The sequence below is a fragment of the Ambystoma mexicanum genome, chromosome 4q (genome assembly GCF_040938575.1).
Source record: "Ambystoma mexicanum isolate Mex_15411 chromosome 4q, UKY_AmexF1_1, whole genome shotgun sequence".
NCBI lineage: Eukaryota > Metazoa > Chordata > Amphibia > Caudata > Ambystomatidae > Ambystoma > Ambystoma mexicanum.
The window spans coordinates 1,284,399,766-1,284,688,123 of NC_090928.1; the positions used below are offsets into that span (position 1 = coordinate 1,284,399,766).

The following is a 288,358-nucleotide window of genomic DNA, read 5'->3' on the forward strand; positions in this document are numbered from 1 at the left end:
GCCCTCCAACCCGCAGAGGCAGAAAGGTCCTCTCGCCTAATGGGAACTAGCCCATTCACACTGAAGCAGCTATTTTCCATTAGAGAAACGGCCCTCCGACCTGCAGAGGCAGAAAGGTCCCCTCACCTAATGGGAACTCTCCACTCACACTGAAGCAGCTATTTCCCATTAGAGAAACCTCCCTCCGACATTCAGAGGCAGAAAGGTCCTCTCATCTAATGGGAACTAGCCCACTCACACTGAAGCAGCTATTTCCCATTAGAGAAACGGCCCTCTGACCTGCAGAGGCAGAAAGGTCCTCTCGTCTAATGGGAACTAGCCCACTCACACTGAAGCAGCTACTTCCCATTAGAGAAACGGCCCTCTGACCAGCAGAGGCAGAAAGGTCCTTTCGTCTAATGGGAACTAGCCCACTCACACTGAAGCAGCTATTTCCCATTAGAGAAACGGCCCTCCGACCTGCAGAGGCAGAAAGGTCCTCTCGTCTAATGGGAACTAGCCCACTCGCACTGAAGCAGCTATTTCCCATTAGAGAAACGGCCATCCGACCTGCAAAGGCAGAAAGGACCTCTCGTCTAATGGGAACTAGCCCATTCACACTGAAGCAGCTATTTCCCATTAGAGAAACGGCCCTATGACCTGCAGAGGCAGAAAGGTCATCTCGTCTAATGGGATCTAGCCCACTCACACTGAAGCAGCTATTTCCCATTAGAGAAACGGCACTCTGACCTGCAGAGGCAGAAAGGTCCTCTCGCCGAATGGGAACTAGCCCAGTCACACTGAAGCAACTATATCCCATTAGAGAAACGGCCCTCTGACCTGCAGAGGCAGAAAGGGCCTCTCGTCTAATGGGAACTAGCCCACTCACACTGAAGCAGCTATTTCCCATTAGAGAAACGGCCGTCTGACCTGCAGAGGCAGAAAGGTCCTCTCGTCTACTGGGAACTAGCCCATTCACACTGAAGCAGCTATTTCCCATTAGAGAAACGGCCCTCTGACCTGCAGAGGCAGAAAGGTCCTCTCGTCTAATGGGAACTAGCCCACTCACACTGAAGCAGCTATTTCGCATTAGAGAAACGGCCCTCTGATCTGCAGAGGCAGAACGGTCCTCTCGTCTGATGGGAACTAGCCCATTCACACTGAAGCAGCTATTTCCCATTAGAGAAACGGCCCTCTGACCTGCAGAGGCAGAAAGGTCCTCTCGTCTAATGGGAACTAGCCAACTCACACTGAAGCAGCTATTTCCCATTAGAGAAACGGCCCTCTGACCTGCAGAGGCAGAAAGCTCCTCTCGTCTAATGGGAACTAGCCCACTCACACTGAAGCAGCTATTTCCCATTAGAGAAACAGCCCTCCGACCTGGAAAGGCAGAAAGGTCCTCTCGTCTAATGGGAACTAGCCCATTCACACTGAAGCAGCTATTTCCCATTAGAGAAACGGGCCCCCGACCTGCAGAGGCAGAACGGTCCTTTCGTCTAATGGGAACTAGCCCACTCACACTGAAGCAGCTATTTCCCATTAGAGAAACGGCCCTCTGACCTGCAGAGGCAGAAAGGTCCTTTCGTCTAATGGGAACTAGCCCACTCACACTGAAGCAGCTATTTCCCATTAGAGAAACGACCCTCTGACCTGCAGAGGCAGAAAGGTCCTCTTGTCTAATGGGAACTAGGCCACTCCCACTGAAGCAGCTATTTCGCATTAGAGAAACGGCCCTCCGACCTGCAGAGGCAGAAAGGTCCTTTCGTCTAATGGGAACTAGCCCACTCACACTGAAACAGCTATTTCCCATTAGAGAAACGGCCCTCCGACCTGCAGAGGCAGAAAGGTCCTCTCGTCTAATGGGAACTAGCCCATTCACACTGAAGCAGCTATTTTCCATTAGAGAAACGGCCCTCCAACCCGCAGAGGCAGAAAGGTCCTCTCGCCTAATGGGAACTAGCCCATTCACACTGAAGCAGCTATTTTCCATTAGAGAAACGGCCCTCCGACCTGCAGAGGCAGAAAGGTCCCCTCACCTAATGGGAACTCTCCACTCACACTGAAGCAGCTATTTCCCATTAGAGAAACCTCCCTCCGACATTCAGAGGCAGAAAGGTCCTCTCATCTAATGGGAACTAGCCCACTCACACTGAAGCAGCTATTTCCCATTAGAGAAACGGCCCTCTGACCTGCAGAGGCAGAAAGGTCCTCTCGTCTAATGGGAACTAGCCCACTCACACTGAAGCAGCTACTTCCCATTAGAGAAACGGCCCTCTGACCAGCAGAGGCAGAAAGGTCCTTTCGTCTAATGGGAACTAGCCCACTCACACTGAAGCAGCTATTTCCCATTAGAGAAACGGCCCTCCGACCTGCAGAGGCAGAAAGGTCCTCTCGTCTAATGGGAACTAGCCCACTCGCACTGAAGCAGCTATTTCCCATTAGAGAAACGGCCATCCGACCTGCAAAGGCAGAAAGGACCTCTCGTCTAATGGGAACTAGCCCATTCACACTGAAGCAGCTATTTCCCATTAGAGAAACGGCCCTATGACCTGCAGAGGCAGAAAGGTCATCTCGTCTAATGGGATCTAGCCCACTCACACTGAAGCAGCTATTTCCCATTAGAGAAACGGCACTCTGACCTGCAGAGGCAGAAAGGTCCTCTCGCCGAATGGGAACTAGCCCAGTCACACTGAAGCAACTATATCCCATTAGAGAAACGGCCCTCTGACCTGCAGAGGCAGAAAGGGCCTCTCGTCTAATGGGAACTAGCCCACTCACACTGAAGCAGCTATTTCCCATTAGAGAAACGGCCGTCTGACCTGCAGAGGCAGAAAGGTCCTCTCGTCTACTGGGAACTAGCCCATTCACACTGAAGCAGCTATTTCCCATTAGAGAAACGGCCCTCTGACCTGCAGAGGCAGAAAGGTCCTCTCGTCTAATGGGAACTAGCCCACTCACACTGAAGCAGCTATTTCGCATTAGAGAAACGGCCCTCTGATCTGCAGAGGCAGAACGGTCCTCTCGTCTGATGGGAACTAGCCCATTCACACTGAAGCAGCTATTTCCCATTAGAGAAACGGCCCTCTGACCTGCAGAGGCAGAAAGGTCCTCTCGTCTAATGGGAACTAGCCAACTCACACTGAAGCAGCTATTTCCCATTAGAGAAACGGCCCTCTGACCTGCAGAGGCAGAAAGCTCCTCTCGTCTAATGGGAACTAGCCCACTCACACTGAAGCAGCTATTTCCCATTAGAGAAACAGCCCTCCGACCTGGAAAGGCAGAAAGGTCCTCTCGTCTAATGGGAACTAGCCCATTCACACTGAAGCAGCTATTTCCCATTAGAGAAACGGGCCCCCGACCTGCAGAGGCAGAACGGTCCTTTCGTCTAATGGGAACTAGCCCACTCACACTGAAGCAGCTATTTCCCATTAGAGAAACGGCCCTCTGACCTGCAGAGGCAGAAAGGTCCTTTCGTCTAATGGGAACTAGCCCACTCACACTGAAGCAGCGATTTCCCATTAGAGAAATGGCCCTCCGACCTGCAGAGGCAGAAAGGTCCTCTTGTCTAATGGGAACTAGCCCACTCACACTGAAGCAGCGATTTCCCATTAGAGAAACGGCCCTCCGACCTGCAGAGGCAGAAAGGTCCTCTTGTCTAATGGGAACTAGCCCACTCACACTGAAGCAGCTATTTCACATTAGAGAAATGGCCCTCTGACCTGCAGTGGCAGAAAGATCCTCTCGTCTCATTGGAACTAGCCCACTCACACTGAAGCAGCTATTTCCCATTAGAGAAATGGCCCTCCGACCTTGAAAGGAAGAAAGGTCCTCTCGCCTAATGAGAACTAGCCCATTCACACTGAAGCAGCTATTTCCCATTAGAGAAACGGCCCTCTGACCTGCAGAGACAGAAAGGTCCTCTCGCCTAATGGGAACTAGCCCATTCACACTGAAGCAGCTATTTCCCATTAGAGAAATGGCCCTCCGACCTGCAGAGGCAGAAAGGTCCACTCGTCTAATGGGAACTAGCCCACTCACACTGAAGCAGTTATTTCCCATTAGAGAAAAGGCTGTATGACCTGCATAGGCAGAAAGGTCCTCTCGTCTAATGGGAACTAGCCCATTCACACTGAAACAGCTATTTCCCATTAGAGAAACGGGCCTCTGACCTGCAGAGGCAGAAAGGTTATCTCGTTTAATGGGAACTAGGCCACTCCCACTGAAGCAGATATTTCGCATTAGAGAAACGGCCCTCCGACCTGCAGAGGCAGAAAGGTCCTCTCGTCTAATGGGAACTAGCCCATTCACACTGAAGCAGCTATTTCCCATTAGAGAAACGGCCCTCCGACCCGCAGAGGCAGAAAAGTCCTCTCGCCTAATGGGAACTAGCCCATTCACACTGAAGCAGCTATTTCCCATTAGAGAAACGGCCCTCCGACCTGCAGAGGCAGAAAGGTCCTCTCACCTAATGGGAACTCTCCACTCACACTGAAGCAGCTATTTCCCATTAGAAAAACGTCCCTCCGACATTCAGAGGCAGAAAGGTCCTCTGATCTAATGGGAACTAGCCCACTCACACTGAAGCAGCTATTTCCCATTAGAGAAACGGCCCTCTGACCTGCAGAGGCAGAAAGGTCCTCTCGTCTAATGGGAACTAGCCCACTCACACTGAAGCAGCTATTTTCCATTAGAGAAACGGCCCTCCGACCTGCAGAGGCAGAAAGGTCCTCTCGTCTAATGGGAACTAGCCCACTCGCACTGAAGCAGCTATTTCCCATTAGAGAAACGGCCTTCTGACCTGCAGAGGCAGAAAGGACCTCTCGTCTAATGGGAACTAGCCCATTCGCACTGAAGCAGCTATTTCCCATTAGAGAAATGGCCCTATGACCTGCAGAGGCAGAAAGGTCATCTCGTCTAATGGGATCTAGCCCACTCACATTGAAGCAGCTATTTCCCATTAGAGAAACGGCCCTCTGAGCTGCAGAGGCAGAAAGGTCCTCTCGCCGAATGGGAACTAGCCCAGTCACACTGAAGCAGCTATTTCCCATTAGCGAAACGGCCCTCTGACCTGCAGATGCAGAAAGGTCCTCTCGTCTAAAGGGAACTGGCCCATTCACACTGAAGCAGCTATTTCCCATTAGAGAAACGGCCCTCTGACCTACAGAGGCAGAAAGGTCCTCTCGTCTAATGGGAACTAGGCCACTCCCACTGAAGCAGCTATTTCGCATTAGAGAAACGGCCCTCTGACCTGCAGAGGCAGAAAGGTCCTTTCGTCTAATGGGAACTAGCCCACTCACACTGAAACAGCTATTTCCCATAAGAGAAACGGCCCTCCAACCCGCAGAGGCAGTAAGGTCCTCTCGCCTAATGGGAACTAGCCCATTCACACTGAAGCAGCTATTTTCCATTAGAGAAACGGCCCTCCGACCTGCAGAGGCAGAAAGGTCCTCTCACCTAATGGGAACTCTCCACTCACACTGAAGCAGCTATTTCCCATTAGAGAAACGTCCCTCCGACATTCAGAGGCAGAAAGGTCCTCTCATCTAATGGGAACTAGCCTACTCACACTGAAGCAGCTATTTCCCATTAGAGAAACGGCCCTCTGACCTGCAGAGGCAGAAAGGTCCTCTCGTCTAATGGGAACTAGCCCACTCACACTGAAGCAGCTATTTCCCATTAGAGAAACGGCCCTCTGACCTGCAGAGGCAGAAAGGTCCTTTCGTCTAATGGGAACTAGCCCACTCACACTGAAGCAGCTATTACCCATTAGAGAAACGGTCCTCTGACCTGCAGAGGCAGAAAGGTCCTTTCGTCTAATGGGAACTAGCCCACTCACACTGAAGCAGCTATTTCCCATTAGAGAAACGGCCCTCCGACCTGCAGAGGCAGAAAGGTCTTCTCGTCTAATGGGAACTAGCCCACTCACACTGAAGCAGCTATTTCCCATTAGAGAAACGGCCATCCGACCTGCAAAGGCAGAAAGGACCTCTCGTCTAATGGGAACTAGCCCATTCGCACTGAAGCAGCTATTTCCCATTAGAGAAACGGCCCTATGACCTGCAGAGGCAGAAAGGTCATCTCGTCTAATGGGATCTAGCCCACTCACACTGAAGCAGCTATTTCCCATTAGAGAAACGGCACTCTGACCTGCAGAGGCAGAAAGGTCCTCTCGCCGAATGGGAACTAGCCCAGTCACACTGAAGCAGCTATTTCCCATTAGAGAAACGGCCCTCTGACCTGCAGAGGCAGAAAGGGCCTCTCGTCTAATGGGAACTAGCCCACTCACACTGAAGCAGCTATTTCCCATTAGAGAAACGGCCGTCTGACCTGCAGAGGCAGAAAGGTCCTCTCGTCTACTGGGAACCAGCCCATTCACACTGAAGCAGCTATTTCCCATTAGAGAAACGGCCCTCTGACCTGCAGAGGCAGAAAGGTCCTCTCGTCTGATGGGAACTAGCCCACTCACACTGAAGCAGCTATTTCCCATTAGAGAAACGGCCCTCTGACCTGCAGAGGCAGAAAGGTCCTCTCGTCTAATGGGAACTAGCCAACTCACACTGAAGCAGCTATTTCCCATTAGAGAAACGGCCCTCTGACCTGCAGAGGCAGAAATGTCCTCTCGTCTAATGGGAACTAGCCCACTCACACTGAAGCAGCTATTTCCCATTAGAGAAACAGCCCTCCGACTTGGAAAGGCAGAAAGGTCCTCTCGTCTAATGGGAACTAGCCCATTCACACTGAAGCAGCTATTTCCCATTAGAGAAACGGGCCCCCGACCTGCAGAGGCAGAACGGTCCTTTCGTCTAATGGGAACTAGCCCACTCACACTGAAGCAGCTATTTCTCATTAGAGAAACGGCCCTCTGACCTGCAGAGGCAGAACGGTCCTTTCGTCTAATGGGAACTAGCCCACTCACACTGAAGCAGCGATTTCCCATTAGAGAAACGGCCCTCCGACCTGCAGAGGCAGAAAGGTACTCTTGTCTAATGGGAACTAGCTCACTCACACTGAAGCAGCTATTTCACATTAGAGAAACGGCCCACTGACATGCAGTGGCAGAAAGATCCTCTCGTCTCATTGGAACTAGCCCACTCACACTGAAGCAGCTATTTCCCATTAGAGAAATGGGCCTCCAACCTGCAGAGGCAGAACGGTCCTTTCGTCTAATGGGAACTAGCCCACAAACACTGAAGCAGCTATTTCCCATTAGAGAAACTGCCCTCCGACCTGCAGATGCAGAAAGGTCCTCTCGTCTAATGGGAACTAGCCCATTCACACTGAAGCAGCTATTTCCCATTAGAGAAACGGCCCTCTGACCTGCAGAGACAGAAAGGTCCTCTCGCCTAATGGGAACTAGCCCATTCACACTGAAGCAGCTATTTCCCATTAGAGAAATGGCCCTCCGACCTGCAGAGGCAGAAAGGTCCACTCGTTTAATGGGAACTAGCCCACTCACACTGAAGCAGTTATTTCCCATTAGAGAAAAGGCTGTATGACCTGCATAGGCAGAAAGGTCCTCTCGTCTAATGGGAACTAGCCCATTCACACTGAAACAGCTATTTCCCATTAGAGAAACGGGCCTCTGACCTGCAGAGGCAGAAAGGTCCTCTCGTCTAATGGGAACTAGGCCACTCCCACTGAAGCAGATATTTCGCATTATAGAAACGGCCCTCCGACCTGCAGAGGCAGAAAGGTCCTTTCGTCTAATGGGAACTAGCCCACTCACACTGAAGCAGCTATTTCCCATTAGAGAAACGGCCCTCCGACCTGCAGAGGCAGAAAGGTCCTCTCGTCTAATGGGAACTAGCCCATTCACACTGAAGCAGCTATTTCCCATTAGAGAAACGGCCCTCCGACCCGCAAAGGCAGAAAAGTCCTCTCCCCTAATGGGAACTAGCCCATTCACACTGAAGCAGCTATTTCCCATTAGAGAAACGGCCCTCCGACCTGCAGAGGCAGAAAGGTCCTCTCACCTAATGGGAACTCTCCACTCACACTGAAGCAGCTATTTCCCATTAGAAAAACGTCCCTCCGACATTCAGAGGCAGAAAGGTCCTCTCGTCTAATGGGAACTAGCCCACTCACACTGAAGCAGCTATTTCCCATTAGAGAAACGGCCCTCTGACCTGCAGAGGCAGAAAGGTCCTCTCGTCTAATGGGAACTAGCCCACTCACACTGAAGCAGCTATTTTCCATTAGAGAAACGGCCCTCTGACCTGCAGAGGCAGAAAGGTCCTTTCGTCTAATGGGAACTAGCCCACTCGCACTGAAGCAGCTATTTCCCATTAGAGAAACGGCCCTCTGACCTGTAGAGGCAGAAAGGTCCTCTCGTCTAATGGGAACTAGCCCACTCGCACTGAAGCAGCTATTTCCCATTAGAGAAACGGCCTTCCGACCTGCAGAGGCAGAAAGGACCTCTCGTCTAATGGGAACTAGCCCATTTGCACTGACGCAGCTATTTCCCATTAGAGAAACGGCCCTATGACCTGCAGAGGCAGAAAGGTCATCTCGTCTAATGGGATCTATCCCACTCACACTGAAGCAGCTATTTCCCATTAGAGAAACGGCCCTCTGAGCTGCAGAGGCAGAAAGGTCCTCTCGCCGAATGGGAACTAGCCCAGTCACACTGAAGCAGCTATTTCCCATTAGAGAAACGGCCCTCTGACCTGCAGAGGCAGAAAGGTCCTCTCGTCTAATGGGAACTAGCCCACTCACACTGAAGCAGCTATTTCCCATTAGAGAAACGGCCGTCTGACCTGCAGAGGCAGAAAGGTCCTCTCGTCTAATGGGAACTAGCCCATTCACACTGAAGCAGCTATTTCCCGTTAGAGAAACGGCCCTCTGACCTGCAGAGGCAGAAAGGTCCTCTCGTCTAATCGGAACTAGCCCACTCACACTGAAGCAGCTATTTCCCATTAGAGAAACGGCCCTCTGAGCTGCAGAGGCAGAAAGGTCCTCTCGTCTAATGGGAAATAACCCATTCACACTGAAGCAACTATTTCCCATTAGAGAAACGGCCCTCTGACCTGCACAGGCAGAAAGGTCCTCTCGTCTAATGGGAACTAGCCCACTCACACTGAAGCAGCTATTTCCCATTAGAGAAACGGCCCTCTGACCTGCAGAGGCAGAAAGGTCCTCCCGTCTAATGGGAACTAGCCCACTCACACTTAAGCAGCTATTTCCCATTAGAGAAACGGGCCCCCGACCTGCAGAGCCAGAAAGGTTCTTTCGTCTAATGGGAACTAGCCCACTCACACTGAAGCAGCTATTTCCCATTAGAGAAACGGCCCTCTGACCTGCAGAGGCAGAACGGTCCTTTCGTCTAATGGGAACTAGCCCACTCACACTGAAGCAGCTATTTCCCATTCGAGAAATGGCCCTCTGACCTGCAGATGCAGAAAGGTCCTCTCATCTAATGGGAACTAGCCAACTCAAACTGAAGCAGCTATTTCCCATTAGAGAAACGGCCCTCCGACCTGCAGATGCAGAAAGGTCCTCTCGTCTAATGGGAACTAGCCCGCTCAAACTGAAGCAGCTATTTCCCATTCGAGAAACGGCCCTCCGACCTGCAGAGGCAGAAAGGTCCCCTCGTCTAATGGGAACTAGCCCGCTCACACTGAAGCAGCTATTTCCCATTAGAGATCGGGCCTCTGACCTGCAGAGGCAGAAAGGTCCTCTCGTCTAATGGGAACTAGGCCACTCGCACTGAAGCAGCTATTTCCCATTAGAGAAAAGGCCCTCCGACCTGCAGAGGCAGACAGGTCCTCTCGTCTAATGGGAACTAGCCCACTCGCACTGAAGCAGCTATTTCCCATTAGAGAAACGGCCCTCCGACCTGCAGAGGCAGAAAGGTCCTCTCGTCTAATGGGAACTAGCCCATTCACACTGAAGCAGCTATATCCCATTAGAGAAACGGCCCTCTGACCTGCAGAGGCAGAAATGTCCTCTCGCCTAATGGGAACTAGCCCATTCACACTGAAGCAGCTATTTCCCATTAGAGAAACGGCCCTCCGACCTGCAGAGGCAGAAAGGTCCTCTCTTCTAATGGGAACTCTCCACTCACACTGAAGCAGCTATTTCCCATTATAGAAACGTCCCTCTGACCTGCAGAGACAGAAAGGTCCTCTCATCTAATGGGAACTAGCCCACTCACACTGAAGCAGCTATTTCCCATTAGAGAAATGGGCCTCCAACCTGCAGAGGCAGAACAGTCCTTTCGTCTAATGGGAACTAGCCCACAAACACTGAAGCAGCTATTTCCCATTAGAGAAACGGCCCTCCGACCTGCAGAGGCAGAAAGGTCCCCTCGTCTAATGGGAACTAGCCCATTCACACTGAAGCAGCTATTTCTCATTAGAGAAACGGCCCTCTGACCTGCAGAGGCAGAAAAGTCCTCTCGCCTAATGGGAACTAGCCCATTCGCACTGAAGCAGCTATTTCCCATTAGAGAAACGGCCCTCCGACCTGCAGAGGCAGAAAGGTCCTCTCGTCTAATGGGAAGTAGCCCACTCGCACTGAAGCAGCTATTTCCCTTTAGAGAAACGGCCCTCTGACCTGCAGAGGCAGAAAGGTCCTCTCGCCTAATGGGAACTAGCCCATTCACACTGAAGCAGCTATTTCCCATTAGAGAAACGGCCCTCCGACCTGCAGAGGCAGAAAGGTCCTCTCGCCTAATGGGAACTAGCCCACTCACACTGAAGTAGCTATTTCCCATTAGAGAAACGGCCCTCCGACCTGCAGAGGCAGAAAGGTCCTTTCCTCTAATGGGAACTAGCCCACTCACACTGAAGCAGCTATTTTTCATTAGAGAAACGGCCCTCCGACCTGCAGAGGCAGAAAGGTCCTCTCTACTAATGGGAACTAGCCCACTCGCACTGAAGCAGCTATTTCCCATTAGAGAAACGGCCCTCTGACCTGCAGAGGAAGAAAGGTCCTCTCGTTTAATGGGAACTAGCCCATTCGCACTGAAGCAGCTATTTTCCATTAGAGAAAATTCCCTCTGACCTGCAGAGGCAGAAAGGTCCTCTTGTCTAATGGGAACTAGCCCATTCGCACTGAAGCAGCTATTTCCCATTAGAGAAACGGCCCTCCGACCTGCAGAGGCAGAAAGGTCCTCTCGTCTTACGGGAACTAGCCCATGCGCACTGAAGCAGCTATTTCCAATTAGAGAAACGGCCCTCCGACCTGCAGAGACAGAAAGGTCCTCTCGTCTAACGGGAACTAGCCCATTCTCACTCAAGCAGCTATTTCCCTTTAGAGAAACGGCCCTCCGACCTGCAGGGGCAGAAAGGTCCTCTCGTCTAATGGGTACGAGCCCACTCGCACTGAAGCAGCTATTTCCCATTAGAGAAACGGCCCTCCGATCTGCAGAGGCAGAAAGGTCCTCTCGTCTAATGGGAACTAGCCCACTCGCACTGAAGCAGCTATTTCCCATTAGAGAAACGGCCCTCCGACCTGCAGAGGCAGAAAGGTCCTCTCGTCTAATGGGAACTAGCCCATTCGCACTGAAGCAGCTATTTCCCATTAGAGAAACGGCACTATGACCTGCAGAGGCAGAAAGGTCCTCTCGTCTAATGGGAACTAGCCCACTCACACTGAAGCAGCTATTTCCCATTAGAGAAACGGCCCTATGACCTGCAGAGGCAGAAAGGTCCTCTCGTCTAATGGGAACTAGCCCACTCACACAGAAGCAGCTATTTCCCATTAGAGAAACAGCCCTCTGACCTGCAGAGGCAGAAAGGTCCTCTCGTCGAATGGGAACTAGCCCACTCACACTGGAGCAGCTATTTCCCATTAGAGAAACTGCCCTCCGACCTGGAAAGGAAGAAAGGTCCTCTCGCCTAATGAGAACTAGCCCATTCACACTGAAGCAGCTATTTCCCATTAGAGAAACGGCCCTCCGACCTGCAGAGGCAGAAAGGTCCACTCGTCTAATGGGAACTAGCCCACTCTCACTGAAGCAGCTATTTCCCATTAGAGAAAAGGCTGTCTGACCTGCAGAGGGAGAAAGGTCCTCTCGTCTAATGGGAACTAGCCCATTCACACTGAAACAGCTATTTCCCATTAGAGAAACGGGCCTCTGACCTGCAGATGCAGAAAGGTCCTCTCGTCTAATGGGAACTAGCCCGCTCAAACTGAAGCAGCTATTTCCCATTAGAGAAACGGCCCTCCGACCTGCAGAGGCAGAAAGGTCCTCTCACCTAATGGGAACTCTCCACTCACACTGAAGCAGCTATTTCCCATTAGAAAAAAGTCCCTCCGACATTCAGAGGCAGAAAGGTCCTCTCATCTAATGGGAACTAGCCCACTCACACTGAAGCAGCTATTTCCCATTAGAGAAACGGCCCTCTGAGCTGCAGAGGCAGAAAGGTCCTCTCGCCGAATGGGAACTAGCCCAGTCACACTGAAGCAGCTATTTCCCATTAGAGAAACGGCCCTCTGACCTGCAGAGGCAGAAAGGTCCTCTCGTCTAATGGGAACTAGCCCACTCACACTGAAGCAGCTATTTCCCATTAGAGAAACGGCCGTCTGACCTGCAGAGGCAGAAAGGTCCTCTCGTCTAATGGGAACTAGCCCATTCACACTGAAGCAGCTATTTCCCATTAGAGAAACGGCCCTCTGACCTGCAGAGGCAGAAAGGTCCTCTCGTCTAATCGGAACTAGCCCACTCAAACTGAAGCAGCTATTTCCCATTAGAGAAACGGCCCTCTGAGCTGCAGAGGCAGAAAGGTCCTCTCGTCTAATGGGAACTAGCCCATTCACACTGAAGCAACTATTTCCCATTAGAGAAACGGCCCTCTGACCTGCAGAGGCAGAAAGGTCCTCTCGTCTAATGGGAACTAGCCCACTCACACTGAAGCAGCTATTTCCCATTAGAGAAACGGCCCTCTGACCTGCAGAGGCAGAAAGGTCCTCCCGTCTAATGGGAACTAGCCCACTCACACTTAAGCAGCTATTTCCCATTAGAGAAACAGCCCTCCGACCTGGAAAGGCAGAAAGGTCCTCTCGTCTAATGGGAAATAGCCCATTCACACTGAAGCAGCTATTTCCCATTAGAGAAACGGGCCCCCGACCTGCAGAGCCAGAAAGGTCCTTTCGTCTAATGGGAACTAGCCCACTCACACTGAAGCAGCTATTTCCCATTAGAGAAACGGCCCTCTGACCTGCAGAGGCAGAACGGTCCTTTCGTCTAATGGGAACTAGCCCACTCACACTGAAGCAGCTATTTCCCATTCGAGAAACGGCCCTCTGACCTGCAGATGCAGAAAGGTCCTCTCATCTAATGGGAACTAGCCAACTCAAACTGAAGCAGCTATTTCCCATTAGAGAAACGGCCCTCCGACCTGCAGATGCAGAAAGGTCCTCTCGTCTAATGGGAACTAGCCCGCTCAAACTGAAGCAGCTATTTCCCATTCGAGAAACGGCCCTCCGACCTGCAGAGGCAGAAAGGTCCCCTCGTCTAATGGGAACTAGCCCGCTCACACTGAAGCAGCTATTTCCCATTAGAGATCGGCCCTCTGACCTGCAGAGGCAGAAAGGTCCTCTCGTCTAATGGGAACTAGGCCACTCGCACTGAAGCAGCTATTTCCCATTAGAGAAAAGGCCCTCCGACCTGCAGAGGCAGACAGGTCCTCTCGTCTAATGGGAACTAGCCCACTCGCACTGAAGCAGCTATTTCCCATTAGAGAAACGGCCCTCCGACCTGCAGAGGCAGAAAGGTCCCCTCGTCTAATGGGAACTAGCCCGCTCACACTGAAGCAGCTATTTCCCATTAGAGATCGGCCCTCTGACCTGCAGAGGCAGAAAGGTCCTCTCGTCTAATGGGAACTAGGCCACTCGCACTGAAGCAGCTATTTCCCATTAGAGAAAAGGCCCTCCGACCTGCAGAGGCAGACAGGTCCTCTCGTCTAATGGGAACTAGCCCACTCACACTGAAGCAGCTATTTCCCATTAGAGAAACGGCCCTCTGAGCTGCAGAGGCAGAAAGGTCCTCTCGCCGAATGGGAACTAGCCCAGTCACACTGAAGCAGCTATTTCCCATTAGAGAAACGGCCCTCTGACCTGCAGAGGCAGAAAGGTCCTCTCGTCTAATGGGAACTAGCCCACTCACACTGAAGCAGCTATTTCCCATTAGAGAAACGGCCGTCTGACCTGCAGAGGCAGAAAGGTCCTCTCGTCTAATGGGAACTAGCCCATTCACACTGAAGCAGCTATTTCCCATTAGAGAAACGGCCCTCTGACCTGCAGAGGCAGAAAGGTCCTCTCGTCTAATCGGAACTAGCCCACTCACACTGAAGCAGCTATTTCCCATTAGAGAAACGGCCCTCTGAGCTGCAGAGGCAGAAAGGTCCTCTCGTCTAATGGGAACTAGCCCATTCACACTGAAGCAACTATTTCCCATTAGAGAAACGGCCCTCTGACCTGCAGAGGCAGAAAGGTCCTCTCGTCTAATGGGAACTAGCCCACTCACACTGAAGCAGCTATTTCCCATTAGAGAAACGGCCCTCTGACCTGCAGAGGCAGAAAGGTCCTCCCGTCTAATGGGAACTAGCCCACTCACACTTAAGCAGCTATTTCCCATTAGAGAAACAGCCCTCCGACCTGGAAAGGCAGAAAGGTCCTCTCGTCTAATGGGAAATAGCCCATTCACACTGAAGCAGCTATTTCCCATTAGAGAAACGGGCCCCCGACCTGCAGAGCCAGAAAGGTCCTTTCGTCTAATGGGAACTAGCCCACTCACACTGAAGCAGCTATTTCCCATTAGAGAAACGGCCCTCTGACCTGCAGAGGCAGAACGGTCCTTTCGTCTAATGGGAACTAGCCCACTCACACTGAAGCAGCTATTTCCCATTCGAGAAACGGCCCTCTGACCTGCAGATGCAGAAAGGTCCTCTCATCTAATGGGAACTAGCCAACTCAAACTGAAGCAGCTATTTCCCATTAGAGAAACGGCCCTCCGACCTGCAGATGCAGAAAGGTCCTCTCGTCTAATGGGAACTAGCCCGCTCAAACTGAAGCAGCTATTTCCCATTCGAGAAACGGCCCTCCGACCTGCAGAGGCAGAAAGGTCCCCTCGTCTAATGGGAACTAGCCCGCTCACACTGAAGCAGCTATTTCCCATTAGAGATCGGCCCTCTGACCTGCAGAGGCAGAAAGGTCCTCTCGTCTAATGGGAACTAGGCCACTCGCACTGAAGCAGCTATTTCCCATTAGAGAAAAGGCCCTCCGACCTGCAGAGGCAGACAGGTCCTCTCGTCTAATGGGAACTAGCCCACTCGCACTGAAGCAGCTATTTCCCATTAGAGAAACGGCCCTCCAACCTGCAGAGGCAGAAAGGTCCTCTCGTCTAATGGGAACTAGCCCATTCACACTGAAGCAGCTATATCCCATTAGAGAAACGGCCCTCCGACCTGCAGAGGCAGAAAGGTCCTCTCGCCTAATGGGAACTAGCCCATTCACACTGAAGCAGCTATTTCCCATTAGAGAAACGGCCCTCCGACCTGCAGAGGCAGAAAGGTCCTCTCTTCTAATGGGAACTCTCCACTCACACTGAAGCAGCTATTTCCCATTATAGAAACGGCCCACTGACCTGCAGAGACAGAAAGGTCCTCTCATCTAATGGGAACTAGCCCACTCACACTGAAGCAGCTATTTCCCATTAGAGAAATGGGCCTCCAACCTGCAGAGGCAGAACAGTCCTTTTGTCTAATGGGAACTAGCCCACAAACCCTGAAGCAGCTATTTCCCATTAGAGAAACGGCCCTCCGACCTGCAGAGGCAGAAAGGTCCTCTCGTCTAATGGGAACTAGCCCATTCACACTGAAGCAGCTATTTCCCATTAGAGAAACGGCCCTCTGACCTGCAGAGGCAGAAAAGTCCTCTCGCCTAATGGGAACTAGCCCATTGACACTGAAGCAGCTATTTCCCATTAGAGAAACGGCCCTCCGACCTGCAGAGGCAGAAAGGTCCTCTCGCCTAATGGGAACTAGCCCACTCACACTGAAGTAGCTATTTCCCATTAGAGAAACGGCCCTCCGACCTGCAGAGGCAGAAAGGTCCTTTCCTCTAATGGGAACTAGCCCACTCACACTGAAGCAGTTATTTTCCATTAGAGAAACGGCCCTCCGACCTGCAGAGGCAGAAAGGTCCTCTCTACTAATGGGAACTAGCCCACTCGCAGAGAAGCAGCTATTTCCCGTTAGAGAAACGGCCCTCTGACCTGCAGAGGAAGAAAGGTCCTCTCGTTTAATGGGAACTAGCCCATTCGCACTGAAGCAGCTATTTTCCATTAGAGAAAATTCCCTCTGACCTGCAGAGGCAGAAAGGTCCTCTTGTCTAATGGGAACTAGCCCATTCGCACTGAAGCAGCTATTTCCCATTAGAGAAACGGCCCTCCGACCTGCAGAGGCAGAAAGGTCCTCTCGTCTAACGGGAACTAGCCCATGCGCACTTAAGCAGCTATTTCCAATTAGAGAAACGGCCCTCCGACCTGCAGAGGCAGAAAGGTCCTCTCGTCTAACGGGAACTAGCCCATTCTCACTCAAGCACCTATTTCCCTTTAGAGAAACGGCCCTCCGACCTGCAGAGGCAGAAAGGTCCTCTCGTCTAATGGGAACGAGCCCACTCGCACTGAAGCAGCTATTTCCCATTAGAGAAACGGCCCTCCGACCTGCAGAGGCAGAAAGGTCCTCTCGTCTAATGGGAACTAGCCCACTCGCACTGAAGCAGCTATTTCCCATTAGAGAAACGGCCCTCCGACCTGCAGAGGCAGAAAGGTCCTCTCGTCTAATGGGAACTAGCCCATTCGCACTGAAGCAGCTAATTCCCATTAGAGAAACGGCACTATGACCTGCAGAGGCAGAAAGGTCCTCTCGTCTAATGGGAACTAGCCCACTCACACTGAAGCAGCTATTTCCCATTAGAGAAACGGCCCTATGACCTGCAGAGGCAGAAAGGTCCTCTCGTCTAATGGGAACTAGCCCACTCACACAGAAGCAGCTATTTCCCATTAGAGAAACGGCCCTCTGACCTGCAGAGGCAGAAAGGTCCTCTCGTCGAATGGGAACTAGCCCACTCACACTGGAGCAGCTATTTCCCATTAGAGAAACTGCCCTCCGACCTGGAAAGGAAGAAAGGTCCTCTCGCCTAATGAGAACTAGCCCATTCACACTGAAGCATCTATTTCCCATTAGAGAAACGGCCCTCCGACCTGCAGAGGCAGAAAGGTCCACTCGTCTAATGGGAACTAGCCCACTCTCACTGAAGCAGCTATTTCCCATTAGAGAAAAGGCTGTCTGACCTGCAGAGGGAGAAAGGTCCTCTCGTCTAATGGGAACTAGCCCATTCACACTGAAACAGCTATTTCCCATTAGAGAAACGGGCCTCTGACCTGCAGATGCAGAAAGGTCCTCTCGTCTAATGGGAACTAGCCCGCTCAAACTGAAGCAGCTATTTCCCATTAGAGAAACGGCCCTCCGACCTGCAGAGGCAGAAAGGTCCTCTCACCTAATGGGAACTCTCCACTCACACTGAAGCAGCTATTTCCCATTAGAAAAACGTCCCTCCGACATTCAGAGGCAGAAAGGTCCTCTCATCTAATGGGAACTAGCCCACTCACACTGAAGCAGCTATTTCCCATTAGAGAAACGGCCCTCTGACCTGCAGAGGCAGAAAGGTCCTCTCGTCTAATGGGAACTAGCCCACTCACACTGAAGCAGCTATTTTCCATTAGAGAAACGGCCCTCTGACCTGCAGAGGCAGAAAGGTCCTTTCGTCTAATGGGAACTAGCCCACTCACACTGAAGCAGCTATTTCCCATTAGAGAAACGGCCCTCCGACCTGCAGAGGCAGAAAGGTCCTCTCGTCTAATGGGAACTAGCCCACTCGCACTGAAGCAGCTATTTCCCATTAGAGAAACGGCCTTCCGACCTGCAGATGCAGAAAGGACCTCTCGTCTAATGGGAACTAGCCCATTCACACTGAAGCAGCTATTTCCCATTAGAGAAACGGCCCTATGACCTGCAGAGGCAGAAAGGTCATCTCGTCTAATGGGATCTAGCCCACTCACACTGAAGCAGCTATTTCCCATTAGAGAAACGGCCCTCTGAGCTGCAGAGGCAGAAAGGTCCTCTCGCCGAATGGGAACTAGCCCAGTCACACTGAAGCAGCTATTTCCCATTAGAGAAACGGCCCTCTGACCTGCAGAGGCAGAAAGGTCCTCTCGTCTAATGGGAACTAGCCCACTCACACTGAAGCAGCTATTTCCCATTAGAGAAACGGCCGTCTGACCTGCAGAGGCAGAAAGGTCCTCTCGTCTAATGGGAACTAGCCCATTCACACTGAAGCAGCTATTTCCCATTAGAGAAACGGCCCTCTGACCTGCAGAGGCAGAAAGGTCCTCTCGTCTAATCGGAACTAGCCCACTCACACTGAAGCAGCTATTTCCCATTAGAGAAACGGCCCTCTGAGCTGCAGAGGCAGAAAGGTCCTCTCGTCTAATGGGAACTAGCCCATTCACACTGAAGCAACTATTTCCCATTAGAGAAACGGCCCTCTGACCTGCAGAGGCAGAAAGGTCCTCTCGTCTAATGGGAACTAGCCCACTCACACTGAAGCAGCTATTTCCCATTAGAGAAACGGCCCTCTGACCTGCAGAGGCAGAAAGGTCCTCTCGTCTAATGGGAACTAGCCCACTCACACTTAAGCAGCTATTTCCCATTAGAGAAACAGCCCTCCGACCTGGAAAGGCAGAAAGGTCCTCTCGTCTAATGGGAAATAGCCCATTCACACTGAAGCAGCTATTTCCCATTAGAGAAACGGGCCCCCGACCTGCAGAGCCAGAAAGGTCCTTTCGTCTAATGGGAACTAGCCCACTCACACTGAAGCAGCTATTTCCCATTAGAGAAACGGCCCTCTGACCTGCAGAGGCAGAACGGTCCTTTCGTCTAATGGGAACTAGCCCACTCACACTGAAGCAGCTATTTACCATTCGAGAAACGGCCCTCTGACCTGCAGATGCAGAAAGGTCCTCTCATCTAATGGGAACTAGCCAACTCAAACTGAAGCAGCTATTTCCCATTAGAGAAACGGCCCTCCGACCTGCAGATGCAGAAAGGTCCTCTCGTCTAATGGGAACTAGCCCGCTCAAACTGAAGCAGCTATTTCCCATTCGAGAAACGGCCCTCCGACCTGCAGAGGCAGAAAGGTCCCCTTGTCTAATGGGAACTAGCCCGCTCACACTGAAGCAGCTATTTCCCATTAGAGAAATGGGCCTCCAACCTGCAGAGGCAGAACAGTCCTCTCGCCTAATGGGAACTAGCCCATTCACACTGAAGCAGCTATTTCCCATTAGAGAAACGGCCCTCCGACCTGCAGAGGCAGAAAGGTCCTCTCGTCTAATGGGAACTAGCCCACTCGCACTGAAGCAGCTATTTCCCTTTAGAGAAACGGCCCCCTGACCTGCAGAGGCAGAAAGGTCCTCTCGCCTAATGGGAACTAGCCCATTCACACTGAAGCAGCTATTTCCGATTAGAGAAACGGCCCTCCGACCTGCAGAGGCAGAAAGGTCCTCTCGCCTAATGGGAACTAGCCCACTCACACTGAAGTAGCTATTTCCCATTAGAGAAACGGCCCTCCGACCTGCAGAGGCAGAAAGGTCCTTTCCTCTAATGGGAACTAGCCCACTCACACTGAAGCAGCTATTTCCCATTAGAGAAACGGCCCTCTGACCTGCAGAGGCAGAAAGGTCCTCTCGTCTAATTGGAACTAGCCCACTCACACTGAAGCAGCTATTTCCCATTAGAGAAAGGGCCCTCCGACCTGGAAAGGCAGAAAGGTCCTCTCGTCCAATGGGGAAAAAAGCCCATTCACACTGAAGCAGGTATTTCCCATTAGAGAAACGGCCCTCCAACCTGCAGAGGCAGAACGGTCCTTTCGTCTAATGGGAACTAGCCCAGAAACACTGAAGCAGCTATTTCCCATTAGAGAATCGGCCCTCTGACCAGGATAGGCAGAAGGGTCCTCTCGTCTAATGGGACCTAGCCCACTCACACTGTAGCGGCTATTTCCCATTAGAGTAACGGCCCTCCGACTTGGAGAGGCAGAAACATCTTCTCGTCTAATGGGAACTAGCCAACACACACTGAATCAGCTATTTCCCATTAGAGAAACTGCCCTTTTTGCCCCTAGTGGCCAAGAGCTGCATAATAATGGGAACTAACCTACTGACACCGAGAAGGCTAGTTCCCATTAGAGAAATGGCCCTTTTTGCCCCTAGTGGCCAAGTCCTGCATAATTATGGGAACTAGCCCACCCACACTGAGAAGGCCATTTCCCATTAGAGAAATGGCCCTCCGACCTGCAGAGGCAGATGGGTCCTCTCGTCTAATGGGAAGTAGCCCACTCACACTGAAGCAGCTATTTCCCATTAAAGGAACAGCCCTTTGACCTGCTGAGGCAGAAAGGTCCTCTCGTCTAATGGGAACTAGCCCACTCACACTGAAGCAGCTATTTCCCATTAGAGAAACGACCCTCCGACCTGGAGCGGCAGAAAGTCCTCGCATCTAAATGGAACTAACCCACTCACACTGAATCAGCTATTTCCCATTAGAGAAACGGCCCTCCGACCTGGAGAGGCAGAAAGGTCCTTTCGTCTAATGGGAACTAGCCCACTCCTTATCATGGGAGTCATTACGAGTTAGGAGGTAGCCATGCCGCTACAAGCAGCATGGCTACCCCCATACAGGGTACTGGGTCCGGGTTCCTTTAGTGAGGAATTACCAGGCCATTCCGACCTTGGAGGGCCCGGTAATTCCTCATTCAAGGAAGCCATCCGCATTCGAGCCCCCATAGGGCTCACTGGGAATGGGGATGGTGCTAACAATGGGCCCGTTAATAATGGGCCCGTTGTTAGCACCCTGGTCTGCTCGCGGGATCCGCTAAGGATGCCTGGTTTTACCAGGCGGACTTAGCGCGTCCCGCGAGCAGAACTCGTAATGAGGCAGTAAGGGGTTGACGGCTCCGGCACCTTTACCGGCGCTGTTAACCCCTTACCACCTTACTTGTAATGACCCACCATGTCTCAAATTGCCATCTAACAACTGGCAACAGCAGACCATGCGTCCTTGGATCACATGTTCTGTCGTGGGCATGCACATCTATGCTACTAGGGGACTTCCTGTGTCCTCATAGGCTCACCCACAGCCCAGAGGCTCCCCAATACAAGCCTGCAGAGTCCCAGTGAGCCACCATTCAACTGCGCAACTAACCCTGTACCTGCTCAGCCAGGGCAACCACAATCAATGGCAAGTGCAGGGTCTATGTTATTGCCGCAACTCATCACCAGTTAAGGAAGTGAACCAGGACACAGCCAATATGTGTGAATGAATGTCTTTTTAGTACATCTTTATGCAGTAACAACTCTCTCAGTCCTCACCCTTACACCAACCATCGTATTACTTGCCTTGCATTCTCTTCTAGTGTTCTCTGTTCGCATTCCACACCCATATCATTCCCTCTGCTGACATGCCTAACACCGTGAGGAGACCCCCTTTCTTCTATAGGACTTTAATCCCATGGCCCCTTTCCGTATTCTAATATTACTCAACTAGAGTTGTATTTCCAAGTGCTAATGGTTCAGTTAGTCACCCTCTAGAGCTCTATATGAGCATGGGTTGACCCTCCGAGGATTGACAACACCTTGGCCCTATTAGGCATGAAGATTTGTTTGCTCTCCTGGCCAGAAAGACCATTTGTCTGTCCTGGACTTGAAAACGCGCTGGCACTCCTGGGATTGAAGTCAAAGATAGGCCCTTCCAGGGGCCAGAAACGGATGATGTGATGTATCGGCAGAGCCAGAAACTGAAGAGAGGCGCCACTCACCTTGGTGTTGAGAGTTAAACCACGGTCAAGTTGGTTTACCCAGGGTACTGCACTCCTCCTCGTCTTTCTACTTTTGATGGGCTACTTATTAGGTTAAGATGTACAACCAGGCGCCAGCTAGCATACTTCTTAATGGACACAGGCCTTCTTCCACAGCATTTACCTTATTCTCAGGGTCCACCTTCTGCACTTCTTCCTTCCTCCTTCCTTCCTTTTCTTCCTCAGTACCTCTCCCAAAATGTTCCTCCATCGGTGGCCCTCATCTTCCTACACCGATTTTGTCTGTTCCCTTCAAACTGTTCCCCAAGTAATTTCCTCCTTTCTTTTGTGTCTCACCTTCCATCTCTCCTTTTCCCCCTTGCTAGTTTTCCCTTCTTCACGCTGCTCTCCCCTTTCCCTTCTTTTGACGCATTTTCACCTTACTCTCCCATCCACCTCTTTAAGTCTTACTCTCCTTCCACTCCCTTCGCCTTCCTTCTTCCTCATTTACTCCACTCTTTACTGCAACGCTTGTTTCCAAACTCCCATACTAGGCCTTCTACCCAAGCCTCGCTGTATAGTCCTGCCCCTTTTGAAACTGAAAAAGGAAGAAAAGGAAAGGTGTTAATTAATGTGCCCAAGTCCTTGTGTGTACATGACAAAGTGATTGGCTCTTCTGAGTAACTCACCATCTCCAGTTCTAGTGATTTGTATCAGTTATAAATTGTCAGCTGCCAACTTGAAGTCAAGCAGCGCTGTCATGGTAGCTGCCTGACCCCACCATGGTGCCTCCTGCAGGCAGCTGCACAATAACTCTGCCAACCTTGAACCTTGTCATCTGCCAACTTCATTGCATACCCAAGCTCAAGTAGGTCTTTTCCACAGTCCATCCTGCAGAATGTGTATTGAAATATATTTTAAGTGGGATCAAAGATGATACCCACAGACCTTGTGGCCTTCTAATGCAGAGCTGTTCATTCTTCAAAACTCTACCAAGTCTTGAATTACAGACTGGGTTCTGGCAAAGGATAAACTGGATAGGGAATAGGGCCTTGGGAATACCTTATCTACTGGCTATTATCTTTCTGAAGGTACAGGCCCCCCGGGGTCTCGTAGCTCCATTCGCATGTGTCCACCTAGAAACATGGTCACAGCTCTCCTTTTTTTATGCTGTCATTCAGTTCATGGTTGTATTCAATATGTCATTCTTTTCATTGACAGTTTCATATTTTCCGTCATTTATATTCCATGAAAGTATTTCTGCACACTAACAGGTATTTTGACAATCATATCATTATTTTTACCATACACTGGATGAGAGCTGGTAACTGTATAAGCATTTGGACAGGGCCTCCAGCAAGCTTAGTTAAGGTTTTGGGTGCCTTAGCAACATCAACCTTGAAAAATGATTAATCAACTACAGTTATGCTGGCCCCAGTGTCTCTAATGGCAGGGGCCTCCTGACCATTCACAAGAACACTCTTTGTAATACTCTTTAGTATTGTCTGGAATAGAGTTATACACATCTAAGTTCTGTTGTTCTCACAGACCCAGGGATACGAAAAACTGGCTGAGACTTTCATGGGTTCCTTAGCTAGTAATTGAAAGTTTCCACTTGCCATTGGTACTTCACCCAATGTGAAGAAGGCTAAGGAGACAGTGTGGACCCCTGAAGGTTTGCCCTTACATCTGGGATCCCCTTTCACATGGTCAGTTGACCCACAATCATAACATTTACCAAATGTCTTTATGAATGGGGGTTTGTTCTGACCTCCTTCTGGTTTTTCACCAGGAGGTACACTAGCCCGATTTGGTTTCCCTTGTGGCTTACCCTGGTTATGTTTGTGCCCCTCTTTTGGAGTGGAAGTATTAGATTTCTCTTTGGTATCTTTCTTGTGCTGCTTCCCCTCATCCTTCTTCTGAGTTACCCCAGAAACCTTGTGAGTAGCCCTGTTGGCAACCCACAAGTCAGCAGCCCTTGGCTTACTCGATTTTTAGCTACCGTTGTTAGTGGTCGGGAAAAATCATGGTAGTTTGATCTAAACCACTGCCACCAGCCATTTAAAGTAGGAAAGGGTAACATTTTACTGTTACATGAGTGTTTTGACTCAGGGTAAGCTAGGCAACCCCTCCAGCACTATATAGGAAGATAGGGTGTGCTGGGTCAGTAAATTTAAAGAGACTAGTAAAGTCAATTTAACTTTACATGCTCTGGGAGACGGTAGTCAGTCCCAGAGAAGGTGTTTAAACCTTGGGAAGTCTGAAAGACAACCCTGTGTCACCGCACTGAAGGTGCCGTGTGACACACAGACGAAGATGATTCCTATAGAGTTGTTTTAAAACTCCATAACCAAAGAACACAAAAGTAAAACACACATCAAAATACATGGAAGAGTGGGAAAAAAGGCTCTCACTCTTTCCAGGTAAAAAAATCAAATCCTAGAAATCCAGCAAAGTTGCTGGGGGTCTCAAAAGGTAAGGGAAATTAGCACATATTGAGAATCCTCCCTAAAACTTCAGCTCTTGGGGGAGCAAGTGTAGTTGGAGATTGGATATTTTGGGATTGTGTGGAGTTTTGCCTGTGTGTGCGTAGTTACCTCGCTCCATGTTCCTTGAGACTTGTGTAAAGTACTATGATATTTAAACATAAAAACAACGTTCCCACCCCTTGTTATTGCGCTAGCGGCCAACAATGAAGATCACAGTATTTATGATTTGCAAATATGCAAAAGGTACCAGCACAGTGAACTTAAATCTCACATACATATGCAGATCCTTTGGCACATCTGTTAAGAAGTCCATAAAAATTGATTATTAAAAGTATTATCCAACATATAGCACTTTGACTTGGCCATACACTGTGGCACTCAGAGAGCTATATTAATTTACAACCCTCTGCCTCCCTCCCTCCTCCTGTGATGCTCAAATATATGTGAGCTTGGTGGCACTGTGCAATACAGCCTGAGCTCCTCTCCCCACTCACAAACCTCCAGCTTCAGCTACAATCTTAACTTGCCAGCCAAAAGCTGGTGATGATGGACAGGTGGGGGCAGGCAAGACCAGTCATGGTGATGGGCAGGTGAGGGCAGACAGGGAAAGCAGGCCACAGGACAATGCATGCCATGGGGGAAAGGCAGGCCGCGGGGGCAAAGCGAGACATGTGAGGGTCTTCCGTTCCACCAACAGTAAGTCAGGAACATTGATGATTCTCTATTGGCTGAGCACACGCACTACGTGAATCATTAGACATCTGCCAGGCAGAGCATACGCTTTACTTATAGAGGGCCAGCAATCAGTGACGTCAATAGAAACCAGTATTAGGGGAGGTAAACCGGGTGCACGAATACTACAAGGTGGGGTGGGGGATGATGCATCAAATAAGGGTCAACAGGCCAAACTGTTTAAGAATACGTTCACATACATCCTAAAAAGTCAACTCATGTTCAACTGTTGCAAAAATGCCCTATGCACTCAGCAAGAGACTGCATTCTTTTAACTCGAGCAAAAACAAGGGGGGTCTTGGAAGTCCCTCTACTGGCCTTTAGTCCTGGTTTCAAGAGTCTTCGCCAGATTCTTTAGCTCTTAGAGGCACAGCGCCACCCTACTGATGAGGTCCTACCAGATCGAAACAAGTGTCTGGGATTGCTGTTGGTACTATTGTTCAAAGAAAAATTGCCTGGCATGTGGGTGCTGGACTGCTCCAGGGCAGGACAAAGACTGATATGTTATGGATATTTCTACTCTGTGAAAGAGATTATGAGCTAAAGAATCTGGGTAAGACTCTCGAAACCGGGACTAATGGCCGGTAGAGACACTCCCAGGACCCCCCTTGTTTTAACTCAAGCAGACATCACTCCCAGCACAGCTTCAAATAATGTTTAGTTAGAGGTGGTATTTGACAGTAGAGACATCACTTCCAGCTCAGCTTTAAATAATAGCCAGTCAATAAGAGTCACATTAACAGACGAGATATCACTCATACCTCAGTTTCAAAGGAAATTCAAGGACAATCAGTTTAACAGATGAAATATCACACAGGGGGAACGGAGGCAACTGTTCATTTGGTTCTTTAACAATAGTTGCAGGAATCTCACTTTGCCCCTGTAGAATTGTTTACAGTTTTCTGTTTCAGGATGTACATCCCATGGGCAGCTGGGGAATATTTGTAATTGAAGGGGCTTAAATATTTCCCCTAAATATGCCTGTGTGATGGAGCGTAGCGTGGGAGCCTGGACCAATGAAGAGCTGTTGGGGAGGGCTTCATCCCAACGGCTCCTCCCTCCCCCGAGACAAAACACAAGCATACACAGACATACACATATATAAATTAATTTACTTTCTGCCCTGGTCCTGATGTTTCCTCCCAGTGCTCCAGCTCCCGCGAAGCACAAACAGGAACCAGGAAGCAAAGAGCGCTTCCTGGATTGTGCACATGCACGCAATAGCCGAAGCACTGATGAAGTTCCCTGCTCCGTTTGTATCTGTGAGGAGGCGCAGGAGCGCCCTGCACATACAAACATGCAGTTCGTCAGCCAGCATCCCCAAAGGGCCATCCAAGTTTGGGGAAGCAATACGCCCCTGGCTTTGCATGGCTTATTGGATATGCGAAGCTGAGGAACAGAACTGTCAAACAGACACAGTGTTTCCCTTTCACAGTTCAAGCCAGCGGAGGAGCGCTCAATCAGCTGCATAAAGCAGCTGAGTGAGAACTCATTGGTTACCCTGTGCTGGCTCCTCCATTATGGGCGAGGGCGCCCATGGGTCATCGCAACCTTGCCCATTATGGATAAGCCGCTACTGGTACACTGTCAAGTAATGTATGCACAAGGTCGGTGTGGCTGGAGATGAAATACTGTTGACTTATGAACTCATGTACACAAGCTGCACTGTTGGTAATGCAGTGATTCCGAACACATTAAGGGATCCGTAGACATGCCCCAAAGTAGAAGGCTGCCAGGGTAGCTCAGCAGGCTGAGTGATTGTTGCTAAGATGTTACATATATTTAAAACTGGCTGCAAATTTTATGACTTTTGCAATTCCTTATAAAAAAAACAAGTACTATAAAATGTGTTTGGCCAGGGGATGGGTTGGGCTGGTAGCTTGCTTATATTCAGGGTGAGGGTGGGGGAATTTCTGCCCCATAGTGAAAATAAAAAGTTGGCACCCATGAACCCACACTTTAATTTTCTAATTACTGCTGTCAGCGTAATAAAAACATGCATTTATGATTAAGCAGTTTGACAGGCATATAACAGCTTTTTTATGTCCTCCCTTTTCTCTTTAAATGTTTGTATGTTTTCTGTGTATGTCTTTTATGGTATGGAACATTGGACTTTCTGAACTGTTCAATTGATGGGAATGCTTTTCATTTGTCAATTGTAACATATACTTGTATATTTTTTTGAATTGGACAATTGGTTGCTCTACAATCACCCTCTTTTGCAACTGGTTTGTGCTGTTGTCATTTCATGCAAATGTATTGATATTTTTGAAAATGAATTACCTGTAATGCACCAATTCAGCCTCAGAAGAAGAGTAGTGGCTCGAAACACGTTAGGCTGATCTTCAGTACAATAAATGACATGCAATCTCGCATAAGAACAGCTAGACACTTGCACAGTGTGAATGTATCTGTTTTCATAAGGTTTTCAAATTGTGGAGTATTAGGCAGTATACCCACGCCATACACTCACCTGCTGCGACCTTTCTAACAACTGGTGTACAAGCACTTGGGTCTCTAGTCTTTTCTGCTACAGTTTTGCCTAGCTTTAGAAATATATCCTGTTAAAAACACAAAGGAAGGGGCACACAAATCACATTTGTGCGGCAGTTTGACAAAAAAATAAACACATTTTAAAGAAAACTAGTTAATGTAAGTTTAAGAAGCATGCTTCAGTTTGGAAATGTTATTTTTTTCTAGACAAGCGGCACATTTGGAAAATAGTGTGCCCAGCATGAAGGCAGCCTGCTTGTAACAGTGATGGCCCCCACCCCAGTGATATTCATGGCCCACTGATTCCCATGGTGTCCTTTTCAGGCCAGAAGAACACCTCCTAACCAAATATAACCTGCAAACGCCGAATTATGGCTGGGCAAAGGAGCACTTTTAAGGCTCCTGGAAAGAGTTATTTTCCAGAGGGGGCAAGCCATCAGTTAGGTGGGACAAAGCAGCCGATAAGGGGGGGGGGGCGATGCCTCCCTCTCTGGATGCCTATGCCAGCAATCCAGCTCGAAAGACGTTCTTAATGAAGTGCGACTTGCTTTTTTTCCTTTGCTTGAAGTGGGCCGCACATCATTATGAAAGTCCTACACACAGGGGGCCGCAAAGCACAATATTGTGGGCCGCAAAAGGCCCGCGGGCCGTATGTTGTGCACCCCAGCTTTAGAGAACTCAGTAGCATTACATTCCTTATTGTGCTTATTTTATTAGATAATACTCATTGTAAATCAAACTTGCATTACCATGTCAATCCTCCCACTTCGGAACCCATATATGTGTTTTATTTTAAATGAATCTCTGCTGCATATAAATAGCTTTGTGGCCTCATTGCAGATTAGAGGATTCCCTCCCCATGCTCCTACCCAGCTCTCATGCTCGGCTGCTAGCTGTGGAGGATTCCCTCCCCATGCTCATACCTAGCTCTCCTGCTTGGCTGCTAGCAATGGAGGATTCCCTCCCCATGCTCGTACCCAGCTCTCATGCTTGGCTGCTAGCCATGGAGGATTCCCTCCCCATGCTCGTAACTAGCCCTCATGCCGAGCTGCTATCCCTGGAGGCTTCCCTCCCCATTCTCATACCTAGCTCTCATGCTCGGCTGCTAGCCATGGAGGATTCCCTCCCCATGCGTGTACCCAGCTCTCATGCTGCGCTGCTAGCCATGGAGGATTCCCTCCCCATACTCGTACCCAGCTCTCATGCTTGGCTGCTAGCCATGGAGGATTCCCTCCCCATGCTCATACCTAGCTCTCATGCTCGGCTGCTAGCCATGGAGGATTGCCTCCCCATGCTCATACCTAGCTCTCATGCTGCACTGCTAGCCATGGAGGATTCCCTCCCCATGCTCGTACCCAGCTCTCATGCTTGGCTGCTAGCCATGGAGGATTCCCTCCCCATGCTCTTACCCAGCTCTCATGCTTGGCTGCTAGCCATGGAGGATTCCCTCCCCATGCTCGTAACTAGCCCTCATACCGAGCTGCTATCCATGGAGGCTTCCCTCCCCATTCTCATACCTCGCTCTCATGCTCGGCTCCTAGCTGTGGAGGATTGCCTCCCCATGCTCATACCTAGCTCTCATGCTGCACTGCTAGCCATGGAGGATTCCCTCCCCATGCTTGTACCCAGCTCTCATGCTGCGCTGCTAGCCATGGAGGATTCCCTCCCCATGCTCGTACCCAGCTCTCATGCTTGGCTGCTAGCCATTGAGGATTCCCTCCCCATGCTCATACCTAGCTCTCATGCTCGGCTGCTAGCTGTGGAGGATTCCCTCCCCATGCTGGTAACTAGCTCTCATGCTTGGCTGCTAGCCATGGAGGCTTCCCTCCCCATTCTCATACCAAGCTCTCATGCTTGGCTGCTAGCCATGGAGAATTCCCTCCCCATGCTCATACCTAGCTCTAGCCATGGAGGATTCCCTCCCCATGCTCATACCTAGCTCTCATGCTGCGTTGCTAGCCATGGAGGATTCCCTCCCCATGCTCATACCTAGGTCTCATGCTGAACTGCTAGCCATGGAGGATCCCCTCCCCATGCTCGTACCCAGCTCTCATGCTGCACTGCTAGCCATGGAGGATTCTCTCCCCATGCTCGTACCCAGCTCTCATGCTCGGCTGCTAGCCATGGAGGATTCCCTCCCCATGCTCCTACCTAGCTCTCTTGCTGCACTGCTAGCCATGGAGGATTCCCTCCCCATTCTCGTACCCAGCTCTCATGCTTGGCTGCTAGCCATGGAGGATTCTGTCCCCATGCTCGTACTTAACTCTCATGCTGAATTGCTAGCCATGGAGGATTCCCTCCCCATGCTCGTACCTAGTTCATGCTTGGCTGCTAGCCATGGAGGATTCACGCCCCATGCTCATACCTAGCTCTCATGCTTGGCTGCTAGCCATGGAGGATTCTGTCCCCATGCTCGTACTTCGCTCTCATGCTGAATTGCTAGCCATGGAGGATTCCCTCCCCATGTTCGTACCTAGCGCTCATCCACCTCCAACTCTCTGAGAGTCAGACGCTTCTCCAAGCAGAGAGTTGGAGGCAGATCTATCTCCTCGGCTGGGGCCTCCATCTGGAACAGCCTCCCTGCCTCTCAAACTTTAGCAGAACCACCTCCGCTTCCGGAAGCAGCAACTCAAGACCTTCCTTTTTGCTTCCACTTTCTCTCTTCCTCTCCCCTGCTGATGCACCCGACTGCTCTGCACACTGGTCACATGGTCACCCTCTGAACTCAGGCCCAGGCTCCTGCATGTCCATTTGCCCTTGCACTGCCTCCAGGCTTTCCAGCACTTAAAGGTCTGTATCTGCAACCCTACAGTCCCTTTTCTTTACACTTATGACCCACCCACTGGCTGCACTTGTAAGTTAACTTCACTTCCCCCTTCCCCCTGGCACTTCTCCCCTTCCACCTTCCCTGCACTTGCGCGATCTGAATTTCACATGGCCTAGTAAGATCGTTATTTCGTCCTCCCTTTGTTTCCCCCTCCTTGTCATGCCTAGAAACACTTGTGTACATGCGCGTTATAAATGGCACCTCATATAGCATATCATGTTGGGCTGCTAGTCTCTCCGTTCATAAATCTCTTATAGAACAATGTGTATCCCCTATGTGCAGAGCATCTGCAGCTATTTTTCACCAGGTGTGAATTCGTTCTCTATTTAGTAGTTTCCAATCAACAGGTTCCAATTAGTGCCAGTCCTGCTTTTCCTGTTTTTTTCAGTTTGATTGCAAGCTATAAAGGAGGAGGTTGTGTTGCGTCCTGAATGCAGAAAGCCAATCTCCTTGTTGGCAGGTGGGATGCACTCTGGGCATGTGACCCGGATGAATGGAGTGCCAGTTATAGATGGATGAGTGGATGGTGCAGTGGCTACAGAGTCCTATAACCTGTAGCTAATGAAGAAGGAGGACTACAGAACACATATCCTTTGTAAACTGGCAGGTTTCATCTTTTTACGGAAGGTACCATAACAACAGGAAGCCTCCACCGCAGGAGCAAACTATGACAATTCAGAAGGGACAGCAACAGCGTCCAGGAAAAAACATCAACACAAGCCCGTGGCTGGGGAGTGCAACAACACCCAGGTAAAAACAGCAACACAATCCAGTGACTGGGGACAGCAACACCACTCAGGGAAAAACAGCAACACAATCCAGTGGCTGGGGAACAACAACACAATCCAGTGGCTGGGGAACAACAACACAATCCAGTGGCTGGGGCCAGAAACAATACCTAGGGAAAAACAGCAACACAATCCAGTGACTGGGGACAGCAACACCACCCAGGGAAAAACAGCAACACAATCCAGTGGCTGGGGACAGCAACAACATCCAGGGAAAAGCAGCAGAACAATCCAGTAGCTGGAGATGGCAACAGCTTTCAGGAAAAAACCGTAGCACAACCCAGTGATTGGGGACAGCAACAGCTTCCAGGGATAAGCAGTAACACAATCCCGTGGCTGGGCAAAGCACCAACATCCAGGGATAAACAGCAACACAATTCAGTGGCTGGAGACAGCAGCATCATCCAGGGAAAAACAGCAACACCATACAGTGGCTGGGGACAGCAGCACCATCCAGAGCGGGCGACAGCAACACCACACAGGGAAAACAGCAGCACAATCCAGTAGCTGGCGACAGCAACAACATCCATTGAAAAACAGCAACAACATCCAGGGAAAAGGAGAAACACTAGTGGGTGGCGACAGCAATACCACCCAGGGAAAAAAGTTGCACAAGCCAGTGGCTTGTGACAGCAACACCACCCAGGGGAAAACCGCAACACAATCCAGTGGCTGTGGACAGCAAGAACACCCAGGTAAAAACAGCAGCACATTCCAGTAGCTGGGGACAGCAGCAACACCCAGGTAAAAACAGCAGCACATTCCAGTAGCTGGGTACAGCAACATCATCCAGGGAAAACAGTCATACATTCCAGTGGCTGGGTACAGCAACATCATCCAGGGAAAACAGTCATACATTCCAGTGGCTGGGTACAGCAACATCATCCAGGGAAAACAGTCATACATTCCAGTGGCTGGGTACAGCAACATCATCCAGGGAAAACAGCAGCACATTCCAGTGGCTGGGTACAGCAACATCATCCAGGGAAAACAGCCATACATTCCAGTGGCTGGGTACAGCAACATCATCCAGGGAAAACAGCCATACATTCCAGTGGCTGTGGACTGCAACAAAACCCAGATACAAACAGCCAAACAATGCAGTTTTTCATTGTGGCCTTTTTTCTCCACTGCAGTTTTCCCCATGACTTCAACATTTGCTGCTATTTTACATCAGTACATCCTAGGCACCATCAACCAATCATCAATTCAAGCCGCTCTCTCCAATATTAAGGGAGCGGCCCCAGCCTTGCCTGCATCGCTTTTCTGAGCCGCAAAACTCTGAAGCTCAGGTGCTTCACACTACTCCATTAGCCAGGCCATCGCTAGGCTTGAGACAAAAACTAGCATGAAGGGGGGGGGAAACAGGAACCAGGCCTTCTCTTGCTACACATCTACATGATGGAATGCCATCCTGGCAACGATTCAGACAGCGCCTTCACTCTTGCAGTTTAGGAAGGAACTCAAGACCTTACTCTTCAGTCGTTACCCAAGTGTCACCTAGGCTCCTCGCATTCTCGCATCAGATCGAGGCCAGAACATCCTGTGCCACATATTGTAGCCCCCTATGTACCTCCTATGTTACTCTCAATGGTAAGTGCAGCACTGTCGCATTATAGCTAGGTTCACGCTATATAAAAGCCAAGTACAGAAATACGAATACAAACATGGAAGTAGCCTTCAGTGTCTCAGGTGACAATATTTAGAAGAGGAGAATACCACAGGGGATTCCTGTCGCTTTGTTCCTTGGGTAGGAACAGTGTCGGTAGTGTTCACATCTGATACTAAACCCTGCGTGGGCCTTTCTGTACTTTCAATACAAGGCACAACAGGCCCCCATCAGACTGTTTTCTAATCAGGCCAGCTTTAATTGTGGGAAGCAACAGAGCAGTCACAGTTGAACTGAATGCTAAGAGCACAGTCATATGAAACATGGTACATGTTTGAGTACTTCCTGCTAGTCACTCTCTCCCCCTACATGGAAGGTGGTACCCCAGGTTTGCCCTTATAAGTAGTTTCTAGATATGCATGTCGGTATAACTGCATCATGGCCAAGTGTCGCTCCTCCTGTGACAATGTACATTAAGTGGACAACCCCTTCACCTTACGTGTTAGAATGAATTGGGCTTCAGACATCAAATGGCTCCATTTCCGTTTTAAAAGAGACATAAGGTGAGACATAAGGAAAGACACAATGGCAGAGGCCTACGGCTTCGGCAGGTAATCACCAAATCGCAAGTTCTTCTCGTGTGCCTTTGGTTGTACATTTTCAAGGTGCATTTGGGGAGACGGGAATAGAACAATGTTGGATTTTTGTGATGCCTCAACTGACTTCTTTTCATGTCACCAAAATGAGAAGGGAAAACGATTACATTCCCACAGAAATTCAAAGATTGTAAAAAACTTTATTTCTTGAGACAGAGGAATATATTTACTTTAATAACAGTAGCAATATCGACGCCTGTAACCTCAAAGAGGAGGTCTGCAGGAAGCTCTGGGGGACCAGTGGTGTGGCATGCCAGCTACCCTAGGGCCCACACAACAGCCTGGGGGCTGAGTGGGGGAGTTGTCAGCAAAAGGGAGCTACCTTTGATTTTCTTGCTCGGGAGCAGTGCAAGATCATTAGATTACTTGGAGGGCGAATTAGAGTCATACTTAAATCACATCCCCCGGTCCACTAACACAAAACACTGTCCAAGGGTTATGAGGTGCCCAGCCTGGTTCTTCTGCTTGTTTGTGATCATCTGAAATAAACAAACATTAAGGTCTCAATTATCCATCCATTTGCCCCAGGGATGCATTGTTTTGTGGACTGTGGAAGGGTGTCCGTATCTTCATAAATATTGGCAATAAAAACTGTATTTTTCTCTTTTGGGGGACATGGGTATAAGGAAGAGGGATGTCTGAAACAGTTTTTCCCCCTCCCGTCAGCAGCAGACTGTAAATCTCCCTCCTAGCTGATCAGACAGTTCCAAAGTAACGAGACTCCAGACTCCAGAGTCAGGCACTTGTTCACAATGTGCCTCAGAAGCACAGGCTCATCCATCATCATGCTTTAAAGTTGCAACCTCTGCAGGTTTTGCAGAGTGTGATGGATGAACGCACAGATTTCCTGCAGTCAATATAGCTTGCAGTGTTCCCTTCTGGGGTTTATGTGCAAATGCTACAGTACATTGGGAGGCGATTATGCCCACACTTTCTGCAAGTCCCATTTAATGACCATTGGCAAGAATCTTTCTAAACACCAGTCCTTCTGCCATGGCAGCGATGGCTAGCAGAAGCCAGGCTAGCTGCAGCAAAGGGGCCACAGAATGGGTTTGGCAAACCTTTTGGAACCAAGACTCCACAGCACTGAATATGGCACATGTCAAATAATTCCCAAACTGTCTTGACAGCCATTACACCATTCCCTTAGAAGACTTCCATCTTGACAATCACCAGTCTTTCTAAAAGGTCAGTTTTGAAAATGGTAGGACAGTCAACATTTGAAGTTGAAGGTAGGTCAAGGTCCGGTCACGCCCCAGGAAGGCATCAAGCTGTACAATCACCAGTCCTTCCGAAATGGCAATCTGCGCCTATCTTTCCCAGCATTCCTCTTCCTCTTCTTGCTCAGGAAATTCTCCAGCTTTCCGCTCTTCTTTAGATCCTTGTATTTGTCGGCCAGCTCCAGCGTGCGCTTCTCGGCTACAAAAAATGCAAGACAAATAGTTATAATCATAGCACAGTGAGAGCAGATTTAAAATGGGCACCAAGTAATACTGCTTCACACACTGCTAATGTCCTAGCGCAAGGTGAATGAGGATTGCTAGGGGTGCACGTGGCATCTGGCCAGCCGTCTAAACATTGCATTCACGCTGCTCCATCTCATGGGAAAAAGTCACCATTTTCAAAATGAATTAAAAAAAATAAATAAAAATAAAATGAAGAATAAAACACCATGTTATCTGGGGAAAACTCTTCGACATGTATGGATGAGACACCTCAGTTTATTTATTTTATAGGTTTGTGAGCGAGAGGATTAAAGTGTTCTGAATGTTTGAGCTTTTAGGATAGGATATCTCTTTTTTTAAAGGAAATATTCGAATCAGTTTCCATAGGTTTGACTTCTAAATCTCGATTTTTCCAGTACAAACACGTGGAAATGGCGATTGTTACGTGTTTCTGCTGGAAAAAACAATTAAGACATCAAATTGATTTTCAAAATAAATGGACAAATGCTACTTTACTCCTTGACTGCTATTCCTTCCTTTTGTATTTGTTCGGTTACTATTTCAGCCCTGCAGAGGCAACCTATGCCATAGGCCGCTGGTAAAGCTCTTGGTGCAATGTCCTTAAAAGTGTGAGAATGTGTGGAAATGCGTTTCACTACAGACACAAGCAGGAACATGACTGCAGTGTCCGAAATATGAGGCAATGTCAAGGGAGGTTTCAAGGATGTAGTGCTCCAGATAGAAAAATGCACCTGCACATGGCATGACCAAGCTGAGGCTACTGAACCCCTTTCTCCATCAGTGCAGAACAGGGTCAGGGTACTGAACCACCAGCCCTGTCAGACGGTATGAGGCTCAGGGTACTGAACTACAGCTCAGGCCCCCTACCCCTCAGATCAGACTTAAGGTACTGAATCAGCTCCCCTCTAAAATCCTACAACAATGTTTCCCCCTTCCAGAGTTGACAAAGGTCAAGACATTTCCCCCTTCCTTTTCCCCTCAGGATAGGGATTGTGCATGCAGTATCACAACAGGACGCCAGGCTCAAGGCACTGACCCACACCCACCTCTTCACCGCTCAGACCTGACAAAGCTCAAGTCACCCCCCCATACCCTCTCAGACCACGCCACGCTCAGGATAGTGATCCCATCCTGCTCCATTGCCCGCCCACACCTTTTCCCCCTCTCAGATCTGTCAAGTCACTGAAGCCCCTTCTGCTCTCTTTGCCTCCCATGTAACACCAGCCTCATGGTAATTTACTTACACTTCTTGAGGTAGAACGGCTTTTTGCCTTCCTTGGCCAGCTCCCTCTGCTTCTTCTTGAACTCAAGATCCCTTTCACGCTGCCTCTGGCGAGCCTGCTCCGCCTTCTCTTGGTGTTCCTGGGATGGGACAAAAACAGATTAGAAGGCATCCATGTGACTTCAGCTATGATGCTCACAGGGAAAGGACAGAATGTGGAATGGCACCTCTGGGGCCTCTACCATCCAAGAGAATCATTACCAGGGGTCATGGCCTGGCTGCACCACCAGGGAACACTGCTCAATATCGAAGCTCTGGTAGTCGCAAGCCCACACACACACACACATCAACATTAATCACCCTTGTGCTAGGACATTGAAACAAACTACACAAAAAACGGTAAAAATGAGGCACCCGCAATTATAGTGGTGCCAAGACGACATGGGCTGGAAACACCCCATGTCGTCTTGGCACCACTATAACTAAGTAACAGAGGGCTTGCCACATCCTCAACAGTAAAGAAATTAAAGTGTAGGCTCCACCCTCTTTATAGTCACTACCTGCATGAATCTTCTTTGGTTCAGACTAAGGCCTCATCAGAAGCTTGGCGGTAATTCCGCTGGGATACAACCAATGCAAATAGCGTTACCGCAACTCGGTCTGGCGCTATTAGTGCCGGATCCTGAGTGGTGATAAGGCTGTAAGTCCCCATTTTGTTAAGAGTCCATAGGACTCTATGGGGCATTTTCGGCGCCATTACCGCCAGCGATAATAATGTGGCAGTAATAGTGCCGAAAACAAGTGGCAAGATTGTTGGAGGTAAATCTGCCACTTTCCACCCAAACTTGGGATTGGGCGGAGCGGTAATGCAGCAGTAATAGTGTTACGGCTACATTTTTCCTGCTCCGCCCAACCCCTGATGAGGCCAGTTTAGCACTTATATAGGCCTTTCAGGCAGGGGATGAAGCATGAGTATTACTACTGAATGGGGACCTTCTCACCTTATTACTGCAAGTAAAAGAGGGTAGGACTTGCAGATGAAGAATGTCAAATAGCAGGAGCCTGGGGGAATTCATTCAAGTGTCGAGTCAGCACTCATTTACATGGGCTATCTGGCACAGAGCTATCGCAATGCGTGCGAGGAGCGCACTACCCAGACAAAGGCTCCTCCCAAACCTGTCACAGAGCTTAACCATATGACAATGCATTACTTACCGTAAAAGCATTTCTGATGGTTGTATCTGCTTAGATTCACATGCTGTGCATAGTCCGACATCCAGTGGTCACTGCGGAGTATTGCATTTTGTTTTTCGTAGTCGAAAAGGGGACGTCGACAAGGCGTGTCTGAAACACTATCCCTATAGTGACGTGCGGTGTACCCACAATCCCTCACGCGTGCGGGCACTCGGTTTGTATTTTTTCTGCCCTGTGGGAGCCTTCTAGACGTGAGTGAGTACAGAAAAAGAGAGATATAAAAAGATGTCTATGTTCCTTCCATCCGAGCGGGGAGGAAGGGTGGGCGTATGTGAATTTAAGCAGATACAACCATCAGAAATGCTTTTACGGTAAGTAATGCATTGTCTTCTGATGTTTGTTAATCTGCTTAGAATCACATGCTGTGCATAGACTAGCGAGCAGAACCCGGAGTTGGAGGTGGGTTGTGAGAAGGAACAGTAGAGAAAAGATGTCTTAATACTGCTTGTCCAACCTGGGAATCAGATCTAGAGTGAGCATCTAGACAGTAGTGTTTTGTAAAGGTGTGTACAGAACTCCTGGTTGCCGCTTTGCAAATGGACTCGAGGGGAACATTTGCAATGAATGCTATGGATGCCCCAGTGCCTCGAGTAGAGTGTGCTCTTGGCTTGAAGGGTAGTTCTCTCTTAGCAAGAGAGAAACAGAGAGTGATGCATTGAACAATCCATCTAGATATAGTGGATTTTAAAACTGCATCTCCTTCTCTTCCTGCTGCCACCGAGACAAAGAATTGATTAGTCTTTCTTAGTGGTCTAGTTCTTTCTATATAAAACATGATAGCTCTGCGCACATCAAGTGTATGCAGGCTTTTTTCTCCCAAATTTGAAGGGTTTTGAAAGAACGTTGGTAGTTCTATTGACTGGTTGACATGGAATTTCGAGATGGATTTCGGTGCAAACCTCGGGTGTGTGGGTAGAACCACTTTATCTTTGTGAACTGTTACAAAGGGGTCTAGAACAGAAAGAGCCTGTAGTTCACTAATTCTCCTAATGGAGGTGATAGCTATTAAGAAAGCAGTCTTAAGCGTGAGGTCCTTAAGAGTTGCCTTGGGCTCACCCTTTGAACCCATGCACATGAGTCTGGTAAGTACCACATTTAGGACCCAGCCGGGAGCTGGGTTTGCTATCGGAGGGTGTATTCTCTTTACCCCCTCCATGAAGGCTTTGATAACTGGGACTTTCCACCATGACACTTTAAGTTGGGAAGTGGTGTATGCAGAAAGTGCCGCCAGGTGGACTTTAATAGAATTGAACACTTGACCCGAGTCCAGTAAATGGGTCAGGTACAGAACAATGTGCGTGGGGGAGCAATCAACTGGGTTGATGCTTCTTCCTCTACACCAGATGACAAATCTCTTCCATTTGCTAGAATAACAGTGACGAGTGTTGGGCTTTCTAGCCTCCCTGAGAATGTCCATGCATCTCTGCGGGAGTTGTAAATGTCCAAATTCTAGGATCTCAGGAGTCAGGCTGCTAAGTTCATGGTCTGAGGGCATAGATGCAGTGCCCTGCCCTTGTCCTGCGACAGCATGTTGTACGGGCAGGGAAGTTTCGCTGGAGGAGATAGAGACATCTCCATCAAGTGAGCGAACCATGGCTGCCAGGCCCACATAGGGGCCACTAGTATCATGGTAACTTGTTCCTGGTGCATCTTGTGCACAATCTTGTTGAGAAGGGGAGTCGGGGGGGAAAAGCATAAACAAATTTCCCTGACCATGGAATCGATAGACCATTCCCCTTGGATTGGTTTTGGGGGTACATGGAGGCGTAATCTTGGCATTGTGAGTTCTCCAGAGTTGCGAACAGGTCTATTTCGGGGAATCCCCATTGTGTGAAAACGTCGAAGACGATGTCTTCGTGTAACCGCCATTCGTACTCTGAGTGCAGAGGGAAGTCTCTGCTGAGTTCGTCTGCTAGCAGATTGAGTTCCCCTGGTACATGTTGTGATAGTAGGAACATGTGTTTGAGAGCCCACTTCCAGATGTTCTGGGCCAGCTTGGACAGTCCTGGAGAGTGAGTGCCCCCTTGCTTGTTGAGGTAGTACATGGCTGTGGTGCTGTCCGTGAAGACCATCACTGTCTTCCCTTGCAGGTGTACCTGGAAGGCTTTTAGTGCCTTGAACACAGCCAGTAGCTCCAGTAAGTTTATGTGCTTGGATGCTACGCTCGGAGTCCACACTCCGTGAGCAGTCTGATGGGATAGGTGAGCCCCCCATCCTGTGAGGGATGCGTCTGTGGTTAGAGTGGCTTCCACTGCGGGGGTGGCGAATGGTTTCCCTATTACCAGGTTTTCCTTCGACCACCACCGTAGCGAGAGAACTAAGGCCTGCGAGACCACCACTAGATGGTCCCATTGTCCGCTGGCCTGACACCAACCACTGGCTGTTGAGCCACTCTTGCATTGGGCGCATGCGCAGGTACCAAATAAATACATGACGCCATCATTCCTAGCAAGCGCATTGCTCTGCGTACCGTCACCTCTCGACCTGCCACATATTGGGGGATCTGAAACAGCATGTTTTGGACCCTCTCATTGGAGGGGAAGACGAGGCCGTCCTTTGTTCGAATTAGAGCTTCTAGGAATTATTTGATCTGGCTGGGGTCTAAGCTGGACTTCGTCTCGTTGATGGAGAAGCCCAGTTGGAACAAAAGGTCTACAGTCTTTTGGGTATTTGCGAAGCATGTTTCGTAAGAATCCCCTGTTATGAGCCAATCGTCGAGGTAAGGGTATACTGGGATGGACAACCTGCGCAGGTGGGCCGCTGCCACTGCCAGTACTTTCGTGAATACCCTTGGTGCTGATGCTCTGCCGAAGGGTAGCACTCTAAACTGGTAGTGTTTGCCCTCTATCATGAACCTGAGGAATTTCCTGTGCGCTGGCAACATTAAAATATGGAAGTATGCATCTTTCATGTCTAGTGTTGTCATGTAATCTCCTTGTGATAGCAGGGGGAGCACTTCCTGTAAGGTCACCATACGAAACTTTTGAGGTTTCGTAAATTTGTTCGCTGGGCGCAGATCTAGTCCAGGGCGCATGGTTAAGTCCTTTTTGGGTACAAGGAAGTACACTGAATAAATACCTTCCGTTACCTGAGATAGAGGCAAGACCTCTATGGCCCCTTTTTCCAGTAGTTGGTCCACTTCTTGTAGAAGGATGGCGAGGTGTTCTGGGGTCATGCATCGTCCCCTTGGGGGTCTGTACGTTGGCGAACTGTTGAATTCTATACAATAGCCGCGGGCTATGGTTGGTAGTACCCAGCGGTCTGTTATTCCCTCCCATGCTGGAAGAAAGGATGTTAACCGGCCCCCGACCGGCGATGCATGGGAGGGGACCCAAACTTTCGAGTCATTTGGTGTTGGTGGCTTGGGAACCTCTAGGGGTGGAACCCCGACCTCTACCTTTGCCACAGCGTTGTCCTCTCTGGGTGTATTGTCCACTGGTACCTTGGTTAGAGGACCAGTTGTTTGCAGAGTATTGCTGCTGTTGATTTTGCTGCTGGCGTTGGCCTCGAAAAAAGCGCCTATTGCCATAGCCACGTCTGTTAGGAGGCCTAGAAATCTGGTCTAGGGTTTTGATGGTGTCAAACTCTTTCTTTGCCGTTTCTAGTGCCTCATCAACCGCCTTGCCAAAGAGGTAGGCATCTTCTATAGGCTTGTTGATTAGAGATGCTTGCGTTTCGGGTTTAAATGCCGAATTACGTGCCAGACATGGCGTTTGAGGAGTATTCCTTCGACTAGGGAACAGCCAGCCGTTTCTGCAGCATCCAGAGTGTTTTTCACGATGCTTTGGTTGACTAGGGTCCCTTCCGTAATCGTGGCCAGAAGCCGTGTGCGTAGGGGTTCTGGTACCTCCTCGGTGTCCTTACGCAGCTTGCTCCATTGTGCATCTGCGTAACTTGCTAGCAAGGAGTTGTTGTTTGCAATCCTTGCGGAAAAAGCAGCAGAGGCTGTGATCCTCTTCCCTAGGGCATACAATTTTTTACCCTCTTTATCGGGTGGTGCCTCGCTGGTTGACAGCGGGACCCCTGCTCTTTTCCTTGTATTTGTCACCACTAGGGAGTCTGGTACAGAGTGGCTCCTGACGTGCAACGGGTCCGAAGGAGAGGGACTGAATAGTTTTTCTATCCTCGGGTTGACCTCTCTGACCAACGCGGGCGTAGATAGTGAAGGGATAATTCATCTCCTTACTCAGGCGAGGAGGGGAATGGTTTGGCTGACAGGGGGTTTCTCCTTGATTACCTTCTCCACAAAGTCAATGTCAGGAGAAATCTCCCCAGTGTATTTCGAAATGCACTGCTGCCTTCCGTAGTAGTGTGTTAAATGTAGGTTGATCGGAAATATGGTATTCGGCCTGAAAACGCTTTGACTTATCCCATAACGTCGAAGAAAGGTTTCCGTCGCCGTCTGAAAAGACTTCTAGTAGGCTAGGAGTTCCTCTAGATGAAGGTGGCAGTTCCTGCCTTCCTTCCGGCCTTTTTGGCGTTTCTTTAGCCTTCTGAGCGGTATTCGGCATGTCTTTCGCTGTCCGTCTTTGGCTATCGGTGGAAACGATCCTCTGCAGGCTCTCGACGACTAATCTGTCTGTGGAGGGCTCTGGTCTCGACGTTACGGGCGTTGCGTGTTCGACGGCGACGGGAGCTCTCTGACGGAGGTTTGGGGGTAGCGCCCTTATCTAGGGGAAGCCCAGTCGCTGGTTGCGGTTCCGTAGGGGGTGTGGGGGGCTTAAGACTTACGGTCTGAGGAGGACGCCGGTGGAACCTGCGTCTCCGTTGGCGCTGATGGTTTCTTCGTCGAAGAAGAGCCGTGGGTTATGTGTTTATGGGAGTGTTTTTTGTGTGTGTCAGTGTCGCCGGGGTGTTCATCCCCATAAGCAGGGCGTGAGCCGAGCTTGTCGGAGGCCGGGGACAGACGACGAGGAGCGCGAGCGCTCCTTAGAGAGGTCTACGACTTCCGAAACGGATGTCGGCTTATCACATTCGTCACTTTCTGCGGCGGCGGGTGAGGAATCGGACCTCGACATGGCGTAGGCCGCCCACCTCTTGACCCTGCGGTCCTTTAAAGTCTTAGGCTTGAGAAGCTGACAAGCCGCACAACCGTCTTCCTTGTGATCGAGGGGCAAGCAACGGTTACACCGTTTATGCTGGTCTTTCCAGGTGAACTTGCCCTTGTAACGCGGGCAAAACCTAAAGGGTGTCCTCTCCACAGCTGAGGAAATAATTAGCTGTGATAACAACCCTGAGGGTAAGGGAGGGGAAAGGCATTCTCAGAGAGAAACAAGAAATGTCCCACGACCCCACTCTCCCTACTGTCTTTTGGCCGGCGAGGCCAGGCCACATGTTCGGCAGCGCCGTAGGATCTCCTCCGTCTCGTCCCGCCGTTGAAGTTCTTGCTCGGCGGAGGAACAGCTTTGCAGCTACGTCGAGGGAGGGATCTATGCAATGGATATTAGTAAGGAACGACCAAAGGTCGAGTAAATTAATTTGCAATGTCTCTCGAGGAGCTCCGCGTAAAGGCGACCAATATCTGGGCGTAAAAAAACAATCTGAGGGACCTCGACGCGTGAGGTATTGTGGGTACACCGCACGTCACTATAGGGATAGTGTTTCAGACACGCCTTGTCGACGTCCCCTTTTCGACTACGAAAAAAAAATGCAATACTCCGCAGTGACCACTGGATGTCGGACTATGCACAGCATGTGATTCTAAGCAGATTAACAAACATCAGAAAACCCTGAAACACCACTGCAGGTTATCACCATAACCAGAGATGCCTACAAACCTGCCAAAGGGGGCCACCTACATTAACACCAACCCTGCCACAGAAGTGGTTCCCTCCCAAAACGTGTAAAATGTCATTCCCTCACCCCTTCCAAATCCATCTCAAAGCTCTCTGTAGTGGGATTATCTCTAACCATACAAGGGGGAACAGCCCTTACCCTGCCAGAGAGGATTCAGCCAGCCCACCAGAAGGATCCCAAACAGTGCCATTAAGGATTCTCTGCAGCTGCCACAGAGGGTGCCAGCCAGACATTTCATAAAGCAATCCCTATATCCAAGGAGCTTGTTGAAGACATTTGGGTAGCTATTAGGGTGGGTCGGGTCTGCTCACCAGTCTCTGCAGGAAACTCTGCATTTTCTGCTTCTGGTCGGCGCTCTTGACCTTCCTCAGAGACTGCTCGATATTCTGTAGGAAGAGGTGGAAACAGTGGCAATCAAACACTCCCGCTAGCATCCAACTCATGCACATAGAAATCCAACAAAATAGCCCCTCCCCTTTACACTGCTAGCTTATGGGTTCTGTTGCAAGTCTTTCCCCACTGGGTTAACTTGTAGTATTGCATTATTCATATGTGGTATACACGCCTGCATTAGGCATTCGATCTATGGCAGTGGAGTTGCATAGTGGATACATTGTGCCATTTCATTTGCTCCACAGTTTGCAATAGTGAGTTCACCCTTGGAGGGAGCGATGGCCATGCAAATATTGCTCTTGCATCGTGATTTTACTTCCTTCTCCTCTTGCAGTTCCCCGCAGTCCCCTTTTATGTAACACAGGTTTTCCTAGGCTGTCAGTTCAATAGGTCACTTGGCTGCCCCTGCTATACACTGGCGTGTATTCCTGAACAAAGATGGAAAAAATGTGTACATTTGGAACATACTATAGTTTCAAATAAACACATTAATTGGGTTTCTCTACAAATAAAACAAATTCAAAATGTGTTCCAGAATGCCAATATGTGGCATGCGTTTTGCTCACAGAGATTGCTGCTGTTAGTCTATCCATAAAGTAAATGTCCTTGGCCACTATCATCCATTCTCTCCTTGTGGAAAGAGCTGCTCTCTTCCAAGTCCTGGCCCGTGCAGCTCTGGCTGCCAACAGTAAGGAGTGTGTCAGATCCGGGAGTTTCTCCCAGTGCTCGTCCCTTTGTTGTAGCCCGAATATTAGTGGGAGTGGCTCTAACGGATAGACCCTCTCTCCCGCCTCCTTGAGCAAACTGAGCACCTCTGACCAATAGGCTTGAACCTTCTTGCAAGACCACCACATGTGCCAATAGTTAGCTCTTTCCCCGCAACCGTGCCAACATAGCGGGACGAGGTCTGGGAAGGGTGATCGGGTCATACTGCCACCTATGGAGAAGTTTGATGGTGTGAGTCTTGTACTGGCACGAGATAGACGTCTTGAATGCCCTGCTACATAATTTCCCCCAGAGCCCATCCCCGATGGCACAGCCGAGGTCCCTTTCCCATTTTCCTCTAAGGCTTTTAATTGTTCCCTCGCGGGGGGTTAAGAGTGCTCCATACAGGAGGGAGATGAGACCTTTCATTTCCATGTGGGAGTCTAGGATTTTCTTGACCGGGGTGAGCTTTCTTTGTATGCAAGGCTTTAGCTTCGGCTTCATTAAGATTCCCTTAAGGCGAACGTATAAGAGTGGGGAGAGCTTGCCAATTCCCAGTGCCTCCTCAAGCTCCTGGATGCTTATGAAGGTGTCCTCTCTCACCAGTTGGCCGACCCTGCAAAGGCCCACCTCGAACCATGACTGGTAGTGTTCGTGGCCTGGGATTTCCTCTAGCACTGGTGTGGACCAGATGTGGCTCAGGGGCGAGGGCCATGTAGTGACCTTCTCTCTATTTCCCTTCCCCGCTAATGCTTTCCACATTGTACCCAGTATTGGGTGGTCCCTGATTCTTTTGGGGAGCTTATTCAATGGGACCCATAGCCATTCGCCTACGGTGACTGGGCGCAGGTAGAAGTTTTCAATGTATACCCATTGTTTATTGGGGTCCTCTCTAAGATGCGGGGCCAAGGCCCTAAGTTGGGCTGCTCTATGGTAAGCTTTCAGATCCGGCAAAGCAACCCCCCGCCCTCTATCTTTGGGGAGGGTGAGGGTCTCGTATCCTATTCTGTGTCTCTGGCCCTGCCATATGAACTTCATTATGCGCCTTTTGGCTTCTCTGAGGTATGTTTCTGGAGCCTCCAAGGGGAGCATCTGGAAGACATACAGCACTCTGGGGAGCAGGTTCATTTTTATGGCATTTATTCTTCCCATCCAGCCATCCAGAAGATTTGCCCCTTCCACCAGCCCTCCATATCCCTGAATAATTTATCAAACAGTGGGGGGTAGTTGGCCTGGCTCAAATCCTCTTTGGGATGCACTATATTGATTCCCAGGTATTTTATCCCTTCCGTACAAATTTGGAGGCCCAGTGGGATAAGTTCGGCAACATTTCTGTCTGCATCCGATGCGAAGGGGAAGATCCTCGACTTGTCAATGTTTACCTTAAAACCTGAGAAGCGACCGAACCGTTCAATCACCTGCAAGGCGTCTGGGACTGACCTTGCGGGCTCCCGCAGGTGAAGTAAGATATCATCTGCGTAAAGGCCTAGTTTGAAGGTACGTTCGCCCACATCAATTCCCCGAACCCTCGGAGAGCCTCTGATGTATTCTGCTAGTATCTCCATTGTCATGGCGAAGAGGAGCGGGGAAAGGGGGCAGCCCTGCCTCGTCCCTCTTTGGAGGCGAAAAACTTGTGACAGACGCCCAATGACTGTGACTCTAGCAGTTGGTGACACAACGCCTTGATAGCTTGTTTAATCCCGGTTCCAAGCCCCAGCTTCTCGAGTACCCCCTGCAGGAACCCCCAGTCGACTCGGTCACACGCCTTTTCAGCGTCAATTGACACCAGGACAGGGTTTCCACCCTTCGGTGCTGCCTCCCTCATCAGATGCAGAGTCTTACGCAGTGTGTCCGCCCCCTGCCTTCCCTGTATAAAACCCACCTGGTCGGGGTGAATTAGCCTCGGCATATGGTTGTCGAGCCTCGTAGCAATGATCCTGGTGAATAGCTTTGCATTCACATTTATGAGTGAGATTGGTCTATAGGAACGGCAGTCCGCCGGGTCCTTCCCCTCCTTCGGGATTACTGTGATTAGTGCTTTGCCAAAGGATGTGGGCGCCTTACCTGTCCTCATTATGTTCGAGAACAGACCCACTAGGAACCCTGCCAAGTGGCCCGAGAAGGCCTTATAAAAGCCTGCCGTGAACCCTGCCTCCCCCGGAGCCCAGCCCAGCTTCAGACCCGCTATGGCTCTTAGCACCTCCTCCTCTCTTATCGAGGTGTCTAGGGCTGATGCTTCTAGGGATCCAAGGACCGGGAGGGTGACCCCACTGAGATATTCCTCACAAGCTTCCTTCTGTGTCTCCCTTTCTCTCCCGTACAGGGTCTCGTAAAACAACGCAAATTTCTCTGCGATCCCTTCCGGGTCGGATTCGTCCCCTTCTTCCCCACTCGTTAATCTTGTCACCCATCTATCCGCCCTCTGGCCTGGAGTTTTGCTGCCAGCATGGCATCAGCCTTGTCCCCTTTTTCATAGTATTTTTGACGTAAAGGATGGAGTCCCGCTACAATTTCACCCATCTCCATTTCCCGCAATTCTGGTCTCTTCTCCCTCACGATGCCCAGGTCCCTCTCGCTCTCTCTCTCTGTCTCCATCTTCCCCTCTGACCTTTCTAAAGTAATTATCTCCGATCTTAACCTGTGGGTCAGGAGAGGCCTATCTCTTTTTTTGGAGGCCCCTTCACTAATCAACCTACCCCTCCAGGTTGCCGTTGCCGCCTCCCACACAATTTCCCGGTTCACTTCCCCCTGTGTCGTTTATCTCAAAGAATTCTCTGATCGCCGTTGTCATTTCTTCCTTAAAGACCGCATCTCTCAGCAGGAAATCGTTGCATTTCCATAGAGATTCCTTGGGTTTTAGGCCTGCTATACTGACGTCCGACTAGACCATATCGTGGTCTGACCAGCTAACCAGGCGAATCTCACAGGCCTCTATTCTGCTCATGTGCTGGTTCCCTGTGAAAAGATTCTATTCTGGTGCTGGTACCATGGACTGCAGAGTAAAAGGTGTATCCTTTTCGCCTCGGATGCAGTTCCCTCCATATATCCACCAACCCCTGCTCCCACATTAGTTCCCGCAGCCCCCCATGAGGTGTCTGTCAGTCGAGGCTTTTGCCGCCACCTTCTCCCACCCCACCCCACCCCACCCGGGCTGACCTGCACCCTGACACAGCCCTGCCCCTGTTCTACTCCTCTATTTCTGCTACTCTTGATGCTTTTGCCCCAGTCATGAGGATCCGCTGGAAGTCCAAAGCCAAGACTCTGACCGAGCTACACTTAAACGTAAGTGTAGGGAGGCTGAGAGGAAATGGAGGGCTTCCTCATCCTGTGACAAACTGGCCTGCCGCCTGCTCCAAAGGCAATACCGACTCTCTGTCCGCACCAAGAAGAGAGTCCACATTCAAGCCTGTGTCTCTGCGGCATGTAACACGGCCAACCTCTTTAAAATCTGTAAGGAGCTGGCCAACCCAGCTGCAGTCTCCACTCCTCCTCTCGCCTCCCAGGCTCTTTGCAATGCCCTTGCCTCTCACTTTATCACTGAAACCCAGGACATCTTGTCCACCCTCTCCTCTCCCCCTCCTTCTCCGCTTGCTGAACCCCCTTTGGCTACCCCCCCCACCCGCTTTCTCCTCCTTTCCTCTGTTCACCCTGATGAGGTCGCTAGACAAGTCCAATCTAGGAAAGCCTCCATCCCTGTTCATCTAAAACTATTAAGGACCATATCGATACTCTCGCTCCGGCTCTTGCTGACTTCTGCAACCTCTCCTTTACCTCTGTATCTTTCCCCTCCGCTTTGAAGCACACCCTTGTGCATCCTCTCCTTAAGAAACCCACAGCTGATTCTTCTTGTCCGACTAACTATCGCCCAATTTCCATTACTCCCTTTTTGGTAAACTCCTGGAAAAGCTGGCCATCTCTCAGCTTAACCTCTCTACATTATCACCAATCTGGCTTCAGAGCTGCCAGAAGCACAGAAACTGCTCTCCTGAACATCCGTGAGGACCTGCTCTACAACCTTGATTCTAACATTCCTTCTGTTCTCATCCTACTTAATCTCTCCTCTGCTTTTGACACAGTCAATCATACCACCCTGCTGAACCGTCTCTGTGACAACCTGGGTATCACTGATCAGGCTCTGGCCTTGCTGACCCCTTTCCTCTCTGATCGACCCTCCCAGGTACAAATTGGGTCCTTCCTATTTCCCTCTCTACCTGTGGTGTTCCCCAGGGGTTTAACCTCTCGCCCTGGCTTTTCAACCAATACCTGGCAACTCTCGCCTATTGCATTTCCAGTTTCTGCTCAACTTTCCAGTGCTATGCTGATGACACCCAACTCATTTTCAGGCTTCCTTCAGCCACCTCCTCTCCTTCCATCATCTCGGATTGCCTAATCGCCATTCATAATTGGTGTGCCGCCAACGATCTTTGTCTAAATGCCAACAAGACAGAGATCCTCCTCATTGGTACACCTTCAACATCCTTTCCCCTCACTCTCTGGCCAGCCTCCCTTGACCCTCCGCCTACCCCCACCTGCGAGGCTAAGAACCTTGGAGTCATCTTTGACTCCACACTGTCCTTCTCCTCACAAATCCTGGATGTCTCTAAAATATCAAACTTCTTACTGCACCTCCTCAGAGGGACTCTGCCTTTCCTCTCCTTCCCTCAGAAGCTCACCATCTCCCAATCTCTGGTTTTCTCCAGATTGGACTACTGTAACAGCCTCTTTCTAAATCTACCTGCCTCCACTCTTCACCCTTTACAACTAATCCAGAACAGGACTGCGAGACTTGTCCTTGGCCTCAAGCCCTGGGATTTTATCTCTACAGATCTGAAATCCCTCCATTGGCTCCCAGTGGATGCAAGGATTAAATCTAAAACCCTCTGCATTGTCCACAAAGCTTTCTGGGGACTGGGTCCAAAATACCTTCAACTATCCCTCCGTAAATACCTCCCCTCTCGAGCCCTTCGCTCCTCTACTTCTAACTCCCTCAGGATCAGTTGTTTTTCAAAGAAACGTGCTGGGTGTAGATCTCGGTCTTTGGCTGGGGCCTCCCTTTGGAACAGCCACACTGCCATCTTGAAACTTGAGGAGAACCATCTCCGGTTCCGGAAGCACCTCAAGACCTTCCTCTTCGGCTCTGCCTTTTCCTTTCTTCTCCCCTGCTGATCTGTTGTCTCTCTTGGCATCCTGCACCTGGCCACCCTCTGTTCCATCGGGCCCAGGTACCTGCTCACCCCGCACCCCCTGCACTGCCTCCAGGCCACCATTTGCACTAGGGTCTGTATCTGTACCCATACAGTCCAACCCACCCACATTTCTTCACTTATCAGATATACACTGACTAACCTATCACTTGCCACTTGCTGACTGCACTACCACTGTTTATCGCATTTATTTTACTTAATTTTTATTCTGTTCTCTCCTCTGGTCTGCACTTTCTACTTCTCCCCACTTCCATGCACTTTCCCCCTTTTCCCTTTCCCATGCACTTGCAAACTCTTAATGTCACTGGGCCTAGTAAGATTCTTGTTTTTTTGTTCTCCCATTTTCCCATCCCTTTGGCCTGGGCGCACTCGGAAACACTTGTGTATGAGCGCGAGATGTATAAAATTTCTTTTAATTTTCATTTAATTTCATATGTATAAGGCACTTATACAGCAAGACAGTGTTTCAAAGCACTACAAGGCAAAAGGGAAGGGAACACAGGAGCAAGTAAACGTGAGAATGAATAAATAGAAAAACAAAAAAGCGGTCCTATTAGGCCTTGTGACATTCAGAGCATGCAAGTGCAGTGAAAAGAAAAAAGGTGGGTGGGGGTAAGTGCTATTAGGGTCCTCCAGGGGTGGGGGGGAGGAAGTCCCAGGGTTACCTGCTGAAGAGTTAACCGGTAAGTGCATGGGCTGAGACGTTCCCAGCGAAGGGGGCAAGTTTACTGCACAACAGGTAAGTGCAGGGTGGAGGCAAACCACCCGACAGGCGGGTGTGGGCCAGGATGGCAGTGCAGAGGGAGATGCTGCTGGCAATTGAGGAAGGCTGGATGCTATTTGGACTCTTGAGGGACCAGGTCAACAATCTCAGCGACAGAGGGGATAGTTAACATGAGAGGGGGAGGGCGAAGGAGGAGAAGAGAAAGGTCTTGAGTTGTTTGCAGAACTTGAGGTGGTCCGGTTAAAGACAGAGAGAAAGAAAGAGGGAGAGGGAGACTGTTCCACGGGAGGGAGCCAGCTGAGGAGAGTGATCTTCCCCCAGCTTGGGAGAAACGTTTGACCAGCAGAGAGTTGGAGCAAGACATCAAAGGGATCTGGAAGGAGAGTATTTAGCAAGAGCTGGAGGTAGTGTAGTCCCAGGCCCCAGACAGCCTGGTGGGTGATGCAAGGGTCTTGAATTTGATCCCTGCAGCAACCGGGAGCCAGTGGAGGGGTTTTAGGGCTGGAGAGATACAGTCCCTGGGCTTGAGGCCAAGGATACGTCTTGCAGCCCTATTCTGGATTAGTTGAAGAGAACGGAGTGAAGAAAGAGGCAGGTTGCAGGTTCGAAGGCAAGCCATGACAACAACAGTGTCATTACAGCTTATGCAAAAATCGACCAAATGGAACACTTTGGGACACAGTTGGCATTGACGGCAAGGACTCGCTGTGCTAATCTTCTCTAGTGTACAATGATAGCCAGTGTCCGAGGGGTGCACTGCAGTAAAAGGCTTACTTTAAAATCCCCCCAATTATTACCTTTTTATGAGCACCAACTTCTCTCACACATACACACGCGCACCCGGTACCAATTTGGATAGCGTTGTGCTACACACACAGTTTTATCTTTCTGTGCAATCTCACAAGCAGCCCCTGCCTTATGAATATACATTTAGAAACTAAACCAAGCCCTTGAATGCAGTATCACATCACTACAGCAATCACCATAACACACAGATAAACGCATCAACACGTTGCATTACAAACTGTCCCCGTGTTAAAGGGCATACACACCACACAAGTACCTGTTTTTCCTTCTTCTTGATGTCATTAATGAAGCTGTAGGTCTTCTCAAATATTTCTGGCTTATACTCGCCAGAAAGGTCATCAAAGCGAGGGTCCCTGTGTACCTGTAACACAGCAACAAAGGCGAGTAAAACTAGCTAGCCTGGGAGGGAGATGAGGCGAGCAAAACACAGGTTACAAAGAAACCAAGGGATAAACACTGCCAAAAGCCCAGAAGGGAACGAAGTGGCAAAAATCATCAATCAGCCAAGGGTTTACAACACAACACATCAGCATTCCTAATGATCAATAAAGGTCTGTAGCGCTGTGCGATCACATGTTACAGCACTTCTGGCACAAGTCTGTGAGCATCCTTCATGTTTTCCTAACTTGTTTTACCAGACTGCCTCTTCTGAGAGGTCATGGGGGTCATACATACCCCAAGGCACCCAGTTTTCTGATGCTATCCTCCTTGCAGAGCTGGTTGTGTGGTTCCTACCAATTGGTGGCAGTCTGATAACAGTAGTAGGCTATACCCTACTGTATTCTGGGGTTGACCCTAAAGGGAACTCATGTGTAAAGCGAATGCAAGGCCAACAGCCACACGTTCCTCTCATCTGCGAGTGCCTCCGAGGGAAACGTCTCCATACGTAGCCATAATTGTCCTCTTTGGATGAAGGTCCTCTTCAGCTGCACTATGTTAGATTAACCTTTTTTTTTTAAAATTTCTTTATTAACTTTACAACAATGATATAAGCAGAAGATCATTGATTAATCATTACCATACGAGTAATCCAAAAGAAACATATAACATGCCCCCCCTCCCTCCCAGCCCACTCCCTCCGAGACCACAGTTAGAACTTCAATCTTCTTTTTGGCCCCTTGACGGGCATGGACTGTCTGTTGCTATCGGAGGCTCTATCTTGCGCTGCTTGGTGGAGCAATGGCGCAGTTAATGCCACCCAACGGAGTAGTTCCTCGCTGGAGTCTAATCTCTGTACTTGGATTGCTGTTTCCCATGCAGCAGTCTCAGCAGATATCCATCTTTTGAGGTCTGCTCACCAGCGGGCTTCACTTAGGTCTTTTGTGCTTTTCCAACCCATGGCTATACGTCTTTTCGCCGTTATATATATTAAGTCTTTGAGCTTATTAAGGGACTTGTTTTTGCTGCTCCGCTTGTAGCTCCCCAATATGCAAGCTGCTGGGTCGAGAATTTCAACTACTATCTCCGCATTTGCCACCCTTTCCTTCACCTGGGCCCAGAACCTCTGAACCGCAGGGCAACCCCAGAACATGTGGGTCATTCCAGCCTTTGGCATGTTGCATTTGGGGCATGTCTGGACTGTGGCTCCTTTGAACCTTGATATGGCTTCGGGTGTAAGGTAGGCTCTGTTTGTAATGTAGAGTTGGATGAACTGTAGGCGGGCAATCCTAGAGATTCTTTTGTGGTAATGGGTTATCTTCTCCCATGCTTTATCTTCGAACTCTATTCCCAATTCGGTCTCCCATCTACCCTTGCATTTGAGTTCGTTCTTGGTAGTGCCCTGCAGCAAAGCTTCATAGAGTCTGGAGATTTCATGGCCTCCTTCAGCAGTGTCGAGCATTGACTCGATGATCTCATCTTCTATGACCAGGTCGGTGGCTTCAGTCCATCTCTTCTTTAGTTAGATTAACCTTAACTATCAATTTAAAAAAGTGTGTCTACAATTTCAGTGTTTTTGTGTGGGGAGTACCGTTTATAGAGTTTATAAAAGTGAATGTAGCAGGAGTGTTTGCTGTACACTTTACAGTTAATACATGTACGTAATAAATGTCATACATATACATGTAGCGTACATGTAAATTCTACATCTACTTGTACATTTTATATAAAATGTTGCATAACAGCATGTGGCACAGGTTTGTGTGTCATAGGTGTGGAGTGTGTCGTAGAGGCCTGTGTCATAAGGGAGTGTGTCATATGTGCTTGTGTCGCAGGGGCATGTGGAAGAACAGTGAATGCCATAACAGCATGCATCGTAAGAGCTTGTGGTGTTAAGAGGGTGTGGCATAAGTGTGAGAGTCATTGGTGTGAGTTTCACAAGAGTGTGCAAGAATCGCAGGAGTAATAACACCGGGTGTCATAGCACACAGTCTGTGGCAAGAGCATGCATGGCATAAGAATGTGTGTGTCATAACAGGGTGTGTTATAAGTGTGTATATTCATTACACTACAAAGAGCAGGTGAGCAGTAACTTCTGGAGCTCCCGCTCTGCTTTTACAAGATGTTGTGTTGGGATTCTCCTCTCCACCTCACGGCCTGAGCCCTGGTGCTTCCTGTTCCCCTCCATCATCCCTCCGCTCCCCTACCCTCCCCCCCACTCCGGATTGGGCAAGCAGCCCCTTTTAACTATTACTACCAGGGCAGCGCCTCTGCCTGTGCATCCCCCTCTGGCAAAGGACCCCAAACTAAGGGCAGCTTCAGTGAAGGAGCTCCAGATGATGTCTGCCAGTGTCAGCCGGGGAAGCAAGGAGCCTGCAGCCCTCAACCTGCTGCTCTGAACCAAGTAGGTGTGGTTACGGGGGGAGCATTCACTGCACTCAGTAGGTGTGGTTACGGGGGGAGCATTCACTGCACTCCACAAAATGGCCCACCCCTCAAATTACACCTATTTCACTCATCTCTCCACCTGCTGCTCCTCAGCTAATTGTTTGTGGTTTGTTTATTTATATAGCGCGCAGAACCCTGAGGTATCGAGGGCTTACATTTAGTTACAGTGCTTCAGATTACAGAAAAAGAAGCGTACAAGGTGGATTACCACATCACAGAACGTGCAAAAAGGTAATAAATCATACGCAAAGTGCAAACAGAGTAGTATAATGGTGATTACATCCAATGAGCTTGACCCCATGTTACAGACGACAGCAGCACGCAAATGCAGATGACAAATCAGTAGGCAGATACATGGTGCCTACCCCATGTTACAGGGCAGCAGCAGCACACAAATGCAAAAAGTCCAGCAATAGGCAAGTACGTGGTGCCTACCCCATGTTACAGGGCGGCAGCAGCACACGAATGCAAAGAGTTCAGCAATAGGCAAGTACATGGTGCCTGCCCCATGTTGCAATGCAGCAGCACATAAATGCAAGTGTCAAATTAGTGGGCAAATACATGGTGCCTACCCCAATTTACAGGGCGGCAGCAGCGGTACAGCAATAGGCAGTTATATGGTGCCTACCCCAGGTTGCAGGGCAGCAGCAGAACGCAAGTGCAAGCGTCCAGCAATAGGCAAATACATGGTGCCTACCCCAATTTACAGGGTGGCAGCAGCACACAAAATGCAAAGAGTCCAGCAGTGGGTAATTATATGGCGCCTTCCCCATGTTGCAAGGCAGCAGCACACAAAATGTGAATGTCAAATCAGTGGGCAAATACATGGTGCCTACCCCATGTTACAGGGCAGCAGCAGCACACAAATGCAAAAAGTCCAGCAATAGGCAAGTACATGGCGCCTACCCCACATTACAGGGAAACGGCAGCATGGAAATACAAAACAGAAGATTAAGTGAAGGCCGTTATCAGGCTAGGAGGAGAAGGATGAGGGGTGTGGGGGCACACAGCATCACAGGCAACCGAGGGGTGGTTGGGGGCGTCTTGGGCACACAGCATCACAGGCGACCGGGGGGGGGCCACACAGCATAACAGGCGACCAATAGGGGGGGGGGGGGGTGCACACAGCATCACAGGCGAGTACTGGCCGGCTCCCGCCTCCCGGTTGCTCTCATTGGCCTATCAAGGCCAAGGCAACCAATGGGAAGGGGGAGTGGGACAGGCAGAAAGATGAACAGGTGCAAAATGGAACAGCCATCTTGAAATGACGGAGGAGTCAATGAGGGACCAGGCAAAAAGAAAAATTCACGAAAACCCACTTGAGGGGTTAAAGGCAGGCAGGGAAATAACTTGCGTCTATCCCCCAGCTGCATTGGTAAATTGTGGCAATATTGCAAAGAGAATGATGAAGTCTGCGCAACAAGCGCTGTGTGCACAACCAAATGAAATGCCCTTTCACAGTGCACGCTCTCTGTGAAGTCGAATTCAGGCAGGAATGGTCACCTGCAGCACTCGCGGCGTTGTTCCTTCCATGGAGATGTAGAAAAGCAGGAAGAGTGCTCATCCACAATTCATCTCCCCTGGAAAGTCGCATTGCACTGCTGCTGAGTTACAACTAGGCCTTTTCCCTTCCTTTTAGGAAAGTCGAATCTGGGTGGTTTAGCATTGTGGTTTCTGTTGTGCTGCGAACTTTGTCCCATTAGGTTCTCTCCCACTCTCATGGTCCCCACCCCACTGGGGGTATCGAGGTACTGTTGTGTCACCTGTCTGCCCCCCTGCTGGGTTCCCTACTGTGTGACCCCCCCACCCCCATCCTCCCACCAACCCAGCGCATCCTGCATTGGTGGCGCTGGGCGTTCGCTCCTTTCGCTCTCGCTCCCTTCTCCTCCTACTTTCCTCCTCGCACCCTCTAAGGTGCTTTCCGTTTCTCCCATCTTCTCTAACTGCTACTCTATCTCCTATCCTATCCCTCTTACCAAATCTGGAAGTAAGAAGTTAAAGAGGGATATCCTGGTCTCCAACACTGGCCTCCCTATTGCCAATACCTGCATCAATGACTCCTCCAGACAGACTCACCAACATCCTCTTTGTCGTTCCCTCACCAGACCTATGGAGCCCTCACATGGTCTTGGCTCTCTCCCATCTCTTCCTCACCCATTATGGCACCCGGTGGGAGGTCCTCTTGGCCTACTTCCACTCCTTCAAAACCATCATTAATGTCTAGCTGAACGGCACTGTCTTGATCCAGAGCCCTGAGCCCAATCACCTCCTTTTCGATAGGCATCTCCTTCATCTTATCAACTTCCTTCCTTCTCCCGCTACTCCTACTATCACCTACCTGGCCCCTCTGCCATCTCCTTCTTGCGCTGCGTCTTTGGCACCTTCCTCCTCCTCTATGGCTACTATGTCACCTCCTGCTACCACCTCTGCCCACTCGGTGCCCCTCTACCACTTCCGCTGGGTGTACCTCAAGCCTGTACCCCCCCCAACCCCGCAAGTCTTTCTAATGTGGCAACCTGTGCCACATTGCTACTTTCATCTCTCGCTCTGCTGTGGAACACTCTTCTGACATCTGCCACCTCCTCTAAGAATTTGACCTGGATGTCCTAGCTCTCACTGAGACATGGATCATGGTCAGCTCTGTCACAAGTTTTCACACTCTCCTCCTTGATGGCTGCAAGATCCTCTCCGAGCCCAGAATCAACCGACCCAGAGGTTGAGTAGCACTGATCTATGCGGAGTGGGTCCTTGCTTCTGTCATTCCTACGCAGGCCTACTTCTCCTTTGAATACCTGGTTTGAAGGCTCTCTATCTCATCTGGCCTCTCTCTGACTGTGGCAACCATCTACAGGCCAACTGGCCAGGATGCCCTCTTCCTCTTTTCTCCTTGCCTCTACCTCCCAACCTCTCGTCCTCAGAGACCTCAACATCCACCTGGATGCTTCTAATCCCTGCTCGGGGCTCTTCCGCAACCTCTACGACACTCTCTCTCTCTCTCTCTCTCTCTCCATTCTACCCACTGGTCCGACACACTCTTCCGGACACACCCTGGAAGTTCTTATCTCCTCAGACACCCCCCTATTTAACCCCCTCACCCTTCCTCTCTCTTGGACTGACCACTTCCTGCTTTCCGGTCATCTGAAACTCTGTCCCTCAGGCTAAGCCCACCCCAGCACTGCGACCTACCTTCCTGGTCATTCAGCACATGAAGCGTGTGTCACAGTGGATGCCTTTGCCTCGACTTTCTCTGCTCCTCCTACTCCTGCGGCTGACTCACACCGACACAGCTCTAACCTGCCTCTTGCTATCTCCAACATTCTGGACATCCTTGCCCCTGCCATGAGAATTCGTCTGAATCCTGCCTCCAAGTACAACTCTTGGTATGACTCCGACCTCGCCGCCCTGAAACGCAAGTGGAGGGTGGCTGAGAGGAAGAGGAGGGCTTTGGGTGCATGCTGACAAACTGGCCTGCCGCCTGTTTCAAAAGCAATACAGATTCTCTGTCCTGTCCAAGATCAGAGTCCACATCGAAGACCGCGTCTCTGCAGCCTCCAACACAGCCAAACTCTTTAAAATCTGCTAGGATGCTGGCCAATACTTCTGAGGTCTCGACCTCTGCTGTGCCCTCCTAGGTCCTCTGTATGGCTCTGGCTTCTCACTTCACTAAAACTCAGGACATCCCGTCCTCCTCCTCATCCTCCTCGTCCTCTACCTCACTCTGCCCACCTCTGGCCGCCTCTCCCTCGCCTCCTCCTTTCTCCTCTATCTCTCCGACAACACCCAACGCTGTTTCTAGACAAGTCCGATCTATTAAAGTGTTGTCCAAACAGGTGCTCCCCTGCTCCTCCAGAACCATCAAGGACCACATCGACCGCTTCGGTCGATTTCTGCAATCACTCTTTAATCACTGGAATTTTCCACCCTCTCCGTAAGCACTCTCTTGTTCACCCCCTCCTTAAAAAGTCTACGGCCGATCCTTCCTGCCTGGCAAACTACTGCCGATCTCTATTACTCCTTTCCTGGGAAATCTTGTGGAAAATCTGGCTATCTCCCAGCACCGAATCTGCTGGTTGCCTCTACGACCATCAGTCTGGCTCCAGAGCAGCCAGAGGCACGGAAACAGCTCTGTTGAACACCTGTGAAGATCTCCTCTCCAATCTTGACTCCAGACTTCCTTCTGTCCTCATCCTCCTTAATCTTTCCTCTGCTTTTGACACAGTTAATCACACCATCCTGATCAATCGACTCTGCGAGAACCTGGGCATCACAGATCAGGCCCTGGAGTGGTTGACCTCCTTCCTTCTGACCGACCCTTCCAGGTCCAACTTGGGACCTCTCTCTCCACATGTGGTGTTCCCCAGGGCTCTACCCTCTCCCCCTGGCTCTTCAATGTCTACTTAGCCCCTTTGGCCGACCTTATTTCTACCTTCTCCTCTAACTTTCAGTGTTACCCGGATGAAACTCAGCTCTCTTTCAGGCTCCTTTCCTCTCTCGCTCATTCCTGAACATCTATCCGCGATTCAGGATTGGTGTGCCTCCAACGAGCTCTACCTTAAAGACCGAGATCCTTCTCATTGGAACCCCTGCTCCTGCTTTCCCTCTTTCACTCTGGCTGCCCTCCTTGGGCCCTCTTCCTTCGCCTTCCAGTGAGGCAAAAAACCTTGCTGTCATCTTCGACTCCACTCTCTCCTCACATCACAGACCTTGCCAAGAAGGCCCACTACCAGTTGCACCTCCCCAGAGGTATGCTTCCTTTTCTCACTTTACCCCAGAAGCTCACTGTCTCCAGAGACCTGGCTCTCTCTATGCTGTACTGCAACAGCCTATTTCTCAATCTGCCTTCTGCTACTCTCCTCCCTCTTCAACTAATCCAGAACATAACAGAGAATTATCCTTGGCCTAGAGCCCAGGGACCGTATCTCTGCAGCCCTGAACTCTTTACACTGGCTCCTGGTAGCTGCAAGGATCAAGTTCAAGACCCTCTGCATCGTCCACAAGGCTTTCTGGGCTGGGGGCCGCATTACATCAAACTCGCGATTCCAAAACACCTTCCTTCCCGAGCCCTTCGCTCAGCTACCTACAACTCTAAGGGTCAGACGCTTCTCCAGGCAGAGAGGGAGGGGGGGGGTTAGATCTCTCCTCTGTAGGTGCCTCCCCCTCTGTAATGGTCTCCCTGCCCCTCTCAAAGTTGAGCCGGACCACATGAAGTTCCGGAAGCATCTCAAGCCCTTCCTGTTCTCTGCTTTATCTCCCTCCCTCCCCTTCTGACCTACCTGTCGGCTGTGCCGACTGGTTGCCTGGCTACCCTCAGAGCCTCACTGGGTAGCAGGCTCCTGCATGATCAGTCTCCACTGCACTGCCTCCGAGCCGACCGCGCACTTAGGGGCTGTAACTGTAATCTCTACAGTCCCCTACCTCGTTGCACACCCAGAGCGGGGCTGCACTTACTTAGAGCAAATGCTGCACTGATTGCACTTCCTACCTCCCTCTCCATTCCACTGCCCCCTCTGCGTTCCCCCCTGCACTTTGTGCTGTTGCACTTGCACGATCTGAATGACACCAGGCCTAGTAAGATTGTTTGTCTTGTCCTCACTACCTTGTCTTGTCGCGCCTTGAAACACTTGTGTTTAGGCGCGTTATACATGAGACACATCATGTGTATGTGTGTGTAACAGTGTGTGTTTAACAGTGTGTGTGTGCGTGTGCGTATGTGTGCGTGTGCGCGTGTGTGTGTGTGTGTGTGCACGCGTGCGTGTGCATGTGTGTGTGTATGTGTGTGTGTGTGTGGGAGCGCCATAAGTGAGAGCGCCATAAGTGATACGAGTGCTTGGTGTTTAAGTATCTGACAGGTGATTGTATGGTGTTATAAGTAGCATATGAGTTTTTGGCATAAAGTCTTAAAATACACATGTCCTATACGCCTCCAATACGCATGAACATTTACAGTTCAGTCTCACTTTGATGCAAGTTTTCAATATGTACAAGAGGTGTATGCGTGTTGTACACTGTGCATGTACATCTCCTGAAAACTCAGTCATCTGGCTTTCATGTGAGTTTGTACATGTATGAAATGTACATTAATTCTGCAGTTGCATTCATCGCCTCCTATACGTATGAAAGCTCACATTAAAGTGAGCTAACTTTGATGTGAGTGTTCAATATGTATAAGCGGCGTGTGCGTTTTACAGTTTGCACCTATATGCAATTTACATATCCTGAAAACTGAGATCAAAGTGTTAGGCGGAAACCTGTGCAGTTCCCTCTGGGACCACTGCAAAAGATTTAGGACTACAGGTGTTTGGCAGTAAACCCACTTGGTAGCAGTCTGTACCACACAGATTCACTTGGTAGCTGTGGCTGAGCAGTCAGACTTCCCTCAAGAAGAGTTAGGCAGTATGTGGAGTATACAAAATAGGGCAATTTACACAGTAGAACAAGCAAACACGGAACAGACCTTGGGTGTAAAGATATATAAGTATTTATTTATAACACATCTATGAAAAACACTCTGGCACTAATACGGCAAACAACTTCAATCACAATTACTATAAGTAAATCAATCCACCTAACAACAGTTCGACAAGTCTAGGTTCAACGGCACCACTTATTTGCAGACAACCTAGATGGCACTCTAGTATTTGTTAGGATGGGAGAGAAAAGGCAGGGTATGAAATCAACTCGGTACCAACACTTTTACGAACAAATGAAGGCAGGGTCTACTGTAGATCGCAAAGTTCAGAGGCCAGGCCCACTCGGAGAGAGGCAAGGCGATATGTCCCAAAAGTATCACAGTGGAAATGCACTTAAGTCTTTGGCGCAAATTGTCACAGAAAGATTGGACCAGTTCAGAACAGAAAGTTAAGAAAGCTTGGAGGCGACCCAATGGAGAGGCGAGGATTAAGACACCTCACGCTAACCGACACAAGGGAAGCCAGGCAGTTACGGTACCTTGTATGTGGAGAGACAGCTCCGGCGGGGGCAGTTGTTCCTGGTGGTGGATGCAAGTCGGGGCTTTGCCAAGAGAAGAGATGCTCTCGTCGTCGGAAAGCTGAAGATCGTTGCACCACCAGGGAAGAGACCAGCCACGGAGCGCTCCGTCACAAGGCACCACCTTTTGGTCGCGGTATGGGTTAGTGGCTATCCGGTTGCCGGGGTGCTCAGCACGGGCAATTCGACCACTACGCCCTGGAAGCGATGAAAAAGCAAAGGGGACTGGTTGTTCCCACCAGTCAGGGGAAGAAGACTCTCCAGCCGGGAGATCTCCTCTGTTGTCAGGAATTGGTGAGACGGTTCAGCAGGGCTCCACCTGAGGTGTCGTCGTTGCAGCTTTACCCTCGTCGGATTCTTAGGTCCTGTGGTGACTTCTGAAGATCCAGTCCCAAAAGCCCTGCTTTTATGCAGAAAACCCCCATTCATTCAGCCTAGCTGTCAATCAAAACACGCTAAGTGGTGAGCGGGGTGGCTCACCACTTGGGCCAATCACACCAGAGTGCGACTTGAGTTGGCAAGGCAACTCAGTCCAGGGTGCCTAAACCCCCTCCCACACCCCCTGTGGTACCCAGACAGAATGGCACCACTTTGGAGGGCCTCTGTGCAGAAGCCCGCCAAAAGTGGAACAAAGGGCTCAACCTTTGGTTTAGGAGTCACAGAGACGAACACAGACGCCATTTTAAAAACCGAGTTCTGGCAGAAAATACCAACCGATAGATTTATTTAAGATAAATAAACCGGTGGTATGTTAGAGATTAACGAGAAAAAGTATTAACCTCCGACAATGGGAAGAATCCCATAGGGTTATATTCGGGGTCGAATATAACGAGTAGTTTCCACTGCCACCAGCCAAAACTCGACGAGGGGGGACGGGACAGTGCCCCCTCGAATAACAGACCCAGGAGTAATCAAAATACCCCTACTAGTACACAATAGGATGGTTTGTACTAGTTCCGTTAGTAAATTTAGGTCTAGTAAAGCCAATGGTGACTTTACATGCCCTGGGAGACAGTAGTCGGTCCCCGGGTATGGAGTCTATGGTGGAGGTCCTCTAGGACGCCCCAGTGTTACGGCACGGAGGGTGCGGTGTAACACACATAGAAAAACATATGAGACCCTATGGAAAGACCCCAGAGCCCATAGAACACATTGACAGTCAAAGGAATTACACACATTCATGTCCAAGAGTGGTAGAAAAAGAGTCTCACTCTTGGCAGGATGGAAAAAAACTAACTCCAGAAATCCAGCAAAGCTGCTGGGGGACTCACTAGGTTAGGAAACTCAGCCTAAACAGAGAATTCTCCCTAACACAAAGTCCGCCCTGACTTTGATGTGAGTTTCTAGTCGTATAGTAGCGTACATGTAGATAATGTACATATTCTACAGGTACGTGTACAGTTCTTGTCAAAGATGCATATTCATTCTGTTCCTGCGTTATATATAGATTCTTCTTAAATCCTTAATATCTCAACATTGGCCAAGTCAAGTTTCAAAATAATGTTTAAGTGCACCAACTCCCGATGAGATATATACGTGCGTGCCAAAAATTATAAATCTCCAAGAGGACAATTTTGAGATATTTGAGCCCAACAAAATCTTATTTTTTTCCTATGGGAAAACCCCATGTTAAAAGTTGTTCAATACTCTTATCAAAGTAAATACAAAATAAGAAAAATGAGGCAGATATTTGCCAATTTTACTGTGGAATGTTTTCAGAATCTTCCATGCAAGACTTCAAAAGTTATTTCTAAAGCTTGTACTCCTACGTACTGACATTTTCCTCCATACTTGTGGGACATTCCAACCTTCGGGCGGGCCTGGAGATTTTTGTAGCACCATACAAAAGACATTTGTCTTTTTTTTGCAGGCACAGCGCATGTGCAGCCACAGGCTCTGGCTCTCGCTCCTCAGTCCTTTTCTCTGTGCGTTCGGGCCGGACAGGTTAGCACCAGAGGGATCCTTTTCAGGATTCTCCCTCCCCACCCCCTTTCGTCTCTGGTCTCGCTGTCTTTTTCTATTTGCTTATGCCAGGACTAAAAGGCTTTTCCTCTAGCGTGTCGTGTAGTGGGTCTGCTTTAGATCTCCACAAGCTCTGTTTAGAGCGTTTCAGTCCAGATCACAGGTGGGGCGGTGCTTAAACTGTGACACTTTCAGCTCGAGCCCTCACGCGACACCTTCAGCGTTGGGAAGGTCTTCCACCAGTCAGCTCCGGAGCACATTCAAGAGTTTGTGTCACGTAAGAAGCGTTGTACGTTAAGTGACTTTCTTTTCAGGGTACGCCAGGCCGGAGGCTCCTCTTTGGAGGCCCCCGGTCACGGGAGTAGTTGTTCGCACCCAGGCACTACAGGGACTGATCCCGAGGCCCAAAGGGCTAGTTTGGATACCAGAGCGTGATCCAAGGTACCCCTTCTTGGGGCAAATTCTGGTACCAGCAAGGGTCTGGTGGAATGGTGGAAAATTCATCCAGCTAAGCATGTGGATTAGTTTAAAGGCAGCTTGGCCGATGTATTACATTGTATTCATATTGGATTACTGGAGCTAGCCAGCCCACCTAAATCCTAACCTGGAAAAATGCACACACGCATCTTAAATTCTTAGAATCTCCCACACAATGACTTCGAACCCCAAGGGCGTTCGAACCACAAAGCGCATTGAGGCCATACAAATGGGGAAAGGGCACTATTTAAATGACGAATAAAATAAAATACCTCAAGACACATTGAAACTTCCATCATCCATTAAAATTCACCCTAAGTTGAGGGAGAAGTTATCTAAGACCCTTTCACAGCCTGATTCCCATGTTTCTGGCCCGCAGGCTCCTCCAGTTTTGCCTCAAGGATATGTCCAGGCCTCTTCCCCACTGTCACAGTCCCTACAAGGCTCTAAAGGCCCAGTTACAGTAGAGTTAGCTTTCCCACTCCCTGAAACACCAACTACAGGGACATGGACTAGGGCAAGGTTTGAGGAATGCATCGAAAAGGTGTCGGAGTTTATGGATTTCTCAGACCGATTCGATAGGAGTACCCGTAAGAGGTATCCTCCCTTAGGTGACAATCCAAGGCCCCTCAAGTCACCTAGACTTCAGTCCCCAGTTTTCCACTCAACCTCTCCTGTACATCATCTACCTGATACTTCAGGGAATATATTTCAGGATGAGCAATATGATCAGGAGGAAGAATGATATTATGTCCCAGACCAAGGAGACTACTCCCAAGACCAAGGTGCATGGCTTGAGGTCACTAATCATGGCGCTTAGCCCACTAATCCTACTTGTGAGGCTGAGCCTGACAACATGGCTGCAGACGCCACACCCGTCGTACAATCCAGAGATGCTTCTTCTATTGACGACCAGCTGCTCATGAAATATCCTTAAAAAGGCAGACCATTTCAATAAATTCACTCAGGAGGCGGTGCTTGACCCAGACTTTGTGAAGGATATCCTCAAAGAGAAAAAGCGATATCCTCAAAGAGAAAAAGCCTGTCAATCAGTCCCTCTTCTTCATTCCATTAAGAAGCGGATCACCATTTCTTTACGCACGCCCTGCATTGAGAAAATGTTCAGGCGTGCTCATTCGTCACTTTTATATACGCAGACGCTTGGGAGGGGATTACTTCAGACAAGTGGGTGCTAAAGACAGTGGGCGAGGGATACTCTTATCAAGTTTCTCCAGACCCCTCGGTACCACCCGGCAAAGACAAGAAGAATGTCTCCGGACCATCTCCTTATTCTTCAAGCAGAAGTGGAGGTCCTGCTGCAAAAGGGAGCGATAGAACTTGTCCCAGATGATCAGGTAAACAACGATATGTATTCAATATATTTCCTTGTGCCCAAAAAGGATCTAACCATGCACCCTGTATTAGATCGGCATGCGGCCCACAAGTATGTCAAGCCTCAAAAATTCAGAATGACAACTCTGCAGGAGGTAATTCCACTGCCAAAGCACAGGGATTACATGGCCACCTTGGATATGAAAGATGCATACTTTCATATTTCAATGTTACCAGCGCACAGAAAATACCTAAGGTTCAAGATAGAGAACACTCACTATCAATTCAATGTACTCCCCTTCAGCACTGCTTCAGCCCGAGGGTTTTTAGCAAGGTTCTGGCAGTAGCAGCAGCTCACTTACGCAGACAGTCCGTTCCAGTGGACCCTTATCTAAACGACTGGCTCTTTACAGACACACCGCAGGTGTGTCTAGAAAACACCCAAAAGACTGCAGACCTGCTCTTTCAACTGGGGTTCTCTATCAAGGAAAAGAAGTTGTGCCTTGTCCCTAGTCAAATAAAATAATTTGTGAGCCCTAAATCGTACAAAAGACTGCCTTGTCTTGCCCTCAACTAGAGGGTCCAAAGCATGGTGATATATAGCTGGTCTTCAGATAACTGCACAGAGAGCCATGCAGCTATTAGGAATGATGGCATCCTGCATTTTTCCAGGTACCACATGCCCATCTGCGTATACGTCCGATGCAAAAGAGTGGCTCTCGAGCCAACGGTGACAAAGCCCTAGTTCTATCACTTCAGTGGTGGATAAAGGAAAACCTTCTGAAAGGGAAAGCGTTCACCACCACCACCGTAGTAGAGGTCACTCTCACCACAGATGTATCCCTTTCAGGGTGGGAAGCTCACTTCTCCACTAGACAGCGCACGGCACTTGGTCACAACCAGTAGCGAACAAACACATCAACCTGTTAGAGCTACTATCAGTGTTAAAGCCCTGAATGAATTTCAGCAACTGCAGGGGAAGACAGTTCTAGTCCTAACAGAAAGCACTATGGCCATGGTTTACTTAAACAAGCAAGGAGAAACTCTCTAGGGCTGTCCAAACTGTCAGAGAATTTGGAAGTGGGCACTCAAACACATGTTCCTCCTGTCACAACACGTTCCAGTGGGACACAATCTTCTTGCAGACGTGCTGAGCAGAGACATCCAGCTACCCGTAGAACACAAGTGGTGTTTACACAAACACATTTTGCGCAACGTCTTTGCAGAAAGGGGGCATTCAGACATGGACCTCTTAGCAACACTGGAGAGCATGCACACAATGCCCAGTCTATGCAAACAGGTATCCCCAGGTATCCCCAAAACATTTCCAAGGGGAACAGTCTCTAGATCAAACTCCTCTTGTGTACAGGATAATTCACAAGATGCACCAGGAAATAGTTACACTAATCTGGATAGCACCCATGTGGGCTCGTCAACCGTGGTTCACGCATCTCATGAGAATGTCACTTTGCCGTCCAGTGAAACTGCTGTGCGGAACTCATGGTGACAACAATTAAGACAGACACGAGATCACAGTTCAAGGGAGTTTATTAAACAATGAATGCTCTATGCAGGTTGGAAAAATGCCTAATCTAAACCTAAATCTAAGATGGGAGCAAGTGTTTAGTGGTGTCGTGTCAAAACAAAAAGGGCCTATACTAAGAAACCTACTGCCAAACCTCACAGCTAATACAAAAAAGGGGTGTGAGATAGTTCAAGAAAAAAGTTCAAGAAAAAAGTTCAAGAAAATAAAAGAAGAGTTATCAAATAATAATAATTTAGCATTTATATAGCGCTACGAACCCTCAGTTATCTGAGCGCTGCTTATTATTTATTACCCCCGGTGTGTGGTGCTCATTTATCGACCTCGGAAGGATGAAAGGCTGAGTTTGGCCCTGCCTGGATTCGAACTTGCGTCAGCAGGCTCTGCACGGATGTCAAAGCGAGTGCTCTACTCGCTGTGCTATCGGACCGGCTAATAAGTCAGGATGCAGTAGCCTGAATCTCCCTTTGCCACGTTTTGGACACAGGGTCGGATGGGAGCTTGGAGCACAGTACAGTCTTGGGTTTCTACAGCACTAGACTACAGTTCCAATGGCAGCTCTGAATACACACACTCGAGCTTTTGGCTATCGGCCGTCGATGGCCAAGTCACGTTTCACTTGAAAGTCTCTTGCCCGACAGCTTCAAATAAAAAAACAAAAGTTTCTTTAACAAATGAAAAGTTTGTTTCCAATGTTCGCTGGGTGATGGTTCACCCCTGGGTCCCCCTCCCCGCCGTCTTCTCGGCACTGACACTTCTCAATGTTTTAACAGTTTCACGTAGGGTGATGGCTTCACTCCTGGGTCCCCTCTTCTTGGCACTGACCCTTCTTGTATTGTATTCCACAAATCTCAATGTCTTTTTAAACCGTTCCAAACACACTGTTTCTTGGGACTTTATACTTTGCCCCTCTTGGGATTCGCTTCCCTGGTTTCTTCTCACTGTGGGATTCACTTCCCTTTCTTTCACCGAGTTTGTAGATCAAAGTCTTTCTACTGTATGGGGATTTTGCCTGAACCTCAGAACGACCACTTTGACCTATTCCGCTGGCTCTCCCACAGTCTGCTGGTAACTGTAGTTTCTCATATGGGGCTGACTTAGCGTGGTGCCGGTTTCCCCCCTTTAACTCTCTTTCTACTGTCCTTCCCGTTCCCTTTGTTTAGCTGACCATTTCCTTCTCACTGTACCCCTGTCCCCTTGTGCCCCCTCCCGTTTCCGCTCCTTCCAACTCCTAGCCCCCCTGCACTGGAACTCCCTACCTCTCGCAATCCGCTCTACCCCAACCTTCTCCTCTTTCCGCACCTCCCTTAAATCTCTCCTTCTCCATTCTCCTCCTTGAAACCTTTTCCCCTCCCTGCTTCCCCTCCCTCCTTATCTTTCCCCTTGAATATCTTCCTCCCCTGCCCTACCTCCCCACTCTCACCTTTTCCCCTCCCCTCCTCCTTCTCCTCCTTACCCCTCTCCCTCCCACACAGTCCTACTCCACTACTCTCCCTATTCCATTCAGTTAATTGCTCTTCTTACTGTTTTGTTGACTGATTCATATTGTAATTTGCTTCTACCGTTATATTGTTATGTTTCATGTATTAAGTTGTTCAATTGTGTAGCGCTTTGGTGTAAAGCGCTATATAAACAAATAAATACAAATACAAAACTTTTGTTACAATTCGTTCACAGTTCATAGAACTTGGTTCAAACTTGCCACTCTGCGATTCTCACTCAACACAGCTGGTTCTCAATGTTTTCCCTTTTGACTCACCGGCTGTGATGAACCGCTTGGCTTTTCTTTTTGGCCGGTACCACGGTCGCAGGAGCTTCCTTCACTCCTGCATATCGGCGAGGGATGCCCCGTGTACCGTTGACATCTGCTGCAAGACACCTGTGCTATTGTTCGTGGCTTTAGGCTCTCTTCCCCGAAGGTTTTGCAGGTCTGGGACGAAAAGGGCAAGGTCACCTCGCCTCCCTCTCGAATTCATGTCGCCTTTCTCCTTCTTTTGAACTGCTGCACCTCGGTAGCTGTGCCGTTGTGCTGCCTGCCGTGCTCGCCTTGGTCGTACTGTCCTGTCTCCAAGTCGTCAATTTCTAAATGGATTGATAAATGCATCCAAATGTGTTACTCTCTGTGAAAGAGAGCTTTATCTTTTATGCCTAGAGCACATTCTACTCGAGGCACAGGAGCTACTATAGCCTTTATTGCAAATATTCCTTTAGATGCTATCTGCAAGGCAGCTACCAGGAGTTCTGGTCACTCCGTTACACTACATGTGTATTGCTTAGATACACATTACTAGACCTATTGTCAGGTGGGTCAGCGGTGTTAAGACATCTCTTTACAGATGTTACTTCAAACACCCCCACCTCCTTCTCCTGGTACTGCTTGCTAGTCTATGCATAGCATGTGATTTTAAGCAGAGCCACAAGCATCAGAAGACATATATTACTCACCGTAATCATATTTACGGTGAAAGGCTTGTATTTGCTTAGATTCACATGCACCCACCCTTCCTCCCCTCTGAGTTGAAGGAACACAGAAATCATACACCTTTCTATCCTGAGGGATCATAGGTACACTACTACACGTCACAGTAGGGATAGTGTTACAGACACGCCCAGGTAGACGTCGCTTTTTGATCTTCGAAAAAAGATGCAATAATCTGCGATTACCACTAGATATCTGACTATATGCACAGCATGTGAATTTAAGCAGATACAAGCACCAGAAATACGATTACAGTGAGTAATGCATGTCATACGCCTGTATATAACTTGAAAAAGGTGTGGAACACCATTGCCTTCCAACAAGTATCTACCAGATAATGAAAGCAAAGCAATATATACACTTGGAAGGGAAGTAGCCACTTCTGCATCATATAGGGTATGCATTGCTAATACAACGGAAGGATACCTCGGGGCAAGGCGTGTGTCTTAGAAGCAAGACAACACAGCGCAACACAGGTTTGAATCCCGATCTCACGCTTAGAAACCACTCGCTGGTATTAAACGCGTTTATAAATGAACAATAAACTTTTTTTTTTTTAAACTGCATTAATGGCAAGGTACAACATAGAGTGGGATGAGATGGATGATCTTGTGAGTGTTATCCCTGAACCTCTCAGATCACCCATGAATAAAGTGACATTTGAGGGGAAGCAATCTATGAAAGCAGAAATTCACAATTCATTAGATTCGTCTGAAGCAGCAGGTCGACTGGTTTCAAAGGCCACAGTCATTAAAACCTATGCGTGGCTTCGAAGTTCAGGGTTTAAACTCTAAACACAGGCAATCATGCTGGACATGCCTGTAGAGGAGAGACGTCTGTTTGGGAAAGCATTGACGGACGAAGAACTTGAGAATACAAAGAAAGAGCATGAGACAATGTAAGTCTTGGAAAAAATAACAAGCAAATCTTTGCAGAAAACAAGTTCCACATACCAAGCGGGTAATAAAACATGGTTTTCCAGTCAGTGCACAGCAGACAGGTTTCTCAGGAGTTTCACGACACTGACGTGGCTGAGGCAACGGTAGAGGCTAAACCCCCACAGGGGCAGCCTCCACTAGGAGCATTTGACTCGATAGTGCATGTCCCCTCCCATGTTACCTCAGTGGGAGGACAAATAATATCTTACAATAACGCATGGGAAGGGGGTAACAACAGATAAGTGAGTACTGACCAATGTGAAGGCAAGTTAGTGCGTGACGTTTTTACAAAAAGCCTGCGATTTACCACAAAGATGCAAGAAGATGCTTCCAGATCATCTTGTACTACAACAGGAGATGCAAGCTCCGATATAAAAAGGAGCCACAGAGGAGGTCCCTTTAAATCAGGTAAACAAAGGATTGTATTCACGATAGTTCCTGGTCCCCAAAAAAGGCAAAACAAACAGACCAGTTCTAGATCTAAGGCAGGTCTATAAAAAAATATGTCAAACCACAACAATTCAGAATGACAACCATCCAGGATATCATTCCCCTACTAAAGAAGGGAGAGTATATGACAACACTTGATATGAAAGGTGCATGCTTACATTTTTCAATGTCCCCAAGTCATTGCAAATATCTAAACTTAAAAATAGACACAGACATTTCATTTCAAGATGCTTCCTTTTGGGATGCCTCGGTTGCTCACCAAAGTGCCCACAGTGGTGGCAGCTCTCCTGCCTGGAAAGGGAATCCCAGTGAACCTTTATCCGAATGACTGGTTAATAATCAGAGAGAACGCAAAACCGTGCCTTCTGCACACGCTGTTAACAGCGAACCTCCACAATTTGGGGTTTTGCATTAGCAAGAAAACAAACAGTTCCCGGGGCAGGCTAGACACACCAATAGCAAAGGTTTACCCTTCTCACGAGAGAGTGCAAGCACTACTAGCTGAAATCCCTTCTTAGATAGCCGGTCACCATATAACAGTCCGAAAGGTTATGAAGCGCCTCTCCATGATGGCATCACGCATCTTCATAGCATGCATCTTCATAGTGTGCATCAACATTCCCTATACAGCAGTGGCTGGCAGAGCTGTGGTCCCAGGAAACAGGCGAGTGGGACTCTCAAGTGGTGGTCTTGCAAAAGATAAGAGTAGCCCTAAAAAGGTTGACAAAAGAGAACATGATAAAATGTAGATCTTTTATCAAGTGGCCCAATACAGGTAACCATAACAGATGCATTCAAGACCGGCTAGGGGAGCACACCGTCAACACCTCACTGCCCGGGAAGTGGTAAGCAAAGCAAACCAAATATCATGGCGCACGTCCATGGTTGACCAGTAGCCAAAGTTAGTAGCCAAACGTGGTAAGGCTAAAACGAAAAATCGCCAAAAGTGGGAAAAAGTCACTGCTGCTACCAGCTTATCCTTTTAGCACACCTAGAGTAATTAAAAATCTTTGCGAGTGCTAGTCTAGGGCAAAACAAAATGTACCCCATTGTACTGCAGTGTAAGCTACATTGTACAATGATCAAATGTTACCAGAAGTGATACAAAAGTAGTAACACAGTAACAGGACTAAGGGAAACCATGTTTCCCGGTACTGACAGCCTGAAGGAAATGTCAGTTCCCCCATAATATATGAGCAAAAGCCAGTGCTTCACTGTACTGCAAAAACAGCAGGTCAGATAAAAAAATAAAAGCAAACATTTTGGGGGTTCCATAAAGATGGAAGGAAAGGTGCAGTAAAGAGAAATCTTTCCTACAAGTTACACCAGGATCACCCAACGATTATACTCATTGCACCAATGAGGACGAAACAGCTGGGGTACCCCCACCAGCTAAACATCTCTCTATGCACAGCAAAGAAATTTCCAACCTCACGCAATCAGCTTACAAAATGCAAACAGCAGATTACACATCCAAACCTTCAAATAACCAATTTAGCAGCTGAGATCACAGAATATGGACATTTACAACTTCCCACACAATGTATGGAAATATTGAAGGAGGAAAGAAAGGCCAATGCCAGACATGGTTCCTTGAATAAATCCAAGCAATTTTGCTTGACTCAGGTCTCGTATATAAAAGGTGCAATTGGCAGCATTGGTGTGTCAGCATACACAACATCACAACACAGGACATCTTGGCGGGAGGTACCAGTTGTAAGAGCTTTCGTGTATGGGTTAAAACATATATATATGTATATACACACCAGTGGCACACCAACAACCATGTTGGTATTTGAACAGTGCTATGTAAACCTACGTCACTTTCACACAGACAGCCCGCTCTGGGAGAAAACAGACTCGCACCCGAGCAGTGTACTTGTCCCGCTACCATGGTCGGCGAAGTCGGGCAATTACTGACAATCACTCACACCTGACTTCCATTAAACTTCCCCACACAGATAAAAGACGGGAGCACAAGAGCACACTCTGAGCGAGGCAAAGCACACGAAGGAACAGCAGTTTCAAGTTGGCAGCTGAACGAGGGGAGAATAACGGCAAACCCAGAAGAGTTCGTAAGGAGGGAAATTCCCTTGACCTTTTCAGCAAGACGCCGTTACTTTCACGAAAACTTCAAGGCAGAAAGCGAACGGCCAGGAAACCAGACTGAAGAATCCTGCATTGTGTGTCGAAGATACTGAGTGTCCTCCAGCATAACTGACCAAGACGGGGAGGAGCAGCAGCAGCCACGGTATTGTCCTTGGCTCCAAGAACAAAGAAGCGCCAGAAAGATCAACACAGCCGGTGAGTTGGGGAGACCGATGCAAGACCGGTCTGTGTTGAAGTCAGGGTGGCAAGCGGCAACATTGTACAACGAGCGCTGGAACAAACATGGTTGAATGTGTGTGATGAGACACAAGTAAAGCTTAACTACTGACAAATGTTAGAACTTAAGAAGGCAAGATACAATACCATTGACAGAGCGGTCCGGCACCATTAATGTGCTCAATCGAAGGTCTCAGTAAGGTATCCCGCCAAGAGAAATGAAAGTAGAAGATTGTTTTCATCAATTGCGTGAAGTGAATCGAAGTGGTGCTGCTCTTTGCAGCACCATACAAAAAAGTTCTGTCTTGTTTTATATGCTGGCCCAGCGCATGCTTAGCCACAGGTTCTGCCTCCCTATGCCCCGCCTCCGGGCCTGCTCCCGAGTCCTTTTTGACACGCATAGGCAGCGTCCTACCTTTTAAGCTAAGGCATTTTAGGGGGATGCAGTAAGGGCATATGGAGGAAAGGGGACTATGGACTATGAGTATTGTAGTCATTATGGCGAGTAACCTTTCCTTATTCCTACGTCCCGTCCCCTTTCCTCCATACTTGTGGGAGATTCACTAGCACTTGTCTCCCAGAGGGTGGAAGGTTCCATTTCCAACTTTAGCTGAAGAATTTCTTCAGTACTGCCTGAGCAAATGGAGCATCTGCCCTTGAGCTCTTGTCAAGACAGTGCTTGCAGAAGGCAGAGGAAAAGGCACAAGTACCTGCTTTTGTAATGGTGTCGCAAGGGACGTGTCTTTGAAATGCAGCTGATGCTGCTTTGGCTCCGAGCAGGTGGGCATGAAGCCCCTTAGGGTGAGGGAGTGTCTGCTTTCTAGAATTGCTGCTACTACTCATCTAGCGAGAGTAGCCTCCAAGTTGAGGCAATTTAGAGCCTTCCTGACATCTGAGGCATGCAGGGCTCTTCTAGTTCCGAGGCCGGATTTGGAAAAGATACCGGTAGGCAAATCCCCTGGTTGATATGGAACTCTGATAATATTTTAGGTAGGAACGACAGGTGAGTGTGTAGCACTACTTTAGCCACGATGAAGGATTGTAAACTGCTCTTCAGCAGCTTGAGTCCATATCTTGATTATTCCTCTGACCGAGTTGATCGCCACAAGGAACGCAGTTTTCCATGATATTAGTCTACTGTCTGCATTGGCCCAAACGTTTTGTGGAACAACTCTGTCACGACACATTTAAATCCCATTTGGGATGTGGGGATTTGACTGCTGGAAAAGACGGCAAAGGCCATCAAAGTGGTTTTACAAATGGGTTTGCCACTGAAAAACTTCGATAGCCCGAATTACGATAAGCGCAGAGCGATGAGAAATAAGTTGTACACGTTTCTGGCCTATTTTCTGAAGCTGCCAGATCGGAAATGAAAGAGAAGACAATAGCCAGCAAAGCAGATTTTGGACTCTTGTGCTTCTCAAGGCACCAGTGACAGAATCTGAGCCACTTGTTCTTATACTGTGACCTAGTGGAACCCTTCCGGGCCACTGGCAGGATCCACATGTTCTCCTCAGAGAGCCTCAATTGGCCTAGAGATCTGACCTCAGGTACCAGGCTTCAGTGTTCAGTAATTGTGGCGCGGGGTGATCTATCCTCTCCTCCTCCTCCTCCTCCTCCTCCTCCTCCTCCTCCTCCTCCTCCTCCTCCTCCTCCTCCTCCTCCACAGATAGTGAGTCCTGGTGAACCAGCAGTGATATTGATGCTCCCTTGGATAGGTATACCAGATCCGAAAACCAGAACCTGGCTGGCCACCATGAAGCAACTATTATGAGTTAACAACAAGCTACTTCCTGTAATGTTTGCAGAGCTTGATGTACTACTAGCACAGGAGGGAAGGTATGAACTGTTAATCCAGCACGGTCCTCCCCGGCTGCATACATAGGGCAGTGGTTGTTCAGATTGGAGGCGAAAAGTCCCCTTTCCTCCATATGCCCTTACTCCATCACCCTAAAATCCAAACCCGGTTAACAGATTCTCTGCCTCTTGTGGGTCTAGTTGCAACACATGGTTACCTTATGCCAGGCAGCTCTATTGATCCGCTTCCTTGTTTGATGCTCCTGGTAGGTGAACTGCTTAAAGCAATATTTCCTGCTGAGCAGCCCATTCCCACATTTGTAAGGTCAGACAAATAAGAGGGGGGACCTTGTTCCCCAGTTTGTTGATGTAAAACATTGAAACGGAAGTGTCCATCCTTACCGATTACCTCTTTCCTGAATATTGCGGAGAACGGTCTTCAGCGCTAAGAAAGTGGCCTTTGATTTGAAGATTGTTCAATGTTGCACCCCAGCCCAGTAGAGAAGAATACGTTTTGACCGCCACCGGGGTGGGGAGGCGAGTTAATGGAAAGGAACCCCTTGTACCAGATGCTGAAGATCGGGGCAACAAAGTACATCTTGGGTTAAGTCCTGCGGAATATGAATGAGTCGTGATTGAGGCTCTGACTGGTGTGACCATGAGAGTCTCTGGGTCAACTTGGTTCATTGCATCTTCAACCTGGACAGGGGAACAGCCTAAAACGCAAGATGCTATCAAGCCCAGTAGTCTCTGGAACCACCGTGCAATGTTGCTGTCAGAGGAGAGGAACAGGTGTTCTGAATTTTCTGCTACTCCCTCCATGGTCGGAATAACTTTGGCCAGTTGGGTGTCCCAAAGGAAGCCTATGAAAATCAGACTCTGAGACACTATCAAGTTTGACTTCTTCCAGTTCACCGAAAGACCTAGGCCAAAGAGCAAACCCAGAAGATAGTGGAGCTGCACTTCTACATTCTCTGGAAACTGACCCATCACCTGCCAGTCACCCAGGTACGGATAGATATGGATGCCCTGGAGACAGAGAAAGGAAGCTACTGCTGTCATCATCCTGGTAAAGTCTCTGGGTGCCGAGTTTAGTCAAAAGGGAAGGACTCGTAACTGATGTGACCGCCCCACCGAGAATTTCAGAAACATCAGATCCGGGGGCCATGTAGGGATATGTAGGTGCGCATACTTCAGATCCACTGGGCAGGTCCAATTTCCCTGGTATAATGCAGACCGTATCTGCGCAGGGGTAATCATCTTGAGCTTATGAAGGCGAAGGGTAAGTGCAAGATTGAATTTCGCCAAGTCCAGGATTGTACGGGACACTGACAGTCAAAGCGGGGAGAAGCGATTGCCGCCGTGGTGCCGTCCTTGACGCCCAAGACAGGAAACTCAACAGTTCAGCACAGCCGGTGAGTCGGAGAAGACAGACAGTAAAACCGAACTCTGCTGGGTCCAAGGTTGCAGGCTGCAACCTTGTTGAACAAAGAACTTGTGCAATTGAACTTAACCCTAGTAAAATCTTCAGAAGCAGAGTGGTCAGGCGTTGGGGGGATGTTCATTCGAAGGAGTGACTGAAGCCTTCTTTGGGTTGTGTTTTGTTGAAACTACGAAAACCAAGAGGCCTTTCGAGAGGCTAGTGTGAAGTGTCATAGTGGTCCTACGAGGGTCAGGCAAAACCCCTTGTACACTCGAAAGTCTTTGACACATGGAGAAAACGGATTGAACTGGGAAATTGGCAAATGTGAACCCAACAGAGGGATGCCTGCGAGTTGAGGGTAAAAGCGTTATATACCCGTGAACATTGCGACGACAAATGTGAACCCGGCTGAGGGATGTTGACAATGGATAGTTGTTTAAAAAGATATTGAAACTGTTGAACAATATGTTTTTGAATGAAAGGCTGTAGTGAACCCGATTGCGGGAGGCTAACGTTGCAAGAAGTAACAGAGCCCGGCTGAGGGGGATCCACGGGGCGAAGAGCAATCGCCTAATGTGAAAGATTAGGGTTGGAGCCTGGCTAGGAGTGGGGGGGAGTCGAAGGGGCGAAGAGCAATCGCCCAACGTGAAAGATCATGATCAGCGCGCAGCTGACGGGGATCAAAGAACGTGAACGATTACCAAAGGAACATTTGTTTTGTTTATCGTTAAGGAACATTTGTTTTGTTTATCGTTTATGGTTAAGCAGGCATTATAAGACAAGAGACTTTGCCGGAAAGAGACTTGCCGCAGAAGGTCCTGGCATTGCTGAAAGGAACTGTAACCTTATGTTGGCGAGGCCCAGGAGTGTGCTGTGCTCAAAGGTCCCGTCTTGTTCCGTGCTAAAAACATGGGGAAGGGAGACCCCGGCTATAACATCGTGACTTATCATTAGATAACACTTCTTTTCTTGTGAACACTATGACACACCCTTTTGTTCTTTAGAGTAAGGCATGGCAATTAGCTTATTAGTACAGGCCCCTTTTTATTTGACAAGATGCCACTAGGACTGTATTATGATGATTTGATGGACGTAGCTTGCTCCCATCATCGATTAAGGTTTGGATAAAGCGTTTTTCTCAGTCATTTATACACTTTAAAAAAACACCCTTGTACTGTGATCATTTGTGTATTTCTTTACTGTTGCCACCATGAGTTCCTTACACAATGCAGTAGTGCCGAGTAAATGTATAAATGAACTCCAAGTAGCTGCCTTGCAAATTCTGTCTATGGGAACATTTGCAATAAATGCCAAAGTAGCTCCTGTACTTCGTGTAGAATGAGCTCTTGGCGTAAAGGGTACAGTTTTCTTTGACAGCACGTAGCAAAGTTGTATGCACTTGACTATCCATCTGGAGATAGTGTTTTTAGAAATATGATCTCCTTCCCTGCCGGGTGCTATGGAAAGAGTGGTCTGTTTTTCTTGGAGGTTTAGTTTTGTTTATGTAGTACAAGACCACCTTCCTTACATCTAGGTTATGGAGGCTTCTTTCAGCTGAATTGGATGTTTTTTGGAAAAAGGTAGGTAGTGCAATAGATTGGTTGACATGGAACTTAGATATGAACTTTGTTTGGTGAGAAACTACAGTATGTTCCAAGGACTTGCTTGTATCTCACTGACACGTCTTATAGAAGTGATAGCTACGAGAAAGGCAGTTTTGCAAGTTAAATGTTTTAGGCTGGCTTTGTGCATAGGCTCAAAGGGTGGATCCACGAATTTAGTGAGGACAACGTTAAGGTCCCAGCCTAGTGGAGGATTTGAACTGGGAGGTATAGTCTCTTTACCTCCATGAATGTTTTGATAACTGGAACTTTCCACCATGACACTTTGTTCTGGGATGTAGTGTAAGCAGACGGAGCCGCTAAAGTCTAGAGGTGGATGTCCCCCCTCACCCCCTCCTCCCCCCATTGAGTGAAGATATTGTTTAAAATAACTTTGTGAATTTGCCACTCTGCTCAGGGTGTCTGCTAGAGGACGGGCACTGTGGGATATGGGGTGACATTCTCCTTAGTGAGCTTCCGGGAGCTTCTCGAAAGTGCAGCAGGGATAGGGATGGTAGGCTTAGGAGGCCCTGTAGCGGTATTGAGGTCAAATTTAATGCAGTGGTGGTCAGACCAGGGAATGGGAGTAATCTCAGTAACCAGTAGGGAACAGTTGTGGTGGGACACCCAGTCGAGCGTACGACCTTTAATGTGGGTAGGCTTAGAAATGGCTTAGATAAGGCTTTATGCAAGGCAGTGGCGTGGGCATCGTTAAGGTCATTAAGCCCAAGATGGAGATCACCCAGGAGCAGTTAGGGGAGAGCTTCAATTTGAGCAGAAGGTAGTCGGAATTCTGACCAAGTTTCCTTTGAATCCTTCTGATGGAGTCTCCCTGGCGATGACAGCTACCCCACCGCCCCTATGAGAAGAACTGTCCTGCCTAAATATGGTGTAGCCGCTTGGGATGGCCAAAGGGGGAGGGCGTGGCTAGATGTCTCATTCAGCCAAGTCTCGCTGAGAAACAGTAGGTCAAGGTTGTCCCTGATAAGGTCTTGCACATCTAGGGCGTGTGCTGGTAAGGAGCGGGAGTTGACCAGGGCACACTTCAGAGGGACATCATGTGAGGGAGACAGGGTGGCAGTAGGAAAGTATACGGTGTCCAGAGGGTCAGGTAAAATAGTCTTGGGCAGGAGAGGGGCATGGCTGACAAGTGCTGTAGCCGCAGCGACATTGCAGGGCAAACGCAGTATTGGGCGGCAGATACAGATGCAGTAGCATCAGTGACATAACATGGCAATAATGGTATATGGGCGGCAGGCATAGATACAGGTGCAGTAGTGTCATTGACAACACAGGGCAATATTGATATGGGGTGGCAGGCATAGATACAGGTGCAGTAGCATCATTGACATCACATGGCAATAGTGGTATATGGGTGGCAGGCAGAGATGCAGGTGCAGTAGCATCATTGACCTCACATGGCATTAATGGTATATGGGTGGCAGGCATAGATACAGGTGCAGTAGTATCATTGACATCACATGGCAATAGTGGTATATGGGTGGCAGGCATAGATACAGGTGCAGTAGCATCATTTAGCATATTGTCCTTTGACCACCAGCGGAGAGCTTGTACTAAGATGGTCCCACTACTGCTTGTCTGAGCTTGCGCTAACCACTCTTGCATTGGGCGCATGCACAGCCACGCATGTGGAATCAGATAAATGCATAAGGCCATCATCTCAAACAGGTGCATTGCCTTGCGCACAGTTATCTGTCGACCGGCTATATATTGAGGTACTTGAAAACATGTTTTGTACTCGTTTGAGGGGATGACTAGCTCTTCTTGAGTCTTTATAATTGCTCCCAGAAATTGTTTTACTTGACTGGGGATGAGACTATTTCTTCTCGTTGATGGAGAACCCCAATTGGAACGATAGATTGATTGTTCTCTGGGTAGTGAGTTTGCATATTTGTGATTCTTCCCGTTATTATCCAGTTGTCCAGGTAAGGGTACACTGGGATTGATTCTCTGCATAGGTGTGCCGCCACCACCGCTAGTACTTTTGTGAACACCCTTGAAGCTGATGATATGCTTAAGGGGAGTACCTTGAAATGGTAATGTTTGCCCGCTATTTTGAAGTGCAGATATTTTCTTTGTGCTGGGAACATTGAAATATTAAAGTATACATCTTTCATATCCGATGTTGCCATGAAATCCCCTTGTTTCAACAGAGGGATTACCTCATGTAGCATCGTCATGTAAAACATTTGAGGTTTGACATATGTGTTTGCTGGGTGCAGTCTAGTATATGGCGCATAGTTAAGTCTTTCTTTGGTACAAGGAAGTATGTTTAATAGATACCCTTGCTTACCTGGTTTGCTGGGACTATTTTTCTTTTTAACTCTTTTTATTGTTCTCAACGAGAACATTACAAAAGAGCAATGGTTCAGCGAGTCCCCCCCTCACTCCAAATACAAGTACTTCCCCGCCCCTCCCACAAGCGTATTTATTTATTAATTTGATTTTATAAAGCGCACAGCAGCCCTTAGACATTGTGGCACTGTTACAGAAAGCTTACTTCGATGAGATTGTTGCAGTTAAGATACAGAGCATAGAATAATGACAACAGGCGAGTGGACAGTAAGGTTCCTTGGTTACAGTTGTTAAGGGTGAGATGGAGCTGTTAATCATTACAGACAAGTAGTAGTATGTGTGCCTGGCAAGGTTAACTAAAGAGTTTGGTTTTCAATGCTTCACGGAAAACTGTATACGATGGATGCGTAGTACAGCATCCCTGCACATTCCTCATCTGGTTAATACCATCAATCATATAACTGCCCCCCCTTCTGCATTCGCCTCTACTTATCGTGCTTGCGCAATTAAATATTGTTTATAAGGGTCCCAAATGTCTTTTGGCTTAGCAGTGGGGTGAACCAACATCCCATATTCAGTCACCAACTCATTGCAATAAAGGATATCCACTTTCAAACGTTCTTTCATAGGGCACTGAACTCTCCCCAAAACATTGCCACACTCCTCTTTGCCAAAAGCAACAACAGTCCAGCTAACCGGCCCCTACACGCAGTGATCCGTTTAGTAGATCCCAATAAAGCCATCCCTTGCGTATGTCCCAATAAAGCCATTCCTGTCGTGGTCTCTACCCGTTCCCCAATAAGGTCACTTATCAAACACTGCCTCCCAAAATTCATACACTGGGGGACAATCCAGGCCACATGAAGGAAGTCCGCTGGCGCAGCCGCGCATCGTTCACACTGATCTGGGGGCTCCGGGAAAAATTGTGCAACACGGCAGGAGTGTAATAAATTTGATGTATGTATTTAAAGTATCAGTTTGTACATACTATTAAGGGCATCTTTACTAATCTGTGAACAGCAATACCGCCACATATCATTAGTTATAGTATCGTCCAGTGCTACTTTCCATCCCTCCCGAGACACCTCTGCCCCAGCCTCCACGGGCCTCCAGTATTATGCTATACAGAGTACACGCCACTTTCATGACGTTCCATCTAGTATGGTGGCTGTTCCAGGTTCCCCCAGAAAGATCAAAACAACCCCTTTTGGGATTCCCGTTAATGAAAATATATGAACACTTCCAAAGATGTGACATCTCCCCTACCCTTCCAACAGCCTACCGATAGAAAATGCCCTTCTGGCAATATTCAAAGCAAGGCTCACCGCGCATCTGTATACATAGCATGTATGATAGCCAAGAGAGCTATCCTTCTCAGGTGGAAGGACAAGAAACCTACCATGAGAATGGTTGGTCGCATTGACATGAGCTCAGGAATGTGAGGACCTTTACATCTCTACACTCCCCTAATCCCCACACCCCCAGTCCAAACCCCATGATGCTTGGGTCGCGTTTTCGTTCTTAGCTCAGTGAGCTAGAGGATCCGGACTGAATTGAAATCCGTCACCTCCCCCTAATTTACCAAGTATACCCTAAATGTATAATGCATACTGTGCCATCTCATGTTGTTGCTAATGTTTTAAATGAAATGTATATTGTTACTGATGTACTCGCCTCCCTGTTCCTGCACTGCTAGTAATAAATAAAGGTTTAAAAAAAAAAAAATATGCCCTTCTGGGATCAGGTCCCGAAGAGTACTAAGTCCCATCCTTTCCACACAGAGCACATAACTACGCTCTCCCGTCAAAGGTACCCCAGGAATGACAACAAATAGTAATACAGGAGAATACAGCACCTCTCCTCTCCCTTTACCCTCAATTCGTACACATGCCCTGCAAGTCAACTCTACCATGTTCTGCGGCCTAGACGGTCCAGCAGGAGCCGTAAATACAACTGCTCGAAGTAGAGAGGGCGCTACGAGAGCACACTCCACCGAAACATGGCACTGATCCGCTCCGTTTCCAAACCAATAAACTGAATAACCAGCTTGCACCGCTTCATAGCCCCTCTGTCAAACATTGCGACCCGTCTCTGCCAGGCTAATCAAGGTTGTATACCTGCTCAGATAAACCGGGACAGTGTCGACTGAAAATCACGAAAGTAGAACTTGGGTACCGCCAATGGCACATTAAGAAAAACATACAAAAATCGAGGTAGCAAAACCTTTTTCACCAGTGAAATCCTACCATAGAGGTTGAGGGGCAATCCCATCCACCTCCCAACATCTAACCTAGCGTGTTCCAACACTTAATTACGTTGATATAGTACCTCAGGGCTGCAACCCACATTAATCCCCAGACACTCTGTATAATCAGTGCCACTGGAACCCCAAGCCCTCAAACCGTTCGACAGAATCAGTGAGAGGAAAAAGTCCCGACTTTGAAGTATTGATCCTTGGCCTGGAAAATCTCCAAAGTCCAGTACATTTGCCATAATCGGTGCCAGATTGTTTTGCGGATCCTTGACAAAAATCACCACATCATCCACATAGAGCGAGACCACCACCCTAGCACTATAATGTTGTAACTCCTATTCATGTGGCTCTCAGTAATTCGGCGAGAGGCTCTATAGCCAGCGCAAACAATAAAAGGCGAGAGAGGGCACCCCTGCCTGGTACACCTCTCTAGGGATATAACCAACATTAACTGGCCATTCAACGTAATTCTAGCGTTGGGTAAAGTATAGAGCAATGATACCATTGATAGGAACTCATTCCCCATCCCCATTCTCTGCATTACCGCAAAAAGAAAGGGCCACTCGCCTGAGAACAAGACGCTGCAGGAGCTGCCCACAAACCCCCCCACCAGCTATCCAGCCGACCACTCAGCGCCTACATACACGTGCATTATCAGGTCAGGAAGCCAGATGAAAATACCCGATTGCCCATGCACGCTTCATTTCGTGCATCTTTTTCTTGATTCCCGTGTAATGGAAGCGAAAATCCATTTCACAATGGCCACCCGGAACGGCTACTGATGACGAATCTCGTTGCCCAGCAACGTGAGTGTATTCAGCCACACATTTCTGCCGGCAAGCGGAAGGAGCCGGCTGCAGTCCTTCCGGCTAAAGGCCGTGGCAAAGGGCCCTGTTTTGCACCTGTTCTGCGCATGAAAGCGCGGCACAGCCACTTTCCTGAGGTCCACACATCGAAGGTATATGATCGCCTTACTGGCATAAACTCTAAAGGCCCCCAGAGGACCCACTTATGCCAGGCATCCATGGAACATTCTCTAAACACACGTTGCTGCACGCCCTGCCTAGACTACGGGCACTCCACCATTGTTATTCTGCCACGGATTGTCCTACAGCCACTCTTGATGCATTGTTACTAGCTTCATCTGCTGTTATTTGCTGCCCATATCCACTAGATTGCACTAGCCTGTATTAGACTACTGCCCACCGCCTTATGATATAGGACCAATTGCTCTATATCAGCCGGATGAGTAGCCGCAGCCTCTTGCCACCCACAACTTGTCAGCCTATACTAGAATACTGCTCATAGCCTATAACCATTCGTCTTATACTAGTCTATAATCATTTGTTCTATAACATGTCTAACCAATAAGTGCTGGGATCTGCTACCCACGTCCACTAGCATGCACTAGACTATTGCCTTTGCCCCTGCCGCACGATCAGTGGTTCTTTAAGCTAGTCTGAAGTTAAGTTGTCTACACTTGCAGTACACACCCATTATCATGTACTAGATCTATTATTGCTTTTAAACTAGCCAGATGTTAAAACTATCTACTATAGCATCAACCTACTAATAACTATTAGCAATGTTAGCCTGAGCTATTTTTATTATGTTTCCTTTCGGCATTGTATCCATTGGCCTGCCCTGCACAGGATCACACTTCATCTACCATCTAAATGGCCTCAGCAGACCAGTATGCCCTAGACACCACACTATCTCCTGTCCCACCCCATTTCTTCCCAATATAAAGCCATTCCTCTCTAACCACAACCACAATAATCCCTCGATAGGATCGAGCAGTAGCCAAAAAGTGGTAACTTCCACTAATCCATGTATGCTTACCCAGCCAACTTCAGGTGCAATAAGATGCAACCAACCTAAAGCACAGACACACACCACCCGGTTGCCACTTCCTAACTTAGAACACACAAGAAAAGAACAATGCAAGCTGAGCCTAACTCCGATCTCCAGGAGAAATCAACGACTTCGGTCACGAACCATCATACGCCCAGCCATCAATGCCATCACTCAATACAAGACCCGCACAGTTCCCATGGCAGACCCCACACCTAACCGCTTCGAAAATACCACTACAAACACCAGCAAGCTTCAAGTCACTTTACATAAAGCCAACAACCGCCACTCAATACCTAAAACACAGCTTCAACCCACCTCTGAACTCAAACTAGCACTCATTAACGCACGATCCATAGCTGCCCATGCCTCGGAAATACAAGACTACATTATTGACCATGAATTAGACATGCTCTTAGTCACTGAAACTTGGCTTCACCAAGCATCTGGACCCTCTCTTGCCATTGCCATTCCACCTAACTACTCTATCTTCAGAACCGATAGAACCAAAACAGTAGGTGGGGCGAGTAGCTATTATTGCAAAAACCCATCTCAATCTAAGAGCATGTCCAATTGATAACCCAGAGGGATACGAAATTCTACACACAAAAGTTGCTCCCAATCACAAAACCACTATCAACTTAGTAACAATATATAGAGCTCCCAACAAAAGTTCGCAGCCAGACTTAGACATACCACTACTACCAACCACACTGATCAAACCCAAAACTAAATGCATCGTCCTTGGCGACCTGAACCTTGGGTTCAACGACATTCAAGATCACAAAGCCGAAGCATTACATAATTCCCTCAAAGACATGCTATTCACTCAACTTGTGAATACACCTACCCACAACAAAGGCAGAACATTGGATTGGGTACTATCCATTAATACCCCAGTCCTCATAGATACGATCACCCCTCTGCCCTGGACAGATCTCTATAGCATTAAGTTCTCCATTTCATGCATCGAACCTGATCTGCCCAAGCCCACCACCCTGGACTCCTATGTAACCAGAAATATTCGCAAACTTTCTATTGAAAACCTCAACCCTTTCCTAAATAGCACCCTTACAGACGAGACGATTACTAATGATAACCCCTGTACCCTTTCAGATACCTACTTTAACTGCCTAACCAACACAATAGATACCTTAGCACCCTGTCTTACCAAAACGAGACGCTCGGACAAAAAAACCTCCTTCTGGTTTGACGAAGAATTAGTAGCACTCAGGCATACCAAACGCTCATGTGAACATCGTTATATCAAATCTCAAACCCTTGAAACAATTGAAGCCTTCAACTCTGCAAATAAAAATCTATAAAGCGGCCATCATCGCTCATAAAGCAAATACAATCAACACTAGAATCAGTAATGCATCCTCAGATTCAAAAGAATTTTTTTCTATCCTCAAAGAGTTGGAAAACCCCATCCCAATCCTCAACCCTGTCAAGCCAAGCAAAGAGTGGTGTACCACCATACAAGATGCTCTTGCCACTAAGATTCAACTATTACAAAACAAAATCATCACCAAAAAGAAAAGATTAGCTGAAAAACATACACAGGCAGACGCTAACTCGAGTACCGTATGATGCAACACCCCAGCCTTCCATTTGGCCCCGGTTTCCCAAGAAACAGTGCTTAAAACCAAATACAAACTTAAGGCATCCAGCTGCAATGGAGAGAACTTCCCAGCGCATCTAGTCAAACTATGTGCCCCCACCCTCACACCTATTACTAATTTTGTGAATGTATCCTTCAGATCCAATCTGGTCCCAGCAAGTATCAAAAAAGCTTGGGTTACACCCATACTAAAAAAGCCTTCACTCGACACGCTAATTCCGACTAACTACAGGCCCATCACTACGGTCCCATTCCTTTTCAAAATTAGCGATAAAATAGCCTACAACCAAATACAAACCCATCTTGAACAGAACAAACTTCTAGGAGCAAGACAATCAGGGTTCAGACCAAACCATAGCACCAAAACCGCTCTTACCGACCTCAAAATACAAATAGACACCATCAGAGACACAGGAAAAATGGCCATACTGCTGCTGTTGGACCTTTCAGCAGCATTCGACCTCGTAGCCCATGACAAACTCTGTGCTACACTTGCCAAACATTTCAATTTCTCTTCCGATGCCCCTCTTTGGATCAAATCATTCTTAGCTGAAAGAACATCTAAAGTTGCCATTGGGAAAGATGAGGCTGACCCCATAGCGGTCCCTATAGGAGTACCCCAAGGTTCATGCCTCTCCCCCACCCTGTATAATGCCTATAACAAACTTCTATTCTCAGCTCTAGGCAATATGGGTGTCATCTACACAAACTTCGCATATGATACCCAGATCCTGATCCCCATCACCGGGGGCTTTGCCCAAGACACCCAGGCCATTAACAAAATCTATGCCATCATCCAAAATTGGATGGCCTTGAACAGTCTCGGTCTTAATGACGAGAAAACTGAGGTTCTCATTGTAGGATCCCAAGTTAAAATAGACTCTCTCCAGTCTGCCTACACTCACATCAATAGACGGCACCTCAATACTAGTTCTCAAGCATGTTAAAACGCTTGGCGTCCATCTTGACACAAACCTCACCATGTGTAAACACATCAGCCCTCTCCTCCTCTACAGCTTACACAGCCAAATTCATGGCGCTTAGTCGATAATACCTTACACCCACCAATTGTATAACACTAGCCAGAGCATTGATACTTACCAAGCTCGACTACTGCAACATCCTCCTGCTAGGAACCTCTAACACCAATATAAGTAAATTACAACTGCTGCAAAATAAAGCGCTTAGAGCGGCCTTAGGCATAAAAAAAAAAATCAGACCACATCTCCAACATCAGGCGAGACAATCACTGGTTGCCCATTAAAGCCAGAATAATTTTCAAATCTTTATGTATTGTCTTCAAATGTCTTACTAACAAAGCCCCCAGTTACCTTAATAATGCCATAAAGAAAAAAACCACCAACAGAATACTCAGATCAAACAATAAGGTACTACTAGAAATCCCACGTCACAAAAGCACCATAGCGAGGTAACAGTTTCAGAGTCCTGGCCCCCCACATTGTTGACCTCTCTTCCACTTAGAATAAAAAATGAAGAAACTCTTACTAGCTTCAAAAAAATCGTTGAAAACCTGGCTATTCACCAAATATTGATGGACTAGGCCCTCCAATTCTCCCACTCCTAAAGATAAAACCCCCTATCCAACCAACACCCATTTATTGCTTTATATGAGACATTTACTGCACTGTTCTGCTATGTGTTTTCACTGTAACATTGTATAAGAAACTTGATAAGCTGTTTGTAACATTGTATAAGAACTTATTAAGCTGTCTGTAACCTCACTGTGATACCTAAGGGTCTGGGCGAGTAACAAATGAAATAAATAAAATTAAAATAAATAAATAAAATAAAAGTCAAAACGCCTTTTCAGTGTCCAACAGTGCCGCCACCACGGATTTGTCCTGTGAGACTGCCGACATTAAAACAAACGTGCAGCGCAACCCATACCAGGTAGAGTGTTGAGGTATAAACCCCGATTGTTTCGATCTCACACATTTTTCTATCAGAGGAGCCAGCCACGTAGCCAATAATTTCACTAGAATCGTATTATCCAAGTTAATAAGCGAAATGGGGCGGACCAAGGAACAATCAACTGCAGAACTTTCCAGGTTTCAACAACACAGTGACCACGGCCTCCCTCATGGAATCCGGCAGTCGCCTATCCCACAGCGTCTACGGATACATGTTTGAAAGATGCAGAGCCAACCGGTAAGCAAAGTGCTTGTAGAACTCAACCGTGAAACCATCCAGGCTGGGTGCCTTCCCAGACGACAATGCCTTAATTGCTTGAAGAATTTCCTGCCACTCCCCACTCATTTCCATTGTCCAACTCGTGCTCCCGCATCAGGGGCAGCTTAGCACCCAGCAACCCCTTGCACCCCAACCACATCACCAGTTGTCTCCCAGCCACGACCACCCCATATTACTTGCATCGCGTCCGGGAGCTCTTGGCAGCGATTAGGGAAGGTGGTAGCCTCTTCCAAGGTATGTAAAAATATAATTTGCTCCTCTTGCTCCAAACTAAGCTTGGCAGGGAACAGCATGGTGTGCCTCATGCCCCTCTCCCACAACCGCTTCTTCATGTCAATGTAGGTCTTCCTAGATGCCTGCACTTTATCCAAAAAGTCTGGAAAGAGCTTGATAGCATCGCCTTTATATGTTGGAGTAACTTTCTCCCTGCCTTACGAGTAACCATTTTAATATCATACAGCGTCCCCCCAATCATCTTGAGAGCTAGCACAGAGTGTCTTCCATTTTCTTGTGGCCTTTGGCCTGAGAGGGTGTGGCAAAGTGCAACTTCGACTGCTGTTTCTCAGTGTTGCCTGCCTTAGACATCACGCACAAGTACTGACCCAACAGTGCCATCGCTGTCAGAGCGTGCCGACAGTGACCACAACACCCTTGCTGCAGTTATTGGTCTGTGGCACGTGTGCCTGATGAAGACTCCCCACAGTCAGTAAAGGCCCATCCACACCAGGGCACACCAATGAGAGCATCCTCCTTGTGCCGATCACTGCACCAGCCTTTGCTACCCCCTCACCACCCCCAAGAGGGCCTTCTAGTGTGTGCCCCAGCAAGAATGACCTCTGTGCGCATATGCCCCGGTCACAGCCAATCCCAGTCTCCAGACGGCGGTGCCCCTCCACGCTACCCCTGTCTCGCGCCACTATTTATATCCCGGTATTGGGTTGTCTGCTTAATGTGCACTAGCTCCCCCCCTGCCCAATCCTCGTGCTCCCCAACCACACTCTGAGGAGGAGCCCACGCCCATACAGCAAAGTCACGGCCACGCACCCCCTGCAGCGCTACACCAGCAGTGGCTCCGGCAACCACCGCAGGTCTCCACCACTGACGGGCATGGGAGATCCCGTTTGCCTCTTCTCTCGGGCTCAGGTCAATCCGCCGACCGTGCCAGCAATCCATGGGACAAGCGGGCACACAATCCACTGCCTCCTCACGCCCCACCTCCTCCCCCCACCTATACACGTTACCCGTAGCCTGGGCAAAACGGCTCTGATCCTACGAGACGCAAGGCTGCCCAGTACACGCCTGCAATTTTTTCACACCGCTAGGAGCAAGGGACTTTAATTTCCTGCCAGATGTTGATGGTCTTATCACTTAGCAGAAACGCCGGCAAACAAAGCTTAATCAGTCCGGGAAACGCAGGATCTTATCCGGATGTGTCTGGGGTGATTAGGAGCTCACAGGCTTGTGGCTATCTTGGCCGGGCTCACTAGCACCCGTTGCTGGAACTATCTCTAGTGGGTCTTTTTCCAGCAGAAGAACAAGTTACTTACCCATGGTAACGTTCTTTCGACTGGATGTTCCTCCCACGTGTTCCTTATATTTGATATTTACAATATTGCAGCTTTGCAGCCTCGGACATTTGTTTAAGCAGGGGGCGCTGTGCGTCGATGCCTGTCGAGTCGATGTCCCGCGGAGCCTCCATTTCGACGTCTATGTCACTGCAGGTATATGTAGCACGCGAAGCGCCCGTTGGCCTCAGTTCCGTTTTGACGAGTGGCGCTTTACCTTGTGTTTGACGGTTACTCTCCTTGAGAGAGTGTAGACTGCAACCGAAAGGGAAATTCTACTGCGGGGCAGGTTGGGAGGGGTGATAAGGAATACGTGGGAGTAATATCCAGTCGAAAGAACGTTACCATGGGTAAGTAACTTGTTCTTCGAATGGATTGTGTCCTCCGACTTATTCCTTATCTTTGATACACTCCGAAAGCAGTTTACGTAATTTGGATGTGGGAGTAGAAATGAGTGTGGTAATTTATGCACCAAGTGCAATACTGCTTTTCCGAGGAGGAGTCTAAACTGTAATGTTTAGTAAAGGTGTGCACAGATGACCATGTGGCAGCTGCACATATATCTTCTATCGGAATGCCCCTCTGCAAGGCAGACGAAGTTGCAATGCCCCTGGTCGAATGAGCTCTTAGATGTTCTGGAGGATCTTTACCTGCCAGGTCGTAACATTACAATATAGTTAGTATAATCCATCTGGATAGTTTGCTTGGTAATGGCCAGTCCCAATTATAGCCCACAAATAACTGGTCATCCTGCCGCTGTTTGGCCAATCTGGAGATGTAAAAGCTCAGTGCACGTCTAGGGTCAAGCCTGTGAAGACTACCTTCTTCTTTCCCCGGATGTGGAGGAGGATAGAAAGATGGCAGCGTTATTTTCTGAGTAATATGAAACTCTTGAAACAATTTTGGGGAGAAAAGTAGGCTTCACTTTTAATACCACTCTGTCTTAATGAAAAACAGTATGAGGAGGCTTGCAGGAGAAAAACTGTAGCTCACTCACCCTTTGGTCTGATGGTATTGCCACTAATAAGACAGTTCTCAGAGTTAGAAGTCTTATTGGACAAGAATGTAGAGGCTCGAAAGGCGCTCCCATCAAGTAGTTTAATACTAAGTTGAGATCCCATAGTAAGACTTGAAATGGGATTGGAGTGTAAACATTAGTTAGTCCCTTTAAAAATCATACTACTAAAAAGGGACCTTAAAGTAGGAGACTTCCTCTGATGTTCACTTAAAAATAGAAAGCGCTGGCAGATATCCCTTGATGGTACCAATCTGGAGCCCCAGATTTGCCAGATGTAATAGAAAGGACAACACCATCGGTATATTACATGAGAAAGGGTCAACATTCTTATCTCTACACCAGCTGCAGAACTTATTCCAGCGGCAGCAGTATAAAAGATTTGGTTGCTCGACTTCTGGCCGAAAGCAAAACCTCCATCAAGTCATCCGGGAGGTCCCAATCCTTGTATCTCAGCCTCTCAGAAACCATGCGTGAAGGCTGAGAGTCCTGATATCTCGCGAGAGAAGATCCTCTCTTTGTGGAAGGTGTATCAGAGGGCAGATGGACATGTCCAGAATGTCCGGGTACCACGTCCTCCTGGCCCAGTCCGGGGAAACTAGGATCATGGATTTCCTGAGCCTTCTCAACCTCCCGATTACGTGAGGAATGACAGGGATTGGAGGAAACGCGTATAGTAGTGGAAACTCCCAGTCCACCACGAACGCGTCTCCTAGAGCTCCTCTCAGGGGAAATTCCCTTGAGCAGTACAGTTCGTACTTCCTGTTGGCACTGGTCACGAACAGATCCACTTGAGGGGTTCCCCAAAAGGTGAAGATCTCTTGAAGGACTTCCTGAGCTAGTTCCCACTTGTGGGAGACTATGCTCTGCCTGCTCAGAGCATCCGCCATCGTGTTCTTCTCTGGCTAGGTTAACTGCCGACAGAGAGATTCCTTCTTGTATTGGCCAGAACCAGAGTTGCATTGCCTCTCTGCACAGTGGTAGTGACCCTACACCACCTCTCTTGTTAAGGTAGTACAGGGTCACTGTGTTGTCCGTCATTATCAGGACATTCTTTCCCCGTACAGAGGGCAGAAAGGCCTTCAGCGCTAGTCTGATTGACCTGAGCTGTAAAAGGTTGATCTGTAGTTTGGACTCCGATGAAGACCAACGATGGTCAAATCGTTGGGATGGGCTCCCCACCCGTGAGTGAGGCGTCCGTCACTACTGTTATCTCCAGCCATGGTTTCCAAAGTGAGACTGTTTGGGATTTGTAGGAGATCTGACATCCTTCCTGAGAACTGTGACCACTGGGTCCTGAGAGCCCATTGGAGGGATCTCATTCTGAGGTGAGCCTCTGACACCAGAAAAATGCAGGATGCCATGAGACTGAGCAACCTCGGAAAATCGAAGGTCGGAAGATATTGGGCATTCTGGAATTTTCTCACCATCTGCAGAATGTATTGAGCTCTCACCTATGGTGGCGAGTCTTTTCCCAGGGATCCATCCAGGACTGCTCCGATGAATTTGAGTCTTTGTGATGGTACCATGTGGGACTTCTTGAAGTTGAGGGAGAAGCTCAGCGTGTGAAGGGAGCGACAGGTGGAGATGAGAATTTCCAAGGCCTGTTCTGGAGAACTGGCCCTGATCAGCCAATCGTCTAGGTAGGGGTAGACGTGAATCCCCCCTCACCTGAGATTCGCTGCCACAACCGCCATTAGCTTGGTGAAAACCCTCAGGGCGGAAGTCAGCCCAAATGGCAGAAGCAGAAACTGATAATGAGAACCGCAAATGGCGAACCTCAGGTACTGTCTGTGCTTGTGATGGATCTGCACATGAAAGTAAGCATCCTGAAGGTCCAATGATAACATCCAATCCTGAAGCTGGAGGGCCTGAAGGATCCGAGCAAGGATTACCATCTTGAACTTGTCCTTCCTGAGGAACTTTTTCAAGTCCCTTAAGTCCCAGATGGGCCTCAATCCTCCGTCCGTCCTTTGGAACGAGAAAATATGGGGAGTACCAACCCAGGTTCCTCTTCGCTACAGGTACTGTTCTATAGCACCTTTCTCCAGCAGGGTTAAAATGTCCTGCATAAGGAGCGGATCTGGAAACTTCAAAGAGTTGTTCCCCGGTGGATGACTGAGGTTTTTGCAGGAAAGGTAGGCAGTAACTTTGGGCAACTGTTTCCAATGCCCAAGCATCTGAAGTAATAGCCTCCCATTCTGTCAGATTCTTTGACAACCTGCCCCCTACTGGAGTCTTGTGAACGAAGACCTCACAGGTTTGGGAGCGGCTGAAGGTAAGGGAGCCGCTGCTGTTGCGGTCTTCGTACTTCTGCCCTGTACACCACGGGGGAATCTTCCTTTGTCCTGTTTGAGCTGGCTGTCCTCTGCCTCTTCCAAATGTGTAGTAATGGCGAAAGGACCTACCCCTCCAGGGTGTACCTGTGGGGCAGTTTGGAGTTTGTCTTATTGCAGCTTCAAGGGATTTTGCCGCCGCCTCGGAAGTTTGCAGCTTCTCCAAACTCTCATCAGCCTTGTTGCCAAATAAATGCATGCCGTCAAAGGGCATGTTGAGACGCCTGGATTGAACGTCTGGGGCAAATCCCGACTTCCACAACCAAGCAAATCTGATAAGCTGTCAACAAAGTCGAGACCAGTCTGGAGGGACTCGCACATTGCGTCTTTCCCATCCTTGATGTTAAGGAAACAGTCTCGCTCTCCCCCTCTGGGGTATGGTCAGCCGCCATAGAAACGCACTCCCAAGGAGTGTGTGTGAACCCTGCTAGCGTGCAAGTAGCATTGGCAGACTTTAAAGCCAGTTGAATTGGTTACCGAGAATACAATGGACTTGGTCAAACTTCATATTCACTCAAGAATTGTACGAGACCTGTTGCTAAATTGCTCGGACCTCAACTCCCTAGGATTTGATCTTTCAGAGTGGTATGACAAGTGTAAAGATCAACCTAAAATGTCTCACGGAAGAGCGACAAATAGATTCTCTAAAGGCAGTGAAGAAAACACTGAAACTTCATGAAAGATGACATCTCCGAAAGACGAGTTCCATCAGGGAAGGTATACAGACCCCAGGAGAAAAACGATAAAACATATTCCCAATGGTGTGCCATTGGGAAGGTCAAAACCAGAAGTGATCAAGATCACCTTCGCGGCTAAAGGGAACAATCTGAATAAAAGCCCTGAATGCGCCAATGAAGTTAACACCAAAGAGAGGGAATCTTGGTCTTGGCTTGCAGGGGCCCTACATGGCAATGCGGAAAGATAACGCCAAAAGGTACCGACAGAATGGGGTCTATAGATCGGATCATGGAATAGCCGAGTGTTTCTCCATCTTTACAATACTACGCCAACTGAACTCGAACAACTTGATATCGTTTGCTTACAAGAAACTTGGGTATCTACAAGGCCAGCAGCAATTAACCATGAAATAGCTTTTAACCCAGCAATAAAACAAAATAAAGGAAGACCAAAAGCTGGTTTGATAAAGCTAGTCAAAAGTGGAACGAACATGCACCTGAGCTCCTCAGAAAACCCTTCTCCATATATCCAAACATCGATAATTGAAATAGGAAAAGATGACACCTGTCAGGGACAAACGATCTTCATCATAAATCTAGACTGGCAACATAGTGCGTCAGATGAATCAGACTTTTTAGATCAGATATGTAATATAATCGACTCAATGGAAAGTGAAGAAAAAGGAACCCAGATAATATTATGTGGTGACCTAAATATAACCTTTCTTCATTTGGCAGACTGCAAAAAGAGTCCGCTTATCAAAGCCGGAAAGGATCCCTACCTTATTAAATCAGCTTGGGTGGAAGAAATGGATGCAAGAAAAATGCTATTCCTGAATGGGAATGTAAATGGGGACTTTCCGTCCCAGTACACTTGGAGCCATGGAACACAATTCCATCCTAGACTACATCTACCTCTCAGAATCAATTATTGGTCAAATAACAGCTCTAAACATTATCGAGATGAAGCAAAGTGATCACAATCTGGTAATTGCCACTATAAATGGATACCCTCGCAATGACGAAGATCATTGGCAAATCCCTATTATTGTCGAACCAGGAGAAGACAGAATTCGGGTGAATGAAACGAAAATCTCGAAAATGGCAAATATACTGGAAAGAGCCTGTTTAGACGGATTAGATAATGTTGAGGAATACACGTCATTGCTTGAACAATATATTGAGAATGTTAGCGGATCTAAAAAGCCTAACTTTAGCCACCAACATAAGTATGACCAAAAAATAGTCCAAAAAAACCGAGACTTGCGAAAAAACAAAAGATTATTAAAGAAGGAAGGAAAAACAGACTGGTGGATCAAATTTAACAAAAGCAAAAAACGACAAAAGTTGGTTAAAATCGCACAAACACAATATGCTGCAAGATGATGCTGAGGAGATGTTAATGTCCAATACGAACTTAAGCAAGTTTTGGGCAGACATAAATAATGTTGAGGCACCGCAAAGAGCGCTTTTGTCAAGTTTAGTGTCAGAATCCCAATGGATTATCCATTTTACTAAGTTGTTTACTAAACAAACTGAATGGGACTACAAACCACCTGATGTAATGAAGGATTGGGACTTTCAAATCTTAGAAGAAGATATCCTAAAGACCATAAAAGATCTCAGTTCTTCTAGAGCCCCTGGCCCTGACGGGCTCACTAATTTTCTCCTTAAACAACATCCAGAAGTATGGGCAAAATTCTGCTATAACCTCTTCCTGAATATTCAAATGAACAAGAGAGTTCCTAACTCCTGGAAGAAGAGCATTATTGTCCCTGTATTTAAAAAGGAAATCGAGCACTGCCATGAAATTTTAGAGCATTGCTCGACGTAGTGGGAAAGATATTCCCTACACAGATCCTTAATCAATTGGTCCGATGGATAAAGGAAACAAAGACATATGACACAAGACAAACTGGGTTTGTAGCTCCCTAAACCCGTTGATGCTAAACATCTTAAAGATGGAAGCAATTAAGAAGAACAGCAAGATCTACGTAGCTGTCGTCGATTTAGCATATGCATTTGACAGTGTAGATCGACAAATCCTGTGGCAAAAGCTAGAGCTCTATGACTGCCCAAAAAATCTTATGACAGCAATCCATGACTTGCACTCAGAGACATCGATTAGGATCAGATTGAACCAAGCCGGTCTGCTCTCTACCCCGATTCTGACAACAAGGGGCGTAAAGCAAGGATGCCCCCTGGGAGCTACCCTATTCAACTTGTTAATTTCAGGCATAGACGACGCTTTATCTGAAACTCGATCCCCCCCCGCCCCAAGAAAAACGGGAGAGAACTAGGGCACATGGTTTATGCAGACGATATGGTCCTGTTAGACCTAACTCCTATCGGTTTGCAGTGAAAATTAACTGCCCTTAAAACATACATTGGAAAAAATGGACTAATAATTAATCCAAGCAAAATGGAGATCTTGATCTTACAAAATCTGAGGTGTAACAATCAGAAGAAAAACTCCAAAGAACACAAGTGGTACATTGGGAATGATCCAGTTGAGCGTGTAAAACAGGTGCAATATCTGGGTGAAACCATCAACTCAAATATAACTGATGCGCCAATGCTACAAAGAATAAGGCGGAAGTGCAGAATGTTGACGGCCCAAGGCGCAGTCATCAACCAAAAATATGGCAAATTTAGCTTAAAGCCAGTCATGGAATTCTATCGAGCTAAAGAGATTCCATCACTCATTTTCGGAGCCGAAACTATGCTGGGCTGCACATATAAAATCTGGCTTTGGTGCGAGAATACCTTCTGGACAACGATTCTTCAACTACCGAAGGGAGCGCCGACTGCTTGCCTCAGATATGAACTCGGTATGATCTCGATAAATGCGAGAATCCAGTGGACTACCTTGGTTTTATATCAAAAGAACATGAGCGCCAATAACACTGCAGTTCGAAATATGAACCTGGAAGTCATCAAGTAAAAAATTCAATTTTACAACAATGGAAAGAAGCCTGTGAGAAAACGCTAAACTTCTTGGCATCTGATGTTGATATGTTAATCAAGAACGCTAACAAAATCAAACGGAAACTATGGGATCAGGATTGGTATGAAACAGCCGAGCAAAGAATGTCCCATAGATGCATGAAACATGCTCCTCCGGAAGCCTGAGAATGTCATAAGCTACCAAACTATTTAGAGAAATTTCCCTCTAAGATCAAGAGAAGAACATTTATGATGTTTCGATTGAATCTTTATCGAAACAAGGAAAAAAATATTTGGAGTAAAGCTCTAACAGACGATGATCAATGTTGTTTCTGCGAAACATCCAGTGAATCATTAAAACACCTGGTCTTATATTGTTCAAAATTTGAGGAATTGAGATTACTTACAAAGATTGAGATTACAGCTACAAAACGATTATATTAAAAAAAGACAGTCACTTTTTGAGAAAGTGAGCGTACTAAAGACCCCGCCAAAACATGGAGTTTGTCTGGAGTCTATTGAACGAAGGAGGAAACAAGTGACGTTTGCACTAACATTTTTTCTGGAAGAAATTGAAAGAAATTTGAGTAGCTTTGGAAAGTGACATTTAATATAGGAAAGATGTAAAAATTTAGATGTTTTTTCTTCTGTTTTTTTTTTCCTTTTTTCTTTGTTTTTCATTTTAAAAGTTTGTAATGAACTAAATTAAATTAAAAAAAAAAATTAAAGCCATACTGCCGGCCGAAAAAACCCTTTTTGGCTATGCTGTCATAACGTTTGTCATCTCTATCCTGGGGTATGGTAGGAAAGGCATTTTGACTGCCTGTGGAAGTGGCTGCCTGGACTACAAGGCTTTCTGGCATCGAGTGCGTGGAGAGGTAAAAAGGGTCAGAGCTAGAAACTCTACTTAGCCGTCAGGTTTTTTATTTACAGCTGGAATTAACTCTTGAGCCTCCCAATTAGAATCCACCCTCTTTTGCAAGGCTTGGTGAAAAGGGACAACTGGATCGTCCTGTGGCCCTCTGTCCAATATGTTGGTGAGATCATCTTGTTCAAAAACAGGTCTGGGTCTCGACCATCCGATGTATTCCATGACCCTGGACCTTAGCGGTCTGTATTTTACCTCAGCGTGGTCACCAGGTGCTGCCCTTCCAAATTCAACCTCAGGAGGGGTGTCAATCCCACTAGCCTCATGAAGGCACTCTTGCAAGTTCTTCATGTACGAGTAGTCTGATATGAGTGCCTCAGGCACGGATGGTGTCCCATATTGTAGTCCAAAGGGTCTTTCCTCATCAGAGGACTCCTCTGCATCTTCATAGATTGAAGAGAGGGATTTAAAGAAGTCTGAACGTAGTAGAGGAGTATACGTTTTTTCAACTGAAGTTGACATTTTGTTAGTTGTCACAGGAGCTGAAAATGGCAAAATTGTCGACATCGACACATGTGGAGTCGAGGAGGTCGACACTCGAGGCGTTGGTGGCTTCTCCACCGGTATCAGCGCCGATGATGCACTTTCCGGTCATAGATGACACCTTCGACGTCAATGACGTCAGTACTTTAGTCTTTGAGGAGACTTTCTCAACTCAAGGGATGGATCGCTCTCGAGGGGACTTGGCGGCCGGGTCCGAAGACGCACAGCTCTTGTGCTTCCGAGGTCTTTCGACTGGAGCATCGCCTTTACGTGTTGTCGAGGGGGGCAAGGCAGCATTCTCGAACACCCTTAACATTCGGAGTCTCAACTCCTCCCACTGGGCCGGTGTACTAGATTTGGTGGGGCTCGGGTGTACTAGACGAGGAGGAGGATGGCGACCTAGGGCACCTTTTTCTTTCCGTGCCTTGAAGTCGACGAATGGTGTGAACCACTTCGCGAACGGGAACGTTTGGACCTTTTTCAACGAGGAGAAGAGGCTTTTGGTTTAGATGGAATAGAAGCAGATTTTTTAGGCTTACCTGCCGCAAGCTTCCCTCTACGCTCTCTCAAGGCTTTGGCTGTCCTAGATAGGCAGTCTTCGTACTCCGAAGATGGATGATTCGACCCCAAGCACCACAGGCAGATCCTGTGAGGGTCTGTCACAGACATCTTTGCACCGCAGTCACAGCCGGATCGAGGAGTGGACGATGCCAAAGACTAAGCCATTTCGTGTGAAAACTCGAGATGGAGATCAGATTTCAAAGAAAACTCGAAGAAGATTTTGCAAATATTCCGGTCAGGTACGAGGCGTTACGCATCCGAAGTTGTGAAGCGTGGAAATAACAGAACTGAGGCCAACGAGCGCTGCGCGTGCTACATATACCTGCAGTGACGTTGAGACAGAGGCCTCCGAGGGACATCGACTTGGCAGGCATCGATGCACAGCGCCCACTGCTGAAAAAAATAATTCAAAGCTAGCAAAGCTGGGATATTGGAAATATCAAAGATAAGGAATACCTGGGAGGACACAATCCATTTGAATATGGTTTTCTTGCGGTGTCATTTTCCGATGTTTGGCAGGTGGTTCAGTGGTTTCTGCAGAAGCTCGATGTAGTACCCCCCTGCCACAGTGGCCAACACCCACTTGTCTGACTTTTTTAAATTTTTTAAAATTTTATTTTGCATTTTGTTAAAGCGCTGACAGAGCCTGCGGGCATCGAGGCGCTGTTACAGGAATAGTTTGTTTTTTAGTTGCGTAATTATTATTATTTTTTTTGTCTTAGTTGCGCATTTATAACATGCTTAAATACACAGAGATTTATAAGCGCAGACCCGGGGATCGAACCTGTGTTGCTTTGTGTCGTCTTGCTTCCAAGGCGAGCACGTTGCCGCTGAGGTATCCTCCCAGGACAGCTGACGTGATTATCTCCCATGCGTGAGTGAATTGAGAAATGCAACATCTGACTAGAGTAGGATGGGAGGGATCTAGAATTGTGGCGTCATAGCTTAGAGGCAGCAGAGCCTCTAGTGTCCTCCGCTATAATGCATCCAGTATTATCAGCCGTGTCCAGATTATTTTTTAGGATGCAGTTTGCAAACTGTTTACCTTCGGTGATGGTTTTAGCGAGCTGGGATTTAAAGGGCTCAGAGATGGCATCAATTTCATTTACTGTTGTAGTGAATCCCACACATGGCAGGTATAACTGGCTAATGTGTAGTGTTATTAGCAATTCTTGTTTGAAAAGCAGCGGAGCATGCCACTTTCCTGCCGAGAGTGTCGATTTTTTCTCTGCTTGTCTTGAGGTGCTCAAGCAGAAGCTAGTGGTGTGCCTGCCCTCTTCCTGGTTATGGCAACGAACCTGAGTCAGGTTTTAGCTGACCTTGACGTTTTAGCTGAACTTGACATTTTTTGATGCAGTGATTAACCGCTCTATTGAGATTAGGTGTCAGTGGGGAGGGCTGGATGCGCCCCTGCACTGACTGTAGAATAGGGATGAATTGCATTAGACTATGTCCCCCCCAGAATGTCATCCAGAAAGTCTGTCCTGTTGTACCACTTGTGTGTCCATTTTAAAATGTTGTGCAGCTTTCAGTAGCCGCTCATTGTATTGGAGCTGGTTGTATATGGGGGAGTACGCCACAAGCTGATCTTTGTCACCTGGGGACGGCATGATGTAAATATCAGGGTCATCATCATAATATTGATTGTAATGGTCATCCTGTGATCCTGGATCTTGCAAGTGGGAAGGATCAACAAACAATATACAAGTGAGAAGGGTCTTGACTATGTGTAGTGAAGACTGAGTCGAAGTGCTGGGTTCAAAACTGTCTAATCTTAACACTTTATAAAGGTGGTTCCCCACTAGTTCCCCCTTCACACTGTGCAGAACCCTGAGGGTTTCTAAACTCCTCTGGATGGCGAGATTCTTCTCCTTACCCTGTCAAAACTTTCAGGTGTCCATTCTGTGGAAAACGAGATGGGGTAGGGGGAGGATTCCTGAAAGAGAGTCTGCCATTTGTGTTGTAGAGCCCCCCGACAGTGAATCTTCAGAGGGTATATAACCAGTGTCTTATGTTTGGTCGTGTGTCCATCGAAAGACTAGTGGATTTCGATCTGGCTTTAAGCAGCGTTTTCGGGGTGTGTCTTTTTTATGAGTTGCTGCATTTTTGACATGCTTGAAGAGTGTGTCTAAGATGCTTCTTTCGACCCGTGTTCCTCGGCACTCGAAAGGCGGGCCTTTTTAGGCATGGTGCCCGAAACAGGCCTACTCAGCTCCTGTATAGGAGATCGTGAGGCGAACGTGGGGGCCCAGAGGACAGAGATGATTTAGAGTGGGCTTCTCCTTGGACACTGCATGGCCGTGAACCGTCGACGACATGGTTGGCGTTCGGCTAGGGGGTGTACTTAGTGTGTTAGGAAGTGTGTGTGCTTTTGCCGCCGGGTGTCTTCCCCGTGGCAGGACTGCTGGCCTGCTTATTGGAGTCGGTGGCTCGCACATGGGGCTCTACTGAACCTCAATCGTCTTCAACGTCACTGAGAACAGCGTCGTCTGCCGTCGTCAGATTCACCCGTGAAGTCTATAGAGGCAACAGCCTGCATTGCATGGTCAGGCCAACACTTAGTACAACAGTCTTTTATGGTCTTGGGTCTGAAAAGCTTGCAGGACGTGCAACGTGATCCCGTGGAAGACTGTGGTTACACACCTGGTCGTGTCCTTCCAGGGATATTTTCACCCGCAAGAACGGCAATATTTAAAAGGTGTATTTTCCATAGTGGAGGGAAAAGGCAGCACAACAATGAAGGGGAACGGACGGTGGAGAATATGTGACCTCCCCCCCACTCTCTCTACTGTAAAGGGCCGTAGCCCAGTGAGGCCTGTGTAGGCCTTAGTCACTATCCGTGGAACGTGGGCTTGTCGACACAGGGCCCGTCCATCGAGAGCCACTGAAGAATTTCTTGAAGGGGGAGGACAAAGGGTGGTGAAAATTAGATGTATTAAACTTAAGAGAACTCTGCAACGTGCCACTGAATACAAGGGTGGAAAAAAACAATCTGAGGGACCTCGACGCCTGAAATACAATGGGTACAGTGGACAGCCACACTAGGGATAGTATTACTAACACGCACAGTCGACATCCCTTTAAGTTTCGAAAACAAAGGAGAGGGGTCAATCGTATGCTTGGAACTTGCCAAATGACTGAACACCAACACCAACTCAACTCTAATTTGGGTCTCCAAAATAATGTCTCAAACTATCATTATAGCTCGGAACCTTTTTCACCAGAAAAAAACGTCTTCCCTTTAAATTTAGAGGAGTGCGGGGGAGCGGCCCTGGGAGCATGCACTGCCCTGACTCCGCCCTCCGGTGCCACACCTCAGTCCCCATAGACGCGTCGACAATAGATTAACATTGCTTAATGACACCGGTATTATTAGGGGGGTGGGACGTATGGAGGAAAGGGGACTAAGTACGTTAGTCACTACGGTGAGTAACTTACAATTACTCTAACGTCCCGTCCCCTTTCCTCCATACTGCATGGGAGATTACAACTGAATGTTGCCCCAAGGTGGAGAGTAGAACCTCCCTAAGCAAATAGGTACCTTGGAACCGCCTGTCCGAAAGCTGCATCAGATCTAGAGCCGGCACCCAAACAGTAATGCTTACAGAAAGCCGAGGGAGTAGCCCATGTGGCCGCCCTGCTTATGACTTGCCAAGGGACATGCCACTGGTATGTGATGGCTGTTGCCTTGCCCCTGACAGCATGGGCGTGCATGTTAGCCGAAAGAGGCTTGTGCTTCTCTCGTATGCTTCTTTGATGGCCGAGACCATCCAGCAGGATATGGAGGCCTGATAGCCTGGCCTTGCACCTCCAAAAGGGACAAATAGGGCGCCGGACTTGCGGAAGCACTTGGTCCTGTCAAGGTAAAATTTCAGGGCACGCCTGACATCTAGGCAGTGCAGACCTCTCTGTGCCGCGTCCTTAAGATCGGCAAAAAAACGTAGGAAGGACTATCTCCTTGTTCAGATGGAAAGCAGACAGCACCTTAGGCAGAAATGCTAGGTGTGTCCGCAGGACTACTTTGTCCCTGTGAAAGGTAGTATATGGTTCTGAGGCGACTAGCGCCTGGATTTTGCTGACTCTGCGAGCTGAGGTGATGCCGACTAGTAAGGCCGTCTTAATGGTGACCAGCCTGATGTCCACGGACGCCATTGGCTCAAATGGTTTGTGCGCCAGGGCGCCCAAGACTATGTTCAGGTCCCACACAGGGTGTGGCCTCTTGATGGGCGGGTAGAGCCTTGCGAGCCCCGTCAAATGTTCCTCGACAATTGGATTGGAGGAGAAGACCCCCCCCTCCTCCGAGTTCCTGTAAGCCCCGATGGCTGCGAGGTAAGTGCGGCAGGTGTCCACCTGGACGCCTGAGTAGAGGAGGTGCCCCGAGAAGGAGAGCATGTCGTCCAAAGTACATGCCAGGGGGTCGATTTCCTTGGAGTACGCCCAGTGGCAGAACCTGGTCCACTTACTTTTATACTGGGCCCTGGTAGCCTTGCTCCTTGCGCCCTGTATGATCTCCAGATTAACCTGGGAGAGACTGAGGTGCCTTAGCGTTACCTGGTCAGGAACCACACTGTGAGGGCTAGTTTCTGTGGCGCGGGGTGGATGACCGTGCCCCCCTGCTGCGCCAGAAGATATGCTGGGCCCGTCAGCAGATGAATCAGAGGCATCTCCGAGAGGCTGAGCAGCTCCGAGAACCTTGGCCTGGCCGGCCGCCATGGAGCTATCAGAATGATGTTGAGCTGGCGAGACTCCTTGATCTTGCAAATCACCCTGTGAATCAGCGAAGTGGGCGTGAAGGCATAGGCCGACATGCCATTCCACTGAATCCAAAATGAGTCGCCTAGGGAGCCGGGACCGTGCCCCTCTGAGGAGGCAAACTGGGGGCACTTCTTGTTGTGCCAGGTGGCAAAGAGATCCACATGGTGGAGACCCCACTTCTTGAAGATCTCCTGAATAACAAGGTTGTTTAGCTGCTCCCAACCTTCTGAGCCTGTCCGCCTCCAGGTTGTATTCCCCCTGGAAGGTGGACTGCCGTGAGGTAGATATCGTTTTTCAGGGCTCACTCCCACATGCCGATTGCCAGTCTGCACAGTGGAGGGGATCTGGTGTCAAGTTGTCTGTCTGGATGAGGACAACCTTGCCCCTGAGGAGTGGAAGGAATGCTCTGAGCGCAAGCAAGATGTAGTTCAGCTCCAACCAATTGAAGTGGTACTCCTGCTCTGGTCGGGTCCAGGTGCCGTGGACCGAGAGATCGTCCAGGGTGGCTCCCCAGCCCTCGACGAAGAGTCTGTGGTGATGGTGACCTGTGGGGTGGGAGACCGGAAGGGCTTGCCCGTCCGTAGGATGCAATCCTTGGATCACCATGTGAGGTCTGGGTGGAGAGATGGAGGAAAGTTGAACATCTCGGATTGAGAGCCACACTACTGGTTCCATGATGCCGCGAAGTGCAGCTGTATCCTCCTCATCCCGAGACTCATGTGGGGGAGCTCTAGTAGAACCGCTGCCAAGAGACCCAGGAGATGCTGGTACCACCAGGCCGAGGTCACCTCTCTGCTGAGGAAGTGAGTAGTGGCCCTCTTGATGGCTGTGATCTTGTCCTCCAACGGAAACACCTTCTCGGAGCACGTGTCCCAGATGAGGCCCAAGAAGGTCAGAGTATGCGTGGGCTGCGGCTGGGACTTCTTGAGATTGAGCGAAAAGCCCAGATCGTGTAATGTGTTCATAAGAGTCTGGGAGGAGTGGTGAATCGCTTCCGGAGATGTAGCCCTGACGAGTCAGTCGTCCAGGTATGGGTAGATGTGAAGACCCTGAACCCTGAGGAGGGCAGCCACCGTATTCATGAGCCTGGTAAAGACCCTGGGAGTCGAGTTGAGGCCAAAAGGAAGGACCTTGTAATGGAAATGGTAGCCCATGGTCCTGAACCGGAGGAAAGAACGATGGGGCTGCCAAATCGGGACATGTAGATTCGTGTCCTTCAGATCCAGGAGGCACATCCAGTCTCCCCTGCACAGTGTCTCTGCAATAAAAGCTGGCGTAACCATCTTGAATTTTTGTAGAGGTAAGGAGAGGTTGAGGGTGGAAAGACCAGCCTGGTTATTTTTCTGAATGGCAAAAATCCTGGAGTAACAGACCAAGCCTCGCTGGGAGGCTGGGACTTCCTCCACGGCCTGACTCTGTACGAGCGACCAAATCTCCGCCAGAAGAGTTGCTGTCCCAACTTGAAGGGGAGGTGAGAGGAGGGAGGAGAGGCAGGGATGGGTAGGCGGTACCCCGTGGATACTACGGCGAGGATCTAGGGGTCCTTGAAGTTCTGGTGCCAGAAATGTGCATGGAGAGCAAGCCTGCCCCCCACCGGAGACGCATTGACCCGGAGGGGCGTGTCATGCCTCCTTTCCCTCTGAGGATGTTGCGGAGGAGGGGTACTGGAAAAAGCCATTACTCTCCCCCCGCCCCCTTTTTGTTGTTTGCGCCGATGCTGAGTCAGCGAGCGGTCAGGCTGCCTGGACCTCCGATCTAGGAAGCTGCGGAACCCTCCATATGTATGTCCCTTGTCGGAGCGCTGCTGTGACTGGGTGTACGATTTGGGCATGGTCTTTGTCAGGATGGATAAAGAGATAAAGACTTGGCCGTTTGTGAGCCGTTTTTCTTCTTGTCCAGCTCTTCGTCCATGGTGGAGTGGAAGAGGTCCCCTCCTTCGAACGGTCGATCTAGTATATGTTCCTGGACTTACAGGTTGAATTTAGTAGCAGGGAGCCAGGCTGTCCTTCTCATGTCCGCGGCGATGCAAATGGCCTGGCCAGAGGTATCAATGTGGGCCATGGTGGATTCCATAATGTCTTGTGCCACCATCTTGGCCTCTGCTAATCCTGCCTTTAAACGTTTTTGGCTCTGCGCCGGCAGTTCCGGGAGGAAGTCGGCAATTTTGCGCCAAAGTCTATGGTTGGCGGCTGCCAGCATTGCATCAGATTGACGAAGATGTAAGGATGCATTGGAATACAGCTTCTTCCCGTACGCCTCCAAGATCTTCTCCTCCTTGCCTAGCAGCGGGGTCGAGGAGGCAGCTGAGGATGACTGCAGTTTTGAGTATAGTGATGCCACAGCGATCACTGAGGAGTGTGGCCGAGGATGGGCGTATAGCAAGAGTGTATCCCCCTCCATCTGCCTGGACTTTGCGTCCAGGTGTCTATTGACCAGCTGGACCGAGTGGGGCTTGAGCCAACCCTTCTTGGCCAAGGCGACTACATCTGTCTGCAAAGGGATTCCCGTTTTAGCAGAGGGGCTTCGCGTGAGGACTTCTGCGAGGACCCCCCTCTGCTGGTTGCTGGACCTGGGGTTGAGGAAGGCCCAAGTACTCTGCCAGTCCAGCAAGACATTCATGGAAGGTCTTAGCTGAAGAGGGTCTGTTAGGGAGAATTCTCATAAATGTGCTAATTCCCTTCACCTTAGAGACCCCCAGAAACTTTGCTGGATTTTGAGGACTTGATTTTTTTTTACCTGGAAAGAGTGCAAGGCTTTTTTCCCACTCTTTCATGTATTTTGATATGTGTTTTACTCTTGTGTTCTTTGATTATGGAGTTTTAGATAACTCCATAGGCTTCATCTTTTCATGTGTGTTACACAGCACCTTCAGTGCAGTGACACAGGGATGTCTTTTTAGACTTCCCAAAGGTTTAAATACCTTCTCTGGGATAAACTACTGTTTCCCAGAGAATGTAAAGTAAAATTGACTTTACTAGTCTTTCCAGATTCCTAGACCCAGCACACCCTATCTTACAATAGAGTGCGGAGGTGTTACATAGTATCCCCTGTGTCTGAAAACTCATGTAGCAGTCAACTTCTACCCTTTCCTATGGACATGGCTGGTGGCAGTGGTTTTACAACGAACTACCATGACTTTTCCCGACCGCGAACACCGGTAGCTAGAAATCGCGGGAGCCATGTTTTTCAAGATGGCGCCTTAAGCCCCTTTGTTTAAACAGGTCCCGGTCTTCTTTTTTTGCCGTCTCCTTTTGGAAAGGTCCTTCTAGAGTTGGTCTCTGTGCGCCAAACCAGGTTTGGTCCCTTTGTTCCTATGCCTTTGGCGGGCTTCAGGATTGAGGACCGCCTCTGGCGTCTGAGTGTCTGGGGTGGGCAGGAAAAGAGGGAGGTGCCCGAAACTCCCTGTGCTTAGTCTCCTAGGAGACCCAAATGCACTCTGACGTGATTGGCTGGCTGACTGTCCGGCAAGGGCAGCCACCCTGCTGGGTGAGTGGCAGCTAGGCTGGAATGAAAGGGAGAAAACTGTTTAAAAGGCGAGTCTCTGGACTCTCTGGCAGAGTCGACCACTGGAACGAAAGAACCGAGAACGAGCTGGGAGAGGACGGCTGCTGCAACTCCTGGACCATTGGTTTGCCCGGTGAAGCCCTGCTGCAGGTCCGAATTGCCAAGTTCATCTCGACAGAGAAGCCTCTTCAAGGACGACTTCTCCCTTTGAGTTGGTGGGACCAATCAACTCGTAAGCCACCTGGATACCATTCTCGGAGCTGGTTAGGATTTACCAGGGAGAGGGACACCAGCTTGTGTGCTTGAATTACAGCTACTGGAACTGAAGGAACTCCATTTTGTCCACTTTTTCCGATGATCTCGTGCAGTGCAGGAGTCCCCCGACGTCCTCCCTCTTGTCCCCACGACTGAGGCTCAGGAACAGTGAGATATGCAGGAACTGCCAGGAACCAACGTCTTCAGCTGCATCTTTTCTTCATATTAAGGTACTGTGCCAACCCGATTGAGAGAACTTACCTCTCGCAGTGAAAGTTTGTGGAACTTTCCCAACTTGCAGGCCTAATCAGCGTGTGACCCAACATATGATTCTTTTTCGTACAAACTACTTCTGAGAACTTTGGCAAAGACTTTACCGTTTACTACAAGAACTGCTATTTCCTATCCAAGACACTAGCCCATTGACTTTGGCCTAGGCCTATTGAACTGAATAGAGTTCTCTAGTGAACAGAAGCTATTTGCACTGCATAAGAAAGTATTTGTGATCTATTCTATTAACTTGTGCCTTTGTACTCCTATTTAAAGGGCCTGAAATGCCATTTTGCTCCTATTTCAGGGGAGCCTAATTTACTCAGAAACCTATTGGTTTTGTGCTGAAGTGTATTTGTGTATAATATTAAGTTGCCACCTTTTAGTAAATATTTTCTAAATGACTATGTAATAAATTAATAATTGTTTTACCAAGAAACCTTGAGTGTAAGTGTCTACTTGAACCACTGTGATTGTAAGAACTCTAACTTCATTTACTGCCCACATTCCCTTTTAAGATAAGCCTGGCTGCTCAGCTCGCTACCAAAAACAGTGTAGTACAGACTTATACCAAAGGTTGGTTTTGCTTACACCTGTAGTCCCAATTGTATGTGGTGGTCCCAGAGGGTACTGCATGCAATTCTGCCTAACACGGTCCTCCTCCTCGTCTGTGTCCACCTGCGGGTCCAGAGGATCCTGTACCGGTGGAGGAGTGTTGGGCCAGAGGCTGAGGTATGAGGACCGGAGCCTGAGGCTGCAGCGGGTGCTGTTACGGAACCGCCTGTGCAATAGGCTGGGGGCCGGAGCAGACGGCAGAGGCGGCGCCGGGGCCAGAGGAGTCAGCGGAGGCATTTGTGGTGCTGCTAGCATAGAGGACTTCCCTGGCCACGTCCCTGAGGATCCCCTCCATCTGAGGAGATTTCATGAACCCAAGGAACTTCTCGAAGAAACTGTCCTCATAGGCTGAAGAGGTGGTAGGCGATATAGAAGGAGCCGTGGGAGGCTGCTGGAGCCACTGCTTACCCTGCCCATGTGGATGCACAGGGCATCGACCCTGCGTAAATGAAGGATAGGCCATAGGCCACGTACCTGGTTGATGCCACCTTGGCATCTCGCTCTACCCCGAAATCCACCATCTGGTGCAGCGTTGGACGGGTGCTAAAATCCGGCATGGCGGCCATCTTGTCAAGATGCCTTCCACGTGCCTCCGTCGTGTCGCTGGGTTCAGCCTCGTCCAGGACTCTTGGGTGTGGATCATGAGGCCTAGCCTGCTCCTAGGGGCGAGGCCCAGTAGACGTTACGCCCTCAGCCCCTGAGTCGGTAGAGCTGTGTTTAGGCGCCCCCTCGACCATATTGTCGGTATCAGGGCGTGGCCCCTCGGGTTATAACCCGGTACAAGAACCTTCCGGTCCCTCAACACTTTCACCGGGAGGAACCGCGGATTCCTTGGCCTCAAGGCCTGTAGCTGAGATAGCCTTGGTGCACGTGCTGGTACAAGAACGCGCGGGCGAGTCCTTGGGCAGGAGTCTCCCTTGCGGGGTGCTACGGAGAATAGAGGCCCTACCTTGGGCCTGGATCGATGGTAGACGAAGTCTCTCAAGTCCTCTGCAGGCGATTTCTGGAAGAGTTCCCTCCACCTGGCTAGTCTGTTCTTCAGAGACCTTGAGGACAGTGTGTTGCACACTGTACAAGCTTGCCAACCGTGGTCTGGGCCTAGGCAATGTAGGCAGAGAGCGTGGGGGTCTGAAGTTGGAAAGAGCCCGTCACAGGCTGGACACCTGATGAACCCTGTGGAAGTCGACATGCGCCGGGGAGGAGCGTGACGCCTGAGGACCGAGTATCTGTAATCAAAAAAGACAAAAAGAAAGAAGAAGTATCCGCGCATGGAATTACATGCCCAAAGCCAAACCCAGGAGCACTGGTGAATTCGGCCCGTTCCCGTTGATGCAGAAAAGGGGACTGAGGTGTGGCACCGGAGGACGGAGTCAGGGCAGCGCATGCTCCAAGGGCCGCACCCCTGGGCGCCTCTAAATTTAAAGTGGACAGAGGTTTTTTCTGGTGAAAAAGGATCCGTCTCCCGTCCCTTGGAAGGGACGCCCCTGTAGTATGGAGGAAAGAGGACGGGACGTAAGAGTACAGAGAAATTGGATATCTGTAACTGGACATGGGTCAGTCAAATTAGTAGCATTTAGCACCAGTCCAACTAGACTTGCATTGGCCTCTTCCAAGGTCATTCCTAAAAGTTTAAGAATGCAGATTCCTGGTATACATGGTACTAGAAACGTCTCATATCAGCAGTCTACCATTTGATTGATCCAACCCCAAACGAGCCTCGCATTTAACACCATAAACCAACGGCACCAATTAACACTATGGCTCAGTTTGACTGATGAAGATTCTGTGTCAATATGGCACAGAGTTTACAGAGTTCGGACTGAGAAGGGACATCAGCTTCTGGATCCAGCATTTCAAGCATGGCCATGAGCTTCACGGAGACGAGGCCTTTAAGCAGGAGCTGTGATCCAGTTCCCACTGCATCAGGGGAAAGGAGCGCCGCTATGGGTCAAAATAGAACAGCCATGAAAAATTAAGCCATGTCAAACCATTTTACACCAGCGACAAAGCTACCACCAGCCTAGCCACAGAAGGGGCACTCTCTCTGGAATACTATGGGGAATTTTTGGGGTACCTCTGCCTTAGGAATCATTAGGATTCTTAAGGCAGAGCACATAAGGGCAGAGCCACACACTCCAGAGACTTTGGATTAAGTCCAAGCTAGAGAAAAGCCAGCCGGAAGTGCAGGGGGCTACCAAATGTGATCAAATGTGAGCTTCATGCCCAACAAATTCTGCATGTGACCGATTCCCTGCCATTGATAGGAAGTGAGAGTGACCAGGCGACCATCTCCATGCCACCGCTGGGCCCATCATTTACTAGCTCACGGAGGTACCCTGCCCCCACGGTCAACCCACTAGATGTCCCCAGTCAGGCAGAGATCAAAGGGTCCCATTGGGAAAGGGAATTCCTTTCTTCTTAACTATTATAAAATTTTACTCCAACTACAAAAAATATACACCTACCTCAAAATGTTATCTGGAGCCATGCAGAAGGGAGAAAGTCCAAAGGTGGGCGGAGGGAAAAGATGGGGTGGATGTGTGGAACACTAAACCAACTCATCCTTCTTTGTTAGATGTCTGAAGATTGAACAAAAGTTGTTGAGTTGGGGTAGAGCAGCAAGGGTGGCAATGTCGTGGGCGGGGGGAAATCCACTTTTTAGCGATGTACACACAAGCTGGGGTGCTATGGAATCAAAATGATCAGAGAGTAAGGACATTTTCTTATAGAAGCACTGAGTGCTCAACAGCCCAAGAATAAAATATATAAGTATTTTATGTGGTTTACTATTTTATCTAAAAAGATAAAAAAGTGTTACCTTTTACTTGGTCTACTCTGCGCTCATCCCAAGAACGTGGCCTTCATCGCTTCATTTGGTCGACCCATGCCATAGGAGAAAAAGTTAAAGAAATGACTGTTGGGGAGAAGCTGGACCCCCACCAGGGCAGTGGGGGCCAGCAGCCATACCCTCACCAGCTATGGGAGACCCCAACACCTCCCATATGGCCCCCAGAAATGCAACAGAGTCCCAAGCAGGCAGCAGCATGTTCCAAACTGCATTTATTTCTGGGCAGCAAAAAAGAAAAAAAAACACGCAGAGCATCGTGCACATCAAGAGTTCAGGCGCCGTCTCCCCCGGGGCTGGCTTGCAAGCCAGCTTTGTAATCACACTGCAAGCTGACCTCACAGAATTGGATCAGCTCCCAGAAACCTATCTCCTCCTGCTATTGGCTGCTAAGTGATAGGTTACCTATGTAGCCCTTATAGAGAGCCTGACAATTGGGTGTTAGCCTTTTTGCGTCAGTGGGTTGATTTAGCTGTGCCAGCCCCCATTACCTAATTCTAACTTGTTACATTATGACCTTGTTCCCATAACTTTTTAGCTGAACAAGCAGTTTGCACTTGAGCTCTGAGCGCTAATTGGATGGGCTGAGCCATTCTTGTTACAATTATGTTTCAAATGTTGTGCGAGTCCTTGAGAAAATGTCTTTCTTTCCAAGAAAGAAAAAAAAACACACTGGGTTGCCGTGGTTTATTCGCATTTGTGGAGAATTAAAAATGTTTGTCTGCAGAAAGCAATCTTATCTTGAATGTGCGGCCTTGGCAGTTCGGAGGTTTTGCGAGGGAGGAGCATTGCTGAAGGCTTCTGCAGCCAGTGTTCAGTGAGAGAAATGAACTTGGCTGTAATTTTCCTGAAACATGGCTTTACACTGTGCAATTACACCATGTTAATTCATATAGGCATTTGCAAGCCTTTAAACAGGGATTTTTGTGTTTGTAGATTCTGATATTGCAGCATTGATTATAATGTAGCATGGAAGTTGCACTGTTGGTGAAGTGGGTGTGTTTCACATATTTGTCACCCATAGGTGCGCTGGGGCCTGGTTCAAATGATAAGTGCTCTCCTTGTTCTTCCTGCTGTTCTTCTGTATATGCGCCTGGGGTGAGGGGGCATGGGTTTGATCTCGATTTTCCCTCTTCAAGACTGAGTTGCCTAAATTGGGAAGGAAACCCGGCTCCTAAATTTAGGATTGGGAGAAAACTTCTGACTCTCTGAGAAGGGTTGTTTTTCTAAATCAGAGCACAAGTAAATAGAAGCAAGGTCCTCTAGACATATGCAGGCATGAGACATCTTTGAGGGTCATATTGCCCAGCTTTAGAGACACCACAACAAACAATATGGACACCTAAATTGTTTAAAGCTGTGCACCGATTGGTGACCAAGTGATCCTCCCCAAACTAGGACCCGAGCCATCACAACGCCCATAGCACAGTGGAAAATACGTAAAGTAAAAAGAGTACACAATTTTAGATCAAAATAAATACTCAAAAAATAAAGTGAGCACAAAAAGTAATGTAATGACTTGGATAGTGCAGCCGGCGTAGGGCACACAGGGGGGAGGAGCAGTCAAACAGGGGTCTTCCATTTGTTAATGCTACACAAATGGTGCAATTTGATGAAGATATCGATTTGATTTACTTCGACTGCGCAGCCGAACAGAATGAACTGCATCTGGGCACAGATCACAATCATGCTTCAGCCATTCCAACGAGAGAGAGAACCAGGTTAATCGTTAGAAATAGCCTTACATTTAGCTGAACAGATGGGTCTTTAGTGCGTCCCTAAATTGCGTTGGCCCTTTGAAATTTGTAATCATGCAAGGGAAGAATTCCAAAGTTGCGTACCATAGAGTGAAGTGTTTCTCACCACTGGTAACACAATGAGAAGGGGGAATAACAAGCAGTAGCTTGTCAATTGAACGTAGAGAGCGAGGAGGATTGTCCATATACATTTCTCAGCTAAGTATTTGTGGTCAGGACCATGTAAACATTTAAAAACCATACACAAGATCTTGAAGTCTATTCTCTATTTGACCGGAAGCCAGGGTAGGGATTGACGCAGCGCAGAGATGGATTTGGCTTTAGTGGCTTTAAAAAAAAGGCTGCAGCATTTTGGCCTATTTGCAACTTATTTAGCTCCCCCTAGCATACAGTTGCTGTAGTGCAATCTTGAATTCATTAATGTCCTTACTACTGCGACATGATCCTGGCATGGGACAAAAGGCAGTGCCAGGCGGAGCAGCTGCAAAGAGTGGAAAACAAACTGTAATTTGGCCCCAACCTGCATGTCACACCCTAAATCACATTGTCACATGCAGTTCTTAATCTTGGGTGCATAGTTCAACTTCGTACCCAAGAAGCACGGGATAGATACTCGGCATCCTTAGGTAACAGCTGCCGGGGACCGAATAGCTCCACCTCAGTCTTGCTTGGGTTAAGTTGTAACCAGTTACGGGTCATCCAATGTCCCACTTCCTCCCGACACTGGCCTAGCTTTGGAAGAGATTCCTCGAGTTTACCCAATCCTCAATAGATTTGTGCGTGGTTGGTGTAGGATTGGAAGCCAAAGTCATGTTTTCTCAGAGTTGCCATCAGCGGTTGCAAGTAGATGTTAAACAGACGGGGCAACAAGAACGAGCCTTGAGGAACGCCGCAATTCTGAGGTAATGTGTCTGACAAAAATTCACTGACGTTCACTTTTTGACATCGGTTTGCTAAAAACGACAAACCAATTAAATGGCCTATGCAGAAAAAAGTATAAAGTTGATATCTTACATAAAATACAAATTAAAATTAATAGGGTGGGAAGTAACGTTTTGGAACCAGGTACAATCCATTTAAAACTTCCCAGCCTTTTTGAAGATGGCCACTATTGCAGACATGTAGAAACAATTCACTACTGATCCAATCAACCCAGGCCACCGTCTCCTCCAATCCCCCGCACTACATCCAACTCTCTCTTCCAAAATACCTTCCTTCTCGAGCCCCTCGCTCAACTACCTCAAACTCTGAGGGTCAGACGCTTCGCTAGGCAGAGAGTGGGGGCTAGGTCTCTCTCTTCTGCAGGTGCCTCCCTCTGGAATGGTCTCCCTGCCCCTCTCAAACTTGAGCCGGACCACAAGTTCTCGGAAGCAGCTCAAGACCTTCCTAATCTCCTCTGCTTTCTCCCTCTCCATCCCCTATTGACCTACCAGTCTGCCACACTGACTGGTGCCTGGCTACCCTCTGAGCAGAACGGGTACCAGGCCCCTCCATGAGGGTCTCCCCTGCACTGCCTCTGGGTCACCGCGCACCAAGGGGCTGTAACTGTAACCTCTACAGTCCCCTGCCTCCCTTCACTTACAGAGAACCACGCTGCCGTGGTTGTACCTGCTCCGAGCACTGCTGCCCTGATCGCACTTCCCCTCCCTCTAGCTGACACTACCCCCTTCCCCTTTGCCCCACTTCTTATTCTCCCCTGCACATTGGCGCTGTCACACGTGCACGATCTGAATGTCACATGGCCTAGTAAGATCGTTTGTATTGTCTCCCCTCTGTCTTCCCTCCCTTGTCTTGTCACACCTAGAAACACTTGTGTACAGGTGCGTTATAAATGACTTATATCATATTCCAAAGTCTTTTAATGTGCATCACTTACTACCTGGATGATAACGACCCAGCAACCCGCTCCACCCTGGGTTCTGCAGCAAGAAGCCATTCCACAAAGACATCAATCGTCGATGTCTCCAACACCTGAGAACAGTTAGCCATTGCCATCCATTCTGCATCTCTTTGTAACAGTAGACCAGCACTCCCTCTTTCAGACGATCACATATTGTGGCTTTCAGGGCACCAACCTCACTTGTGTGGCCTCCTCCCACTTGGCTGGTACGCCTCCATAGCCACCCTGCTGAAACCCACATAGAGGTCCCACTTGGTCCCTCCTCTTCACATTCTACACCTCCTCTCTAATATACCTTCTCAGATTTTCAATTGGATGAGGATACTCAAATCATCCCCTCCACGGCACTATCTGTCACTGGATGGTTGTGCTTGATACTTTTACCCACAGCCTCCAATGCCACACTCCTTATCCCCTCCAATATATTTTCCTCCTAACCATCTTGCCCCCTTCCCCCAAGGCTCACAACCTTGCGGTCCTATGTCCAACCTAAAAGTACAGTTCTTCATCAACTTCAATGCTACGGCTATCAAGCTTAATCTTCTGAACATCCGTAAAAACAATTCCATCGCAACTTCTATCTGCTCCCTAGTCCTCGGCAGACTGAGTTACTGCTTTAATCTCTACTTGGGATTCCTCCCATCTACTCCTTTGCTCCACTCAGAAAGGTGTAGAACTTCCACTACCTGTACCCTCTATTACCTCATATGATCCTACATATGCAAAAAGCTGCATATTGAAGTTCCTTCTCACTCCACAACCTGGTTGACTCTAGTGTGATTCTGAACCCATCACACTTTATGTTTCTCAGGCAAATCTCAACTTAGCTTTGCTCCCATTTTCTCTCTTTTAGCGTACTGGGTCTCCATCACTACAAGCCCCTATCTCCCTCATATTAAGGACATTCGGAGAAGTGACAAGTTTCAATATCGCCCTAAGAAGGTCAGGGTGCCATGACCATGAACACCCCTCCCCCCATGTCTCCAACTCACTTCCCCACTGGATAGCCTATCAGTAATACTGTACCTTCTGAAGTCTGCATTTTGCTCTCCCCATTTACTATTTGCAGCTCCATATCCAAGTATTAACTACCATATCATAACACAAGATTTAGTGAAGAAAATCAGACAACAGAGAACTCCAAAACCCAGAGATCAGAGCCCAGCAGGAGGCACAGAAGACTGTTGCCGTGTTTTGCCTATAAAGGAGTCAAGAGCAGAAACCATGGGCAAGCAACACATCAGGAGTCGAACGCACTAAGGGAAGAGGGTTACAACACACCCCAAAGTCCAGAAGAGCAAGTGGAGCTTAAGGACGTACAAAGTGAAGCCCAAACGCATGCAAGTGTTCCCAAGGGAAAATGGCAAGCCTGCCTGTAGCTGAGGGAGTCTATGTGCTTTGTGCTTTCTCAGGGGCCTAGATCCCAGGTACACAACACAGGCCCTGTGGTGCTCCGATGCTAGCTCCGACTATTAGGTCTGCCTGTACTGCAACATGCTACAATGTCTCAAGGCGCCCAGAGGCAGCAAGTTAGCTCAATATTAAACAACAAAAAAGCTAACTTTCACAATTTCAGGTACTATCCACTAAACAGCACTGTTCTCCCATGTGAAGCATGGAGGAAGCAGAACCTAAACCTACAAAACATGGATGTATTAGTAAAAATCTCACAGGCTGAGCAAGAGAACAAGTGTGTGCATATCATGTACTGCAGGGAACAATGCAACCAACAATAAGAGTCACTGACATGTCCTTCATTCATGGGTTGGGGGATCGTTTCTATGTATGAGGGGTGTCAGTACCTCTAACACAAATTGCAGGCAGTGCACCTACAAGAACCTCCACACTGGGAAGCACAGAATAAAAGCTTCACGCAGCAAAGCAAGGAAACCAGGTGGCATAGCAACATGTAACGAGTGTATCCCATATACGGAATTCAAACGTGCACTAACCTTCTTTTTCACTGGCACCACCTGTCGTAGAAATGGCACAGGCTTCTTGGCAGAGATCTCCATTGGTCTGCAAGAGAAAGGAAAATAAACAGGACATTTGAAGAAGAAGAGTTATCAGTGTCACAGCGCAATCAATTCTAGAGTCTGCTTCACCTAGGGTGGTCATAAACCAACACCGCTCAGTACGGGGCCATCAGTCAGAGAACTACTGACCTGCAATGCACCACACCACTTGCAGAACTACCGACCAGATTGACTGTAAGCTGCAAGCTTTGCTCAGCACCTGTTCATCCAGCAAGGGGCGGGGGGCGCAGTTCTTCACACATCCCTTTTATTGAGGAAGCTTTTTCCCTTATGTGATCAGTTAGGAAAGAGTGCAAAAGCAAGTAGCTAGGATAGTCTTGAGAAGGTTCTAATTCCTCTGCAAGTCCCCTTGGACTATGTTCTTTTATCTCTTTCCAGGATCCTACAGGTATTCGGATGCACTCTTGCAAGCGCCAGTAAATGGAGGAAAACCATTTCAGAAAGTCCAACCTTTGTTTACAACCCCTAACCCTTTCAATGGCTTCCTGGCTGTTTTGACTTTTCATTTGTGGTCAAAGGGACATACTTGATCTTAAGCCCTTCAGATAATACTCATTTGCACTGTCTTGAATTTCGATGTACTCTCTAATTCTACAAATAGGGAGTAAAATACTCCCACCACAAAATCTTATGTGGAGCAATGGGAGAGACAATGAAGAGATCCGGAGGGTGGTAGAAGAGGCGGGAGGTCGACGAGAAGGTGCAGCAAAGCAGGAGTACCCCACAATGCAAATCAACAGGAAACACAGTTGACACTCAAGAATCTCACTCCAGGACCAGAGGAATCCTTGAGGGTGAGATCTCAAATAATCATCCACCTCAGGACCCAAAATGAAGCACTTATAGTGGCATTTCAGCAAAAACGGCTCCAACACAGCAAACAACCCGGGTAAGAACAGGCTTCTTTCCTAGGTGCACTCACATGGCAGTCTTGAAATTGGTTCCAACTGGTTTAGACCAGTGTAGGTCTATGGGCTTTACCTCTCACTGCCTGTGGGAGTTGTCTAGGCTAAATGGCAGCCCTGCTGACTAACCAGTTTTGTTGGTCATTTGACCCTTTGCTACCGCCCTCCTATTGATTTGTGGGCTGGCCTTTGACCAAACTCTTTTTGCAGTGGTACCTAGAATTCTGCCTTGTCCCTGTCCTGCTGAAGGAGTTTACAGGTTCCAGTTCCCAAGGGCTTTATGCCTGAGCCAACAAAGGACAGGAAGAACACATTTCCTTCTGATGATAATCTTCAAGCTAGGACTGAAGAATCAGAGGAGGAAGACTCTGGGAAGACAGATACCGGTGGCCCAGTGGACAAAGAGTGGTACCCAAGCAGAAAACGACCCCAGCGAGGTCCAACCTGGCTGTCCCATGGAGCAGATGATGCTCTGTGATGGTGTCCCAATACCTTTCCAGGCAGTAGCAGCTTCAGCACCTAGGCGGGAGACCCTGGCGGTAAAAGGTAGGAAAGATCCCAGGAACTATCCAGCATGGAAGGCTTGACCTAGCAGATAAGGGGTATCAGCAAAATGTAAAAAGCCTGGACTAGACTGCCAGCAGCAGAAAACCCAAACCAGAAGATGCCTGAACGACTGCACTCAGCCAGTATGAACAAGTTAGAGTCAAAAGTGGCAAAACGACAAGAAAACTCCTTCCTTCAGCAGGACAGCAGACCTGCTATTTAAGTTCCAGAACAAAAAAACACAGTATAAAGCAGGGACCAGGCAGAGCACTGCAAAAAAGGCAAGCCCAACAATCACTCAAGTACTTACTTGAACGATGGGTACCCCTTTATTAAAGAGTTTATATTTTTCAGTATATCTGTATACTGTACTCTCTTCGTGCGTCTATTGGCAACCCAACTGTACATAGCGATAGTGGTCTTTTCATTGCCACAGTAGGAACACCTGAATCTCTAAGTAGTCGGGGGACTTCACCACAGAGGAGGAAGCATGGGAGGTGGAGGAATCCGGGTACCCTCAAGATCAATGTCAAGAGACAAATTCCCACCAGGAAAAAGCAGTCAACCAAGCCTAATACCCTATTAAAGGTCATGGCTACCAGACAATTGCCCGGCATGGCCTAGTAGCCAGATACCAACAACGAGTGAGAAGGAGAAGCATGCAACCATTTTAAAGCAACCAGAATGTATAGAACATGATTATGAAAGCCAAATTCCCAGAGGCGAGATAGAGGATCCATATCCTAGCAGTTCTGGAAAATTCAGTGTGAAGTGGAAGAACCCTCACCTTGTAGAAGATAGCGAGTAAACCGGTGACAGGGCAACTAGCTGCCTTGTGACAGATGCAACATCCTTGACCTCACTTCACCACCCCATGACGTTGCTCCAAATGCTTGCGACCGGAGAAGACATAGAAAAACTTTTCCAAGACCTTCATGTGCATTGCCCAAGCAGCTGTCGAAGCAGACAGTATTAGATTTCTTTATGGGCTGTGTACATACATGCGCTATGGACAGAGAAAAGACATAGCTACAATAAGAGATTCTGCAGCATCTGCATTCATATTTAGGGAGATGGCGCAGCGAGAAAGAAGTCTGATTGAACCACATGCAAGAGCTCAGACGGTTGTGTGGTTGTAACGTCCGGGTCTGTTCAGGACACAGGAACACCACCTTTTCAAATCAGTGTCATCACTGAATGCGGTCCACACCGTCTGAGAAACAGTACAAGTGTCACTTGGGGACTAGATGCCGGATTAGGTCTTATTACATGTAATGGAAAGATTCACTGGAGGCTGTGGTTTGTATCAGATGGGTAGGCCGAGCAGAATTGTATAGGTCTTTGGCAGCTGTAAAGCCATGCTATCCAGGGCCAGAGGATGTGCCGTTAGGACGATCACTGTTAATGTAACTAACCAAATGAATCAAACTGACTTATCAGTACAAGGCTCATTGTGTAAAACCATATAAAAATGCCAAGGTTTCTGTGCTCAGGGTCCACAAATTTGGGACAGGGATACTGTGCCATTTCTCTGTCCATTTCTGCACAGCTGTATGGAAATTAACTTGGTCTCTCTCTTTGCTGCCCGTTTTACTATTGGATTATTCGGTGATGAGCTGTGGTATTCTACACCGCGAGAAGACTTGCTGGCCACAATACATCATCCCAATAGATTGCCCTGTTTATCTAAAAGCTTAACACTTCCAAATGCCAATGGGCATACAGACTATGAAACATTAAGAGACGCTACACTCTAGCGCATAAGGTATGGCCTTGGATTTCACGAGCAGCAACCGAGAGATGAATCTATCTAACCACGGATGCCCCATGGAAAATGATGAATCTGATCAGGGCCAAACTCAAGAAACAGTTGGCAAGTGCAGCGGGTCAGAAGGACAAGGAACCGGGACTTCCATTTTTAAGTATTCTTTATTGAATGAAAAAGGTAGTTCTTGGTAACTACTTTTATCAAGTCATATAGGTCATATATTGGGCTCTACAATTTCTCAACAGTGTCTTTTACACGTTGGTTCTGCCTCTCCGTTTTATTTTTTTCACTTGTGAACTTATTTGTTACCATCCTTCTTTTCCTTGGGGCAATTCTCTTCTTCTCTTCTAAGTTACACTTGAGGCTTTATATCTTGACTCAATGCCCAATCCTTTTCTTGATTAGGACAAATAGAACTGTTCCAATTATATCTTTCGCTCTTCTTAAGTATTTTAAACACTTGGTTCTTACTGAGACAAGAATGAGTGTTCCAGTAATTATTCCCATGCATTATATACTTCCCATACTTGGTTCTTACTGGGACGAATATTAATGGCTCATTCGTGGTCCCTCACCCGGGACTCCCACTTTTCCAGTTACGTTTACGTCTCAGGTATCGCATCACTGGGCTTGAGATTCGCACAGGGCCTCCGTCGGTAATTGTCATGTTGGCTTCTCTGCTCTTTGTTTCCTCTTTGTTCCGCATGCTCTGCCTTGCCATCGGGAAAGTGGTCTCTGCATTGTTTAGGGACTCTACCGGGCTTTGGTCACACCACCACTCCTTACTCAGTCACTCCTTGGACACTATTATTCCTTCAGCTTCTCGTTCTTCGGGTTTTCCTGAGGGTAAAATGCCCGGACTCGCACGCCAGCTTCTTCTCAGCACCTTAAGCTGTGCGTCTCCGTCTCCTTCAGCTCTGCCCTCACAGCTGATTCGGATCTCCCGGGCTTCTCTCATTCGCAGGTCTCCTCTATGATTTATGCTGCTGCCGTGGGACTTGCCCGGCAGGGCGCCAAAGTCCTTTTTCTCTGTCCTGCTCCAGTCTTTTTCTTCAGATCAGTACCGCATATCTTTTCATGTCGACTTAAGGGTTCTACATGACAATAACAAATATCAGTTTGTTCTTCATGTTTTCTTCTGGTAGGTGTTATTACTGATGGGCAATAGGTGGGTTGGTTAGGGAGTTCCTCATCAGAACGGGAGTCCACGTCCCCCAGAGGGGTTTGGGAGGGGGGGTGGAGGGGGGTCTCTCCCGGTAAGGTCCTGCTTGCCTCTACCCCTAGGGAGGGTATTGCAGATACTGAGTGGGAGGGCTGGCCATGTCGCTTCAGTTGGTGCTCATGTTTTTAGCAAGATAAACCCTTCTTGGAAACCTTCGAAGCTTTCGGAGGAAGGGCTGATGGCTTGTGGCCAAGACCCTCGTTATTCCAAGACGAAGAACAGAGCAGGGGTGGGACGCATGTCTGTCGCGGAAGATATGCACTAATTATGAAACCAGACGAGCGATTCCCCGAACTAGGCCGCCTGAAGATAAGGCAGGTGTGCTGTGTGTGCAGCTGCAGATATAACTGCTAAGCTACAGGAATGAGTTTGCAAGAAATCCTTTGCACGAACGAAGACGTGAAACGGGGTGTGCAACCAGCTGCCAATGACTACGCAAATTCTCGTCTTGACTACGTGCCAGCTATTGAATGCAATGCTAACCAAATTTTATATAAGCTGTATGAACTTTGAATGCTCAGCTCACTCCTGCGCAGTCCTCTGAGTGTGGAGGGAGTCCTGCCCTTTCGTGAAAGCCTAAATTGAATAAATGGATGACTTGACTCATTTGGTCTTGAGTGTTATTGGTGGGGTCCCTTGTACCAGGTTGGGGTGAGCAAAAGGTGTATCCTCAATTTGACTGACCACTAAATTGCGAAAGTGCGGCCACCATTAAATGCGAAAAATATGAGGACATTGCTAGAGAATCTGAATTAATCACGAAAGATCTCCTATTCCCTAGAGCCACAGCTCCTAAATTAACAGAGGCCGCCGAAGAAGGTGAGTTTCCGATGAGATTTGGTGAGAATGGGGAAGTGGGGGTCACCAGGGTGGTTGTCGTATCCCTGAAACAAGTAAGAGACTTGGAGAACCTAGCAAAGGAAGTGGAAGTGGAGAGGTTGGAGGAAGACATGAAGAGGAAATTTGGGAGATTAAGACCAGTGGAGTATAAAAAGATCGCACAACTAATGATGGAAAATTACAATGATTTTAGAAAACAGGTGCAAGATAAGTATTCAAAGTCCTATCTTGATGCTGAAGCAGGAATAAAAAGGTAGGCTGGACAAGAATCGGCATTATGGTAATATATGGAGATCATCATGGAAGAAATCCGAAAGGGACATATGACCCAGATGGAAAAGGAATGAGAGCTAGCCGAAGAATTAGAAATAAGAAAGCGACAGATGTCGGAAGCAGTCTTAACTGGGAAGAACTTGCCGATTAAAAAGGCAGAGGAGTTAGCAACCAGGGACGTAAGCCAGGTACTTGAGGACATAATGACCCACGGATGGGCGGAACAAGCCCAGTGTTTGATCCATATGATCGAACATTTAGACACATTGATTGACAAAGCTGATGGCAATTCAGAGTCACAGTTACAGGGTCTCAGAGACTATTTAAAGGAGGACCCAGATCCACGGGTACCAGAAGGAAGCAGTACAACGAGGTCGAGAGGAAAGAGGATACTGAAGCGGGCGTTAGAACTGTATAAAAATTGGAAAGAGACCGTGGATAAAAAGAGTAAGGGGGGGGGAGATCAGGAGGGGCGGCCGCATTTCCCTTGTGAGAATGTCAGCCCATGACAGGGGATAGTAACTAACCCATCAGGACGTATGTGTATGTCCCGTTGACGAGAACAGAACTGATGCAGATTACCAAAAGTATCCCTGACCCACGGATAGACCAGGCAGGCTTCTACAAGGAAATTAAGAAACTGTTCCGGCCTGGCCAGTATACGGTGAAGGATGTGGATAACATGATGTCACTAGTTCCAGAAGAGGTGTGGATTCCATTTACGGCAAGTAATGAAGTGGGAATAAACTGGCCAGCAGTCACGTAGGCGAGTGATAATAGGAAACCACATGAGAAATTGACTGACGCCCTGAAACTACACGGTATTAAAGTGTTAGGGGCGTTGGAGAAAGTCCTTAAGCCAATAGATGTCAATGTCGAAAAACTGGCCGCTGTGACCCAAAGCCCAACTGAGGATGTTGCATCGAATTCTCAAGGTACGAAGCAGCATTTAAAGCTCACATCGGTTTGGACCCGACGAGTGAGACAGGTCAACGATATTTTGCAGGACATTTTGTGGATGGTTTGCTTCAACCTATACAAAGGGACTTGCGAGCAGCGAGAGTACGTGGCAATCTAAGTCGCCCAGAAAACTACTAGAAATGGCACGATATTATGAATGAAACTAGCAAGCCAGGGAACAGACAAAGGTAAAGGGAGAGAAAGAGTTGAAGACTAGGGTGCTAATGCAACAATTGTAGCAAGGACAACAGCCGCAAGGAGGGAACCAAAGGTAACCCCCCCCCCCCAGTTAATGGAGAGGCCAGAATACCAGGAACCACCAGGCCCAGGTGAATACCTATGTGCGACCGGATGGCCTGGCACAGAATGTATGCGCCTTTTGCAAGAAACCTGGCCACTGCAAGAACCAGTGTCCAGAGAGCATAGCTTGAAGAACGGGCCCTCTGCAAATAGGGCACAGGCCACCTCCTCGGGAAGTTCGGCATACTGCTGACTCCGAAAGCTAGCTTCGCCACTCAAGGGACGTACCTCTTTGATCATGAGGCAAGAGAGATGACACAAACTAGTCAATCTGAGGGGGAGGAGTGTGCTGTTTGGGAATGACCCAGCAGTGTTCCAAGATTCGACCAGCAGTCTGCTTTGAAGGGGCCGTGGTGGATCTGAGGGAGCGGTACTTGTACCTATCGATAAGAAGGGTCTGTATGTATCCTTACGGATAGGTCAACAACCCGCCATCAAATGTTTGGTAGATACTGGGGCTGGGCACAGTGTAGAGGAGGTCCCAGACGTAACCTACACCCCTGCCCCTCATTTCGAGCTGCCAGGAGGATACCCGCCAAGGTGCGTGACGTATAAGAGCAAATGAACCAACAGAGAGCCCCATTGGGACTCTGCCCAGTGTACATCAGAAGATCCGTACCTGTTGAAGCGCCCATAACCAGACAACACTGGGCAGCACGATACCCTATCAGACAGCCATACCAACCTCTAATACGAAATGAGGAGTACCTACATTCAGTCCACGAAGAGACCCGAAGAGCCCTAATGTAAAGGCCAGCAGAAGTGACATGAGTGCCTGAACAGACTCGCAAATATACAAAAGCAGCTATCACAGATAGCACACCAGAGCGAGCAGCAATGAACATAGATGTAATAGGCACGAGAGATAGATGATAAAACGTTACAAGACAGAATGAAAGTAACCGACCAGTCAAATGTATGTAAATAGGTTTGTAACGCAAGAAGCTAAGAAAACGATACTGCTTGCTATGCTTAGTAGAACAATAGAAGCGGCATGCGCCAACCATATATTTACCTCAAGGAGTATCGTATGCAAGTGCAACTCCATTTTGTAAAGCAGAAGTATGCCCAGGCTGCCCGAGGCCTAACAGACCAAGTTTCATAACCCAGCCTGAACAGAGGAGGAGAGCAGAATTGAAACTCAACAGAGAGCGGCTGATGCTTGGGAAATCGAGGTCACCCAGAGAAGGGGAGGAGAACGTCAACTCGCAAGAATCAGGCTTGGGAGCATACCAGCTCGCCCGTGAAGGTCAAGATAAGAGGCCCAGGCAGGTGACAGAGCCGAAGCAGAATTAAATACAATAAAAGCTGGAAACTGAAGCAGATTCACGGTGAACTGACACGTGACCAGCCGGGCACGAAGAGCTACCATCGCCTGATGTCATCCAGAACCCGAGGATGCCATAACTTCTCCAGATAAGAGGCTACAGTTTCAAGGCCATACCCAGCCAACTAATTGACACATAGCCCTAAAGCACTGATTGATGGAAGGGAGGCAGGGTGAATCCTGGGACACCAGGCATCTGGGTGTCCACTCTGCATGCTGCTAATTAAAGTGGAGATTTATGCCTAGGGGTGTAACCTACCCAATCACAATGGAGCAAGTAATCTAGGGTCCTATAGTCAGTAGAACCAACGTCGTACTTATAGTGACGTCTATCACGAGTGATGTAGAAGGATGGGCGTAGACGCCCACCCGATAAGAGTTATCCAATCTGCATGCTCTGTTACCATATACCGATATAACACCTATACTTAAGTTACCTTTCCTAACCAATTATATTTCATGATGTTTTTTGTAGAGTTAGACGTCAATGATTGAGTTTTATGCATAAAAATTGTTGTTCAACTGAAGTTCGAGGAAGTCTGAGCGAGACAGGTGATCGCGATGCTGCTGATTTCCATTTGTTTCCCTGTTTGATGTACTTGTCATTAAACGGACTTCCCTTTGCCAACTTACCGAGTCCTCATTATTGAGTTGTGCTGGAGTATGTGAATCCTGCACCCCCTGTCCTCAAACGGTGCAGCTATCTTGTCTTACAAGTTCTGGAGGGTGAGTACTGACCTATGGGCCCGTCAGTAACTTCCTCTCCTCCTGAACAACAGCTCTGTTGATACCAAAGCCGTCCCTCTCAGTGCTACTATCGGGAACACATAAGACATCAGTAGGATTTGGCGGGGAACCCATAGTTACTCCGGTAAGTGAAGAAATGGAAGCAGAGATTGAGGGGGTGACGTGGCAAGGTAGAGGTTTGTTGACAGAAAAATGTCCCGAAAATTTGATCGCCATTGATTCACTGAAAGCACTTAATGCCACCATCTATTGCTCTCTGTGAGGAGTGCGGATGACTATTATGGATTCAAAGGGTGGTATTAGGATGTGCCTAGGCAGGCCATTGCCAGCAGAACTACAAACATTACCAGAACAATTGTGGGCTACTCACAGTAATGATGTAGGGACCCTAGCAGTGGACCCGATTGTAATAAAGTTGAAGAATGGGGTAAGGTTCCCCGTGTGAAACAGTACAAGATTTCAGTGGAAAGGGAGGAAGCACTGATTAGGATCGTTAAAGATTTAATTGATCTAGGTGTTATGGAAGAACGTGAAGATATTGCTTGTAACCCAGTGCTTCCGGTCCACAAGAAAGGCGATGAGGCCGTGCCCTACGGGGTTATTATCGATTTGAGAGAAATTAACAAGATAGTGGAACCACGCTTTCCAGTCGTACCGAGTATTGCTAGTATCCTGACCTCGATTCCCAGTATGGCCGAATGGTTTAGTGTGATTGATTTGAAGAATGCATTTTTCAGCCTACCTATTGCACCAACGTCCCGGTATTTGTTTAGGTTTACACTGGGTCAGAGACAGTATCGCTTTACCAGAGTCCCACAGGGATACACGGAAAGTCCACCCATCTTTAGCTAAGCGCTGAAAGCCCAATTGGTCGAATTTATGCTACCAACAGGGACATCCCTGGTCGTAGATGACATATTAATAAGTGTCAATACGGAGGAAGGTTGCAGGGAAGAGACTGTTATGGTACTGTCTCACCTGGCAAAACAATCACAAAGCGTCTTTAGCAAAAATGCAGTATGTACCGCGACGAGTTGACTATTTGGGCTATGTCTTGTCAAAGGAAGGGCGGTCATTGTCAACAGACCGAGTAGCGTTGATTCAGGCTATGCCGACTCCCAGAACATAAGGAATTGAGAAAGGTGTTGGGAATTTTGCCATATTGTAGGCACTGGATACCAGAGTTCTCAGTAATAGCTAAGCCCCTGTTAAAAACATTGAAGGATGAGAAACACCACATACCCTTCGAATGGAACAAAGAGATAGAAGAGTGTTACGTGGCGTTGAAGAGTGCCTTATTTAACACTCCATCCCTAGGTACGCCCAATTATGACAAGGTATTTTACTTATTTGTTGATTAATTGGATGGCTGTTCGGTATCAGTATTAACGCAAGAACAGGGTGGAAAGCAAAGACCATGCGCTTATTTTTCCACAGAGTTAGAAGCAGTAGCAAGGGGATTCCCCCCTTGTATGAGAGCCGTTGCAGCAGCGGCACTAGCATTAAAGGAGAGCACTGGCATTATACTAGGAAATTAAGTGATTGTACGAGTGCCTCATGCTGTGGACATATTATTGAATAGAATGCAGACACAGCATTTGACAGCTGCCAAACGAACCCAGTATGAAATATATCTGTTTAGCAGGAATGTAAAAATTTAAAGATTAATGTGCTCAGCGTCATTGTTACATATTCCAACCAAGGGTGACAGCCCAAGGCATGACTGATCAGAACAGAAGAGGAAACGAGGGGGAGAATAGATTTGCAGGATCAGCCCTTAGAGGATGGTGATGGGATCTTGTTCTGTGACGAGTCTTGCTATAAGTTGGAAACAGGAGAAACAGTAGCAGGGTATGCGGTAACAACTGGGCACGGTGCAGAAAGTGGTCTGCTGTCGTCCGCAGGGGGGCTCAGCAAGCAGCTGGGAGCCGCGAGACAGAGGTTAAGAAACTGGTGGTGAGTGACTATTAAGACACTAATTCAAATATTATAAATAAGGAGTTCTACACTGTGAAGCCTCCCTCAGAGGTAGTCGACAAATACATATCAAGAACCTATGCAGTAATCCAGGTAATCTGTTGAAGAGAACAGCAAGTAGTGGAAATGACGACCAGACTGGTCTTCAGAAGCCAGTCAAACATGCTGTGGGATAGATGGCTCCTTCATCGGGGTGAGGGGGACTAAATTTGATTCCATTTCAGAGGAGGGACCGCTAGAGGAAATAATTAATAGCGGCTTGTCGGAAGAGGACGTGGCTATTGAGCAGAACCTATGTGAAATAAACAACCTGGGTAAAAAGAAGATAAATCAAGAGCTGACATGGCGGACTCAGAGGAGGGAAGAGACTGGAGCACCTCAGGTTCTGTTGACTTCGCAGGTCAATGGCCGGAAAATAAGATTTTTTACCCTAACCAGCATGCAAGCACGGAACACAGATCAGCTGCTAGGGTAAGAGAAACAGCATAAACCGTCAGCTCTCAAATCCAGGACATTAGCATGATAGCATTCATGGACAATAAAGGATCATTTGAATCCAAAGACGTGATAAGCATTAATGAAGTGGGGACAGCCTAATGCACTTAACGTGCGATGGATCAACAAAGGGTTCCCGTACAGAACTGACAAGACTACATCGAAAGAGAAAAGGAGGTGGAGGAAAGGAGAATGCAAGGATAACTGAACCATACCCTGCGCGAGGCAAACTAGTAGATTAGGCTGACTTCTCCTTCGATTTCGATCTTGAATTCAGTCTTAAGCTCGTTTGTCGAGCTTTATGACAATATATGGTCAGAAGTTAGATCACACACCCTAACCCTGAGGGAAATGAAGCTGAACCTGGCCATACTAACAGATATGGTGCAGGCGAGTGGCCAACAAGAAAACCATGCCTAACACTGCAATATGGACAAACCAAGGCGCGAAGGAGTGGAAGTTGTGAGTAGATTTGAACAAAAGAGTCAAGACTCTCGTGAAGACCTGGTGTCCCATATGGTGGCCAGAGGGATCATCTTAGTAGACACCGCCATTCAAGAACCCAGGTCAGGTCTGGACTGCGAATGTGACTCAGTCTAGTGGAGAGAATATTAGCTCGGGACCTGAACCAAGCGACATGACGAATGCAGAAGGGGGTGAAGACTTAACCGAAAAAAGAATTACCCTCTCCTAAGCAAAAAGCAAAGGGAAAGCACGCCGTGGAAGTAAAGAGCCAGGGTAAGAAAGGTCCATCGGCCTCATCCCGGAAATTCCTGAGGAACCTCCCGATAATGGAAGCTCTTAACCACGCCCAACAGAGTAAAAAGAAGAAAGTAACGAAAGCATAGAGGACGAACCAAGAGGGGAGAGAGCCAAGGAACTCGCCCAAAGAGGTGAGGGCACAGGACAAAGACCAAGAAGAAGAAGAAACCGAGGAGATTGGTCAGGTAGTAATATCTATAAAGGACAGCAGGGGTGAGGGGGGGGAGGGGGGAGGGGGGGACAGTGCCTGATACCACCAAAGTCACATTGGATGCAGCTGCTCAAACTATGGACAAGTGGGCCTGTGACAAAGAACAAACGTTGTGGGGTACCAGAGACTTCGTAAAGGCAAACCTTGGCGGTGGTGTTCAGAGTAACGGTGAAGGTTATGGGAGGGAGGACAGTAAAGTCCTTATTGTGAAAAAAGGATGCCAAGGATGGGACAGACCCATTGATGCAAGATCTAAAGGTCTCTTCGAAAGAAAAAAAACAGTAAAAATGTTGTGAAGACAGGCCCACAAGAGTGTGGAAATTCCCAGGGGAAAAACATGGCAGAAGAAAGAGGGAACAGACGAGACCCCAGGGAGGTGGCCCCTTCAGTATACTAAAGAATGCCTGGAACTGCAATAAGGGGGCGAAGGAAAATGCATTGAGGGGGCGAGGGAGGGAAATACTGAACACAAATCCGCGCATAACATCGGCATAAGGAAAAGCAGTCTACAAACTTTCCCTAACTAGCTTACTAGGGAGGGAAATGCCAGTATGCCTGAATCATTTAAATGTGTTGCCAATTTTAAATGAGGTGGTGGGGTTGGTGGGTATATAATCGAGGGACATCGACAGTGTGTCATTCCCCGACAGGGCAAACAGTGGTGCGTGTATGCTACATTTTGTATCCCGCTTGGTAAGAGATCTTGTATTGGCAGAAGGTGGAGAACTGACCATTATGGGGTTTCGAGTGGAGGGAATCGAGAATGGGGTGGAAAAGAAGGTGCCAGGTTACCTACGAGTGGTGGTGAAGGCTAGGGAGGAGGAGGTCAGAGAATTAAATGAGGGGGTAGAGAGGAAAGGGAGTCGGTAAACTACTGGTCATAAGTAACATCTGTCCTACATGGCAAGGGATATTTTGGAGGGGAAGGTGAAGGTCTTCGCTCATAGCAAAAAGAGCGATCTGTGCTTGACCTGTTGGAACTCAAGAGGAAACACTCACTTATTCAATAACCAGAGGACACTAGACCAATTGAGACAGAGTTGCCTCATCCTGCTACAGGAAACCTGGCTCATAACTCCTCTAGTGCTGGATGGCTATAAGGTCTTCCAACAAAAAGCAAGGTCGAGTGAGGGGAGAGTCGCAACATGTGGGGTCGATTACTGGCAGTTAGATCAGAACAGGGGTGGTCAACCAAAGAATTCCAAGATACGCCTTTCGGCGCGATGGGAGTGGAAGTCCGGGGAAGCCACGGTGAAAACCCCATGCTAATACTCAACGTATATTGGCATAGGGGAATTTCAGTAAAACACTTTCCTGAAGCTGCTGACCAGGATAATCGTAGACTGGCAAAATTCAAACCTCAGAGGAAATGTCATTTTGGCGGGGGACTTAAAAGCTAACTGACAAATGATAGATTCCGAAGGTGAAGAATGAGAAAACTCCAGATATGATACCGAGCAACCATAAAAGCCAGTCAGGAAGGGAATGGTTGGTCGCACTTGGCGCTGCGAGTTTGTGTAAAGTAAATGGAAACGCACATGGAGATCGGGGGGGCTGGGCACACGTGGCATAGGGGCGATAGTGCGTCAACACTTGATTAGGTCTTTGTGAACGCAGAACTGTTCTGTTCATGTGAAGAGATGTTAATATGTGAAAATGAATGGAGCGACCGCTCTATGCTAAGGGTAATGTTTAATGTGCCTGCATGCAAGATTGAGTAAAGTGACTGCGTGAATGTGGCAGCAAATGTGGCAGGTCATAGACTGCGGTGGATGCCTTCCATGGTGCCTAAATTAAACCATAACATAACAGAAACATTGTATGATTGAAATTGAAGGTTTTCAATGTCAATAACTGATCAAACCATTGAAGAATTAATAGCGAAAACCCTGGGATCGGCAGGGAGAGGCAGGGGTAAGGAGGAACATCAATACAACGAGGAGGTAGCATGACAAAACAGAAATGAGACACAAACTAGGAGAGATAAAACAATTAACAAAACAAGGCCCTCGAAGGTTGCTAGGGGGAAAGCCGTGAAACGAGCATACAAACGTTTCTGCAAGTTCAATAGGGCACATTTGTTACAAAAGGATGCAGAATTAATGGTGGGCGTTCTGACTGGGAAGGACTCTAGGGCCTTTTGGGAAGTAGCCAATGCAAAAGACGGTGCCAACAGGGTTGCCCTACTGAATGCTGTACCTGAAGAAATCTGGTGGGAGTACTTTGGTACCTTATATGCTGAGTTGGGAACCAGTTAGGAGGGAGAAGAGGGGATTAACGAGGGGATAAAACCTGGAAAAATACCCACAATTGAACCAAATGAGATAAAAGACCTGATCTTAAAGAGTAAACCATCTAGGGCCCAAGGGCCAAATGGACTAACATAGGATATTGAAATCCAACCCAGAAGACTGGGCAGTTGTGTTGACCTGTCTTTTTAATGATGTGGTAGAGACAGGGCTTGAAGCCCAAATCCAAGTGCAACTCTTGGTACGATTCCGACCTCACCACCCTTAAACTCAAGTGCGGGTGGGCAGAGAGGAAGTGGAGAGCCTCGGGCGCATCCCCTGACAAAATGGCCTGCTGCCTACTCCAAAGGCAGTACAGACTCTGTCCTCTCTAAGAAGAGAGCCTACATCCAAGCCTGTATCTCTGCGGTATCTAACAACTCGGCCGAACCTTTCAAAATCTGCATGGAGCTGGCCAATCCTGCTGCAGTCTCCAACTCTCCTGTTCCCTCCCAGACACTCGGCATGGCCTTGGCCTCTCATTTCACTACTAAAACTCAGGACATCCTGTCCACCCCTCTCTTCCTCTACCTCCTCTACCTCTTGTTCTTCTTCTTCCTCCTCCTCCTCCTCCTCCACCGTATGAGGCTATCTCTCCTCCACCTTTCCCCGGTTCACCCCCAACGATGTTTCTAGACAAGTCTGATCTATGAAAGTCTCATGAAAGTCTCAGCAAAGCAGGTTCTCCACTGCTCATCCAGGACTATCAAAGGACCACATCGACACCATTGCTCCAGCCTTGGCTGATTTCTGCAATCACTCCTTTGCCACTGGAATTTTCCCCTCCCCCCCCCTTAAGCACCCTCTCGTGCACCCCCTTCTAAAGAAGCCCTTGGCCAATCCTTCCTCTCCGGCTAACTATCGCCGGATCTCCATCACTCCTTTCCTGGGCAAACTCTTGGAAAAGCTGGCCATCTCCCAGCTTAATCTACATACTGAATTGGTTGATTGCCTCCATGACCACCAGTTTTCAAAAGCTGCCAGAAGCATGGAAACTGCTCTCATGAACACACGTGCAGACTTGCTCTCCAATCTGGACTCTAATCTCCCTTCTGTCCTCATTCACCTTGATGTATCTTCTGCTTTTGTAACAGTCAACCATGCCTTCCTGCTCAATCGTCTCCGGGACAACCTTGGTATTACTGATCAGGCCAATGCCTGGTTGAGCTCCTTTCTCACCGGCCGACCGACCCTCTCAGGTCCAACTGGGGTCTTTCCTCTCCTATATCTCCCTCTCTCTACTTGTGGTGTTCCTCAGGGGTCAAAGCCCTTTCCAAGGCTCTTCAACCACTACCTGGCACCTCTTGCCCACCACATCGCTACTTTTTACTCCAATTTTCAATGTTATGCGGATAACACTCAGCTCTCTTTCAGGCACCCCTCAGCCAACTCTGCTTCTTTTCTCATACCAATCTGCCTGGTAGCAATTCAGGAATGGTGTGCCGCCAATGAACTCTGCCTTAATACCAGTAAGATTGAGATTATCCCTCCCATTGTTCACAAGGCTTTCTGGGGCCTGGCACCGCTCTACCTCCAACTTCCTCTTCCAAAACATCTTCCTTCTCGAGCTCTCTGCTCATCCACCTCAAACTCTCTTGAGGGTCTGATGCTTCTCCAAGCAGAGAGTTGGGGGCAGATCTATCTCCTCGGCTGGGGAATCCCTCTGACCAACCTCCCTGCCTCTCTCAAACTTGAGCAGAACCAACTCCGGTCCTGGAAGCAACTCAAAAAAATTCCTTTTTGCTTCTGCTTTCTCTCCCCTGCTGATGCACCCGACTGCTCCGCGCACTGGTCACCTGGTCACCCTCTGTACTCTGGCCCAGGCTTCTGCATGTCCAGTTGCCCTTGCACTGCCTCCGGGCTCTCCAGCTCTTAAAGGTCTGTATCTGCAACCCTACAGTCCCTTCACTCTGCACTGATGACCCACCCGCTGGCTGCACTTGTGAGTTAACTGCACTTCTCCCCTTCCCTCTTGCCCGCACTTGCGCGATCTGTTCTACACAAGACCTAGTAAGATTGTTATTTTGTCCTCCCTTGTTTCTCCCTCCGTCTTGTCGCGCCTCGAAACACTTGTGTACAGGTGCGTTACAAATGCCACATCATATCATAAAGGCAAGATAGTACCCAAGTTAACTTACGGACTGGAATTATGGGGGATCGATTCCTTTCCACAACTAGATAAGATAGAAGCCATGTTGTGGAGAAAAACTTTGATGATCCCAAACTGTGTACCTCTGACTGCAATTCGTTTTGAGCACAGTGGAAAACATTAACACTGCTCTTTATGATCCTAACTGGTCCTGAGGTATCCCTGTACAAGGATCTTGACGAGTACAGAGAATGGCTGATCAAGTCGAATAATACCACACGTTTCCTGGGGAAACTATTTAAATATGGAAAAGTGCTACTGGAAGTAGTTAGCCTTGACATAGGGACACTGAAAACAAACCCAATGAAAGTAAAAAAGCCTTGTATGATCAGGACTGGGTAACACTGGAATGCTTTCACAAATATAAAAGTCACTGTCACACTTGTTGCATGCATGAACACAAACCAAGAGGAAAACTGACCCCCTTTATATGCTGCAGTTCCTAAATAAAATCTAGTGGTGATGCGCCTCAGATGGAACCTCCTTCCTACTAGGGAGGTCCTGAGTACAAGGAAACCGCTCGAGGCAGATGGAACAAGTTGTAGGTTCTGTAAAAAAGCTGAGGGAAACGAAAATATCAGGCACTTGTTAATGGAATGTAAAGCACTGTCAAGTACAAGAACAAGATTTTTTGGGAAATGTCAGAATATAGCCTGGGTGAATGTCGACGATCTTTGGAAAAAATGTCTCTCCCCTCAAACAACCTCTATGGGAATTGCGGTTGCAGGTTTCTTTAAAGCCCTCAACCTTGAACGAGAACCTAGCTGATCATTTATTTATTTGAATTTATATAGCGCACATCAGCCCGGGGGCATTGTGGCACTGTTATAGTATGCTCACTTGGTACAGGAATACATTAAAGAAGGTAGGCACGTTCATAGCATTACATACAGACAGTAAATATAAGAATAGTGAGGAAGCGGGTTAGTTGAATGAACAGGGTGTTTTTCAGCAGTTGGCGGAATGCGGTGTAGGATTTTTAATTTCTTAGTGCAGTGGGTAGTGGGTTCCAACATTTTGGGGCTAAGTGTTGAAAGCTAGACCCGCCGGCTTTGCTTCTTTTGAAGGTGGGTACATAGATCTGGTTGGCTAGATGGGATCTGGTAGGTCTGGTGGACGAATTGAGGGTTAACCCTTGGGATAGATATGGGGGGCATCAGCAGAGAGGCATCTATGTGTGATGCCCATGGTTTTGAAGAGGATGTGTTCTTTTATTCTTTTATTGGAAGCCAGTGTGCTTCTTTCCTGACCCGAGAGTTGTGTTCCCTTTTGGAAATACTCAGGGCTGCTCTCAGGGCATTGTTCTGTGTGATTTGCATTTTGTTTAGATTTTTTGCAGAGGTGCCCAAGAAAAGGGCATTGCAGTAGTCCAGTTGGTGTCTACTGTGGCTCTGACTATTGATGAGCAGTTTTTTTTCTGGTGAGTAAAGGTTTAACAGCATTGATAACCTTGGTGATAACCTCGGTGGTGAGCGTGGCGCAGGAGGCTATTGCATTGACATGACAAGAGTTTTTACTGCTGAGGAGACAATAATGGTGGAGTTGTCAATGTTAAAGGTTTTGTATTGTGGTGGGAGTTTTATATTATCATATTGCTGCTAAAATGTATAGTTGGTCGTTACTTATGAAATAGTGGGAGTGATGAACTGAGTTTTTATATACAGATATTGATGAATTGATATTTATGTTTTTTGTAAAGGTTCACAGTGTTTACTGTAATTTTTTTCTAATTAACCATAAACAAATTTAAAAAAACAAAAAAAAGAAAACTGCTGCAGAGGCAAAGGGGAGGAAGGCTGTTGAGGGTAGTTGGGAGTGGCTTATCGATTTCATGGCAGAAAATTAACACCTCCCGTTACATCATCTACCCCACCGAGTTGGTTGGAGGATTTGGGCCAATGTGAAATATTAACCCTGACAGTTAATTACCTGAGACACCCTGAAGGCATTTGGGTGGGCTTAAATGCAGGTGGGGGGAAGGCATGTGGTATGCCCCCTACCTGGCCGTAGCTGCCAGTGTGGGAGGCAACTCAGGTGCCCAGAATTCAACACCCACTACATGATGTGGGGCCCAAGGGTGGCATTGTGAGGATCCCCTGGTCTCCCTTACAGTGTGGGGAGGTGCCAGCAGGGGACTTTCCCACTATCACTGTTGCCCTTTTAAGGGGGACCATTAAGAATATACCAATAGCACAGCCCGGATTATGCAAACCTGCAGCATTATTACTGGTTGATGACCTGTGAAAGTCCTACCAGAGAACTCAAGTCCCCAAAGTACACACCAAGTATGATTTCAATGGTCAAGCAAGCACAGAGCCAAGAAAGGCTCTGCTGGCTCCATGGACCACTTCTGACGTGCAAACAGGTCCGCGCATCCACAGCAGTCCAGACATCAAGATGGTGGCCCAGCCTAATATAGGCTCGGTCCAAGGTGCCCAGCAAAACCAGGGAAGGAAGGAAGGCAGACAGACAGAGACACACACTAGGGTAAACTGGTGGCTCACAGACATGCCAATTCACAGAAAAGACCAGTTACACTTACCAGTGTTCTGATAGCCCCCACCCAGGCCGAGGGAATGAACAGGTTTTTCAGCACTCTTAGATAAAAGGTATGCCGCTTTTTGCACATTCCCCCCACAACCCCCTTTCTGAGGCCCATATTGCTACGCCTGCCGAAGGTGTACGAGAAAACCAGTAAAGCTACCCAGATGAAGCCATCCATGCTGCAACCAACCAGGTCCCATCCCTGTTTCGTGGGATGTCCCAAAAAACATGGAGGAAAGGAGATGAGCTGCAACAGTAGTTCAAGACACACACGACCTAACCGTCTACATCCACCAACCTTTAGCTGCAGCTTGGACCCATAAGAAATACCAAGACAACCTGCTCAATGCTGTTGAGCCTTCTAATAAAGAGATTAAGGAAGAGAACTTGAATGCTAGTTGTATTATGCCAATCATCCTAGGTACTTTGACCTCCTCCCACTGGCTTGGGCCCTAAAAATAGGTTAGGTCGCTGTTCCATACTCATTACAGGTTTGGTGGTATCCCGCCAGTAAATCACACGAGATACCACCAAAAGGAATTACTGTTACCAGCACTTGGTCGGCAGATTCCAAGTGCCAGAAAGGGAAGTTATTCCATTCCATGGAGTCTCAAAGGACTCCATGGCGAGAGAGGCCGGTGTTACCCGTTCCTGTAATACATGTGCCGGTAATACCAGCAGTTTTTGATGGTGTGGTGCCAGAATTACCTCCAGCTCCAAGCTGTAGGCAATTCCAGCCACCCCGCCACCAAACTCGGAATATGCCGGTGCGTTAACGTGCCATTAAAAATTGAATTGCCGGCACGTTAACACTGTGCCAGCATACTTGTAATGAGGCCCTTTGTCTTAATGGAGTTTCCATTTTCATTCATCGATTTGCTTAATTGCGAGATCCATTTGCAGTACATGTCACAGTTTACATGTCTGCTTTTATAATGTATTGAGACACAATGGAGCATGGGCCGTCCTTCTATTCTGTCTGCTTGCATTGGCCAGTGTCCGGGAGTGATTAATGTCATTTGAAGAAGGCAGATCTCAATCAGTCAAAGTTAGCACTCCTTGCACCCACCCTCTTGCTAGTAGAGCGTGGGGTGCCACTAGGACCCACTGCCCCGGTTTTGTTTCACCTAAATATGGAACCACTGGGAGATCAGATTGACAACTAGAGCATGTGGGCTCACAAATATATCAACGAGACTCTGCTGTACCCCACTGTGGGGAATTGCTTATCAACTATTGAGTCATGGATGACTAAGGCTAGCCTAAAATTGTCCTCACCTAAAATACAGTTTTATATTTGGCCCAAATAAAGACATCCAATGAAAACAGTTCTGGCTTCCTGATTTTCCTCTTCTGAGCATTACCTCCCTTCTCAATTGCAGGGAATTTTTGGGCATTCTAAATCTCAGTCCATATTAAGGCCCAAATGGGCCAATGTTAACTTTGCATTCTGTGGAAATTAAATCCTTTACTTCCGAGGTAATTATTTAAATAAACAGTCCAGGGGTTGCTTGCTCTCAACCCATTATAAAGGAGGTCATGCTCTTTTGACTGGAATTTATAAAGAGATCACTTCCTGTGTGTTCACTCTGCCACACAATCGTTTCCAGGGTGCGTACTTTTGACAGCAGCTCCCCCATACCAACTACTTTCCATAGGTTGCTTCTCTATTCAAGAATTCTCTTGAAGCTGGGATTCTTGATCAACACGTCTTTGGAACTTATGTAAGGAAGGAGGGGTCATTTTTGCCACCCCTCCCATACATTTAACATGAAGGGAAACACCTGCTGTTACAACAGTGGGGGGACGCCCTCCTTGCCCTTTTCTGGTTCCATTGGGAAAGGTCCCTGGCACCCAGTGGGGCTAATGCCAGACACATTTGGACTCCATCTTGTACATCCCATACTCCATTTTACTGATTAGGCCGCATTCAAGTTGCTGTGAAGACTCCTCCGCGCACAGCGAACACTGACAGCCCCCGCTTCCTCCTCCCATGTCCGCACAGCCCAGGCTCATTTTCTCTGCAAGCAAACAGTGTATTCTTTTATCCTTCCTCTGAGCTCATTGCCCTATGTGTGACCAGGCCGAATTCGGACTTGTAGCTCATCCATCTCCACAAACCTGCTCTTGCTCCTCTCACACCCACCTTTGGATAAGATATTGCCTGCACAACCCTGTGCCCCTCAATTTCCACTTTGATGTAACAGAAGAGTGACCCTTCCCCGCTGACCACACCAGAAGGACCCCAATTAAGTTTTATCCTGTCTCCTCATATATCCAGCTTAAACCAAAACTTGTCAAAAACTTCCAGACCATACAATGTACAATTCTTGTAATGTTTGACAGAGCGCTCTCAGAGCAGCAGAGTCCTCTGTATGCTTATTCTTTGATAAACTTTTTATAAACACAACCTTTTCTCTTGGTCTCATTCCCTAATGGGGTGCGTCCTTTTATTATGAGTTTTCCATTGTAAATTGGGAGTGAGCACCTTCACTTAGCTACCCCAGTTACCGCGCTGCAACACTGCGTCTTCTGGGTAAAACACAGGTTTTGCAAAGTTAGGATGGACTCACCGTTTCAATCCCTACGATTGCTAAACTGCAGAGCTGGAGGAAGGGCTTATGCAATTCCAGATGCCTCTTCCCATCGCTCATATGTTTTATTGAAAGAGACTGGAATTTTAACTTTTACCACAGGGTTACCGTGTATTTAAGTCACTGCATTACACTCCTGCCTACTAAAATATACTAAGTCACTTTGTATAACTGCTTGTTACTTTTGGATCTCTTTTTTTCTAGGCGTGTAATCAGACATTATGGGTCTGGTATTGTGAGGCTAATGTTATCCTCACTTTTGGTGGCCCTCTGGACATTGTTGGCCAAGTGTTAACCCCTTTCCTCCTGCTATGTGCCATATGTAGTATATAGTGTAAATATGTATAATTAATTCTGCTATATAGTAGTTGTGTGGGGGAACTATTGTGACTATTCGTGTATTGGTATTTTGGGCACAGATCAGGGTCCTGTAAATTATTTTCTCTCCACCCTAAGCCTTTTATGTATTGTTCCTACCAGGAGGTAGGGAGCATACATTTAGCTTTGGAGTCTGCAGGGTCTATATAGATATCCCTTTAGCGTGCTTGGATATGCACTGCCTTACTATGCGCAATGTTTAACTCAAAGTACTCTGTGTGATTGTATAAAGAAGTGTTTATTTTCAGTATACCAGTGTAATTAATATATTCTCTGGGGTCCGGGGTTAACTACTGGGACTAACACTTGTGCCAGACTACCTACTCCTTTGAGTTATGCCTGACTGCTCTGCAATAGCTACCACTTTAGATAGTTGGGTCTATATTTTAGTTGGAAATCTTGTCTTGCCTTCAGGTTAGATGGGTTTACATCCCTCACTAGAGGGTGGAGGAAAAATGTCCCCAACAGTGTTTTCTTAATTAATTATTGAGCTTTTATAATGCACAGAATGAGCACTGTGGTACTCATAAAGCACCAATTCTTGTCTGAGTTTTAGGGCATATTGTGGCCCTGCCTTGAGATCACCAGACCTATTTCTGCCGGAGCCAAATTATAATAAGGGAAGGAAGATGGGAGAGAAAGTATAGGAAGAAAAATGTGGAACAGACAAATGGAAAGAAGCTTGAAATGTGTACACACGTTTATGGACAGGATGTAAATAAAGACAGGTGGACATTTTGTATGGATGCATAGGTTCAAGCTATCCCAAGTATAATGAACGGCGTGATTGACTGGGTCACCTAATGGATTGGCCATGTCCCTTAAGCACTATGAACAACGTGTGAACCTAAACAGATTCACGCAGCACAATGAGTCCCAAACATCATTGAAAGAGGTCTCCTGCCAAACAGGCACAAGGTTTAGGCAGCATGAAGTACAACCCTCTGAACACGCCACAGCTGGGCAGTGTGCACACTTCCAAGTGAGTCCAACTCCTCCCACTGTAGTTCAGTTCTCCCTCTGCCTTCAAGCAAAGAAGGCAGTTTTAGTTATTCAGTGGATTTCAGCAAAGTTCAAATGTTCTATACTGTAAGAAAAACAACACAGATGAAGTTAAATGTGTTACTGCAAATAGATCCCTGTAAACTATACCATCCATCCATCCATCTAATGCGTTTCCGAACTAAATCATACTATGTGTCCAGAAACATGCAGAACAGAGAGAAAAGGGGATGACGACACAGGAGTGAAGTGGGAACTTCATATACAGTGCTCAAAGAATACCTACCCTCCAGCCACCTGCGACCCAGTTTTCAAAGGTTCTCCCTTCCACATCAAATATTCACAAATACTACCTACCACCCCAAATAAACAAATACATGGTACGCTTGCATTCACTACCCCTCCATCACGCTGAATACACCTTTACCTAGCCGCTTGCCACCTTTCCCGCCTCACCCTCAGTGTGCAGTGCTCCACACTCGCCATTGGCTGGCTAAACGATAGAGCTGCTGTGACCAGCTTTTCCTGCTAGGTAAGAGGAAGCAGTACTGCGATTTCAGCAACTCTCTCAAAGTGAGAGAGCCACATCTGGGATCCCAATTTGGGCAGGACTAGGGCTGCCTTGTGAGGCACATTTACTGGGAGCTACAGATTAGTGCTGCCATAAAATAGCAAGACCACTGGGAGGTACAGACTAGTGTGGTTAAATGACTTCTGCCAATGAAAGGAAAACTACAAAGCAGTGCTACCGACAGGTTGCTCAGCTACGGGACATGTACGAAACAATGCTGCCCTCAGGTATCACTGTTACGAGAAAGGTACAGACCAATATAGGCTAGTTGACAGTTGGTTGTCAATGGCACTTCCAACCCAGTAATGCCCTCCTGCGGCTGTCAACGGAAGCCACAGTGCAGCGCTGCGGACAGTTGGTTGTCAATGCCAGGTATATGCAAGTGCTACACTCTGGTAGCGGTCAACAAAAGCTGTAGCCCAGTGCTGTCCTCAGGCAGCTGTCAATGACCGCTCCAGTCCAGTGCTCCAGTCCAGTGCTCCAGTCCAGCGCTCCAGTCCAGCGCTCCAGTCCAGCGCTCCAGTCCAGCGCTCCAGTCCAGCGCTCCAGTCCAGCAGTTATCAATGGAGGCTACTGTTTGGTAACATTTCACTTATTTTACCTCAGTATTTGTGGACCCCCCCCCTCACGCCCCCCCCCCCCCAACTTGTTGCTTTTGTTTCAGCCTCCGGTCCTGACTTTCTGCCAGTGAAGCACAGCCTTCAGCTGCACTCCACTGGGCTTTTGCTCATCTTTATGGGGAAACCGACTTATCCTTCAGGCAGTCAGTACCAAGAAATGTTGTTTCTCTTAGTCTTATGACTTTTTTGCCACTTTTGGAAACTATTTATTTATTTTGACATTTGTATAGCGCACCTAACCTGTAGGCATCTAGGCGCTTTTTCTTAAGAAGGATGGTTACATTGATTGCTTGCATCGGAGTAAGGTTGAACAACAACAATCCAAGTTGTTTGCATAGGTTACATACATTTGTTACGTAAGTTATATCATACAGATGTTGTTTGCACAGGTTACAGAAGTTGGTTACGTTGATTACCTCATGCATTAGGACTCAGAACAGGTTTGGGATGGTAGGAGTGCTTTTAGGTGTTTTGGGAGAAGAGCCAGGTTTTGAGGCCTTTGCAGAAGGACCAGAGGGAGGGGTCTGTATTTGACGCACTGGGGTCCTTGCGTTTTTGGGCCCTAGACATCCCTTAAGGATTTTTTGGCAACTGGACAATGTGCCTAGGAGTATACTGGTGGCAGCAAACGAGTTTTCATGCGTTTTTACATTTCTTTACCGAGCCATACCGCTCTTACTGCGTTTGGCTCATGACTGTGGCTAGTGCCCATTATGGCCGTGCCACAAGGTCTTTGGTCTTCTCCTTTGGCCCTTGTGTCCGTTGGCCTTCTTCCTGATCCTTGTGACCCGAGGAGTCCTTAGTTGGGCATGCATTCACACGCGAAAGTCGGCACTTTTCGCAAGCTATGCATGTCACGTGTGTGGGTACCCAGGAAGTGGGCTGGGACTGTTTGATGCCAATCCACACCACTGGTGCCAGGATGTCTGGTGTGCATGAGAGCCGCAGGGGTCCCTGATTGGACCAATGCTGGCGTGCATGAGTGGGGCAGATCTCCTCATTGGCCAGCTGGGTGCGAGCACTCACTGCACTTTGGGATATGAGGAGGGGGTCCGAGTGCAGGCCCGCAGATCACACATAGGTCCTAATCTACCTATACACAGAGCAAAGTATCCAGAGAAGCAAAGCAGACCCAAGGACTATACAAAACCGCACAGAGAAGGTTTGGCACCCTGAGCCCGCAGTTGTCCCGCTAGAGCGCTGCTTTGCGCTCGATCTCCGAAGACCTACAAAGGTGCTTCAACCTCTTGGAGTGGTGGGACCTATCCCTCTCAACACCTCCTTGTTGCCCTGCAAACAAAACTTCTCTGAAGTGTGCCTGGGCCCTCCAGTGGACTGACCAGCTTGTACCTTGGCACCTGCGTTGGAGCATTGCTACATCAAGTTTTGCCTCAAGCCTTGGGGAAATTCTAGTTCGTACTACAAAGCATCTCATTGCCAAATCTGTTGTTCCAGCTGCTTTGGGCCATTAGAGAGGTGTGTGCGTCAGACCGCGAGACTTGGGTGCCCCTGCATCACTGTGCGTCAGTGGCGGTCACTGCTGGCGACTTTCCGGCCTTTCTTCAAGTGTCCGGAGACCAGCTGCATCGGTGCGTTCCTTGTCCTGCATTTGTGACAAGAGATCCAGCTCCAGTTGAAAACTGGGCCCGCCTCTACACCTGCAGCGCCAGTGCACCTTGAAGCTTAACCAAGGAGGGAATTTCGTACTCCAGGCGACCATCTCCAAGCCTGCCAAGTTTTGACCCGGAGTGTGCTAGGGGCGGTGAGTAATCCTACCACTTACTGGTGACCCCTAGTTCATCCAACCGGTTTTTACACACAAAGGATCCCTGTGGTCCTTGGCTTGGCTTGTGCGGCTCTTGCTTCCTAAAGCCGTCCGAAAACTGAGGACAGCTTTGTTCTCCACAGCAGATCCTCCTCTGACCCAAATACCCACATTCCAGAATCCGCTTGCTAACTTTTCCTTCCCATTGAATATTGTCCTTTGCAAGCTTTAGGCATCACCAAGTGCTTTTACGCACAAACTTGACACTGAGCACAAGGCTCCAATCTTAGAATGGCTGGACTTTTTAAGTTAGGGAAACCGCACTATACCGCAATGATCGAAAAGTGATTGAACACATTTTTACATATTGTGTGTTTAAGTAGTGATATTAATGTGTTCTTCATTATTCACTTGTGTTTGTTCTGGGCCTAATAAATTGTGTATTTTTTGATATACTACAGTCTAAGGGTAATTCTTGTCGTCCTACTGTGTGTGCTCATCCAAGACCTCAGATCACCCCCACTACTCCCAATACTTAGCTTTGGCTGCTCTCTGTTAGGGAGAATTCTCTGTTAAGGCTAATTTCCCAAACCTAGCGAGTCCCCCCAGCAGCTTTGCTGGATTTTTGGGGTTTATTTTTTTCTCCTGCTAAGAGTGAGACTCTTTTTATCCCACTCTTAGGCATGATTTGAGGATGTCCTTTGACTTTGTATGTGTTTTATGGGCTATGGGGTCTTTTACTCTATAGGGCTTCATGTGTTTTTTACTATGTGTGTTACACAGCACCCTCAGTGCAGTGACACAGGGGTGTCATAGTGACCCCAAACAGACTCCATACCCTGGGACTGACTACCAGGGCCTGTAAAGTCACCATTGGCTTTACTAGTCTCAAATTATTAACAGAACCAGTACAGACCATCATATTGTGGAAGTACTGGGCAGGGGTTATTAGATTGCCCCTGGGTCTGTTTGCGAGGGGGCACTGTGCAGTCGCCCCTTGTCGAGTTTCTGGCTGGTGGCAGTGGTTACCACGCGAAATATTCATTCAGAATATTTACTATGGGATTTTCCCATTGATTTTAAACGCACCACTTTTTGGTGCAATGTTAAAGATACCGCTGCTTTATTTATTTAATATTAAATTCACGGTTGGGTCTTTTTGCCAGAACCCGGTGTCAAAATGGCGTTTGTGTTCGCCTCTGTAACTCTAACCCAAGTTGAGCCCTTTGTTCCACTTTTTGGTGCCCCTCTGTCTGGGGTCTACAGGATGTGTGGGAGGGGGATTAGGCACCCTGGACTGAGTTGCCTCGGCAACTCAAGTCGCACTCTTGTGTGATTGGCCCAGTGGTGAGCCGGCCGGCTCACCACTTAGCATGTTTGAGTGACAGCCTAGGCTGATGAATGGGGGTTTTCTGCATAAAAGCAGAGCTTTAGGGACTGGAACTTCAGAAGTCGCCACAGGACCTAAAGAATCCGAAGAGGGGAGAAGCTGAGCCATCTACAACGACGACACCACCGGTGGAGCCCTGCTGTACGAACTCACCATTTCCCCAACGACAGAGGAGATCTTCTTCCAGGAGTCTTCTTCCCTTCGAGCTGGTGGGACCAACCAGTTCACATTTTGCGCCTTCCAGGACGTCTCGTGGTCGAATTGCCCGTGCCAAGCACCCCGGCAACCGGATAGCCACGGTCACCACTGACCGCGAATAAAAGGGTCGTACCTTTTACCGAGAACTCCGCGGCTGGTTTCTTCCCTGGCAGTGCAACGATCTTCAGCTTTCCTCCACGTCAAGATCATCTCTTCCTCTAGACGAAGCCACGACTTACACCCGCTGCCAGGAACAACTGCCCCCGCTGGAGCGTTCTCACCACTTACGGTACTGTGTCCCGCCTGGCCTCCCTTTCAACGGTTAGCACAAGGTGTCCCGTAAATCCTTGCCTTTCCAACTGGGTTGGCCTCCAGACCTGTTAACTAACTTTTCTGAACTGATCCAACTCCTTTTTGAACTATCTACAAAGACTTTTAAAGTGCATTTCCACTGTGTGATCTTGGGCACATTCCGCCTTGCTCTCTCCAAGAGTGGGCCTGGCCTATGAACTTTTGGCTCTACAGTAGACCCCGCCTTTCTAACTATCTGTGGTTACTTAAAAGTGTTGGTACTGTGTTATTTCCATACTCTGCCTTTTCTCTCCCTTTTTAACCGAATTATTGGAGTGCCATCTTAGTTAAGCACTCACCTCTGTTTTAATAATAAGTGGTGTGTTTTCTCTAAGACTTGTCGAATAATTAATCAGGGAGGTGTATATGCTTATAGTGACTGTTTCAACTTGCTTGCCATATTAGCGCCAATGTATTTTTTCAAAGTGTGTTTTAAATAAATAACTCTATACTTTTAATACCAAAGCTCTGGTCAGTGTTTGCTTGTTCTACTGTATCTCTGGCCCTATTGTGTATGCTCTGTATACTGCCTAACTCTTCTTGAGAGACGTCTGACTGTTCAGCCACAGCTACCAGGTAAATCTGGGTGGTGCAGACTGCTACCAATTGGGTTTACTGCTTACTCCTGTAGTCTTAAGCTTTTTGCAGTGGTCCCTAAGGGAACTGCACATGTTTCTGCCTAACACTCTCCAAGCTACCTTGAATTGCCCTGGCTAACTTCGCAGAAGTGCCCCCTTTTTCACTAACAAGGGTGGGCTCCTAAACATCTGTTCACCAGAGCAGAGTTTAGAAATCCATTCTACCAGCTACGAACAGTGAACAGTGCTGCTCTCAGACAGCGGTCAATAGAAGCCACAAAGCACCACTGCTCTCAGGTGGCAGTGACAGGGCACTGCATACTATTAAACAAGTCCCACCATAAGCAGAAGGTTCAACCCAGAAACATTCTTAGCTAAGCACAAAAGCCAGCATAGAAAGAGCTAGTCAGCAGCACTAGACTGGTGTACCTGTTCTTATTTAGACGTGGTTTCTTCTCGGCGTTCTCAGCAGTTGATTGGCCGGCTTTAGATCCATACGCCATCTGATTGTATAGTTTGGTTCCCACCTTGTTCTGTAGCTGCAGCAGCTCTTCAAAGGACATACCAGACAGTTCTGACAATCGGAGAAGAGGTGTTTAGTAAATATTTAATTACATTAAAAAGGTTCAGTTTCATATTGCGTTATCTGCTCTCTCAGTTCTCAGCCCTACAGACTCAGCAAGAACACATTTCTTTTCCCGTAACCAGCTTGTTTCTCTGCTATAGAATTAACAATGTCTCACTCACAGTGGTACAACTCTCTCTGTACTCGGTGCTCAGTCTGTAAAGACTCCCTAAGAATGGTCACTGTCATATGTCTTCACTGTCATATGTCTTCTCTTAACACTTGACTGGAGAAAGGTTTGATGCCAACATTTCTCAGGTTGTGCTTCATGCCCGATTCCAGCCTCTAGCACAGGAACAGGATTAGAACCCATGCTGCTTGAGATCGCCTCGTTTCCTATGCGAGCGCACTGCCCCAGAGCCATCCTACCAGACTACTTGCAAGCCTCTGCACTAGACTCTACAAATCAGCTTTCTCCTCTTCTCTGCATGCTTTTAAATGTCAGGAAGTCTCCCTGGAGGGCTGCTGTGTGTGGTGCAGACCTAACTGCACTACATTTTGATTCATAGCAAGTAACCTTGATCCCTTCAATGTATACAACCCTTCAAATTCCATGGATAGAAAAGTTACTTACCTGCAACTACAGTTCCCCAGCATCGGCAGCTTTCAAAGATTCACATGCTGTTGAATATTCCCCGTCATGCTGTAAATCTTTTGTACAATAACAAAGCAGTTTACATGAACATACTGCATTCACTTTAATGTTCTATCAGCTTCATTTCAGGCCTTTTAATTCCTGGCCAATTAGGCAGTAGTCCTCTAGATCCACCACTTAGATGCAATCTTTAACAACTTTTACTGACTTTTCAAGAGTTGCAAGTCCTCTTTACAGTCTAGTCTTTATAAGCGCAATAATACCCCCACTGGTGGGTTGGATTAGGATGCAACGGCCCGGGACCCATGTTGTAATTCTGAGCCCCGATACTGTTACCACCCCATAAAGCCCACCACGGCAGGTACTATTGCTATAACCACCTCATGGGTGAGAACTGAGGTGCTAATACTTTTTTAGTTGAAAAATTGACTTGTGAAGTGCTCTGGGTCAGAGGTAATAGAAATGGAAGACAGACTCAAGGTGTAGCCGCCTTCCATTTCCATAACCAATGAGGCGGCATCAAGGAAAGAACCAGGAAGGGCAGAGGAGCAATAAGTAGGTGAGAATTCAGGGAAGGCGGGGGAAGGATTTAAAAAAAGAAGGGAGGGCTTACAAAGGGAGGGAGGGCAGGTGAGGATTTACCAAGGGAGGGAGGGTGGGGTGGGCGGGGGGTGGGGGGTGAGAGCTGGAACGGTAAAGGTGGTGGGGAAAGGCACTGGGGCAGACGAACAGGCCAGATTTAGGGAAAGATGCTGTCCTCGGGATGGAACGCAGGCTCATACTGTTGGATTCAACTCACTTATGGCATGCTGATTGGCTGGCGCTTTTTCTCTGGGTTTAATATATGCCAAAGGAAAGGACCAGTCTTCTTAAGAAAGTATTAGTGTCTTCTCGAAGTTCAGAAAAACATTGAGTCCTGAAATAATGCACTAACCAACGTAGAAATTAATACAAAAATGTAAATCTTTTTATTAAATCATCAACCGATTAAAAAAAAAAAAAAAAAAACTTGTGGGATATATGGTGTGCCAGTCCATGCTACCACACATTTCATCCGTAATTACATAAACCAAAACACACACCATGACACATACTTCGAATATTTACAAAGGCATACACGCAATGGGAATATAATCGTGTATATATGCACCAATTTGGGTCCTAACTGGCTCTACATGTTTCTGTACACGTACGCCCTAAAAGTGCTGGACATTCCTCAGGGTCTGAGATGTGTAGGTGATGTGATCTAGAACACTTGAGAGAATTAAGATGAATTGAATGCGCTTTAATGAGCTTCCTCAATCTAAAAAATAGAAGACCAGAGAGAAACCCCTATTAAAATATAAGTCACCAATACTTATTGTCTCACACAGACCATGCCCACAATCTCTTTTTCCAACATCTGCTTCTGTACTAAATAAAACAATTGTTTACAGATTACCTGCACAGTACGCATTATATCTCAGGATGCTAGGATCTCCAATATCCGGTCATTGCAATTATGACAACTACTTGAATGGTCTCACATGGCACTTCTGCAAACCAACACCCATAAGAAAGGATGATGAAGCGTGGGTTTGAGCGACTGAAAAAACTTGACCACATATAAACACGGCAGACAGACACCTCATGCCTTAGTCCTAGATAGGGTTAAATGTACCTGTACATTCTTTCACGTCTCAGGTGAGGAAATATATTCAGGGATGCAACTATTCCACATTACTGTTTCAGAGTGTGACCCTTCTATTTCATCTCCAATGTAGAGGTGAAGTTAGTCTATAGGGCGATGAAAATCACCGTTAATCACTTGTCACCATCATCAGTTTAGATAATCAACAAATCTGCTGTGGCACCATACCGCTCCTTTTGTTTACCTTGTGTTATGGTTCTTCCACACATACAAGGTCCGGAATCCTCCAGGAGCAGAAAAGTTCTCTGTGCGGTCAAAGATGGCCACCATTCAATAGGTAGCGTATAACGTGACCGGGTGACGCAAACATGTGCTTCACGTTGTGGCCATGGGGGTCATCTACGTGACCTAGTGATGTAATCACGTCCATCACATGTAATAACAAATATTGTAATCTTGCCCGCTACTACTACTAAACAAGGAAGCAGGATTTTTCTCTGGCCACATGGCCACCCCCCAGACGTGGTGTCTCCATGCTGCCCTTTGGAAACCCTGTCCCAGCAGTCAACATATGTGTGCCCGTTGACATGGTGGCAAGCATATTGCGCTCGATACGTCCACATCCATCCGCCTCCCTTATCAAAGGAAGTTCTTGCTTGAGCCATGGGCTCGCAATGGGTCTGGATGGGAATGAAAAAGGTGCCTAACACCATGTACAACGCAAAGCGTCTGGCCTCTAGGGACCAATGGTAACCCCAGACCATGAATCTCCATACTCTCCATTGAGTTCCCTGTCCCTGTAATCAAGATATGTTCAGAGGATGAAAAGGTCCAGGGCCCCATGAATGGTCTCATTTGCCCCATTCCTCATCAATAGCCGTTTTCACTTGGGCCAAGCGCTCAGAATGGTTGTTGGTATGTGTCCACATTCCTTTACAAGATTTGACGTGATCAATCCTTCTCCATCTTCCATCTTTAAATATATAGTTATTTATTTCGAGATAGTATATCGCACCCATAAAGAAAAACGATCAATCACCTTTAAGGGCAGTCCTTACAGGAAAATAATTCAAATTCACTCCCACTTTTCAAGTGTTTTTTTAAGTGCTTCAAACCCTTAGCAAGAAAACATCTCTGCTGTCTACTATGGATCACATCATCGCATGGTTTGTGGGTAGATGTTCCCAAACTAAAGGTAATTGACCTCTTGGTTATTACAGGTCCTTGTTTTAAGGACATATATCTCAATAAATTCACAATTGTCAACCTTTCAATGTTATAGTATATATTGAATTACCAAACTCTAAAGAGCTTTGTCCTTGAAGTTTTTTTGATGGTGAATCAATACCAGTCATACTTTAAAAAAAATATTTACTATATCTTTCAGCGCATAAAACAATGCCTTCATGTACATGTATTGTATTGTTTTGGGTTGCCCCAATATCAGCCATGATAAGACCCCTGGTCCAGTGATGCAAATTTTCCCCAACGATATGTCTGTAATAGAAACGAGTTTAGTCAATTGGCTTTCCAGTATCCGAGATTGACAGCACAGCCAAGGATGTCTTGAAGGACATGAGGGGCAATAGATTTCGCGTCTGCAGCACGCACTTCTCTAAAGATATGCATGAAACTTCCAAGTTCACTAAAAAACATCGCCCCAGGCTCACTCGCAAGTTACTCCCCAAAGCTGTTCCAACTGTGTTTCATCACACACAGAGTCAGGGGAGTAGTGAACATGAATGATAAATGTATGTTGTGACAAATTCCACAATGTCGTCACTTCTTCCGAAGGGGGAGCCCCTTCCCATAAGGCCAGGTACTCAACGGGTGGATCTCATGGGAGGTGAAACCCCCTTTGGGACCAGTGCTGACCACATCGGGAGAACGCAGTATCCCCACCAGGCACATAACCCTGGTAACCCTTTCTACAGTTACACCACCTTTCCTTCACCTCATTCCTCTTCAAACCTACCCTTATACCCCCATGTACTTTTCTAAAGCAGTCCTAATAGAGAGTACCAAGACAAGGAGGAGTATTACTGAGGAGGGAATGCGGAGCAATGCAGAGTACCCATTGGAACCACTTCACCAGTCTAGTGGTTCAGGAACAGTGATTGGAAGAAACAAGAAACAAGCAAGTGGACCAAGACTCCAGATGGCCAGAGATCTGTGGACCACGAGGGTATGAAAGCACACCATCCTGGTAAAGAAGACGACTGAAGAGACGCTGCAAGGAAAAGGAAGCTCTGGAAAATTACTGGAGTACCGCAAATGAACCCCGCTGCCTCAAGGGAGGCAGCACTCACACAAGCCATGCCACAAGGTACATGGGTAGCCGAAAAGGCTCTGAAAGATCAGAGGTGGTTGCAAAGCTGCGAAAGGAGGGTCTGGGACCCTAAGGCAGTGGGAGAAAAGCAAGGACGTCCATGGACTTGTACAAAGGCGTTGCCAGAGAGTAAACCAAGTCCACAGAAGGTACAACTAAAGTCGGTATTACGGGTCTGAGGCTCGCACACAAAAAGGGCAATTGGGAGGCGGTGGAAATTTCACACAGTACTTGGCACGTTAGTGAACCAGGTCTGTATGACCCCCTACAGCTTGGAAAGTGCATCCAGGCAACGTCTCTTCGTCGCAGTACCTGGTGAGAGGGAACCAGGTGTGCACACCAGGATCAGGGATCCACTAAAGCTTGGGAGGCATCCAGGCTTTCTTCTTTAGCACAGTACTTTTTACGTTCTTTAGCACAGTACCTGGCAAGAGGAAGCCAAGGCTGACAACCAGGGTCTAAGACCCCCAGGAACTAACTTGTAAGACTGGGGAAGCCTGTAGGATATGAGACACTTCCCCCAACAACTAAGGAGTGACTGAAACCACATTTTGTTCTTCATCGAAGTATCTGGTGAGAGGGAACCAAGTCTCCAAACCAGGATCAGGGACCCACCACAGCTCTGGGACCAAGATGACCTCTCATTTTATTTAGTTAGCTTAGTATGTAAGTGACAGAGTTCGGATTGTGAGAATGGACATTGGCACTTCTGCTTTCGACATTCTGACACTAGTTATTTCAGTTGAGGTAGGGTAACCCCTCTTAGAGTTAGGGCGAGATAGAGTTTTCTTTTCCTTTTTACCCTTGAATAAATGTTTATAGCAAACACCATGACCCCTCCGTGTCAGAGTCTTACTTCTGCACCCTTACAATATATATGGGATACATTACTCACCGTAATCTTATTACTGATGCTTGTATCTGCCTAGAGTCACATGCTGTGCACAGGCCGACATCTAGTGGAAGTTGCAGAGTATTACAGTTGTTTTCGAACCTCGAAAAGGGACGTCGACAGGGCGTGCCAGTAATACTATCCCCTAGTGTGACGTCCACTGTACCCATGGTCCTTCACACGTCGAGGTCCCTCAGATTGTTATTTTTCTGGCATGAGGTAGCATGAAGTGTAGCAGGAGTACAGTTGTATCCAAGCAGTAACGTATCAGACAAGCTCATAAGCATCCATGCGCCTTCTCTCCGAGGGTAGGAAGGGTGGGCGCATGTGAATCTAAGCAGATACAAGCATCAGAAATACAATTACGGTGAGTAATGAATGCTTTCGGAGGCTTGTGGAATCTGCTTAGATCACCTGCTGTGCAAAGATTAGCGAGCAGTGTTAGGAGAAGGTGGTGGGATATGAGACGGTTCATGGGCAAACAGATGTCTTAGAACTGCTTGTCCCACCTGTGTATCTGTCTTGGAATGAGTGTCAAAGCAGTAATGCTGAGTGAAGGTGTGTACTGAACTCCATGTAGCTGCTTTGTAAATGTTGTCTAAGGGGACATTGGCAATGAAAGCCAGAGTGGCTCCAGTACCTCTTGTGGCGTGAGCCCTGGGCGTAAAAGGCAGTGTTTTATCTGATAGGGAACAGCACAGTTGGATACATCCGACTATTCATCTGGAGATAGCATTCTTAGAGATGCAGTCACATTATCTGCCTGGCGCTATGGAGACAAACAATTGATCCTTTTTTCTTAGCGGTCTGGTCTTGTCTACATAGTAGAGGATCGCTCTCCTCGCATCTAGTGTGTGGATTGTTACCTCAGCTGAGCTGTAGGGTTCCTGGAAGAAAGCCGGTAGCTCGATTGACTGGTTTACATGAAATTTGGAGATGAATTTAGGTGAGAACCTAGGGCGAGTATGTAAAACCAGCTTGTATTTGTGTACAACAAAGGATCTTGCACTGACTGCTTGGATTTCACTGACCCTTCTTATGGAAGTGATAGCCACTAAGAAGGCAGTTTTTTAAGTCAGGTGTTTGAGCTCGAAAGGGGACCCATGAGCTTAGCGAGTACCACATTGAGGTCCCAATATGGCGGCGGGATCGAAATTTGAGGGTGGAGTCTCTTTACTCTTTCCATAAATGCTTTGATGACCTTTCCACCATGAGACCTTATTATGAGAGGTCGTGTAGGCTGACAAAGCCGCCCGGTGGACCTTTAGGGAGTTAAATACTAACCCTGCATCTAGCAAATGGAGCATATAAGTTATTATGTGGGTAGGAGTACATTCTATGGGGGTGATCTGTTCAGCCTGGCACCAAATTACGAATCTTCTCCATTTGTCAAAGTAACAGTGCCTAGTGTTTGGTTTTCTTGATTCTTTCAAGATACCCATGCATCTCTGTGGCAGGTTGAGATGTCCGAACTCTATGACCTCAGGAGCCATGCTGCCAAGTTCATGAGTGCGGCTGCGGGTGCACGGTTAGTCCCTCGTACTGGGTGAGTAGGATGTACAGGCACGGGGGTTTGATGGGATCGCACATCGCCAGTTTGCGCAGATGTGGATACCACGGTTGTCTTGCCCACATAGGAGCAACTAGGATAAGAGTCATCGGTTCCTTCTGTATCTTGTTCACCACTTTCCTCATGAGAGGTGTTGGGGGAAAAGCGTAAGCAAATTTCCCTGACCAGTTCATCCATAGGGCGTTCCCCCTTGGAGCCTGGCTGGGGGAACCTGGATGCGAAGTCTGGCCATTGACTGTTAGCTTGTGGCGAATAAGTCAATAGTTGGGCAACCCCATTGAAAGAAGGTGTTCTACGACTTCTTCGTGTAGACGCCACACACGCTACTCTGGTAGGGGATCTCTGCTCAATGAGTCTGCTAGAGAGTTGAGTTCCCCTGGAACATGTTGTGACGACAGGAACATTTTCCGTCTGAGTGCCCATTTCCAAATTTGCTGTGCAAGTCTGGACAGATTTGGAGAACGTGTACCCCAGTTTGTTGATATAAAACATTGCTGTAGTGCTGTCTGTTAGGATCTGCACAGATAGGTTTGTTAAATGGGGTTCGAATGCCTGAAGGGCTTTGAATACTTGCAGAGGTTCCAGCAGATTGATGTGGTTCTGAGCTACAGTGCGAGACCACAGACCCTGAGCTGTGTGGTGAAGGCAGTGAGCCCCCCACCCTGCCAGTGAGGCATCCGTCACGACAACCGCCTGTACCTCTGGATCGTAGAAAGGTTTTCCTTTAGTTAGATTTTCTCTTGTCCACCAGCGAAGATTTTGTACAAGTGTTGGTGAAACGCAAGAATCTTCTGTGCGCTGGGAACATTGAAATATGAAAATAGGCATCTTTCATATCCAGTGTTGCCATGTAATCCCCCCTTTTTGGTAGAGCGATTACCTCTTGTAGCGTAGTCATGTAGAACTTTTGTGGCTTGACATACTTGTTTGCAGGGTGCAAATCTAATACTGGGCGCATTGTTAGATCTTTCTTTGGCACAAGGAAGTAAGTTGAATAAATACCCCCGTTTACCTGGTTGGCCGGGAAAACCTCGATGGCATCCATTAATGTAAGTGTGGCTATCTCTTCGAGAAGGATACGCTGATGTTCTTCTGAGTGGATCTTCTGTCATGGGGGGTGGTCGTGGGGACATTGGAGTAGTCCTATACAGTATCCGCCTGCTACGGTGGACAGCACCCATCTGTCTGAGGCGATTCCCTCCCATGCTTGGGTGAAGCTGGAAATGCGTCGTCCTACTGGAGAAGCATGGAAGGACACCTGAAGCGGAATGTCACTTGCTCTGAGGTGGTGTGCCTCTGCGTTGTCCTCTCGGATAGCCCTGGGAGGATTGGACTTTATTATTCCCCAAGGAGAAACCTTGACCTGGATTGTAACTGGATCCTCGTTGAGAGTTTTGGCCTCGAAAATGGCGAAAATTGCAATTATCCCTCTGTCCGGCAGGCTTGTTAGTGAGTTGACCTAAAGATTTCAGCGGGTCATACTCGTCCTTTGCTGTTTTAGGGGCATCTTCTACGGCCTTACCGAAGAGCACGTTCGGTTCAACCGGCATGTTTATTAGAGTGGCCTGCGTTTCTGGTCTAAAACCTGACTGGCGCAGCCATGCATGCCATTTAATAACTGTCCCTTGCGCAATGACTCTTCCGGCATTGTCCGCTGCGTCAAAATTGGTTTTAAGGATACAGCCTCCCATCTGCAGCCACCTGTGCTAGTTGGGATTTGAGTGGCTCTGGGGTAGACGAAAGTAAAGCAGACATTTCTACCCACTTGTGGCAGTTGTAACTAGCCAAGAGTGTTGCGTTGTTTGCTATTGTGGTTTGATAGGCCGCAGAGGAGGTGACCTTTCTGCCCATGGCGTAAATCTTTTTGCTCTCCTTATCGGGAGGAGCCTCGGCGGAAGAAAGGGGTGTGCCCGCTGTTTTTCTAGTTTTAGTCACAACCAAGGAGTCTGGTTTCAGTTGCCCTCTAATATATAATGGGTCAGAAGGGGCGGGTCTGAATAATTTCTCAACACGTGGGTTTACGGCACGTGAGAGATTAGGGGCTTCTAAAGATGGCTGTATTCTGCGCTGCACTGATTTCAGTAGCGGGATAAACTGGGCCACTGTCTTTTTGTCCCCAGCAAAGTCTTTATCCTCCTGTACCTCCTGGGTGTCAATCTGAAAGTGCTCAGCCGCCTTGGCTAGTACTTCATTGAGGAGGGGTTGATTATCAATAGGAGAATCGACAACTGGAGTGTCTTGGTTAAGAGGGGAGTCTATAGAGTACATATTGGCCTCTTGATCTGCCTCTTGGTCCTCGTCATCCCCATAATAAAGGTCCTCTGTATCCTCATCAATAAACTGAGGGTCAGCTGCCTCTACAAAGGAGAGATCTTCTTGGTCTGATTCAGGGTCATACAGACCTAGGACTGTACTCACATTTGAAAGAGACCTCATAAAAGGGGGTTGAGTAGGTAAGGCAGAGGCTTGAGAACCAGATGGAGCTGTGGTGGGGGGAGTGGAGTTGAAGCTCTGAAGGTAATCAGGGTTCTTTTTGAAAAAATTGGCAATAAAGGTCATTCTTTTCAACACTCTGTAAATATCTTGTGAAGACCATTCTTTGGAATTTGGGATTACCACAGATTCGAGGGGAAAGTCCTAAATCCTCATCTGTGGGAGGTACAACCTTAGGCCTAGATTCTTTAGGTTTTTCTACGGGCCTGGATTGTTTAGGCTTTTCCTTCGGAGGTGTCTTTTCCCCTAAGAGGGCTCTTGTCCCTATGTGGGGTTTTGAGGTCTTTTTGTGATGTACCCCCCCCCCACCCTGGGGCCCAGAGGAGTGTTTTACAAACTTTTTGGCGCCGGTCACCTTATCTGACGCAGAGCGTCGAATTTCGGATGTGGGTAGGGCTGAGGCCTCGTCCGCGGACGATCGGCCTTTGGAGGGAGTTTTGCGAGCGACACCCTTGACGTCTTTCGACGGTTGGGTCCTGTCGTGTGGCGATCTCGAACGAGATTGCCCAGAGGACCGGGACTCGGGGGACCTTTCCATGGGTGTCGAACGTCGTCGATCACTCAACCCACGTGTGGAGTCTTGACCTGGGTTTATGTGCTTAGTGGTGTGTGGCTGTGTAGCGCTACCGCCGCCGGGTGCAGTCCCCACAACATGGCCGCCGCCCTGTCCCCGGGGTCAGGGGCCTGCGCTTGAGTAGCTGGAGCTACTCCATTGCCATCCGAAAGGACGGCGTTGCCGCCATCGCTAAAGGTGCCTTCTACCTCCATGGCCTCAAGCTGACTGGCCAGCGTTTCGTGGAGCAGTCCTTTAACGTCTTTGTCTTGAAGAGCCTGTACACTCGACAAGACGTTTCGACGTGGTTTCTTGGAAGGCACAAGTTACAAACTAAATTTTAGTCTAACCACAGGAATTTGCGATTACACTTGGGGCAGAATAAGGTGTATTTTCCATAATTATAGGTTATGGCAGCTTGGTGAACAAAGTGTAGGAAGGGGAGTATAAGCATCCTAAATGGCCTCCCCCACTCCCCCTACTGTCTGGGCCGAGTCCCGGGGCGGCCTTCCAAGGCTGAACGGTCTGTTGCGGTTGTCTTCGACGGGCAGTTTCTCGGGCTTCACCGGCATGGTGTTTCGGAGGTCGGTGAAAGGATAGAAAGAAATACCATCGCTAATTGTATAATAGTTTGTTTATTACTTGTAGTGCACGCCAGACCCAAAGGTAAACAGGCGCATTGCATAAGAACATTCAAAGCTTGGTTACACAACAATTATACAGTCATTATAGTTACATATAGTGAGATACATAAAATTACAAATATACACAGTATTTACAGATGGAATGTTACTAACTTTTGGCAGATAGCGGTATGCGTAGTTAATGGCAAATGAGTGCAATGACCAGTGGTTGCTGAGGCCAATTTAACCATTTAACATAAGTTTGCTTGGAAGTCGGAGTCCTTGAGCCACTTGATAGTGCGCTGTCAGAATTTGTGGTAGGATTGCTCTATTCTGAGGTGGGGGGAAGCGAATTCCAGAGCTGGGTTGCTTTAACTTGGAAACTGTTGCCACCTACTCTGGTGAGCTTGAATCTGGGGGTAAGGAGGCAGTTCGTGTTGGATAGTCTGGTTATTCTTGTCGCAGGTTTCATGACAATTCTGTCTGACAGGTAGGTTGGGGCAGTCTTGTTTATACATTTGTGAGTGAGAGGCAATTTTTAATTTTATTTTGTCTGTGGTGGATAACCAATTGTTGGCTCTTGTCTCAGATATATGCTCTCTCCCTGCGATTCCTAGGGCAGCTCTAAGAGCATTGTTTTGCAAGACTTGGATTTTTTTGGTTATTTGTTTGTTCGCCCCTATGTACAAGGCGTTACAATAGTCGAGTCTAGAGAGTATGAGTGCTCTGGCCAAGGTGATGCAGCTGTCATTGGAGAGGAAGGCTTTGCCTGCTCTTATCAATTTGCAGGTGTAGGCTGTAGTTGAAGCCATGGCGTTAACCTGTTTGTTGAGGGATAGAGTGGCATCCAAGTAGAACCCCAATGTTTTTACTTCCTTGGCGACTGTAATTATATTATTGTCGATATTGAAAGCAGAGTATTTGGGACTTAGTTTAATGAGAGACGATGGGGTGCCCAGGATAATGATTTCAGTTTTGGCGTTATTCAGGCATAGTCCGTGTGTGGCCATCCATGCCTGGATGATGAGATAAACCTTGTTCACCAAGGCCAAATCCTTTTCATAATCACCAGAAAGAGGTAGGAGGATCTGAGTATCATCTGCATAGTTAGAGTAGGTGATACCCAGATGGTCCAAATCATCGAAGAGGGGCTTGGTGAAAATGTTGTATAATGTAGGTGAGACACCAGATCCCTGGGGCACGCCGCACGTGATGGGAATGGGGTCGGCTGCTGCCATAGGGGAGAAGACTCTCATGGTGCGATCGCTGAGGAAGGATTGTATCCATGCTATGGCATCAGTGGTGAAGTATGCTGCCATGTCCAAATGGCCGCATAAGACCTGATGATCAACCAAGTCGAAGGCGGCCGATAAATCCAAGAGTAAGAGGAGGGCTGAGTTTCCCTTATCTCTCAGTTCATCGATTTGGGCCTTAAGGTCCAATAGTGCAGTTTCTGTCCCGTGCTGTGGTCTGAAGCCTGATTGCCTAGATCCCAACAAGGAGTTCGATTCCAAGTGTTTTTGTATTTGTGAATAAGCCCTTTTGTCTAGAATTTTTAAAAGAAATGGTACCGCAGTAATGGGACGGTACTTGGTAGGAATCAGTGGGTCCAGAGTCTGTTTTTTTAGTCATGGGAGCACCCATGATTTCTTAAGGTCGGTGGGGATGGTATTGGACATGAATGACGCGTTGATAAGTTTAGTGATAAATGGAGATAGATCTCTGGCTGCGTCTTTTATAAATTGAGCGGGGCAGAGGTCACCCTGACAATTGGAAGGCTTGAGCGATAGTATAGTTTTTTCTGTTTCAATTATGGTGACTTTGGAGAACTTAAATCTGGGGGACCTGGCGGGAGATTTGGCTGGGTTGTTCAGGGAAACTGCTGAAGTGCTACTGAGCAAGTTACTAGTTAGTGAGGCTTTTCTGTTGGCTATTTTTACTTGTAACGTCGCAACCTTATTTACTAGTGCTTGCTGTATGTTCGAGCACCAGGGTTTATCTTTAGTACAGTTATCTGGCACAGGGATGGGGGCTTCGAGCTCTTTAAGGATGGCGAAAAGTTATTTCGTGCCGGATTTGGCTTGGGATATTTTGCATTATAAGTTTCACGTTTGGCTAGGAGTATTTCGTTTTTGTATAGGGAGGTGATGGCCGTAAGGTTGGTCTTATTTTCCTCAAATGGTTGTGTTTTCCAGGTTGTGGCATATAGCCTTTTTTTGGCACGTAGTATTTTCAGGTATGGGGTGTACCATGAATTAAGGTGGGCCTTGGGTTTGCTTTGTCTCAGTTTAAGAGGTGCTATAGCGTCTAGGGAAGTGGTCATGATATGGTTATATTCCCTGACCAAAGCGTCGGGTTTCATGTTGTCCGGTGTGGCATTAAGTGTGGGTAGGATGAGAGGGAGTAGGTTGTCACAGGTAATGTTCTTTTTATTTCGAGTTGGAATAGGTGGGGCAAGGGGTGCTGGTGTGGAGATGGGTTTATCGGTAGTCCGAGTAAAAGTTATGAGATGGTGGTCTGCCCATATTTGTAGGGATATGGCAGAGATAGTAACATTACAATTGTAGTCTGCTATCCAGTCTAGGATTCTTCCTTTTGTGTGAGTAGGATGAAGCACTTTCTGAGTGAAGCCTTGTTCTGTTAGGAAGTTTGCCACATTCTAGGCAGGTGTATCCTTTGGGTCATTATAGCCTAAGTTAAGGTCTCCTAATAGTAGAACTTGGGATGGGTGTTTTAGATTATTGAAGGCAATATTGGAAAGGTCATCCTCGAAGGAGCCGATGGGACCTGGAGGTCTGTATATCAGATGGATCGTTAGGGTCTGGGAGCTGTTTGTTAAGTTTGGCAGACAGGTTTTTGCAGGAGTTGGTGTCAGGGGTTGGCACTAATCTGATTGGTAGGTTATCTCGTGCAATAAGTGCAATACCTCCACCTCGAGTCTCCGCTTTGTCTGATTTTAGGATGGTGTATCCGTTGGGGATAGCAAGGGATAACGCAGGTCCTGCGGCAGCATGAAGCCATGATTTGGTGATCGCTTAAAGGTCAAGGTGTTCTGCTTGTATAATATCAGCTATCTCTGTGGCATGAGCGACCAGAGAGCTCGCATTTATTAGGGCACACTTAAGAGTATTGCAGGCTGAGGTTATAGGTGTGGAATCTGTGGGCAGGTGGGTCCTGGGTGTGGTGTGGTGGGTGGTCGTGGGTCTAAGAGGGTGATTAGATTTAGAGTTAGGTAAGGTGGACATGTGGATGGATCTGTTATTACAAGGGGTAAGAGTTCTAGCTAGTGGGTCATACATTTTAGGGCGTCTGGAGCGGAGTCTTCCGTTTCTGTCGGGCAAAGTACATGGATAGGTCTGCAGTGGAGGGTCTTGTGTGCTAGGTTTGGTGGGTCTTTGTCTGGTTAGAGTAAGTGGTTGCGTCATGGAGAAGCTAGGAGTGTTGTAGTGGAGGTTTACCAGTGTGGTCACTATGGCCACTAAAGCCGTCACAATAGTAAGGGGAGGCAGTAGGCCGCTTGGACTATGCATTTTTGGGAGATACGCCAGTGGAGAGGAGGGCACTGTAAACGTGAGAGTAATCGGGGTAGGGGTGAGGCGTGTCCAGTAAGTGGGTGGAAAGTGGGCGGTGTAGACTGGAGGGCCACATTCGATGCAATATTAATGTAAGTTGTGCAGAGGCAATAGGGTTAGGCTTGTGAGGATCAAACCAGGTAAGCTAGTGCACAGCAAATAGTACAATGGCAGTAGCAAAGGTTAAGGGCCACAGACACTAAGCACAACTAACACTTAGCCACAAAGAGGCGGAGGTAGTCAGATGCGGGTGCAATATCAGTGTCGGTTATGGGCAATAGTCAAGGTGCGGGCCAAGCAGGTGGGCAGCAAGTAATACAATGGCAGTAGCAGAGGTTAAGGGCAACAGACACTATGCACAACGAACACTTAGTCACAAATGAGGCAGAAGCAGTCGGATACCGATATGGCAATGTGAGCTGGAGAGCAGCGTTCTAAATAATAGCAGTGTAGGTTAAGGACAACATCAATGTGCAGAACAGTCAAGAGGGCAACAAACACTGCATGCAACAATCATTAGAGGCAGCCAACAATGCAGAGGCAAATGGATAATGCTTATGATCATCAATCCAGGTAAGCTAATGGACAGCAAAAAGTACAATGCCAGTAGCATAGGTTATGGGCAACACCCGCTGTGCACAATGAGCACTCTAACCACAATAAAAGCGAAAGACTAAGTCATTGATAGCGGATAGTATGCAACAAAGCAGGCTTTGTAAAGTCAATGGCTTTACGCCGAGAAGGATCTCTGCAATACGCGTCCGTCTAGAATGGCGGAAAAAAACAATCTGAGGGATCCCGACCAGTGAGGGATCATGGGTACAGTGGACGTCACACTAGGGATAGTATTACTGGCACGCCCTGTTGACGTCCCTTTTCGAGTTCGGCCTATGCACAGCATGTGATCTAAGCAGATTCCACAAGCCTCAGAAATATATATATAAAAATAATGATCTCCATCTATATGTATCCATCTCCATCTCTTTTTCTCCATCTCTATATCTCATTGTTCATCTCTCTATGTCTGTCCTTGCCAACCTGTCTTTGCATGTCTTTACAGTTCCATCGCACTGCATCATTCTCGCTGTCTACATCTCTAGTAATCTTTCCATATGTATATGTATCTCTCCATCTACCTATACGCAGCCCTCCAGATAAGGTGCGTATCAGGCCTTTTTATGCACAGAAATCTTGTCAATATGGCCCTTTTAATTCTTCATTGCGTACCACTTACACAGGCTATTTATGGCAGCACCCCTATAAATAATGGAGCTCACTGTTGACAGCCTGGCTAGCAGCAACTTGCAAATCCATTCTTTATTTTAGTAATCGCCACAGTTCCTTGAAAGAAGCAACTGGGATGAGTCCTAGCCTGTTTAATTATTACTTGTAAGGTAAAAGGGAATTTGTGTTTTGTTCACTTTGTTCAACTGCCTGCATTTTGTAGTTTACAGTGTTATTAAAGCATCTTGAATCATGAGCATGCTTTTCACTTTGCTTTAGGACACAGGTAGTATTGTGTAAAATGAAAATTGTCTTAAACAAGGGCTGCATTTCTACTTAATTGGCTTTAATAGAGGCAGCGCAGTTGCAGCAGCATGGGTATTTCATACTTTGTTTTCTTCATCAGAGAAGCACACCAATTGCATAGGTAGGCATGTGGTCTGAACTTTAACTCCCTTTCTGACCGCCCATCGCAAACAGGTATCGTCGATACAGGTAGAAGCAGTGCAGTATATATTCTCAGTGGCGTAGGTTGTACCGTTATCTCTCAACAGGACTGCTATATATTAAGGCAAAGTAGCCTAATTTAACCACGCAGCTGCTATACCGTAAGCATGTCATGGCACAATGCCAATTATTCACAGCAGGGCTGAATGCATCATGCCCTCATTTCTTAGCAAGATTGTTATGTTTTGGGACAGTACCTGAATTTCCTAACAGAGCTGCTGTTAAGAAAGCACGAACATGTGTTGGCATTTTCTGCAGCGATCCAAAGTAGAGAACAAGAACAGTGTCTGGGCTCTTCCCACCAACCTCCAGCAGTGTGAAAAGATGGCATTGCTGTCATATACTTTAATCCCTTCTACTCGGTCTTGCGCTTTTCAAAACCTCTGCTTATCCCATGTTCGATTCCTGAATCTAGCAAATTAGTCTCCTGACTAATGTAGGATAGTCCAAACAGGCTTCAAGCTTTTGACAAGCCATTTATGTCAGGCAAGCCTCACATGGAACTGCCAGTGCCCTAACCCTATGTGCCTTTCAGTGTCAGTCTGTTGGGAAAGGCAGCTCAGTGGGTCAATAACCCGGCTGCAGAGATTGTTGTGTAACCTGTTATTAACTTACCTGTGAACAGGATTTGAACTGAGTCTGCATCAGAGATATGCATTTAAGATGCAGGTAGCATTCAACTGTAACAGTCGACTTATTTTCGACTTACCATAAGGACTACTAAATGTTCAGTGATTCAGAACACACATGTCCACCGGGATGCTCTACTTGTAATGGCTCATAACTCATCAGGGCTGGTATACCTGTGATTGCTCAGAACAGAACATTGCTCAGGGCTGCTATACTTGTAAGGGCTCATAATAGTCACCTCATCAGAGCTGCTATACCTGTGATGGCTCAGAACACACATTTCATATCGGCCCTTGTACTTGTAACGGCATACAATGTTGGTAAAGCATATGCATTCAATCAAGTGCTCCATCTGGTCAGACAAACCTCTAACTCTATAATTCCCAGCCTAATGGCCAACAGAAGGTTTGCACACATCTAAAAAGGAGCACCCAATGGTAAAGCTGCACTAGGTTTTTAAATAGAAATGGCATGTTCAGCTTTTTGGATAGTTATTGGTGCTATGTTAAAAGACAAACAGAAAAACAGGAGAGGAAGAGCAACTCTGAACCTAAGCAATACAGAAGAACAAAGGTGTGACAGGGAGGGGGGGGGGCGAAGGGACAGAGAACATACTAGACAATCTAAAACAAGAATTCGAGCAACAGGAAGAGAGAGCAACGAGCTACATGATAGGGCAACAAAGAACGTGAGAAGGGAAACGGAGTTAAAAATAGGACAAACACACAATAGGAGTGAGGGATAGAAGCAGAGCAAAAGAGCTATTTGGAGACTGTAAAATAAAACACAGAGCAACAGCAGGTGGGGAGAGATGGAAATAGAAAAGCAATAGTAGACAAGGGCAGGCCAATAACATAAGAGACCATGCAAGAAAGATAGGAGTAGCAACCACAACCGAGAAAATGAAAGAACAGATATAGCCAGAGTAAGAACATGGGAGAGGAAGAGGAGTTATATCAACTGATACAGAGAGGAAAAAGCAACAATATAATGCAGAGATGGGAGATCCAGAGTGACAGAGAAACAGACTGCAAAACGTGGCATCACAACACTTAAGGGTGAGCGGCAGAGCGGTAAAAAGTGAGAGACAGGGGAAGTAGGGAAGGAGAGATGGAGAAAAAACAGAGTGGCTGTCAAGCAGGTAGTGCCAGGCAGCAACAGTAGGCCCGAAAGGCAGAGAAGAGATGTTGGTAGAGTGAGGGACTTGATTTATGAATCACCCGATGTAACTAGCTGGCATCTGTAGTTTATGTGTTTATTATTTGATAATGCCCTCACAAACCCAGGGGTAGCCGGGCGCAGCAGGTACAAGATTGCTTAGGCTTGAGTTACAATATACAGAGGAAACATTACAAGTCAATACAAACAATACATGAGAATACAATACAGTACATGTCAGTAATCCAGAAATCAGGGGTATCAGAGCAGTACTATGCAGTGATTCAAGGGCCTGGTGAAGGGCTCGGATTAGTTGTCGTTGGTCCAAAGCCAACTTTTCACCTTGCATCTAAATCTTGAATAGGGAAGATTGGCTCTCAATGCAATGGGCAGTGCATTCCAGGCTTGAGCAGCTCTAACAGGGAAGCTTACTCCACCCGCTTTTGTGAGCCTAAATCTGGGAGTTTCGAGAAGGAAATGGTTAGCAGCTCTGGTATGGTAACTAGAGGACTTTCTGGTGAGTCTGGCGGAGATGTAAGGGGGAGCTGTATTGTTCAGTCCTTTGTGGGTGAGGGATAGTGTCTTGAGGAGAACTCTGTCACTGATTTTTAGCCAGTGGTGGTCTTTCCTTATATTAGAGATGTGCACTCTGCGGGGTATGTCCAGGGCAGCTCTAAGAGCATTATTTTGCATTTTATTTATGACATTTTTGTTGGCGCCCGCATAAAGGGCTTTACAGTAGTCCAACTTCGACATTACTAATGCGTTAGCTAGTGTGATGCAGTAACTCTTAACAGAGTGTGTGCCCAAGTATCATGAAGATGAAGCTCTGTAGTATGCATCTACAAGGTTCTTGTGTGGGGAAAATGTTTTCCATAGGTGCAATACATTATTTAGAACCACTTTGAAATACAGCTGTTTTGTCACTTATGTTTTCGAACAAAGTTTTAATTTTACGCACAAATTGGATAGTTGTCAGACACTTTTTACTCTCTTGCGAAGGAGGAAAATCATTTTTACTCTCATGAAATTGGATTTACTCTCCAATTCTAAAAATTGGGAGTAAAATACTCTTACTCCAAAATGCTATCTGGAGCACCGCCTATATGCATCTCTGGCTCTGAATCTACATGTAGCCATTCTTCTCTCTATCAAGCCATCTACATTTGTCTATGTCCACACGCATATATATTCATCTCTATGGGGTAGGGCTTCCTTCCAGTGATCTTTCTTCGCTTCACGGGGCAAAACACCAGGAGGTATTGCTTCCTTCTCCTGATGTCTCTTGGCTTCACGGTTCACAATGGCTGGGGGGGAGTGACTCCTTTCCCCCCAAGCACTTCTCAGACTTTAGTATGTAGTTCACACTGCCAGCAGGAATGCCTCCCATCCCCTGGCTTCTTTGCCCCTTTTGCTTTCACAATTCAATATTACCTTTTTGCAGTAGCCCTGGTTCACTGTCCTGCCAGGTACTGTGACTATGAATGTGACTTGGATTGCTCTTTATAAAAGGGTATGGTTCCCAGACACATGGGATCCTCTCCTTTTGGTGCTGCAGCCCTGGGTCACTATCCTGCCAGGTACTGCGACTATGAACAGAACTTCGATTACTCTTCATAAAAGAGTGCAGGTCACCAACCCGTGTTCAGACACTTGTCAGCCCTTCTAAAGGCCCACCAACCGTCCCGGCCGTTAAACTGTTGGGGAGAGGTGCTCTTTCACACCCCCCTAGACATTCACGTGTAAAATTGATCTTGTGTTTTGCTAAAGGTGGGAGACGTCCCCACGTTTGTTTGTTCATATAATTCGAACCAAGCACTAAACAGTAAGCAAAAAACAAAGCCTTTGCATAGCGACTCCATTTTGTGCTACCCTGAACGTCATCTTTTACTATGCCCGAAAATGATCTCTAAAAGCCTGTCCCATCATCTGCCCCGCGCTTCACACAGCCAGCCCCAGCACCCCCTCTGCCTCCTGCCAGCTCCGCACAAACCCAGTTCTCACGGAAGTCCAGCCATGTAAGCCTGGCCTATGCTCCCTCGACCCCCACCTGGCCAAGCCACAGCTCACCAAGCCAATGCCCCTCTAGCTCTTTGATGCAGATACACATCTAAACCTTTGTAGTGACCTAGCCGGGCACCCACCACAGTCTTAATCACTTTGCTTCATATATCCACTGTAGAAACAACACCTGTCGATCCGTATCATAAGGCATGAGGTAGATAAAACGATCCGTATCAGGTAGATAAAAAACAAAGTGGGCACCTGGGTATGGGGCACTGTGTTTTATGGGTCCTTGGGTGTAAAGGGTAAACCAACCATATACGGTATCAGGTAATCAAATCGCAGCAAAAATTTTGCGGTAAAAAAAAAAAAAATTGCGGCAAAAGTGCCGTGACTTGACCCGGTAAAGGTATGCCCCATTATACCTTTTAAGGGGAGCGGGGGCTGCAGGGGTGTCCCCCACTCCCCTTAAATGGTATAATGGGTCTGGGGGTTGCGGGGGTGTCCCCCGCATCCTTTACATGGATTGCGGCGCAAAAACCACAGCATTTTTGCCGCGATATTTTGTAAATCACAGCAATTTTTGCCGCGATTTTATCACATGGAACCCCATTTACTTGTCAGTGAACTCCAGAGCACCCTCATTCACGTCAGCGTTTTTGAATGGTCATTTGTCTCATGCCTTCAATTCCTTTTGTCTTAGATACAGTTATGTTGCATCGTGCACGTCTGACTTTCACCCCATGGAGACGAGCCCAGCTGACCCACGTGCTGCCGGACCGACACCAGAGCAAACCACCAATCCAACGTGACCATGTACTCCATCTGTATAATGTATCCATATGTTCTGCCAATCGTATTGTAGAATTGTAAATCTATAGTGAAACATCATTGGTGACATTTTTTACACTTCTAATGTGCTGCCCATGTAATGTTTGGCAGAGCGCTCACAGGCCAGCAGAGTTCTATGCGTGCAAATTCCATCTTATATAAACTTTATTCTACTGGCAATCTATCTCCTGGTCTCATTCCTTACTGGGTGTGTCCTTTATTTGGATCTTTTGGTAACGTGGGGAATGGGTTCCTACAAAACCCAGGTACCTGAAAGGTGCTTGCTTGTGTCCTTCGGTCAGTCGCGGGCTCTTCTCTGGGTCCTTTCAGGCCTCTCACGGCCCTTGCTGCTTTCCTGTGTGATGCAGCGGCTCTGCAGCATTTGGTTCCACGCGGGCTGCGCGTCTCCTGCTCCTGTCGACCATACGTTCCAGCTGCTTCTCGTGCATGGACACCTGCTTCTACCTGGCTCTGGTTGGTCTCTCCATGGCGGACTAGACCGGGACAGCTCTGCCTGCATGGCAGCGTCCCCTGCAACGACCTCGGTTCTCCACTCTGGTCTGCTTCCATCTCGCAGTTCCACCAGGGAGGGCTTCTCACCCCTTCCTGGTTTACCCTCTTCAGTTTTGAATGGGTTCTGCCCACTCAGGTTTTGGTAAACACTAGACCGTCCATTCAAGTTCCCATGAGTGCTCTTTATGCTTCTGCACTTCTTCTTCCCAGTACTTGAGGTCTTCCAGTGAGTCAATTGGACTCTCCCTCGTCTCAGTACTTAAGAGGTACATGTTCCTTGTGGGGTCCACATTCTTCCTCGCCCCAGTACTTCCTATATTGATGGTATGTCAAACACATATAGGAACACTAGGGAAAGTGTTGGTAGGAGGGGAGTAGGAAAGTGTTCGGGTTAGGTGGGCTATGGGGATACCATGTTCTCCCCAGGTCGTCACTAATCCCATAGGGGGTTTCCCTCTGCATTAGATCCACCCGCTGAGTAATACCCCCATGGGGACTATCGGGTGGCGGCCTCACCTGCCTGGCCTCATGGGAAGTGACTACCCATAGGGGAGAAGTGATGACATCTAGGGATTCGTCACATTCCCTTCCCTAGGATGGTGGCTTCCCCATCAGGTTTCAAACAAGGGTTGTGGTGGAGGTATTCTGGTACCAGATTATTTTGGTACCCTTTATTTTCCCAGTTTCATCTTCTCTTGCCCTTCACCCTTGATGGTTTCACACGGTTGACAGGGACCTCTAAGCCCTAAGGATCTTACTTAAAGGTCTATATGGGCTATCTGTGATATCCATTGTGAATAAATGGGGTAGATTCATCGCTAGGATGATTTGTGCCGTTAGCTGTGGAATTATGGCCGCAAATTTCCTTCCCAAAGATGGTTATATGAACTCTCACAAAAGGATAACTTTACGTGTGTCTATAGACGCAGGAAATTTCCCTTTCCATTCTCCCGGTATTAATTTGGGTCTGATGGCACACCTTTTACTCCGACTATGTAATTGGCCTACAGTTTTTGTTGGATGCGAGTACCTGGTATTTCTATCGCGCCATGGCCCGCAGGCATCAGGTTACACTTAACATATAGAAATTGGGTTTCATTTCTCCTACTTTTATTTGTATTCCCCTTAGCTAGAGATTTCCCTGGTTTTTTCTTACTGGAGAGGATACTAGTAGAGGGTGGTTCGGCCCTCGATTCCTTAACTCCCCCCTCCTGGTGGTGTTCTTTTAACGAGGGTATGGTGGGGACACCGATCCCATTTAAAGGGCAATACCTCACGAGATAGCCAGACTCCCCACAAGAGAATTATTGTGTATTATTATACAAACATTTCAGTTAAAAATATATTTTTACATGCATATAAAAAACTTGCATTGTGAATTGGATTTACATGTGTACTCCCTAAAAATCATTTTACTCCCAACTTTAAAAAAGGGGGAGTAAAATACTCCCACTTCCAGATCTTATCTGGAGAACAGGGGAAGGCTGTTACTTTCCCTGGCTGGTGTCCCAACTAGGGTTTCACTGGTTTGGAGGGTTGGCAAGGATATCTCTACTGGATGTTCTGGTGTTCACACTTTCTCAGGGTATAGAGTGGTATTCCCATCTCCTCCAAGTCCCATAATGTTGTCACCCCTGTGGGAGGACATTGAAGCTTTGGGGCCCAAAATATCAAGGTTTTCTATTTCATGTGGGGAAGAACTTTCCAAAGATGTTAGGGTACTGGGGAGGTTGGCATTCTCCCATGAGTATTTGTCCTTGGCCTGATCATAATCAAAGTTAGAGTCTAACTCAGCCTCCCCTTCTGAGTATAGAAAACATTTTCTTGGGTCCTACTCTCCCCAGGTTGATAGTCCTCTTCACCTCTATGGACTGGCTAGATAAAAGCTCCCAGAAGGTGTCATATATTAAGCGTATCATGAACTAGCCCCTTTCAATCTGTACTGGGCTCAATGAGAAGTTCAAGAGGGCAAACTTAATTTCCTCTTTACAGGGCAGGATGTGTAGTCATTTTAGCTGTCTCTTTTGGCCATTTTCTCCAACGGGCATAATAAAGGTGACAAAACTTGTGTGGAGGTTCATCCGTAGATCTAGAGAGATAAGCTTGTCTGTGGCAGGAATCAGATACTCATAACTATTCCACTATACGTCTTTCTGCACTGGAAGAATAGCCCGGGAGGTCAATTGATGAAATATTACTCCCATTCTAGGGCACTGGGTTTTGTGGAATACACTGGTCCCTAGTTCGATGACAATATCCCGACTACTGGAAAGGTCTAATCCCCGGGACTCGTTGATAACTACATAGGGGATGGATGCCCAGTCATGTAGACTAGTGAACTTTAGGGTCCCCCAGTTTGTGTCAACCAGGTCATGTCCTATTCCTGACACCATATAGGAGGGTTCAGAAGAAGACTGACACACAGGTGGCATGCTTGTTGGCATAAACTTTTATTTAGGCAAAAATAAAGAGGAAACCTATGTCTCCCTAACTCTAAGAGGGGGTTCCCTGTCTCTACTAAGGAAATCGGTCAGAATGTCCAAGTACATAAAAATAGTCCCACATCGTGTCAAAAGGCCTACTTCTGTCCCTCACACTTGTAACTAATATAAAAGAGGTAGTGTGTATCTTCCTGGTCCAGAAGAATGACTCGTCTTCTGGATAATGAGCCACAGTTCCAATCGTAGGTGGTAACTTCACCTGAGAGAATGACTCTCTTCCCCAGGTCTCCGACCCTTTCCAGGAAACAAAGTTCCAGCCTATGATGCAGTTCTCAGTTCCAATTCAACAGGCGAAGTGACAACTCATTCCTAACCAAATACAAAAAATCCATCCTCAACTACAAAAAGCTCATTACTGAAGCAAAGGCCACACACTATAACGACAGAATAGAGAATGCTAAATCTAACACTGGGGAGCTATTTAAAATCTTAGCGGAATTTCAAAATCAGACTCCTCCCACGAACAATATTATCAAGGATGATAAGTGGTGTCAGGGCATTCATGATGCCTTTCTACTTAAGGTGGATTCTCATTAAAAAAAAAAAATCAGTAAAGCCCTTGGTAACGTAGCCATTACACAATCCACTACTGATACCACTTCACCCAACACCTGTGAAAATACTATCCCTCCAATCTTTTTCACGCACTATACTGAAGAGGAAGTATTCAAAATCATTCAGGACCTCAAAGCCACATCTTGTCCAGCAGATGACTGCCCCACCAGTATTCTTAAGGAGTCTTTAGAGACCCTGGTCCCATGGATTACCAAACTGGTTAACCTCTCCTTTGATGAGGGTCTGGTGCCGGACCTGCTAAAGTCGGCATGGATCACTCCTCTACTGAAAAAAGAAGGCCTTGACCCAGCCAACAATGACAATTACAGACCCATAACTAATGTGCCCTATGTTCTCAAGATACTTGATAAACTGGCCTACTTACAGCTACAGGCCCATGTTGAAAAATACGATATCTTGGGCACCCGTCAGTCGGGATATAGGGCTCGTCATGGAACTGAGACAGCTATGCTTGATCTCAAATCTACACTTGCTAGCATAGCTGACAAAAACCAAGCTGCTCTGCTCATGCTATTGGACCTCTCCGCGGTCTTTGACCTAGTTGATCACAGCTTACTAGTGTCAAGGCTCGGAGAGGTCGCCAATTGCTCTGCAATCACATTCAAATTGATCCCTTCCTTTTTGGGTCCCTGAACGGTAAGGGTTTGCGTGGGTGATAAACAATTTTCCCCTATCTCTCAGACATCCGGTGTCCCTTCAGGGCTCCTGTCTGTTGCCGCTGCTCTTCAACCTTTACATCCGGCCGGCCCCTTCTTGATCTTTTGAACAAACTGGGAGTGCAATATACAAATTACGCTGATGACACTCCGGTTGTTATTCAGTTGAGTGGCTCATACAGTAATGATTCGGAAACCATTAACCGAATATATAAAGCCATACAAGATTGGATGGCTTGTAATTCTCTGGCCCTTAATGATAAAAAAAGACTGAACTCCTTATTGTGGCATCTAAAAACACCCGGGCAAAACTTGATCCCAACTATGCCTCTTTCCATATTGCCAACAACACCATCACAGTTCAAATGAAAGTTAAGACCTTGGGAGTAGTTCTTGATGAGGAACTCTCCATGAAATCCCATATTTGTAGCATAAAATCTAGTTGTGGTGTCATAAACAAGAGAATCAGATATATTCGACCATTCATATCGGAAGAGAACTGTGCTCTATTGTCCACTGCATTGATAAATTCAAGATTGGACTATTGTAACAGCCTCCTGGCGGGCACCACAGCCTCTAATATTCAATCATTAAAAGTGGCACAGAACAATGCTATGCGTAACATTTTCAATCAGTCACGTCGCGCACACACAGCTCTACTTTTAGGAAAAGACTCCACTGGCTACCCGTCAAACACCGCATAACGCATAAGATGCTTACTACGACCCATAAATGCCTCAGTCTTAGCAGCCCAACCTATCTGTCATCCCGTATAGGCATCAAACCCAACGTGAGGAACCTTTGCTCTTCTTCGGCGGTCACTCTCTATTATCCCAAATTCAGGACAGCCAAATTTGGAGGCACTACACTGGATGCTCAGGGTCCCCTTTTGTGGAACACACTTCCAGCAGGTATACAGCAGATCCAGAGCTATACCGCGTTCAAGCGTGCCGTCAAGACTCACTTATTCAACTTGGAATAATTTCCTGACTCACTTCTCCTTCTTCCTCTTTTCTTGTTTGTCCTCGTCTTGTTCTTGTTCTATGTGCGCCCTGAGGTCACGGCATGTTGGCACGTTACAAAAATGAAAATAAATAAATAAATTATTGTCCATAGTTTGCTTCACCATTGGGTTCCTGGAGAATGCCTAACTTCTCCAGGTATTTTGTTCTCAATGCCTCTGTTGGGGAGTACAGTAATGTTGGAGAATACATCCAAAGCCCTAAACATGCACGACAGTACAAGCTGCCAAAGTCCCTGTGAAACAGGCACACAACGTAGAAGCAAGCAGTCCCACACGAAGAGACTACACGGTGTAGGCCCAGAAAAAATACTAGTCGCCATGCTTCAGCAAGCCATAATGCGTACACCCTATATTTGAACATAACCATGTGTCCTTAATAGATACAGCATCATTTAACATTGGTTAGGGAAACATAGAAGAGTATTCATAATGATAATGAATGACAGTAACCCCTTACACTAACTGAATAAACAGTACATGTAGGCTTCTGGATCTAGTCAGCCACCTCGCAAGCATGAAAATCTTCACCCCCTCATCAGAAAACATTAGCTAGACCCTTGCAAAGAGACACACACATCCCAAGTTTTAACTTCCCAGAGCACAAGACTAAATGCTGCGCAGTGATTGGTGAAGGCATGGGGGGGGGGGGGGCTGAACAACTTCTCAGGCCCGAGTTGCGGTAGTGAGGTCATGAAAGAGCAACAAAGAAATATATTAGACCCCAAAGCTAAAAGGACAGAACACTGCAGATTGATTTGTCAAATATCATCAGCTTAACCGAGTTCCCAAGCCTATGTTCAAAAGAGATAACAATTTATGTTCCTAGTCAGTACATTAAAATGTATCATAATGAAGGTCACATGTTGGTAAGAATCGAACAATGAGCAGTGAAGGATATGCCCATCGAGACTGAATGATCAAGGTGCAACACTGCCCTCTGTAGGATAATTCGCACCAACAGAACTCCAATTGCTAAGAAAGAAACCATGCAAAATACTATTACACATGAAGTTGGAGTAATTAGTGATTTTTATGGAAGCTCATGAACAACCCTGACAGCACATATATAGTAATAGCAAGAGCCAAATTATGGAATCACAAGTCGCCTAGGTACATGTGTACAGATATATTCATATCATTTAAGAGAGTGAAGTTTTGCAAACAGCTAAGCCCCAGTGCATAGGGTCAGAGGTAGGGCACATGAAATCAGGAGAAATGAGTCATGTTTCCATCGACGAGCTGCAAACTGGACTGGGAATGAACAGTTCACACTGGTGAGAAAAGTAAGACGGTGCCAACCGATTAGGTCAATGGGACAGGATGTTAAAGTTATAATTCCAATGTCAAACTGTCACATCTGAAATATGGATTGGTTAAAATGTACTTGGTCATTCACTCCACACAATCCTCTTTGAGCAACCAATTACAAGTCTAGTTCAAATGATACAAGTTTAAAAGTGTGTTATCCAACCAGCACCATGTGAAAAGAGATCTCAATGCTAACGAACAACTTGATATTTTAATAAAGTCATGTGGTTAGAATGAGCCAATAGAATTAGGATATATATATGGAAGCACCTATAATGCAAATGATGATGTCCAATCAGAGATGTGGAAATTGTGCCAATAGCATTTGTTTTCTATTCTTTTCTGAAATTTGCTATAAAATCAGACATTTTATGTTGAATCACTAAGTCTTTTTAGATAATTCCCTGCCTAGGCTGTGTTCTAATAAAGGTCTGTTTTTCTCATATCTCGTGCATTCATTTTTGGCTGTTTTGGATTGATTTTTATTACTTGGGAGTGGGACTTGCCTTATACCTCCACAGTGCCATGGGAATGACTCCCTTCCCCGGGCTTTGTGGTCTTTGGCTTCACGACACGCAATATTCACTATTTGGGGGCCTAGAGAATGCCTCCCTTCTCCAGGCATTGTATTCTCAATGTTCTCACAATGCCAGGGGAATGACACCCTTCCCTGGACCTCCTCCTGTTTGGCATCACGATATACACCACCAGGAGGTATTGCTTCCTTTTCCGGATGTCTCTTGGCTTCCTGGTTCACAAAGACTGGAGGGAATGACTCCCTTGCCCCAAGCCCTTTTCGGACTTTAGTATGCACTTCATACTGCCGGGGGGGAATGCCTCCCTTTCCCGGGCTTCTTTGCCCCTTTTGCTTTCATAATTCACAGTTCAATATTACCAGGGGGAATGCCTCTCTTCCCCTGGCTTGGTTTGCATTTCTAACGTTCACAGTACACATGAAATCCCAATCTTATGGGTGTTGGTCCCAGACCCATCTGTTTCTCTTATCTTTTTGTGGTAGCCCCGATTCACTGTCCTGCCAGGTACTGTGACTATAAAGAGGACTTGGGTTGCTCTTCATAAAAGGCTACGGGACCCAGGCCCGTGGGAGTCTTCCCCTTTTGGTGCTGCAGACCTGGTTCACTATCATGCTAGGTACTGTGACTATAAGATGACTTGGGTTGCTCATCATTAAAAGGTGAGGGTCCCTGACCCGTGTTCGGACACTTGTCAGCCCTTCTGAAGGTCCATCACCCATTAAACGGAGAGGACACGGAAAATATGGCATTCTCCACCCCTAGAGGACTATTTCATTTTAAAAGTCCTTCCATTTGGGCTCCATGGTGCTCCCGCAACTTTCCAAAAATTCATGGACCAGAATTTGCGGCCCTATTCCAGCTATTGTGGTGCTTATCTGGACGATACTGTCCTTCATAGTAAAACCTGGGAAGAACATGTGCTCCATCTGTATGAAGTTACTAGAGCCCTATGACGAACTGGTTTAATTGCCCACCCCAAGAAATACTACTTAGCCCAATCAGCAGTTAAATACTTGGGTTTCTTTGTAGGAAACAGATTGATTCAACCGCAGGTAGAGAAACACCGGGCTGTTCGAGAAACACCGAGCTGTTCAAGAAACACCTGTCCCCAAGACCAAAAGGGACTTGAGGGCTTTCCTAGGGCTTACTGGTTACTACGGGAGGTTCATCCCTTATCAGTCACCTCCTGTTTGACTGATAGGTTAAAGAATGCTGGACTTCAGAAATTACAATGGCAAAAAGATGATCAGGCCTGTTTTGATACCCTAAAGTCAAATCTATGCAGCAAGCCCATTCTAAAATCTATGCAGCAAGCCCAGCCGCAAATTTTACAAGGAGTTTTTGTTTCAAACTGATGCCTCCAAAGCAGGGATAGGAGCAGTTCTATCGCAAGAATATGATGGGGTGGGAAATCCTGTGCTTTACATCAGTCGGAAACATTCCCACGGGAGAGAAATCATACCACCATTGGAAGCTTTGGCGATAAAGAGGGCCATAGGATACATTCATTATTATCTCACGGATAGGAAGTATAAATTAATTACAGACCCGTCACCTCTTGCATGGGTCTGTCTTAGAAAGGACACCAACCCGAGAGTAATGCACTGGTTTCCTGGTCTTCAACCCTTTTGTTTTAGTGTCCAACACAGAAAGGGAAAACAAGGAAACGTTGATTTCCTATCGCGTTTCCCTTTAAAAGATGGGGAAGTCAACAGCATTAGGGGAAAGGTATGTGACAAATCCCTCAATGCGTCACTTTTCCCCCAAGGAGGAGCCCCTTCGCATGAGGCCAGGGATGTGAGGCTGTTACCCGATAGTCCCCCAGGGGGTTGGGGGGGGCATGGGTGGGGCACAGCCGCAGGATCTCCTGGGGAGAGACTCCCCCTCTGGGGACACAGACAGACATCTAGGGAGAATGCAGTATGATCACCCCCAACCAACCCCTCACTCCACACCCTACACACCACCATGCTCTAGAGACCCCAATAAGGAATAGGTTACTTACCTGTAACTCCTGTTCTCCAGCATTGGTATCTTACATGGATTCACATGCTCATCAATATTCCCAGTCTTCAGGCTGGGAATCCTCTGTAATCTTTAAGCAGTTTCGCTTTAAAGCCAAAACAGCTTGTAGCTTCTATAGCCTATTACTGTCACTTTGGGTCCTACTGCCCCATCCAATGACATTTGTCCCCATTAGCTCCACCCATGAAGGCCAGTTTCAGATTCAGTCGTGCACGTAAAGTGGCGGTAGGAACCAAGAAAGTGGCGGTAGGAACCAAGAAGAGCTGTAGAGGGCGAGATTGCAATTGAATCCATGCAAGATAATGCTGCAGAACAGGAGTTACTGGTAATTTATTCCTCCTCCAGCATTCAATCTTACATGGATTCACATGCTCACGAATACGATTACACAGCAGTACATAAACACAACCATGGAAGCTGGCTAAACAGAAGCATCAAGACTTACCGCCTGGAACATACTAACCTCAAGACGATTGAGTTTTACCATCTCGGGCAGGAAAATCATAGTGGCCAGGAGTGTGAAGACATTGGGCGTCCTCCTCGACGCTGAGCTTACAATGAGGCCACGGGACGCTCATGTTCGGGCTACCTGTGGGTACATCACAAAACATCTCAACTACATCAACCCCTACATTTCTCTTAGCAGTAGATTTCTGCTTACCACAGCCTTGGTGAATTCTTGCCTAGACTATTCGTAAATTTCTAGGCCTAAGAATTACTCTACATTCCCCTGTTTCCATCCCGCCTTGAAGCGCTTTGAAGAACTTCATCTGTGTATAAGCACTCTACAAATAAACAATTACAGTAACTTGCTGCTAGGCACATCACAAGCCAACATCAAGGCTCTATAAGTCACTCAAAATGGCGCGTTCGGACGGCCTATGGGCTTTACTGGAGAGATTGCGTTAATGCGAGGAGGGAGCTCCATTTGCTCCCCATTAAATAGGAAATTGCTCACAAACTCCTCTATCCGACTTACAAGTGTCGGAAGAATGAGACTCCCCAATACCTTGCATATCGTCTCAAAGTCTTTAATTCAAGTCGCAATCTACAATTCTAAGATCCACATAAGTTGATGTAACCTAGGTTTAAGCTCACCAGATTTGGTGGCACCACCTTTGATGTTGAGGCACCCTCAGCCTGCAACCATTTTCCACCAGGACCTGAGATTGACAAACACCTTAAAAGAATTTAAGATAAAGACCAAGACTCATCTATTCAACCCTAAACTGGGCTGAAAACTAATTTGAGCTCCCGCTTCCCTCTTGACAACCCCTCCCCCTTCTTTTTGTCATTAGTCTTGTTTTGTTCTTTGTGCGCCCTGAGGCCCATGGACATGGGGGCGCGTTACAAAAATGAAAATAAAATATTAAGAAAACAGGTTGCAAAGCACTGCCTGGCTGACACGGGACTCTTGCCTGGAATCCCTGTTGACGAAGTAGAATCTGGTAACGGTGTGGGTATACCTCCACGTAGCAGCCCTGCAGATATCCAGCAGGGCAACACCAGACAAGAATGCCGTGGTCGATGCTATGGCTCTGGTGGAGTGGGCTCTTGGCCTCCCTGGCAATGGTCTATTGGCCAGCCGATCGCAATGCATGATACAGCCAGAGCCATCTGAAGATGGAAGCCTTTGACGGGACCTTTCCTTGTCCCACAGGTACAAATGTAACAAAAAGCTAAGAAGCCTTTTGAAAAGATTTGGTGCGTGCAATATGAAACTTCAAGGCGCGCAACACGTCCAGTGAATGGAAAGACCTCTCCGCAGGTGAAACGGGATTGGTGAGAAAAACTGGTAAAACCAATGGTTGTTCAAGTGAAAGCCTGCTGGGATCTTTGGCATGAATGATGCTTCCAGGAGCCAGGCTGTTAGGTTCAGCGACACTGAGTTGTGGTGTACAATCGGCCATCCTTCTCTGGAGAGCAGGTGTGGAAGAGGAGGCAGTTTAATGGCTGGAGCCACTGACAGAGGTTCTGAGTACCAGATCTGCCTGGGCCATGCCGAAGAAATGAGGATCATCTTGCAATGGAATTGTCCGAGTGTATTTAGTACACATAAAGCAGGGGGCTTGGCTGGGGAGGGTGGGTAACAGACCTTTGGCCCAGTTCCAAAGTTGTTGAACTTCCTGGGAGAGGCAGGGAGAGCGCGTCCCGCCCTGCTTCCTGATGTGGAACATGGTGGTTGTGTTGTCAATGAAGATGATGTCCACCTTTCCTTGAAGCGGAGGCTTGAATGACTTCAGACTCCAGAACACTGCTCGCAATTCCAGGACATTGATGTGTAAGTCCTCATCCGGGAGCCAGAGACCTATAGCATAGAGCTGGCCTGAGCGGGCGCCCCAACCTTTCAGAGAGGTGTCAGTAGTGACTGTCGGCTGATGAGCTGGGGGCTGAAAAGGAGCGCCTTCCGAGAGGTGCGGCCGAACGGCCTACCAATGAACTCTTGAAGGTGTCTCATCAGAAGTCTGCAATGAGGATCTAGCTGGATGCAAGAGGACATCATTCCCAGCAGGGACTTAATGGACCGGGCGGTTGCTATCCGCCAAGTGAAAAGCTGCTGAAGCTTCTTCCCCAAGATGGATTTTGTCCTTTCTTCCGAGGGAGTCGCCAGACACGTAAACGTAAACGTGTTGAGGCGAGACCCCAGGAACAGGGCGTTTCCCGTTATGGCACCACGCAGGATTTTGGATAGTTGATTGAGAATCTTAGAAAAATCAGGACTTGGATGCTGCACCACTTACAGCTTGAGAGCGGGAGTGGATCAGTCAATAGTCGAAATAGGGGTGGACGTAGATGCCCTCGCGTCCGAGATGAGCCACCACCAGGGTCAAGCACTTACTGAAAATTCTTGGTGTGACTTCAGGTTGAAGGGCAGAGCCCTGAACCGGTAGTGCCTTCCTTGAATGACAAAACGCCAGAATTTCTGGTGTTTGCGATGAATGGGGATGTGGAAATAGGCATCCTCCAAATCCAAAGTCGCCAGGAAGCCCCCTTCCTCCAACTAGCTGAGCATGTGCTGCAATGTGACCATCCTGAATTTCTGTGACTTGAGGCATTAGGTCTAGGATGGGTCACCACCCGCCTGACTTCTTCTAAACCAGGAAGTATCTATCTGAAAACACTCTGCAGCCTCGAAGGTGCTATTGCCCCTTTTTTTAACAGGGATTGAACCTCCTTTAGGAGCTGAGCAACGTGCTGTTCCTTTCAAGGGACGGGGGAACGGGAGGGCATTTTTCCAGGAATTGTAGAGCATGACCCAGTTGGATGATAATTAGCACCGATTGGTCTGCAGAGACTGTCATCAGAGGTTCAGAAGGCCAGCCTAGTTTCTTGGAACAGGGTAATCTTCTGGACAAGCCAGACCAATCAAGGTAGCATTGAGGTAGGTCTCAGGAGGGGTGAGGGTGATCGAAAGCCCACAATGAGCACACACAGTAAACAACACTACAAATTACTCTCAGGTGTATATATAAAAAAATGCATATACATTTATTAAAAGGCCTTCAAACACAAAAGAAATATCAGCAGTAAATACTAAACCAACACAACACTGCTATGAAACATATATACAGTTACCAATGGCCTAAAGGAATAGTGCACAGTAAGGGTAAAGGGAGCATACAGTGAGAATATACTTTAAGCAGTCCTTCACTTATCAAACCCTAACCAAGAGGCAGTCCAGTCCCTAAGAAGAGTGGAGCGTTGCGCTCAAAAGTACTTTCGGATGCAGGTGCACGCAATTGGGCGCCAGAGTGAAAACAGGGTCTCTTGCAGGGGCTGTAGCAGCTCAGGAAGGTGGGTGAGGCAGTGAAGAATAGGTTCCCACTATTCGTGGAGTGTCTCCCAAGAGGGCAGAACAGGATCCAAAGGTTAGGAATAGGGTGGTAGCGCAGGCTACCTCGATAAAGCATGGCACTCAGGGGACACTCGTGCATAAAACTGGATGGATGCGCTAGGGGGCACCGGTAAGGGTTGCAAGTACTCACCGACCCTCTGCGCATTCCAGACAAAACTTCGGCAGTCGAGTCCACTTCGGTTGCAGGTTCAAATCCTGCGTTTGTGCGGCTCTGCGGCTTTCAGGGATGATTCTGTGGCAGGATAGTGGCGTTTTCTCCGCTCATGATGAAGGGATCAGCTTGATTCTACTGCAGCTCGTCTGAGGGTACAGGGGGGTACAGCAGCAAGGCACCCACAACGTTCGTCACCACCGCTGGGCGACACGGTGACCGTGTGCACTCGGGTGCAGGCGTACTCTCAGAATTTCAGAGCTAGGATGCCTAGGAGTACGAAACTCAGCGGGAGAGTGCCTTGTACCCAGTGCTTACGATCTCCAACGTCTCAAGTGTCAGTGTTAAGGTGGAGGTGCTGTGAATAGTTGGTCTCGCTATTCAAATGGGTCGAAGCACCTTCGCAGACCTATGTTCCATCAGAAACAAGGGGTCCTGCGGGACGACAGCTGGCTCAGGCTGCCAAACCTTCCAGGGGGTCACCAGCGGTTCCCTCAGCTCTGCTTCTTGGTTTCAGGATGCTTGGCTCCTATTCTTAGTGCAGTGAGAACTCAAGAGCTCGACCTGTTATGGGTGTTTGGGCCCTTCTCTTATCCAGAATCTCCCTTGCGCCAAAACCAGGAGGACCCAATGAGAGATCTACTCAAATACAGCAATACCAGAAATAGACCAATCACAGACCAGAGTGGTCCCAGTCATTCCCAGCACACCAGACTCTCTGGCACCCAGGATGTGTATTGGAACTAGACAGTCCAGCCCACATCCTGGGGGCACACCAAATAAGGGTTTTCCCAGGTCTGCTCGACCTGGGGAAGGCAAAAGGAACAAGATGGGTAAAGGACCTTGTGGAATGGCCATTTTGGGGGCATGCCACTGTCCAGGACCAAACACGTTAAACGCGATATGGACCACAAGAAAGGGTTACAAATATATGAAAAATAACAGCCGCCACCAGCTCTGTCCAAGGCACATTTGTACTACCGAAAAATCCTTTGAGGGTGTCTAGGGCCCTAAAAATGAAAGGAATACCCAAGCGCACTGCACTGCAAGGTACCTTGTGCACTGATAAAAAATGTTGCTAAAACTAGCAACAAAGTAAAAGACTAAGGGAACCAAAGTCTCCCAGTACTGACTGTCTTTGAGGACATGTCAGTTTCCCGATAAAGTGAGCAAAAACCCAGCGGAGTACAGCAAAAGTCAGGCTAGGATGGTCAGACAACAGCAAAAAGTTGGGGGGGTTCACACCTGTAAGGGAAAATTACACATAAATGGAAATCTTTCCTAACAGAGATGTTGCACCACTCGCTGATAAATTGAGACAGATGCCCTCCCACTGGGGTGCGAAAGAAGAGCCGCTGACCCGGGGCTGGGTTAGGCTTGCTTGGGTGTTTCCGTCCTGGAGGATGTCCCACAGCGCACTGGGTTTCCGCCACCCCCCCAACCCCCACTTTGGTAAGACTGCAAATGTCCCCTATAAGACTCTTGGGTGCATGGACAAGAGGGCTAATGATAGGATGGTGTAGGTGCCTTTCCCCGGCTTACTACGTGTGAGAGAAAATAAAATAACCAACTCAAACTCTTTCGAGGAAGAAGGCACCGAGACCCGGCTGCAAGAGTTCAAAGGATGGTTTATTTCTCCAGCTAGGAAATAACCCAAGAAAACCTTCCAAACATTTACATCACACTGGTATATATATTAAAGTAACTAACAAACAATGCTAAATGGACCAGATTGGCCAGGCGGTGTGGTGCTGTAGGTGTGGGTGGCACCTCTTCCTTCTGGTTGGCTGAGTGGCTGACGAGATGACGGACGTCAAATATCTTGTGCTCCACGCAGGTCAGGGTCCGGTCACTGTGGTCACTACGTAAGCTAATATGTTGCATTCGAAAAACACTAAATAACAAATTATCTAAAACATTTTACGCTACTTTTCATATTTCTACACAAGTTACACTTAATTATTGTCAATACAATTGGGTCATTCGTGGCTTTAATTGGAGGCCTTGACCTTATTGTGCATGTAAAAGAATCAAACTGTGTTTCACATATCCTAAGTTTCAGACCTATTAGTGTAAGTAAAAATATATATATTGTAATAAAAATGCTTCTTAAGGTTAGTAGTGGGTGTGTTGGGTGGGTTTCGTAGCACAGGCGAGGGTCTGGCACTTGAAAGAAATACCTTACAGGGAACGCAGGGTCAGGATGGCAATAAATTGTTCTAAATGCGGGTGGGTGGCTTGCACGTTTATGGGGACGAACGAGCAGAAAGTGCTTAGCTCATCCTGGTTCACGTGCTGGCTCTCATGCTAGCAGTCATCTCAGAGGAAGAAAACTATCATATTGGTTGTTGCAACTTTCTCCGGCTTCAGCGTGAGAATGGGAGCGCAGAGCTTTCCTTCGCAGGGGGAGTGCAAGGTTGGGGGCCAGCCAGCTGCCTGCGTGTGTGCGTGTGTGTGTGTCTCTGTCCTTGGCTGCTGCGGTGGAAGGAGAGCGGAGCATTGCTGTACTATCGCAGTGAGGCCTGTTTACCCAAGATGGAGTCGAAAGGGGGCACAAAAGATGGATGCCCCGTGTCCTGCTCAGTAGTCCCATCTATGTAGCAGTCAACCGTGGTTAACTTTACATAAGGGCAAGGGGTAATCCCACTACCGGAGGCACGTGGTCCAAGCCTCGTGCTGAGGAGTGTACGGCACGAGGGGGCCTGGGGACCCCTCACTCCCATACAATGGCCTGTATTCTTTTGAAGACCTGGAGAAATGACCCTTCGAGGAGCGAAAGGACGGCTTCCGCTGCTGAAGTGTGACTGAAGAGCGTGCCATCTCAGTGTCTGTCTTGATGGACTGCAGGGTGTCATCCACAGCCTTACCAAACAGGCCCATCCCTTCGAATGGCATGTCCACTACCTTTGACTGGACTTACGCAAGGCAGTTGGTGGCTTTGCGCCATCCCCGACGGTGTAGCGCTGCCCCATTGCCCATCTGCCGAATGACCAGAGTCTGCGATGGTAAAGGCAACGGTGATCGCATGGTCAGAAGCCATCTCGCCTTTGTGGAATAAGAGCCAAGGCTTCCACTTTCTTGTCCTCCAGTAGGAAGACAAGGATGGGGCCCAGCTTATGCCATAGCCCTCCATCATACCTAGAGAGAATGACCAAAGCGTAAGCAGCTTTAATCATGGATGCGGCAGTCGTAATGATGCATTTGCCATTCGCGTCCAGCTCCCTGCTCTCCTGATCAAGAGGAACCGGACAGGGGGATGAGGGGTTGGATGACCCCTTTTGCACACCAGCAGAAACAACAGTTGGAGATGGCTGGGATCTCAAACATTAAGGGTCTGTCTCAGGCAATCTGTACTTTTTCTCCAGTTTCTGCTTCCTAGGAGGAGCCGAGAAAGGGTTTTTCATGATCAACAGTCCATCTTCCCAAATGTTGTCGAGCAAAGGAATGGAGACCACCGTCTTCCTAGAGGGCACCCACCTCACAAAAAGAAAACCTTCCTTCTTTTTCTCTACAGGGACCACATTCAACAGTTTGGCAGCCCGCGTAAAGTCAACGTCCGGTGGTTCACCATCTCCAGGAAGAAGGTAATCAAAATCATCAGTACCCTGGGATACATCCGTGCTCGGGTTGGTATCCGTGTCGGTGAGCACAACAGTATCCACTATGGGAGGGAGTGGAATGGACAGCTGGCGAGGAACGGATGGGGTCCCATGAGGGGACACCAGTTGGGGCCCTGAAGGTAAAGGTGTGATCCTAGAAAGAGCAGGCAGGGGTGCTGTTGGGGGCAGCACACACTGGTACAGTACATAGACAAGTGGGTGTAGAGTGGACAGAATGTCCATCGACAAATCCCTTGGCGCAGCAGGCACTAGCACTGGTCGCTGGGGCAAAAGGCTGGCTGAGCCAGTGGAGCAGACTGCGGAGAGTGATGAGGCCCCAGAAGAGTTGGTCAAGCTGGTGGACCGTGCCGCGCAGAGTGATGAGGCATTGGAAGTATGGGGGTCAACTTCCTCTTGCCCGCTTCTTGTTGAGAGTATAAACCCTCCAGAGGCTTGTCTGAAAGGTTGGATGGATGAAGCAATGCAGCCGCAGGAGCCGCCCTAAGAGATCCCACAGGGGACAGAGTGCTGGCCTGCCTGGCCTTGGTCGGCTTCGGAAGGAAGGGACCAGCTGGAGACATCTCACTGTCTCTACTAGCACCCTTGGATGAGGAGGCTGTCACACGGGCCTCTGGCGACCTCAATGGAGCTGCTGCTGGAACAGACTGAGCTGAAGGAGGTCTCGAAGGCAGACACGCCCTGGCTACAGAGGCAAGAGTCATGGTCACGTTAGTCCTCGACGGGAGCGCCGACGGGGGCATAAATAAGGTCATCAATGGGATGGAAGGTGTCCAAGACTAGGTCACAGACGAGATGGTCGTCAGAGCCGTCGACGAGGACCTCGATGACAGTGATTCCAAAGAGTGCAAGGACTTCCGCTTCGCAGAAGGATCCTGGACGGTCGACGGTGCAGGGTTCGTCGACCGAAGAGCCGTTGTTGAGAGCCTTTTCTCCGGTTTAGTGGCTAATGTTACACCCGTCGTCAAAACAGTGGCCGTAGGCGTCGCAGTTGTCGTCGACAAAGTTGAAGGAGTGTGAGATGATCTCACCTTTTTCTGTATCTTCCCATGTGAAGTGTCCTCAAAGGATGCCGACCGCTTAGTAGAGGGGGTGCGCGCTCTTTGGATCTACCAACCCTTGCTGAGTCATAACTGCACACTGAGGCAGAGTCAGAGTCCTTTGCACCTTCATCATAAGAGGTTTGTAGCCTGGTTTGAAGATCTTTCCAGGTCTTCGAGGAAAAGACTGGCAGATGAGAAAGCCGCCGTGGTCTGGATGTAGGCAGTAAATGCATTTCTGATGCCTATCTTCATTGAAATGTTCTTCAGGTCGCACTTCGAGCAGGCCCTGAAAAGGCTTTTCTTGGAAGCCTGCATCATGGTGCATAGTGAAGGCCTGAGTCCGAGACTGCAATGAACTGGATCTCAAACGGCAACGGGTCCCCACCACAGGCAGTCACACGAGTGACTAAAGATGGAGAAAACGATTGTCACAAAAATAGAACTAGAAAACATAGATTGAGGCATGAAACACAGGCTCCCCAACACAAAAACGTGCAGTAAAAATCTGAAGATGGCCTCCAGGGGTGGAGATAAGGGGGACGAATGTCATTAGTTGGGGCAGTATGGCCCAAAGTGACAATAGGCTATAGAAGCGACAAGCATTTTTTGGTTTAAAGCAAAACTGCTTTAATATTACTAAGGAATCCCAGCCCGGCGACAGGGAATAGTCATGAGCATGTGAATCCATGTAAGATCCAAAACTGGAGAACCTACCTACTACTCCCATGTATGTTTGTAAATTTATAAGTCTAATACCAACTGAGACGAAGATTGTGAGCTACCCAAGGGAGATGTATATGTCAAGTACTGAGATGAGGCGGCGGCGCGGAAGCATGAAGAACACGCAGTGGAACGAGGGTGAGCATTCAAATCATCCCAGGCAAAACACAGAGCAAGGAAGGACTTACAACAGCGTTCAGCCATCCCAGGAGCAAAGTCCGCTGAGGAGGCAGTACGGCGGAGAAACGGCAACATTGCAAAGACATGTGAGCAGGAGACGCCAGCGGAAGGCAGACGGCAGCTCTCCTAGACCAGACACTGCTGGGTCTTGCAACAAGAAAGCATGGCAGTGATGCCGACGGCTAGAAGGGAGAGACCGCGTGGTTCTCCTGCAGCACCAAAACTGCAAGGAGCCAAAGAAGCCGAAGAATAGACCGGCTGCATATGGGTGCCGGCAACAGAAGGAAGCAGACGGAGGACCCGCTCCCGTCCTCAGGAGAGCCAGCATTGTACTAGGAGGTCGCTAAAAGTAACTGGAGGTACGATCGGGCAGGCAGTGACGTGCGGAATGCCAGAGGGTCCCCATCACCGGAAACCAAGGATTCAAGCACCACCTATTAAGAAGCCAGTGAGGGCCCCTCCCCCCCCACCACCACTGCAAAGACTGCATCCGAGGAGCGTTTCCTAGTCCCAGTGGTCAGTGAGGGACCACTACCATCGAGAACAGGGTCTAGGACCCCAACATACATATATTTTACATCCGAGGAGTGCCACCTTGTCCCAGTGATCAGTGGTTCGTGCTGAAAGCAAATGGTGGTGTCATTCTGCTCATAAAAACCTAAGCAGCGGTCGTCTCTGATGCATCTCTCCTCTCTTGGTAATCCACACACTTTTTAGGATGCTCATTTTGCAGGAATGCTGGGAAATTTAGCCTCTTTTAGAGGTCTCTAGCCAGGGTCTCCAGCAAGAGTTTGGGGCTACACTGCGCCTCTGGTGGGATTCAGAGCCCAGGGAGTCCCGGCCCATCGCTAGACATCGGACAAAAAATCCCAGATAATCGTAACACTGTTTCCCCAAAAATGCAGGATGGCGAGCACCTTCGACTCACAGCAACTTTGAACCTTCCAAGATCTTGGATCCAGGCCTCTTCTGAGCTACCTGTAAGACGCACCATACATCAAAGGCAATAATAACATTAACTCTAAGATCGGAAGAGCTTCTCCGGAATGCATAGTACCCAGTCTGGACTCCTTATCTTATCAAGAGCAATCAGCCAAGAGACACCCAGGTACAATTGAGATAGCGTCAGGGTGGAAGAGCAAAAGGGCTCATTAACTACTATCACAGGCAGCCTTTGAGATGTAGGTTTGTTATGTATTGAACAAGAGGATAACCAAACACAGTGAATTAATCCCAAAAAAGGGGGAGATAGTGGAAAATAGGGAATGATCCACAAAACGGGAGGGGAGAAAATAAATAACAGTGAGGACATATTTGGGAGAGCACAGATTGATAATAGGAATAATATAAATTGGTATCAAAATATGCTGTTCAATGAAAAACAGAAGGAGGAGTAGCAACAAGAGAGGAGGCGATCAAAGAGAGCAATGTGGTGTGTTTAGGCGAGGTCCCCTTGCAGGGTAAAATGATGGGGGTTAAGGGTAGATTTGAAAGTGATAGTGGCAATATTGTTTATATCAGGGAAATGGAATTTCAACGATGCAGGGCAGCGAGAGAAAGGTTTCTCAATTGAGAGGCAGGACCATAGTTCGGGAAGGTTGAGTAGGACGCTGTAACGTGTAGTGAGAGGTGGGGAGTAAGAGTTGGGACAGATTCACGAGTGGGGGTGAGACCATGAATAGATTTTAAGATTGGTAAATGGAAGTTAAAGATTGCCCAGACAGTCCTATAGCGCTAGCAGGTATGGAGTCGGCGGGTCAACGAGCTAGAAGAGAGGGAGGACATACAGCAGGCTGGTTGCAAAGTGTAGAATTTTGTGAATGGGCAAATGATTATAGAGGGCGGTCCAGGAAAACAGTGTGGAGTCATTAAGTCAACCGAGTAGCAAGGTGGAGATCAGAGTTTCAGCGGAGTGAGGGGGAAGAGTGGATTTTGAAGATATTATGTAGTTTGATCAATCTAGCGATGTCATCGCTGCCTCTCTGGGGAAACTCTCTTCCCATATGGCTAGAACGACAGATGCTACCTGATCCTGACCCTGGGGTTGGCTATCTGAGGGCAGACCATATGGGGGGAGAGAAGCCTCATGGGAGGGAGGGTGAACTCACTAGCTGGAACACAGTATCCCCCTTTCCACTCGGGGTATGACACCAACCACTTGAATGGAAAAGGATGGGGTGATTGAAATGATACATGCACCAGAATGGGTTAGCCCCATAGTAGTGGTCAGGAAATCCAATGGTTCGATAAGATTGTGTATTGATCTCAGGCATTTGAATAGTATGGTGGTGGCAGATAAGTTTCCTTTGCCGAGGATAGATGATTTGTTGGTGGGGGTGTCGGGTGCGAAAGTATTTTCGATCTTAGATCTCAAAATCGGCATACCATCAAGTGGAATTGCACGAAGAATCTAGAGATCTCACGGCTTTTATAAACACCAGTGGGACTGTTCAGGTGCATACGGATGCAGTTTGGTCTGGTGTCTGCGGCTAGTGTTTTCCAGAGCATTATATATAGGTTACTTGGAGGTGAAAATGATGTTATGTGCTACCAAGATGATGTCTTGGTGTGTGGACGCAAAGAAGGTGAGCATGATGAACGGTTGAAGAGGGTGATTACTATTTTGGGAGAAGGAGGATTAACAATAGCCATGGAGAAGTGCACATTCAAGGCTGACAAGGTGGGCCATGAAATTGTGGGTGCGGGTGTGAAACCCAAAGAAGATGCCATAGACGTGATAAAAGGTATGAAGCCCCCAAATGTAAGAGTGATGTACTGTCGTTCCTGGGATTAGTAGAATTTTATGGGAAGTTCATCAAAGGACTGTCGGATAGAACCAGGAGCATGAGAGTCCTCACCTGCAAAGGTGTGGCTTTTAAATGGGATGACAAGTGCAAAGGAGAATTTGAGGGGATCAAAAGGGCTATAGTTGAGGCACCTATATTGAAGATTTTTGAGGAAGATAAACATACCTTGCTGTTTGTGGATGCCAGCGATTATGGCATAGGCTGTATTGATGCAGGAGGATCATTTGGGACTACATACCGTAGCGTTTGCGTCCAGATTGTTGAAAAGTGCAGAATGCAGATATTCTGTTGTCAAAAGGAGGCCCTGGCTTGTGTGTGAGGAGTGGAAAAATTTAAGGAGGTATCTGCGGGGAAGAGATTTTACTATTTGTACAGATCATAAACCATTGGTTGGTATTTTCACTAAAGGCGGTTTGGAAGGAGTTTCTAGATGCATTATGAAGTGGGTGACTACAATTTTCCATGGTACATGTGAGGGGTGAAAGTAATGTGGTGGCAGATGCCTTATCTAGATCTGTGGAGCAAGAGGTAACGACCACAGAACAGTACTCCCAAGAACCGGATGAGTTGGGAGAGATTTTTCAAGTACATTAGTTCCTTAAAGAAGGATGATTGGGATCTAGCATGCCGAGAAGATGTAGTATATCAGAGAGCGTTGGCAGTGGTTATTAAAGGTGATGTCAAGAGAAATGATAGAGCCAAGGAAGGTTATGCTAGAGTGAAGAATTGGTTGTGGGTGCAGAGGAATTATTTGCATAGGGGACACCAGCTGGTGATGCCATGCAATATGAGGTCAGTTGTGGATTTGGCTCATGAAGGACATTTAGGCGTGGCCAGAACAAAGGGGTTGGTGAGAGCTGAATTTTGGTGGCCTGGAGTGGACAAGCACAGAGGAGCAGGTGATGGGGTGTGTGGAGGGTGAGAAGGGGCTTGTGGTGCAGAAGGTACCCGTGGTGGTGAGGAAATGTCCCAGGGTACCATGGGATAAAGTTTCTCTAGACCTTTTAGGCCCGTTTAACATCGGTGGAGGTAGAGACAATTATTTGTTAGTGGTAGTTGACTTATTGTCAAAATGGCCTGACGTTTGTGTCTTAAAGGACATTTCGAAAAGCAGCATTATTCGGTTCCTGAAGTAATTGTTTTGGAGGGAAGGGTTTCCTAAGAGAGGCTTATCTGAATATGGTTCTCAACTAATGTCAAAAGAGTTCAAAGATTTCTTGTGTAAATAAGGTGTGGAACATGTTACCACTATATCACCCCCAGAGTAATGGGTGTGTGGAGCGCTTCAACAGGACGCTCATGGAGGCTATTAGGATTTCTGTAGCTACTGGTGGTGACTGGATACGGACGATGATGGAACAAACTTTTCAGTACAGGTTGGCCCCTCACAGTGTCACAGGAGTGTCACCCTTTGAGGTTTTGCGAGGGAGAAAACCGAATTTGAATTTTTGTGTGCAGGTTGGATGGAGAAGTCTGAGTATGTTGGTGTAGATCTTGAAGGTTTAAAGAAGATATTGTTGAGTGGTGTAAAAGCTAAACAGCTGTACGAACCAAAGGAATTGTAGGAATTTCAGTGTGGAAGAGGGTGACTGGATACAAGTGAAGTTGCCCATCAAGGAGCGAAAAGGTTCCTCTGTGTATTCGGAACCCAAACAAGTTGTGCAAGATTTGGGTTTTTCTGTGTTGGGTAGAGGTGGAGGAGTCTGGAACAAAGAAAGGGTGGTTGTGCTTAGGATGAATTTAGGAGGGAATGAGGTTGCTTGTTGAAACATTGAGGAAGGAAGGTGTTAGAAGGGTTTATATCTTTGTCATACTAAGTATTCTTATTATAGTTACTGTTGCTGTGTATGTGCATCAAAAGGTTCAGATCATGGAATGAGAACAATGGGATCTTGGTATTCCATGAGATTGTAGTTGGTGGCTGTTTACCTGGCTGGGGGTCGCACACCTTAGCTTAATAAAAACTGAACCTGTTTCAGCATATCACCTTCTGGCTTGGTTCATTCATCATAACACGGTCCTAATTTCATTGCCGTCATAATACAACAGGTGTGTGATGGGTTACAGATCAAAAAGAAATTCCAATCGTCTCGACACCCTCAGAGTGCCGGTCTGGTGAAACGTCACAATGGAATACTTAAGAACAAGCTAGCGAAGGTGTGTGCCCACAGTAAACTGAAATGGCCCAAAGCCCTACCCCTAGCTCTATTGTTCATGAGAACCACAGCTCAAGCAAAAACAAGCCTGTATCCCTATGATATAGTGATGGGGATACCTGCTAATGTATGGGATGCACCCAGACCTAAGAAACTGTCCGACATTGACAACCCATTATTTGTTGATTATTGTGACCAGTTGACTCAAAATTTGCGTTTGATTCACCAACAGGGTCGTGCAGCACTGCCCGATAAATAAGTGGGCCCAGTTCACCAAATTCGACCTGCGGACTATGTACGGATTAAGGACTTTGAGCGAAAATCCAGTCTTGCAGCTCGCTGGAAAGGACCCTATCTGGTGCTACTGGCCACTCAGCCGGCTGTTCGAGTGGACAGGAAGAAGCACTGGGTCCATGCTACACACCTAAAACCAGTGCCCTTGCCGTTGCCCTACGACCAATGGATAAAGGAGAGGGTAGGAGATTCTGAACACGAGTACATCCCCAAGTACGTGCCTTTCAGCGACGGCAAATACACTGATCCGGAGTTCGAGCATCCAGATTGTTCACCTCCTCCCCCGGATACTGACACCATGTTCACCTCCTCCCCCGGATACTGACACCCTGTTCACAGATCACTCTGTGCCCAGAGTGTCCAAATGTAACCTTCGACCATGGAAATAGCTAGGGGAGAACTTTTTGCAAGTAGGAAAATGTGGTAAAATACTGCACCCACAAGACACAAATTATATTCCCTCCATACCCCCCAAAGATGCCTGGAGGTAGAGGGGGTGTGATGCTGGAACTGCATTGGAGGGACAGGACCTCCCTGTCCTTGTCCTGTAGTCCTTTTTGATATGTGTTCTGTATTGTTTTCTGCCCAGGAATCCATGTGGGCCTCCTGGCAGTGCATCTTTTCATATTTGTGGTTTGGTGTACAGACGCTTGGGATACCCTTATGGCACCCATTGGTGGGGGTACAACCCTGTGGCCCTAGTGTATGTTTTTGGGCACCTGTGTGTTGCCCGCAGTGCAGGGTATGGGCTGGTGGCAGCTCCATGCTGAAATTGACAGGTGCTCTGAGAATTCTCAGTTTTGGGGATACCCGGGCCTTGCCATTGGAATCAGTCGAGTCCTGATAGGAAACAAGATGGCCCATATGGCCTCTTGCTTTCTATTGCACGTTACCTTGTTTTTCCCAAAGTCCTGGGAAGCCCTGACTGTCCCTTCCCTTGACTGGCTGTTTGGTGGAAGTTCCATATATGGTATTATGGGGAAGTCCAGGCCCAACTGGCTGGAGCTTTCCCACTGACTGTATGTTGTGGGTACACCCTGCGGGTGGGACCTGGGTGAATAGACTGTGTGACCAATATGCACTTCTTGTTGTGGATGTTTGGTTTCTGGTATGAAACACAATGACTGAGACAGCCCTGCCGAAACTGGTATGAATGTAGTGTGCAGTGCTGAATGGCTGGGTACTTGTCCCAATACACATTCCTTGTTGTGTGTGTCTGAGAGGGAGGGGAATGGCCTGAATGCACCGTATGCCCGATTGGCTGCCTGAATGCCCTTCTGAGTGATTGCTTGCCCGAGCTGTGACCCAGCAGAATGAATGAGAGAGAGCAGTATATCTGGGGGCCTCCCACTGCTAGAATTCGTTTAGAAGCTGAAGTTGAAACTGACATTGATACTTATCCTTGAAGTCCAGCTGGAAGATTTGCTGCTGCATTTGCTTCGACCCGATCCGAAAGCGGAGTTCATTGAGGACTTATCAGAGAGAGGTGATGGTTAGGCACCCTCTTCCCGAGCTCCTAGGAGAACGAAGAGAAGCACCAGACATTCCGTCCACTGTTGTCTACCAGGGTTTGCAGGTTTGCTATAACCACTAGAAGCGGGGACCACTTGACGCCGTGCCACTGACGACCAGAGCTGCAACGCTCCATTGATTAAGACAGTCTAACGGAAGGAATCTCTCGCCAGCACCGCCGACCGCTTTGTCCCGCCGGAGAAAGTAGAGGCTGCAGATGCGCCGAGGAGAATCCGCCGGTGGGTTTCCCACCACCCGAAGAACGCAGACACGCCGGACGACTCGACGCCCTTGCTGGGCCAAAGTTCTTCATAGACTCTTTGCGGTCCTGAACTATCGACACTGAGGTGCCCCGCACACCCCATCCTTGCAGGACGTCTTCGATTCATCGTCGATGAGCACCGCCAGTACCGAAGCTGCTGCCTCGACGCCATTGAACTTTTCATCGAGGATCATCAACGTCAAGTTCACCTTCTTCGAGGCCCATCGACGATCCGTGGCTCCTGGCTTAAAGGGAGTCACTCAAGATGGATCCAGCGACGCCTCTTTGAAGAACTCAGCTATTCCAGGTACATTGGGGTGGTAAAAACATTTTAGAAGGGAATAAGACATATTGTACAATATATGGACTGGGCTTGTAGTAGAGACAGGTTGCCCAGGTGGGGGGATCCTCATACAGAGTTGTGACTTAGTAGCTAAAGTATTATTCTGCCAATTGTTCTAACCAACTGCTTTCCTCCTATGTCTATTGTTGATTCCCTTTATTAACTGATTTGTGTGACATTTGACCAGAGTATAGTTGATGCACTTTAATAAAATCTGATAATTGTGGTACCACTTAGAACTGTATATATATTTGCCATTGTAGATTAACTGAGCACAAAGTGAGTTATTGTGTATATAACCTTGAACCTTAATTATATAAAGACTGCGTTTTCACTAATACAGTGTGTGGACATTCCTTTGTGTGTGCTTGGGGGACTACACTGTACTTAAGAACCAGCCCGCATCACCAGAGAGCTAAGCCTTGATTGCTCGTCCATTGCTACCAACAATAGAGAATCTTGGCTGGGTTCCTCTTTGCCTCTCCTCTGCCATATAGAGAGCAGGCGTACACACACCCCCCTCCAGTCTTTATAGGGGGCAGGGAAACAGACTACAAACGAAATTGCCCACATGGTTTGGTGCCACCCACAGATGAACTTATAGAGCCTGTTTCAGTGAGGCTTCTTAACGGACACAGAAAGACTATGCCTCCGTTTGGGGCACGTAGGAGCGAGGACATGGAAACTATTGCCACTGGAGGGACCAGATCTAAAGGATCATTGTCAACTAGGGACAAATGTGTAATTATACTATTGTGGCATGTATGGTACTCGTATCGATAGCTGTGTTATGGTTTTTGGAGAGCTCTCGCCCTTTTAGCTCACTGTTGCCTACGGTCAGCTCGACTACCCTGTGTCCTTTTTATGTGCACTCCCACTTACTTCGCCCCCTTGATCTTGAGTACAGAGAGGGGTATCTCAATAACACCCCTCATAAGAATAATCAATAATACTCATGCGATCCTGAACAAGACAAATTGTTGGGTATGTTCTCAACTCCCATAACACAGTGAGAAAGGTTTCGGTTGGAACAGCTATCGTCTCCCATTATCAACTGTGTGCTATGCTTCCTTTAGGGCTATGTTTTTTGGTAGATGGAATGACAGCACCACTGGTACTTTTGATGGGACAAATATAAATACGTTTGATCAACGGGTGTTACTACCGGTATGCTCTGCCTTTGCTAACAAGAGCACTACCAACTCCGCCTCTACCAAACATACAGACAGAAATTCTAGGCTGCACCAATCAATTATATCATTTTGAATGTCACCAGTAGGAAATAGGAAAGCAACTCCCCCAGTATACATCATCAACAATAATCCTGACAGTACCATTTTGTTTAAGTAAGGAAGGGTTGAGGTATATGGGTTCATATGACAAATGTATGCACACTGCAGTTTCGGTGAATGAGACAAGGCCCTTGTACATTGGGGGATCCATTTACTTTGTCTGCGGGAAACAAGCGTATCCATGGTTACCCAAAGATTGGAGGGGGAACGGGTTACTTAGGAATACTGTTGCCAGGGGTTTACTTGACATCAACTGTGGAAATTTTAAAACACCGCTCTAGGAGGGATAGAGGACGGCACACCTGGCCAAATATTAGGGGATGTGTCAAAAGCAATAGTTCCCTTCTGGGGCACCGCACATTAACTCCCATTACAAGGTTGACCAGAGTATTGGAGAAAACAATTAATGAGACCTCCGATATATTTTTCAAAATTACGTTAGAACAGCGAGCTATTGGCCTGGTTGCACTTCAAAATAGAATGGTGCTAGACACCATGCTTGCTGAGAGAGGAGGAGTTTGCAAAATGGTCAGATCAGCTTGTTGCATATACGTACCCGACTCCTCCCCTACTGTGTTTCGGGCTATCAAAGGTTACACACTGCGATCAGAAATCCACGTCGATGAGGGTTGTTGGGGCATTTGGACCTGGGCTTGGAATCGGTTTACAGCCTTGGGTTGGAAAATATTCTCTGCGCTTGCAATATTTGTTGGGGTCATTTTATTTTGTTGCTGCTGCATACAATGTCTACCAGTTGTAGGTTCCTTGCTGTGTAACTGCCGTTCTAGGGCTTTGGAAAAGTTACAACCTGAACACTGACCTCCTGTCAATGTGACTAATGCACTGATTATGCAGGATATGGAAATCAAACAATTTATGGCCATTGATATGGAGGATTATGATGTCTGAGCTAAGTGTGTTAGTTTAAGCTAAAAGTAGGGTTTGTGAAACGGCATCCATTTTGGCTTAACAGATTCTGTCCTGTTACAGAGTTGCAGACCCAGTGTTTATGAGCCTCAGTCGTGGGGACAAGAGGGAGGACGTCTGGGGGGCTCCTGCAGCAGTAGTTTGGAGGTCGTCAGCAGCTATGCGCTCTTTTCGGTTCAGCCGCACTTTGCAGTTTCAGCGCTTCGTAAACAGCACCGTCACGGATCACGGATACCGGTTGAGCTTCCTACACTCCTTGGGTCTTGCACTCTGGTGAGGGGACTCAAGCTCCGGTTGTCCTGCTTCTGGGGGGTGCTTGGGAGACTCCTGGAGCTTCTAGCCGGATTTCAGACGCTGCACTGGACTAGGGATTTCTCGACCCCTGGCACTCGGTTCTTGCAGCAGCGAAGAAGTACAGCCAGTCAGGGAAGAAGGTCCAGTGGAGTTCGTCTCAGGGTTAGTTGGTCCCAATAACCCAAGGGTAGAAGTCGTCCCTTCCGGAGCTTCTCTGTCAAATTGAAAAAGGAGTTTCAGCACAGCAGCAGGGCTTCACCGGGCAATTCAAAGGTCCAGGAGATGCAGCAAGCTTCGTTCACGGTTTCGTCAGGTATTTCTCCCAGTGGTCGACTCTGCCTCTAGTCCCAAAAACCTCGCCTTTTAAGCAGGTTTCTCTCATTCATGCACAGCCTAAGCTGTAAATCACACAGCAGCCAGCCAATCAGGACTGGTTGCAATCAGGCACGCCTAGAGACAAAAGGACGCAGGAATTTCGGGAACCTCCCTCACATCCTGCCTTTACAGACACACTGGAGCCAGGAGGAGGGCTTCAGGGCTGAAGCCCGCCAAATGCAAAGTGAACAAAAGGACTCAAAAATGGCTCAACGCACAGAGTAAAACCCAAGAAAGACCTCACAAACAGAAAATGGCAAAAAAAGACGACCAGTGCCATTCTGACAAAATGGTCACCCATGGTTGCTGCACTGCAGCGGAGGATTCAGCCTGTGGTAAAAAAGCACAATGGTAGGAAAATTAAACCACTGCCACCAGCCGTTAAAGGTAGTGAGGGTAACAAAAATGTTACATGAGAATGTAGGATAAGGGGCTACAAGGTAACCTCCCAGCACTCTACATAAGATGGGATGTGCTGGACCTACAAACAGAAAAGGTAAGTAAAGTCAATTTCACTTTACTATCCTTGGGAACGGTAGTTCACACAAGAAAAGGCATTTAAACTCTGAGAAATCTAAAGGATTTCTCTGTGACACTGCACTGAAGGTGTTGTGTGTCACCATACAAAAAGTAGATGCCTATGGAGTTTGTCAGACTCCAAAGACAGTGAAAACACATAGTCCAAATCAGGTCAAAATACATGAGTGAGAAAAAGGTCTTGCTCACTCCAAAAGTGCTTAAGTCCAGCAAAAGAGCTGGGAGTCTCCAAGGTTGGAAGGAATTGGCACATAAATGAGAATTCTCCCTAACAGTGTAACTCAAGGGTGAGTGGGGGAGTGGGGTGGAGCGGGTATGACTTAGAAGCCATGTCAAGAAGGTAGGCTGCATTAGTAAGTCTGTGCAAAAGGAAGGAGCTTCAACAATACAGTGAGTAAGCTCATTAAAAATGAATTGTGCATTTAAGGAAGAGGTGATTGTAAGGGTGTGGAAGGAAGAAACTGACACATAGGATTTTATTTGGTGAAAATAAAAAGAAGAACAAATCCTAACTATCCCTAACACTAAGAGGGATTCTGTCAGAAAGTCAGTTGAAACTATATAATGCACTGTCACGTGTCAAAAGCCCATTTCCATCCCAAACCCCCTTTCAACTAAACTAAAAAGGTTGGTGAAAAGAATGGCTTCCTTCTTTTGTAGGGAGGATCACCATGCCAGTAGTCTGAATGAGGGACTCCCTACCCAGGTTGCAGTTCTTCTCAAAAGCACAACAAAAGTTCCAGATTCTAAAAGTCTCAGTTCCCAATTAAAACAAAGTTCCAACTCAAAATCTTGGTACCAAGAGAATGACTCCCTTCCCTTGGTCTTTCACAATATTCACAAATACCAGGGGGAATTACACCCTTCTCCTGGTCTTTCTTAGACTCATCACAATGTTGGAAGACACCAAGGGGGAGAGGGGTTATGCTTTTCTTCCCCTGGTCTCTCTCGGGTTTGCACAGTCCACAATGCCAGGGGAAATACTCCCTTCCCCTGGCCTTTCTCAGGTTTGCACATTTAACGATGCCCGGGGGTATGTTTCTTACAGTGGCCTCATTCAGGCTTGCACAATTCTCAGGCTTTATCACAAGGTTCACAAGTACCAGGGGATATAAATACCTTCCCCTGGCCTCCCTTAGGCTTACTGTAATGCCAAGAGAATGACTCCCTTCTCTTGGCCATCGCAAACTTCAACAACTTTATCACAATGTCAGGGGGGGTGGCTGTGCTTCTTCCCCCGACCTTTCTCGGTTCACAATACCAGGGGGTATGCTCCCCTTTCTCTGGCCCTTCTCTCACAGCCCACCTGGTTCACTAGCCTGCCAGGTACTGTGACTGTTAAAATAACTTGGATTACTCTTCACAGAAGGGTATGGGTCCCAGACCCATGAGATTCTCTCTTCTCTACGTTGCAGACCTGGTTTACTATTCTGCCAGGTACTGCGACTACGAAGATGACTTGGAGGCAGTGCGTTATCTGTTGAGAGTCCCAGACCTGCGACCTCTCCTCCCCAACCTCTGATTGTCTAAGTGTTTCTCTTCCCCACTCAGGCTTCTCGTAGTCTATCCACGACACACGGCGTCCTCACCACGTTGCTCTGCTACTGGACAGTGCGCTTCCAGTTCCCCACGCACACCAGCTCTCCTGGTCAGCTGGTTGCCCTGCCTGCTGCCTTCTTCTCTGTTCGGACCATAGGGGACTTACCAAGGACGCCTCTGCTGGTGGCCAAGTGTCTCGTCCTCTGCAGCCCCTTGCTTCGGCTGCGTTCGAAGTTCCCGGCTCCTCCAGGTTAAGTCCTTTTTCTCATTTTACCCTCTGCGTATACTTGTTTGTTTCACATTGTCTGGACCGCTCATGTTGATTCCGCGGGGCACTCTGCATTGCTCCTCGTCTCAGTATTGATGTCATGTCATCTACCCTACAAAGAAACATGCAAGTGTGTGTAATTATAGGAATCTCTATGTAAGGTATGAGGATGAGGGAGATGGGGATGTTTTGTGGCTACAACACCCGTTTTGTGCATACCGTGTTCTTCCCAGACAGTCGTCCCTACTCCCACAGGGGGATCCCTGCCCATGAGATCCACCTGTTGAGTACCACCCCTAGAGGGACTATCGGGTAGCAGCCTCACCTCCCTAGCCTCATGCGAAGGGGCTCCTCCTAGGTGAGAAGGGACGGCATCCAAAGATTTGTCACACAATACATAGAAATTCGGAATCTGGTGTGTAAAACAGTGTGAAATACCTAAACAGTGTTCATTGTGGTAACATATGGACAGAAATAAAACAACGTGTACATGAATAGTGAGCTGGTGGGAGTTTGCATCCTGGGACTTGTAGTCCTGGATTTCCCTATTATAAACACAAGACTACAAGTAACAGAATGCAAAGTTAAAACCAGAACTAGACTAGCATCTTCCAAATGGAACAGGGTATATTGGCATGTATGCAGCCAATAACAACCGGCATAGCATTTCTAACTATGGGGGGTAGAAGGGCAACATTGGTGCAGCCGGTATGGACATCTTTTCCTACAGTGGCATGGCATTTTTAGTGGCGTCATTTATATATATTGGTCAGAAAACCCAGGGGGCTCGTGGCACCAGCCACAAAACTTTTCTGCTCTACTGTCTGGATGACCTCATTAAGTACCACGCACTGTATAGAGACGCTGCTTCCTTTTTCCTTGTTGTGATCAGACAACCTGTTAGCCGAGGCCATTCATGGTTTTGTACCAATATAAGAAATAAATAATTGTCGACCAGCTGCAGTCACCAAGAAGTGCTTGCTCGCATCAGGTCATCTTGAGAGACCGTATTGAAATCCGTAGCTGCCCTACTGATAAGGAGCAAGTGTGCATTGTAGCACAATAAAGTTAATTATTGAGCAGTTGGAGTAGTTCTTTAAGATTGGTCGCCAAGTGAGTGGAGACCACAGTGTGCATCTGCCAATATGCAATTCGTGTGTCAGTGAGCCCCTGAAGAAGGTTCCTCCAATAAAGTATACGAACTGAAACAGGTCTGGCATTTTGTATTTAAATTACAATTGGGCCAATTTTTTATTTTGCTAAGGCTTATGCGTTTGTTTTAGAACTACAATTTTTTAGGTTGCTTCTTATGTGAAAGTTTGTAATATTCCTCTAGTGGATGCTGTATGGTGATTCTCATTTTATATGCTTTCTCAGCATTTTAGGCTTGTAAAAAGAAATCTATAAATTTCTACTATAATAAAATACAGTTATGTGGATTTGATTGTGTATTTTGTCTATTTGGTGTTAGGATAGGACAGACATCACCCATTAGATAGGTTATTTTTCTCTTTTGTGTATATTTTTAGTGGCGTTACAGGAAAATCCAAAATGATGAGTGTTCTTGCATGGGGAATAGAGGCCTACATTGGTGTACAGAGAATTAACATGTTCTATCATCGTGTTGTTACCAGCATTATGGGCATAGAGTAGGATGTTCTTACGTGGGGATAGTGGCATATACTGGTGTAGCCAGTATGGCTATTTAGGCACAGCCAGCATGAAAATGTTTTCTTCACATTGGCAAAATACGGGTCTATATAGAGGCAAAAGGTCACATGGAAAAGAGTTGAAAATTGCTCCTCTACACTGTTGTGACTTGGCATCGAGCAGATTATCTTTTCATGCTTTACCCCCACAAAATAAGTTGGAAACTGTGTGGCTTTTTACCCAATTGTTCACAGAAAGCTTGCTGTAAAATGCATGATGTTAACGCTTTATTTTAAACAATGTATTGGTGGGAGGGGTACGAACACCCCTGAAGCACCCTTGCTTGGTTCAGGTTCCCTTTCTACGCTCAGTCACTCAGACAAACCTAGGGGAAATGTTTAGGCCCCTCTAATTACAAAACTCACCAGAGGTCACTGCCTTTACCTGGACTCTACATTGATATTCTGCTGGTCCCTAAATCATAGATTTTACAGGATACTTTCTGTACTGGTAGCAGTCACACTCCGACCTGGGTGATGTGAGACGGTGGTGGTCGGTGTTGTTGGCAGTCACATTCTCAGTGAGGATGCTTTCTCTGCTGGTGGCTTGGGTTATAAAGGAAGGATTTTGGTGCTACTGGCAGACACATACTCGGCCACCGGCTATGCAATTATGCTTTCTATACTGCTTGCAGAAGCACGCTTTCTAATGTCGAATCCATCATAAGCTTAGCTCCTGGGTTCTACAGAGCGAGATGTGCTGGAGCCAGTTATGTACTACACCCTGGACTCTGCATAGACTCTTGCCAGGTCACCACATTTGAACTATCTGTATAGGAATGAAAAGGCATCAGGTGGTCTATTTTGTCAGCAGTCATGTACTATGTCCGACAGGACTAACTTAAGATTTTTTCACTCTGTGCTGCAATTTGTAAAAAAAGAAAAATTGTGCTGACCGTACTCTTGTGCAATTTTGCTGTGGAACTTAACTGGCAACATATATGCCTTTGCACTTTTATGTAAGCAGACTTGGACTGGACCAAAGGGTCCTCTAGGTAGGTCGCTGTTGACATTTTCCAAATAACCATGTTAGCTTTGAGTGATTCTGGGCTTAAGATCATAATTAAATGAGCAGTTGCAAATGAGTACAGATTCCATGTACCATGGTATACAAGTGTAAATAACAGTGCTTATCCGATGAGCGGGTACCTTCATTAACCCATGCCACCCTTGGGAAATTCACATAGAGATCTTGTTTTGCCACAAGACAGATACACATGGCCTTATTCAGGGTGGAGGGCAGTAATTATCTGCCAACCCACCCCAAGTCTTTAGGACCCCCATATAAAATATGTTATTGTCCAGGCACTCAGAGGGTGGTTAAGGGTCAAGTTTATTTTTACAGATACGTCTATACTTCATGACCATAACATGTAAAGGGGAAAGAATGGGTCTTACTTCAGCTTCCAGTGGTCAGTCCAGGAGCCTCGCCTTTTATACAGTTCCAGCACTCACTCCTCTGCAATCTTCCTCAGCAGTTTACCGAAAGGGGCGTTTGGCTGTCCATTCAGGACAGGCAGACACCCAGTGGGAGCTGGTCCCATTCAGGCGTGTCCCCCAATTCCTGCCTGCCCAGCCACGCAGCCTAGCAGGGGACACCGAAGGCTTCCCACCAAAGGCAAAACACACACAGGATTCCCCCTCGCAGAATGTTAGAAGGGCTGACAAAGAACAACCATTCTAGTAATGGCAAAAAAAAGAAGGTAGGCCCCAAGTTGGTACTTGGGTGCCCCTATTTTGCACTGTCGAGGCTATGGACATAGCCTGCGGTAGAAGAAATTAAATCGCACAATAGTTGATAGAACACTTCAACTGCCACCAGCCATAACTAAGGGATTGTCTATGAGACTATAAAGTCACAGGAGCGGAGAGAAGGGGGATACTAGGTGTCCCTTTGGCACTCCACATAAGGTGGTGTGTGCCAATCACTCAGACCATAACATGTTAGGAGAGATACCAAATATCTCTCTATCCGTAATACTGTAGTTACTCTAGGACAAAGGAAAATGATCTCCAAGGGGGACCCTAAGGGTCCCCAGTAACACTGCCCATAAGGAGCTGTGTGCCGCAATAGTAAAATACAGATGCCTTTAAGAGTTATGGAGGAAAATAGACTCCATAGGATAGGTAAAATACAAAGAATAGAGTTCCAAAAGACAGAGCCCATAAGAATGAATGAGTGGAAAAAGGCTCCACTCATTCAGGGTTTCAGAAAAAGATCCAGAAGTCCAGCACACAGCGGTGAGGGTCTCACTAGGAGAGGGGATGAAGCATAAAAATGATAAATCTCCCCAACAGATACTCCTTGGTGAAACGTGATCATGAGATTTCTGACAGACTGGCTCGCTGAAGCAGGGGAAGGACGACCATGGATGGGTTTGCATTAAGTGCAACTCAGTAGCTCTGAATCGGCTGTTGGCGTTCCCGTCAATGGACAAATGTATTATCAAGGGAATGTTCTTCTCTGTGGCAGCCCACGCCATATGGGAGGAAGTACATGCTCTACAATGGAACAATCTGCACAGAAGATGCATGATAAAAAGCAGAATTGTTGCACGTGGAGAAAAGCCAGACATTTCAAAAATCTGTAATATTCCTTGCTACTGTCTTAAGGGACTGTTAAAAGCCAGGAATTTAGAAATGGCTAATGTATTAGATACACTGCCCACAGTCTTTCATAGAGAATTGCGGGACAAACCAACGCTTTACACTCTCAGCTTGGTTCAACCCTTCTCTGCGTCCACATGATGTAAGATGCTCGGGATGAAGAAATCTATTCCTATTTAACTCCATTGTAGGCAAAGTTGAGCGAAGTGCTGGGAGCGGTGCCCAGTGTATCCTTCTGTACTATGGTGTGGTCTAACTTGAAACATATGAAAATAGATCTGAATCAAAGGTTGTGCAAGCAAAAGGTATTAATAGGCCATACTGCGAGGACGGTAGTATGCAAGCTAAGTGTGCCTGATATCTATCGGGAGTGTAATAAAAGCAATGCATCAATTCGTTTTCCAAAACAGATTAGCAGAGTTTGCCCATTAACATTTTCTTGATTAGCAAATGGATCCATTTGATTCGCATTGTTATACTAATATTTTTATTGTCACCAGAAGTTATCCGATGAGCATCAATACAGCATTTTTGCGTACTGCTGAAGTAAAATATTAGTGAAAAGAGTCAGGCCTTGCAAACTCTTTAAAATTCTGCTAGATCTGCAGGTCGAGTAACTTAGTTTACCTACTAGACCTAAAAGAAATGCACTCGACACATAGCAATGGATGACAATAAATTGAAACGTGCTTTCTGTAAAATGGTGAATGTCACCACAAACCCACTTTTGCCACACTGCTGCCACCCATAGCCCAAATATGCACAGTGAAACTTTTATTTGACATTTACTGCAAAGTAAATGTTACATAAAGGTTTCAAACATCTCTTGCAAATGGTACTCGCCCTTCATAAAATCTACTCGACTATCCGAGTGGGCAGGTAGACTTTGCGAGCCTTGGATTAGTGTCTGTAAAATATAAGAAATTAGCGGCATGAAGGACTTGAAAAAATAAATATGATCAAAAGGCTTTGAAAACAGTTTGGCCAGCTCTCTCCCACAGTTGCTAATATATAATGCAATCATAATCCTAGAGCAACGCAAGCTCTGGAGGCTAACTACAGTGTATGGTATTGCAGTAGATCTGTTGATGTACAGACTGGATGGAACTATTGATCACTACTTTGCATAAACACTAGTTAGCTTTGCATATTCATTATTTAGAGGGAAACAGGTTAAGAGACTAAGGGCCTGATTCACAGAACGTTTTCCTATGGGATTGCACCATTATAAAAACGCTTCTGTGAACCAGGCCCTATGGATGGTGTAGCAGTCAGAGAACTGGGCAAACTTGGTGAAATATTGTAGGTTGCTGCCTCTCACTTTCAGGGTAGCTGGTATAAAGCAACAGGGTGATAAGATAAAATGTCAAGGCGTATGGGAGCAGCTCATGGGTTGAGCACCAGTTGCACAGAACCAGTAGGTTGCAGACCTAGGTTTGCCATTAAAAGCATTTGGCCATGTGATTATGCACATTTTCAAAGGCGTTCACTTGTCCATGTGATGCATCTTCCGCAACAAAATTCAACATAGTGTAGGGGAGGACTGGTCCAGGAGACCCCTCTCGCCTGCGTTTCTTCCCCAGGTGAGGGCTATGGCCCATTGGGCGTTCCCTCATGCCACCCGGGCCCAGGTGGTGGAGGGCTCACCCACTGGAGACATTGCCCACACGTATCGAATGCCCACATGTATTGAATACAACACAAATTTAGCTAGGCCCAAAAACCATTCTTTGCCCGGTAAAGATGGTGTGAGCTCAGCGCACTGTAGCGCGGCCCCCACCCTTGGAGAACATCCCTGTTGCCGCAGCACCCTGGCAGATCCGCTGCGAGCACGTTCCCACGAACAAGACGGACATGAGCTAGCGCAATACGCTAACATTGTAACAGTTCACCTCCCGCAGTGTACCATCACTATCAGCATGACCCGGCCAGCAGGCCTGAACAATGAGAAGAACAGTAAAATGGCCCTCTGATGGCAGACAGTCTTTATATATATGTATATATTAATGTCAAGACCTCTTGCATTATTTCTTTCTTCCACAAAATACAAATGCCTGTAGAATGTATTAAAATGAGAGAGCATGCTCCCATGATATAAGCTATGGCGAGCTCGCACCATTGCAGGTGGATGCCAATGATAAAGGAACGCTCCAGGGATCTGTTTGTTGCGTGTATCACTGGGCAGCCTACCTCACGTGGTTTCGCGCCATAACTAAAGCTAATGCTGCTAGAGTACACGAGAAAGCGGATGCAACTATACTATGAACTCATTAAAGAATGCGCGAGAGTGCACGTATCATGTGTGAATGTCTGAGCCCCTCATATGCCACCACCGTCACGAACGGTGGCGGGTCGTTTTCTATGTACTCCACTGATCTAACCACTACCTCATTTACTGCGAATGTATATGCATGTAACTGAAACACTGTAGCTGCTAGAGTGTAATGTACAAATATGATGCTCGAACTGGGTATAATCGAAACGCACCCAGCAAAGGTTAAATGCATGTTTTGACGTGATTTTAAATAAGTATTATAGAAAGTGTTCAAATGTTTGCGATGTCTTTGCTTGTATTCAGCAACACACGAGGGAGATACCTTTGTGAAAACGTACAAGGTCTTGATGTATCCCCCTCCCTCCCTCAGAAGGCTGCCAAGACATGAGAACAGAGCCCCGCTCTGCGTTATCACGCCTCCCCCGACCCGACTGGAGCCGCTTCAAAGACTTGTAGCCCCACTGCAGCACCCAAGGCCGCGGCCAGCCACCTGCATTATTTACAGCACAGTAGTAAACCTTAGTTTAAACTCAAGCACCCCCTTGTAAACCCCACAACCCACCGGACTGTCTCAGACTTATGGCCCTGTGCAATCAGGACACCCAACACTTTGACAGCACACAGCAAAACATCCATAACCACTTCTAACAAGACAGAAAGACCTGTACCACCAGCCCCAGTCCCCGAAGCTTAGCCCCTCGACCTACGGTCCCGGTCAACAGATCACGAGTAACCAGGCCACGATATATTATCTCCAGACCCCTCACAAGGTGCATTCCTCCTGTGTTGCATTAACCTATTGAAAGATTTACTAAAGAGAATAGAACTGTAAATGACTGAATGATTGCAGTGTGCATGGCAGAGGGCAAGTAAGTCAGAAAAGGCATTCATCTCTGCAACAGGCCGCCTCGGCACGCCAACACCGCCCGGATGAACTCAAGCCGACCTGCCAGGCCCAGCCCAACCCACGAGGGTGACCAGTGACGTCCTCCAGCCAAGACCAACCACACCGCAGCAGCACCTATAGTTAGTCGTCGCCACCCAATCCCAAAGAACTTGTGCCCCCTATAGTATGTAGGTTTTGATGACGTTTTTTGTAAATATATACGCCTGTCTTTGCTATTGTCAGGCAGAGTGCTCTCGGAGTTTGCAGAGTTCTTTGCATGCCCAAATTCTGATTGATAAACTCCCACTTACGCTCACCCGCACTCTGTCTTGGCCTTATTCCCATTTTGGGAGAGTCCTTCATTGTCTCTCATTGCGGGGAGGATCGTGCTGTCTGGGGACGCTTGCTTTCAATAGTTTACACTATTAAATTTAGATACACTAATCTGAACTTTACTATAAAGTATTGAGACAACCCAGTGTTTTACACTAGCAGTAATATATTATTTAGAAATGGAATTGCAGGACTGTGTTAAAAAAAATAAAGTTCACACATACTGGTCTTTGCCAGACAGGATATAGTTAGCTTAATAAAAGTATAATCCTGATTACCTCTGGTTTTCAATTATTTGAAGGAAAAAAATAAATAAATAAATATATATATATATATATATGATTGCCTAGCACTCCTGCCCAGGCCTTTGGCACTTAACAGTGGAGGAGATGATTACTGCTGCACTCTTTCTTCATTAGCCCCTTTGAACTTGCAGTGAACAGAGAAAAGAGGGTGGAGAGAGAACTAAGAGCAAGAGAGGAATGCAGCGTGAGCTGTGATTTCATTGAACAGGGTACCTTAAATAGCTATTATTGCTACACAAAGGTCCATTTAATTAGCAAACCTACAGAATTGCATAGCAAATTGCTATGCAACACTGCTTATGTTATGCCTTGTAAAAGTACCGGCTCCTACGTACAAAGTAAGCGAGGTGTGAATTTCTGTAATGATCTTCATCAGGTTAGAGTCAAAAGCGATACTGCTGGGTGCTTTTCTGTGCTCAGCAGTATACATAACAGCTAAAAACGAGATCCCAGGGTATTGAAATCTTCTAGGAGTCTCGCGTGGGAAGAATGGAAGGGTAGTTATTTGCCAGCAAGGTCTCTTGTACTAAGAGAGACCTACTAGATGTATACAAACAGACTTGGACCCCAGAGAGTGATTTGAATATAAAATGTTGCTAGCCTGCTTTAACTTTATTTCGTTCACCAATGCTCTTCACGTTCTGTCACATTCATCCGCTTTTCTTATATCTTTAGAATTCAACATTCACACATATTCATGGTTTTCACCTTGTTTGGTATTCAACAGTTCATCTTTGCTCTACCGACCCATTCATTATTATTCTAATTCACTTTGTGCTTGGCAAATGGTTCGGTATTCAACAGTTTACTTTTCCTGGTCTCCAGACACATCTATCTCGCACTCCAGCTTGTTTGGCCTTCGCCGTCGCCCACACCATGCCACTGGAGCGCCCGGCCGGAGTGAACCTTCCCCGTCACTCACTGATGTGTGGCCACTCCTTCGGGTGCACTGGTCTCATTTGGGGGTTCTCTCTCGCTCCTCCTTTACTAGTGAGGGGCTACGGCAATCAGCGCTTGCTTGCGCTCTCTCCGGTCTCTCCTGCAGCGGTCAGCGGCTTCGCAGTGTTCCCCACTCCTAACGGGGAACACACTGCAACAGACCCTCTCATGGCCTACAGTGGCCCCTGGCGTCTTAATGGCTTTCTCTGCCTCTTTTTCTCTGGCCCACGTGTTGCCTGCTCCGCCTTGGATGGCCGCGTTCTCCAGCCCAGCTGCTCTCTCTCCGCCGCCTCTGCCTCCCTTTATACACCTGCAACCATTCAACAGGTTGCAGGTGTGAACACTCAACTTCACTTGCCTGACCATAGGGGAGTAGGTGTGAGGATACCCTCAGGTCCTCACACTACAAATGACAGCCAGCAGAGCGGTTAATTCTTCTTCACCCCCAATTTATACAAGGTTTAACAGACATGATTTTAGCGACTGAGTGCGCATTGGATGCATTGGCATGAGTGGAGTACTGGGTTAGGGTTCTTCATAATTCTCACTAGTGAAGTTCAGGTGATGAGGATTAGCCCCGGCAGATACAATCCCCAATTTAGTGCACAAATGTGGAGATTGTCCTCATTGGTGCATGTAGGCAGGAATTACAAAAGACAGACATCTTCTTGGAGCGCAATGCACTGGAGATGAGGTGACGCATAGGAATGCTTGAAAACATTAGTACGCAGCAGCCACAAAAACTTTGAGGGGAATTGGATGTACTCAAGAAGAAACTCGACGGAACAGAGAAAGGGGAGAGGGCACCGAGTGACCTCAGTAGACTGCAAAGCAACGTAGCAGACTTGTGGGCAGGGTTGAGCACCACATTAATTTGACACACCTGCACAGGGAAAGGGAGGACTCTAGTTCAGTGATACTCAGCGTGCAGCTCGCAAGCAGGTACCCCCAAAATGATGCTCGGCAGTTACTCTGGCCCACAGTTTAGAGGCGAAGAAGAAGGCAGCAATGCATGTCCGAGACAGAAATAACAGTATAGCCGGAGCCTGGACTGAAAGCTAGCCAAACAGCCTGCTGTGCCAGACAGAAAGGATATAGCATTCATTTTGGAGGCATCAGCAGAGTGGGTTAAGAGGAGAGGATCAGATGGCGTTAGGGTGCACATGGGGACTGGAAGAGGCTGCTGAGAAGATTCATAATGCTGCAGATAAAACAAGCCCCATGTTTACCATACTAGTGCTGTTGAAAGAGGTTTTACATGCCCATGTGGGCATGCAATTCGTTTTAATTTTGGTTCAGCAGGGCACTACCCCGAGTCCTGGCGCCCTTTACAAGGTTCAGAAGATGGGAAGCCAAACAGAAATTACATTTTTCTGGACAAGAAAGGATAGATGGGCAATGGTAGGAGAGGTGGAGTGGCTGGATTAGGTGTGGAGATGGAGGTATGTTTGGAGGCTTTTTCGGAAAGTTATGATGGAGCAGGGCTGATGTGGAGTGGTAGGGCGGCCCAGGTTTCGGGTGACCACTGGATGAATACCTTTCTGTGTGCGTGTTAGTTTGCAGAGTAGAATGTGTAGGAGATTTTGGCCAGCTTGTCGGGCAATGGGTTTCAGTTTGTTGTCTAGGTCGGATGGGGTTTGTATTTGTATTCATACTGTGCTTTACACCGAAGCGCCAGACAAATTAAAAGCAGTACATCAAATATGAGCAACAATGAAAATATGAAATAAACCAGTTAAACGGCAGGAAGATAAGAGAACGGATAAGATGGTAGGAAATAAAGGAACTAAGCTGAAGTGGAAGCACGTTCCAGTGCAGCGGGGCCAACAAGACAAAAGAACGGGAACGTGATTGAGCACAAGGAAGGTGAGAGTGTGAGAAGAAATTGGGAGTGTGAATGAAGGTCGAAAGAGGGGAATCAAAATCAACAAGAGAAGACAAATATAGTGGGAAAGGTTATGGAGAGACTGTTGAACTGAAGGCGAGAATGGAAAGGAAGTCAATGCAAAGAGAAAAGAGCAGAAGCAATAGAGTCTCGAGAAGACAGAGAAAATAGTCAACAAATAGATATATTTAAGTGTGCGACAGTAAAACAAAAGATCAATAAAAAGGACGAGAAAAGATTAGTGAAGATAGTAGCAGTTTAGAAGCGTGAAAAGAAAAGGATGAGCTTTGCAAATGTTATAGAGATGTGCATGACAGGAACGAGATATGGAAGAAATGTGATGTACAAATCAGATAGACTCCAAGATTTCAAGCCATAGGAGAAATTGATGACCTAGAGGAAGGAAAGGAAAGAGAAACAGGTGGACGCGTAGGAGGAAACATGGAAGCTGGAAAGAAAAGGACCTCCGTTTTAGAGGAATTGAAGACTAGAAAATGATCAGCCACCCATGATTGGATAGCCAAAAAGTTATTTTTATCGTATAGCAAAGGTTGAGTGTCATCAGCCTAGCAGTGGTGTGAAAGCCCAAAACAAGATAATATAGAAGCAAGCGGACAGGCGTAGAGAGGGGAAAAGCAGAGGGCCGAGGACAGTTGAGGGACACCATGGTGGAGCGGCAGAGTAGAATAGGTGTTAATGGCCCAGGAAACAGAACGCGTACGATTAGATAGATAAGATTTAACGTTTTTTGAAGTTGATGGCCTGGTTTATGACACAGAGTCCTTTGAAACCAATTCTCTGAGGTACGGGGAGCCAGTGTAGTTAGAAAAGAGCTATGATGCAGGAGTCTTTGGGCAGGAGCAACATGGGGTGAGGGTTCGGTTGGGGAGTCCGACGAGGAGTGCATTTCCATATAGTCTGTATGGACAGAACTATTGCCTGGACAGCGGTCGGGCAGTTGCGAGGAAGAAGGATGTTTTTATCTTGTGTAGAATGTGCACTTGTAAGTTGCATGTTTTGGTGACTGCAGTCATGAGGTTTGTGACGGTATGGTGAGGGTCGATAGTAAATACTTTGGATTTAACAGGTGGAGGGAGGTGTGGGTTGTCTGTGGCAAGTTCCATGGTCCAGGGTGTGATGCAAAGCAATGGAGACAGACACAATGGAGACGCTACTAAGAGCTGCTCCACAACTGTTCAGTAACTGTTGCAATCAACCAAGCGCTCCCCTCTTGCACTCATGAAGGATGCAATGGGGCTATTGGGAAAAGCTTTGCAGGAACATAAGAGGAAAATAAGGCATATGAAGGTCAAGATTCAAAAGTTCCAATTAGCTTTTTTAGTACATGCAAACTTTAGAAATGTTTCATACTTTGTCCTTGTAAATAAATTCCTTTGTTCTGATACTCTGCCCAGTCACATCACACATACACATTGGAGTCCTAGTGAGAATTGCCATCTACAGCATATTTGCTGGTAAGTACAGAATGGTCAAGTAACAATGCCCAACTTTTCTTAAGTTATTTGCATATGCCAATTTTTGAACGAGTGAAGTCTGTATTTGATGGAACCTAGCAGAAGGGTCTGAAATGTTACACACTTATTGCAATGTCCTGGTGGAAAAACTGTTGCCAGTCGCCACGCAGATATTGGGCAAAGGCGGCAACTGCATGCTAAATACAAAGACATTAGAATAACTTCAGTTTGAAAACCAATTAAGTTATGGTTCATTTTTGTTTAACGGGACCAGGAGTTCTGCCAAATATCAAAGTAAAACACCCAACCCTCTCTGTACAGTGATCTTCAAATGCGTCAAGTTGTGACCAGTGTTACTGGCTTAGTATGCCTACAAATGCACCACTTCCCACTTAAGAAGATAGTTTAGAGGAAGGGCTCCTAAATCCTTCAGTAAATTCTCTTTTATTCCTAGCTAGCAGTTGTAACCGTGCTTCGCACAGTTATTCGTACTAAAAAAAAAAAAAAAAGAATAGATAAGTTTTATATTTTATACGCTTTCAATTGTCTACACGATGTAATGTCTACACCATGGAACCTACCCACATGCCAAAATTCAGGTTCGTAGCATGTTGGGAAGTATGCTGAATATTTCGAACAGACAAACACACAGACATATCCACAAATTTCCCTTTTTATATACATATATATACACAGATTGGGTTTTGACCAATACATGCCTTGTATGTGTTAAAAAAAAACTATTTGCCAATAGATTTCACAGGTATTCCGAGGGGACATCCTCCAAAAAACGCAGTGAAGTGACCTTTAAATCCTAGCATGGTTTTGTTTAGACCAGCGTTATGGTCGTGTTTTCTTAAAAGTACACCATTTGCCAAATAAAGGGGGGGAGAAGTACAAGACACCTGCAGTTTGAGCAGTATTTAATGCTCAAATCTATGGGCACTTTTCCTGTACAAACATGCTTAATTAAAATAAAACATTTGCCACTAAATGTCCTGAACATTTCTCAGTGGAGAGCTCCAACCACTATGTAATGTTTCTTCATTGCTGCCACATTTCCAGACACTTGTACTTGCGTGTCTAAAAACATCCCGCGCGCCTCTTAATTTCCTAAACATTCCTTATAAACACCAACTTAGTGTCAAATGAAGTTAAAGTGTGAAAAACCAAGCTAGGTTAGCCCCATTGACAACCTCAGTACTGGAGCTAGTAATCATAATAGTTAAACAGAAGGTGTACCTAAGGTTGACGAAAATAACATCAATGTATATGTTAAAAAAAAAACATATATATATTTTTTTTTTTTATTAAAGCGTATTCTTTGTGTCCAAAGATTGGCAATTCCCCAGAACAACTGTTGTTTTTTTTAATGCAAGATTTGAAAATGTATTTTTTATGCACCAATGTTATGGACCTACAACTGTATAGATTGAGTTGTTGGAGTACCTACCATTGATGTTTTGGACGAAATAAGAACCAGGTTTGCATTGTATGTCGTTATATGCTTTCTGGATTAGGGTACTGTTAGAAGGTGCTCTTGAATGCATTACACTAGGTACATTACTTATAGTTCTGTACACTACATCATAGGCTGCCAGCATTCCCATCCTCCTCACTGTTCTGCTTATGCATCACTAGGCTCTGCTATGGAAGGTATTCACTGAAAGTGGTGGGGATTCCACTCGGAGAGGTTGGTGGCTGCTTCCCTGGCTGGGGGGGGGTCGTATGCTGTAGCTTAATAAACCCAACCTTCATACAGTACAACGTGTCCACTCTGTTACTTAACAGTTACTTCCTTTATGGAATAAGGGGAGCACCTGGCATTTACAAACGGTCATTGATATTTTGGGACCAACATTGTTTGTGTGCAATAATTACCACATGTATGAAGTTGTTGGTCTGGGGAATTGCCAATATTTGGAGATATATATATATATATTAGTTTTATTTTCGTCAACTTTATACACACCTTCTGTTTAACTAAAATGAAGTTAAAGGCCATTGCAAATTGGCAGAACCAGAATTGCATATGGTCTAGACTCCGGTTAATTACTGCACATTAACACAGCCTCTCAGTAAGTTTGTTCGTTATAATTTGTGTTGCAATCGTTTTTCAAATGAGCGTGTATATGTTCATCAATGTACTGTTGTTGCTTCCTGCTCCATTTCACACACACATTTTCCTCATGGTCTACAAAAAGATGGGGAGCCCTGGTCTAGTGGATTGCTGGCCTAACTCCATAAGTGTGAAGAAAAGTGGACAAACCGTATCATGGCAGTAAGAGGATGAGTGAGGGACTCAAAGCTGGAGGAGACCAGTTTCATCTAACACCATCAGGAGCCACAACTTGACGTAGAACAAATATTTAAAAAAAGAAAAGAATCGGACTCTGGTATGCCCTGCCTCTGCAAAGTTGAGGAGCCCCTGGACAGAAGCTGAAATTAGATGTGCCATTAGATTGTTGAAACATGGCAAGGTCCACGTGATGGTATCCCCTTGGAATCATTTAAAGTATAAAGAGATATGGTGGTGATGACTCAACAGTGCATACATGAAGGATGTTACTATGGGGGTGTTCAGGTCAGCCAAGCAATTACCTAGGAAGGAGGTGTCGGTATAAAAGCCTCCCACACCAAGATAATTAGTACAGGTCTGGCCAGAAGAATGCAGATCTTCTCTGGAGCGATCCATCCAGAACAGTGCTGCCCTGCACTGCTAACGGATCCCCATCGACTTTGCTATGTTGGAGGAGTCAAAGGATAAGCAAGAAAGGTTGCCAATTGTTAGTCCTGACACCAAAAAGGAATTTGAGTCACAGAGCCGGGGTTTTATGTGGTGGGATCTGGACTAGATAAAAACACGGACCCATTGGCGAGGGTATGGACAGGCAAGTATTCCTGGAAAAAAACGGACCATACAGCAGGGCATGTGGCAGGGATGCCAGTTGTCCCTGCTGTTCAGGTTATCAATCGAACCCATGGTAGACACTCGGAGGCTAGAATACTGAGATATGGGATAGTGCTCCCAAGGCAGCCGCAGGTGATCTTGCTTTACACCGACAAGCTCCTGCTATATATCAGAGTCACAGGGTGTACTTCCAACAGATGCTGGAGACGAGACAACACTTTGGGTTAGTCTCTGATCTAAAGTTCATTGACAGAAGCCCTGCATAGTCCCAGTGAGTTAAAATATTTATAAATGTTCAAAAAAAACACCAAACAAAAAAAGGACTTCCCTTATGTTAACCCATCTACCTTCCACGGTGGATACTAGGAACCAGAGGATGGTCGAGATTTTGAAGCTTTTTTCATGTAAAGTTTAGAAGATGCGTATTATCGGAACGTTTTGGCAATAAACGTACTAAAACATTCGTTACAAATAACTACACGCCAAAACTAAACTGGAGTACAGACATACAGAAAACCACTGCACATTTCTACCAGTGTTCAAGTTTGACTTTTGCACTGACGTCTCGTGCAGAAGGTGGCCATGCCCATGTGTTCAATGGTCTATTTTCCCTTACTGCGGTCTTCCAGACAGCTGTGAAAAGGTGAAGACAACCCTCTGCAGGCTAGGTAGGCTGCCGGAAATAATGGATTTAAGACTTTGTGAATGCCAATGTCACTGGAGGAAATAATGGTGGTAGAGTTTCAATGACCAAGGGGACAAAATAAAATAAACAAAAAATATATATATATATATAGTAACAACAATGGCGCTGTCAAACCTGCAGCACGTCCGTACCTGGCATTTCCTACTGCAGAGAGACTGGTTGGGGTGCTTCCCTCGACAGCATTTCACCACCAGACCTTCAAACAATCACCACAAGAAGAAATGCGCACCTTCACACTGCATATTCAACCTTCTAGTGACGTTACAGCGGCGAGCAGCCAATAGAAACTATCAAAAACGAAAGAAAGGACCACGAGCTTCAAGCTACCATCTATGCAGATGATAAGAGTCGGTAAAAAGACTGGGACAAAGCACAATAGCACAAGTGCCCTCAGGGTAAAGTTGCTCCCCAAAATGACAAGCATTTCCAGGGCTGGAGTGTTCATGTTGGGATAGAGGTTGCATGCAATTTTACAACGCTTCATGTATTCTACTTTAACAACAAAATGTACTCTGTTATTTTACTGGGATTTATTTATCCTGTACGCCACGGCCATTTGCTTGTTTTTGCACAAGCCCAGTTCGAAACAAGGGCTACCTTTTTCCCCGAAGAAAACGTGGCACGCAGTTGCATGAGACTGTAATGCAATTAATTGTAAACCTCTTGTAGAAAAGAACCTTTCTAACACTTTCCTCAGGAAAAAAGGTCAAATATTTCCCCAAGAACTGTGCTTTACTTTCTGGGCAGGAAACATTCTTAAAACAGCAGCTCAGTATACCTTCAAGAAGACCTTCAAAAGAAGGGAGAGGCTTTGATAAGCCAACAGAGCAAACCCCCAGCTACAGAACGATTTCCGATCTTGTGTAGGATTTGTGACACACCACTTAAGTGCCAAGTGTCTGGACAGCACTTATCACAAAGAGTACACATACTGATGGCTACCACTTCCAAATAACGCAATAAGATGCACGCTGCAGTACACACATGTGGAGAAGATTCAGGGCAGAGTAGACACAAGACTGGCACAAACTGTGGTGGTAGAGTTTATTGGCCCTCATTACCTTTCTGTATATTGCTATCTGATGTAGTGTTGTCTGGCCCTGGGGGAGCAGCTGGTTCTTCTGCCCCACTGTGGGAGGATTCGCTGATAACGTCATCACTGTCCTCATCGCTGCCTGTGTAGCTGCTACTGGTCCCAGTTTTAGAGCTGGTGCCTGTGCTGGCTTCACTGCTGCTGTCATCGCTATCCCAGCGATCGCTGGGGCCACTACGACAAGGCCGAGACTTTCCGAGAGCCGGCATAGCTGGGTCACCACCGGGGGAGGGAAGTCCAGAGTCTCCTTCGATACTCTCTTTGCCACAGGGCTTCTGATCCTTACTATGGGCTAGCAATAGCCGCTTAGCTGCAATGGGCTCCAAAGGGTTTTCCCCCGCTGCCTCGTCCACTTCAACTGGGCAACCATCATTCGTCAGCCCTTGGACGTCCTTCCGGGGCGTCCTCCCACTCTCCTTCACCGACGCTTTCTTTTCAGACGGCATGGAGTCCTCTGGCTGAGAATGTTTCTGTTTCTTCTTTCTTGTGGAGCCCTCCCTCACATTAAGGCCCATTTCAATCTGTGGAGAAACATAGGAAATGTCAAGCAATGATATCAAGGCCAGCTGTAGGTACAATTCTAACTGCTGGGATCCAAATATTCCAAGCATTGACCAGACCACCCAGTTTATAGCAATAAAGGAGGCGCTACAAAAATGGTAATCTTCACATGAGCCCAAACATTTCCGAAAGGCAGCAAAGAAAGGACAAAAAGAGTGCATTTTGGGGGATCTGATGCCTACAGCATCAGTGTCTCATGAAATATTTATCGTTTCAATGAAAGAAGGCACAGCACAAAGTTTGCACTAGCCATTGGCTAATTATAAATGGACTTGGGCAAGTAAGAAATCCAGTGCTGTGCATATGTGAAGAATTGAAGTGGCAAGTGACTTTGTGCGATGGGCATGTGTCGTGCAACTTGAAATGCTTACTCCTGCTCTAGGCGTTGGTTTTAGTCAGCAAAGCATGTAAAGGAAGCAACAGAATTCCTTATTTTCATTTGTAACGTGTATCAACTTTAATGAAGAACAATGGCTACAGTAATCTGATTTTTCTGCTGTAAAATTATAAGATAAAGGCCTCAACACCAATGAGGGGACTAAAAAGCAGCAGCCACGCAGAAAGGTTAGCATGGCAATGGGGAAGCAGAAACAACCAGGCTACACAGACACACTAGTAGAGACAATGAACCAGAGGTTAACTGTCTAACAGAGATGCGTCCAACAATAGGAATCACCATTACTTGATAATAGATCAGATTTTCTTAAAGAGGCAAGTATGCTCCACTTTCGACATTCAGCAGCAACGTGACACATAAAACACTGCAAATTCCATCAACGCTGGGTATTTAGTAGCTGAACTTTCAACACATGGTTTATGCTGCCAAGTGTCATTCAGGCCATCCATCTGACCTCACCTCCTGTCATGTGACCACCCTCTCTCTACGATGCCATCAAGATAAACAAGTGAATCAGCAGAATCAAAAACAACCAGAGTCAAACTCAACCATCCATACAACAGGAGCCTGCAATGGCACAGGAACGATGACGACTCTGGTGACCAGGCAAACACAAAACACTGAACGACATCACTCTTTGCATCCTTCCCTTCACGAGCTTCAAGCTTCCTTCCATTTCTCTTTTCATCCTATCTTTTTCGATCCTCTCTCCCATCTTCCTTCTCTTAATCTCATTTTGCTCCAGCAAATGAATGTCTGATAATCCAAAGGCAGGGACACAATAAGCACTAAAGTTCGGACAACATAACCTACTACGGCAGGATGTAAGGAAGCTGGCAGAGCGGACAGGTGAACTAGAAAACGATGTGAAAGCCAACACGACTACCTGCACTGCAACAGCCAGGGAAGTCTCGACACTACAACAGCAAGTGCGCAACTTAAAAATCAGATCGGAAGAGGCGGAAGGCCGGGCGCGTCGGAACAATATACGCATAGTCGGGCTCCCAGAGGGAGAGGAAGGCTCAGACCCGACGAACTATGTGGAGAACATGCTGTTACAGGAAATAACCGGAGGGATACTCACGCAGGGGTTTGCAGTAGAAAGAGCACACAGGGCCCAGACCAGAAAGCCACAACCAGGGGCACCTCCGAGACCGCTCATTGCTAAAATACTGAATTACAGAGATAGGGAGAAGATCCTGGAACACTTCCGTAAGGGGGGGGGGGACCATAAGCGGAGGAGCGGCGACTGTCACAGCGTATCCAGATTATACATTCCTGGTACAACGATAGCGGCTGAATTTTGTGTCTGCCAAGAGGAGGCTGCTTGAAGCTGGGTACAAATACATGCTGCTATAGCCAGCAAAGCTCAAAGTGATACATAACAGCAGGGCGCATTTCTTTGATACCCCCCTGAGGAGGTATCCGGTAATATTATCCCCATATATATGGTCGCCGTAAATAATATCGCTGGGAAAAGGTCGTGGCGATATTATTTGGGTGACCATATATATGGGGTTGCGGGGGTGTCCCCCGCATGTTCCATGCAATAATGTTGCCACAAAAAACGGCCATTTTTCGGCGATATTTTTGTATGGCGAGATTTTTGTGGCGACATTATTACATGGAACCCCTGAGGATGTGGCGACATGGCTGGACGCACGGAACTGCCTGACAGAAGCAGAGGACCCTGCCTGACAGAAGCAGAGGACCAGTCGAAGTACAGACCAGAGACGTAACAGATGCCCCTCAGAGATGTTCTGTAACCAGAGCGGGAAGAGGGAGGTTACCTGTGGCGGAGGAATTGACTTTGGACTAGAATATAAAAAACGTAACAAAGTTCAAGTTGAGATAGAAGATAATAAGCACAGATCAAAGTAGTGGAAAGTAACGGGAGATACCACGGGGATGCATTAGTGACCCCACTAGATAGGTAGTTGGAATACTGGTAGGTCGGTATCCGCCTGCAGAGCCCCGAGTACCGGCTAGGACCAAGAAAAGGACTAGATGCGGGGTAGCCTGAGATCCAGGGATGGAGCTGGGCAACAGTTGGGGAAGGAGTTTGAAGGAGTGTTAAAAAGGTAGGGAGCGAGCTTGCACCTATAAATCACTGCAGAGGGCGAAGGGGTTCAAGGGCAGAACAGGGTATGGATAGCATGGGGGATCTTAAGGGGCTCAATAGTTATTTATAAAAAAAATAATAATAATAAAGTTCGAACAATAGGTCATTTGGAGACCACTACTGTTGCGAGTCAGTGCATTAGTAAAGCATAATAAATATTTAATATATCCTACTGTACACACAGAGGGCTAACACCAGTTATCTGGCTTTTGAGTGTCATATAGGTCTGGTCATTCTCCAATACGGCCTGACAAGACGACATGCAGGATCTTTGAAATATCTGACAAATGTGCCTGGAACTTGCATACGATTGCGTGTAAACTCTAGCAGGACCCTCAATTGCAGACGATTGCCTATGTGATGGATAAAGTAATCTATACGAGCATTCGTTGCACCAGTACTAGCCACAGCTGGTGGCTCTGCAGCTTCATTATGCGTCAGCAACATCTCAGCTCTCTCTTTTGTGGTGCCTCACATCCTCCCAGGTGCACGCTATGTATGGACTGCAGTGTCTCTTCTCAGGTACACTTTTATGTTGCTTTCTAGCTCCTCTGTGTGGGTAACTAACCAATAAGGTTACCAATACAGTCTGTGGATTCCATGGGTCTGCAAACGGACACAGAATACTTTTTGGCCTGTTCCTGCTTGCCCCCTGAGCCATTTGTGCGTGGTCTGAAGGGGTTTGTGAAAGGTTTATTCCCATTTGATATTTGGGAGCTCAGATCAACCTGATTGGGTACAGCGTCATTAAGGGGTAGGCTAGCCTGTTCGATCCTGCGCCTTAAACCCTCTGGGAGGTCCATCGGGTAGCGGCCAGCCCAACCAATTGTCCCCCTCATAAAATAGGATGTGGAGTTCTGCCATCTCCAAGACGCTAGCTCTGGCCCCTTTGCAAAATGTTGGGGGCGTGGGACACCAGCCAGTTTTCCAGAACAGTCTGGATTGCTAGCATTATCTGTGGTTAGAAGTCCAAAATCGAGAAGGGACGAAAAGCTGTCAGTGCTGCAATACATATTTTCCTCTGTGCAGTTTTCAGGTCAGGGATTGGTGGTGTTGGTCATTTCTTTTCATGGAGGTGCTGGATTTATTTTTGAAGTGTGCTCCAATGGGGTCGCCAAGCTCTTGAAGGGATCTTGTTGCAGCGTTAGACTGCCAGGCGTTTGAAGTTGTGGATAATTTAACACTGCTTCCATCTGTTTTGCACCGATTATTTGGTATGCGTGAAGAGATTTTGCTTGCTTTAACTGTTTTCGCTCTATAGATCACGAGCAGTGCATGGAAAGCCAATTGGTCTTTTGGTAGGTCATTTCTGGCTCTAGATTTGACGTGCCTTCGTTTCTCTTTTTTAAGGAGATTAGGTTCGGGAGTGGAGAATTGTTCCTTTTGCGAACATTTGAAGGGCTACTTTGGGACCATAATGTTGAGGATGTTCGATATTCAGGTGTAAATAATAGCAAATCCAGTGTTCTCCGTTTGGTTTACGATCAGGGGCTGGGATTTGGAGGCATAAAGTTGTTAAGGACATGGTCAGGTTGTTCTCCAAGAGCTTTGGGTATGGGTGGGTGGGGGAGGGGGGGGGTCTTTGGTAACAGCAGTGTTTTGATGACAAAGCTGAGAGAAAATGAAGAGGTGGTCCCTACAGGATAAGAACATTTGCAGCGAAACTGGTATCTTTCTTGTTGTGAACAACACCACCCAATGCATGTGCAATGTGTATGTGGGTCCTTGAACTAGGCGCAGGCGTAAGGTGCCATGGCTTGAAGAGTTATTTTGTTGCCGTTTTATCCTCCTCCTTTACCAGCCAGAGATCGAAATCTCCCAATACGGCGAGGTGTTGACGGTCTACTTAAGGGTTAGCAACTGCATCTGGAAGGATTGTATGAGGGTGGTCTGTATAGAAGGATGCTCGGTGTGTAAGAGAAGTGAATTGTAGAATGTTATGAGATTTAAAAATCAATAGCCTTTGAGGACGAGCAAATCCCCTTGCTTGCATGGCAAGTTTAATTATAACCTGTGGGGATAGCCTCTTGTGTAACCCATCTGTAGTACTCTGATCAATAGCAAGTCTATTTTGGGTGCCTGAGGAGCGTTTGACTTCAAAAACAGCCGTAGATGAGAAAGCATTCATATTCAACATTTTCTTTTTAACTCCCACGTGTTGTCAGGTTTGCATAGGTTGTTCCCTTTATGGAGGATGGAGGGTCGGTGGGCTTCCAAAATCAGGCGTTCTGCATTATTCTTCAAAGAGATTGAGCAATTTTCTTTGGTTAGATTGGTTATCTTCGACTCCATTGACAGTTGGTGGTCGAGTGATTTTTTGTGATAAAACAGTGTAACCTGTGGCGATTCCTGGAGTAAAACATTGCTGGTTATTCGCCTGTTCGGTGGTTATAGTCCAGCGTCATAGCTGAAGGTCTTTGCGGCCAGTGTTGCAACTCCTTTTTTTTGCCATGGTCCTCAATGAGTTGTGTTGCAGACAACGCTCCATCACCACTAAACTCATCATCAATCCCCCCTTTCTTCTCCTCTGCATCCTGTCTCAGCCCCCCTTCTGCCGGTCCACTCCTCCTCCACTCCCATTTCTCAGCCTGAATTCCTGGAACCATTATCCCAAAGCCACCCCTCCGGTTCTCCTGTCCGCCCTCACTCCTTAAGAACATCCTATCCGCAACCTGTGCAGGAAGTGTTAACCATTCACTTCAGGTATCTTTCCTGGGGCTTTCAAAACCACCCACGTAAAGACTTCTTAAAAATCCCACCCTTGACCCCTTTAGGCTTACTGTACAAAAACACCGCTTGTAGTGGAAAAGGTTGCTTTAATGTGACAGGCCAGAGCTCACAAATAACCGCTAACCTAGCTCCCTGGCCTTACAGACTAACACAAAATGTTTTAACAACCAATTTAATAATTCAACACTTTAATTTCCCGCCCAACAAATAAATAATTAGTTCCACTTCCTCCCTAACTATCCCTTAGTCCCAGGGGAGCTGATAATAGAGCAACAGTGGAGATGCATGGAGGGCTGGCCGCCCCTGCTGCCCCCTCTGGGTCCCCCATTGCTCAACCCCCCTCCCAATTACCACCCTGGGTCCCCCATTGCTCAACCCCCGCCTCTCAATTATCACCCTATCTCCTATACTGCTTCACTGCCAAATTCGTAGACCGCACAGCATACACGCAGCTCTGTCTCTACACAGAATCCAACGGCCTTCTCGACCTCACCCAATCTGGATTCAGACCCTACCGGGGAACAGAATCCTCCCTCCCAATTGGGAGGACCTAAAAAGAACAGCAGATTCGGAAGCCTGTGCTGCACTTATCCTATTGGCTCTCTCGGATGGCTTCGACACCATCGACCACACTACCCTTACAGACAGACTGCACTCTCTAAGCCTCAAGGTCGCCACTCTAAGATGGATCTCCTCGTTCCTCTCCAACCGCTCTCAAATCAAGCTTCCCCGCTCTTATCCTGCCCCCAAAGAGGTCCCAAAGGGAGCCTCTATGCCCCCCCTCATCATCAATCTCTACCTTATCCCCCTCCCAGCACTCATCCGGTCTCATAACCCAACTTGCTACAACTACACGGATGATACCCAGATCCTTTTCAAGACTCCCAAGTCGCCCGCCTCCTACCACCCTGACCTTGTCTCCTATCTCAATGAAATCGACCGCTGGATGACGCCTAACCACCCCCTCCTAAACCCTGGTAAAACTGAAATCCTAATCTGTGGCAAAACATCTCTCCTTGCCCAACCCACCCTCCCTAGGAGCTTTGCCCACATCATCCGCCTCTGTAAAAAAACCTGGGATGCACCTTGGACTCGGACCTATCACTCTCCCATCACATCAACTCTGTGTCCAGAACTTGCCATTTCCACCTACGCATCCTCAGACAAATCTTCCCCTCGCTCCCTTAACCTCACAAGAGTCTCAGCAATCCTCGCCATCATCTTCTCTCGCTTATACTACGCCAACTCCCTCTTTCTGGGTGCCCCTGCCTACCAGCTCAGAATATTGCAGCAAATCCAAATGCAGCTAGACTCCTCCTTGTCCTTTCACTGAGAACACATCACCCCGGCCCTTGGAGTACTACGCTGCCTTCCAATCAGGCGACGGGTGAGTTAAGGCCGTGTGCATCACACACTGGGCTCTACACAAGACTGGCCCAGAGTTCTTCCATGAATGGCTTACAGTCTACCAACCCATCAGAACACTTAGATCCGTCACTGCACTCCTCCTTGTGATCCCCGCTTTCAATTTCACCAGAAATGGGTGATCCTCTTCCTCCATCCAAGCTCCCACCCAATGGAACTCCCTTCCACTGAACATCTGCCGCAATGAGGACTACCTCTCCTTCAGGAAGGCACTGAAAAGCTGGTTATTCCCTGCGGCAACCTGAAGAACTTCCCCCTCTCTCTCTCACTTGCCTCATGACACCTAGGCACGTCTCCACAATTTACTCTAGAGAGCAAGGTAAAGTGCACTTCTTGGAGCAGAATGGACTTAGAACACTCAGTCACACCAAAAGCAAAGCTCCAATCTGAGCCTCAAAGTACATAACCAAGCACCACTTGGTGGACCACCGGCCGCAGGGATGAATTCCCACTCGCACGCATTCGCCTCCATACACCAGACTAATACATAAGGCACATCTCCGCCATCAGAATGCAACGACCTAGGACAAAATTCGGTCTAGGTGGACACATAACGAGTCTCTTGCACTCACATACTCTCCTGACCACCGTCAGCATCCATACACATGCTTGACCAACATGGGTAGCTTACTGGGACACGTTCAGCCAATCTAACACCCTCTCTGGCCTAGTGCGCACACGCATAATATTCCTTCCGAGAATTTTCATATATTGGACTCTGGTCCGCCAAGAGCGTTCACCCCTACAAGCGCGTTGAGGCCACACCAATGGGATAAAGGCACTATATAAATGACAACTACTACTACTTAAAGCGAATTTACATAATCTGCTTCGAGTGTGGGGAGTTATCTGATATAAAAGACAAGGGAGGCCTTTAGGTGGGTTAGGACGACCACTAGGGTTTCTTGTTCATTGCTATATTGGGGATTCACAAATCTGTCTTCAGTAGTGTAGATATGACCTAATTCTCCCTTATGAACTGCTGTTTACGCTAAATGTCCTTATTTTTTAAAGAAAAATATATAACAAAAGCAGTAGACGGCAATATATTTAAAAACAATGATCCATTCATACATCTCCCAAACAAAATAATCAATCCCTGCTTCTTTTCATATTAATGAGCACATCTGCACTGCTAATAACAATGAATATATTGCTCATTTGAGCAGATCAGGCAATATGAGTCAGTTTTAAATTCAATGTCCATATAGACTACAGATGTATAGTGAAACCAGGGGTAAAAATGTCAAGTTGCAAGCTAATAGCCACACATAAAAGTGACTCGCCACCTCAATTCTATGGTTCCATGTGTTAATATCCCTGCAAAAGTATTGCCATACTAAAATATCGCCATATTTTTGCAGCGATATTAAGGCATGGAACCTGCGGGGGACACCCCCGCAACCCCTGCATTATTTTTAAAGGAGCGGGGGAGACCCCCGCTCCCTAAACCCCAAAAATTATCCCGCCCAAAAATATTGCCTATGGCCTTCCGGACAACCATATATACTGCAATATTTTTGGGTGGGGTTAATATGTAGTGATACCAATTCTATACATACACAAAGCACACCATTTCTTATAAGCCAAGAGTCAATTGACCCCGTTCAAACATTATGCTTAATATGTTTCTGTTCCTTAGGACAAGTTTGGAACTTTCTTCAGGAGCTGAAATTATTAAACATATCCATCGGGGAATGATTCCCGATAGTTTGGGGGGAAGGGGATGACAAAATACAAGAGCGGGGCAGGGAGGGGCTTTTTCTTGACATACTGAAGGAGCCTATAAGCGAGTAAGCTGTTTGGCGAGGCTAATAGCGGATGCAGAAGCGGGTCTTTAGATAAACAGTTGACATACATACATCAGGCAAACTGCATTTTGGTATCAGGAGCATGTCCAACAATATCAATCCATTTAACCAGCTCTTCCACCAACAAGTTAACCTTAAATTACTTGTACGAGAACTCCAGTTGGTTCCTAGCTAGGATTGGGCTACATATTACCAAGATACAAAAGTATGTCACAAAACACCACAGGCAAAGGTGGGATGCTCTAGTCTACAAAAGAATCAACTATATAGGAGGACTGCCAGTGATTTGAGAGCAATAGGAAACCGGCAAATGTGGATTATGCTCTAAAGTTTTATTCCCACTTGTCTTGATAAGCTCTCTGGTTGATCCATTAAAGATTACACACAGCCCTACAGATAAGGGATGTAACGGCCACTTTTACTCCCTAAAAATAGGCAAATACTCCCAAAAAATAAAATTAGGTCCATGGATAGGTTTGAACCAGTAGTACCTGTAGTGCCACAGGAAGAAACTATTATTGCCTGATCTAATGAGAAAGATGTGACCTCCCCCACCCCCAGTACGATAGTCACTTGTTTTGTTCCTCTTCCTCCTTTCTGCTCCCCTACCTCTTGCCATTCTTCAGCTCTATCAGAAATGTTGCCAGGCCCAGTACGGTAGTCGCCTGTCTGTTCCCATTTCCTTCCCAATCACCCCCGCCCCTCCTTTATCTGTGTCTTAGCTCTTGCACTATCTGAAAAATCGCCAGGCCGAGTACAATAGTTAATTTCACATTCTTATTGTTCATGGCCTTGTAGGAATGTCATTGTATTTTCCCTTGTTCCCTCCCTTGCTGTGAAGCGCTTTGAAACACATTGTGTATAAGCGCTATATAAATAAACTATCATCATATCATGTAGGTTTTAACATGCCTGAAGCCTTTTCCCCTGCTTTCATTCACACAGGTCCCTGTATATGTTTGGACCAGTAGTACATGTAGTGCCACAGGAAGAAACTATTATTGCCTGATCTAATGAGATAAAGATGTAGGTTTTAACATGCCCGAATAACTGTGCAAAATATATTACAAAACATATTTACCATCTTATTAAATGCTCCCATATGGGAATTGGGCTTACCTTTTTATTCCCAAAAAATAAATTTTACGCCCAACTTATTTTTAAAAAAATTATTATAATAACAATGGAGAGTAAAATACTCCCATTTCAAAATCTTATCTGTAGTACTAATTATGATATTTTATTTATAGTCCCCTATACACAAGTGTTTCAAGGCACAACGAGGCCGGGGAGGGGAACAAGACACTGATCTTACTAGGCCAAGTGACATTGAGATCGAGCAAGTGCAGGGGAGAGGAAAGGGGAGGAGGAGAAGGTGCAGGACATAGGATCAAAACATTGCATAAAAAAAAAAAATCAAAACAAGAAGTGCAGGGGGCAGTGCAGGGATTTAAGTGCAGACAGTGTTAGATAGTGCAGGTAGGGGGACTGTAGCCCTACACATCCAACCCAATTACTGCAGGCACCCACTCCCCCAGTATCTACCTTTTCCAATTATCTATTCCTAGATGACTTCCACTGCTCTTATCCTCTCACATCTTTGCCTTCTTTCTTTTCTCCTCATCAACAATCTGTTTACTCCTGGAAAAAACCAATACACCAACATCTGGACAAGACTCAGCCCTGTTAGACCTCTATAGAGGCAACGAGAGCAGTATACAATTGTATTGGTATAACCAACTCACTCTCAAATTACCCAATTTGTGAGAAAGCCATCCAGTCACATTTCTTCCCTTGGAATTTTGCGATGTGTATTCCTACATTTAAAATATATAAAAAAGATATACAACTACAAGTCCTACAACAGGCTCTGGTTCTCTCTGGGCTTGACTATTGCAATAGCCTCCTCCTGAATCTACCTTCGCCCACTGTGACCCCCTCCAGCTAATCCAGAATAGGGCAGCAAGACTTCTCCTTGGCCTCAAACTCAGAGACTGCATCTCCCCTGCCCTACAAAGTCTTCACTGGCTCCCGGTCACAGCATGGATGAAATTCAAATCCCTCTGCATAATCCACAAGGCTGTATGCGGACGAGTACCACTTTATCTGCAACTCTTTCTAAGAATTCCCCCTCTAGACCCATGTGCTCCTCTGGCACCAACTACTTGTGTGTGATGCGGTTCGCTAAACAGAAGGAAGGTGGTCGATCAGTTTCCTCAGCTGGCTCCTCCCTCTTCATCTTGAGCAGGACCTTCATAAATTCCAGAAGAGCTTCAAGACCCTCCTCTTCATCATTTCCTTCCCTCCCCTGCTAATCACACAGTAGCTTGTGTGCAGGGCCCTGATGCATCCTCTGGGCCCTGACCTCCCACATTGCATCATCCAAACTGCTGTCTATCCTCTGCACTTGCCTCAGCTCACCCTCCACCACCGGAGGCTTGCACTTACCTTTCTCATAGCACTTCACCTGCTGCTCTCCCTGAGCACCACAGCACTTACCCCATACCCTTTCCCTGCTGCACAAGGCATAGTAGGTTTGTCTTTCCCTCCCCATTGTCCCTTATATTGTTTTTGTATTTAAAAAGTCTATTGACTATCATCCCTGTCCCTTCCATGTTACCCTGTGGGCGCTTTGAAACAGTATTTGCTTCCTGTATAAGCGCCTAACAATAAATAAAATAACCAAAAAAAACAGGTGGCTTTCTCACACATATAACCGGCAAACTTGAGAACTCAGAGTGACAAGTCCACACTTGTCGCTCAGACAAGCAGAGAGTCCACCGAAGGGCTGTTTTGAAGATGTGTTATGGCTCATTTGAACATGCCCTCTGGGGATCAAGCAGAGAGTCCTCCTCCTAACCGACGGACGATAGTAAAGGTTTGTGGGGGGGCTAATTTGCACATGTTTGGGGATCTATCAGCCTGCGGCACTGCTTAAAATATAATGGAGACATAAAGGAATGCAGCAGGGGAGGAAATAGCTGCAGATTATCACAGGACAGAGAACATGCCCACTGAAAAGCTATTAATCACCTTTTATCAGAAATGTAGTGGAAACAATAGTAAAAAGACGACCATGAAAAGGACGCTGCTGGATACTGCAAAGCCCGAAGGAGGTGACGGATAGCGTGCTGCTTGTGAGCCCTCTGAAGCTCGAGCCAAATTTCTAGTGAAACATATGGAAGGCCCTGGGCCTGTCTGGGGCCCTCCTATGCCTAACTTTCTCAAAGTTAAAGTTACATTAAGAGAAAGAACTACAGAAACCCCGCCCCCTGCCCGCAGCAGGTGGGCTCAGACGTGGCCTCTTTCGACCCCTCCCACCTTCACCGGCGGAGCCCCTGCCTCTCTCGGTGCTCCGCCGTAGGCCTCAAGCGATCCCCGACGCCCAGTAGGAAGCCTTACCGCAGCACGAGTCCTTTCCGCGGCTCCGCCTGCGCCTGGCTGCCCGGGACTCAGCTGCACGCTCTGGACCCGCCCCCTCAACGCCCCACTGCCGACGTCACAAACGAAACGCCACGCTCATTGGCCTGCTGATCCAGCAAAGCGTGTGACCGCAGTGCGCAGCCGCACGGCGTCGGGGTTGATGGGTGGGCCGCAGTGGCTGTCGAGATGCGTGCCGTTCCGAGACACGCTACAGTGTTTACCTGGCGAGGTCGCGCGTAGGCGGGGCTAGGTTAACTGTCACCTGCGCGGCGGCCATCTTAGAATGGTGGTATACACGTTTCCCTCAATGAAAGGCAGTCATAATCTTAAAACAGACTGCTCAAGTTTCCAGTGGCCCTTCCTGCGAAGGCCACACAGACCTAGCTTTGCTTGGAATTCTGGGACGTGTAGTTTAAGTTGCAAGTGGGAAAGAAAATACTAAAAATCCCAGACTCCTAATGGAAAAATAAAGACAAGACTGGCTAGCTGGTGTGCTTCACATAACACTCAACTCTGCATTTACTTTGACTTGTTTATTTTATTTTGTCACTTATATAGCGCACCAAAGCCAAAGGCACCTGGGTGCTTTACTTAAGATTGTTGGTTACTTGTGTTACCGTAGCTCTCAACCTTTCATGGCCCCTGGGTGGGTGAAAACACCTGATTTTCAATTTTTTGTATTTTTATTGTAACATATAGTTTATACAAACTTTTATTACATTTCTACACATTTCACTCCAAGTCTATTGAGATGAATCGTTCAACATCATGATTCTTCAGCAATTTTCACCAACTCCCTTAAACCAGCAGCTCTCGGTTCTTTCGGCAATTCAGCGCATTTTATATAGTTATTAGAATCGTATACATGTAACATACATGCCAACATTCTGTGACCAAAAATCTGTAGGAATCTTAAAGTTTCAAAAATAGTCAGGCGAGGAGGTAATGATAGGAATAGGGCGCGTCAGCAGCCCATTGTCATTGAATGAGCCCGCCGCCGTGGGTGCTTTCAATGACAATGAGGCGCCTGCCACGCCTCCTGCCATCACGCCAGCTCGGGGGAGCCCTTGAAAGACTCGCCGGAGTTGACGTTGTGGGGGGCTAATGGCGCCTTTTGTGAAAGGCACTCGCGGCGGAGGGGCGCCCTTAGTCCACCGCCGTGGGCCCCTTTTACATCAAAGGCCTGCATGCTGCACCTTCTCCCGCTACGCCAGCTCGGGGAAGTCCTTGAAAGACTCCTCCGAGCTGGCGTGGTGGGGGGCTAATGGCGCCTTTGGCTAAAAGCACCCGCAGTGGAGGGGCGCTTTTAGCCCACCGCCGTGTGTCCCTTTGACATTAAAAGCCTGCATGCTGCTCCTTCTCCCGCTACGCCAACTCGGGGAAGTCCTTGAAAGACTCCCCCGAGTTGGCGTGGTGGGGGCTAATGGCGCCTTTTGCCAAAGGCACCCGCGGCGGAGGGGTGCTTTTAGCCCACCGCCGTGGGTGCCTTTGACATTAACAGCCTGCATGCTGCGCCTTCTCCCGCTACCCCAGCTCGGGGAAGTCCTTGAAAGACTCCCCCCGAGTTGGCGTGGTGGGGGTCTAATGGCACCTTTTGCCAAAGGCACCCGCGGCGGAGGAGCGCTTTTAGCCCACCGCCGTGGGTGCCTTTGACATTAACAGCCTGCATGCCACGCCTTCTCCCGCTGCGCCAGCTCGGGGAAGTCCTTGAAAGACTCCCCCGAGCTGGCGTGGTGGGGGGCTAATGGCGCCTTTTGCCTAAGGCACCCGCAGCGGAGGGGCGCTTTAGCCCACCGCCGTGGGTGCCTTTGACATTAAAAGCCTGCATGCCGCGCATTCTCCCGGTACGCCAGCTCGGGGGAGCCCTTGAAAGACTCCCCCGAGCTTACGTGGGCATAAAAAAAAAAGTTGTAAACATTTTTTTTGTTTTGTTTTTGTTTTTTTACAAAAAAAATCGGTATTTGGTGTCAAAAAATCGGTAGGCGGTAGGACTGCTTAAAAAGCGGTATCCTACCGCCTAAATCGGTAGGGTTGGCAAGTATGTATGTAATCAACTACTGCACATGTTAAGTTGGTGTTATTGCCTGACAACATCATGAACCACACACATATTTCCAGTTACGGGGGTGAATTTGCTTAGGAAGAGAGACCTTGGTGCTTTTAGTTCAGTACATCCAATGATCAAATGTTTGGAGGATTCAATGTCCATATTACAAAATCTGCACAAATTGTTTTGAGTTTCCTTGTCTCGTTTTAGGAACATTTCTTTTGTTTTGTACAGATTAAGTGGTAACCTTAAAAACTGATTGCGATGATATCGTGAGGGGAATATTTTTAAGTATTTTGGTATTTGATTAATTCCATTTATAGCAGGTCTGTTATAGAGTGATGAAGCAAGGGAGTTAAATTTTTCTCCATTTTGGATCCAATGCCACCTCTTTAACTTTTTCTTTGCAATTTGCGGGTGGGTCACAACTGTTTCCATCTTGATATCTGCGTGACTAATAACAGTTATAATTTTGTCTGCCCAGCTCTTAATGAGACCGGTATAAGGGGACACTTTGGTTGGGGCCAGAATGCGGTACGGAGGAGACGGTTGACTTAGATGCATTTTCCTCAATGCTGCTACAGATCTCCAAAGGACAGTTCTGTAGAAAGAGTCTAGACATAGTTCATATCGAATTGCTGTTGCTGAGATGTTCGAAGGAAGTTTAAGTACTTTTAGCCAAAAAATACCCTCTAGGAGCAGCCAAATATCTTTATTTAAATTCCAACCAGCTTCGCTCCCAAAGGTTATAGTTGGCACTCCATCTTGTAAGTAGAACGTCAAAATCGGGATTAAGGTGAATTTTCCGTATTCAGCATGTAATTTTGCTCCTTGTAGGGACATCATTCGCATACGACAAATTAGGTCTTGCGACTAGTCCCATTCACAAATGGATTCATTAAATAGGACTCCTAAGTAACGTATAGATGATGTTGTTTCGATACGTTTGCCGGCAACTGTCCATTTGAAGTTTTTATCTCTTTGTCCTCTCTGGGGGCCGAATGTCATGATTTTTGTCTTGGTTACGTTTACTTCAAGATCATTTTTTTGAAGGTATTGTTGCAGTGAGTTTAGTAATCTTTGCATCCCGATCTGCATTGTATCCATCAGCACCAGGTAGTCCGCATAGATGGCCCAACTAATCTGCTGTCCATTTATTTTCGGAGGAAGGGACTTCGTGTCCTGCAAGGGTACTGGTAAGTCGGCGATAAACAGTGTAGGCCCACTCCACTCCTTGCACGCCAAAGATACAAAAGAATATAACACACCACAGCGGGGAATGAGACCAGGAGGACAGGCTGCAAGAGTTAGTCGTTTATATAAAATTTGGCATCCAGAGAACTCTGCTGCCCGAGAGCGCTCTGGCAAACATTACAAAGGTAGCAGCTTAAGTAAGAATATCGCGTCATACATGACATCATTGCATAGGGGACTACATAGATACAGGATTGGATAAAGCAGTTGGATACATATGTAATACATGATGTTGCTCCCGCTGGATTGGTTGTTCAGTTGGCGGGAGGGCTCATACCACGAGGTCCAGCTGCCTGTGTCCTGGTGGGGTGAGGGTCAGGTCACGATGAAGCAGGGCAGGCCCTAGCTAATCTAACATAACATATTGCTTCAAGCATGCACTAAATAACAGTTACTGAGGCTCCTTTGAGCAAATCATTATCCTCTATAAATTCTAAGTTTACAACAACATCATTATTCACTGGGGCCTTAGGGGGTTTATCACAACTCGGGAGGGCTCGATCCAGGTGGGATCATTGATCCTGGGGTGGGTCTAGGCGCATCAAAGAGACTAGGGGGCATGCTGACATTTGTTAGTTCTGAGGTGCAATATACTGTGACAGAGGTTGACTTTTATTAGTCGTGGCACACTGGGGTGGGCATCGCACTGGGGTTACATATCTGGCAGATCAAAAGAATACCTATCGGGGCCATGGGGTTGTATTGGCAGTAATTTTCCACTACCGGGGTGAGGGGGGCATGGGCAGGTTTTGTGGAGATGGATGTGTTTGCAAGGCATGGTTCGAGCCGGTTCACGCACAGGACAGTGATCTCAGAGGAAGGGTGAGGCGTTAATTTTATATTGTTGCAATTACCTCCGGCTCATGCGTGAGAATGGAGCTGCAGGGCTTTCAGAGACGGGGAGAAAAGGTGGGGGCCTTTGAGAGCGCTGTGCGTGGCGCTGCAGAGGGGAGAGAAGCCTTCTCGTAGTATCGCAGTGAGGCCTAATCCAAAAATGGAGTCAGAGGTGTCCAAGACGGATGACAAGTGTCTCTCCAACAGCCCCACCTGCGTCGTCATCAGCACGGGGCTGGTTATGTACACAGGGGCAAAAATAGGAAGCGTCCTCCACTGTTGGTCGAGCAAGTGATGCATCTTAAACTGAATGGGTGAGGGGGGACCGAATGGCCCTGCCACTCCCACACATTCCCCCCTTTCGTTACATCTAAAGTAACAAATTACTTTTTGTTTTTACTCTCATTGCGATAATACTCTGCTTCAGCTATCGCTTCGCCCCATGCAGGTGTGCCTTTTATGGGCATCCACACTCTACATACACTTCCCAAACTTTTCCCATTCCTGGCGTACTCATCGGGTGTAGAGGTCATGTAGATTCCTCCATTCCCATCCAGGTCCACCCACACTTCCCTATACCACTGCAGCTCTGTTGGCTCTTTGATTGTGGTATGATATAAGTTGTCTACTCTGTCCCCATGTTGACGGTAGACAGCAGTCATGCGGAATTTTGGGGGGTTTGGTTCTCCAGTTTGCATTTTTGCATCTATCATTGTTACTACCGTTGCCTGTCTGCCCATTGTTACCATCATCATTGCTGAACTAGGCATAGACTTTGCGCAACATTGGATCCCTAGTTGGCACACACAGAAAAATAGTAAAATAAAAACGATGACTGGAACAAAAACTTTCATCATGATACAGAACCAATATGGTATCCAATTGAACACTCGCTTCCTTTGATACCATTTCTGGCCCACTACCTCTGTTACTAATTCAGCACACCCTAGGATACATCCTCTGTTAATCCTAGTTGCACTGTAACCTATGTAATATATGTAATTAGTAAGACTGTTAATATGCTGTTACTGTAAATTTTGTAATGTAATCTCTCTGTCTGTATTTATTCTTGCAACCTTGTACTAATTGCGCCCTGATGCCCCCGGGCCTGATGGATTGCGCGTTACAAATAAATAAATACAAATACAAATGCAAACATGTTGTCAAACCAGTTGCTTGGCTCTACTCCTCCTTCTTCCCGCATGCATTCCCCCAAACTGTGCACTGCTGAGATGAGGTGGGTGAGGGTCCCATTGTCTGCGTCCTCGGAAGGTACGAATGTACAGCACGCACTCCCTATTTTTTGGCAAACACCGCCGTCCATCGCTGTGAGGAGGTCTAGGACGTACCGGTTCTGCACTGTCATTAGCCGCAAGGCACGCAATTCCACCTTGATGACATTGAACCCCTCTTCAGTGTCGTTGGCCAGCTAGGATCTGTAACCACTTGGTGTTGGTGCGTGCCTGGAGCCCTGGTGTTAGGAGGGACGCAAAGAATGTTTCTGCTGCTTTGAAGAGCTTGTATTTTGAAGGAATTTCAGCTAGGAGTTTGGAAGATTCCGTGGAAATGTAATTTGACCTTTTTCTGTTGGACAGTCTCTCTTTTAGGTCATTCACAGATTTGATATCGTATGCGTACGATTCTGTCGGTGTTGGTTGGGGCGATGCCGGTGTGCTAGCCGATTGCCCTGCTGCCGATGTGCCAGCCGATTTCCCTTTTCTTTGGCTGTTGCTTTCTGGAATCACCATTAGTGCGGTGTGCAAAGTGGCCAGGGCGCAAGTACCTCCCCATGATGCTGGTAAATGCAGGTACGCTTGTTTGCCACACACCCAATACATGTCCATAAGTGCAGCTGTACCTTTCTTCATGTCGGGGATGATGATGGTTTTGTTGCATTGTTTGTTGGTGCCCATTTGCACCTTCCCCTCTCCATGGAAGAATAGTTCATGTGAAATTTGCTTTTGCGTTTTGATTGGTTTTTCGAGAGCGGTAACCCATGTCAGTTTTCCAATGTGCTGGGACCAGATGGAAGCACACGTGTCTTTGACCCATTGGAAGTTTTCTTCAGTTAGCCCTCTTAGTTCTTCAGCTTTGCACTCTATTTTCTCGTCATGACACTTATTGTCTGTGAATCTGGTCCCCTTTATGACAAAAAATGGTTCTTTGATGCAAATCACTCCCTGGCGCTTACTTGTATGCGTTTTTTCATTCTCCAGCATTTCTATTGTAACTGTGTGTGCCTGGAAGGTACTCCGAATTCTACATAATACTAGATGAATCAAACATTGGGCGTCTTGCAAGGGTACTTCCTGGGGTACTAGTATTTTAGGAGTTCCTGATGCGTGCGGTATGAGGGAACAGACGTAGCAGCTCTCATTAGTAGCTTGTTTTACAGTTGCGCTTATGTCTGAATACCATTTGTTGGACTGGTCTGGGTGGCGGGGGTCTTCTATTTCATCTAATCCCAACCCATGGTAAATGTCATATCTCTTCCCTCCCGCCGCCTTTTTTCCGTCTCGTCCTCCCCCCTTTGTGATTCTGGGACATGTTCACTTTGCGATAGTGTATGGGAAATACACCTGCCCATGCCATGTTAGTATGTTTGTTAGCAGCTTCCCAGGCCTGTGCGTCTGGCGTTTCTGGTTTACTAGTAGCAGCAATATTAAAGTGCATTGCAGTGCTTTGCAAGGTAGGTTCTATGGTTGTCTGTGCATTAGTATACATTAAATCATGTTCACTTTCCCAAAGATAGTCCCCATCATATTGGTTGGTCTCATTTACAGTACTTGGAAGTGGAAAAAGAGGCATTGGTTCAGTTCGATTCTTGTGCAACATGGTGAGATTTACATTATTAGAGGGACTGTGTTTCCACATTGCTTTGACCCTGGCCCATATCAGTGCTGATCCTTCATGTATTAGGTTTACCCCACTCCCCCCTTCTTTTATGCCCTCTACAATAAAAGAAATCATCTAATACCACACCCTAAAAAATAACATTATGGAAAATAATATGATACTGTACTTCACCCCACACTCATAATTGTACAACTTATTATTTCTATTTACTGCCCTATCTCTAACTAAGATTGTGTCGTCATCCGTGAGCGCAGTCCTTTCTGCCATTGTGTTACCTGAAGGGGCAATATGAAGTTGTTAAGTAACATGCATATATACATCATAATTTGTACACATATTCTTTTTTTCCCTACTCTATTCTTCTATGACTCCTTTTTCTAATCTATGATGTGCACATCTTACTATTTTCTAGTACCTTATCAACCTTGGCAATCATTTTCTTATCATTTCACACACTACATTTATTTTTATATTTTACTCCTGTACCATATTATCATCAAGACGTTTGTTCATATTTCGCAAATATTCTGTCACACAATAGGCGTATGGTCACTTTAGTGGTGCTAATGTTGAGAAGAGGGAGGGCGAGATAGACATCTACTAGATATATAACTATAGATAAGAGATAGCTAAAGAACTCTAGATAGAGCTATATGTCAAAGTATTTGCAGGCAGCTAGCGAGAACCAGACAGTGAGAGAGAGCAGTAAAGACAGATACAGTAGGAAGTCATATATGGCGAGACAGATAAGGAGGAAAACACAGTGATATGTTAGTTGATATATACATATTTCCAATTGATCTGTTGGTCAGTTCATCATTTTCTCAGACTCATAGTGTTGTGCTATGTACTTTCCATCACCCGCTCGCAACTTCGTTGCTCGTACCATGTTCATTTTCAGGGATTGTACTATCGTGTGCCTTTCTCACATCTGACAAATGCACCCAATATTTCAATCCCTTAACTTTAACAGCTGTGGGTGTGCAATAAATCACTTCATATGGGCCATGAAACCTTGGAGAATTCCATCTCCGCACAAATCTCCGAACGTAAACATTTTCCCCAGGCATTAGTTGACCCTTTGGGCTATCATTCGCTGGCATGGCAGTATCAGTTGCGGCATTATCTGTGAATGGTGGTGCTATTTGTCTTGCTATGCTACGTACTGCACGAGTTAAGTTGGTGAGATATTCCTTAAACTCATCCCCGAGCACTGTGGCAGCTCTGTGAGCATCTGAAGCTCCTCTTATGGGGGAAAGTGGCATATGAATGTGTCTGCCCATCACTATTTTGTGCAGGCTTAAGTGGTGGTCCTTGCTTGGTTGTGTTCTGAGCTGGAACAGTGCTAGGGGCAGGCAGTAAACACAGTTTTTCTTCAAGGTGTTGCACAGTTTTGATAATTTGCTTTTCAGTAGGCCGTTTATCTTTTCCACCATCCTGTTGGCCATCGAATGATAAATCGAACACAGTTTGTGCTTAACCCCAGCAGTGTAGTCACTTCTTTGAAGAGGTCATTCACAAAGTGTGTGCCGTTATCTGACCGTATCACATCACAAATGCCCCACCTTGAAAAGACCTCCCACACTAAAAATTTCGCAGCACATTTGGCATCGGGGTGAGCGCATGGTCCAGCCTCAACCCACCTTGAAAATGGGCACACAATCACAATTAAAACCTCACTCCATTGCATCTTTCTCCCATATCTGCAGAATCAATATGCAGTTCTCTGAAAGGGCCTATTAGTCAAATGGCAAATAAACTACTTTGCCATGAATGCCTTTCAGTAATTCAGAAGAAGGCAACTTGGCTGTTTTTGGTTGAAGGAGTATTATCGCTTGAAATGGGTGTACTGTTTGGATTATAATGCTTTCGTACAAATTAAGCTGTTGGAGTGGTTTTGGAAGTGGGAATATTTCTAAGTTATTAGTGATAGTCTGTGAAGGCCTTTGGTTATTATCACGCTTTGCACTGCAGAATGTGCAAAGTATTGAGGGGTTAGTAATTTTGTATTTGTTTTCTGCTATAAGATTGAAAGCAATTGGAACCATTGGGATTCCTCATTGTCTTCTATTTGGTACGCTATATCTACAGTTTTGCTGCTCTTTGTATAATAAGTTCTGCGACAACACACACATACTTGGTTTGGTACTTCAGCAGATGTGCTTTTAAATTTAGCTATTTCTTTTTTGTATGTGTGTATTAGAAGGTTGGTATCTGTGAGGTTGTCGCTGCTCTTTTCTGAAGTTACTGGTTTTTGTAATTGCACTTCACTACCAAAATATTTGCTTTGGATGTGGTCTATTTGTTCCAGGAGTTCTTTGGCTGTGCCATGTAGGAGAATGTGATTTAAATGATCTAGTTCTAAAGCAGGACTATTTGCATAGTACAGTCTGTGAATGGGATTGCGTATAGTGGAATGGTGTGTTACTAACATTTTGATGTGGTGGAAGTTGCTTTTGCAAGCCGTCTCGGAAATGCAGGCCAATGAATGTCCTTGCAGTCCTGTGACAGGAGTCCATGGTTTGCAACATTTCCATCATTTATTCTTTTGCTTTCACATAGTGATTGACGAATTGCTGTAAATATTTAAAGGATTGTTTTCGTACGTTACACATTGAGGTGCAGGGCTATTTGTAGACGGGACGGATTGGTTCGGCAGAATGGAGAGTTGCTTGTAAGTTGGTTGGGGGTATTCTTTCAATGAGCGTTTGTTCTGCCATAATGGTATTGTCTACCATTTCATACCCTTGGCCACTTGTATGTATGGCAATTGGGGTTCTCTGCTCTTGTTTGTATGCTTCTTCATTGAAATATAGCTCTGTGCTGGTTGTGTGAATCCACTCACCTGCACAGAAGTTTGCAAAGGTATCTTTGTTCATATTGCGCATGTTGCGAAGTACTTTTTGTAGTTTATTAATTAATTTTGTTAGCGGTTTCATTCTGTTTAAAATTAATTTAAACAATTTCATTTTGAGGAGCATTGTACTGTCTGTGAGAGCTTTAAGGATCAGTTTTCTGCAAAATGTTTTAAGTGTTGAGCGTGATTTCTCTGTTGTTTTCATAAGGTTCTGAAGGACTCTATGGTGAAACATTTTCTGTAAAATTAATTTTTTGGAATGCTTAGCTGTGGCTACGTTAACATTGGTAGATGCAATGCTAGTACTACTGATAGTTGTATTCTTCTTAACACATTTCTTTTCGGTTTTACATTTTGGAAGACGGGCCATACTTTTTTTCCTGCTAGCTGGTTCAGTTTTGCTCAGTGACTGTATTCGCTGTTTTGTTTGAACATTTCGTACAAACTCTGCTAGAGGTGGATGAGTATTTTCCATGCTTTTAGTTTTATCTGCTCTATTTTTGCGTTGTTTTCTATGGAGTTGCTTTTTGGTGGGCATTCTTTTTTGTCTGTGGGAGAAAAAGGGAAAGTGTGGGTTTCAATGTTGTGCAATGTATTTGCCTGCACTGTGTATGAGAGTATGAATATCAGGGTAGGCGTACGTAGAGGGGTGTGTGATTGTGTGATGGGCTACTACTTCTGGTTGCTAAGGTTGTACTGGTATCTGTGTGTGTTGGTGTGTGAAAGGTTTGCTTTAGTGTGTATGACAGGGTACTGTGCATGAATAAGTAAGGACATTACAATGTTTTCACAAAACTAGTGGGTGTTACGAGACTGGTGTTCACATGAGAATATACAGAGTGGACCTGCTGAGGTGCAATAAGTAAGAGTGAAGCAAATGTTGTTGGGTTGCATAGACTTTGGTAGGCTACAATACAGCAACACCCCAATGTCTGAGTAACAGGGAGAATGTTACTACAGTACTGCACTTACTTTGTTGGATGTGAGGAGTAGGTTTCTTCTGGGTTTTATCTTCCAGTAGAGACGTTTCTGTGTTTCATGAGGTTGTTCTTCACTACAATTGCGAAAGAAGGAAGTTAGTGGGTATGTGTGTTAATGGCACAATAATTACAGTAGCAGAACATATTACACATTGTAGGAGTATTTGTTGGGAGGGAGAGTTTGTACTGTTGTATGTGATTACGAATACGGTTGTAACAGTGCTGTTGGTCTAGATAAGTTGGTACTACATTCCTAACACTTGTTTGGCAGCAAGCTTCTCAGTGTCACTAGGATATTACAGGCCATGTTGGCCTGGAAAGTCAGGTGTTGGCAAATGATAGTACGGGGCTGACTTTTTCAAGTGGTGAGTTTCTGTTGCACTACTTGCATTGGAAATGGAATAGTGCAAGTCCTAGTAGGGTGAGAAAAAGGTTGAAGCCCAGAAAGATGTACAGATTAGAAAGAAGAATGTGTGTATAAGGAATTTTATTGCCTTTCCTACACATATATGCTTGTTACATGAGTGCCATTGCAGTATGTTGCAGACATCCTTTCTTGTTGCTTTCATTTATTTATCACAATTTACAGATAGCAATGTTGCCACTGCACACATGCATTTGTTTGCTTTCCTTCAAATGGTGCTAAAATGAGTAGTTGTAAGCGCAGTGCATTTTGTTAATTGTGCAATCTATGTGCTTGCCATGCTTTGGTAACATACATGCAGTTTTTGTTTTCTGTGTGCATTCTGGGCATTTTACAGCAGGTGTTTTAGTGGGAGAAATGGTTGTAAAAGAAACAGAAGGAAAGAAGAAAATAACAGTTTGCACATTAGAATGGGTGCCATGGGCAAGCATGCATGTCGTCGTAATGTATTGGCGTTTCACATAGGATCTGGCACTTGCAGTTGCTGTGCAAATGTTCCCAATGTGCTTTTCGTTTTCTTTTTACAAAACAATCACAGGCAGTGCTGCTAAAAGTGAAATAGGTGGTTTGCAACTGTTATGCAAGTGGGCTTTAAAGGAAAACATTCAAAGTGCCACTTGATGGTAGGAGATGGCACAAATTACAGTATGCTTATTGAGTAGGTTATGCAGGGTAAGTGGCAGGCACCCTGTTGAAATGCATTTGTAAAAGAGTTGCAAATGTACTCTACAAAATATATGCATACCTGTTGTTTGTGCTTATGGAAGCAAATGTGGATGAATCTGGAAGCAGATATCTTGGAGAGTTTTACAGTACTTTTTGCTGGAGGTGTTTTGAAATTACAGGAGACCTGTACTCAGAGTGTTGAACGGTACATCTATAGTGCTGAACTGTGATGACAGAGTTAGATGTAGAGTTCTTGGATGTGATTGGTGGATGGTTGTGTGACTGCTTAACAGTAGCCATTGAGGGAGTGCTGCAAAGAGTGAAGTGGAAAGGGAAGAAGGGCAGCCCCTGTGTTATGGGGTACGCGGACATTGCGGTAGTCCGTGGACAGGGCGTGCCACAGCCAGGGTTTCTCAGCATGCCTGGCATGGAAATGGGACTGTGGGGATTAGTCAATCAGGTGTTGAGGTTGTGCTTCATAGGGAGAGAGGGTAATACTTTTTTCCATTGCTGGGTGCAGTGAAGATGGCAGAGGTGCAGAGAGTTGGGGTGTTAGTGGTTGGTGATTTATTTGTAAATGTTTTGGAGAGGTATGCCAAGTCAAGAGGTGTTGCTGCCAATTTTGGCTTTGAAGAAGTGGAGGTTTTGTGGTGCAGTGTACCTGGCCGCAATTTGCAGGCTGTGCTTGCAGTTTGTAAAGATATGGCCACTTTCAACACTCCTGATATAGTAGTGCTGCATTGTGGTGCACTGCATTTGGGATACATCAGTGCTCCCATTTTGCTGAGTGCACTTAAGGAGTTGGTGAAGGCACTGATGCTGCTTTTTCCCAGTGCAAAGATGGTTTTCTCATACATACCACCTAGAGCAGTATGGAAAAACCCCAATGTCCTCTGTTGCCAGCAAGATGCCAGAAGGTGTCTTGTAAACAGAGGCATGTCTGCATTTTTGTGTAGAGCTGGGATGTTCTCTTTTGACAATGAGAACATTCATTCTCTTACCTTTTTCACTGCAGATGGCATTTCTTTGTCCACCATTGGAAATTACATTTTGTTCTACAATCTCAGGGATGCTTTGAAGAGGTTCATGTAAGATTGTAAGGAGGAGAAGAAGAGAAACACCCCCCCCACCCAAAAATACAAAACAAAAGGTGTTTGTTTACAAGCACCTTTCAAAACAATTTAATTCTCTTTTCAGAGCCACCACTAAAGAGGAAATCTCCTACCCTGGTTTAAATTTCTTTCACCACCCCCTTGAATTGGACGATACGTCCGCAGACACCACGGTAGTCTGCGGATCGCACGTGCCAAATCCAGGGCTTTTGAGGATGGTAGGCATGGAAATTGGACTGTGGAGGCCAGGGGATTGGTCAATACAGTTTACTGGGTGTGGTGTGCAAGGGGAGACTGTGGCAGGAGGTCTGTTTGCTGAGAGGAGTCCATATGGCTATGGCTATGGCTGTGCCTTTCAGGAGGCAGTGTGTGTGGATTTTGGGGGACTTGTGGGTACATTGGTTGCAGGTGTATGCACAACACTGTGGATGGCAGCACTTCTTGGATTTTATCATGTTGATGTGCAGTGGTATGGAGTGCACGGCATGAAGTGGGTGGAATTGCTTCCTCTTTGTGCCGCTTTGGTGATGTGCCATCATCCAGCCATTATTATTGTTCATTGTGGAGGGAACAGTTTAGGCCATGTTACCGGAAATCTCACTGCAGTTTGCGATGAAGGAGGCACTTGGGAAAGTCATGGACAAACTCCTGCATCGATTTTTCTCACATTGCCCAGAGACAAATGTGGCTGTGCTCTTCTTCATTAGGTCCGCAAATAGAAAAAAGCGAAGCACAATGTCAACCAGGCTGTTTGCACACTTTTGTGAGATGTTGGCGTGTCCTACTTCCACAATGAAAACATTACATTTCGTAGCGCCAACATTTTTCTCAGAGATGGAGTCCATCTTACTGATGCTGGCAATCAGCTTTTTTTGCGATATATCCAAAATGCATTGCAGCCCTTTTTGCAACTATAGCAAGCATTTTTGCAGTAGGTGTTGGCCACTTCAAACCTTCTAAAAACAAACAAACAACATAAAAAGGCTCTTTTCAGAGCCACCACTTTCTCCCGGAAAAGAGTGGAATGTTTTTGATGGTGCCACCACCTGCATTTTTTAAATGTCCACGGACTACTGCGCTGTCTGCGGACTTCACGGACTGCGCAGGGGCCTGCACCATTTTTTTGGCACTTCTATTTTTGAACTGTGAAAGGTGGCTCCAAAAAGAGCCATTTATCTTGGGAATTTTGTTGTTTTATATTTCTTTTGGTGTTTTTTAACACGACACACATGGAAGGGAAGGGAAGGGAAGGAAAGGGAAGAGAGGGTAGGGAAAGGGTGCCAACCACAAAGATATGGGGTAGGTGGAGAGAGGAAGATGTTGGGTGGGCCACACTTAGGTAGGGGGCACTTTTTTTCAGGCTCCCGGACCATAGCCTCAAAAGCACTTCGAAATTGCTCCCCCGCTGCAGAGTACCGTGTCGCAGTACATACACAATACAGTGACCCTTGAAAGGTAAGAGTCTGGTGCGGAGTGTATAGCCTGCGAAGCTGGTTCAGAGATCTGCTGTCCCACAGGAGTGTCCCTTGTGGTGACAGGAGCAGCTGCAAAGGATGCTGCAGAGGAACTCAACCTGCTACCCTGTTTGAAGGGAACGACCCTCCGAACTGCTGCCTTGTAGTTTGACCTCAGCTGTCATCGCATGGAGGTGGTCCCATAGCTGTACAGCCCAGGCTTGACGTGACTGAGTACCATGAGGCACTCATTGCAGCGATCCTTGGCCACACACGCCTTGGCTACCCCCCCAAAGGTGGTAAACAGCCTTCACTCCCAAGACTCAAGTTGGCAGCTGGTAGTGCAGATTTCCACTACCTCATCCTCCTCTTCATCTTGATCTTCCTCTACATCACCACACCTTTTCCCCTCCCCAGGCCATTGGAAATGTGGCGGTTGTTGCAGGGTGGTTCTGAGGCAGAGACAGCAGCAGAAGTAGATGTGGATGCCATTATCCAAGTAAAAGTAGTCTGGAACAGGAACACAGCAATCTGTAAAACAGCAGGAACACAGCAATCTGCCAAACAGCCAAACAGTAACCTGCAGCGGTGCTCAGTAGTCCTGGTTACCAGAAAGAGAATGAGGAGTAGCACTGGGGTGTGGCCTTTCATAGGGGTGTAGGGACGCGCACCGCGACCAGTCGCGCACTTCGCAGACTCTTCGAACCCCAAGCTGGACTCAAAAAGTTGCAGAAAGTATCTAGATCGCCAGGGGCAAGGTGTAGGACCTCTACAAGGGTGAAATTTCACCGTAAAATACCTTGGATTGCAAAAAAATGCACTTTTTAGGTATCTGGGGGCCTGGACAGTGCCGTGAATAAGCACCGATGCTCAGTGTGGGTGCAGTCACATGGTGATGTCGCGAAAGTTCACGGATGGGACGGCTGTTCATAGGACACCTATGCGTGGGATGCGGTGGGTGCATACGCCCAGGTGTCTGCAAATCAGGGCCGGGATCTCCAAACTAATTAAAAGTGCGACACGTGCAGCAGACAAATCCGGACAGGCGCGCTGTTCGGAGGGCACAGGGGATCGAATGTGCATGCGCACAGGTGTCCGCAGAACAGGGCCGGGATCCCCGAACTAATTAAAAGTATGCCACAACTTTATGGACCTTGCAGACAGGCGCGGTGTTCAGAGGGCACAGGGGTTCAAATGCGCATGCACCCAGGTGTCTGTAGGACAGGGACGTATCCCCAAACAAATGAAAATTGTGACACTACTTTACAGACATTGCGGACAGGCGCAGTGTTCGGAGGGCACAGGGGTTCTAATGCGCATGCGCCCAGGTGTCCGTAGAACAGGGGCAGGATCCCCGAACTAATTAAAATTGCGATACAACTTTACTGACTTTGCAGATAGGCGCGGTGTTCGGAGGGCACAGGGGGTTAGATGCACGTGTGCCCAGGTGTCCGCCGGACAGGGGTTGGGTCCCCAAACTAATTAAAAATACACCATTACTTTGCGGACATGCACGATGTCCGCACGACACGTCCTTAATTGCGAACATCCCTGACAGTTGCAATGTCCGTAGGACACCTCCATTTTGATTACGGACAGGCTGGACAGTCACACGCCCCACAGACTCCTAGCGGGGCTTTCTTTTTAAAAACACACACACAGCAACAGTAAACACACACAAATGTATTAAGAGAGATCAAACACGTCTAATTAGGAAAGGGAAGGGGTAGCGGATTGGGTAACATACACAGGAGAATTGGGGTTTTGCAGAGGCTGGTAAATAGGGGAGGAAGGGCTGGAGATCTCATCATGGCGTCTTTGCCTACAGGGAATTTGTGGGGATGGTTGGCTGGGACAGGGGGAAGAGGGCACAGGTACAGGATGGGCAGTGGTACTTTCTATTTCCCATTATATGCCTTTGTACAAATAGTTTCAAGTCAGCAGAACTGTTGCTCAATTGGTCAATTTTTGCCACCAGGCTCATCAGTTAATTTCCCACACTGTCAGTTTGGGTCTGTATTTGCCCATCCACTGGCAGAGCAGATGGTGTTTCTGGGTCATTCCCTTCATTTGCAGTATGTACTGTTGAAAAGAAAACATGATTCAGTTACATCTGAAGCATAGTGCATTAATTGTCCTACTCTTCACTGGCACTGTGTACCATTAGAGTTGCTATCGTCACTCATTTCATCCTGAGGGAGATTTCCTCAAGCCAGTCCAGGGTGCTTGCCATTTCTCTGTAAAAAAATAATGCTTTTTACTAGTCAAGTACACAGAACAAACTTCAGAGTTACAAGAAGAAATATAGTGTACTTAATACTTTTTTGTATGGTTGTCTTCTTAGTACTTTGCAGTTGCTTGTGAGAGTTGCTTGCCAGTGTGTATGGAAAGCAGCACTGAAGTAATATTGTTGAATGCACAGGTTATATTTCTGTTTGGTGCATTCCATTATGTTGGACAACCTATGTAATTGCATTGCTGCTTATATAAGTAGAGAGTTTGAAGACTTACTTCACTTTTCGTTGTAGTATACATATGTGTTGCCCTTTCAAAATGTTATGTTTGTCACCTGCATGCTAAAACAATGTAAGGTAACCCCTGTGCTTTTGGGCAGTGAGGATGCTGCCCGAGGTCCGCGGACAGCCGCATAGTCCATGGACTCTGTGTCTACCACATTGGGCCAGGGGGGGTCAGTATGTTGTATGGTACATGTACACAAATTAAGGGTATCCTGGTAAAAAACCAGTGAAATTCAGTGAAAAAACATTGTTAAAGGGACGTTATGGTTAAGTTGCGCTAATAAAAACCTATGAATTTCAGTGAATAAATGTTGTTAAAAGGAAGTTATGGTTAAATTGCACTAATAAAAACCTATCAAAACCAGTGGGAAAAGTGTGTTAAAGGGAAATTATGGTTACAAGAAAAATCGAAAACCCTCAGAAATTTGCCAGTTATGGTAAGCTAAGCAACCATAACTCACACCACCACTGTGCACTGATAAGACTATCACCCAGGACATCAAAGATGACATCACAAATGTCATTGATAACACCCCCGATGACATCACATGTGCATTTAATTTTGATGCAAAGTACCCACAAGGGGTTGGGATTAAAATGTTGGCAAAAAAATGTCAGGGGTGATCGGGAGACGTATCATGAACTTAGTACTTTATTGCACAATGTACTGCTCTAAACATTTCATTGCAGTGTTTTTCATAGCACAGGAACCTACTCATGCAAAAACATAGGCTGTGGCTGCAGCATGAACCTAGAGGTGCAATATTTATAATCTTGCAACGTTCGATAGTACAATACTGAATGCTTCCTTAACAGACTTTTGCATACTGTGAAACATGTAATAACCAGCTAATAATGAATCACTTACTACACACTTGTACTACTACAAACAAAACATACAAAGACCACAATGCATACAAATCAGAGGCTTATATAGGGAAAGTAAAGAAAGCAAAAGAGAAGCATTATAATCAGAAACTGTTCCTAACCTAAATGCTTATCTTCCTGCACAAAAATGATTGCTGTGTTTCAGGCCTGCTTAGTCCCCTATGTATATGCATCATATGATGCGAGTGAACTCGAAGGAAAGTACTGTAAGAACATAAAGGGTAACGTCTACAAATATAGTACATTTTCAATATGCCTGGTCAGATAACCTCGCCTCCTTACATTAAAGGTGCCCAAATTAATGAAATATCTATGGTTTGTATTCTGTTTATTTATATAGCGCGCCAGACCCAAGGGCATCTGGTTGCCCATGCGCTAGATATTGCAGACCTGATCACACAGCTAATCAACTGGACATTCTAGCAATTACAGAGACTTGGCTACATGCTGCGGCAGGCCCCACCCTCTCACTTGCCATTCCAGACAGTTTTATTATCTTGAGGCTGGACAGAGATACTGACAGGGGTGGTGGCATTGCCTCCATTGCCAGAACTCATCTAGAACTAAGAATCTCTACTCATTCGCCTTTCCCGGCAGGTGAACTGCTGACAGTTAAACTGCCACTTTCAGCCTCACGGACCATAACCATGCATCTGTTATATAGACCACCTGGCCCGATCGCTTCCTTGGAAGAAGATATCTTAACATTACTTCCAACGCCTTGGCACTGGCCAACACCATTGCAGAATTAGGCTTTACCTAGAGGATTAACACACCAACACATTCAAAAGGGAGAACTTTAGACTGGTTGGCTGACCTTAACTGTGAGACTACTATACTGTCCAATGAACGTTATGCATGGACAGATCATCATCTTCTAATATTCAATATCAAGGATAGCCCACAACTCACACGGACTAACGTTGTGGCACCTCCCGTTCTCACCACAAATAAGCAGAACATCACAGACCATAACTTACTGCCGTTTATCCAACTCATCACAAATTTTAGGGCTGCCAGCACAGACTCAGCAGTTCTAGTTGATTTACACAACTCCACAATTAATCAAGCCTTAGACAATATTGCACCTTTAAAAATGTACAAAAGTAAACCTAGATCCCACATCAACCCTTGGTTCTCCCCCTTGCTCAAAGCCCTACGAGCAGAGAAAAGGAAAGCTGAAGCCCTCTGTAAAAATAACCCTTCACCTCTAAACAAGGATAATCTCTCTGAAATCTCAGCACAATACAGATCTGAGATTCTCCAAATCAAACTTGATATTTACAATGAAAGGATCAACAAAGCAAGCTCAAGCGCAAGAGAGCTCTTTGCCACCTTGAGAGAACTTGAGCCCTCTACCCCACCAACTGATACCTGCATGAAGGTCAAGACCTGGGGCTCAAATATTCAAACTGCTCTGTCTTCAAGATTGCCCTTCTTCAAGATAAAATTGAAGCCATAAAACTAAAGATCCTGAACTCCTCTGTTCAACAAGGAATTCTGCCAGACCATACCAAACCAGTAAATCGATTCAAATCGCCCCGGTTTCAATCGGGGAGGTGGAGAACATTATAACTTCCCTCAAACCTTCCAGATGTCAGAAAGACACTTGCCCAACCTCCATTATCAAATAAGCGGCTAGGACCTGGCCCCTTTTATGGCGACCCTAATTAACGCTTCATTCGACTCCTGCTCAGTACCTTCCAACCTTAAGGACGCCTGGGTCCTCCCACTTTTAAGGAAACCTACATTGGACCCAAATATCCCAACCAACTACAGACCTATAACCACCGTCCCATTTCTGCTAAAGATCATTGATGAAGCTGTGTATCTCCAAATCCAGACCTACCTAGAAATTCACAATCTACTCGGGCTGCGCCAATCTGGTTTTAGGCCCAAACATGGCACGGAAACTGCCCTAGTGGATCTAAAAAAACAAATAGATGACTTAAAAGATAAAGGAAAACTGGCTCTCCTCCTTCTACTAGACCTATCTGCCGCGTTTGATTTAGTGGCCCATAAAGTGCTATGCAAGCAGCTGTCTACAGAAGCACACTTCTCTCTGGAGGAGACAGCCTGGATCCAATCCTTTCTTGACAGTCGCTCGATAAGAGTCTTCTCTCCTTCTGCATCAGCAGAGCCAACACCAATAACTTGTGGAGTTCCACAAGGCTCATGTGTATCGCTCACGATGTACAATATTGTCACAAGGCCTTCATTTGATGATCTAGACAATCTGGGTGTCACCTTCACAAACTACGCAGATGACACCCAGATCCTGATACCTATGTCTGGCGATTATGACTCTGACTCGGCCCTGCGGAACAAACTCTATCTCATCATTCAGACAAGGATGGCCTTGCACGGTCTCTATCTGAATGATGAAAAGACCGAGCTCCTGCTCATTGGAGATACAGCTAAACTCAACAAACTAAGTAACCAGTTCCAATTCAACATCGATGGCATAGACATTATTGTCGCCAAAGATGTGAAAAAGGTTGGTGTTAGGGAGAATTCTCAAAATGTGCTAATTTCCCTTACCTTTTGAGACCCCCAGCAACTTTGCTGGATTTCTAGGATTTTATTTTTTTACCTGGGAAGAGTGTGAGCCTTTTTTCCCACTCTTCCATGTATTTTGTGTGTGTTTTACTTTTGTGTTCTTTGGTTATGGAGTTTTAAAGCAACTCCATAGGCATCATCTTTTTCTGTGTGTCACACAGCACCTTCAGTGCAGTGGCACAGGGGTGTCTTTCTGACTTCCCAACGTTTAAATACCTTCTCTGGGACTGTCATGAGATGTCATGAGATCCAAAGTGCCATATTTGATATTAGGGCCGTAGATGGCTGCATTAGCAGCTAAACCCAATAGCTTATTCAAAGTATGTGCTAAATGCTGAAAGTAATGTGCTGGCACCTACATTACGCATTAGTGAGCTACAAGGAATGTGCAGGCCTAGGAGGGGTAGAAGGTTTCATTATGCCTTGTGTATAGACAGGCAGGGCCGAGGCCCCAGTTTGGTAGCTAATAGAGACCTGTATTTGAGTGTTTGGAGCATTATGGCACCTATATAGTGCTTAGATAGCCAATCCTTGAAGCGCTATAGACACTAAGCTAGCAGAGTGCAGGCCTGGGTAAAGCTTGCTCACTATGGGTTAATGGATTTCAGTTTCTCCTAGAATATTCTTTCTTTGCAACGGTAGCTCTGCATGGCTATGTAAACAAATCCTCTTTCCCTGAGAAGGTCTGGTACTGCTGCGTACTCACTGATAAGACATTTCTGAGCTTACGCAGATGGGCTCTAAGTAGGGAGGGGCCGAGAAGGGAGCACAGTGGAAATTCACTGAGCTGGGTTTTTTCCATAAGTAAACTTGTTTCTTGTGCGAGGATAGTGCGTCACGGTGACTGACAGCACGAGATTACAAAAATGCATGCCCACATGACTCAGGGGGGAGATTCAACCACAGACCAAGTGTGTGCCCGGAACAGGCTCTTTGCGGCACCTTGCAGCACTTTTATCTGAGCGGGGCTGGCAGCAGTTATCTTAAGATGACCAGGGTCTCCAGCGCTGATTAATGATACCATCTCAAGGGGCGTAAGATTGTGTTTCTCTAAGTTTTGTGGCTTCTCTAAGTTTTGTGATTACTCTAACTATTATTATTGTTTTCCCAAGTTCCATTGCTAAATTTACTGTTATGTTATATTATGCTATATGTCTAATAAATGCTAAATTTATACTGAAGGTGTCATTTCTCTAGCATGAGTTAATTGCTCAGCACGAGCGAACATGTAATTTGGGTGGCAGTGGGTAATGTATGTTAATAAGGGCTGGTCCCTGTGAAGAGATACCCCTTTTCAAGACAGGGACTGATTACCGTCTCCCGGAGCATGTAAAGTTAACTTGGCTTTACTAGTCTTTTTAAATTTACTGACCCAGCACACACTATCTTCCTATAGAGTGCTGGAGGGGTTGCCTAGCTTCCCCTGAGTCGAAACACTCATGTAACAGTAAAATGTTACCTTTTCCTACTTTAAATGACTTGTGGCAGTGGTTTAGATCAACTACCATGATTTTTCCCGACCGTTAACAACAGTAGCTAAAAATCGGGTCAGCCATGTTTTCCAATATGGCGCCCCAGACCTATCTGAAAAAACAGACTCCGGTCATCTTTTTTCGCCATTTCTTTTAGGAAAGGTCCTTCTTGTGTTTGTCTCAGTGCGCCAAACCAGGTTTGGTCCCTTTGTTCATAGGCCTTTGGCGGGCTTCAGTGCTTAGTCTCCTAGGAGACCTGAATGCACTCAGGCGTGATTGGCTGGCTGACTGTCCGGCAAGGACAGCCACCCTGCTATGTGAGTGACGGCCAGGCTGGAATGAATGGGGGAAAATTGTTTAAAAGCAGGTCTCTGGGACTTGGAAAGCAGAGTCGACCACTGGAACGAAAGAACCGAAGACGAGCTGAAGGAAGAGGACTGCTGCAACTCCCGGACGACTGGTGAAGCCCTGCTGCAGGTCCGAATTGCCTGAATCTCCAATCGACAGAGAAGCCCTTCAAGGTTTACTTCTTCCCTTGAGTTGGTGGGAACAACCAACTCGCAAGCCACCTGGACACTGTCCCCATTTGGTTGAATTTTCATCAGAGTGCTGTTGAAAACCGGATAGCCAAAGCGAAGGAAACCAGTTTGTGGTCTTTAAGGCACTCACACCTTAAAGCGATGTCTTGCTATGCTTTTGGCCTCATCCCTGGGCAGTGCAGGAACCTCCCGACGTCCTCCTTCTTGTCCCCACGACTGAAGCCAAGGAACAGCAAGGTCTGCTCGAACTGCCAGGAACAACTGCCTCAGCTACAGCTCTTCTTCACTAACAAGGTACTGTGCAAACGCGGTCTGGAAATCTTTTCGGCCATCGCTAAAGTTCGTGGAACTTTGCTCAACTTCGAATGCTTGTCCTTCCCTAAACATTCACCAAACTTTTCACCTAGCGAAATTCCTCTAAACTCTGTGGCAAAGACTTAGCCGTTACTACCAGAACTGTGCTATCCAATACAAAGACTCTGAACCATTGACTTTGGCCCAGGCCTATGAGATGAATTGCTAGTTGTAGTATACTGAAACCCTTTGCCCTGCCTATGAATGCATTTGTGCTGTTGATCCATATAACCTTGTCTTTTTACTCCTTTATTAAGTATATGAAGTGCCATTTTGCTCCCACTTCAGTGGAGCTAAAATTGTTCATTTACTTATGAGATAGTCCTAATTGCATGTAGTGTTCCCAAAGGGTACTGCATTTGATTCTGCCGAACAGTTGGGCTTCCACCTAGACTCAGCTCTTAATCTACAAAGGCAAGTCAATGCCACTGCCTCTGCAACAGCATAGACTTGCAAGCTAATCCACCCCAATTAAATGTTCCTCTCCACAGCTAGCTGCATTACACTTGCCAGAGGCCTAGTTCTTTCAAAACTAGACTATTGTAATGCACTATATCTTGGCTCCAGTAAGCAAAACATCATCAAATTACACATTTTGCAGAATAACACCTTAAGAACTGCACTAAGCATCCCGAGAATGCAACATACCTCAATGACTAGGCGTAACACTAGGTGGCTAGCAGTCAACGACAGAATTCAACTTAAAGCTTTAACCCTTACACATAAATGCCTAGCCAATGCAGCACCAAAATACTTGGTGGATACATTTAATAAAAATGTATCTGCACGACCGACTAGGACAATGTATTCACATTGCCTTAAGGTCCCGAGATATAACCTTAAAAAGGTAGGAGGAAGTAGCTTTCCTGTCATGGCAGCACAGCTTTGGAACGCCATGCCTATAGCCTTAAGATCGGATCCTTCGTTCCCCAGCTTCTTAACAAAAACGAAAAGTTGGCTCCTAGCTAGGGATCGTTAACTAATCCTAGATGGCTTCACCTCTTCGTTCACAATGTTCACCTGCGGATCTTGTATAGCTTTGTAAATATTGTAAATTCTTTGACCTTAATTGTGTAATCCTTCATGTATGTTTGCCCTACAATTTTGTAAATGCTCGTATCATGGAACTATGTAATGTAAAAAGTTCAAAAGTATTTTTATGCAACCTGTAATGCGTCCAGATACCTCTGGGTTTGCAGTGCTATATTGTCATGCATCGCGGCTGCTGGCGGTTGTTGCTGCGTTGGCGACTACTCCGACGGCCGCACCGCCATTGAAGGTTCCGTCATGTTTTCCCCATCGTGAGGTACCAGTCTAGTGTTGCACAACATGGCCGCCGCTGGGAGGTACTTGGGATCAGTACTTCCAGCGGTCGGCGCGTTGCAACCGTTTGGCATGCTTTCTCCTACTGGTTAATGCGCTTAGTTATCTCTTACTTTCGCTTCACACTAAAGCTCTGCTTTTCTCTGTAGTTTCTGGGCATTCCGCCCGCCTTTTCTTCCGGATCTCGGGTGTTCCGCTCCTCGCAGTATTTCTCTCCACCTCCGTTCTGTTTACCTTTTCCTGTTTCTTCCTGACATATTTCCTTCAGTACTTGCACCATCCTTCCTCTTCTTCAGCTTTCCTCTGTAAGGACCTACCTCCGATAGGGCTCCTCCTCCTGGTATCCTGCTTTCGTTCACAGCTGCTGTTTACCTTTACCCCTCCGTCCTTCCATGCAAGTTCTGCTTGTCCACTACGTTAACAGCTCGGAATAGGATTTTCCCAGCATACCTACAACAGAAGTCGGACTTCTCCATCACGCCAGCTGTGACATTTCAGAATACCTACAACAGAAGTCGGACTTCTCCATCATGCCGGCTGCTACAGAAGTTTTTTTTTTTAGCCTTTGGGCTTTTTTCTCTGCATTCTTGGCCTTTCTTTGGGATAGGAGCCACAGGTCTGCAGATTACGGGCAGCCACTGTGGCGGCTTCTCCTCGAGGCAGGCACATTCCTCCTAAGAAAGAAAACGTTTACCTCCTCCGACGTCATTTCCATCCCGGCGACTCGGAGACAAGCAGCTCAGGTGAGGAGAGTGTTTAGGGGAGGGGGTTGGAGAAAGAACGTGGACAGGACATATATAAATAAAGAAACAAACAAACAAACATTTTGACTTTTCCGTTTTTGACTGTCAGTGAAGAAAACCACCTGGCGTACATATGTCAGTGACCAAGAAAAAGGGTCCAGCAATGTGATGCCATGAATGACATTTGTGATGTCATCTTTGATGTCATGGGTGTTAGTCTTAGCAGTGCTGGCATGGGGGCCCCCAGATGTTGTGCTAAGTGTCGGTGTACAGTCATCACTACAGACGCCAGCGCATATGGATTAGGGGCGGTCCTCACTCAGAAGAAGGGCGACAAGGAACATGTGCTAGCATTTGCCTCGAAAGCCCTATCGTCAGCTGAACAAAACTACTCCACCATAGAGAAGGAGATGCTAGCGTGTGCATGGGCCGTGGAACATTTCAGGACATATGTGTGGGGCACAAAGTTCAAGTTGGTTACCGACCACAAGCCCCTCATCCACATGCTCAGCCCAGGTGGCACCAAAGTGTCATCGCCCAGATTAGCACGCATAGCAGCAAAACTGCAGGAATACACCTTCGAGGTGCAACACATCTCCAGATGGAAGAATTTGCAGGCGGACTGCATGTCAAGATTGCCAGAGGGCAAGGACAATGCCAACACTTTCTTACAAGAAGAATGCATTGTAGCATCCATTACAGATCTCAAGGCGCCCGACTACCTGGAACTCAGCGAAAAATACTGGATGGAAGAAGACGGAAAGGATCCTACCATGGTGAGAATAAGAGAATGGATCAAAAACGGATGGCCAGATGAAAGGGCAGTGCCAGAAGGCATGAGACCTTATTGGAAAGTGGCAGATGAGATCTCAGAAGCCGACGGCATAATTATGAAAACCAACCAGGTAATCTCGCCCACAGGCATGAGGAAAACCATTCTGTGCAGGGCCCATGAGGGCCATCTGGGGAACACCATGACACGTCGCAGAGTGAGAGAAGCCTACTGGTGGCCGTCCATGGACCAGGAGATCTGCACCATGATTGAGAGATGCCATGAGTGTCTCAACAGTGACAAGCGCCTGAAGATCAGACAGGCGCCCATGATTCCCACAGAAACCCCAGAAGCGGTGTGGTCAAAAGTAGGTCTAGACTTTATAGGACCATTGGAGGCGATGCCGCCTGAATATCGGTACGGCATAGTGCTGGTGGACTACTTATCGAATTGGGTCGAGGCCGAGTTTGTTCCCAACATTACGACCGCAACAGTAATAGAGGTCCTCACGGCCATTTTCCAGAAGGAAGGGCTCCCCAATGAGTTAGTAACAGACAACGGAGTACAACTTATATCCAGAGACATGGAACTGTTCCTGAGGAAGCACAACATACACCAGAAGAAAGCAGCACTTTATCATCCCCAAGCAAATGGGCTCGTCGAGAGGGCCAATAGGTTTATTAAGGGAGCCATCCAATTAGAGACTGCTTCAGGAATGGATCCCCTCAAAACAACAAAAGAGGCCATCGCAGCTCACAGACTGACTCCCAACGGGATCACCCAAATTTCCCCTTTTCGCATGTTGAGAGGGAGGAGAGCAGCATCCACGCTAGTGCCACCATGGTTGGCCAGAGTAAGAGAAGACGAAGAAGTAGACATGTCGGAAGTGGTGTGGAGAATAGAGAACAGCAAGGCACACATGAAAAGGTGGAGTGACGGAAGAAGAAGGACCAAACAAGGGTCGGAGGTAAAAGAAGGAGTTTGGATCAAAATACGGTTACCGACCAGGGATCAAATCACAGGCTCACGGTTCAGCAGACCTGTGAAGGTGATTCACAGAGGAGCCAACCATGTCCGCACCGAAGAGGGGCGCACATGGAACATGGAAAGAGTAGCCATGTTTGAAAAGAGGCAAGAGAGAGAAAAGACCTTTGAAAGGTCTGAAGCCGAAGGAGTAATGGACAATGAGAGAGGGGAAGAACGAGAGCCGGAGACAGACAGAAGAGAAGTTGAAGAGAATGAGTTTGAAGCGGATGCACCCACAGTTGAGCGAGAAAATGACCAGCAGGACGTGTGCAGTGAGAGAGGCGATCGTCCGCGAAGGGAACACAGAAGACCGGTGAGATACAATGACTATGTCTTGCAATGAACTGCCTTTGCATTACCAGAGGGAGGTGTGTAGAGATATCGCGAGACCTCCCGGTCTCGCGGGATCTCGTGCGCACTCGGAAGTGCGGGCCCCGCGCGCCAAGCGGGCATTCCAGCGGGAGAAAGCCACGGAGCAAGACGCGCTCCTGGGCGCTCCTCCCTAGAAGAGGCCTCCAAGCCACGAGAGAGACTATGAACACTTATAGCAGCTGTGTCACAGTTCTGGGGCCTGTTACCCATCATTGACTCATTTCATATATAGTGCAGATTTACTTTAGTGTCACTGAAGAATAAAAAAGACACAACCTGCAACTACACCAACTCCTATCATTTATTGTGGGAATTATACAACAGTAGCTGTATACACAAGCAGGATCGATTTCTCCAGTTTCACATGCCTACGCTGCTGAATTGGTGTAGTTATGGCAAGTACCCAGCAGATGGCAATATAAGACCAGCATTCTGCGCCGGAACTTCGGGAGATCCTGTTTCGAGCATCTGTCCTTCATCTAATCCCTTGCTTTGCATAGCCTGGCCTGCAGCAGGGCGCGAGATGTATGTGGCTTTCCTTTCCTTCATGAGTTTTGTTGATGAGAATCCGTTCCCATTTCTACTCTCTGCCTTCATTCTCCAGAGGTTGGGATGGGCAGCGAAGTAGTGCACGTGATACATCTGAGTGTTCTCATGCTCGGCACACGAGAGTGCACTCCCCACGTGTGCAGGAAAAACCAGGAGAGTGACCGGCAACACAATGGCAACACAGCTAATGATGGCTCTGCTGAGGCGAGTCGTCTATACTGCAAGGGATTACATTGTGTGCCCAGGATCACACCCTGTGGTTAAACAGCATAGCTGGGATTTTAACCCATGCACAGTTGAACCACTAGAACACATACCTTCCAAGCTCCACTTGGCACTAATATTTAAGGTTTGGATTTCAAGGCTTGCAATAATGTCTAGTAGAGTGGAGCTCTCCAGTTCCCGTGGCTGTGCTGGAGAATGCCACCCAGTCCTGAATTTCCCTGGAATTTTGGGACTTCAGGTTTTCCTACATTTGAAATAGGAGAGAAAAAATCTACAGGTCCAACAATCCAAATGGGAAAAAAGCAGGAACCTCGTGCCCTTCATACACGTGGCCCAGAGAAACTTCAGAGCTCCCATAGTTTACCTATAAAGTACACCTCTCTCATATTAAAGCCCCTTTGCAATACGTTGACCCTTAGAGACCCATCTTCATGCACCAGAATATTGCTGTGTCTTTTCTTTGCACACTCTGAATGGAAAGCTGGAAGGCCCACAAGGCACAATATTACACGCCTGGGAAAGAAACGTCTGTCACAACCTTCCAGCAGGCGGCTGTGCAAAGTCTTAAGAGCATTTCCTATCCATATAATGCACCCGTTTTTCTTTTCTTTTTTACATCATGGCAAACCTTTAAAAGGGGAGCTTTATTTTAAGTGAACCCCTTCTTGATAAGTTAAGGTAATGAGCCATACACATCAAATGAAAAGTGTGTCTTAACAATGGCAGCACAAACATGTCCATGGGACAAGATTAACTCTCTTAGTGGAGCAGAGCATACACAGACGTATGGGTGCTATGGGTGCAGAACATACACACAGACGTATGGGTGCAGAACATACACACAGACGTATGGGTGCAGAACATACACACAGACGTATGGGTGCAGAACATACACACAGACGTATGGGTGCAGAACATACACACAGACGTATGGGTGCAGAACATACACACAGACGTATGGGTGCAGAACATACACACAGACGTATGGGTGCAGAGCATACACACAGACTTATGGGTGCAGAGCATACACAGACGTATGGGTGCAGAACATACACACAGACGTATGGGTGCAGAACATACACACAGACGTATGGGTGCAGAACATACACACAGACGTATGGGTGCAGAACATACACACAGACGTATGGGTGCAGAACATACACACAGACGTATGGGTGCAGAACATACACACAGACGTATGGGCGCAGAACATACACACAGACGTATGGACGCAGAACATACACACAGACGTATGGGTGCAGAACATACACACAGACGTATGGACGCAGAACATACACACAGACGTATGGGTGCAGAATATACACACAGACGTATGGGTGCAGAACATACACACAGACGTATGGACGCAGAACATACACACAGACGTATGGACGCAGAACATACACACAGACGTATGGGTGCAGAACATATGGGTGCAGAACATACACACAGACGTATGGGTGCAGAACATACACACAGACGTATGGACGCAGAACATACACACAGACGTATGGGTGCAGAACATACACACAGACGTATGGGTGCAGAACATACACACAGACGTATGGGTGCAGAACATACACACAGACGTATGGGTGCAGAACATACACACGTATGGGTGCAGAACATACACACAGACGCATGGACGCAGAATATACACACAGACGTATGGGTGCAGAACATACACACGTATGGGTGCAGAACATACACACAGACGTATGGGTGCAGAACATACACACAGACGCATGGACGCAGAATATACACACAGACGTATGGGTGCAGAACATACACACGTATGGGTGCAGAACATACACACAGACGTATGGGTACAGAACATACACACAGACGTATGGGTGCAGAACATACACACAGACGTATGGGTGCAGAACATACACACAGACATATGGGTGCAGAACATACACACAGACGTATGGGTGCAGAATATACACACAGACGTATGGGTGCAGAACATACACACGTATGGGTGCAGAACATACACACAGACGCATGGACGCAGAATATACACACAGACGTATGGGTGCAGAACATACACACGTATGGGTGCAGAACATACACACAGACGTATGGGTGCAGAATATACACACAGACGTATGGGTGCAGAACATACACACAGACGTATGGGTGCAGAACATACACACAGACGTATGGGTGCAGAACATACACACAGACGTATGGGTGCAGAACATACACACAGACGTATGGGTGCAGAACATACACACAGACGTATGGGTGCAGAACATACACACAGACGTATGGGTGCAGAACATACACACACACATATGGGTGCAGAACATACACACAGACGTATGGACGCAGAACATACACACAGACGTATGGGTGCAGAACATACACACATATGGGTGCAGAACCTACACACAGACGTATGGACGCAGAACATACACACAGACGTATGGGTGCAGAACATACACACATATGGGTGCAGAACATACACACAGACGTATGGGTGCAGAACATACACACAGACGTATGGGTGCAGAACATACACACAGACGTATGGGTGCAGAACATACACACAGACGTATGGACGCAGAACATACACACAGACGTATGGGTGCAGAACATACACACAGACGTATGGGTGCAGAACATACACACAGACGTATGGACGCAGAACATACACACAGACGTATGGGTGCAGAACATACACACAGACGTATGGACGCAGAACATACACACAGACGTATGGGTGCAGAACATACACACAGACGTATGGACGCAGAACATACACACAGACGTATGGGTGCAGAACATACACACAGACGTATGGGTGCAGAACATACACACAGACGTATGGGTGCAGAATATACACACAGACGTATGGGTGCAGAACATACACACAGACGTATGGGTGCAGAACATACACACAGACGTATGGGTGCAGAACATACACACAGACGTATGGGTGCAGAACATACACACGTATGGGTGCAGAATATACACACAGACGTATGGGTGCAGAACATACACACAGACGTATGGGTGCAGAACATACACACGTATGGGTGCAGAATATACACACAGACGTATGGGTGCAGAATATACACACAGACGTATGGGTGCAGAACATACACACAGACGTATGGGTGCAGAACATACACACGTATGGGTGCAGAACATACACACACGTATGGGTGCAGAATATACACAACTATGGGTGCAGAACATACACACGTATGGGTGCAGAACATACACACAGACGTATGGACGCAGAACATACACACAGACGTATGGGTGCAGAACATACACACGTATGGACGCAGAACATACACACATATGGATGCAGAACATACACACATATAGGTGCAGAACATACACACATATGATGCAGAACATACACACATATTGATGCAGAACATACACACATATGGGTGCTGAACATACACACATATGATGCAGAACATACACACGTATGGACGCAGAACATACACACGTATGGGTGCAGAACATACACACGTATGGGTGTAGAACATACACACATATGGACGCAGAACATACACACATATGGACGCAGAACATACACACATATGGATGCAGAACATACACACTTATGGACGCAGAACATACACACATATGGATGCAGAACATACACACATATGGGTGCAGAACATACACACATATGATGCAGAACATACACACATATGGGTGCAGAACATACACACTTATGGGTGCAGAACATACACACACGTATGGGTGCAGAACATACACACATATGGATGCAGAACATACCACATATGGATGCAGAACATACACACATATGGATGCAGAACATACACACATATGGGTGCAGAACATACCACATGTGGGTGCAGAACATACACACGTATGGACGCAGAACATACACACATATGGATGCAGAACATACACACATATGATGCAGAACATACACATGTATGGGTGCAGGACATACACACGTATGGGTGCAGAACATACACACGTATGGACGCAGAACATGCACACATATGATGCAGAACATACACACGTATGGGTGCAGAACATACACACGTATGGGTGCAGAACACGTATGGATGCAGAACATACACACATATGGATGCAGAACATACACACGTATGGATGCAGAACATACACACATATGATGCAGAACATACACACGTATGGGTGCAGAACATACACACGTATGGGTGCAGAACACGTATGGATGCAGAACATACACACATATGGATGCAGAACATACACACGTATGGATGCAGAACATACACACATATGATGCAGAACATACACACGTATGGGTGCACAGCATAGTGCATGAATGCCCATGATAATGATGTTGATGGTCATACTACACATGTGAACGTTTTTTGCACCCGGGGGAGTCTAGGTGTGGACCTTTGGTCTCAGGCCGTCTCTCGTAGTAATGTACAGGCTACATACCTAGGCAGACATTCACACTTACACACGTGGAGTATTACATCATGATCATGTGTAATGGCGGATGTATGCACCCAAACGTCTGTCACTGAGTTGTTATGTAGGTCATGATTCATGTTGTACATACATTTGAATGTGTCCGTTTGCTTTGCTGTCTTTTCCGCCATGTCTTTGTGATGTGGTTGTAACATGTGCTTTTTTTGTGACTGGAGATGTTTATGTTCTGGTCTTTGCAATATCGTGTCCCACAGATGTTGCCATTGTTAAGACACACTTTTCCTGTAATGTGTCTGTCTCGATTTTTTCCTTCTGAATAAGAGTTATTTCTTTATGTGTTGGGGAGATTTTGCGTTCGATGCATTTTTCTACGACGGGAGCACAGAACTGGGCATTTACATTGTGAAAGAAGCCGCGACAGGCCGAGAAGGGTCACGCGCCGCATGATGGCTGCACAACAGGCCGAGAGGGGTCATGCGCTGCATGAGGACTGCATGACAGGCTGAGAGAGGTAATGCATTGCATGATGGCTGCACGACTGGCCGCGAGGGGTAATGCGCCGCATGGAGGCCACACGACAGGCCAAGAGGGGTCACGCACCGCATGATGGCTGCAAGACAGGCTGAGAGGGGTCATGCGCCGCATGGTGGCCGCACGACAGGCCAAGAGGTGCCATGCACCGCATGATGGCTGCTTCACAGGCCGAGAGGGGTCACGCCCCGCATGATGGCTGCTTGACAGGCCGATAGGGGTCATGTGCACCATGGTGGCTGCATGACAGGCAAAGAGGAGTCATATGCCGCAGGGTGTCTGCACGACTGGCCGAGAGGGGTCATGCACCGCATGATGGCTGCTTGATAGGCCGAGAGGGGTCATGTGAGGCATGTTAGCTGCACGACAGGCCGAGAGGGGTCATGCGCCACATGGTGGCTGCACCCCAGGCCGACAGGGGTCATGCGCTGCATGAGGGCTGCATGACAGCCCAAGAGGAGTGATGCATTGCATGATGGCTGCACGACTGGCCACGAGGGGTAATGCGCCGCATGGTGGCCACACGACAGGCCAAGAGGGGTCACGCACCGCATGATGGTTGCAAGACAGGCTGAGAGGGGTCAAGCGCCGCATGGTGGCCGCACGACATGCCAAGAGGTGTCATGATCCGCATGATGGCTGCTTCACAGGCCGAGAGGGGTCACGCGCCGCATGATGGCTGCTTGACAGGCCGAAAGGGGTCATGTGCACCATGGTGGCTGCACGGCAGGCCGAGAGGAGTCATATGCCGCATGGTGGCTGCACGACTGACTGAGAGGGGTCATGCACCGCATGATGGCTGCTTGATAGGCCGAGAGGGGTCATGTGAGGCATGGTGGCTGCACGACAGGCCGAGAGGGGTCATGCGCCGCATGGTGGCTGCACAACAGGCCAAGAGGCGTAATGCACCGCAAGGGGGCTACACGACAGGCTGAGCGGGGTCATGCGCTGCATGGTGGCTGCACGACAGGCCGAGAGGGGTCATGCGCCGAATGGTCGGTACACAAAAGGCCGAGAGGGGTCATGCCCCGCATGATGGCTGCACGACAGGCCAAGAAGGGTGATGCGCTGCATGATGGCTGCACGACAGCCGAGTGGAGTGATGCATTGCATTATGGCTGCACGACAGGCCGAGAGGGGTCATGCGCCGCATGGTGGCTGCACTACAGGCCGAGAGGGGTCATGTACCGCATGATGGCTGCACGACAGGCCAAGAGGGGTCATGCGCCGCATGTTAGCTGCACGACAGGCCGAGAGGGGTCATGCGCCACATGGTGGCTGCACCCCAGGCCGACAGGGGTCATGCGCCGCATGAGGGCTGCACGACAGGCCAAAAGGAGTGATGCGTAGCATGATGGCTGCACGACAGGCCGAGAGGAGTGATGCATTGCATGATGGCTGCACGACAGGCCAAGAGGAGTGATGCATTGCATGATGGCTGCACGACAGGCCAAGAGGGGTCATACACCGCATGGTGGCTGCACGACAGGCCGAGAGGGGTCATTTGCCTCATTATGGCTGCACGACAGGCCAAGACGGGTCATGCGCCACATGATGGCTGCACGACAGGCCGAGAGGGGTCATGCGCCGCACGATGGCTGCACGACAGGCCGAGAGCGGTCATGTGCCGCATGATGGCTGCACGACAGGCCGAGAGGGGTCATGCTCTGCATGAGGGCTGCACGACAGGCCGAGAGGGGTAATGCACTGACAGGCAGAGAGGGGTCATTCACCGACAGGCAGAGAGGGGTCAAGCGCTGCATGAGGGCTGCACGACTGGCCAAGAAGGGTGATGCGCCACATGATGGCTGCACGACTGGCCAAGAAGGGTGATGCACCGCATGATGGCTGCACGACTGGCCAAGAAGGGTGATGCACCGCATGATGGCTGCATGACAGGCCAAGAGGGGAGATGCGCCGCATGATGGCTGCACGACAGGCCAAGAAGGGTGATGCACCGCATGATGGCTGCACGACAGGCCAAGAGGGGTGATGCGCTGCATGATGGCTGCACGACAGGCCGAGAGGGGTCATGCGCCGCAAGAGGGATGCACGACAGGCCGAGAGGGGTCATGCGCCGACAGGCTGAGAGGGATCATGCGCTGACAGGCCAAGAGGGGTCATGCGCCGCAGGAGGGCTGCACGACAGGCCGAGAGGGGTCATGCGCCGCATGATGGCTGCACGACAGGCCGAGAGGAGTCATGCGCCGCATGATGGCTGCACGACAGGATGAGAGGGGTCATGCGCCGCATGTTAGTTGCACGACAGGCCTAGAGGGGTCATGCACCGCATGAGAGCTGCACGACAGGCCGACAGGAGCCATGTGCCGCATGATGGCTGCACGACAGGCCGAGAGCGGTCATGTGCTGCATGATGGCTGCACGACAGGCCGAGAGGGGTCATGCGCCGACAGGCTGAGAGGGATCATGCGCTGACAGGCCAAGAGGGGTCATGCGCCGCATGAGGGCTGCACGACAGGCCAAGAAGGGTGATGCGCCGCATGATGGCTGCACGACAGGCCGAGAGGGGTGATGCGCCGCATGATGGCTGCACGACAGGCCGACAGGGGTCATGTGCCGCATGATGGCTGCACGACAGGCCGAGAGAGGTCATGCACTGCATGATACACACGTATGGGTGCAGAACATACACACGTATGGACGCAGAATATACACACATATGGATGCAGAACATACACACTTATGGACGCAGAACATACACACATATGGATGCAGAACATACACACATATGGGTGCAGAACATACTCACATATGATGCAGAACATACACACGTATGGGTGCAGAACATACACACATATGATGCAGAACATACACATGTATGGGTGCAGAACATACACACGTATGGACACAGAACATACACACATATGGGTGCAGAACATACACACGTATGGGTGCAGAACATACACACGTATGGACACAGAACATACACACATATGGATGCAGAACATACACACGTATGGGTGCAGAACATACACATGTATGGACGCAGAACATACACACATATGGACGCAGAACATACACACATATGGACACAGAACATACACACATATGGATGCAGAACATACACACATATGGGTGCAAAACATACACACATATGATGCAGAACATACACACATATGGGTTCAGAACATACACACATGTATGGGTGCAGAACATACACACATATGGATGCAGAACATACACACATATGGGTGCAGAACATACACACATATGGATGGATACAGAACATACCACATATGGATGCAGAACATACACACATATGGATGCAGAACATACACACGTATGGGTGCAGAACATACACATGTATGGACGCAGAACATACACACATATGGACGCAGAACATACACACATATGGACACAGAACATACACACATATGGATGCAGAACATACACACATATGGGTGCAAAACATACACACATATGATGCAGAACATACACACATATGGGTTCAGAACATACACACATGTATGGGTGCAGAACATACACACATATGGATACAGAACATACACACATATGGGTGCAGAACATACACACATATGGATGGATACAGAACATACACACATATGGACGCAGAACATACACACATATGGACACAGAACATACACACATATGGATGCAGAACATACACACATATGGGTGCAAAACATACACACATATGGGTGCAGAACATACACACACGTATGGGTGCAGAACATACACACATGTATGGGTGCAGAACATACACACATATGGATGCAGAACATACACACATATGGGTGCAGAACATACACACATATGGATGGATACAGAACATACCACATATGGATGCAGAACATACCACATATCGGTGCAGAACATACACACGTATGGGTGCAGAACATACACATGTATGGGTACAGAACATACACACGTATGGACGCAGAACATACACACATATGGATGCAGAACATACACACATATGATGCAGAACATACACACGTATGGGTGCAGAACATACACACGTATGGACGCAGAACATACACACATATGGATGCAGAACATACACACATATGGATGCAGAACATACACACGTATGGATGTAGAACATACACACGTATGGACGCAGAACATACACACGTATGGACGCAGAACATACACACGTATGGATGCAGAACATACACACGTATGGGTGCAGAACATACACGCGTATGGGTGCAGAACATACACACATGTGGGTGCAGAACATACACACGTATGGATGCAGAACATACACACATATGGATGCAGAACATACACACATATGGACGCAGAACATACACACATATGGATGCAGAACATACACACATATGGGTGCAGAACATACACACGTATGGACGCAGAACATACACACATATGGGTGCAGAACATACACACATATGGATGCAGAACATACACACTTATGGACGCAGAACATACACACATATGATGCAGAACATACACACATATGGGTGCACAGCATAGTGCATGAATGCCCATGATAATGATGTTGATGGTCATACTACACATGTGAACGTTTTTTGCACCCGGGGGAGTCTAGGTGTGGACCTTTGGTCTCAGGCCGTCTCTCGTAGTAATGTACAGGCTACATACCTAGGCAGACATTCACACTTACACATGTGGAGTATTACATCATGGTCATGTGTAATGGCGGATGTATGCGCCCAAACGTCTGTCACTGAGTTGTTATGTAGGTCATGATTCATGTTGTACATACATCTGAATGTGTCCGTTTGCTTTGCTGTCTTTTCCGCCATGTCTTTGTGATGTGGTTGTAACATGTGCTTTTTTGTGCCTGGAGATGTTTATGTTCTGGTCTTTGCAATATCGTGTCCCACAGATGTTGCCATTGTTAAGACACACTTTTCCTGTAATGTGTCTGTCTCGATTTTTCCTTCTGAATAAGAGTTATTTCTTTATGTGTTGGGGAGATTTTGCGTTCGATGTATTTTTCTACGACGGGATCACAGAACTGGGCATTTACATTGTGAAAGAAGCCGCGACAGGCCGAGAGGGGTCACGTGGCGCATGATGGCTGCACAACAGGCCGAAACGGGTCATGCGCTGCATGAGGGCTGCACGACAGGCCGAGAGAGGTAATGCATTGCATGATGGCTGCACGACAGGCCGAGAGAGGTAATGCGCCGCATGGTGGCCACACGACAGGCCAAGAGGGGTCACGCGCCGCATGATGGCTGCAAGACAGGCTGAGAGGGGTCATGCACTGACAGGCCGAGAGGGGTCATTCACCGACAGGCCGAGAGGGGTCATGCGCTGCATGAGGGCTGCACAACAGGCCAAGAAGGGTGATGCGCCACATGATGGCTGCACGACTGGCCAAGAAGGGTGATGCACCGCATGATGGCTGCATGACAGGCCAAGAGGGGTGATGTACCGCATGATGGCTGCATGACAGGCCAAGAGGGGTGATGCGCCGCATGATGGCTGCATGACAGGCCAAGAGGGGTGATGCGCCGCATGATGGCTGCACGACAGGCCAAGAGGGGTGATGCGCTGCATGATGGCTGCACGACAGGCCGAGAGGGGTCATGCGCCGCAAGAGGGATGCACGACAGGCCGAGAGGGGTGATGCGCCACATGATGGCTGCACGACTGGCCAAGAAGGGTGATGCACCGCATTATGGCTGCATGACAGGCCAAGAGGGGAGATGCGCCGCATAATGGCTGCACGACAGTCCAAGAAGGGTGATGCACCGCATGATGGCTGCACGACAGGCCAAGAGGGGTGATGCGCTGCATGATGGCTGCACGACAGGCCGAGAGGGGTCATGCACCGCAAGAGGGATGCACGACAGGCCGAGAGGGGTCATGCGCCGACAGGCTGAGAGGGATCATGCGCTGACAGGCCAAGAGGGGTCATGCGCCGCAGGAGGGCTGCACGACAGGCCGAGAGGGGTCATGCGCCGCATGATGGCTGCACGACAGGCCGAGAGGAGTCATGCGCCGCATGATGGCTGCACGACAGGATGAGAGGGGTCATGCGCCGCATGTTAGTTGCACGACAGGCCTAGAGGGGTCATGCACCGCATGAGAGCTGCACGACAGGCCGACAGGAGCCATGTGCCGCGTGATGGCTGCACGACAGGCCGAGAGCGGTCATGTGCTGCATGATGGCTGCATGATAGGCCGAGAGGGGTCATGCGCCGACAGGCTGAGAGGGATCATGCGCTGACAGGCCAAGAGGGGTCATGCGCCGCATGAGGGCTGCACGACAGGCCAAGAAGGGTGATGCGCCGCATGATGGCTGCACGACAGGCCGAGAGGGGTGATGCGCCGCATGATGGCTGCACGACAGGCGGACAGGGGTCATGTGCCGCATGATGGCTGCATGACAGGCCGAGAGAGGTCATGCACTGCATGATACACACGTATGGGTGCAGAACATACACACGTATGGACGCAGAATATACACACATATGGATGCAGAACATACACACTTATGGACGCAGAACATACACACGTATGGATGCAGAACATACACACATATGGGTGCAGAACATACTCACATATGATGCAGAACATACACACGTATGGATGCAGAACATACACACGTATGGGTGCAGAACATACACACATATGATGCAGAACATACACATGTATGGGTGCAGAACATACACACGTATGGACACAGAACATACACACGTATGGGTGCAGAACATACACACGTATGGGTGCAGAACATACACATGTATGGACGCAGAACATACACACATATGGACGCAGAACATACACACATATGGACACAGAACATACACACATATGGATGCAGAACATACACACATATGGGTGCAAAACATACACACATATGATGCAGAACATACACACATATGGGTTCAGAACATACACACTTATGGGTGCAGAACATACACACACGTATGGGTGCAGAACATACACACACGTATGGGTGCAGAACATACACACATATGGATGCAGAACATAGCACATATGGATGCAGAACATACACACATATGGGTGCAGAACATACACACATATGGATGCAGAACACACACACATATGGGTGCAGAACATACACACATATGGATGGATGCAGAACATATCACATATGGATGCAGAACATACCACATATCGGTGCAGAACATACACACGTATGGGCGCAGAACATACAGATGTATGGGTACAGAACATACACACGTATGGACGCAGAACATACACACATATGGATGCAGAACATACACACATATGATGCAGAACATACACACGTATGGGTGCAGAACATACACACGTATGGACGCAGAACATACACACGTATGGATGCAGAACATACACACATATGATGCAGAACATACACACATATGGGTGCACAGCATAGTGCATGAATGCCCATGATAATGATGTTGATGGTCATACTACACATGTGAACGTTTTTTGCACCTGGGGGAGTCTAGGTGTGGACCTTTGGTCTCAGGCCGTCTCTCGTAGTAATGTACAGGCTACATACCTAGGCAGACATTCACACTTACACATGTGGAGTATTACATCATGATCATGTGTAATGGCGGATGTATGCACCCAAACGTCTGTCACTGAGTTGTTATGTAGGTCATGATTCATGTTGTACATACATCTGAATGTGTCCGTTTGCTTTGCTGTCTTTTCCGCCATGTCTTTGTGATGTGGTTGTAACATGTGCTTTTTTGTGCCTGGAGATGTTTATGTTCTGGTCTTTGCAATATCGTGTCCCACAGATGTTGCCATTGTTAAGACACACTTTTCCTGTAATGTGTCTGTCTCGATTTTTCCTTCTGAATAAGAGTTATTTCTTTATGTGTTGGGGAGATTTTGCGTTCGATGTATTTTTCTACGACGGGATCACAGAACTGGGCATTTACATTGTGAAAGAAGCCGCGACAGGCCGAGAGGGGTCACGTGCCGCATGATGGCTGCACAACAGGCCGAAACGGGTCATGCGCTGCATGAGGGCTGCACGACAGGCCGAGAGAGGTAATGCATTGCATGATGGCTGCACGACAGGCCGAGAGAGGTAATGCGCCGCATGGTGGCCACACGACAGGCCAAGAGGGGTCACGCGCCGCATGATGGCTGCAAGACAGGCTGAGAGGGGTCATGCACTGACAGGCCGAGAGGGGTCATTCACCGACAGGCCGAGAGGGGTCATGCGCTGCATGAGGGCTGCACAACAGGCCAAGAAGGGTGATGCGCCACATGATGGCTGCACGACTGGCCAAGAAGGGTGATGCACCGCATGATGGCTGCATGACAGGCCAAGAGGGGTGATGTACCGCATGATGGCTGCATGACAGGCCAAGAGGGGTGATGCGCCGCATGATGGCTGCATGACAGGCCAAGAGGGGTGATGCGCCGCATGATGGCTGCACGACAGGCCAAGAGGGGTGATGCGCTGCATGATGGCTGCACGACAGGCCGAGAGGGGTCATGCGCCGCAAGAGGGCTGCACGACAGGCCGAGAGGGGTGATGCGCCACATGATGGCTGCACGACTGGCCAAGAAGGGTGATGCACCGCATTATGGCTGCATGACAGGCCAAGAGGGGAGATGCGCCGCATAATGGCTGCACGACAGTCCAAGAAGGGTGATGCACTGCATGATGGCTGCACGACAGGCCAAGAGGGGTGATGCGCTGCATGATGGCTGCACGACAGGCCGAGAGGGGTCATGCGCCGCAAGAGGGATGCACGACAGGCCGAGAGGGGTCATGCGCCGACAGGCTGAGAGGGATCATGCGCTGACAGGCCAAGAGGGGTCATGCGCCGCAGGAGGGCTGCACGACAGGCCGAGAGGGGTCATGCGCCGCATGATGGCTGCACGACAGGCCGAGAGGAGTCATGCGCCGCATGATGGCTGCACGACAGGATGAGAGGGGTCATGCGCCGCATGTTAGTTGCACGACAGGCCTAGAGGGGTCATGCACCGCATGAGAGCTGCACGACAGGCCGACAGGAGCCATGTGCCGCGTGATGGCTGCACGACAGGCCGAGAGCGGTCATGTGCTGCATGATGGCTGCATGATAGGCCGAGAGGGGTCATGCGCCGACAGGCTGAGAGGGATCATGCGCTGACAGGCCAAGAGGGGTCATGCGCCGCATGAGGGCTGCACGACAGGCCAAGAAGGGTGATGCGCCGCATGATGGCTGCACGACAGGCCGAGAGGGGTGATGCGCCGCATGATGGCTGCACGACAGGCGGACAGGGGTCATGTGCCGCATGATGGCTGCATGACAGGCCGAGAGAGGTCATGCACTGCATGATACACACGTATGGGTGCAGAACATACACACGTATGGACGCAGAATATACACACATATGGATGCAGAACATACACACTTATGGACGCAGAACATACACACATATGGATGCAGAACATACACACATATGGGTGCAGAACATACTCACATATGATGCAGAACATACACACGTATGGATGCAGAACATACACACGTATGGGTGCAGAACATACACACATATGATGCAGAACATACACATGTATGGGTGCAGAACATACACACGTATGGACACAGAACATACACACGTATGGGTGCAGAACATACACACGTATGGGTGCAGAACATACACATGTATGGACGCAGAACATACACACATATGGACGCAGAACATACACACATATGGACACAGAACATACACACATATGGATGCAGAACATACACACATATGGGTGCAAAACATACACACATATGATGCAGAACATACACACTTATGGGTGCAGAACATACACACATGTATGGGTGCAGAACATACACACACGTATGGGTGCAGAACATACACACATATGGATGCAGAACATAGCACATATGGATGCAGAACATACACACATATGGGTGCAGAACATACACACATATGGATGCAGAACACACACACATATGGGTGCAGAACATACACACATATGGATGGATGCAGAACATACCACATATGGATGCAGAACATACCACATATCGGTGCAGAACATACACACGTATGGGCGCAGAACATACAGATGTATGGGTACAGAACATACACACGTATGGACGCAGAACATACACACATATGGATGCAGAACATACACACATATGATGCAGAACATACACACGTATGGGTGCAGAACATACACACGTATGGACGCAGAACATACACACGTATGGATGCAGAACATACACACTTATGGATGCAGAACATACACACGTATGGACGCAGAACATACACACGTATGGACGCAGAACATACACATGTATGGATGCAGAACATACACACGTATGGGTGCAGAACATACACGCGTATGGGTGCAGAACATACACACATGTGGGTGCAGAACATACACACGTATGGATGCAGAACATACACACATATGGATGCAGCACATACACACTTATGTACGCAGAACATACACACGTATGGATGCAGAACATACACACATATGGATGCAGAACATACACACTTATGGACGCAGAACATACACACATATGGATGCAGAACATACGCACATATGGACGCAGAACATACACACATATGGGTGCAGAACATACACACATATGGATGCAGAACATACACACATATGGATGCAGAACATACACACTTATGGACGCAGAACATACACACATATGGATGCAGAACATACGCACATATGGACGCAGAACATACACACATATGGGTGCAGAACATACACACATATGGGTGCAGAACATACACACGTATGGGTGCAGAACACGTATGGATGCAGAACATACACACGTATGGACGCAGAACATACACACATATGGATGCAGAACATACACACATATGGACACAGAACATACACACATATGGGTGCACAGCATAGTGCATGAATGCCCATGATAATGATGTTGATGGTCATACTACACATGTGAACGTTTTTTGCACCCGGGGGAGTCTAGGTGTGGACCTTTGGTCTCAGGCCGTCTCTCGTAGTAATGTACAGGCTACATACCTAGGTAGACATTCACACTTACACATGTGGAGTATTACATCATGATCATGTTTAATGGCGGATGTATGCACCCAAACGTCTGTCACTGAGTTGTTATGTAGGTCATGATTCATGTTGTACATACATTTGAATGTGTCCGTTTGCTTTGCTGTCTTTTCCGCCATGTCTTTGTGATGTGGTTGTAACATGTGCTTTTTTTGTGACTGGAGATGTTTATGTTCTGGTCTTTGCAATATCGTGTCCCACAGATGTTGCCATTGTTAAGACACACTTTTCCTGTAATGTGTCTGTCTCGATTTTTCCTTCTGAATAAGAGTTATTTCTTTATGTGTTGGGGAGATTTTGCGTTCGATGTATTTTTCTACGACGGGATCACAGAACTGGGCATTTACATTGTGAAAGAAGCCGCGACAGGCCGAGAGGGGTCACGTGCCGCATGATGGCTGCACAACAGGCCGAAACGGGTCATGCGCTGCATGAGGGCTGCACGACAGGCCGAGAGAGGTAATGCATTGCATGATGGCTGCACGACAGGCCGAGAGAGGTAATGCGCCGCATGGTGGCCACACGACAGGCCAAGAGGGGTCACGCGCCGCATGATGGCTGCAAGACAGGCTGAGAGGGGTCATGCACTGACAGGCCGAGAGGGGTCATTCACCGACAGGCCGAGAGGGGTCATGCGCTGCATGAGGGCTGCACAACAGGCCAAGAAGGGTGATGCGCCACATGATGGCTGCACGACTGGCCAAGAAGGGTGATGCACCGCATGATGGCTGCATGACAGGCCAAGAGGGGTGATGCGCCGCATGATGGCTGCACGACAAGCCAAGAATGGTGATGCACTGCATGATGGCTGCACGACAGGCCAAGAGGGGTGATGCGCTGCATGATGGCTGCACGACAGGCCGAGAGGGGTCATGCGCCGCAAGAGGGCTGCACGACAGGCCGAGAGGCGTCATGCGCCGACAGACTGAGAGGGATCATGCGCTGACAGGCCAAGAGGGGTCATGCGCCGCATGAGGGCTGCACGACAGGCCAAGAGGGGTCATGTGCTGCATGATGGCTGCACGACAGGCCGAGAGAGGTCATGCGCCGCATGATGGCTGCTTGACAGGCCAAGAGGAGTCATTCACCGACAGGCCGAAAGGGGTCGAGCGCTGCATGAGGGCTGCACAACAGGCCAAGAAGGGTGATGCGCCACATGATGGCTGCACGACTGGCCAAGAAGAGTGATGCACCGCATGATGGCTGCATGACAGGCCAAGAGGGGTGATGTACCGCATGATGGCTGCATGACAGGCCAAGAGGGGTGATGCGCCGCATGATGGCTGCATGACAGGCCAAGAGGGGTGATGCGCCGCATGATGGCTGCACGACAGGCCAAGAGGGGTGATGCGCTGCATGATGGCTGCACGACAGGCCGAGAGGGGTCATGCGCCGCAAGAGGGCTGCACGACAGGCCGAGAGGGGTGATGCGCCACATGATGGCTGCACGACTGGCCAAGAAGGGTGATGCACCGCATGATGGCTGCATGACAGGCCAAGAGGGGAGATGCGCCGCATGATGGCTGCACGACAGGCCAAGAAGGGTGATGCACCGCATGATGGCTGCACGACAGGCCAAGAGGGGTGATGCGCTGCATGATGGCTGCACGACAGGCCGAGAGGGGTCATGCGCCGCAAGAGGGATGCACGACAGGCCGAGTGGGGTCATGCGCCGACAGGCTGAGAGGGATCATGCGCTGACAGGCCAAGAGGGGTCATGCGCCGCAGGAGGGCTGCACGACAGGCCGAGAGGGGTCATGCGCCGCATGATGGCTGCACGACAGGCCGAGAGGAGTCATGCGCCGCATGATGGCTGCACGACAGGATGAGAGGGGTCATGCGCCGCATGTTAGTTGCACGACAGGCCTAGAGGGGTCATGCACCGCATGAGAGCTGCACGACAGGCCGACAGGAGCCATGTGCCGCATGATGGCTGCACGACAGGCCGAGAGCGGTCATGTGCTGCATGATGGCTGCACGATAGGCCGAGAGGGGTCATGCGCCGACAGGCTGAGAGGGATCATGCGCTGACAGGCCAAGAGGGGTCATGCGCCGCATGAGGGCTGCACGACAGGCCAAGAAGGGTGATGCGCCGCATGATGGCTGCACGACAGGCCGAGAGGGGTGATGCGCCGCATGATGGCTGCACGACAGGCCGACAGGGGTCATGTGCCGCATGATGGCTGCACGACAGGCCGAGAGAGGTCATGCACTGCATGATACACACGTATGGGTGCAGAACATACACACGTATGGACGCAGAATATACACACATATGGATGCAGAACATACACACTTATGGACGCAGAACATACACACATATGGATGCAGAACATACACACATATGGGTGCAGAACATACTCACATATGATGCAGAACATACACACGTATGGATGCAGAACATACACACGTATGGGTGCAGAACATACACACATATGATGCAGAACATACACATGTATGGGTGCAGAACATACACACGTATGGACACAGAACATACACACGTATGGGTGCAGAACATACACATGTATGGGTGCAGAACATACACATGTATGGACGCAGAACATACACACATATGGACGCAGAACATACACACATATGGACACAGAACATACACACATATGGATGCAGAACATACACACATATGGGTGCAAAACATACACACATATGATGCAGAACATACACACATATGGGTTCAGAACATGCACACTTATGGGTGCAGAACATACACACACGTATGGGTGCAGAACATACACACACGTATGGGTGCAGAACATACACACATATGGATGCAGAACATAGCACATAAGGATGCAGAACATACACACATATGGGTGCAGAACATACACACATATGGATGCAGAACATACACACATATGGGTGCAGAACATACACACATATGGATGGATGCAGAACATACCACATATGGATGCAGAACATACCACATATCGGTGCAGAACATACACACGTATGGGTGCAGAACATACACATGTATGGGTACAGAACATACACACGTATGGACGCAGAACATACACACATATGGATGCAGAACATACACACATATGATGCAGAACATACACACGTATGGGTGCAGAACATACACACGTATGGACGCAGAACATACACACGTATGGATGCAGAACATACACACTTATGGATGCAGAACATACATACGTATGGATGTAGAACATACACACGTATGGACGCAGAACATACACACGTATGGACGCAGAACATACACACGTATGGATGCAGAACATACACACGTATGGGTGCAGAACATACACGCGTATGGGTGCAGAACATACACACATGTGGGTGCAGAACATACACACGTATGGATGCAGAACATTCACACATATGGATGCAGAACATTCACACATATGATGCAGAACATACACATGTATGGGTGCAGAACATACACACGTATGGATGCAGAACATACACACATATGGATGCAGAACATACACACTTATGGACGCAGAACATACACACATATGGATGCAGAACATACACACATATGGACGCAGAACATATACACATATGGGTGCACAGCATAGTGCATGGATGCCCATGATAATGATGTTGATGGTCATACTACACATGTGAACGTTTTTTGCACCTGGGGGAGTCTAGGTGTGGACCTTTGGTCTCAGGCCGTCTCTCGTAGTAATGTACAGGCTACATACCTAGGCAGACATTCACACTTACACATGTGGAGTATTACATCATGATCATGTGTAATAGCGGATGTATGCGCCCAAACGTCTGTCACTGAGTTGTTATGTAGGTCATGATTCATGTTGTACATACATCTGAATGTGTCCGTTTGCTTTGCTGTCTTTTAAGCCATGTCTTTGTGATGTGGTTGTAACATGTGCTTTTTTTGTGCCTGGAGATGTTCATGTTCTGGTCTTTGCAATATCGTGTCCCACAAATGTTGCCATTGTTAAGACACAAGAGGAGTCATGCGCCGCATGATGGCTGCACGACAGGATGAGAGGGGTCATGCGCCGCATGATAGTTGCACGACAGGCTTAGAGGGGTCATGCACCGCATGAGAGCTGCACGACAGGCCGACAGGAGCCATGTGCCACATGTTGGCTGCACGACAGGCCGAGAGGGGTCATGCGCCGACAGGCTGAGAGGGATCATGCGCTGACAGGCCAAGAGGGGTCATGCGCCGCATGAGGGCTGCTTGATAGGCCGAGAAGGGTCATGTGAGGCATGGTGGCTGCACGAAAGGCCGAGAGGGGTCATGCGCCGCATGGTGGCTGCACAACAGGCCGAGAGGGGTCATGCACTGCAAGGGGGCTGCACGACAGGCTGAGCGGGGTCATGCGCTCCATGGTGGCTGCACGACAGGCCAAGAGGGGTCATGCGCCGCATGGTCGGTACACAAAAGGCCGAGAGGGGTCATGCCCTACATGATGGCTGCACGACAGGCCAAGAAGGGTGATGCGCCGCATGATGGCTGCATGACAGGCCAAGTGGAGTGATGCATTGCATGATGGCTGCACGACAGGCCGAGAGGGGTCATGCGCCACATGGTGGCTGCACGACAGGCTGAGAGGGGTCACGTACCGCATGATGGCTGCACAACAGTCTGAGAGGGGTCATGCGCCGCATGTTAGCTGCACGACAGGCCGAGAGTGCTCATGTACCGCATGATGGCTGCACGACAGGCCAAGAGGGGTCATGCGCCGCATGTTAGCTGCACGACAGGCCGAGAAGGGTCATGTGCCAAATGGTGGCTGCACCCCAGGCCGACAGGGGTCATGCGCCGCATGAGGGCTGCATGACAGGCCAAAAGGAGTGATGCGTAGCATGATGGCTGCAAGACAGGCCGAGAGGAGTGATGCATTACATGATGGCTGCACGACAGGCCAAGAGAAGTGATGCATTGCATGATGGCTGCACGACAGGCCAAGAGGGGTCATATACCGCATGGTGGCTGCACGACAGGCCGAGAGGGGTCATTTGCCGCATGATGGCTGCACGACAGGCCAAGACGGGTCATGCGCCACATGATGGCTGCACGACAGGCCAAGACGGGTCATGCGCCACATGATGGCTGCACGACAGGCCAAGAGGGGTCATGCGCCGCAAGATGGCTGCACGACAGGCCGAGAGGGGTCATATGCCGCATGATGGCTGCACGACAGGCCAAGAGGGGTCATGCGCCGCATGATGGCTGCACGACAGGCCGAGAGGGGTCATATGCCGCATGATGGCTGCACGACAGGCCGAGAGCGGTCATGTGCCGCATGATTTCTGCACGACAGGCCGAGCGGGGTCATGCTCTGCATGAGGGCTGCACGACAGGCCGAGAGGGGTACATGCACTGACAGGCCGAGAGGGGTAATTCACCGACAGGTCGAGAGGGGTCAAGCGCTGCATGAGGGCTGCACAACCGTCCAAGAAGGGTGATGCGCCACATGATGGCTGCACGACTGGCCAAGAAGGGTGATGCACCGCATGATGGCTGCATGACAGGCCAAGAGGGGTGATGCGCCGCTTGATGGCTGCACGACAGGCCAAGAAGGGTGATGCACCGCATGATGGCTGCATGACAGGCCGAGAGGGGTCATGTGCAGCATGATGGCTGCACGACAGGCCGAGAGGGGTCATGCTCTGCATGAGGGCTGCATGACAGGCCGAGAGGGGTCATGCACTGACAGGCCAAGAGGGGTCATTCACCGACAGGCCAAAAGGGGTCGAGCGCTGCATGAGGGCTGCACAACAGGCCAAGAAGGGTGATGCGCCACATGATGGCTGCACGACTGGCCAAGAAGGGTGATGCACCGCATGATGGCTGCATGACAGGCCAAGAGGGGTGATGTACCGCATGATGGCTGCATGACAGGCCAAGAGGGGTGATGCGCCGCATGATGGCTGCATGACAGGCCAAGAGGGGTGATGCGCCGCATGATGGCTGCACGACAGGCCAAGAGGGGTGATGCGCTGCATGATGGCTGCACGACAGGCCGAGAGGGGTCATGCGCCGCAAGAGGGCTGCCAGACAGGCCGAGAGGGGTCATGCGCCGACAGGCTGAGAGGGATCATGCACTGACAGGCCAAGAGGGGTCATGCGCCGCATGAGGGCTGCACGACAGGCCGAGAGGGGTCATGCGCTGCATGATGGCTGCACGGCAGGCCGAGAGAGGTCATTTGCCACATGATGGCTGCACGACAGGCCGAGAGGAGTCATGCGCCGCATGATGGATGCACGACAGGAAGAGAGGGGTCATGCGCCGCATGTTAGTTGCATGATAGGCCTAGAGGGGTCATGCACCGCATGAGAGCTGCACGACAGGCCGACAGGAGCCATGTGCCGCATGATGGCTGCACGACAGGCCGAGAGCGGTCATGTGCTGCATGATGGCTGCACGACAGGCCGAGAGGGGTCATGCGCCGACAGGCTGAGAGGGATCATGCGCTGACAGGCCAAGAGGGGTCATGCGCCGCATGAGGGCTGCACGACAGGCCAAGAAGGGTGATGCGCCACATGATGGCTGCATGACAGGCCAAGAAGGGTGATGCACCAAATGATGGCTGCACGACAGGCCGAGAGGGGTGATGCGCCGCATGATGGCTGCACGACAGAATGAGAGGGGTCATGCACCACATGATAGTTGCACGACAGGCCTAGAGGGGTCATGCACCGCATGAGGGCTGCATGACAGGCCGACAGGGGTCATGTGCCGCATGATGGCTGCACGACAGGCCGAGAGAGGTCATGTCTGCATGATGGCTGCACGACAGGCCGAGAGGGGTCATGCACTGCATGATACACACGTATGGGTGCAGAACATACACACATATGGACGCAGAACATACACACATATGGATGCAGAACATACACACATATGGGTGCAGAACATACACACATATGATGCAGAACATACACACGCATGGGTGCAGAACATACACACGTATGGACGCAGAACATACACACATATGGATGCAGAACATACAAATGTATGGGTGCAGAACATACACACGTATGGATGCAGAACATACACACTTATGGACGCAGAACATACACACATATGGACGCAGAACATACACACATATGATGCAGAACATACACACATATGGATGCAGAACATACACACATATGGGTGCAGAACATACACACGTATGGACGCAGAACATACACACGTATGGGTGCAGAACATACACCTCTATGGGTGCAGAACATACACACGTATGGACGCAGAACATACACACATATGGATGCAGAACATACACACTTATGGACACAGAACATACACACATATGGATGCAGAACATACACACATATGGGTGCAGAACATACACATATGTATGGGTGCAGAACATACACACATATGGATGCAGAACATACACACATATGGATGCAGAACATACACACATATGGGTGCAGAACATACACACATATGGATGCAGAACATACACACACATATGGGTGCAGAACATACACACGTATGGATGCAGAACATACACACATATGGGTGCAGAACATACACACATATGGATGCAGAACATACACACATATGGATGCAGAACATACACACGTATGGGTGCAGAACATACACACGTATGGGTGCGGAACATACACACGTATGGACGCAGAACATACACACATATGGATGCAGAACATACACACATATGGATGCAGAACATACACACGTATGGGTGCGGAACATACACACGTATGGGTGCAGAACATACACACATATGGACGCAGAACATACACACATATGGGTGCAGAACATACACACGTATGGACGCAGAACATACCACATATGGATGCAGAACACACACACTTATGGGTGCAGAACATACACACATATGGGTGCAGAACAAACGCATGTATGGGTGCAGAACATACACATGTATGGGTGCAGAACATACACACATATGGACGCAGAACATACACACATATGGATGCAGAACATACACACGTATGGGTGCAGAACATACACACGTATGGGTGTGGAACATACACACGTATGGACGCAGAACATACACACTTATGGGTGCAGAACATACACACATATGGACGCAGAACATACACACTTATGGATGCAGAACATACACATGATATGGGTGCAGAACATACACACTTATGGGTGCAGAACATACACACATATGGGTGCAGAAAATACACACTTATGGGTGCAGAACATACACACATATGATGCAGAACATACACACGTATGGGTGCAGATGCAGAACATACACACGTATGGGTGCAGAACATACACACTTATGGGTGCAGAACATACACACATATGGGTGCAGAACATACACACATATGGACGCAGAACATACACACTTATGGGTGCAGAACATACACACATATGGACGCAGAACATACACACATATGGGTGCAGAACATACACACGTATGATGCAGAACATACACACGTATGGGTGCAGAATATACACACGTATGGACGCAGAACATACACACATATGGATGCAGAATATACACACATATGGGTGCAGAACATACACACGTATGGATGCAGAACATACACACATATGGATGCAGAACATACACACTTATGGACGCAGAACATACACACATATGGGTGCAGAACATACACACATATGATGTAGAACATACACACACATGGATGCACAATATACACACGTATGGGTGCAGAACATACACACTTATGGGTGCAGAACATACACACGTATGGACGCAGAACATACACACGTATGGGTGCAGAACATACACACATATGGGTGCAGAACATACACACATATGGACGCAGAATATACACACATATGGATGCAGAACATACACACTTATGGACGCAGAACATTCACACATATGGATGCAGAACATACACACATATGGACGCAGAACATACACACATATGGGTGCACAGCATAGTGCATGAATGCCCATGATAATGATGTTGATGGTCATACTACAGATGTGAACGTTTTTTGCACCCGGGGGAGTCTAGGTGTGGACCTTTGGTCTCAGGCCGTCTCTCGTAGTAATGTACAGGCTACATACCTAGGCCGACATTCACACTTACACATGTGGAGTATTACATTATGATCATGTGTAATGGCGGATGTATGCGCCCAAACGTCTGTCACTGAGTTGTTATGTAGGTCATGATTCATGTTGTACATACATTTGAATGTGTCCGTTTGCTTTGCTGTCTTTTCCGCCATGTCTTTGTGATGTGGTTGTAACATGTGCTTTTTTGTGACTGGAGATGTTTATGTTCTGGTCTTTGCAATATCGTGTCCCAGAGATGTTGCCATTGTTAAGACACACTTTTCCTGTAGTGTGTCTGTCTCAATTTTTCATTCCGAATAAGAGTTATTTCTTTATGTGTTGGGGAGATTTTGCGTTCGATGCATTTTTCTACGACGGGAGCACAGAACTGGGCATTTACATTGTGAAAGAAGCCGCGACAGGCCGAGAAGGGTCACGCGCCGCATGATGGCTGCACAACAGGCCGAGAGGGGTCATGCGCTGCATGAGGACTGCATGACAGGCTGAGAGAGGTAATGCATTGCATGATGGCTGCACGACTGGCCGCGAGGGGTAATGCGCCGCATGGAGGCCACACGACAGGCCAAGAGGGGTCACGCACCGCATGATGGCTGCAAGACAGGCTGAGAGGGGTCATGCGCCGCATGGTGGCCGCACGACAGGCCAAGAGGTGCCATGCACCGCATGATGGCTGCTTCACAGGCCGAGAGGGGTCACGCCCCGCATGATGGCTGCTTGACAGGCCGATAGGGGTCATGTGCACCATGGTGGCTGCATGACAGGCAAAGAGGAGTCATATGCCGCAGGGTGTCTGCACGACTGGCCGAGAGGGGTCATGCACCGCATGATGGCTGCTTGATAGGCCGAGAGGGGTCATGTGAGGCATGTTAGCTGCACGACAGGCCGAGAGGGGTCATGCGCCACATGGTGGCTGCACCCCAGGCCGACAGGGGTCATGCGCCGCATGAGGGCTGCACGACAGGCCGAGAGGAGTGATGCATTGCATGATGGCTGCATGACAGGCCACGAGGAGTGATGCATTGCATGATGGCTGCACGACAGGCCAAGAGGGGTCATACACCGCATGGTGGCTGCACGACAGGCCGAGAGGGGTCATTTGCCGCATGATGGCTGCACGACAGGCTAAGACAGGTCATGCGCCACATGATGGCTGCACGACAGGCCGAGAGGGGTCATGTGCCGCATGATGGCTGCACGACAGGCCGAGAGGGGTCATGTGCCGCATGATGGCTGCAAGACAGGCTGAGAGCGGTCATGCGCCGCATGGTGGCCGCACGACAGGCCAAGAGGTGCCATGCACCGCATGATGGCTGCTTCACAGGCCGAGAGGGGTCACGCCCCGCATGATGGCTGCTTGACAGGCCGAGACGGGTCATGTGCACCATGGTGGCTGCACGACAGGCCAAGAGGAGTCATATGCCGCATGGTGTCTGCACGACTGGCCGAGAGGGGTCATGCACCGCATGATGGCTGCTTGATAGGCCGAGAGGGGTCATGTGCGGCATGGTGGCTGCACGACAGGCTGAGGGGGGTCATGCGCTGCATGGTGGCTGCATGACAGGCCGAGAGGGCTCATGCGCCGCATGGTCGGTACACAAAAGGCTGAGAGGGGTCATGCCCCGCATGATGGCTGCACGACAGGCCAAGAAGGGTGATGCGCTGCATGATGGCTGCACGACAGGCCGAGTGGAGTGATGCATTGCATTATGGCTGCACGACCGGCCAAGAGGGGTCATGCGCCGCATGGTGGCTGCACGACAGGCCGAGAGGGGTCATGTACCGCATGATGGCTGCACGTCAGGCCGAGAGGGGTCATGCGCCGCATGTTAGCTGCACGACAGGCCGAGAGGGGTCATGCGCCACATGGTGGCTGCACCCCAGGCCGACAGGGGTCATGCGCCGCATGAGGGCTGCACGAAAGGCCAAAAGGAGTGATGCGTAGCATGATGGCTGCACGACAGGAAGAGGGGAGTGATGCATTGCATGATGGCTGCATGACAGGCCACGAGGAGTGATGCATTGCATGATGGCTGCATGACAGGATAAGAGGGGTCATACACCGCATGGTGGCTGCACGACAGGCCGAGAGGGGTTATTTGCCACATGATGGCTGCACGACAGGCCAAGACGGGTCATGCGCCACATGATGGCTGCACGACAGGACGAGAGGGGTCATGTGCCGCATGATGGCTGCACTACAGGCCGAGAGGGGTCATGTGCCGCATGATGGCTGCACGACAGGCCGAGAGGGGTCATGTGCCGCATGATGGCTGCACGACAGCCCGATAGGGGTCATGCTCTGCATGAGGGCTGCACGATAGGCCGAGAGGGGTCATGCACTGAAAGGCCGAGAGGGGTCATTCACCGACAGGCCGAGAGGTGTCAAGCACTGCATGAGGGCTGCACAACAGGCCAAGAAGGGTGATGTGCCACATGATGGCTGCACGACTGGCCAAGAAGGGTGATGCACCGCATGATGGCTGCATGACAGGCCAAGAGGGGTGATGCGCCGCATGATGGCTGCACGACAGGCCAAGAGGGGTGATGCGCTGCATGATGGCTGCATGACAGGCCGAGAGGGGTCATGCGCCGCAAGAGGGCTGCACGACAGGCCGAGAGGGGTCATGCGCCGACAGGCTGAGAGGGATCATGCGCTGACAGGCCAAGAGGGGTCATGCACCGCAGGAGGGCTGCACGACAGGCCGAGAGGGGTCATGCGCTGCATGATGGCTGCACGACAGGCCGAGAGAGGTCATGCGCCGCATGATGGCTGCATGACAGGCCGAGAGGAGTCATGCGCCGCATGATGGCTGCACGACAGGATGAGAGGGGTCATGCGCTGCATGTTAGTTGCACGACAGGCCTAGAGGGGTCATGCACCGCATGAGAGCTGCACGACAGGCCGACAGGAGCCATGTGCCGCATGATGGCTGCACGACAGGCCGAGAGCGGTCATGTGCTGCATGATGGCTGCACGACAGGCCGAGAGTGGTCATGCGCCGACAGGCTGAGAGGGATCATGTGCTGACAGGCCAATAGGGGTCATGCGCCACATGAGGGCTGCACGACAGGCCAAGAAGGGTGATGCGCCGCATGATGGCTGCATGACAGGCCAAGAAGGGTGATGCACCAAATGATGGCTGCACGACAGGCCGAGAGGGGTGATGCGCCGCATGATGGCTTCACAACAGGTCGACAGGGGTCATGTGCCGCATGATGGCTGCACGACAGGCCGAGAGGGGTCATGCACTGCATGATACACACATATGGGTGCAGATCATACACATGTATGGACGCAGAACATACACACATATGGATGCAGAACATACACACTTATGGACGCAGAAAATACACACATATGGATGCAGAACATACACACATATGGGTGCAGAACATACACACATATGATGCAGAACATACACACATATGGGTGCAGAACATTCACACATATGGATGCAGAACATACACACATATGATGCAGAACATACACACATATGGGTGCAGAACATACACACTTATGGCTGCAGAACATACACACGTGTATGGGTGCAGAACATACACAAACGTATGGGTGCAGAACATACACACATATGGATGCAGAACATACCACATATGGGTGCAGAACATACACACATATGGATGCAGAACATACACACATATGGATGCAGAACATACACACATATGGGTGCAGAACATACACACATATGGATGCAGAACATGCCACATATGGATGCAGATCATACACACATATGGATGCAGAACATACCACATATGGGTGCAGAACATACACATTTATGGGTGCAGCACATACACACGTATGGGTGCAGGACATACACATGTATGGGTGCAGAACATACACACGTATGGACGCAGAACATACACACATATGGATGCAGAAAATACACACATATGATGCAGAACATACACACGTATGGGTGCAGAACATACACACGTATGGACACAGAACATACACACGTATGGATGCAGAACATACACACTTATGGACGCAGAACATACACACGTATGGACGCAGAACATACACACATATGGACGCAGAACATACACACGTATGGGTGCAGAACATGCACACATATGGATGCAGAACATATGGGTGCACAGCATAGTGCATGAATGCCCATGATAATGATGTTGATGGTCATACTACACATGTGAACGTTTTTTGCACCCGGGGGAGTCTAGGTGTGGACCTTTGGTCTCAGGCCGTCTCTCGTGGTAATGTACAGGCTACATACCTAGGCAGACATTCACACTTACACATGTGGAGTATTACATCATGATCATGTGTAATGGCGGATGTATGCGCCCAAACGTCTGTCACTGCGTTGTTATGTAGGTCATGATTCATGTTGTACATACATTTGAATGTGTCCGTTTGCTTTGCTGTCTTTTCCGCCATGTCTTTGTGATGTGGTTGTAACATGTGCTTTTTTTGTGCCTGGAGATGTTTATGTTCTGGTCTTTGCAATATCGTGTCCCACAGATGTTGCCATTGTTAAGACACACTTTTCCTGTAATGTGTCTGTTTCGATTTTTCATTCCGAATAAGAGTTATTTCTTTATGTGTTGGGGAGATTTTGCGTTCAATGTATTTTTCTACGACGGGAGCACAGAACTGGGCATTTACATTGTGAAAGAAGCCGCGACAGGCCGAGAGGGGTCACGTGCCGCATGATGGCTGCACAACAGGCCGAGAGGGGTCATGCGCTGCATGAGGGCTGCACGACAGGCCGAGAGAGGTAATGCATTGCATGATGGCTGCACGACTGGCCATGAGGAGTAATGCACCTCATGGTGGCCACACGACAGACCAAGAGGGGTCACGCGCCGCATGATGCCTGCAAGACAGGCTAAGAGGGGTCAAGCGCCGCATGGTGGCCGCACGACAGGCCAAGAGGTGTCATGCATCGCATGATGGCTGCTTCACAGGCCGAGAGGGGTCATGTGCACCATGGTGGCTGCACGACAGGCCAAGAGGAGTCATATGATGCATGGAGGCTGCACGACTGACCGAGAGGGGTCATGCACCGCATGATGGCTGCTTGATAGGCCGAGAGGGATCATGTGAGGCATGGTGGCTGCACGAAAGGCCGAGAGGGGTCATGCGCCGCATGGTGGCTGCACAACAGGCCGAGAGGGGTCATGCACTGCAAGGGGTCTGCACGACAGGCCGATCGGGGTCATGTGCTGCATGGTGGCTGCACGACAGGCCAAGAAGGGTGATGCGCCGCATGATGGCTGCACGACAGGCCGAGTGGAGTGATGCATTGCATGATGGCTGCACGACAGGCTGAGAGGGGTCATGCGCCGCATGGTGGCTGCACGACAGGCCGAGACGGGTCATGTACCGCATGATGACTGTACGACAGGCCGAGAGGGGTCATGCGCCGCATGTTAGCTGCACGACAGGCCGAGAGGGGTCATGCGCCGCATGGTCGGTACACAAAAGGCAGAGAGGGGTCATGCGCCGCATGATGGCTGCACGACAGGCCAAGAAGGGTGATACGCCGCATGATGGCTGCACGACAGGCCGAGTGGAGTGATGCATTGCATGATGGCTGCACGACAGGCTGAGAGGGGTCATGCGCCGCATGGTGGCTGCACGACAGGCCGAGAGGGGTCATGCGCCGCATGGTCGGTACACAAAAGGCCGAGAGGGGTGATGCGCCGCATGATGGCTGCACGACAGGCCGAGTGGAGTCATGCATTGCATGATGGCTGCACGACAGGCTGAGAGGGGTCATGCGCCGCATGGTGGCTGCACGACAGGCCGAGATGGGTCATGTACCGCATGATGACTGTACGACAGGCCGAGAGGGGTCATGCGCCGCATGTTAGCTGCACGACAGGCCGAGAGGGGTCATGCGCCACATGGTGGCTGCACCCCAGGCCGACAGGGGTCATGCGCCGCATGAGGGCTGCACGACAGGCCAAAAGGAGTGATGCGTAGCAGGATGGCTGCACGACAGGCCGAGAGGAGTGATGCATTGCATGATGGCTGCACGACAGGCCAAGAGGAGTGATGCATTGCATGATGGCTGCACGACAGGCCAAGAGGGGTCATACACCGCATGGTGGCTGCACGACAGGCCGAGAGGGGTCATTTGCCGCATGATGGCTGAACGACAGGCCAAGACGGGTCATGTGCTACATGATGGCTGCACGACAGGCCGAGAGGGGTCATGCGCCGCATGATGGCTGCACGACAGGCCGAGAGGGGTCATGTGCCGCATGATGGCTGCACGACAGGCCGAGGGGGGTCATGTGCCGCATGATGGCTGCACGACAGGCCGAGAGGGGTCATGTACCGCATGATGGCTGCACAACAGGCCGAGAGGGGTCATGCTCTGCATGAGGGCTGCACGACAGGCCGAGAGGGGTCATGCACTGACAGGCCGAGAGGCGTAATTCACCGACAGGCCGAGAGGGGTAAAGCGCTGCATGAGGGCTGCACAACAGGCCAAGAAGGGTGATGCGCCACATGATGGCTGCACGACTGGCCAAGAAGGGTGATGCACTGCATGATGGCTGCATGACAGGCCAAGAGGGGTGATGCGCCGCATGATGGCTGCACGACAGGCCAAGAAGGGTGATGCACCGCATGATGGCTGCACGACAGGCGGAGAGGGGTCATGTGCCGCATGATGGCTGCACGACAGGCGGAGAGGGGTCATGTGCCACATGATGGCTGCACGACAGGCCGAGAGGGGTCATGCTCTGCATGAGGGATGCACGACAGGCCGAGAGGGGTCATGGACTGACAGGCCGATAGGGGTCATTCACCAACAGGCCGAGAGGGGTCAAGCGCTGCATGAGGGCTGCACAACAGGCCAAGAAGGGTGATGCGCAACATGATGGCTGCACGACTGGCCAAGAACGGTGATGCACCGAATGATGGCTTCATGACAGGTCAAGAGGGGTGATGCGCCGCATGATGGCTGCACGACAGGCCAAGAAGGGCGATGCACTGCATGATGGCTGCACGACAGGCCAAGAGGGGTGATGCGCTGCATGATGGCTGCACGACAGTCCGAGAGGGGTCATGCGACGCAAGAGGGCTGCACAACAGGCCGAGAGGGGTCATGCGCCGACAGGCTGAGAAGGATCATGCGCTGACAGGCCAAGAGGGGTCATGCGCCGCATGAGGGCTGCACGACAGGCCTAGAGGGGTCATGTGCTGCATGATGGCTGCACGACAGGCCAAGAGAGGTCATGCGCCGCATGATGGCTGCACGACAGTCCGAGAGGAGTCATGCGCCGCATGATGGCTGCACGACAGGATGAGAGGGGTCATGCGCCACATGATAGTTGCACGACAGGCTTAGAGGGGTCATGCACCGCATGAGAGCTGCACGACAGGCCGACAGGAGCCATGTGCCGCATGATGGCTGCACGACAGGCCAAGAGAGTTCATGCGCCGCATGATGGCTGCACGACAGTCCGAGAGGAGTCATGCGCCGCATGATGGCTGCACGACAGGATGAGAGGGGTCATGCGCCACATGATAGTTGCACGACAGGCTTAGAGGGGTCATGCACCGCATGAGAGCTGCACGACAGGCCGACGGGAGCCATGGGCCGCATGATGGTTGCACGACAGGCCAAGAGCGGTCATGTGCTGCATGATGGCTGCACGACAGGCCGAGAGGGGTCATGCGCCGCATGAGGGCTGCACGACAGGCCTAGAGGGGTCATGTGCTGCATGATGGCTGCACGACAGGCCGAGAGAGGTCATGCGCACCATGGTGGCTGCACGACAGGCCAAGAGGAGTCATATGATGCATGGTGGCTGCACGACTGACCAAGAGGGGTCATGCACCGCATGATGGCTGCTTGATAGGCCGAGAGGGATCATGTGAGGCATGGTGGCTGCACGAAAGGCCGAGACGGTCATGCGCCGCACGGTGGCTGCACAACAGGCCGAGAGGGGTCATGCACTGCATGGTGGCTGCACGACAGGCTGAGAGGGGTCATGCGCCGCATGGTCAGTACACAAAAGGCCGAGAGGGGTCATGCGCCGCATGATGGCTGCACGACAGGCCAAGAAGGGTGATGCGACGCATGATGGCTGCACGACAGGTCGAGTGGAGTGATGCATTGCATGATGGCTGCACGACAGGCTGAGAGGGGTCATGTGCCGCATGGTGGCTGCACGACAGGCCGAGACAGGTCATGTACCGCATGATGGCTGTACGACAGGCCGAGAGGGGTCATGCGCCGCATGTTAGCTGCACGACAGGCCGAGAGGGGTCATGCGCCACATGGTGGCTGCACCCCAGGCCGACAGGGGTCATGCGCCGCATGAGGGCTGCACGACAGGCCAAAAGGAGTGATGCATAGCATGATGGCTGCACGACAGGCCGAGAGGAGTGATGCATTGCATGATGGCTGCACGACAGGCCAAGAGGAGTGATGCATTGCATGATGGCTGCACGACAGGCCGAGAGGGGTCATTTGCCGCATGATGGTTGCACGACAGGCCAAGATGGGTCATGCGCCACATGATGGCTGCACGACAGGCCGAGAGGGGTCATGCGCCGCATGATGGCTGCACGACAGGCCGAGAGGGGCCATGTGCCGCATGATGGCTGCACGACAGGACGAGAGGGGTCATGTACCGCATGATGGCTGCACAACAGGCCGAGAGGGGTCATGCTCTACATGAGGGCTGCACGACAGGCCGAGAGGGGTCATGCACTGACAGGCCGAGAGGGGTAATTCACCAACAGGCCGAGAGGGGTAAAGCGCTGCATGAGGGC

General features: G+C 47.9%; 1 protein-coding gene across 1 annotated transcript; it reads right to left on the reverse strand.

Moving 5' to 3' along the window:
- Window positions 1-33,551: 33,551 nt before the first annotated feature.
- Window positions 33,552-226,943, reverse strand: RRP36 (ribosomal RNA processing 36). The gene is made up of 8 exons (XM_069608904.1): window positions 226,731-226,943; window positions 214,251-214,803; window positions 145,040-145,184; window positions 115,766-115,832; window positions 51,259-51,363; window positions 43,481-43,555; window positions 36,142-36,259; window positions 33,552-34,850 (listed from the first exon to the last, which is right to left on the reverse strand). The coding sequence occupies exons 2-8, from the start codon at window positions 214,795-214,797 to the stop codon at window positions 34,711-34,713; spliced, it is 1,197 nt and encodes a 398-aa protein (XP_069465005.1). The 5' UTR covers window positions 214,798-214,803; window positions 226,731-226,943; the 3' UTR covers window positions 33,552-34,710.
- Window positions 226,944-288,358: the final 61,415 nt, after the last annotated feature.

Coding starts and splice junctions, on each gene's coding strand:
- RRP36 (XM_069608904.1), bottom strand. CDS start 214,797: ATGGGCCTTAATGTGAGGGAGGGCTCCACAAGAAAGAAGAAACAGAAA. Junction 115,833..145,039: donor CCACGTCTAAATAAGAACAG/GTACACCAGTCT, acceptor TTTCTCTTGCAG/ACCAATGGAGATCTCTGCCA. Junction 43,556..51,258: donor TCAAGAAGAAGGAAAAACAG/GTACTTGTGTGG, acceptor CTCTTCCTACAG/AATATCGAGCAGTCTCTGAG.